Source organism: Trachypithecus francoisi, unplaced genomic scaffold (genome assembly GCF_009764315.1).
Source record: "Trachypithecus francoisi isolate TF-2019V2 unplaced genomic scaffold, Tfra_2.0 Lachesis_group6, whole genome shotgun sequence".
Lineage (NCBI taxonomy): Eukaryota > Metazoa > Chordata > Mammalia > Primates > Cercopithecidae > Trachypithecus > Trachypithecus francoisi.
Window position 1 is genome coordinate 88,793,681 of NW_022681471.1, and position 288,358 is coordinate 89,082,038.

A 288,358-nucleotide genomic window follows, 5' to 3' on the forward strand; every position below is an offset into this window, starting at 1 on the left:
ATGGTGATTGTAGTCTCCTAGCTTCTGGCAGTTAACTGCTACCACCTGGCCTCTATTACTTCAAGGCCCCATGATCCCCATGGACATTAATGAGCCCAGCTCCATGACCACGGCTCCTACCCTCAGCTCTAGCCTGCAGGTGAGAGCCGCCACTGAACTTCTAAGTGATGCTGGTACCCTTATCACCCATACATTCCTTACGGCTTTGGTGAACAGTGTTTCTTGGGCCCCTATGGAACATAACCCTCTGGCAGGATTTCTGACCTCACATTATGCATCCATTTCAACATGTCCAATTCCTTCAGCCTCTTTATTCCTTCCTCTGCTATCCTCCGGGCAACTCCAGCATTTCTACTTTACTCAACTTAGGTCTTTGCCTACTGCAGGCTTCTAAGAGTCACCCTAGCCATGAGTCTGCCCCATCCTGATACACTTGCCTAGGTGTTAAACTCACCTCACAAGAAAGTACCCTCAAACTGATGAATTCTGGGTTATTCAATCTTATATTCTAACTGCCTTGATCAAACACCTCCCCTGGCTCATGCTAATATGTGCTAGCCAATTTTTCCAGCCTCTTCGGCACATAATCTCTTTCCTTCCCTATCATGCACACCACATCTCCAGGTGGATTATGCTGGAGCTTAACCCAGGTCATTATCCTGTCAGCTAGGAGATGAGATTGGGGCAGCTCTTGAAGGGGGAATCATTTGCTTCATGGCGAAGAGGCCTCGCTAGCATCTTTCAGCATAAGGGGCATGCTAGCTCTAAGAAAGGATGAGCTAACTCTGCAATTTCTGAGAGTTCAGGGAAATCTGCAGAGCCAACATCTCAGAAGTATCCATCTAGATGTCTCCATCCTATTTTTTCAGGTTCCAGGTTTTTCAAACCAAGGCTCTGACTTTACCATGACAGACTTTCCTAGCATGAGCAATTAATCATCTTGAGAACTCTGGTCTCTGTCTCCTGAGTCTGCCCCTCTGATATGTCTGTTCTTCTACTGAAAGAGAAAAGGGCATCTTTATAAGCTACCAATGAGATCCTTTGGCTCTTGCACTTAGCCATTAATTGCTTATCAACAGCCCTCAATTTCATTAACCTTTTGTAGGGCATCAATACAAATTAGTATTAACCAGCCAACTTTGCGGGCTTGTTTTACAAATGCCAGAATCATTGTACCTACAAGGTGTTCACTTCCACCAGACATTTTCCTAGGTCACTACTGGTGAAATCTTTAGAATTTAGGTCATTACCTTGTAGAAAGGACTATTTGTTCCCATCTGCAACTTAGGTAACTTTCCCATCAGCAATTTGTCCACCAGGTGGTGAGTGATCCAGTTCCCAAACCCCATCTGACCACCTGTTTTATTGGACTTCATCAACAGTACAATTCATGTCTGTTCAGAACCTTCAAGAAACAGATGCCAAGATGGGATTAGATGTGCAAGAAACGTATTGGAGGAAATGCCTATGGGTGATAAAGAGGAAGAAGCACAAGTAGGCAAGGAGGGCCTTAATATAATCCAGGTCTGACATCTATGAAAGAAGAGAAGGAAGGAAGTAGGAAGGAATTGGATAGGAAGAATTCCAGACTGCTGCACAGTTCAAAGAAAGTTTGAGCCAGGCACATGAATTGCAGGAAGCTTGTGTCCCACAAGAATGAGCCAGCAGTAGTACTTGTACCACGCTCAGTCAGTGGCTATTGGTGGCCCTGGGGAAGCATGACCTCAGTGCAAACATGGTGGTGGACCAAGTCAGGTGGCAGCTGGAGCTATCAGTCAACTATGCTTCCTGCAGCAGGAGATCCCAGTAGTACATTTTAATGGCCACTACATATGGCATTCTGGGAGAAAGCCTCACTTCTGTCTGTAGTTTTGATCCCTGGGAAAGGATTGAAGGCTTCTACCTCTCTCTCTCTCTCTCTCCTCTCTCTCTCTCTCTCTCTCTCCCTTTTATTTGAGACAGGGTCTCACTCTGTAGCCAGGCTGGAGTGCAGTGGCTCATTCAGGGCTTATTGCAGCCTCAACCTTCCAGGCTCAAATGATTCTCCCGCCTCAGCCTCTGGAGCAGCTGGGACTACAGGCCTAAGCCACCATACCCAGCTAAATTTTGAAATTTTTGTAGAGATGGGGTTTCTCCATGTTGCCCAGGCTGGTCTCAAACTCCTCGGCTCAAGCAATACTTCTGTCTTGACCCCCTAAAGTGCTGGGATTACAGGTGTGAGCCACTCCATTTCACTTTAACAGCAATGCATCTACAAAGTAGGGCTGACTGATTCCCAGTCCCACCTGTATATTGCCAGGACCAGTTTCCACATTACCAAGAAAAGATTCCCTCATCTCCCACTCCCCACTCAAGATGGGAACATAAATGGCACCTAGCAATGTGCCATGACCAATTCTCAATCATTTTAGGATCCACTTCAGCCCGAGTAGAGTCCTGGCTTGGACTTTGGACTCTATCATATAGCTAATTGATTTAAAATTTAAAACTCTAGACTAATTGTTATAACTCTTTGCAAAACTGTGTTTTACCCCTGACTCCCACTCTTGGACCCCAAATGTATTAAGGCTCCATACACAGTTGTCATCCAGGCCCTAATATATACAGATGTTGCTTCCTCAGGCTCATCAACCTAAAGGGAAGGGCTTTTAGCCAAGTATACCTTAAGACATCACAACCTTAGGCAGTTCATTTCAACCTCTAGGCCTGATTCATTTCTTTCTACAAAATTGGAGATATGAGATATCTGTGAAGTCTGCTATTCACCAGGTGTTTCTGAATTGAAAGTGTCCTCCCCTTTCCCTAGCAGCAAAGTATCTTAATTGGGTGGTTTCTAGTTGTGGGGACACTCTCCTTCATAGTTGGAATGGCCTCAACTTAACAAGAGTAGCTTGGAATTATCTCTGAGAAGAGCCAGTTCTAAGAAGTATTTGACAAAGTTTACCTAAAGTTATGCCCCAGCAAGGGGCCACCTGAATGCAATTCTTAGGGAGGCTGGTTTGGGACCATCACAGGAATCATTCTAGGCAAGTAGAAAACCAGACTTCTTTCAATGTTTACTTCTTTCCACCGTCCAATGTATCACAACATTATGATTTCAGGTGCATTACAATGTCTATAGCCTCAGATTCTGTTATGGGTTGAATTGTGTCCCCAGAAAGATATGTTGAACTCCTAATCTCCAGTACCTGTGAATGTGACCTTATTTGGAATAGGGTCTTTGCAGTTAAGATAAGATGAGGTCATTAGGTTGGGCCCTTATTCCAATATGACTGATCTCTTATAAGAAGAGACATGGTGACAGACACATAGGGAGAATGTCATGTGATAACAGAAGCCGACTGAAGTGGTGTGTCTACAAGCCCAGGAATGCGAAGGACTGCCAGCAACACCAGAAGCTAAGAGAAAGATATGGAACACATTCTCCTCTAGAGACTTCAGAGACAGCACGGTCCTGCCAACACCAACTTCAGACTTCTAGCCTCCAGAAGTGAGAGAGAGTAAATTTCTGCTGTTTAAGCCATCCAGTTTGTGGTAATTTACAACAGCCCTAGAAGACTAACAGATTCTATACTGACCGGTTGGTTATGACTGGGGTTTCCAGAACTGGGAAGGGAAAAGTTGGGACCTACTCATCAGAGAGCAGTGTGTGTGATACTTTGGTGTTCCTGGGGCTTCTCCAAGTTCTAATAACCAGGAACAAAAACACAGAAAAGGGGATTCAGCTTAGGTCTCTGGTTGTGAGGTCTTTATAGTTAAGAATCTCACTGCACACTTTGGCCAAGGCATCCAATGTTTCCAATTCTTATTTCTCCATTCACGATGATACTTTGGGCCCCTGGAAATGAAAATAGTAATATTATTAGATAATACTTATAAGAGCCCTTGTTGTTCTAGGTGATTTCACCTTAAGTCACCACTCACAACAATGCTAAAATGGGATCATTATTACTGTGTTTGTCTTTACAGATGAAGGAGCTGAAGCACAGAGGTGCTAATAATCTACCAAAAGTCCTCTAACTACGAAATGACAGAGGTGAATTTGAATGCTGGCAACAATGGCTCCAGAGTCTGTGCACTTAACTGTTATGTCAGACTGATTCTCTAACAGGAAACATTGCAGAGGTTGTGCCAAGTACTGAATGCCCCATTAGTCCAACAATCTACTGACTGTCAGAAATAAATAGGTTGACTTTGTTACCATGGTGTCTGGAAATCCTCAAAGTTAGATTGTTCTTTTGGAAGTCCAAAGGCCACAATTTCAACCTCCTAGATCCAATTCCATTTTCCAAGGGAACTTATTACATTCTAGGTCTCTGGATCCCCAGTCCAGGTTTTCCTGTGCAAAGGAGTCATCTTCAAAGTAAAATTTGTTTTATTGTGCAGTTAGTAGTTCTTTCTCAAGATTATTCAGATGATAGAATAAATAAGCTAGGCATAGACGTCAGTTGATATTGATATAGTTATTTCCCATGGAGAAGTTGGAGGCTTCCCCAAGAATCTATCCACTCAATTGTCATAGGGTACAACTAGTGCCAAGGGTTTATAGACAAATCGAAACCTCAAATTGAAACTGAAATAATAGAGCATAGTCCTTCACCAAGTTCCATTTGGTTTTCTAATCAATCAGACAGGAATATTTGTGGATGAGCCTTGGCAATAGCTGTATTTCCAAGCCAACAATTTTTGGAGTGTTGTCCTCATTTCTTCTATGACATCAACAGCAATGGGGTTTGTTTCTGTTAGAGTTTGAGGTAGTCATAATCCTTATACCAACTTGAGCTCAGGTTGTAAGAATACATGACCCCTTTGATGGATTTTATTATCTAGCTGACTCCTCCATCAAAATTAATTATGTTGTGGCAGCATTTTCTTTCTCCACTCCCTATTATGAAGACTGATGACTCTCTTAAATTAGAAAAAGAAAAGAAGAAACCCTTGAGGTTCCTAAGATATATACACTTTAAGCCCAATTCAATCTTGGGTGCTGCTTGTGGAATTTCGGGTACTGCTGCCAATTTTCCCATCTCATAAACAATGCCTACAGGTGAGGAATTGTTAATAAATTAAACCTATACCAGAATTCAATGGGGAAGTTCAGGTATTTGTTTCCTTCTGTATTCTTCCCACAATCCCATTGTGGCCTTGGGAAACAGTTATGTGCTGGGGATTCTACTGTACTTCTGCTTTCTTTGTTTGAAATTTGTGAGGGTGAAATGATCAGAAATCTCTGGGTATTCTTGGCTCAGAACCAAAACAACTTCTTCCATGTCCCCTGGAAGCAGAGACCTATATGTAAGATGCAATAACAGGCAGGCAGACTTTATTGCTCATCATGCGGCCTCAGGACATAACCACTCTCCTTGAAAGGTAGGGACATTGTTTTCTTTCTAGAAATGATAGGTGAGTTCATTTGGGAAACTGGAACCCACCAGATTGGTGTATTTTTTCCATTGTATCCCTCTTTAGATAATCAGTTAAAAATTGTTTTAACTCAACATTTTTAAAAAGTCAGGTTTATTAAGATATAATTTACATGCAGCTAACTCCACCCTTTTTAGAAGTATGGTTCTATGAGTTTTTACACACATGTATAGTTGTTTACAACTGATTGTGCCACCACCACAATCAAAATATAGAATATTTCCATGCCTCTAAAAGTTTCCTTGTGCTCCTTTTTAGTTAACCCTTCTCTGCTCCCACCAGCTGCTGGTAAGCACTAATGCTTAGCACATAGTTTTGCCTTCTCCTGGATATACATGGAATCATACAATATGTAGCCACCTGATTCTGGTTTCTTTTACTCATCATAATGTATTTGACGTTCATCCATATTATTGTGTGTATCAATAGCTCATTCCCTTTTATTGCTGAATAGTATTTTATCCATTCACTCATGAAGGGTGTTTGCGTTGTTTTTTGAGCTTCTATAAACATTCATATTCAGGTTTTTGGGTGAACATACATTTCCATTTCTCTTGGGTAAATTCCTAGGATTGTGATCACTGGGTCATATAATAAGCTTATTATGTCTGATTTTATAAGAAACTTACCCTCTTATTCTTCCCCAGTCTCTGCCATTCCTCTCTGAAAAGGTAACTACTGTTGACTTGTTGCAGGGGTTCATAATCCCCAAGCCTTTAGTTCACCATTAAAAGTTTGTTTTCTAGACAGTTTCAAAGAAAGCAGTTGCCATTGATCATTTGGTTTAACTTTCTAGTTCTTTGGGTTGTAATAGTCAGAAATTTATATAGTGTTTCCATATTTCACATAATGGGCCAAGTGCCAAATTTTCAAGTGGGTTTTTTTTTTTTTTTTGAGTGGCTATTGCCATTCCTGGAGTTGGGAAGCCTAGAGGTTCCATTCCAACTGGAGAACCCCTGTGAAGACTAGCAAAAAGTCTTCCCAGTGAGTCTCATGAAGATCTCTCTTAGAATTCACCATTGCCTTCTGATTGATCCTATCTTCAAATGCTCCCTATATGTTCTCTGACCTACTTCTACGTATTCCCGTATCAACTCTCTGAGCAAAGGCCCCTACAATTTTCTCTTATCTCTAGTGGTATGTTGCCCCATATCTTATCTCACTTCCATCAGTCACTTGGAAAACTTTTCAGTACTTAGGACATGTTCCCTTGCTTTAAAAACTTTCTTGGACTCAACTGGACTTCAAAGTTTTCAATGATAAATGTCCACCCCACTTCAGGGTGGGTGGATGGGTGAGCAGAGCAGCTTTTTGGAGTTGCCTCCAGGCTACTCTGTCCCCCCTCCCTCCTGCATGTTGTTTGCCTTGCAAACCATCTTCGTTGTTTGATTTGCCTTGACACTTTCATGTGCAGACATGCTTTCTTAGTGGAGCTCAGCTGCGGGTGGGTGCATCAAAATGACAAAAGTTTGTCCCTTGCCTTGGCACTCCCTAAATACCTCATATCTTTCAAACACATTCTTTATATTTAATTCTTAGAGTAAGATACTCTGCCCTACATCTCAGGGAAGATTCCCTAGTGAATCATCAACACTATCTTTCTGACTCCCCACAATTTTCCCTCCATATATTAGAACTGTTGTCCTTTGACCTCTAGAATGGAAACTGACTGGCTTGCCACTTTCATCTGTTCATAAAAAATAGGTCAGTATTGTCCCACACTTTATTCAGTTTGTTCATGCTCCCTCTGTACACCTCAACGAGAGAGAAAGTTCTGTCACGAATTCTGGTAATGTGATCCCTTTCTCTGTTTTTAATCTTCCTGTTTTCCTGCCTCTCCACTAGGAATAACTGGGTCCAAACCAGAACCCAAAGAACCTTCTGCCCCAAATTCCCACAGGATGGTGAATTCCCCTCTATGTCACATTTCTTGGCAGTAGATTTTTCTGACACACTTAGGGCTCCCCAAACTGCTACTGACAGTGTGAAGATGTTGGAGGTCTTTCCAATTCTGGTGGCAGGGGGAGGGAGGTTTACCTGATCTATTTGTGGACTCAAGGCTTGGCTAATTCTAATCTGTTGCTGCAGTTGCTCAATATATATTATATTCTTATATATTAATTATATATATCTATAATAATAATTATAACTGAAATAATAATAAGCAGCAACCAGGATGAATTTTTAACTGGGTAAATGCTTCTTGGCCTGAGATGCAGTGGTGAAGTTCTTGAATAGGTTGGGGCTGCTTTTGATTTGAGGGGCAGAGAAGAAATTTGGCCAGAAGCTATCTTAAGCTGTGAGGGGCCCAGGTGTGTGCACTAGTCTAATTGTGCTGAGAGAGTCCTTGTTTGGTTAGTGCTGCCTCTTATGGGAAGAGTAGATAAGCAGATCTGGGCAATGTCAACAAGTACTGACTTGAGAACACAACGTTCTCCAGCCCTGTAACCTGTTTCTCTGCCTGTGTTGCCTATCTCAGCAAATGTCACCACTATGCACTGTTGCCCATGAAGAAATCTTAGATTCAAAATATGGGGGCAAGAGGAGAGGTGGTCTACCTCTTCCATGCCTATTTTCCTGCCTCTCCACTAGGAACAACTGGGTCTAAACCAGAACTCAAAGAATCTTCTGCCCCAAATTCCCCCAGGATGGTGAATTCTCCTCTATGTCATAATTCTTGGCAGTCTCCTCCCCCAGTCTCCATACCACATCAATCTTAGTTCTACCTAAATATCAGTTCTTTCTATAAATGGCCACAACCACTGCTCGGGGTCTTGCCATCATTAGCCCTCATCAGGATGAACTGGACTGCCTCTACCTCCTCCATGCCTACAAGCAAAATGATCTGTCTCCAGGGCATGGCACTTCTAGATTTTCCTATTGTTAACTATGCCTGCTAAACTCTTTGTCATGGTATGCAAGGCTCTTTATGACCTGGATCCAATTTATGGCTTTAGATTCCTAGTCAGTAATTTCCTTCCCTTGGCAATATTGACCTACCTGCAATTTCTTAAAATATACCCACCAAGGTCTCTCATGACCAGGGATTTTCACTTGCTTTTTCCTCTCCCAAACTCCTTACTTGTCTGCTTCACAAGCTCTTACACTTTCTTCTGGTCCCATGTCAAATGCTACTTCATCTATGGAGCTTTTCTGATAACCCAGGCTGACCTATGCCATCTTTCTTCACCTGTTTCGCCATATGTGTATATGTGACCTCTTGTATAACAATTGTGTTCAATAATTTACTGCCTGTTTATTTTTCCCTGGGCCACCGTTACAGTGAATAACTAGGTCGTTAAACTAGGCACTTGGTAAATAAAGGAAGCTCAAGTGTTGTGTGTATGGAAAAAAGAAATGATAGAATTGTCCCAATCCATCTCTCAAGCATATCTCCTCATTTCCGGCCACTGGTAAGAAACTTTCCCTCCATTTTGGTCATCCACGTGAGTGTGAAGTCACCAGGATTGATGACAAAAATAGAAGAGGATTGGAAGACAGTGAGCCAGGTGCCAAAGTCTTCAATAATGATGGAGTCTGTTGTTGCCACATAAAGGGGGGCCAGTGAACATTACATCAGTGTGTGTGAGCCCCAAGTAAGCCAGGTCTTTTTACCTCCTAGCTCACCACCCAAAGTATCCCATGATATTTGGCAGAGTCCAGAAAGGAGGGCAGAGTTAGTGAGGGCCAGCTGGGCCTGGTAGGGCATGCTTATACTCCTAGCTACTTGGGAGGGTGAGGCGAGAGGATCGCTTGAGACCAGGACCATAGCTGCAGTGAGCCGTGATCACACCACTGCACTCCAGCCTGGTGACAGAACAAGATACTCTTTCTAAAAAAAAAAAATTTAAGTTAGTGAGGCATAGGCCCCATCCCTTGCTTTTGTATTTTTATATAACTTGCTCAAAAGTACTCTCCTAGTCATATTTATTGTTCCCATAGACATTATTGCAATGGGTGTAACATTATTTAATGAGTCCCTAATCACTTATAATCCACTTTTTCAATTAATCTAAGTCACTTTAAATGTGCGACAATTACTAAAATTACTACTCCCAGTATTGGTACTACCACTACTACTATTAATAGGACTTTACAAATATCAATTTTTGTGTTATCAGAGAAATATGAGGGTATTGCTAAATTTGAATTGGATGAATTACCTTTTGGTGTAATTGGTTCTAATATTAGTGATGCACATTTTCAAGAATTCAGGTATCATTAAACACTCAGTGAAATCACTTAGATTTTTTACATTGTATTGATACATGGTTTATATTTATTCCAAATAAGTATTTGATCATGTCCATTTCAATGAATTCTGGGATGAAATGCCTATGAGCACATCTCCCTTAAAAGCAAAGGTGAAAATTATGTTCACTGTTATTTTATATAAGTAGTAGAAGCAGAAAATTGTGACTTATAATTCTTCATTACCCTCTACAAAGATTAAGTCCTGATGCTGGAGGATCTTTTCTTCTGAGTGCAAATAAAATAAAAGCCTCAGAATGGTGGCCTTTCCCACACTTGAAGTAGTATTAAGTATGGGTAAGTGTCCAATCTGAAGACAGAAGATGAAACAGAGCTCAATTTATCTGCATCAAAAAATTGGGGAGACATTGAAAGCCCTGCTAATATTAGTGGTTGGGTTTTATTTATTTATTAATTATTATTATTATTTTACATAGAATGTAAGAAATTCTCGAATCTAGTTTCAAGTTTAGGGTCAGGAAATGGCAGAGGGCCGACCAGGATGGCAAACATGAAAGTTATATTTAATTTATACAAATCACTCTTGTGTGAATAAAGGAGTGTGTTCACATGAAAAGATCTGTATTCACCAGTCACTAGTTAGGCTGGGATGGAGGGGATTTAACTGTGATCTAGCTGGAGGTCTGTGGTCTAAAGGAGAACAGAACAGACTCTGTGTCTCCTTATTTTGGAGATATGTCTAGTGAGAGCCCATAGGGTACCTGGGGCTACTTTCTGCCATGTTATGAATGTATCCGCTCTAAAATTATGTTGAAACTTAGCCCTCATTGTGGTGGTATTAAGAAATGGGGTCTTTGGGGACGTGACAAAGGCAGAGAGAGCCCTCATGAATGGATTAATGCTTTATAGAAGGGCTGGAGAGAACTAGCCTAGGTCCTATTGCCATCTGCCTTCCGCCATGTCAAGATGCAGCAAGAGGACCCTCACCATACATCAAACCTATTGGCACCTTGATCTTGGACTTCCCAGACTCCAGAACTGTAAGAAATAAATTTCTATTATTTTTAAGTCACCCAATCTCAGGTGTTTGGTTACAGCAGCATAAATGGACTAAGACACTCGAACAGCTGTGGTCCTGGATGAAGACCTGGGCTTCCATTGATATTGCCCAGGGGAACAGCAAAGGACATAGTGTCACCTAGACCTGACCCCTCTGGGATCAGTTTTATTGGAACCTCTGGAGACATTTGGTAACCTCTGCATTCAGGGGAAAAAAAAAAACCTTGACATTCTAGTTGAAATGATGTGGTAGACAATTACTGCTGAGAATTCAATTTCCTCCTATGTTTATTTGACATTCCTTTTTCAAGAGATTACAGTTGTTTTGTTTTGTGTAATCTTTGCTCAGTTTCCCCCAATGGTCACAGCTTGTGTAACAGAAAATGGGCATTGGAAAAATGTTGTGTGTATAGCTCTACATCATCTTATCACATGTAGATCCCACAAGCAAGATACAGAACTGTTCCGTCACCACAAAGGTCTTCCTCCTACTGCCCCTTTGTAGTCATACTCATTCCCCTCCCACCTACCATTCCTAACCCCTGGTGACCATTAATCTGTTTCCCATCTCTGTAATTTTGTCACTTCAAGAATGTCATGTAAATTGAATCATACAGTTTGTGATCTTTTGCAAATGGCTTTTCTCCCCACCCAACATAATGCCCTTGAGATCCATCCAAGTCGTGTGTATAGTTTGTCCTTTTATTGGTGAATAGTATTCCATAGTATGGATGTATCACAGTATGTTTAACCATTCATCTATTAAAGAACATTTTGAGATGGTATGTTTCCAGGTTTTTTTTTTTTTTTTTTTTTTGGGGGGGAGACAGGATTTGTCACCCAGGCTGGAGTGCAGGTGTACAGGTGCAGTGATGTGATCATAGCTTACTTCAGCCTTGAACTCCTGGGCTCAAGCAATCCTCCCACTTCAGCCTCCCTAGTAGCTGAGACTACAGGCCCATGTCACCACACCTGGCTACTTTTGTTTCCAGTTTTTGATATTAATATGTTAGGGCTTAAGTCTGACATTTCATTTGCTTATTGTGCTTGATGTCTTTGTTTTTTTGTTTCTCTATTCTTTTTCCTGCCTTCCTGTGAGTTACTTGAACTTTTCTTTTTTATAATTGAATTTCTATTTATCTATAGTGTTTTTAAAGTGTAACTCTTTGTATCATTTTTATTATTGGTTGCTCTAAGTGTTACATTATATATACAGACCTTTTCACATTCTACTGGTGTTGACATTTTACCACTTTGGGTGAAGTGTAGAACCTTACCTCTCTTTACTCTACTGCCTTTATAATTTAATTGTCTTAAATAGTTCCTTTGCATACATTGAGAACCACATCAGATAGTGTTATAATTTTTGTTTTAACTATCAAACATAATTTAGAAAACTCAAGAGGAAAAGGACACATCTATTGTATTTACCTACTTTTTGTTTTGTTTTGTTTTTTTGTTTTGAGACAGGGTCTCACTCTGTTGACCAGACTGGAGTGCAGTGGTGTGATCTCAGCTCACTGCAAACTCTGCCTCTCAGGCTCAAGTGATTTTCCTGCCTCAGCCTCCCAAGTAGCTGGGGTTACAGGCACACACCACCATGCCTGGCTAATTTTTGTATTTTTAGTAGAGATGGGGTTTCACCATGTTGGCCAGGCTGGTCTTGAACTCCTGACCTCAGGTGATGTGCCTGTCTCAGCCTCTCAAAGTGCTGGGATTATAGGTGTGAGCCACTGCTCCCAGCTCAGCCATTCTTTTGAGGCAGGTTTGCTGGTGGCAAATTCTCCGTTTTCTTCATCTGCAAATGTCTTGATTTCCCCTTCATTCCTGAAGGATATTTTTGCTAGATATGGAATTCTGGATTGACAATTCTTTCCTTCAGCACATGAAAAATGTTGTGCCGCTTACTTCTTGCTTCCATGGGTTTTTGGTGAGAAATTCTCTGTGATCTAAATTGTTTTTCCCCTATAGACAAGGTGGTGTTTCTCTCTTACTGCCTTCAAGATTTTGTTTTCAAAAGTTAGATTATGATGTTTCCTGGCATGGATTTCTTTGTGTTTATCCTATTTGAGGCTTACTCAACTTCTTGAATCTGTAAGTTTATGTCTTGGGAAATTTTCAGCCATTATTTCTTTGAATACTTTTTCAGCCTCATCTTTTTTTCTCCTCTCTCTCTCTTTTTTTTTTAACTTCCATGACACACATGTTTGATCTTTTATTGTAGTCCCACATGTTCCCCAGGTCTGTTTATTATTATTATTTTCTTGACTGTTTTCTTTCTGTAATTCACACTGGGTAATTTCTATTTTTCTATCTCTTCAAGTTCACTGATTCTTTCCTCTGTCCACTTTATTCTGCTATTGAATCCATCTATTATGTTTTACAATTTGTTATCATGTTTTTCAGTTTTAAAATATCTGGTCGGGTGCAGTGGCTCACTCCTATAATCCCAGTACTTTGGGAGGCCGAGGTGGGCAGATCACTTGAGGTCAGGAGTTTGAGACCAGCCTGGCCATCTCTACCAAAAATACAAAAAAAAAAAAAAATTAGCTGGGCCTGGTGGCAGGAGCTTGTAATCCCAGCTACTTGGGAGGCCGAGGCAGGAGTATTGCTTGGACCTGGGAGGTGGAGATTGCAATGAGCTGAGATTGCACCACTGCACTCCAGCCTGGGAGAGAAAGTGAGGCTCCATCTCAAACAAACAATGCCCCCTGCAATAAATCCATTTAGTTCTTTTTATATCTTCTATTTTTTTGCTGAGACTTTATACTTTTTCATTTGTCTTGATTATGTTTGTAATTTATTGTCGAAGCATCTTTATGAACATCTGTGTCATCTTGTTGGTGTCTCTTGATTGTCTCTTCTCATTTGAGATTTTCCTAGCTCTTGATGTAAGTGATTTTTTACTGAAACCTGGATATTTGGAGTGTTATGTTATGAGACTCTGGATCTTCTGTTTTATCAGGCTCCTTCTGACACTGGTCTGACAGGAAAAGGGGAGTGCCACTTCATTATTGCCAGATGGAGTAGAAGTCCAGATTCTCCATTGAGCCTCCTTTGATACTGGGAGGAGGGTCTCCCCATTACTCCTTGGCAAGGTGGGAGTTCATGTTCCCTACCATGCTTCTACTGATAGCGCACAGGCCGAGAGGAGCAGGGATGCCTTGTTATGGTTCCTTATGCTCTCCACTAACACCATGGTGATAATGGTGGGGGGTGTGCTTGTAATTGCTGGCTGTTTGTGAAAGTGCTGATTTTACACTAGACCTCCTCTGATACCACCCCAGTGGGTAAAAGAGGAGGGACCCCCTCGTTATTTCCAGGTGGCCATGGAAGTCCAGGCTTCCTATGTAGTCTCCACTGACACTGTGTCAGAGGGTGCTTGCTATTGCCTAGAGCTAATTAGTTTTGGCTCCCAACTTGTCCTTCTCTGATGCCTCCCTGATGGGGGATTTGGGCACTTTGTTACAGCCTGCCAAGGGTGGAAGTCCAAGTTTCCCATTTGGCCACTGTTAGCATGGGTGGTACCACAATTTTTTCTGTGGTGTTTGTTTGGAGTAGAGTGGTGATTATTACCTAAAACTCTTCTGTCATGAAAGTTGCCCCTTTTCTGTTCCTTTGCCTAGAGAGAGCAGGCTTTTTTTAAGCCTTAAAGCTTTCTCTTTCTTTCTTTCTTTTTCTTTCTTTCTTTCTCTCTTTTCTTTCTCTCTTTCTCTTTCCTTCCTTCCTTTCTTTTTCTTTCTTTCTTTCTTTCTTTCTTCTTTCTTCTTTCTCTCTTTCTCTCTTTCCTTCCTTCTCTTTCTTTCTTTCTCTCTCTCTTCTCTCTCTTTCTCCTTTCTTTCTTTCTTTCCTTTCTTTCTTTCTTTCTTTCTTTCTTTCTTTCTTTCTTTCCTTCCTTCCTTCCTTCTTTTCTTTCTTTCTTTCTCTTCTTTCTTTCTTCTTTCCTTTTTTGTCTATGCTCATTGGTGTTTCCAGGTTATCAGCTTCTCCAGCACTCAGCCCAGCATATATGAGGGAAAAATATCCTCAGGGGACTCACTGCTGTGTCATTCCTGTGTCATTCTGAGGTCTATAGCTATCTGCCTTATACTATCTACTTTTCAGAGTCTTCTTATGTTTATGTTTTATACAATGTCCAGGGTCTATAACTGTACTTAGCAGGTAGAATAGGGAAAAGTACACCTACTACATCTTTCTGGAAACAGAAATTCCATTGCTCTGTTTTGAAAAAACCATTTTATTATGGAAAGATTTAAATATACACAAAAAGTAGAGAGATAAGTAAAATGAACCCCGTTTACACAGCTTCAACAATTTTCCACATTTTGCGAATCTTCTTTCATTTATCCTCCCCACCCTAAGATTTGTGGGAGTCTTTTAAATGCAAATCCTAGATATTATATAATTTCACTCAATGTGAGTATGCATCTCTAACAGAAAAATATTTTTAAATAACTACAATATCATTACCATAATTTTCTAATTAATAATAATTCCTAAATATAATTAAATACCAATTCATATTCAAATCTCCATGATTGTGTCAAGAAGTACTTTTAAAGCTGATTTAAAAAAAAAAAAAAGGATCCAAACTGAATGTAGCATTTAATTTGGTTGTTAATCAGGTCATTTTCCTATAAAATATCCCACATTCTGGATTTGGCTGATTATTTCCCAGTGGTGACATCAAACTTGTTCTTCTATCTCCTATATTCACCATAAACTGGGAGTTAGAGAGCTAGACATTTGATTAGATTTCGGTTCAATTTTTATTTTTGGCATTATCAATACATCACAGGTGATGCTGCATGCTTCCTATTGTATCATATCAGGAGGCGCATAATATGTAGCTCTTCCACTAAAGATGCTAAAATTGATTGGTGGGTTCATGTGATATCAACCTGATCCCTCCTTTGCAAAGTTCCAACAATTATTTTACCTAATCTTTTTTATTTGTTCATGATCATTGCCCTAGATTAGTGGTTCTCAACTGGAGGAAATTTTGTCCCCCAGAGGACATTTGACAACGTCTGGAGACATTTTTTATTGTCACGACTGGTTGGGGGGGTGGCGGATGGGGGAGTGCTATTAGCATTTAGTGGATAGGTGCAAGAGATGCTGCTAAAAATCCTTCAGTGCATAGGACAGCCCCCAGATAATTATCTAGCCACTAATGTCAATAGTGCCAGGGTTAAGCAACCTTGGCCTGGATCTATTATTTCATTAGGGATTGCAAAGGGGATATACCTAATTCTACAATTTCTCCTGCATTTTTGGGACTGTCACATACAGAAGAACGTCTTTAACTATTTGGTTACCCTGAAATGCAATTCATACTGGAAAGGTGACATAAATTCTTAGTTTTTCTCTTTATTTATTTTTGCAATAATAATTTGTTGCCCTAGTATCACTCAGGGGTGACCAACGTTTTTTAATGTCATTATGAACTCATGAATTTTATACATTTGATGCTTCATGAACTGCAGCATCTTTAATTGTCCCAATATGGGCAAGTGAGAACCCCTTCATCATGGTTCCTGTGTTCTTTTGACATAACTCCATTAGTCTTTGATATCTCATTGCTTTCTAGCAAACCAAGATGTTCCAGATTCGTTTTGTATTTTTCCTGTTACAGACCTGGAAACCATCATTTCTCCAAGGAGGATTGGCTCCTTTTGGTAGGAAATGATATTTAGAGACCATTCTGCTATGTCTTTTCAGTGGACAGAACTAGAAAATATGTACTTTTTAGAAAAAGAAAAATAAGTTGTAAGTTTACATGGATATTTGTATTCCAAAAGTAAGACTAGAGTTTTTTATTTTTAAATTTTTTAACTGCATGCTTTTACTTACTTTATGTTAAAAATCTTGATTCCTGACAACATTATCATAATTACTTATTTGTTTCATCCTACAACATACATTTAACAGTTTCAAAATAATAATACCAATACTACTACTAGCAAAAGACCACTGAACACAGTTCCTTTTTTCTTTGGGGTATATCCCATGGGAGATGTATAGTCAGAACATTGTTTCTAAGTTACTTGAAATAAACATTTTCTCTGTGTGGTTATACTATCAATTTGCTACACAGTTAGGGTCTTTCGATTCAGTTTGCTTTTAGAGATTTTTTTTTTCTTTTTAATGGACAGGATTCTAAAGTCAAAGCTGTAAAACAAGGGACTTTAGAAACATCTCATTTTCTTGCCTATTCCCTCCACCCTATTTCCTCCTTTCCCCATAAGTAACCATTTAAGTTAATTACATTCCATTGTACCATTTATTTCTAAGATGTAAGTAAATGTTTCTGTAAATATTTGTATTTCCCCAACTTTCTTACACAAAAGGTAGCATACTATATACAATGATCTGTACTTGGTTTGTCCACTTAACAATATATTCCAGCTATTAATCCTAATCTCACTATATAGAAATCTGTCTCATTCCATAGTACTTCATTTCATGGCTCCACTACAATTTATTCAACTATTCCCTTAGTGGCGGACATTTATTTTCCTCCAGTCTTTTGTTATTACACATAGTGCTGCAATGAATGACCTTGTGTATATGTCATTTTGTATCTTTGGGTTAGATTCCTAGAAGTGGGATTACTGAGTCAAATAGTGAATACACATGTAATTGTGCTAGACATTGCTGAATTTCCTTCTATTGGGGTTATATAATTTTATTTTGTATTGCTTTTTGTGATTTTAAAAGGATTAATATTTTGAAAAAGAATTAGAAGTGTGATTAAGATTTTTATTGCCAATTTGGGTGCAATATACCCTTCCCCACTCTTCAAACTTGAAAAAGGCATTCAGAACAAGCACAAGAAGTCAGATTCCACACTTCGGTGAGTAAAATTGCAGAATGTGTTCTTCGTGGTGCTTCTGTCTAAGCTCAGGCCCAGGGCCAGCTATATCCCACAGGACTAACCTCCACACTGGACACAGATTTGGGGATTCCAGGGTTTTCCTAAAAGGCAGGGGCAAGATAGATAGGCAGTTTGCCAGGTGTTGTGCCAGCATGCAGGAGGCTGATACAGAGCCCATGTAATGCAGATAGGTAGAGAATCAAAAGTATAAGTCAAATGGGCATCATTCTGAAGGGGTACAGTCAGAGGTACTGAAGACTGAGGAATGCTAAGAAACAGACTAGCTGGGGCACTATGTGGTGAAAACTGGGGAAATAACTGGTCACGGTATGATGCAGTATAATCTACATCATTGCTGTCATCCCTTACAACCTTGACTTTGCTGTCTCTTTGAGCCTTTCCTTTCTTTCAGCCAGAGAAGGGCCTGGGCCATTGGAATTACGTGGCTGCAGGCTACCTGGGGCTAGATGTGTGCTTGAAGGAAGGCTTGGGCTACTCCATTCCCTGCCCCTTCCACACCACTAGCCTTGCTTCTTCCCTCTGTAGGGCTGCAATCTCCTGGAAGCCTGTGGTAGATCCTGATGATCCCATTCCTCAGTTCCCTGATTGCTGGTATGGCTATAGGAGTACAGGATGTAAGGCCTAGTCCTGCTGCAATGGTAGCAGGGGTTGCTGAGCTGACTCCCTTAGTATCATGAATGGGCCAGCAGCATGGCTATTCCTGAGCGGTTGGGCATGGTCCAAATGGATGGGAGAAGCCTACCTGATCAACTCTTAGACCTAGGGGCCCTGGTGCTAAGTGGATTTGCTCTTTCCCTTATCTTTACCCAGGTGAAGACTTGCAGGCCACTAGTGAGACATCAGTGGCCTGGAAAAAGTAGGCATCAGACATCTCATTGTTGAAATTAGGTATATTCTGAATGGGAAGAGGCACAGAAGCAAAAAGTAAGCGTAAGCAAGTTGAAGGTACTTAAGGTTTTTGTGCCTCAGTTTCCTTATCTGCATAGTGAGAATAATATTAGTACCTACTCCATCAGGGTGTTATAAGACACTTATAAAACACTGCCTGGCATATCATAAGCAATTAATAAATATTAATTACTATTATGATTTGATTACATTATTGTATGTAAACCATAAATTATTTCATGTCATGTCCTTGCTTAAAACCTTTCAAATGATTCTCATTGCAATGGAGACAATATTCAAATTCTATATAATTGTCTACAAAGCTCCAGGTAATCTGGCCCCTGCCTGCACCTCTATCCTCATCCTCTGCTTATGTCACTCTCCTCATTCTTGGTCACTAAACTTAAGCCCTTCTGGCCTTATACTCGTGTTGAAATCATCAAGCCCCCCCCCTTTTTTTTTGGTCTCAGGCCTTTTTCTCTTGTTCTATACTTTTATAATCAGGCAAAAAAAAAACTTTTTCACAAATAAGACACTAAAATTCAGGATCCATAAATAAAAGTTTCAGAAACTTGTTTACATAATAATCTTAAACATCATATGGTAAAAAAAAAAAAAAGTAAAATACAACAGTCAATGATAAATGGGAAAAACATATATGTACACTAGACTCTGACACACAATGGGCCAGTAGTTAAGAGCCCAAACTCTTGGGTGTCTCTCAATCTCCCTCAGTTCCTTCACATGTAAAATGGGGATGATAACAGCACCTACTTCTTAAAATTGTGGTGAGGGTTAAGTAATTTAATAGAACAGTTTTTGGGATACTTCAAGTACCATACAAGTGTTACTTATGATAATGATTAACAAGAAGCCACAAGAAAAATAGGCAAAGGATGTCATTAGGTAGTTTGCAAAAAAGGTAATACAAAATGATCAATAAACATATGAAAATATGGTTGATTTCATGCCAGATGAAAAACATACATTTTTTCATTTTATAAATATTTAAATATGTATTAAGTCCCAAGGAGGCACTGGGAATAGACTAGTAAACATTTTACTCTCATGGAGTTTATATTAATTATGTGTGTGTGTATGTGTGTAATATATAATATATCATGTGGTGGTGATTTAACATATCATGTGGTGATGGTGTCTAAGGGAAGAGCTTCCAAAAGAAGAAGAAGAGGAAGAGGAAGAGGAAAAAGAAGAAGAAGAAGAAGAGGAGGAGGAGGAGGAGGAGGAGGAGGAGGAGGAGGAAGAAGAAGAAGAAGAAGGAGAAACAACAATAAGGGCATAGGCCTGGAAGCAGAAGCCAGCTTAGCTTATTCAAGGAACAGCAATAAATCGAGTTTGTTTGAGGCAATGCTAAGTTGATAGAAAGTGAGGTCTAAGAGTCTAGAGCCAGATTCAGTAGGGCCTTAAAAGCCAGGAAAAGAACTTGAAACTCCACCAGGAGTGAAAATAGGAAGCTTGCTATCACCTAGGAATATTGTATTCAGCTACATATAACCAGGATCCAAATAACAAAGACTTAAATAGGATGGCATTTTGAACATTACACTGATCTTAAGACATTATTGCCTGTGAGACACTCCAGTATATTATGTGCCACCAAGAAAGAAAAAAAATGCTGCCAAATATAATCATAAACTGTCATTTAAATATTTCAGGGATGTTGAAACATGCAGAGATATACCTCTTAGAGCTGACAAAATATGATGTTTTTTTCTCATATAAGAATAGGTCCAGAGGTGATCAGCTTTTTGGTCTTTCCATCATGATTGGTTGCAAAATGGCTATCAGCTATAGCCTTTAAATCCTCATTTCCAGAAAGGAGAAAGAGAAGGGGGAAAATGCCTTTTAGTCTTTTATGGTAATTTAAGGATCACTTTTAAAGTCTACCCCAAAAAACTCATTGGAAGTTTTTACTGGCATTGCATTGGGTGTGTAGATCAATTTGGAGAGAACGTCTATATATTACAGTCTAAATTATATTTCATTAAAAAATACAGTTGGACCTCCCTATCCGTGGGTTCTGAGTCGTGGGATTCAACCAACCACAGACCGAAAATATTCAGAAAAAAAAAAAAAAGGATGGTTGCATCTGTACCAAACAGGTACAGACTTTTTTTCTTGTCACTATTCCCTAAACCAAGAGTCTCCAACCCTGGGGCCGCCTGTCAGGAAGGGGGCCGCACAGCAGGAGGTGAGCAGCGAGCAGGCCAGCATTATGGCCTGAGCTCCGCCTCTTTCAGATCAGCAGCGGCATTAGATTCTCATAGAAGCACAAACCCTATTGTGAACTGCGCATGCGAGGGATATAAGTTGCACGCGCCTTATGAGAATCTAATGCCTGGTGATCTGAGGTGCCACAGTTTCATCCTGAAATCATCTGCCTGCCCCTAGAGCCTCCCATCCTTTCCCCACTGCTGGTAAAAAAAAAAAAAAAAAAAAAAAAAAAAATGTCTTCCACAAAATGGGTCCCTGGTGGTGCCAAAAAGGTTGGGGATCACTGCCTAAACAGTAGAGTACAGGAACTATTTACATAGCATCTGCATTGTATCAGGTATGATACAAAAAGTAACCTAGAGATGATTCAAAGTAACCTAGAGATGATTCAAAGTATATGAGGGGCTGTGTATAGGTTATATGCAAATACTACACAATATTTTATATCAGGTACCTGAATCTCTATGGATTTTGGTATCCACAGGGGTCCTGGAACCAATCTCCCACGGATACCGAGGGACAACTGCATGTATAAAACATCCTTGTATTTGATAGACAATTTCTTAAAGGCTAAATGTGAAACTGCTAACAAGTAGTTATCTCAGGGGAATAAAAATGGGTGTGATTGGTGGGGGAGGGAAGAGCTTTAACTTTTCATGTTATGCCTTCTATACCTTGTTATTAAAAAACACAAATATTGTATATATTACTTTTATAATAATAAATATAAACCAGCAACTTTTAAAGTGGAATGTGCATCACCCTGGAATACAGGAGTTTTAAGGGGATCAATTTCTATATCCTCAAATTTCCTGTGTAGTCTTTAAAATTGACCTGCCAGAGAACACACTTGCAGTGTAGGAATCAAGCTGGTTCTCTTTTTCTATCTCCCCTTTCACAATGGTCTTTTTTGTACTTTACAAAAGAAAAAGCATATCTTTTACCTATCCTGAATCTTAACCTGGGTGCACTGCCCTGTGATGTAAAATCCTTGGGGCACAGGACAAACACTGCTGATGATGGTAAACAAACAACTTGCTCTAACAAATGAATGGGGATCAAATGCTTTTGCAACTCAGATGGTTTCCAATTCTTTGCTTCCAGTAGAATTGAAGAAGAAACCTATGAAGTTATCAGTTGATAATTATGAGAAATAATTTTGAGGATAAATAAGTGTGTCATTTCCTCCATATATCCCAAAGGAATTCAAAGACTTGCATGCATTGCTAAAACAAATGTCCATTCCTATTCACTTATTCATATGAATGAGGTTTCTGTGTGCTAACATTTAACCAAACAAAAAATAGGAAGACAATTGATTCTGAAGCCTATCTCATCTAGCAAAAAGCAATGTTTATCCATGGATACACCCATTAATATGTTTTTAAAAGCCCTATCTACAATGAACTTTTGTTTATGTTTATAATTACCTATCAAAATTTGTAATATGTTCACAATGTTTTGATTCATTTTATTCTAATTGTCATGATAATTCAAGCAAGAGCAAATTTTTAAACAACACTTAGAGCCTTAAAATCAGAGAAACATTTAAAAAGCATTTAAATTGAAAAATATATACGCATTTTTGCTGCAGAGAAATACTATAGTATAATAAAAACATTTCAAGTGCAAAAATAGACAATTATTGAGACAAAATTCTGTTGGAAAAACAGAATGGAATTAAGAGCTGAGAAAAGGGAAAACGTACAACTTCCAAGTATCAAAGAAGAGCTCAGTTATAAATTTTTAAAACAGATGATGGTGGCTCTCAAATCACTAAGGTATTTAGGTTTCACTGGATTCATGTGAAATAGTGACATAACAGTTTTATTTTTGAATATTAACATTTGTCACAAATTACATTATTTGCAGCCAATTGACATTTATGATGCAAAATGTCAGATATCAACCCAAAAATGTGTGAAGGAGCACACGTTTTTCTTAATATTTTTAGAGAGCATTTTATATAAACCAATAGTTTTATATAAACATACAAAAATATATGAGGAATTGTCATTTACTCTTTTGCCATCTTGTGGTCAGAGTTGGATTTATCACCCAGGTGCATCTACTGCGAAGGAGAGCTGTCTCTCCTAAGGATTGCCCCTACTGCCTGCATTCTGTCAGATCTTTGTGAGGCAGAGATGGTAACATTTGCCAGGATCTGGGTCCAGATCCACATAAGGACAAAGCATCTAAAGATTCTGGTGACACCCTCCATACGTGATTCAAAACAAAAGCATCATGTAATCAGGAAATGAATGTAAGGAAGTACAACAAAGTTCTGATTTTTCCCACGAGGAATACTTAAAAAAAATCAAATGTCAAACTGTTTCTGGTATTTTTTCTTTTTTGATTTTTTGTTTTTGGGTGCCTCTTCTCTGCTAGTCACACAGACTTTCCTTAGTGTGCCTTTTGGGGAAGCCATCCCTGATTTCAGTAGCCCTGGGGTAGGTTGGAGTGCTGTGTCCACAGCTCTTAGTACCTCTGGCCCTCCGTCAGTGCAGAATAAACATTTGTTGAGTGAATGGTGACACAGCCCTCCATTTTCAGAACACACTGGCCTGGGCAGAGTCCAGGTGGGCTTCTGCAGGAAGTTGATCACTGAGTCAACAAGTTACCATGGCTAATCTTCAATGGTAGACAGTCCCAGGTACACAGAGATCTTTAGGTCTTTTTGTTGTCAGTCTGGAGGTGGGATGAGAGTATCCTCCATCCCCTCATCCATGACCTCGGTTGTTTTTAGCAGCAGCAGCAGCAGCAAGAACAGCAGCAGCAGCAGCAGCAGCAGCAGAATTCCTTCAGTGAGTGTGCTAGTTGCAGTTCCTCTGGTTGCAGGCCACAAAGGATAGGCACTTACTGAAAGGATGCTAGGGTGCTTCAAGGAATTGAAGCAAGAGCTGACTCAGGAAGGGTAGGGCCCAGGGTGACCCTCAGTTGTATGGGAACCAGGCATCCTCCTTTCAAGGGCTCCTGATTCCTGAGGACCAACTCCTGCTGCTAATCCTAGGAGGCCTCCCCGTCCCTTCCCTGGAGGAAGGAGCCAGGTGGAGAGCTGATGTCCAGTGCTGAGCAAGGAGAATGTTGCTGGGGTATGTACAGTCAGGCAGCACAGCTGCACAAGCCAGACAGCTACAGTCAGCCACCATCAGCACTCGGGGACTGGACTCTTCCTAGAACACTCTTTCTCTTCCGACCCATGTCCTGATGCCTGCCCTGGGCTGCACTGTCTGAGACCAGCAGCTACAGCCCGACACCCCTGAGCCATGCCTAAGGTCTGAGCCACTTGCTCTGGGCACACTCCTCGTGGGATTTGGGGTGCTGCTGCCCAGTGCCAACAGCCCCTTGGCACAGGGGTTCCCAGAGGCCCTTCAGCCCCATGTCCGACCCCCTCTCCCTGCTGGTAGCTCCACAGGCTTCTTGCCACTTCCACCTGCTGCCCACTCCGGGACGCTGCCAGGGCTTAAGGGTCTTAGGACTGTATCCTGTAGTTTAGCCCCCTCTCAGCTATAGGGGAAGTGCCAGCTGTAGGGATGGCCTTGTCGTGCCTCGTCCCTCCAGCTGGCCTTGGAGAGAAGAGCAGGATTGTGCCCTCGGGCTGCTCAGCGTCTGCTGGGTCAGGAGGCCGGCTGTCACGCCATCAACCCACCCGTGGCCTTGGGAGCCCAGGAGGACGCGAGCAGCAGGCCCAGACCCTGCAGAGCGCTGATAAGATGGGCCAGGGACACGCCTCTCCAGGCCCAGCGGCCTTAGTAGCCCGGCCCCTCCGGAGCTGGGGTCCAGGCCTCCCCAGAACTGCAGCTGGAGCTTCATCCTTTTCGGGAAGGGCAGGACCTGGCGTGGGAGGGGAGACTGGGACGGGGCTAGAGGAAGGCTCTGCCGCCGAAATGATGGCCTGTCACGGCTTCTGCCTGCGCTCCCCAGGACCCCCCTCAGAGGGGGCATTTCACAGCCTCAAAAACATTTCTGGACTTGGCACCCGCTCGGCTCCCAGCCCCGCAGTGGCTAGGAGAAGCCTGCATGGACGAGGGGAAGGACGAGGAGAGGGGAGGAGACGATGAAGGGGGTCAGAGCAGCGATTGGAGCCGAGAGCTGGAAGCGCCTTAAAGAGACTGCGCGGTCCCCGCCCCCCTTCCCGCCAGCCTCAATGAATTAGAGCTGTGTTTCCCAAACTTGCCTGATCATAAGCAGCCTCTGGGGCCCTAGTTAGAGATACAGGTTCGGAGTACCTCCCTTCGAGATTCTGATTCAGTAGGCCTGCGGGTGGAGCCGAGGAATCTGTAATTTTAACACGCTCCCACGGATTCTCGTGAACAAGCAAGTTTGGGAAATACTGAATTAAAGGAAACGGGGCCTGGCTGCAGAAGCAGCCTCCACTAGGGGGCTTCGGCGGGAGGATTCCCGGGGGCGTCGCCTGCTTCCGCCGCCGCCTCCTTCAGTGAAAGTCCCTTTTGGGTCCAGCTGCCACAGCCACCGCGCTCCCTCAGGCCGGGCGGGGGACACCCCAGGTCTGCGTGGCCCCCGCGCCGCCACGCCCAGTGGCCGCCCGAGCCCTGCGAGCAGGGGGAGGAGCTGCCGCCAGTGGAGGCGGAGGAGGTAGAGGAGGCGGAGACGGCGGAGACCGCGGAGAAGGCGGAGAGGAAGGTGGAGGCGGAGGCGAAGGTGGAGGGGAAGGCGGAGGCGGCGGGGAAGGTGGAGGCGGCGGGGAAGGTGGACGCCACCGAGAAGGTGGAGACGGCGGGGAAGGTGGACGCCGCCGGGAAGGTGGAGACGGCGGAGGGTCCGGGCCGCCGGGCTGAGCTCAAGCTGGAGCCCGAACCCGAGCCGGTCCGGGAGGCGGAGCAGGAGCCGAAGCTGGAGCTGGAGGATGAGAACCCAGCGCGGAGCGGCGGTGGCGGCAGCAGCGACGAGGTTCCTCCCCCCACCCTTCCCTCCGATCCACCGCGGCCCCCCGATCCCTCTCCGCGTCGCAGTCGTGCCCCGCGCCGCCGACCCCGGCCCCGGCCCCAGACCCGCCTCCGTACCCCGCCGCAGCCTAGGCCCCGGCCCCCGCCCCGGCCCCGGCCCCGGCGCGGCCCTGGGGGCGGATGCCTGGATGTGGATTTTGCCGTGGGGCCACCAGGCTGTTCCCACGTGAACAGCTTTAAGGTGGGAGAGAACTGGAGGCAGGAACTGCGGGTTATCTACCAGTGCTTCGTGTGGTGTGGAACCCCGGAGACCAGGAAAGCAAGGCAAAGTCGTGCATCTGCCATGTGTGTGGCACCCATCTGAACAGACTCCACTCTTGCCTTTCTGTGTTTCTTTGGCTGCTTCACGGAGAAACACATTCACGAGCACGCCGAGACGAAACAACACAACTTAGCCGTAGACCTGTATTACGGAGGTATATACTGCTTTATGTGTAAGGACTATGTATATGACAAAGACATTGAGCAAATTGCCAAAGAAGAGCAAGGAGAAGCTTTGAAATTACAAGCCTCCACCTCAACAGAGGTTTCTCACCAGCAGTGTTCAGTGCCAGGCCTTGGCGAGAAATTCCCAACCTGGGAAACAACCAAACCAGAATTAGAACTGCTGGGGCACAACCCGAGGAGAAGAAGAATCACATCCAGCTTTACGATCGGTTTAAGAGGACTCATCAATCTTGGCAACACGTGCTTTATGAACTGCATCGTCCAGGCCCTCACCCACACGCCAATACTGAGAGATTTCTTTCTCTCTGACAGGCACCGATGTGAGATGCCGAGTCCCGAGTTGTGTCTGGTCTGTGAGATGTCGTCGCTGTTTCGGGAGTTGTATTCTGGAAACCCGTCTCCTCATGTGCCCTATAAGTTACTGCACCTGGTGTGGATACATGCCCGCCATTTAGCAGGGTACAGGCAACAGGATGCCCACGAGTTCCTCATTGCAGCGTTAGATGTCCTGCACAGGCACTGCAAAGGTGATGATGTCGGGAAGGCGGCCAACAATCCCAACCACTGTAACTGCATCATAGACCAAATCTTCACAGGTGGCCTGCAGTCTGATGTCACCTGTCAAGCCTGCCATGGCGTCTCCACCACGATAGACCCATGCTGGGACATTAGTTTGGACTTGCCTGGCTCTTGTACCTCCTTCTGGCCCATGAGCCCAGGGAGGGAGAGCAGTGTGAACGGGGAAAGCCACATACCAGGAATCACCACCCTCACGGACTGCTTGCGGAGGTTTACGAGGCCAGAGCACTTAGGAAGCAGTGCCAAAATCAAATGTGGTAGTTGCCAAAGCTACCAGGAATCTACCAAACAGCTCACAATGAATAAATTACCTGTCGTTGCCTGTTTTCATTTCAAACGGTTTGAACATTCAGCCAAACAGAGGCGCAAGATCACTACATACATTTCCTTTCCTCTGGAGCTGGATATGACACCATTTATGGCCTCAAGTAAAGAGAGCAGAATTAATGGACAATTGCAGCTGCCAACCAATAGTGGAAACAATGAAAATAAGTATTCCTTGTTTGCTGTAGTTAATCACCAAGGAACCTTGGAGAGTGGCCACTATACCAGCTTCATCCGGCACCACAAGGACCAGTGGTTCAAGTGTGATGATGCCGCATCACTAAGGCCAGTATTAAGGATGTACTGGACAGTGAAGGGTATTTACTGTTCTATCACAAACAGGTGCTGGAACATGAGTCAGAAAAGTGAAAGAAATGAACACACAAGCCTACTGAAGTGACACACAGACCTACCTGCAATGGAAGATGACGACACCAATACTACAACTGGCATCGAGATCTAAAGGACCTACTTGACCATGGCCCATGGGCCTGACAGAGTAAGAATTGAACAGTACCCAGTGTCCAAAAGGTCCTGATTGGAAGAGAAATAGAAGGGGAGGGAGAAGAGGCTCTAGTCTAAACAGTTGATGAAAGGGAAATTAAATGGTAGAAACACTCTGGGTAAGGAAGGCAGGAGCAGGAAAATGCTGACACTGGTACATATCCTAAATTCCTCCAAAAGATGTGTGTGGGAAGTGTGGGGGGGAGGGGGGGGGTGGGGGGGTGTGCCCTTGTAACCGTAAAACATCTTTCTCCATGGGTGTTTCAGCTTCAATTGACCAATCACATAACAGTTATATGTTTGGGGGGAAAAAGAAAAGTTTCTAAAAAATGTAGCCCATTACATATGTGGGTATGAAAGCAGAAAAGTGGAGGAGGCAGGGATATCATTGACAAACACCTTTGCCAGTTTCTTTGTATTCGTGATTTTTTGTGCTATTAAATGCAGTATTAAAACAAGAAAAGCCCACCTGGGCTAGTGAAAGGAGAGGAAATAAGGGGGCTTGTATAAGGGGAGCACTCGCTCCAAAAGTAGAGAAGACAAGAAAAATGCTGTAGATAAGCAACCAATGCAGACAGCCTCAGCTAAGAGTATAGTGTGTGTGTTTAAAAAAAAAAAAAAAAAAAAAAAAAGCTGTATGTATACTTGAGCAATCAATGAACCTCTTTGCGATTGTTTTATCATCTGTAAAATGCAGATAATTCCTACCTTAAAGGGTTTGTTAAAGATAAATGATATAAAAAATGTTGTCAAAGTATAAAGTAAAGGCTTGGAACTTTGTAGGGACTCAGTAAACGTTTGTTGGATCCAAACCTGAAACTTCTTTGGCCAGCCCCGAATGCATCAGAGGTGGGGTCAGTCCCGCCTGAGACCCCTGGACAGAAGGGACACACATCATGTCACATGCAGTCACACACACATTCTCCACAACTCCCTCCCCAATGCTGTCTATTTAGAGACCAAGGCAATGAACTCCACTTTTGTCCCTTGTGTGCAGGACATCACAGTGGGTGCCACCTGGATGGGGGTGGAAAGAACCATAGCTGTCCCATAAGGTCATTATTCTGTCCTTATGGAGGACAGTCGTGTTGCTTTCATGATTCAGATCCCAGTGATGGGACTCTCATGGCCATTAGGCTGCCAGGTTTGCACACGAGGGAATTTGGTGGTCTTTCGTCTTCTAAAAACATTATGGGTTCAGTTGCTATGTTTACTCACAGGCACAGATCAGTAGAAAGACTGTTTTCCAAAGTTCACTGGCCCATCAGCCCAGGGATATTGATGGAGTGGCTTGTTGGCCCCCTTCCCTGATACTGACAGAGGGCGGAGCAGCCTGCACAGAGCTGAACGGAAACAGGTGGGATGAACCCAGGGTGGAGTAAGCACTATGATGAGTCCTTCTCTCATCAGTGTCAGGTAGAAAAGTAATTATTACCTAGAGAATCCTGGAGGGAAATTAACGTGTATCAGATCCATGGGGCTTGGATCCACTGGCTCTGGTAAAAGGCTGGGCTCCCCATTGCTTCCCAGGTCTACTTCATGGTCCACTCATTTGGAAATATGTGTTTATTTACGTGGCTGTGGGTGCATCACAACTAGCTCATAGGCATTTTTAGGACAAGAGTTGTGTCTCCTCTTGTACCTTGGGATGCATTCTCATTCCCTTGACTCCTGTCACATGGTAAGTAGATATTCAAAACTTTTAACTGAATGAATGAATGGATGGATGAGTTAATGAATCAATACACCTTCCTTTCATAACCAAGATTTCATTAACACCTAGGGCTCATAATTTTCAGGAAAAAATGTAAAAAGTTGTTATTTTTGGTGTCTTGTAGGATGGGAGAGATCAAGAGATGGGTGACTTTGGATGGCACTTGGCAACTTCGTGCAGGGTGTCTGACTACCTTTTGGGAAGGGTCTGGTATCCCTACCTGGAAGGACACAGCCATGTCCTCATTCTTCATCTCTGCCAGGGGAAGAGTCCAGGCAGGCCTGTGCCACCAGATCCTGACTGCTTGCACAGAAAGTGACCTTTAAAATTTTTAAACATTTTTATTTGGGAATCATTTCAAACTTACAGAAAAGTTATAAAAAATAGTATAAAGAGCATTGGTATGCTATTTACCAGATTTACCCGTTGTGAAATTTTACCTCATTTGTATTATCATTTGCACATGTGCACTCTTATAAATGGGGGTGTGTATATTTTTGAACCATATGAAGATAATTACATATATCATGGCCCTTCACACCTAAATACGTCAGTGTACATTTCCTAAGAATAGGCATATTCCCCACATCACTACAGTAGAACTTCAGAAAATTTAACGTTGATATGATACGTTAATCTACCATTTGTATTCCAATTTTGTCTGTTGACCCAGTAATGTCCTTTATAGCATTTTCCCACTCTATTGCAGAATCTGGCCTAGGGTGAAGTATTGCATTTAGTTGTCATATCTCTTTAAGCCTCCTTTAATCTGGAACATTTCCACAATCTTTCTTCATCTTGTATGGCATTCACATTTTTAATAGCACATTCCTCGTTTTGGGTTTGTCTGACACAGGAAACCCTTTTAAATACCCTGCACTCAACGATGGTTCTGAGAGGAACTCACTGAGAGCTATGAATGGCACGAGATTGCTGAACCTGACCTCTCTGTCTCCGCTGGTGGAAGGCACAGACCGCCAGGGGGAGCAGCTGTGCTGGGCACTTCATAATCGAACCTCACACCTCTATCTGGAAAACAGCATTGTCCCTTAGCAACAGGGCAGCCATTCAAGGCCAGCCCTATGCCCCTACCAGTCACAAACCCCTGAATTGAGTAATGGAATGTAACAGCAGCCAGTGCCTGCCTTCAGATCATACCATCGTGGAACCCAAGGCATCATGTATTCAGCAGGTATGTGTTAACCTTAAACTCAAACTGAGATCCAGGCATGTTTGGGAATGTCTGGCACATGGTCAGGCACCTCTACGATTAGGGCCTTTAGGGGTATCAGGAAGTAGCACCCTTGGCACCTTCATCAACATTCCGATGGTGAGCACAAATACAGCAGTGGCAGGGGTGGGGAGGGAAGGGGTAACTAGTTCTTAAACAGCTTCATGGTCAGACGATACAAAGATAGGGGCCCAGAATAAGAAAGAAAGAACATGGGAGATGGTGAAAATGGATTGGTTTGTAACCTACTGGGGACTTGCAGACACAATTGGGTTATTTTTCATGTGGGCTGGAGTTCCTAGATGAGCAGATGGGGCAAGAACCGGTGAAATTTAAGCTAATTTTTTTCTTTTTTTTTTTGAGACAGAGTCTTGCTCTGTCGCCCAGGCTGGAGCGCAATTCAATGGCGTGATCTCGGCTCACTGCAACCTCCACCTCCTGGGTTCAAGCAATTCTCCTGCCTCAGCCTACCAAGTAGCTGGGATTACAGGCGCCCACCACCATGCCCAGCTAATTTTTGGTATTTTTAGTAGAGACAGAATTTTGCCATGTTGGCCAGGCTGGTCTCGAACTCCTGACTTCAGGTGATCCACCCACCTTGGCCTCCCAAAGTGCTGGGATTACAGGCTTGAGCCACTGCGCCAAGCTAAGTTAATTCTTTAACAGAGACTTCATTACATCCACATCTGTTAGGACTGGGAGACTTGGTTTGTATGTAAATTTGTGATCTGGACTCAGAAGGGCACAGGTGAAATATGGGTGCTCACAACTGGGAGCATCAACCACCCATAGAGTTTAGAACCATGTACCAAACAATGAGATACTGCCCTGTCACCCATTACACATTCCTTCCCACAATTTCGTGGCATAATTTGGTTAGAAATCCAGGGCCCTGCCATTTACCATTTCCTGGAGTAGCCAGATGCTAAAACTGACTCTGGCCTACAGGTCACATTGGTAACTGTCTCTCTTATTCACTGTCTACAGGGAATTCTGATCAGGGACGCCATCAACCAAAAGGCCTTTTTCAAATCAAGAAACAGAGTGGCCCCCATGCAACTCTTACTTTCAAAATGCAGTAGACCTGGTGCCAGAAACCTGTGTTTCCTCCAAATGTATGTTTCACACCCAGAAATGAAGGCCCAGATCCTCTGAAAGTATGTAGCCCAGCACTCACCACAGTGTGTCATTACACACTTGCTCTGCAGGTGACCCAGTGCCACTTTTAAACTCTTGTATTGAAGTATATCAGATATACAGGAAAAGTACACATATCATATATAACTTGATGAATTTCTACAAAGTAAACATATCCCTGTAAACAGCATCCAGATCAAGAAACAAAACACTCCCCAGAACTCAAAGACACCTATCCTGACTTCTTTCACTGTAGATTAGTGTTGTCTGTCTTTAGACCTTCTCTAAATGCAGTTGTTCAGCATGTATTCTTTTATGTCTGGCTTCTTTTGTTCGATAGTCATTTTATGAACTTCAGACCTCGAGTCTTAAAAATTTATTTATTTTAAAAAAATTTTTTAAAGAAAAAGAGGAGAGAGTGGGCTGGCCTCTGTGAAATGAGATCAGCCTGAAGTCTTTTTGTCAAGAAAAATTAGGAGGAACTTCATTATTTCTGTCTAATGACTAAGGATAGGAGTCCCTACTCATCTCTGTGATTTATTTGTTTGTTTATTTATTCATTTATTCATTTTCTTTTTTTTTTTTTTTTTTTTTTTTTTTTTTTTTTTTTTTTGAGACGGAGTCTCGCTCTGTAGCCCAGGCTGGAGTGCAGTGGCGCGATCTCGCTCACTGCAAGCTCCGCCTCCCGGGTTCACGCCATTCTCCTGCCTCAGCCTCCCGAGTAGCTGGGACTACAGGCGCCCGCCATCTCGCCCGGCTAGTTTTTGTATTTTTTAGTAGAGGCGGGGTTTCACCGTGTTAGCCAGGATGGTCTCGATCTCCTGACCTCGTGATCCACCCCTCCGGCCTCCCAAAGTGCTGGGATTACAGGCTTGAGCCACCGCGCCCGGCCTATTCATTTTCTTTTGAGATGGGGTCTCATTCTGTTACCCAGGCTGGAGTGCAATGGTGCAATCATGGCTCACTGCAGCGTCGACCTCCTGAGCTCAAATAATCCTCCCACCTCGGCCTCCTGATACTGAATCAATTCAGAGGGACTCAGGCCATTGCAAAGTTGTGTCTTTGCCTTGAGAATGTCTATAATCTCGCTCAGGTACAAGAAAGTGTCTTAAGAGTGTCTGTAATATCACTCAGGCAAAAGAAAATGGTGGATGGAAAATAACCTTCCAAAGAAGCTTGGGTTAATTTAAGCACTCAAGAAATGTTAATCTTGGGCAACACTTCAGCCTTGTTCCAGTAGCTCCTGAATACAATATTCTGGTAATTTCTCAAACTTTAATATGCATCAGAGGTCCTCATGTACCAGCAGAGCTCATTAACACACAGATTGCTGGGTCTCACCCCCAGAGTTTCTGGTTCAGTAGATCTGGGATGGGGGCTTGAGAATTTGCATTTCCAACACATTCCCAGGTGATGCCCATACTCCTGGTTCTGGGACCACACTTTGAGAACCGCTGATCTATTCGTTATCACACCTTCCTGGAGTCCAAGGAGTCTATGAAGATGGCCCAGGGAGCACCTTGGAGAGCACTTCAGGGAACAAGGAGAGTAAGTTGGTGAGATCAGAACTCTCAACCCTACTTCAACCAGAGAAGCTCTCCTCTTGTTTGGTATTTGGGGGGATTCCAGGTAATACTTGCAGAAAGGGTTCTGCTACTAAAATATTTTAAAGTTGAAACTCACTGTGGTAAGAAATTTTAGACCCCAGAGGAATGATATACTTAAACGACATGGTGGTGTGTCTGGAAAGTAATCCAGCCTGCTACAGAAGCCCGGCCTCATGTGTGCTCACAATCTAGATGGTCCTGAGGGGAGACTTAATTTCTTTAGAACTTAAAGAAGTGGATATTTATGAGGATGGAAATAAGGAAGAATGCTTAATTATAAAAAGGTGCCAAATTGTGTGTATAAAACATGGTTTCTTCTGGCAACACAGCACGCTAAGATGATATGACTAGTGCCTCGTTCCCAATACAAACATAGACTAACACTAGATCAACTAGAACAAAAATTTACATTTCTAGCTGAGCTTTAAAAAAAAGAAAAAGCAAAATCTGTAGGGAAACAAAAGGAAAAACAAAAGGCAGTGTAGTAATTGTAAACAGACACTGCAGTGTCCTGTGTGGTATTGGTTCCAGATATCAGGCCCTAATGGCTAGGGCTTGGAACTGGAGTCCAATACCATCCAGGTGCTGACAACACAGCTTCAGGTCCACCACAGGCAGAGAAGCTATAGCTGAAACCTCTGGGTAAAGCCTTTACTAGCTTCTCTTGTCCATTAAAAGGGGGTTAGAGAATAAACAATGAAAGGGCTTATGTTGTCTGCGGAACCACAAGGAGAAATAAAAATCTCAGGCCTATGTTCTATGTGGATGTGGGGTCAAAATTTACTATGTGGTATGGAAACCACATGCTGAAAAGTTAAAATAAAAGTTGAGACAGAACCATTGAAACTTATAGAATCTCAGCAAAAGCAAATGCAATACATATTTGTGATCCAGGGTAATGGAACGCCACAGAAAAAGAAAGGATCTGCTGAAGATGGGCTCAGAAATAAGCAACAGTAGAAATCAAGTCCTTGCATATAAATGATACGCCATGAAGGAGAGTCACCAGTTGCCATAAGGAGAATTAGTACCCCCAAGAAATACTGCTGAGAAGAACTGCTACTCTTTTTTTTGAGAGTGAAATGAGGAAATTTTCAGGGAAAAAAAAACAAAACAAAATTAAGAAAATTTAGCAATAATAGCGTCTCACAAGACTAACTACCACAAGAGATACTTCAGGAAGGAGGAACTTGAAAGTAGAGAGAAAGGGTGAATAGGAGGCAAGGAACAGTGAACAAAAATTGTAAATGTGGGGAAATCTAAGCATTAATTATATAAGGCAATAATAATGCTAAAGAATATGGGAGTATAAAAACAAGCTGGCACTAAAAACAGAAGCACACAAAAACATGTAGGACACACCCCATAAATATCCCATAAATATGTGCAACTATTATGTATTCATAAAAAGAAAAATAAACATATAAGACAGCAGGGCACTATTCATATTTAAAGCATTCTAAGGTGGTTGTATCGTTTGGAAAGACAGTAGGGATATTGCCTGAATTTAGACCTTGTTAAGTCAAGTATGAATGTTTAACCATTTAAGAGTATGGACTTCTAGGTTCTGGCAATGGCAGAATTAGTTATTTGATTTGACTTTATTATTGAATTAATGAAAAAATGCTGAATAAAATATTTTGAAGCTACTTTAAAAGCACTGAAGAACTGAGAGGACAAAGGAAAACTTCTAGGCCAACTTTTGGATGACAGCTGTAACCAAACAAGTAAACAGATATAGAGGCACCAAAGCCAATTTGCTTTAAGGGCGTTTGCCTACACTGCCCACCTGAGCTTTGATTCAATGGCCATACAGGGTTGGGGGAAAGAAGGCAAGGCTCAGGACCAACCCAAGGTAGAAGTTTAATAGGAGACCCTCTCCACATTAACCTGAGACCCCAAGGGACTATCTCTGCAGCCTGAGGGCCATCCAGAACTAAGCCTATTATAGATTTAATTATAATATGAGCTTCTGTTCCCAATAATCCCTGAGAACTATACAGAAGGCTGCCTTGGTGCTAAGTAGAGCTCTATTGCTAAAAAAGAAAGGGTTAAAAAGAAGGCTACAAAATCTATTCCTGAAAAGATGAGGCCACACTCCAGCCCTCAGACAGATTTACTTCCCTATTATCCGTGGCCTGGGTCAGCTACAGAACTTCAAACCATGAACTTAGTTATGGGTGGCTCCCAGACAGATAGCACTCCAAGGTGCTCATAGAAACAAATACAAAGTCTCTGGAGGAGAACAAATCCATCTCAGGCCTCAGGGAAGCCCCACAAAAAAATTGTCATGGGCAATGATCAGAAAGCAGGCTAAAATAGTCAGTTGCATAGCGAAACAAGGTGACTTGACTTAGAACCAGCAGGGAAAGGAAACAACAGAAACAAACTTGCACAGGCTTCATGTCATATAGTTATTAGATACATTTTTAAATGACCACGTGTTCTATGTTTAAAGAAACAGATTGTTAATCTGAAAATATCTACAGAGAAGAGGAACCCACAAAAAGTGACATGGCATATTGTGGGGAGAAGAGGGGGAAAAACTTCTAAAAGTGAAAAATGCCAATTCAATGAATGTATCTGGCAGAAATATGGGCATAAGTGGAAGAGAGAGTTAATAAACTAGAAGGTAAACCTGAAGAAATGACCAAGAATGCCTCATGGAAAAAAAGAAATGAAAATATAGGATAGCAAGGAGAGATGTGGAGGATATAATGAGGAAATCTAGCATACATTGATTACAACATGAGAGGAGGAGAATATGACTATGAATACTGTTACTATTCATATACTTAATATTCAATAATTCAAAAGTTGACAAAGTTAATATTAAATATTAATAATGGTTGAGAATTTTAATAGACCTAATGGAAGAAATCAATCCACACATTTAAGAAGCCCAACAAATCCCAAGTAGGATAAATAAAAATAAATCTACACGCAGATATTGCAGAAAAACAAAGAGAAAGAGTAAATGGAGCCAGGGGAATATGACAGCTCATTTCATGGGAATAGCAATTAAACTGACAGCTGACTTCTCAACAATCAAAAAATAATGAAATGATCTTCAATTTGATTATTGTTAACTTAGTATTCTATACTCAGCAAAAATATTTATAAAGGATGGGAGTAAAATAGAGACATTTTCAGGCAAACATTGAGATAATTCTTCATCAGCAGGTCCTCACTAAGGGAAATTCAGTAAAAAGCAGAAGGAAAATTATCTCAAGTAGAAGGTCTGTGATGGGTGAAAGAATGAAAAGTAGGCCGGGCGCGGTGGCTCAAGCCTGTAATCCCAGTACTTTGGGAGTCCGAGGTGGGCGGATCACGAGGTCAGGAGATCGAGACCATCCTGGCTAACCCGGTGAAACCCCGTCTCTACTAAAAAAAATACAAAAAACTAGCCGGGCGAGGTGGCGGGCGCCTGTAGTCCCAGCTACTCGGGAGGCTGAGGCAGGAGAATGGCGGGAACCCGGGAGGCGGAGCTTGCAGTGAGCTGAGATCCGCCACTGCACTCCAGCCCGGGCGACAGAGCGAGACTCCGTCTCAAAAAAAAAGAAAAAAAAGAAAAAAAGAAAAAACAAAAAAAGAACGAAAAGTAAAGATGATGGTAAACATGTGGACAAATAAAAATAAACACTGAAGCATAAACCAATCACAATCATTGCTAGTGGGATTTGAAAAAGCAATGGAGACTTGAAATATAACACAACATTAGCATACAAGTTTTAAGTTATTGAATTATCTAAAAGAAGGGTAAAGGATTTTTTTTTTCAAATTTTAGATTTTTGTAAGTAAATTATGCATATTGTTATTTCTGAATTAGCCATTAAAAAACAGAAACAGAGGGCACAATGCCCTAACTTACACACTAGTAGAGGGAGGCAATGGAATGATACAAAGGAATATATAACTTCCAAACCACCAAAGGATAAAATGGGGGGAAACTCCATCAATCAATTGAAGGCAGGAAAGAAGAGGAAAAATAAAGAAGCATTGAAAAATTAGAGTAACTCAAGGGTGAAGAAAAGTCATAACGTAAATCAGAAAATACTTAGAACTGAATGATATTAATGTAGATATAAAAGTTGTGAGATAGAACTAAAGCAGAACTTAAAGGGAGCAGTATGGCCTTGAATTTTTTTTTTTTTTATTAAAAAGCAAGTTAAATTTTAATGATTTAAACATCTAATTAAAGAAGTTAGAAAACCAACAACAAATTAGGCCTAATGAAAGTAGGTATAATCTATATAAGATCATAAATTGATAAAATAGAAAACAGAAGGCGAGGCCCAGCACTTTGGGAGGCTGACGCGGATGGGTCACTCGAGGTCAGGAGTTTGAGACCAACCTGGCCAACATGGCGAAACCCCATCTCTACTAAAAATACAAAAAAAAAAAAAATTCACCGTGTATGGTGATGGGCACCTGTAATCCCAGCTCGGGAGGCTGAGGCAGGAGAATTGTTTGAACCTGGGAGGTGGGGGTGGCAGTGAGCCGAGATCGCACCACTGCACTCCAGCCTGGACGACAGAGGGAGACTCTGTCTCAAAAAAGAAAGAAAGAAAGAAAAAAAAAAAAAGGAAAGAAAGAAAGAAAGAAAGAAAGAAAGAAAGAAAAAAGAAAAAAGGAAAGAAAGAAAGAACAGAGATCAATAAAACCAAAACTTGGTTTTTTGAAGACAAAATTCTGTGAGAACTGAACAAGAAAAAATTTTTAAAAGGCTCAAGTGAATAATATTAAGAATGAATAGAGGGGACCAGGCGCAGTGGCTCACGCCTGTAATCACAGCACTTTGGGAAGCCGAGGCGGCGGGCAGATCACTTGATGTCAGGTGTTCAAGACCAGACTGGCCAACATGCTGAAACCCCGTCTCCACTAAAAATACAAAATTAGCCGGGCGTGGTGGTGTGCGCCTGTAATCCCAGCTACTCAGGAGGTGGAGGTGGGAGAATTGCTTGAATCTGGAAGGTGGAGGTTGCAGTGAGCTGACATCATGCCACTGCACTCCAGCCTGGGTGACAGAGTGAGATTCCATCTCAAAAAAAAAAAAAAAATATATATATATATATATGTATACATTATATATAACTTTGCAAAACTTATTTAAGAAAAATTAGACTGAAAGATATATATTTTTAAAAATTGAATCAATAGTTAAAAATCTACTCTCCCCTAGAAATTTTTAAAAAAGGTTTCTAAGGTGAGATCTGCCAAAGCTACCTGATACAAACTGTTCTAGGGAATGTAAAATGAGGAAACACTTCCACATCATTTTATGCAATTGGTATATAATCTTTATGTCAAAACTGGTTAAGAATGGTACACGACAAGAATATTTTTCAACCAGTCTCACAAACCTGGATACAAAAACCCTAAAAATACTTGCAAACTGAATTACCAATGTATATGAAAAAGCTATATCATGACCAAATTATATTTATGTCAGGTATACAAGGATGGCTTAATATTATAAAGTGTATTAAAACTTTTGGTTAAAGATAGAGGACTGAATCCCACATTAGCTTTTCTTCTCTCTCAATACCTCACTAATTTGCTAGTAAAGGGATTTTAAAATGGAACAAATCCACAGAGACAGGAAGAATGAGTGTGTATACAGCAACAATAAAATTAGGGGGTCTAGAACCAGCTCTGGTTTCAGCTCCAACATGTAAAAAACTTGGAAATCATCATGCTTGTCCTTACAGTAAGAAAGTAGTGTAAACTAAAAATAGATTATTTTCCTAGACCCATCAGAGAATTGAAGTCACAGGAAAATTACTACCCTGAAATCTGGAGAGACAGGGAGATTCAAAGAGATTCAGCACCTGAGATGTGCTTACCTAGAATAAAAGCTGGTGACAGCCATTAAGTGGTAGGACCACTTACTTGACTAGTGATTTTGACAAGTTGCTGGAAACTTAGTGAGGACTAGCATGAGACTGAGAAATGCCTGAAGGCCACACTCATAAGAGAAGTCCCACACTTTTGAGGGCTTTCCCTCCAATAACTTCACCACGTTCTCATGATAAGGATCTGAGAAAAATCCCCCTGAGGATCTGGCTGATGTAGGGGGAAGAGTAGCTATTATGTAATCCCTAGATACTTCTCCATAACAAAAGTCTATCCTTGGGTTTTGGAATCCTTCATCATAAGGTAGTACTGAAACTTTATCCCACCTGGAGAAGGGATTTCCACTCACTCCAGGCTTTCCATATCACCTAAAGGGAAAAAAAAACAGTAAATAGGGAACAGGCTTGAGGGAAATAGATTGGAAATGCTGCCATCAGGAAGGGGAGCAGGGAGGGGAGTTAGGCTCCTGAAGGAAGGATGGAAACATTTGTGTAGGCCACAACCCCCGAGACCCAGGCACACTCAAAGACTGATAATCAGAAGATTATAGACTGATTCCCTTCCCCTGCACCCTACCACCACACCAACAAGCCTCCAGTATAACAGTGACTTACAGCTAAAATAAGATACAGACTCTCTCAGGAGCAGTACAAAGAGAAACCCCAAAGTTAGGAAGGGAGACAAAAATAAGGACATTGGAGGAATTTGAATCCTCTGGTATCTATAGCCTCAGCAAACATTAAACCCAGCCCATATGTATGTATGCATGTATGTATGTATATATGTATCTATCTATCATTTATCAATCATCTTCTGTTGGTTCTGTTTCTTTGGAAAACTCTGACCAATACAAAGGCAGTAGAAATACTTGAAGCAATAATGGCCAAATCCATTCCAAAATTAATGACAGATACCAAACCACAGATTCAGAAAGCTCAGAGAACACAAAGTGAGATAAACGTAGAACCAAATAGAACTCAAAAAGCCCAAACCCAGGCATGTACAAACCGCTGAGAACCAGACAAAGTCTTGAAGGAAGCCAGAGAAAGCAGATGGATATGTAACCAACCTAGCAACCCCAAGAAAGTTGAATCCTAAAATGGCAGTGTAACATGTAGAGAAACAACCTAATTTATACCACGGGATTCTCAAAAAACCTCAGAAATTAATGGCACCAAGAACCTCTGAAAGTAGGAGTGACGGTGGGACTAAAACTAAGACGCTTCATTGAAAATTTATTTACAAAGCAGTTTGCACACAAAGAAAGCCCCAGGATCAAGTGGTTTCACTGGTGAATTCTACCAAATGTTTAAAGAACTAACGACAACCCTTCACAAACTCAAAAAATAGAAGAGGATGGAACATTTTCCAACTCATTCTTTGAAGTCTGTGCCAATACCAGAGGTATAGCCTCTGGTATAGCCTCATACCAATATCAGACAAAGACATGACAAGAAAAGAAAACAATAGACCAATATACTTCATGAAAGTAGATGCAAAAATCCTCAACAAATTATTAGTAAACAAATTCAGCCGTGTGTTAAAAGATTATACACCATTCCAAAATGGGACTTATCCCATGGTGTAAGGTTGGTTCAACAGGTGAAAATCAGTCAACGTAAAACACTATGTAATAGAAAGGGAAAAAGCACATGGTCATCTCCATAGACACAGAGAAATATTTGACCAAAAAAAAGGAGAACAATAAGAGTTGACAAGGATGTGGAGAAGTTGAAACCCTCACACACTGCTGTTGAGAATGTAATATGACACACCTGCTTGAAAACAGTTTGGCAGTTCCTCAAAAAGTTAAACATAGCTACCTTATGACCCAGCAATTCTACTTCTAGATATGTACCTTCTCATCATTCATGAGAAATGAAAACATATGTTCCCACAAAACTTGTACGTGAATGTTTATAGCAGCAATATTCATGATAGCCAAAATGTGGAGATCACCCAAATGACCTTCAACTGATGAAAGGATTAAAAAATTTGGTATATCTATATACTGGAATATTATTCTACTATAAAAATAATGAAGTACTGATACATGATACAACTTGGATGAATCTTGAAAATGTCATGCTAAGTTAAAGAAGCCAGATACAAAAGGCCTCGTATTGCGTGATTCCATTCATATGAAATGTCTAGAATAGGCAGATTCATAGAGACAGAAACTAGATTAGTGGTTGCTGAGAGTTAGAGGAGGCGGGAATGGGAGTGACTGCTAATGGATACAGGGTTTTTTTTGGGGTGATGAAAATGATCTGGAATTAGTGGTGATTGTTGCAATATGCTCACTGAATTGTACATTTTTAAAGGGTGAATTTTATGGTAGGTGAGTTATATCTCAATTTAAAATGTAGATTATAATAATATAATTTTTTTCAAAGAGTTATGAACATTCAAAGAGAAAATGCATGCAAAGTCTTTAGCACAATTCTGGCACCATCCTAAGTGCTCAATAAATTAAAGTGACAATTCTCTCTTGAGGAAGAAAGGGGAAAAGGAGGGGGAAGGAGTTGGAGTAGGAGGATAAACCAAAATTACAAATGCACATATTTATAGTAGGTAATTCCACTTCTAAAATTTATCTTACAAATATACTTGCATACATCCAAAAATGATGTATGTGTAAGGTCATTTTATTGCAATATTGGAAACAACCCAAATGTCTATCAATAGAGAACTGGTTAAATAAATTATGGTACATCTATACAATGGATGAAAATGCAGGTGTTTAAAAAATGAGTAAACTTTATGTACTGATGTGAAATAATTGGCAAGATATATTAACTGAAAAAGTAAAGTGCTGAACAGTAAGCATAAAATACTACCATTGCGTGTGAATATATTATCCATTCCAAAGATATGGTTTCAATATGTATGCTCTATATGTGTACCTGGTATTAATTCTGTCCACAAACTGTGTGAAAATAAATATAACTTCATTTTCAATAATTCATTTCGCCAGTAATACTATTTCAGACCTATCCCAGTCTTCCACCAAGATGGTGCCACAATCCTAATATCTTAGTGACAGGATATGAGAGATTGACAGCTAGTCCTCAATTATTAGTCCACATAGTTGCCACTGAGTAAATCTTGAGTCTTAAGGTCCCGGCCGGGCGCGGTGGCTCAAGCCTGTAATCCCAGCACTTTGGGAGGCTGAGGCGGGTGGATCACGAGGTCAGGAGATCGAGACCCTCCTGGCTAACACGGTGAAACCCCGTCTCTACTAAAAACACAAAAAACTAGCCGGGCGAGGTGGCGGGCGCCTGTAGTCCCAGCTACTCGGAGGCTGAGGCGGGAGAATGGCGGGAACCCGGGAGGCGGAGCTTGCAGTGAGCCGAGATCCCGCCACTGCACTCCAGCCTGGGCGACAGAGCGAGACTCCGTCTCAAAAAAAAAATAAAATAAAATAAAGGTCCCGTGGAGTCTGGTGGCTCTCTGGTGAATCCATGCCAAGTTTGGGATATATAATTTCCTTTCATAATGCTGCCTATGGTAGCATCTGTTGAGATGCACCACACAGCAATACAGATAAAACTATGATCGTGGCAGATAGATAGATAGATAGATAGATAGATAGATAGATAGATAGAGATAGATAATCACCTACTATGTACTAGACCCTGGGGATATAACAGTGAATAAAACAGATGAAAATCCTGCCTTCATGGAGACCACAGTCCAAAGGAAGAGGAGATGCCCAAGTCCAGAATACTTTTACAAGAAAAGTGGAATGGAGGTTGAAGCCCACCTTGGCAGTGGAATTCTAGATAGGATTTGGCAGTTGGTAGGAGTGAAAAGTGGGACTGAAAACGGGGAAGTGGATTAAAGATCTGTCTATGGAACAACTGAGTCTGTTGCCCCCACTGCCACCCCAAATACACATAAGCAGCCCAGCAAAAACTGTAGGTCTCTTTCATAAAGATATTATATCATAAAGGACTTGAATCACATGGATCTGATGAATCAACAGCATGGAGGGTGGTGAAGAGAGGCAATGGGATCATTTCCTTGGGGAGAAGAGCATTTTATCACTGATACAATTTTTAAAAAAATTTTAGATTCAGACGGTACATATGTAGGTTTGTTATATGGATGTATTGCATAATGGTGAGGTTTGGGCTTCTAGTACATCCATCACCCAAATAGTGAACATTGTACCCAACAGGTAATTTTTCAATCCTCACCCTCATCCCACCCTCTCCCCACTTGGAGTCCCCAGTGTTTGTTAATTATTTCCATTTTTATGTCCATGTATCACTGATATTATTTAGAATTGCTGGTGCTTGGTGATAATAAAAAGCAGACCACATTTTAGTATTTTATTATTTGTTAAAAGTATTTAAGAACAATACACCCCTTTACTGCCTTGCCACCCAGGACAGAAGGCTATTCCTAACACACTTGCTCTTGGTAGGGAATGACAAAAATAAAGATGTTCTCTCAGAACAAATAAATTAATATAAATTAGAGACAGAGTATTTGATACAAGAAACTTTTTTTTTTGAGACAGAGTCCCACTTTATTACCCAGGCTGAAGTGCAGTGGTGCCATCATGGCTCACTGCAGCTTCAAACTCCTGGGCTTAAGTGATCCTCCTGCCTCAGCCTCCCAAGTAGCTAGGGCTACAGGCGTGCGCCACCATGCTTGGCTGATTTTTGTACTTTTTGTAGAGGTGGGTTTCGGCATTTTGCCCAGGCTGGTTTCAAACTCCTAGCTCAAGCGATCTGCCCACCTTGGCCTCCCAAAGTGCTGGGATTATAGCACAAGCCACTGCGACCAGCATTGATATAAGAAACTTATGTCGAGGATGTGGACCACTTTATAGTATTTTTCAACAGGTAGCCAGCCCATCATATTATGAGTAGGAATTGGAAAGGAACCAGTTCAAGACCTATGCATAGGAACTGGGAGAAAATAAAGAAAAGAGAAAGGAACATAAGCAAAGAGCAAATGAAAAAGTTTACCCAAGGAAACACTGGAAGTATTATAAATAGCATGATGGTGTATAGATATCATAGTATCATAACCGGTCAGAGGGCATAATGAAGAAATATGAGCTCAAAGAAGACAATTAAGATAATATTTTAACCAAGTTTGTAAATCTCAGAACAAAATATAAAAGAAAAATAAATTACAAAGCCACATGAGAAGCAAACAAACAAACAAACCTCACAGCTGAAAAAACAGATACGCTGTGGAAAAGCTCAAGAAAATCACACCAGACAAAATGGAAGAGAGCAAATAGCACCATAAAGGTTGTAGAGAGAACTACAGCTGATAAGGTAGGTAAAGCTGGTGTGAGAAATCCTTCATCTCACCCCAAATAAAGAAATCTTTCATCTCACCCCAAATAAAGAAATCCTTCATCGCACCCCAAATAAATAAATTCTGTATAAAATGTAATGGAAATAAGATAAGTATGGCAACATACAGTCAAGAAAGGAGATCAGGAGTACCAGGGACAAAGTGGGCAATGACCCTGAGCTGAAGCTGAACCACCTAAGGAGGGTATGGCACTTGGGTATATACTAGCAGTAATAATGAAAGGGAGGTCTGGGGACTCCTGAGGGGAACTTTTGGGGGTTCACAAAGTCAAAACTGTTTTCACAATAATACTGATATTTTATTTGAATTTCTTTTTTTCTTTATTAAGTATATAGTGCTGTTTTCCTGGGGCTATGATATTACAACAGATTGAATATAGAAGGAGATATGAGAATCCAACCAGATTTGTAAAAACGTAAAACAATGTAATTAAATTATTTGCATATTTGAATATATACTTATTTTTCACTGAAAGTATGTTATTTATGTAGCATGTAACATGTTTTCAGTATTATTTTAAATGAATTAACAAATTAATATTTAAAAATTTTATCACTTTTAAGTTCTACTATGGCAAATATTGATAGATATAACCCACATAAACAAAAGTTCCTTAGGATGTCCAAAATAATTATTTTTATGTTAAAATTGACATATAGTAAAACTGAGTTTGTTGGCATGCAGTTTGATGAATTTTAGCACTTGCATAGGTTCATGTAACCACCACCACAAAGAGAATAAGAACAGTTCTATTACCCTCAAAAATCTTTGTGCTGTTCCATTGTCACACCTTACCCCAACCCCAACCCCAAGCCCTGACAACTGATTTGCTCTCCATCACTATAGTTACAACTTTTTGAGAATGTCATATAAATGGAATTATATAATATGTCACCTTTTGACACTTTCTTCTTTCCCTTAGCATAATGCCTTGAGATCCAATCAAGTTGTAGAGTGAATCAATAGTTCTGTTTTATTGCTGAGTGCTACTACAGTTTGTTTATCCATTCACCCATTGAAGAATATTTGGGTTATTTCCACTTTGGGGCTACTACAATAAAGCTACTATGAACATCATGTACAGGTTTCATTTGAATATTTTCCAAGGTGAATACAAAGGAGTGGGATTGCCAGAGCATATGGTAAGTGTATGTTTAATTTCATAAGAAACTCCAAATTTCTTTCCAAAGTGGCTGTGCCATTTTGCATTCTGAAGAGCATTGTAAGAGTTCCAGCTGCATCCCTGCTAACAACGGTTCTGTCAGTATTCTCTTTCTTACCTTCTTTCTCTTCCTTCCTTTCTTTCTTTCTTTCTTTCTTTCTTTCTTTCTTTCTTTCTTTCTTTCTTTCTTTCTTTCTTTCCTCCTTCCTTCCTTCCTTCCTTCCTTCCTCCTTCCTTCTTTCTCTCCCTCTCTCTTTCTTTTCTTTTTTTTTTTGAGATGGAGTCTCACTCCATCACTCAGGCTGGAGTACATGATCTTGGCTCACTGCAACCTCTGCCTCCTGGGTTCAAGTGATCCTCCTGCCTCAGCCTCCCGAGCAGCTGGGACTAGAGGCATCTGCCACCACGCCTGGCTAATTTTTGTAATTTTTTTTTTCAGAGATGGGGTTTCACCATGTTGGCCAGGCTGATCTCGAACTCCTGGCCTCAAGTGATCCACCCGCCTCAGCCTGCCAAAGTGCTGGCACGCCTGGCCTGGTTTTGTCAGTATTTCTAATTTAGGCATTTAAATAGGTGTGTAGTAGTATCTCATCATGGTTTTAGTATGTATTTTCTTAATGGCTATTGATATTGATAATCATTTTGTGTGCTTTTCTTTTTTTCTTTTCTTTTTTTTTGAGACGGGGTCTCAGTCTGTCATTCAGGCTGGAGTGCAGTCGTGCCATCTCGGCTGCCTGAAATCTCTGCCTCCCGGGCTTAAGTGATTCTCCTGCCTCAGCCTTCTGAGTAGCTGGGACTACAGGCGTGCACCACCATGCCCAGCTAATTTTTGTATATTTTTATTGTAGGGAGGGAGTTTCACCATGTTGCCCAGACTGGTCTCAAACTCCTGAGTTCAAGCGATCCTCCTGCCTCAGCCTCCCAAAGTGTTGGGATTACAGGCGTGAACCATTGTGTCCGGCCTCATGTGCTTATTTTCATCCATATACGCCCTTTGTTGATCTGATTGTTGAAGTCTTTTGGCCATTTTTAAATGGTGCTTAAATTTTCTAACTGCTGAGTTGTAAGAGTTCTTTATACATGCTGGATACAAGTCCTCTGTCCGATATGTGATTTGAAAATATGTTCTCCTGATCTGTAGCTTCTCGTATCATTCTCTGAACAGTGTCTTTCACAGAACAAAAGGTTTTGGTTTTGATGAAGTCCAAGTTATAATCTTTTTTCTTTTATAGATCATACTTTTCGTGTCATGTCAAAAAAATTTTACCTAACCCCAGATTATGGAGATATTTCTCCTATTTTCTGCTAAAAGTTTCACACTATTATATTTTACATTTATATATGTTGTTGATTTTGAATTAATGTCTGCATAAGATGTGAAGTCAAGGTTGAGGTTTTTTTTTTTTTTGTATATGAAAGTGCAGTTGTTCCAGTACCATTCATTCATTTGTTGAAAATATAATCCTCTCTTCATTGAATTGCCTTTGCACTTTTATCAAAAATCAAATGGCCATACTGGTGCAGGCCTATTTCTGAACTCTCTGTTCTGCATTGATCTATGTGTGTCCCTTCACTAACACCACACTGTCTGGACTCTATAACTTCATAGTAAGTCTTACAGCCAGGTAGTATGATTACTTCAGCTTTATTCTTTTAAAAATAGTTTTAGTTATTCTTGTTCTTTTGTCTTTTCATATAAATTTTGGTATCACTTGTGGTATGGTTTGGGTTTGTGTCCCTACCCAAATATCATCTCAAATTTAATTCTCACATGTTGAGAGAGCGACCTGTAATACCCATGTGTCGAGGGAGGGAGGTGATTGGATCATGGGGGCAGTTTCCCCTATGCTGTTCTCATGATAGTGAGTGAGTTTTCACAAGATCTGATGGTTTTCTAAGTGTTTGACAGCTCCTCCTTCACACTCTCACACTCTACCCTACCGTCTTGTGAAGAATGTGCTTGCTTCCCCTTCTGACATGATTGTAAGATTCCTGAGGCTTTCCCAGCTATGTGGAACTGTGAGTCATTAACCTCTTTCCTTTATAAATTACCCAGTCTAAGGGAAGTTCTTTATAGCAGTGTGAAAACAGACTAATACAGTAAGTTGGTACCACAGAGACTGGGGTATTGCAAAAGATACTTGAAAATGTGGAAGCAACTTTGGAACTGAGTAACAGGCAGAGGTTGGAACAGTTTGGAGGGCTTAGAAGAGGACAGGAAGATGTGGGAAAATTTGGAGTTTCTTGGAGACTTGTTGAATTGTTTTCACCAAAATGTTAATAGTGATGGAGACAATGAAGTCCAGGCTGAGGTGGTCTCAGATGGAAATGAGGACCTTATTGGGAACTGGAGTAAAGGTCACTCATGCTATGCTTAGCAAAGAGACTGGCAGCATTTTGCCCCTGCCCTAGAGATCTGTGGAACTTTGAACTGAGAGAGATGATTTAAGGTATCTGGCAGCAGAAATTTCTAAGCAGCAGAGCATTCAAGATGTGACTTGGAGTATTCTGAAAGCATTCAGTCTTATGTGTTCACAAAGAGATAGTTTGAAATTGGAACTTATATTTAAAAGGGAAGAAGAGCACAAAAGTTTGGAAAATTTGCAGCCCGATGATGCAGTAGAAAAGTAAAATCTATTTTCTGGGAAGAAATTCAAGCCAGCTGCAGAAATTTGCATAAGTAATGAGGAGCCAAATGTTAATCGCCAAGACAATGGGAAAAATGTTTCCAGGGCATGTCAGAGACCTTCGTGGCAGCTCCTCTCATCATAGACCCAGAGGCCTGGGAGGGAAAAATGGTTTCCTGGGCAGGGCCCAGGGTCCTCGCTGCTCTGTGCAGCCTTGGGACTTTGTACCCTGCATCCCAGATGCTCAGCTGTAGCCATGGCTAAAAGGGGCCAAGGTACAGCTTGAGCTGTTGCTTCAGAGGGTGCAAGCCCCAAGACTTGGCAGCTTCTATGTAGTGTTGGGCCTGTGGGTACAAAGAAGTCAAGAATTGAGGTTTGGGAACCTCTGCCTACATTTCAGAGGAGGTATGGAAATGCCTGGATGTCTAGGCAGAAGTCTCTTGCGGAGTGGAGTGCTCATGGAGAACCTCTGCTAGGGCAGTGTGGAAAGGAAATATGGGGTTGGAGCCCACACACAGAGTCCCCACTGGGGCACTACCTAATGGAGCTGTGAGAAGAGGGCCACCATCCTTCTGACCCCAGAATGGTAGATCCACCAACGGCTTGTAATATGTGCCTGGAAAAGACACAGGCACTCAACACGAGCTGGTGAAGGAGATGCCCAAGGGCATGGGAGCCCACCCCTTGCATCTGCATGCCCTGGATGTGAGACATGGAGTCAAAGGGGATTATTCTGGAGCTTTAAGATTTAATGACTGCCCAGCTGGATTTCAGACTTGCATGGGGCCCCTTTGTTTTGGCCAATTTCTTCCATTTGGAATGGGAGCATTTATCCAATGCCTGTACCCCCATTGTATCTTGAAAGTAACTATTTTGCTTTTGATTTTACAGGATCCTAGATGGAAGGGGCTTGTCTCAGATGAGACTTTGAACTTGGACTTTTGGGTTAATGCTGGAATGAGTTAAGACTTTGGGGGACTGTTGGGGAGGCACGATGGTTTTGAAATGTGAGGACATGAGATTTGGGAGGGGCCAGGGCTGGAATGATATGGTTTGGCTCTGTGTTCCTACCAAAATCTCATCTCAAATTGTAACCCCCATGTGTGGAGGGAAGGACCTATAATAACCATGGGTTGAGGAAGGGAAGTGATTGGATCATGAGGGCGGTTTCCCCCATGTTGTTCTCATGATAGTGAGTGAGTTCTCACAAGATCTGATGGTTTTATAAGTGTTTGACAGTTACTCCTTCACATGTTCACACTCTCTGCTGCTGCCTTTTGAAGAAGGTGCCTACTTCCCCGTCTGCCATGATTGCAAGTTTCCTGAGGTCTCCCCAGTCATGCGGACCTGTTTGTCACTTAAATCTCTTTTCTTGATAGATTTCCCAGTCTCAGGGAAGTTCTTTATAACAATGTGAAAACAGACTAATATACCTTGTTAATATTGACCAAAATATTGCTTGGTATTGCATTAAGTATATAGATTAACTTGGGGGAGAATTGACATCTTTACTATGTTGAATTTTCCAATCCATGAACCTGATATGTCCCTCCATTTATTTAGGCATTCACTGATTTCTTCCATCAGCATTTTGTAGTTTTTATTACACACTTTTGGATTTGGGACTGCCATGAGTTCAAAAGAACTCATGAAAAAATAAAGTGGTAAACTCACTGATAATTTAGAGTATTATGAAATCTAGTCTTCTCCAAATCCAGTCTTCTCCAAATAAATAAAGTCTTCTTATTTATTTTCAAAGTACTCAAATAGCTGCTCCATGTGTTCTGTCTATGTTTTATAGCTGTATTTAGTGAGGGAGACACTGTGTAGTTTACTCACTTCATTTTACCCAGAACAAAACCCACTAATTTTTAAGTTTGAGAATGATTACATTTTAGGGGCTGAAGTTTTAATATGCTCACAGAGACAAACAATGAGGCCATAAAGCAGGAACTGAGTTCCATCCATTAAGCCATGAGCCACCCTTTTATACAAAGAAAACGGGTAACTTTTCACCCCCAGGGCCAGAAATATGGCAAGAAAGCTCACCATTTGTTTAGGACAATAAATGGAAAAATAGTCATGTCTAAAAGAAAGGGCATATAATTAATAATTTGAAAATCATTAGAGAAATAGGCAGGGATTTTTTACATGTGATTAAACTAACAGAGTCAGGAAAGGGTGGTGGGAGAATAAAATACTGTTAAAATAAAACACAAGAACATTCTCTTCTGCTCATGATGAAGCAAAAGGAACTAAGTTTATCTTCTTGTCTTAAACAACTAAAAACGATGGATGAAATACATAAAACAATGGTTATCAGGCATTGGACATCAGGCAGCAAAGGACACTGATCCTTGAAAGAATGGAAACAGAGTGAGCCCTATGATCATCTCAGCTCACTTTCAGGTCACAGCACAGGCATGGGGAATCTAACTAGAATCTGGCGGACTCCCTGAGTCAAGGAGACACAAGTGACCAAGTACTGGAGACTTCACGACAGCATAGTGACAACAGTTAATAATGTTTACTTGAAATTTACTAAGAGAGTGGATCTCAAGTGTTCTAAACACACACACACACACACACACACACACACAGAGCAAGGTGATGAATATGTTAACTGGCTTTATTATGGCAATCATTTTATAATGTACACCTATATCAAAACATCATGTTGTTCCCATGGTGTGACCACTCTCCCACTCCCTCCCTGCCTGCAGAGAAGAGGTGCATGGAAGGGGGCAGGGAAAAGGAAAAAAACAAATTAAAAAAAAGAACAGCAACAAAAACCAAAACACCATGTTGTACATGCTAAATATATAGAATTTTTGTCGTATTTCAATAAAGCTGGGGGAAAAGCAGGAAAAAAAGCAAATTCAAGAAGGAGGACAAAGTGATGAGATTCACAGGATAAGATGTGGGTGGTGAAGAGAAAGAAAGGGGGTGAAGGAGAACACTCTGGAAACATGCACAGGGTCCCCTTGAGTCTTTAGCTGAGTACCAGTCGGCACATGCATGTGGGAAAATTACCAAGGCCAGGGAACGGATCACAAAAGACGAGCATGGAGGACACGTTTTGGAGCTCAAATAGGGCTGAGGCTTTGGTTGAGTACTCAGAGAAGTACTGCTTCAGTGGAGGGCAATATTAGCCTTAAACTGCTGTTCTAATCTGTAAGGGAAAAATTAAAAGTAAAATTTCCTGTCAACCCATGACATTCTCTCCATGAATGGTAGGCAAATAAAGAAAACAGTTTTGTTATTGAATAAGCATTAAACCAGACTCTTTTGCATCACAGGCAATCTGCTAATGAGATTACAAAAACAAAAATAACCCCATTCTTATGTATGTAACGTATCCATTATAAACATGTTCTTCAGATAAATGATAAATTGTTCTTATGTAAGAGAACTTGACAGCACTGTTTACTATACATTCTTTTATAGTTCATCCTAAGTTCACCTGGTAATTGGAGTAGCCATCTGTGCTAGTTAATTGCCTTTATCTGAAGGAAATATGAAACTTCTCATATCTCTATGACAAGCAGGTGCTTACAGCTTAGAGCAAGGCACCTAGGCTAAACTCCCAGGATGACAGAGAGATATAGGGCTGCTATCTTCCTTGATGTTTACATTTCAAAGAGATGTCTTCCAGTCCCTTAAGAAAAACATTCCTGAGTTATAAGGCTGGCAAGAGGCTTATTTAGTCTTTAAAGAGATTTACATACATATCAAAGGGACAGAGGAAGGATTCACAAATGCGAAGTTTCTCAAGGAAATATTACGGAAAAGGGAGAGAGAAAAGGTCTCTTTCTCTTTTGGCAACAAGAAAAGTTCAATTTTATTTTTGTTACTCTTCCAGATTTCATCTTACAAAGATCAAAAGCAAGCTTCAAAAGGATTAAATTCTTTCCAAGTAACTTAACTGCTTCTCAGAAAAAGCTAATAGTTATTAAAAGAAATATAAAAAATTTAGTACCAAACAATATAAAATTCACAATGTCTACCATCCAACAAAAAATGATCAGGTATGCAAAGACACAGGAAAATGACCCATAATAAGGAAAAAAAATCAATAGCAACAGACCTCGAAATTGCACAGATGATATAGTTCATAGACAAGGACATTAAAACAACGTATAAATATATTCAGATATGTAGAGGAAAGCATAAGCATGTTAAGAAGAGAAATGGAAGATATAAAAAGATCTACATTGAACTTGTAAAGATGAAAATATAATGTCTATGATATAAAATATACTGGATGGGATTAACAGCAGATTAGACATTGCAATAAAAAAAGATTAGTGAGCTTGAGGACATGGCAATAAAAATCATCCAAAAAGGAACATTAACAGGAAAAAGTCTGAAAATAAACGAACAGGACATTAGTGAGCTGTAAGAAGACTGCAAACAGCTTTATATGTGTGTAATTCCCAGGAAAGGAGAAAGAGGAGAGCAAAGAAAAATTACTAGGATAAGTAATGGCCAAAATTTCCCCAAATATGATAAATATATAAACCAACAAATATAAGAAACTCAACATACTCTAAGCACAAGAAATATAAAGATGTAAAAATCAAGTTGCTCAAAAAATAGTAATAATGAAAAAATCCTAAAAGGCATCAGAAAAAAATACACATTATGTGCAGAGGAACAAAGATAAAAATGATAGTATATTATTCATCAGAAACCATGTAAGCTAGAAAACAATGAAGTGGTATATTTAAAAGAATGAAATAAAGTACTGTCAGCCTAGAATTCTCTACCTAGCCAAAATACTTTCAAAAAGAAGGAAAAATGGAGACCTTTGCAGACACACAGAGGCTGAAACAATCATCACCAGTGGACCAGCACAAGAAATGCTAAAGGGACTCTTTCAGGTAGAAGGAAAATACCAGGTCTACACAAAAAAATAGATAAATATCTACTTAAAGAAATAAATCTACATAAAGATATAAAGGGACTGAAAAAGATAACTACTTAAATAAATATATATTTTTTCTTATTTAAAAAACATCTTGATTTTTAAGACCTCACATCATTTAAGTTTTTTTTTTTTTTTTGAGATGAGTCTCACACTGTCCCCCAAGCTGGAGAGCAATGGCGCTATCTTGGCTCACTGCAGCCTTATGCGATTCTCCTGCCTCAGCATTTTGAGTAGCTGGGATTACAGGCACCCACCACTATGCCTGGCTAATTTTTTGTATTTTTAGTAGAGACGGGGTTTCACTATGTTGGCCAGGCTGGTCTCGAACTCCTGACCTCGTGATCCACCTGCCTCGGCCTCCCAAAGGGCTGGGATTACAGACATGAGCCACCGTGCCCAGTCAGCATGTTTTTTAAATAATAAAAATGAGGGAAAAAGTCGTTAATCATTTAAATGCATGCAAAATTTAGGAGTGGAGTTTAATATGTAAAGCATAAACTCATTTCTATTTTAAAGTTTTAAGTCATTAAACATAAATATTTGCCACATGCCATAATCTATGCTAGATACCAAGAGTACAAATAAGAAAATATATGAATCTTGACAACTATGAACTTATATTTCAGATACTACTTATCTTCAGTGAAAATAAGATTATTTCATATTTTCCTTTATATTTTCTGTTGTATCTTAATTTTAAAAATCCTCTTGATTTTAAAATAAAGAAACAAAAAGGAGATTAGAAAGCATTTTGGACTGAATGAAAATAAAACTATGACATATCAAAATTTGAGGGTGACAACTAAAGCAGTGCTTAGAGGAAATCTTTTTTTTATGGTCAATAGTACTTTATTTGTTTAATTATTATTATACTTTAAGTTCTAGGGTACACGTGCACAACGTGCAGGTTTATTACATAGGTATACATGTGCCATGTTGGTTTGCTGCACCCATCAACTGGTCATTTACATTAGGTATTTCTCCTAATACTATCCCTCCCCCATCCCCCCACCCCATGACAGGCCCCAGTGTGTGATATTCCCTGCCCTGTGTCCAAGTGTTCTCAATGTTCATTTCCCACCTAAGAGTGAGAACATGTGGTGTTTGGTTTTCTGTCCTTGTGATAGTTTGCTGAGAATGATGGTTTCCAGCTTCATCCATGTCCCTGCAAAGGACATGAACTCATCCTTTTTTATGGCTGCATAGTATTCCATGGTGGATATGTGCCACATTTTCTTTATCCAGTCTATCATTGATGGACATTTGGGTTGGTTCCAAGTCTTTGCTATTGTGAATAGTGCCGCAATAAACATACGTGTGCATGTGTCTTTTTAGTAGCATAATTTATAATCCTTGGGTATATACCCAGTAATGGGATGGCTGGGTCAAATTGTATTCTAGTTCTAGATCCTTGAGGAATCGCCACACTGTCTTCCACAATGGCTGAATTAATTTACACTCCCATCAATGTATAAAAGCGTTCCTATTTCTCCACATTCCTTAGAGGAAATCTTATAGCATTAAACACTTACATCAGAAAAGAAGAAAGGTCTCAAATAAATGACCTAAGCTTCCATCTTAGGAAACCAGAAAAAAAGAAGCAAGTCAAACATACATTAAATGAAAGGATAGAAATAAATAGTAGGGCAGAAATCACTATAATATGAAATAGGAAAACAACAGAAAAAAAATCAATGAAACCAAAAGTAGATTCTTTGAAAAATTCAATGCAATTCATATATATCTATTCAGACTAATCAGAAAAAAAGAGTAAAGTGCAATTTCCTGGTATTCAGTCATGAAATAGGGGAACATCACTATAGATCCTAGAGATACTAAAAGGAAAATGAAGGCATATTATGAATAACATGATGTCAATAAATCCAGCAACATGGATAAAATGAACAAATAATCTGAAAGACCTAAACTACCAAAACTCACTCTGAGGAAACAGATAATCTGAACAGCCCCATTACTAGAAAAGAAATTGAATTTTTATTTACAAACCTTCTCAAACTCATGTCACAGGTGGCTTCACTAATAAATCCTATCAAACATTTATGAAAAAGCCCCCACAATTTCTACATAAATGCTTCCAGAATATAAAAGAGGATGGAATGAAGTGAGCACTTCCTAACTAATGGTATGTGGCCAACATTACTCTAATACCCAAATGAGAGAAAAAATTTAAAAACAAAAACCTATGGATCACTATCCTTCATGAACATAGATGCAAAAATTCTTAACAAAATTTGAGTAAATCATCAAATACATTACGAACAAATGATTTAATCCAAGCGTACCAGGAGGGTTTGACATTAAAAAACCAAACAACGTAATTCACCATATTAAAAGATTTTTTAAAAAACAAGCCATAAGGTCATTTCAACATATTCAGGAAAAGCATTTCACAATATCCAACATCCTTCATAATAAAAAACATCTCAGCAAACTAGGAAACAAAAACGAGAACTTCTTCAACCCATTATAGAACATCCACAAAAAGTCTACATGTAGTATCATATTTATGGTGAAAGCATATTTTGGCTCTGCTCCCAAGATCAGGAACAAAGGAAGAATATCTGCTCTCCACTTATATTCATTATTCTACTAGAGGCTCTAGCCAGTGCAATAAAGCAAGACAAAGAAATAAAAGGTATACAGAGTGGAAAGGAAGAAGTGACACTCTCTTTATACTCGCATGACATGACAGTATATGTAGAGAATGCTAAGGAATTCACAAACGAAGCTGCTAGGACTCTTAAAGGAGTTTAGCAATATTGCAGTATATAAGATCAATACACAAAGATCAATTGCATTTTTATATACTAGCTGCGAATTATCAGATTCCATTAAAAAATCTATGCCATTTACTATAGCTTAAATATATAAAAACCTAGAGATAAAAATCTGACAAAATGTGTGTAAGATCTACACACTGAAAACTACAAAACATTGCTGAAATTACGGAAGACCTAAATAAATTGAAAGGTGTATCATGATCATGGAGCTGAAGACTCAATATTGTTAGCATGTCAGTTGTCTCCAGATTGAGACAATTGATTCAATGCAATTCTATAGATTCAATGCAATTCTAACCAAAATCCCATCAGATTTGTTTGTAGAAATTGGCAAGCTGATTTTAGAATCCATACACCAATTCCAGGAACTTAGAATAGTCAAATATAATTTTGAAAAAGGAGAATAACATTGGAATACCTATAATGACTTCAAGATTTATTATAAAGCTACAGTGATCAAGACAGTGTGGTACTGGATGATATATGTAAATAGATCAATGGAATAGAATAGAGAGTTCAAATATAGGCCCACAGAATTGATTTTTTACAAGAATGGAAAGGCAATTTATTAGATAAATGATAGTGTTTTCAACAAATGGTTCTCAACTGATTAAATATCCATATGGAAAAAAATAAATTTTGATGCATGTCTTTTCCCATATTAAAAAATTAACTCAGGCCAGGCATGGTGGCTCACGCCTATAATCCCAGCACTTTGGGAGGCCGAGGGGGGCGTATCACCTGAGGTCGGGAGTTCGAGACCAGCCTAACAAACATGGAGAAACCCCGTCTATAGTAAAAATACAAAATTAGCCGAGCATGGTGGCGCATGCCTGTAGTCCTAGCTACTTGGAAGGCTGAGGCAGGAGAATCGCTTGAACCCGGGGGTCGGAGGTTGCAGTGAGCCGAGATTGCGCCATTGCACTCCAGCCTGGGCAACAAGAGTGAAACTCTGTCTCAATAATATAATAATAATAAAGAAAATATAAAATAAAGAAAATAAAAAAATAAAAATATTAACTCAAAATGGTCATATGCCTAAATGAAAAAAAAAAAAAAAAGCTATAAAACCGCTGGAAGAAAGCATGGTAGAATTTTTTTTTTTAACTTTGGGTTAGGCACATATTTCTTATACGTAGCACCAAAAGCAGAGTCCATAAAAGAATAAACTAACAAATTAGATTAAATCTTGTTTTTAGAAAGACACAGTTAAGAGAATGAAATTACACGCCACAGGCTAGTATACAATATTTAAAAATCTATACTCAATATAAAGGATTTGTATCCAAAATATATAAAGAACTTTCAAATCTGAATAGACTAGTAAACATTAAATAAGTCAGACTGTTAGAAAAAAAAAAATCCCCTCAAAGAAGGCCGAAATGACTTCATCATAGTTTTTGTTGTTGTTGTTGCTGTTTATTTTATTTTATTTTATTTAGCGAATCTTCAAAAAATTTCTAACCTCAACTTTCTTGGTGAATAGGAAATGTTACATATTTTTGAGGCTAAAATGATCTTGATGCCCAAACCTGACTGAGACAGTACATGAAAAGTTTATGGGCCAATCTGATTGCAAGCATAAGTGAAAAATCCTAGCTAAAATACAAGCAGATGTATTCCCTAATGAATGTTTTTTAAAATATATAAACAAGTAAGGTTTATTTCGAGAGTGGCTTAATTAGAGAATCTACTAATGTAATTCACCATATTAATAGATAAAAAGGAGAAAAATCATATGATTATGTTAGCTGTAGAAAAGCAACTACAATTCAACATTCATTCATAATTTAAAAACAAACAACAAAACATAACGGACACAGAAGTGAAAAAGGATAGCTGCTCCAAACCCACAGAAAACATAGCGCCATTATTTTCCAACATGATACTGAAAGTTCTAACGAATGCACTAAAATGACAAAAAGAAAACAAAAGAAAAAGAATATATAAATATAATTCACAGATGATATGGTTATGTATAAAATCTATGAGAATCTATAAACGAACTATTAGAATAAGAGAATTCAACAAGGTTGCTAGATACAAGAATTTCATATAGTATCATTAGAATTCCTGCATAGTAGCAATTAGCACTTAAAATGTAATTGTTAAAGAAGGATCTCATTTGCAGTAGAATAAAACTCTATAAGGTATCTAGGAATAAGTCTAAAAGTAATATTTTACTTAATATATTAAAATGATCTCATCTAAAATTTATTTGATCTATTTAATTATACTTTAATCTCCATTCAATCAAAATTTTGAGTTCTCACCATGTGCCAAGTACTGTTGTTAGGAGATGTAGTGATGAATGAGACAAAGTTCCCGCTCTCATGAAATTTATATTCTAGTGCGAAAAGGGGATAAGAAATAAAATGAGTAAAATATACAGCATTATAGAAAAATAAATCAAGTTAAAAAATGGAGGACAAAGGGGGGCAGTATTTTAGAATAAGTGGTAGAAGGAAAGGAGGACATATAACAGAGACCCAAGTGAAGTGGGGGAGCTTGCAAAGGTGGGGGTAAGGAGGGATAGCTTTTCAGGCAGAGAAAGCAGCAAGGGCAAAGGCCCTGAGGTAGAGAGAGCATGGCGGGTCTAAAAACAGCAACATGAAGTCACTGTAGCTAGAGGACTGAGTGAGGTGGAGAATGGTGGAAGACGAGATTGCAGAGTTATGCATGGAGCAGATTGTAGGGCCTTTCTTGTAAGCTATCATAAGGACATAAGGAGTATAGATTTTCATTTGAGTAAGATGGGAATGCCACTGGGGGGTTTTGAACAGAGAAGGAACATAATTTGATTTGTGTTATAAAAGGATCATTTTGACTTTTGTGTTGTGAATAGAATATAGGGTGATAAGGCTATGTAGACTCAGGGAGGCCAGTTAGGACAATATTGCAGCAACAAAGTGAGAGATCACTTTGTTGGTGTCTGGGAACAGTGTGGCAGTGGTAGAGAAGGTGAGAGGTGGTTCAGTTCTGAATGTGTTCTGAAGAGAAAGCAAAGGGATTTGCTGATACAGTTGTCCCTCTATATCTGCTATGGGGGATTGGTTCCAGCTCTCCCCATCAAAATCTGTGGATGCCCCAGTCTTAATGGTGTAGTATTTGTATGTAACCTACACACGTCTTCCCATATACTTTAAATCATCTCTAGACTATAATATCTAATACTATGTAAATGCCATGTAATAGTTGTTGTACTGTGTTTTTTATTTTATTTGTATTTTGTTTTTTCCTCTGAATATTTTCAATCTGAGGTTGGTTAATTCATGGATAAGGGCTTACTGTAGTTTCAAGGTATTCTGGCTTGAGTGATTGCAAGGATAGTTTTCCATCAACTGAGATGAAGCATGCTGGGGGTGGAACAAGTTTTTAAGGAAAAATTAGGGATTCAGTTTTCAACATGTTAAGTTTGAGACATCTGTTAGACATCCAAGTTGAGATGTCAAGAAAGCAGTTAGATATATGATCTAGAATTTAGGGGAGAAACTAGGTCTAAAGATGTAAATTTAGAAGCCATCAGCTTCTTGATGGTAATTAAAACCAGGAGACTGGATAAAGTAACCTGAGGAATGAACATAGAAAAGAAAAGACAAATAAGAACTAAGCACCCTGAGCAGTTAAACAGCATATCAACCATGTTGTTATTGATCACTTAGGTTTTTGGATCTAAGTGATGGATCCTGTTCTTTCTCCTCTTAAGCTTGGTATTTTCTACATTTGTCAATGTCAGTGTGTTTTCCTATGGTTTATGTGGGAACACCACTAAGTCTTGTTTCTGCCATCCTTAGCTTCTCACAACTAGGTCAGTTAATTTCCTCACCTGTAGTCAGTCCAGTCCCAGTTTTTAAAACAATTCACATTGGAAGCTTGAAGAATTTCAGAAATATCTAGATCTTCTTCAGCAGGGCTTAGGATCACGTTGCTCTCTTTATTGGCTAGGAATAGAGCTCCCCTCTCCAGGACTCTGCATTTCCATTAACAGAAGTGAAGAGCAAGCCTTGATCACCCACCCATTTCCTCACCATCAACAATCACAGAGGTGCCATGAGGTGCCATGACGATCTGCCTTAAGATCACAGAACTAAGTCCTTTATACCTTTCAACTTTGCTTATGTCAGTCATGACAAGAACCCTGGAGCTCCTTGGCCACTACCTGTGTGTCTCATGTTTTAATCCTCATACAACTTTGTATATTTCCCTATTCTTACCTCTTAGCCCTCTCCAGATCCTGAAATCCTTCTATTGTGTCCTCTAAAACCGTAGTCCTGGTTTGCCCAGAACAATTTCAGTTTGCACATGGTGTACCACTGTCCTGCATCTGTCATTCTCTAAAGTGTCCCAGATTGGATGATAAATTATACAGTCACCTCATTCAGAACCCAAAGTCATCAGCAAAATCCCCTGTATCCATTCCCTGTTTGCTGAATGCTCCCCTCACCTTCTTGAGTTAACTGAAATCTGGATCCACCCAAGGACTTCACAGCCCTTTCAAGCAGTGTTTTTTCCTTCTTCCATATCCTGAGGCCCCTCATTGCTGCTTCCAGATCATTCTCCCTTTCTCCTCCCTAAAAATCCCCGATCTTTGAATTCCCTGTCACAGAGTATATTACCCACCATCCTACCTTGCTGTTATTTATAGACCATCAGTGTCCCTCCAGTTTCTCAAAAATTTTGGCTTCTGTCTCACTGTCACTCTCTTCAATTAATCTTGTCTTAATTCTTTGTGATCCCAACATCTCAATGCCTGATCCTTCCAACATCCCAGACTCTCAATTCCTTGAAACATCCCCTTCCAGTTTCATCCTCCACCTAATCGCAGCTCCTTGCCTCTCTCTTGTCCTTATCAATAACTCCTCCTCCTCCCCTCCATCACCAGAGCTGAACATGGCTGGGGAAAAACACAAAATGACACTCTCACTTTAAATTCAAGCCCACAAACCTCAAGTGGGCACTTAATGTTGCCAGGAAATCACATAATATTATCCTAGTCCATTTACCCTGCTGGTTTCCTAGACAACTATTTTATACCTTCTCCTCTCCCTTCAAACCTCTAATGCCTCAGCACACATCCTCATTCTCAGCCCATGACCTTGCTTCCGGTTTCACTGAGAAAACAGAGGCAATCAGAAAGCAAAGCCCACAAATTTCTACCACCATATCTTTTCACCTGCCTAAATCCGTGTATATACTGTACCCTTTCTCCCATTATGATGGATGAACCGTCTCTGCTCCTAGCTAGATCAACCCCAGTACTTGTTCACTAGATCCTATCCCCTTCTGGCAGTCTTCTCCCCTCCTGCCCTTGTAGTATAAATCCCACCCTCACCACACCAACAGTTTATTTCTCATCAGCTTTAGCCATGCTATTATTGCTCCCATTCAAAAATTTTAAATATCTTTTGAGCTACCATCCCTTGCTGACTATGTAGCTCATATCTCTGCTCCCCTTCACAGCAAAATTACTCGCTAGAATTTTCTATATTCAATCTCTGCCATTTCTCTTTGCCCATTTTTGAACGTTTTATTTTGAAATAATTATAAACCACATGAAGTTGCAAAAATAGTACAGAGAGGCCCTTTGTAAACTTTACCCAGATTTCCCCAATAGTCACATCCTACAAACTATAGTATTTCAAATCTAGGAAATTGACATTGGTACAATGTGTGTGAATAATTCTATGCCATTTTATCATACATGTAGATTTGTGTAACCACCATAGCAATCAATGCAGAACTGATCCATTACCACAAAGAACTCCTTCCTGCTATCCCTTTATAGCCACGCCTACTCCCCTCTCACCCACCTTTCCTATTCCCTGGCAACCACTAATCTGCTCTCTATCTCTGTAATTTTCTCAAATAGAAAATATGATATAAATGGAATCCTATAATATGTGACCTTTCGAGATTGCCTTTTTGCCCTCATTGTGATATCCTTGAGATCCATTTGTTAATGTATGTGTCTATCATTTGTTTTCTTTCTCCCACTTTCCTTGTGTTTTGTACAAAAGGGGATTGGGAAGCAGTGTACAGGGACAGCAGCGGCATCCATGGGCTAGAAGTGGCAATGACACTGTATGCCTCCTATAGCCATTCAGGACAATGTCAGGCGTGGCGTGGATTTTTTCCGTCAGCTAACCACCATACCCCATGGTGCTGAGGCATAGGCAAAGGTTGAGCAGTTCTTGGTTGAGGACACTCTACTTGGTGTTCTCTAGGATGCAACGGTCCATGTGCAGCACCTGAAAGGCATAGGAGGTTGAGGCCAGCGAGGCAGCAAGGTGGGGCAGCATGGTGTTTGGAGCATTCTGTAGCATCAGCAGCCCCTGGGAGGTTTTCTTCACCAGCAGCAGACGCCCAATACCACCAACCATTGTGTTCTCCCCACCCCTGCACCAACTGTTTGCTGGGTCTCTGGGGGACTACCTGGCATAGGGTCCTCCAGAATGTGTACACGCGGGTGGCTACATGGAAGGCTGCCCAGCTTAGCAGTTTCTGATGGGTATATGTACACCATAAGGTTGTGGTCTTTGCCAGACACCAGGATACTGGCTGGGCATTGCCTGCCGTGAAGTCCATGCTGTACACCTCGAGGAACTTGGCATCCTGGGACATGTGGCTTGGTATCTTGTTCTCCTCTTGGTAGTGACATCTGCAGCCAGATGAAGTTCTTCATGCTACTCATCACGTGAATGTAAAGCTGGTGTCCACCAAGGCCATGCCTGTCAGCTCACTGGCCCTCATGATCCACAGGAAGCTCTTCTGGCTGATGACTGACACCAGGTGGCCATTGCAGGACACAGGACAGTCATGGGCCCCTTCAATTTCTTCCCATACAAGATCTGGAACTTGTTCCCGACCGTATAGTAAGTGTTTGTTTAGTTTATTAAGAAACTGCAACACTACTTTTCATAACAGTTATATCATATTACAATTCTCACCAGAAATGTATGAAAAATTCAGTTTCTCTGCATCCTTGTCAGGACTTAATATTACCATTGTGTTTCAGCTTTGCTGTTTTAGCAGGTGTGTAGTGATATCTCATCATAGTTTTCATTAGCGTTTCCCTAATGGCTAGTGATGTTAAATATCTTTTTATGTGTTTATTTGCTAGCCATATATTCTCTTCAATGGAGTGCCTTTTTGTGTCTTTTGCTCATGTTCCCACTGGATTTTTGTTTTCTTTGACTGTTCAATTTTGAGTATTCTTTATACATTCTATTCTTTCAGCACTTGAAAAACATTATGCCTATTCCTTCTGGCCTCCATGATTTCCAGTGAGAAATATGCCTTCATTCAAATAGCTTTTCCCCCTAGGTAAGGGTGTCATTTCTCATTTGCTGCTTTCAATATTTTTTCCTTTATCTTCAGTTAGCAAAAGTTTGCTGTATCTTGGCCTGGGTTTCTTGGAGTTTATTCTGCTTGGGGTTTGGTCAGTTATTGAATCTGTAAGTTGTCTTTTCTCATATTTTGGAAAATTTGTGCCATTATTTCTTCAAATACATTTTCAGCACCACTTTTTTTTTTTCTTCTCTCCTTCTGGGTCTCCTGTAATATGAATGTTATATCTGTTGTTATAGTTCCACAGGCTCTGTTCATCTTTTTTTCCCAGTCTATTTCTGCCTGTTGCTCAAACTAGGTTATTTCTATTGTCTTATCATTTAGTTCTATCATTGTTTCCTCCATATTCTCCATCCTGCTGTTGAGCCCATCCAGTGAGTTTTCATGTGTTAGTTATTATATTTTTTGTTTATAAACTTTCCAATTGGTTCTCCTTTATGTCAGTTCTTTGCTGAAATTTTCTATTTTTTCACTCATTCAAGTTTGGTCATAATTGCTCTTTGAAGCGTTTTTATGTTGGATGCTTTAAAACCCTTGTAATATAATCCCAACATCTGTGTTACATAGGTTTTGATGTCTGTTGATTTTTTTAAATTTGAGATTCTTCTGGTTCTTGTTATGACAAGTGATTTTTGTTTGTATCCTGGACATATTAGGTGTTATGCAATGAGACTCTGGATCTTATTTAAATCTTCTGTTTTAACTGGCCTTCTCAGACACCCTGCCAGGAAGAGGACCACCATGTTATTTCCACTTGGAGATGGAAGACCATGTATTCACCATGGGTCAGGAGAGGCACTTCATTCCTATTGGGAAAGGGTGAAAATCCAAACTCTCCATTAGGCCTCCACTGATAGCACTCAAGCACTGTGTCATTCCTCAGGTTCCAAGGTCCCTGGTCGGTCTGCCTTCTCTTCATCGTTCAGAATCATCTTGTTTGTTTTACATATAATTTCCAGGGTTTTTCTTAGCAAGAGGAATAGGGATGGGTGCATTCATTCCATCTTGTACACAATCCGAAGTTCCCTCTTTTCCATTTTGTCTTAAATGCACTCGTATCAAGCTTTCATCTTCCATGACTCTAGCAAAATGGATCTCGTCAAAGTCACCAGTGACTTCTACATTGCCAAACGTAATGTTGTTCTCATTTTATTTAACCCATCAGTAGAATTTAACTCAGCTGATCTCTCTCTTCTTCTTGAAACGTTTTTCTTCACTTGCTTCCAGGACACTGTTCTGGATTTTCCTCTATCTCATGGCTACTTTCTTAGTTTTCTTTTGAGTTCCTCCATGGATTCCTGATCTCCTAAGGTGGGAGTGCTCGAGGAAATCAGTCTTATCTTCATCTCTCCTCTCTCCCTTGGTCATTTCATCTGATCTCATGGCTTTGAACACCGTCAGCTGTCAACTCTCAAATTTATATCTCTGGCCAAACCTCTTCTCTAAATTACAATTTGTACATCTAGTTGCCTATTTAATATCTCTACACTTGTATATCTAGTACATATTTCAAATTTTAATATGTTAAAAATGACACTTCTGATCTCTACCCTCCCCAGACTCTCTTGTCCTTCATTATTCCCAGTTCCTAAGGCCACAAGAGAGGTCATTTTTGACTTTTCTAACAACTTTTTCTAATCCATCAGCAAATCCTGATGTGCTACCTTGAAAATAAATGCACAATCTGACTCCTGATCACTGTCTTGTTATCACCTTGGTCCAAGCTACCATGCTGTCATCTGCCTGCATTGCTGAAATCACCTCCTAACTGCTGCTTCTCCTTCCATCTCTGCCTTCCTACTTAACGTAGTAACCTGGGCAAGCCTTTTACAAGAGAAGTCAGATTCTACCACCCTTTATATGAAACCCTCCCACGGCTCTCAAGCCATGGCTCAAGCAGGAGCAAAAGTCAAAGTCCTTCCACTGGCTGTACATGATCGGGCCCCTGTTAGTTCTCTGACTGCATCATCAACTGCTCGCTTCCTAGCTTATACTGTTTCCACCACACCAGCTGTTTCCAGTCACGCCAGCATGCTTCCATCCAAGAGCTCTCCTGCTTGCTTTCCCTTGACCTGGAATCCTCTTCATCCAGGTACCTCCAGGAACTTTCACTTCCTGCAAGTGCTTTCTCATGGGTCACTTGTTTTCAAGTGTCACTTTCCCTCAAGGCCTTCTCTGATTACACCATTTTAATTTGTAATTCTCCAGATCTCCTTATATACATCTTCACAGCTTATTTTTTTCATAGCATGTACCTCCTACATATACATATAATATTCTTATTTGTCTTATTTCTCATCTCTCTGTACTTCCACCCTTCCCCAGTGTAAGCTTGGTGAGGGCCTGAACTTTTGTCTTTTTGCTTACTGATGAATTTTTCCTTCTTTCCTCCCTCCCTCCTTCTCTCTCTCTCTCTCTCTCTCTCTCTCTCTCTTTCTTCTTTCTTTCTTTCTTTCCTTCCTTCCTTCCTTCTTTCTTTTCTGTAATGGAGTCTCACTCCATCACCCAGGCTGGAGTACAGTGCTGCAATCTTGGCTCACTGCAACCTCCACCTCCTGCCTCAGCCTCCACAGCAGCTGGGATTACAGGCATGCGCCACCATGCCTGGCTAATTTTTGTATTTTTATTAGAGATGAGGTTTCACCTTTTGGCCAGGCTGGTACTGATGAATTTTCTGTACCTGGAACAGTGAATGGCACATAGTAAGTGTTCAGCATATAAATAAATGCATATATCACTTTTTTCAGGTTGTGGTGTCCCAGTACTATTGGCAGTGGCCACTTAAATCTACATAGGCTTGGAGTCATAAAGATTTATTTTAAATTGTAATTATTTTACCTGTATTGTATTTTAGAGTTAACTTATCTACTCTTGTATCTATTGTTAGATTACAGAGATTACCAGGATAACAGACCAACAATAACACAAAATAGAATATATTCTTGTCAAACTTTATCTAGTTTAGTAAATCACTATTCTATATATCCTAAAGGGTATCCAAAGTGACTACAAAATAGACTTAAAAATGAGATAATCCGATCAAGAAAAAAAATAAAATGCAAAAATAAAATGAAACAGTATGAGCAAGGAAGAGAGTAGCTGGTGATGAGGTCAGAGAACTAACAGGGCGCCCGATCATGCACAGCTGTGTACATGGAAGTCCTAGTGTAAGGACTTTGACTTTTGCTCCTGCCTGAGCCATGGCTTGGGAGCCACGGGAGAGTTTCAGATAGGAAAAATATAATGCGACTAGAGGTAAGTTGAACATAAAATGCAATCTGTAAAGTCCTGTTCACTTGCCAGGGGTGGGGGATACCAAATATCTGGCTCCAAGCTTTCTAGCAGCCAATGCAAAAAAAGAAATAAAGGGCATGGTTCCTACGGAGAGCAAAGCCTCTTCCTAGAGCCATGTTCCCTACTCTACCAGCAGATGGCGCGCATTCCATGTGATGAGGATTAAGGAGCACCCTCTTCAAGGCAGGGCTTCTAAACTAAGCCTAATATTAATAACAATTATTCTTTCTGAACTACGTGCCTGGCTATTTAATTCACCATATAGTTCTTAGTGCAGCTTTGGGAGACAGTATCACAGGTAAAACTGGCCCAAGCTCGGATTTGAGTCTCTACTCTTTCTATGGTACCAGGCAGGCAACTTATTATTTGGAAAACTTAAGTCAGGTTTTACTCTAATTGGTGGGACTCTTCGACTTAGCTTTCTTAGTGCCACTGCCACAAGATGCAGTAAGAGTCAGAGACGAATTTGGGGTTCTGACACAAAGTAGCTGTTTCAGACCAGGGAAATCGTTTAATCTGCGTGCCTCAACTTCCTCTTCTGTCAAATGGGACTGACAAAATCAGCTCCACTTAACTCTGCAAGTGGTGTGAGTATAGCAGAGGGAAATAGATGTGAAAACACAAAGTCGAAAACATTCTATAGGAATGCCATATTAAACCCAAGATTTATCGAATTCCTACAATGAGCTGGGCGCTGCGGTAGTCCTGTCAGGTAGTATTATTCAAAGTGTGGTCCATGGCCCACTGCTGGTCCACAAACTGTTTGTTACTGGTTTGAATCAAATGGGATAAAATGGAGAGAAAATGTTTCAAAACCTTAACAATTTGACAGAGTAATTTTATGTGTGTTGAATATAATCATGAAAGAGCTGCACTTGTATTTTGTGTTTTGTTTTTATTTCATTTTTCTAGTAATTTATTTGTATTGTATTTTATTAAAGTATTAATACATTATATATTTTGGGGAAAATGAGTTTTTCCTACAAATAGTTTGAAAAGCACTGCTGTAAGGAATATAAAGTAAAATATAGGACATGGGCCTGCCATCAAGGAGCTTGCAGGCTAGTTGGTGAACAGGTAGCAGAGTGGTTCAGAGACACCACTACCACTATTCCACTGTGCTTTAACTCCTCTGTGCAACAGAAATCTATACAGAGCTGATGAACTTACAAGTGAAAAATCTTCAAATCCTCAAAAACATTCCCTAAACAAACCCTCATATCTGCTGCCATATAATAGTAGCAACTCTAACTAGACTTGGACTTCTCTCACGTGGAGGGCAGCCTGACATGGGATTTTTTGTTTGTTTGCTTGTTGTGAGATGGAGTCTCACTCTATTGCCCAGGCTGGAGTGCAGTGGTGTGATCTTGGCTCACTGCAACCTCTGACTCCCGGGTTCAAGTGGTTCTTCTGCCTCAGCCTCCCAAATAGCTGGGAGTACAGGCGTACACCATCACGCCTGGCTAATTTTTTGTAGTTTTAGTAGAGATGGGGGTTTCACCATTTTGGCCTGGCTGGTCTCGAACTCCTGACTTCAAATGATCTACCTGCCTCGGCCTCCCAAAATGCTGGGATTATAGGCATGAGCCATCGCACCTGGCCTGACATGGAATTTTTAAAAAGTAAAATTTCTCATGAAAGCCACTTGTCAAAAATTATTCTTCAATTAAACACTATTCTTGTTTTTCTATATTACCTTTAAAGATATATAATTGAATGGATAATACACATCCATGGCACAAAATTGAGAAGGTGCATAGCTCTACATCCACATACTGTATTGTAGAGAATTTTGCATATAAGTACATAAAAAGCTTTCTCATTCTTTTTTTTTTTTTTTTTTTTTGAGATGGGGTCTCACTATGTTGCTCAGGAAGGAGTGCAGTGGTGCAATCAAGGCTCACTGCAGCTTTGAACTCCCAGATTCAAGTGATCCTCCCACCTCAGCTTCCTGAGTAACTGGGACCACAGGTGTGATGCCACATCTGGCTGATTTTTGTATTATTTCTAGAGACAAGCTCTCACTATGTTGCCCAGGCTGGTCTTGATCCCCTGGGCTCAAGCGATCCTCCCACCTTGGCCTCCCAAAGTGCTGTGACTATTGGTGTGAGCCACTGCACCCGGCCTCTCATTCTTTTTTTTTCCACTGGAGAGATGCACCATTATTTATTTGATCAGTCCCCTATTGAGGGACATCTGGTTGCTTCCCAGTTTTTATTATTACAAACAATGCTACAGTGAATAACTTTGTTCATATAACATTTTACACCCATGCAAACATAACTGAAGAAGAAATTTCTGGAAATGAAATTTTGGGATCAAAGTCTCATATATTCATAGTTTTTATAGTTATTACAAAACTGCCCTCAATTGACTAATTGCACTCCAACCAACAATTTATGAGAGGACTTACCCTCCCACCCCTGCTTTGTCAATACAGTGTATTATTATTACTATTATTATTATTATTTGAAGCAGTCTCATTCTGTCGCCCAGGCTGCAGTGCAGTGGTGCGATCTTGGCTCATTGCAACCTCTGCCTCCCGGGTTCAGGCGATTCTTCTGCCTCAGCCACCTGAGTAGCTAGGATTACAGGCATGCACCACCACACCCACCTAATTTTTGTATTTTCAGTAGAGATGGGGTTTCTTCATGTTGGCCAGGCTGGCTTCGAACTCCTGGCCTCAAGTGATCTGCCCACCTTGGCCTCCCAAAATGCTGGGATTACAGGCATGAGCCACTGTGCCCGGCCAACACAAACTATTATAAATATTTAAAACTTTGCCAATGGTATCTCATGGTAGCTTTCAGTAGCATTTCTCCAGTTATGAGGTTGGCTATCCATTTTTGGTATAGAAGCCATCTGCTAATTTTGATACCCTGCTCTCCAGGCACAGGGCAATTACAAATGACTTCGGATCACTTTGTTATCAGGATTTCCTAACCTACTGTTGTGATAGATCCCCTGAGCTAGAGAACTTTGTTCATTTTCTTTTATCCTGCTCCATTTTTTTTTTTCTAGAACTATCCCAGGCATTTCTTAGGCACTCAGGAAATTTTACTTTAAAATCAGTATTTCTAGTGGCTAGCACAATGGCTAGCATAATAGTAAGGGCTCAAAAAATCTGAAACAAATAAATAAGAACCATACAAGAAACACTCACTACTCTACATGGCTATGTATTCATCTAACTATCTGTCTCTATTTGCAATGCCAATTTTAAAATGAAAGTTAAAGCTGCATTAGACATGATAGTTTAGGTGTCATTGTGATCTATTGTTCTAAAGGTTTTTCTTTTGCAATATTAAGTCTAAAGTGTTACCTTTTATTATACAGAGAAATTCCCTGTTTTTTTTTTTTTTTTTTTTTAAATAAGCTTTAAGATCACAATGTATTTACTCTTTGCTCTGTAAGACCTGAAATGGCTCTTGACCTGTTAACAGTTTGTTGACCGTCATGGGAGGTGGGGTGGGAACACCTTTTCAGTTTTTTCCAGGGTAGGGGGAGGAGAGCAGAGGACTCATTATGTTGATCTATCTTCACTCTCTTGGCCAAACCCACTCATGACCATGGGCACAAACACATGGGACACCTGGCTGGATTTCTGTAGACAGTGGTCTGACCCATGGGAAAGAAAACAAGTTAACAGTCAGAATCTGTACCTCTTGATTGAACTGCTAATTTTGCCACATTAGTACCAAACTCTCACCACTTCGCTTGGGAAGGTATTGTATAGGCATTTATACTCACCACACAAATAGCTTCTGAAAAACTTGGGGATCCAAAGGCCGAAGGAGACTTGTTCATTATCATCATTATCATTATCAATAGTAATACAAGCTAGCATTTATTGAGTGCTTAATCTGTTCTAACTGTTCTACATCTGTTAATACATTTACTCCTATTATCCCATTTTATAGGTAAGAAACCTGAAACAGTGATGTTAGATAACTTGAACAAGGTGACACAGCTAGTAAGCGTCTGAGTGTGGTTGGCTTTGAGCCCAGGCAGTCTGGTTCTGGAGCTTACTCTCTGTTTTGTTTTGCAATTCACAAAAGATAAAATGTTCTTTTTTTGAAATGCACATTTTTTGGGGGGAGGGGGAGATTTGGTCCCCAACTGGAGCCCTCCAAGCTGTCATCGGTCAGTGGCGACACCAAGTGGTAACATGGATGTACTGCAGCCCTCTTATAACTCCCAATTCCCCCCAATTCCTTGCTCCCTCCCACCCCCTCCCACTCGCTCCCCAGCTCTCCCAAATAAACCTGTATATACTTTAAGTAAAGCCAATACGTTTGCTTTGCAGAGGCAGTTTCGTGACATGTCTCCTTCCAACCAGACTGCCATCCTTCAACCCGTTTTTTCCTGTATCAGAGGAAGAGGTGTCTGAGGTTAGTTTGTGTTTTGAATCTCATTTCTCTCCTCTCAATTATTTTACTCTATTAGTTATCCCCTCCTTTTCTTGCCTCTTTTTTGTGTGTATGTGAGACAGAGTTTCGCTCTTGTTTCCCAGGCTGGAGTGCAATGGCACAATCTCGGCTCACTGCAACCTCTGCCTCCTGGGTTCAAGTGATTCTCCTGCCTCAGCCTCCTGAGTAGCTGGGATTACAGGCGCTGGCCACCATGCCTAGTCATGTATTTTTAGTAGAGATGGAGTTTCATCATGTTGGCCAGGCTGGTCTCAAACTCCTGACCTCAGGTGATCCACCCACCTTGGCCTCCCAAAGTGTTGGGATTACAGGCGTGAACCACCGCACCCGGCCTCTTGCCTCTTCAGTATTGATTTCACCAGTAGTTTTTCTGCTCGACCTACATATAAGCTCCAGTTTCTTCTACTTCAATGAGAGAAAAAAAAAATCAAGCAAACAATCAGACCTCTCTTTGAACAATTACTCTAGATTCAGCTTTTTAAAGATGAATTCCAAAAGGGGATTGCCTTGCTCAGAAACCTCAATTCTTTCTCAGTCACTTTCTGAATTAAATATAAGTCTTAGTCCAATATTCAGGACCTCCAAAATTGGGCCCCAATTTATCTTCTGGGTATTATCTTCCACATTTCCCCTGTACTTCCCTACCCTAAACTTCAACCACAAAGGGCTACTCATGGGTCCTCATAAAACTTCCTGCCTGTTCATCTTTGCCGACGGTGTTACCTCCACTTGGATTTACCTTTATTAGAGGCCTGTACTGATATTTTCTGATACTGATATTTTCTAGTCATTTGTGGCTATCCCATACACCGTGAGTGCCTGAAGGAAGGAACTGAATGTTACCAGTTCAGAAAGCAAGAATTATTTTGGACTCAGAAAACAAAAATCCAGCCATTCATCAGGCTGGAATAACACACAGATAAAACCAGATGCAAATTTAACAGAGAACAATATTTCTTTGGTGGACATATTGCAGCTGTAAAGTGGTAAAGATGTTTTTATTTCAGTGACCACTACTTTTTTATTCACTGAGAGACTTTGTTCCCTAAAATCGTAGATTATCAGAAACTCTTCTGCTTGAAATCCTATCAGTAAGAATGAAACATCCCACATGCATCTGGAGGACATAAGTTTCTTTGACACAGAGAAGCAGCCTCAATTTCCAACCCAGGTGCGGAGCTTCAGATAAGGGGTATCTGGACATAACATTCCACATCTATCTTTATTTTGTGGTTCCCAAGGAAACACAACTCTGGGTTCACTTTGCAGTTCAGACCTGATGGTGACCCCAAATGACAGTACTGCTTTGCTTTGAGCTTACCAAAAACACTGCTTTGTTTAAAATTCACCTAAACTCCACTCTTCTCTCCAATCCTATAAATGACTCTATGTTTTTCTGTTTGATGAAATGCCCATGGTTTCTCTGGTGTGCAGTCTCTCATATTGCAATGGGTCAAAGCCTGACTATGTCGGATTACAGATTTGTCCCTGGTAGCCTTATGCTGATTGGGCTAGGATAGGGGTTTTTAAATCCCTGACCACTTAGCTTGTCCAAAGTAGGCATTCCAAATTGTTCACTGCAGTAGAGTACCTGGGTTCTAGTTAGATTACTTGGATTGATTATATGGATTCCAGTCTCAGGTCTGCCAAGAACTAATTAGCTGGATCATCTTAAGTGAGTCAGTGCACCCCATTTGGCCTAAGTTTTCTCTTCTGCAAAATGGGGTGCTATTTCTTTCAAACCTAGGATAAGGGCTTTGGAGTCAATTAGACCTAGGTTGGATTCCCAGTTCTACCACGTACTAGTCCTGTGACTTTTGCTTTTCTGAGCCTCTTAGATAATGCAGTACTAACAACTGCAGTATAGTTTTGCAGCGTTGCTGAGAGCATCAAGTTGGCTATTAAAAGTATCACTACGTTCCATCACTGTTCCTATTCCTACTATTATATGAGCTTAGGCAAGTTACTTAACCTTTCTGTACCTGTGTATTTTTATGAGTAAAAATGGAGAAATACCCCTCGGGGTTATTGTGAACACCAAATGACACGAAAAAAGTAAAGGGCTTAGGAGCGTGCCTGACACATAAGAAGCAGCTTAAATTATGTGATCTAATGTTTTTAGTATTAGATTTCTACTACTAATTACTCTGTGGGCCGAAAGCTCAGGATAGACAGTTTTATTCTAAGGACAACCCTTCTCCCCAACAAAAAAGGCGCTGAAAACTGAAAATAGTGAAACACAATGGGGCATTGCGTTTTCAAAGGCAACTGACACGCCCAGGGCTGGGATAGGACCCGCCCGCCCAGTACTCATTAAATATGGCAGCGAGCGGGACCGACGTACTGCGGCTGCGCAAGTTGAAACTCCTCCTGTCAGCTCCTCCCCGGCGGGCCTCCCCTCACCTCCGCTGGGCAGAGGTGCCGGGTGTGAGCCCGCCGTGGTGCGCACGCGCAGACGCTGGCTGGGCTGAGCCGATACTCGCGAGGCGCCCTGTCACATGAGCCGCGCGCCCGCTTCGCTCCCCCTCCTCCCCGGCTGGGCTGTGTGAATGAAGCTCTGCCGGCTACGTGGGGCGCTCACTCAACTTGGTGTCCTGGACGCCAGAGCCGACCGAGCGCGCTGCCCACTGGCGGCGGACACGGACTCCGCCGCTCCTGACCTCGGCGACAGGTAAAGGCAAACGGGCTGTCCCTTCCCCAACAGGTCCTTGGCGGGCCGCTGGCCCCCGGCCCACCCCCGGAGCACCCACTAAACGCAGCGACACAAGGGAAGCGCAACCCCGCTGGCTTGGACCCCCGGAGATGGGGCTTCCTCGCGCCCGGCGGCGGCAGCCCGGCGCTTGGAAGAGCTAGACAGGCTAGTTCCAGCCAGTGCGGAGCGGCGTCTTCCCGGGAGCCCAGCCCTATTCTCCGAGTAAGGTCCCTGGGCTGCCCGAGCGAAGTTTCCTTGCAGAACGGCGCCAAGCCCGCCCCGCTTTTGAATCGGAGTGTTTAGCCGCCTGCGTCCCCTTTCCCGGACTGGGGTAGGGTGACTTAGGCTGGCAAAGCTCAGCCGAGGCCCGGCTCTTCTCCCTCCGGCTCTGGACTTGCCGCTGGTTTTGTATGGGTCTTAGCGAAGTGGAGAAACTCTCGGAAATGTAGTCGCTGCGCTGTTTTCCTTTTGCCACTTAACGAGCGTAGCTGGTTCTCTCCAGACTTTTGAGCCTTGCTCTTGAGCCCCTTGACCCATACGGGAAAAGCTTTACCTTTACATTGACGCACGTTTCCTTTGATTAACATTTCAGAGCAAATCAGTTGCCCGGAGTTCCCAGCGAAGTTGTACCTGTGCCCGTGCGATAACGTCAGTGGAAGCTGCCCCGAGTAAGTGCGGGAAATCTAGAAGTTTGGAACATAAAAAAACAGCACGAATCCACTTTACTTAAACTTCATACATTTATTAGCAACTGCTCGGGTTTAACTTAGAGATGTTGAATTTCGCCTAGTCCCACGGGACGACGATCATTACTTCTTAACTGCACGCGAAACAGGAGAAGAAAAAAAGGCAAATCAAAACAGACTGTCTCAGGTCTCAGATAAGTCATCGGAGCGCTTTTTCCTGGTGAATTCACCCTAGGAGTTTGTGGGTTCCTAATTTTCTTGGACTTCGCGAACTTTTCCTTGTCCAAAGCACTGTCTTTTCTCTGTTGGTGTTTTGGGACTGGTGTACACATTAACCCTTTTGTCATTAAAGAAGGCCAACACGATTCTCACGTTAGTATTAACCTTCAGTGTTTGTGCTTTAGCGCTTTCACTTAGGAGGCGGAGGCGTTGGTTGTATAAAAGATAAGGAAATAGCAATCTACTTTAATATTCACCAGGTCAAAAAGGTGAAGACTTTTAGAAAAAACAGATTGGCTTGTATGCTAAGTAGGGAAGACCAATTTATTAACTGAGATCTTCTTTAAATGGACAAGCAGAGTGTTAAGCCTCTAAGTCAAACTAAGTCGTCAGACCTCTCATTTTTTCTCCCATTCCTAGCTCCTATTTTTTTTTTTTTGAGACAGATATCGTTCTGTCACCCAGGCTGGAGTGCAGTGGCACAATCTCGGCTCACTGCAACCTCCGCCTCCCTCCCGGGTTCAAGCGATTCTCCTGCCTCAGCCTCCCGAGTAGCTGGGATTACAGGCGCCACCTGTAATTATAATGCACCACCATGCCCAGCTAATTTTTGTATTTTTAGTAGAGACAGGGTTTCACCATGTTGGCCAGGCTGGTCTCGAACTCCTGACCTCAGGTGATCCGCCTGCTTCGGCCTCCCAAAGTGCTGGGATTACACCACACGCAGCCCCTAACTCTTGAATATCTTTGTAAATAGTATTGTCCTAGGACTGGATTTGAAGTTTTAACAACAGGAATTAGCTGAATTAATTTGGTTTTCTTTGAACTGGTATTCCATTTTTACATTTTTCTTCTTCTTTGGTTCATTTTCACCCGACTATAAAAGCAATATATGCTCACTATAGGAAATTTGCAAAGGGTGGGAAAGTACAATGACACAAGGAGAAAGAACTACTACTCAAAGGGTATCGTCACTCTTCACTTTTTATTCTGCTTCTTTTTTTTCCCCCTATACAAGATCTGTTTCCAAACTTTAAGTATTCATAAATTTTCCTCTCCTTCTACTGATTTTAAAATGTAAAGTTGGGTATTTTGGGGGTTGGTTAGGGCACTGGATATTAATGTTGCTCTTCAGTCTCCAAAGCATGAAACTTCAAGGTAGGAAAGGTGCTTAACGGTGATTTCATCCAGCATTTCACCAACTGAGACTCAGAACTTATTTACTGAGGCTCCAGTGATTCATGCAGCATTGTATAGCACTGAGTGGCAGCATTAACTCGCTCCAGATCTCTGGTGTTCTCTCTCTTCAGAGATACCTTGCTGCTTAGAGGGAAACTTGACACTACCCATGCCTGCATATCTTTGAAAGAGAGGTTCGGAGAGGGGCAGGAGATAATTTTCAAGCATTTGAAGTGTATCGTTTCTTTTGGGTATTCATTTTTCTGTTTACATTTTCAGGTTTGGGGCTTTAGCACCTTGCAGAAAACAGCCACAGAGCTGCTTTTCTATCAAGTCTCCGTATAAAACTGAGTGGCTCTGGGAAACTTAACCTGCGACCCCAGAGTGGGTGAAGATAGGATCAAGATGGCCATGTGGCAGGGTAAGAAATTAGCACTTATTCTTCTAACTGGTTTTTCCTCCTACTCTATTCTCTACCCTCACCCAACCATTCCCCACCCAGCCAATGGCAGGCAGCCAGCTGTTCTTTAATTTAACCCTTTGTCTTTGCAAGGACAAAACACATTAGTTTAAAAAGAAGCTGCTGCTAGCTATAAGTTTAAATTATTTAAAAGTGGGGTTGGAGGAGAAGTAGGAAAATGGCATGCCAGCAACATTTAAAAGAACTCCCTTCATTTAAACGAGTGATCGTTGGGGGGTTATATGCCAGGAGACAGGATATTTTTTCCCATTAGTGTTTTTTATTTGTTTCTGGCAAATTTCTATCATAAGATTCCCCACCATAAGGTTGGGGAGACAGATGTCGTGCCTCTCCAGCTTCATCTTCCCAATAAAAACTTTGTGATGTATGCAGTTTGAAAGAGCATATTTAATGTTACAGTGTTTATATTTGATACAGTATAAACATTGAGAAGGAAAATGCCTATTTTAATCATATGAACTACCTGAGAGCAAAGCTCAGTAGTATCTTAGCTGATGTATTACATCTCTCATGAACTTGTGAATTCCTACCACATACAAAATTATGTTTTATTTTTAGTGGGGTTGAGGCTTGTGCCCTTTGGAGGGTTTAGGAATCTCCAGGGTTATGTGGGATTTTTATGGTTATCAAAAGTGAGTGTGGGTTTAAGAAATGATGACAAACACTACCAAAATTGGCCTGTGACCCATAAAAAGTTAAAGACCACTTAAATGGAGTAGAATGAAATAGCTTGAATATCTAGAAATATTCAGCAGGTTGGTTAGTTGGTGGTCTAATGTGTCTTTTAAAAATGTTTCATTGTGTTGGTTGTGACTTTAGGCACACAAATGTAACAAGTAGTTTCCATGTATAAAGATTATCAATTTGAAGACATTTATGGAAATGAGATTTGGCCTGTATGCTTGCTTTGACTCACACAATGGGCATTTATCAAGAGCAGTTTGGATATTCTTGCTTAAATCCTGAGACGTTCTTCATTCAACAAACGAAATACAGAGATGAATAAGTTGCAGGATGCTAGAAGATTCCTTGTCCTCTAAAGACAGACACATAAACAAATAATTTCGCCACGTTGAATAAGTTAGAATAGAGAGGTACAAAAAGCAAGGGAAGCCCCGAGAAAAGCTTGATGAAGTCTGAGTTTTGAGCTGGTCTAAAAAAATGAGTAGGAGTTTGCCAGATGGGCAAATGAGAGAATTGCATTCTGGGCAGACAGAGCAGCACTGTTTGGGAAGTTCCAAGTTGCTCTGTTTGCCTCATGTGAGATGTGTAGGGGCACGACCTCAGACGAAGCAGGGAAGGTAGTTGGAGGCCAGATAATAAAGAGCCTTGTATGTTCTAGGAAGGATTTTACACTTTATCCTGAAGACAAAGATTCTAAACAGGGAAGTAACATAATCAGATTTTGTTTTAGAAAGATTACTTTGGCAGCAGTGCTGAGCTGGAAATGGTGAAAACTAGGAGTCAGTCAGGAGGTTTCTGGAATAGTTTAGGGGAGAGATGGTAAGGGTCTGAACAGAAGCAGGGGCAGAAAGGTTAGAGAGAAGGGGATTCTAGAATGTTCTGTGACTGGATGTGGCAAGAAATGGGCCTGGATTAACTACCAGCTTGGGTGCCTGGGGGCCACTAGTGCCATTCTCTGGGATGGGGAACATGAGAGGCAGCTAATGGGTATGGGGATGGTACACTGGATTTGGATGACCTGTTTGGGTTGAGACACCTGTGGGCTGTCAGGTTGATGTTTCAAAGACAGTTTTGAAAGTACAGAACTGAGGTTGGCACAGACGGGGATCTAAAGTTTTGTTCCTAATGGTGCATAAAGAGCTTGTTTTTTTTTTTCTCTGTAGTTAATGGAAATGTCATTACTAGTTAATGATTTATTTTATAATAAAAACATTTTAATGTTTAACAACTCTTAATCATAATGTCATATTTTCATAGTAAATAATGTATTTTGCAAGCCCAGGTCCTGAAATCAGATGTGCTTAAAATTACATTGAAGTGAAACCTCATTTTTCCAGCATTAGTGAAGAGGGGAGTGTTCCGTATAAGTAAGCTCTTTGGGTAACTGCAGCTTATCCCTTGTTTTGGGTAACCTCTGAAGTAACCAGCAAAATACGATGATAGTTTGGAAGCAGTGTGGTATGATAGTTATATGTGTGGGTCTGCGTTCCACTCCCTTGGTTCCGTCACTTGGTATCTACGAGGCGTTGGGCAAGTCACTTAATCCCTCTGTGTGCAAGTTTTCTCCTTTACAAAATGGAGATAGTAATATAACTCATCCCATTGCTGAGTATATAGCCAAAAGAAAGGAAATCAGTATTGAAGAGACAGCTGCACTCCCATGTTTATTGCAGCACTACTCACAATAGCCAAGATAGGAAATCAACCTAAGTGTCCATCACTGGATGAATGGATAAAAAACATGTGTTACATATATTCAACAAAATATTATTCAGCCATAAAAAGAATGAAATCCTGTCATTTGCAGCAACATGGATGGAACTGGAAGTCATTATGTTAAGTGAAATAAGCCGGGCATGGAAAGATAAATACTGCATATTCTCACTCATATGTGGGAGCTAAAAAATGTGGATCTCATGAAGGTAGAAAGTCGAATGGTGGTTTCCAGAGGCTGGGAAGGGAAGGAGGTTGGGGAAGGAAGAGAAGTGGGTTAATGGGTATAAACATACAGCTAGAGAGAAGGAAAAAGTTCTAGTGTTCAATAGTACAGTAGGGAGACTACAGTTAATAATTTATTATATATTTCAAAATGGCTTGAAGAAAAAAATTGGAATGTTTCTAACACAAAGAAAAGGTAAATGTTAGGGGTGATAGATATCCCAATTACCCTGATTTGATCATTACACATTGTATACATGTATCAAAATATCACATATACCCCCAAAATATGTACAGCTATTATATATCAATTTTTGAAAAGGGGGAAAAGCAGAACACCTGATAGACTTGGTGTGATGACAAATTAAGCTAATATATGCAGAGCACTTGGAACATAGTAAATGCCATGTAAGTGTGTGCCATTATTATAATAATGAGACATTTAGAATATTATTTAGCATATAGTAAGTGCTCAGTAAAATTTATCAATAGCTGTTATTACTACTGTCACTATTATTTTCCTATAACCTGGGATGGGACAGGGACCTTGTTCTGTGGAGGTAATTTCAGGTTGTCCTCAGAAGCCCTGTCCTGTGGTTGTCTGTTTGGGTCTTTAAATAGAAGTTTAGACTTGAAAAGATCCTTAGAAAACATCTAGCAGCTGGGCGCGGTGGCTCACACCTGTAATCCCAACACTTTGGGGGGGGGGGGTGGATCACGAGGTCAGGAGATCGAGACCATCCTGGCTAACACGGTGAAACCCTGTCTCTACTAAAAATACAAAAAATTAGCCGGGTGTGGTAGCGGGCGCCTGTAGTCCCAGCTGCTCGGGAGGCTGAGGCAGGAGAATGGTGTGAACCCAGGAGGCAGAGCTGGCAGTGAGCCGAGATCACACCACTGCACTCTAGCCTGGGCGACAGAGCGAGAAAAAAAAAAAAAAAAAAAAAGATCTAGGTCACCTAATTCCCTATTCCAGTATTCTTTCTGTGGGCTCATGGAAGAGGGAATGCATGAGTCTGTTCTCAGCTCAAGGAAGCTTCTGAGTCAGTCTCTAGAGCTTGTTGAGGAACCTTAAGGGCTACAGGAACCCAAATCTCCTTAGGTTCTTGGCTCATTGCTGTCTGGTCCCTCCATGGAGAATTTGATCTGAATTCCCATACCTCTTAAATGGGGCCAACGTTATTTTGACTTCACTTAATGGAGCCCTCTAATATATTTTTCTGGCCACTTTAAACAGTGTACTGAGCATAATTTAATATTTTTGATAACTCAGGGTTATCATTAATAACCTCCAGCCAGTTTGAAGTTGGAAACTTGTGTTGTCAGGTGTTATTTATTTATTCCATTAACATTTATTGAACACTAGTTGTACAGCAGGCACTCTGCTGGGCCCTAGAAACGCAATGGTCAGTGGAAACAGGTATGGTCTCTACTATCATGGAGCTTATCAACCAGGATAAAGGTAGCACTTCAAATTAATGAAATGATTTATTTAACACGTGTGCTGAAGTAATTTGGAAAAAATGACAGCATAAAGTTAGAAGGGTTAATGTTTCTTAACAAAGGAGGGGGCATCAGAATTACCTGTAGTGCTTCAAAAAATATTCCTACTCAGGTCCCCATTCCCCCACATTGTGATTCAGTCTTAAGACCTGAGCATTGCAATCCTGTTTTAGAACTGTGGCAATAAATAGTTGTTTTTTTTTTTTTGAGAGAGGGCAATGATAAAGGAACTAAAAAAATATGGAAGACTATGTATATAATCTTGGGGATAGGGAAGATATTTGTGTGCATAATATCAAAGGTAGAATAATGAAAAAGACTAATATAATCAATTATATGAAAATTTAAAATTTCTGCACAAACCATAAATAAAGTTAATGAGAAAACAAAAACAATTGCAGCAAGATTCATTATCTGTAACACAAAGACTTAACAGGGCAATAAGAAAAAACAAATATTCTACTAGAAAGATGTACAAAGGTCGAGGGAAAATGTGCAAAGGGAAATATATCAAAGAAGAAATGCAAATGGCCAGTAAACATGTATCTCAGCAGTAGTCAAATAAAGGGGAATTAGAATGGCATACCATTTTCTCCAGTATAATTTGCAGAGATTAAAAAGGAATGACAGAACTCACTGTTGGCAAAGACGCAAGGAAGCAGATGTTCTCATACACTTGTGGTGGGAATGTCAGTTTGGCAATATTTATTAAAAGCTTTAGAAAATATGTTTACCTTCTGACCCAGCAATTCATTTTCTTGGAATTTATCCTAAGGAAGTAATTAAGGGTGTGCACAAAGATGTATCAATAAGGATATTAATTGCAGCATTTTCTATAATGGGAAAAATTGAAAACACTTGCATTTGGATGCATCTATACAACAGAATATGGTAATTTCCAAAAATAATAATGTAGAGTTCTATTTAGTAACATAGAAATAGGTTCATGACATAATGTTAAACCCAGGGGTCAGGGAGTTGGGGAGCAGAGAAAAGCAGATTCCAACTGTCGATACAGTCATCCCTCCATGTACTCGGGGGATTTGAAGACCCCAAATATACTAAAATCCTAGCATACTCAAGTCCTGCAGTTGGCCTTACAGAACCTGCATATAGGAAAATTTGGCCTTCCATATTCATGGGTTTCATATTCTGAGATTACTGTATTTTCCATCTGTGCATTTGGTTGAAAAACATCTGCGTGTAAGTGAACCTGTGCAGTTCAAACCTGTATTGTTCAAGGGTCAACTGTCATTAAAAGTATGGACTCTGGGCTTAAATCTGAATTCAAATCCCAGCTACACCTTTATCAGCTGCGTACTGTTGGGTGTATTACTTGTCTTAGTGTTCCTTGATTTCTCCATCAGTAAAATAGGGATAAAATAGTAGCTAACCTACCAGTTCCTATCTAGTGTGCCCAAAGATCACCTGGTGATCTTTCCAAACTTCCCAAGCCCAGGCTTCACTCAGCCCAATTAAATCTGAATCTCTGGGGTTGGGACAGAGCACCGTATTGTTGAAGTTCCCCAGGTGATTCTAATGTGCAAACAAGTTTGAGAAAGCTGAGCAGTTCTTGAGGGGATTGTTGAAGGGATTAAATGAGAAAATCACAGTGCCTGTCATGTGGTAAGTACTCAATACATAGTAACCATTATTATTGTTGCTTTTTAAAAATTATTAATAGTATGATCCCATTTTAATGTATGTGTTTGTGTCCATGTATGGATAGTATAAAAAAAAGTCTGAGAGGATATATACAAAAGTATTTTTAAAAAGAAATTATAGTTGACTTTATTTTTGCTTACATGTATCGTTCCATTTTTCTGTAAATAACATGGATTGTTAATTTTAAAAAGTACAATTTCTGAAGGAATTATCAGATATATGTACCCAGCTTTATATACCAAAGTATTTATAGTGAAAAAACTGAAGACATAGTTTTCATACTAGGGGAATGTAAGTATATTATGATAGTTCTGAACAGTATAGTATCTGGCCATTAAAAATAAAGACTAGCTGAGTGTGGTGGCTTATACCTGTAATCCCAGGACTTTTGGAGGCCAAGGCAGGAGCATTGCTTGAGTTCAGGAGTTCAAGACTAACCTGGGCAACATAGACTCTGTCTCTACTAAAATAAAACTTTTTTTTGTTGTTTGTTTTTTTGAGACAGAGTTTCGCTAACTTAGCCAGGCATGGTGGTGCACGCCTGTCATCCCAGCTACTCGGACGGCTGACATGGGATCACTGGACCCCAGGAGATTGAGGCTATAGTGAGCTATGATCTCGCCACTGCACCCCAGCCTGGGCAACAGAGTGAGACCCTGTCTCAAAAAAAAAAAAAAAAAAAGAAAAACAACAACAACAACAACAACAACAAAAAAACAAAATAAAAAACAAGACTGATGCTGTGGGGACTCCCTCTGTCACCCAACCTGGAGTGCAATGGTAGGATCTTGGCTCACTGCAACCTCAAACTCCCAGGCTCAAGCAATCCTCCCACCTCAGCCTCCTGAGTAGCTGGGTCTACAGGCACACACCACTATATTTGGCTAATTTTTGTAGTGTTTGTAGAGACAGGGTTTTGCCTTGTTACCCAGGCTGGTCTCGAACTCCTAAGCTCAAGCGATCCACCTGCCTTGGCCTCCCAAAGTGCAGGGATTACAGGCGTGAGCCATCATGCTTGGACCCATCTCTCTCTTTTTAACTCAAGTGTGGGTTTATGTATCTCTGTGTGTTTACATGTTACATGTACACCTATTAAGTGAAGATAAATACAGAAAGAAAGGAAATGATCCAAAGTTGTTGCACTGGCTGTCTCCAGGTGATAGGATACAGTTACTTTTATCTTCCTTTTATTATACTTTTATTTACTTTCAAATTTTATACAATGAATGTGTATAACTTTTATAACCAGAAAACAAGTGATTTGAAAATGAGATGTAAGAGTCAGTAGACTCTCAAGAAGTACCTGGCAGCAAGGAGCGCAGCATGTGTGGCCCGCTGGACAACTGCTTCAGTCACTCTGTGTGCCCTTCTGCCTTCCAACAAAAGAGCAAAAGAGAAGAAACCAGGCCCCTGAGGGTTTGGTTAGAACGGGATTTTTGCTATTAATACTTCCTGAAGTACTCTTGTAATTTTTCACTGTCTCTCCCAGTGACTACAAAAACCTCTTTTGGAAGTTGTGCAAAGATGGGAAATTACACTGCATCTAATGTAGAGGTTGCAGAATAAGGTGAGATGGCAAAATACACGTCAGGATAAGTGTGAAAATAAGGCTAGAGGAAAATCATAATAAAATAGTTGCAACGAGAAACTGTTCTTCAAATTGAAAGGAAGTATATGTTTTGACTGTGCAGATTTTTTTTTGGCACATTGCAGTGTATTTGTAAACACTCTGGTGATTTAGCTAACACATGGGGGGTGGGGAGCAAGAGGGAGCCTCACAAAGCAGTCAGTGAATTGACGAAAGCTTCAGTGTGAAATCTGGGTAGCCATGTGGCTTACTAATTGGACCACTATCACCTAAGAGAAGCCATCTGGTCCTGCCTGTTGACGGAAACAAAAGTAGGTAACTCTTGAAAGAAAGTCAGGTTGTTAGAGCAGGAATAAAGAAGCAGGCAGCCCCCACCCCCAGCCCCTTTTCCTCTATCTGGCACAGTGCCTCACCTATAGCAGGTACTCAAGAAATGAGTTCTTTGTCAATTAAAATAATAAATAAATAAATAATTTTTAAAAAGAAATGAGTTCTTTGTCTCTCTTTGCCTTTTGCCTTTCCAAAACTCTTCAAGGGGGAGAAATTGGTGGGGAATGGATTCTGATGGAAGGCATTGCATAGAGGGTAAACGAAAACAACCTTTCAAAAAATTGTTCTTTAAGAGTCAGTTATTCTTTCCCAAGCACACAGTTGTGGAGGGAGCACAGGTCTTGGCGTGCAATAACCTGAATCTGAAGCCAGGTCTGCCATTTGGTAGCCAAAGTTATTTAAACTCCAAAAGCCTCAATTGTCACATCCGGGGTCAAGTGTCATGTCTGGAGACAGACTCGCTGGATTTGTATCCTGACTCTGTCACTACTAGCCATGTGACTTTGGGCAGGTTATTTAATCTCTTTGTGTCTTACCTTCTTCATCTGTAAAATGGGGTTAATACTAATACCTATTCAGGATTATTGGGAGGATGTAGTGAGTGAATACAAATGCAGCAAAGCACTTGCAAATGCTGGCCTTTACTATTATAATATGTGAAAGGTTATGATAATATTTACTGCACATGCTTCTAGATGAGAGTCAGTCATCAAAATGCCTGGTCCATTATAGCTGTTCTGATTGGATTATAAGTTTTGACATGAAAAATAAAATTAGGTATATTATGAAAGAGATGTTTTTAAACTGGAAGGAGTTTTCAGAGATGATCTGTTTCAGATGTATAATCTCGCAAAGGAAGAAACTGAGGCCCAGTGAGACTTATTTTAGGCCATACAGCTGTCACATCATACCCAAAGCCAGGATTAGACCCTGGGGCTCCTGATAATGCTGCCCAGCCCTCTCTTTCTCTGTCAGTCTGTCTACCTATTTGGTCCTACTGCATTGCACTGCCTTCCCCAGGCTTGGGTATCTTACAGTTTTCTGCTGAATCTTAGTCTTTTCCTACTATGCTTTATTGCTACCATGAAAAGTTTAGTTTTTTTTTCTCCCCTCAAAAATAGGTTTTTCATTGAGGCTTCCAGGATGTTTTCTTTCCCCTTCTCACTATGTTAGCTTATGAAATAAACTGTAAGTTCTTATTATTTAACCAGAATTATGATTCAGCTTCCTGTTTCATGTAATGCTGTTCTGTGTGTCAAGGGTTGGGGGAGGCGGGACTAGAAAGTTTCACTATTGGTGGCTACAAATGCCAGATTCTTCTTCTTCTCCTTCCTACCTTCTGTTAACTACCCAGTATTTATAGACCCGTGGTCAGGTCAAAGAAGCTGTTGAGGAGTTAATAGTATGAAGTATCTCCCTTAATAATGTCATATTTTGATGATTTTCAACCCAATACCATTCTGGCATTAGATGGCATTTTATTACATTTATTTAGGATTTCTGCCCTGACTACATCCAGGAGGAACATAGAACAACACAGAAATTAAAACATAGAGCAATTAGAAATAAATGCAGGACAGGGACCATCCAGTGGAAATGAAATCGATATTACTAGGCATGTGAGATATTAGACACTGAAGTTTTCTCTTTCTTTTCTTCTGTGTCCCTCCCTCCAAAAGATAAACACAATAAGTTACATTGTTGACATCTTCTGGCCAAAAACGTGTTCAGATGCAGAAGAAAACCCTGGCTCTGTCTATGCTAAATCTTCTGGTCCTTCCGCTGCCCTCCCTTTGGTCTGGCCTTACCTGTGGCCACCTGTGACTCAGCACTGAATATTCCCAGGTTGAAATAATAATCTTTCCTATTTAGCTTTGAGAATGGTGAGAGACAGGTAGGTAAGAGAGTTCCTGCCATCCAAATTCTCAACTCTGTCAAGCTATTCTTTTCCTTGGGTCCTATACCCCAGTAATACATAATAATAATAGAGTTTCCTTATCTTACATTTCTCTGTATTGAATAATTATACCACCATGGACCCAGATGTCAAGCCCAAATTCTAAGAGACACCATACATTTCTTGCTCCTCCTTATCTGCAGTCCGACCCTGCTGGCCTAGATCATTTCAGTAGGTAGCATTCCTAGCAAGCACCTGCTTACCTTTCAGCCATGAGCTTTCCTGAAGCCTCCCCCATCCTCTGGTAAAATTAGCCTCTGGCTCTATTGTATGGTCCTTGAGGGCATTGACTGCACTTGTTCAATATTTTTGTTCTCACGTCTGCTGTATGCCAGGCAGGCATTGTGTTGGGTGGATGCTGGGGTTATAGCAGTGAACACAAAAGTCATGATCCCTGCCCTCTTAAGCCTTGCAGTCTCATGGGGGAGTTGGAGTGCAAATAAATACACAGCTATTTTCTTATAAAGTGTTGTGAGTGCTAGAAAAGTCAAGTCCTATGAAAAAGAATAGTAGAGACTGATTTATAGAGAGAAGAAGGGAATGGGAGGAAGTGACAAGTTCATTTGAGACCTGAAAGATGAGGAGGAGTTATCCAGGCAAAAAGTTGGGGGAACAGCATCCCAGGCAGAGGACACAAGGTGGAAATCCCTGAGGTGGGAAGAATCCCTGGGTCCTTTCCCAGCATGGTCCATTGCAGCTGGACCGTAGTGAATGAGGCATAAAGGGACATGTGATAAAATTGGAAAGATGGGCAGGGGACAGGTCATACAGGGTTTTGTAGGCCATGTTACCAAGTACCCTAACTTGGTAACATGAAGGCCTTGGAGATAGATTGGATATGGCAGAGTGACCAGTGAATGAGTGAGGAGTGTCTCATTCATCTTATACCGAATACCTGGCAGAGAGTGCCCAGCATATAGTATGTGCTCATTGAATCTTTGTTTAATGAGTAATAACTGCCTTGTGTTCCTATCAGGATTGCCATGGAGATGAAATGAGATAAGGTATGCTAAGATGCTTTGCAAAATAAATTCAGTAGATTCTATGTAGTGATGCTTACAGATCTTCACTGTCACTGGGAACCACATCCCCCCAACTCCATTCTCTGTTAAACTAGCAAAATCTTTCAATTAGTTCATCCCATGCCATGAATATGCTGATGTACTGTGTTCTTACATATTCAATGTGTCTCTTTTATCAATGCCTTTAACTAATTATGGGTGAGTGGAAACTACCTTATATCACACCATTATGTGACACTCCTAGTGTTAGAGATAATTATGGGTAGTGGTGCCAGGAGCAGTATAGCTTTCTCTTCTGTGCTAAATCTACTTCTAAATCTCTCAACCTATATAATTCATTATTTAGGAGCTGGATTAATACTGAGGAATAGCACCCTCTGAATTTGCATTTGGATAAGAGCAAGGCTAATTATATCAGGATGTGGTTGCTACCAATTATGGCACTTGGTTTTCTAGACTGTTAAAAGACGTAACAAAATGATCACTGTTTTGCTATTTTTGTGTTAAATATCTGTTCCCTATTTAAACTGCAGGAACTTCAGAGGATTGACTGAAAAGCCCAGCTCTGTGTACTGTTGGTAGGATATAGGTTGATAGAATCCATTAGAGGGCACTTTGAAAGACTTTCTCAAAATGTAACTTGTACACCTTTTGTCCCAATGAATCTATTCTCAAAAGGAACTGCACAAAGGTCACTTGTTACAAGGATGTTGGTTGCCTTCCTGTTGCCATCTTTTTTACTATCAACAGTCTTATTAATGTACAGCATGAGAGACCGGTCATGTTAATTATGGTATTTACGTACTATGGTATGCTGTTCATTTCATTTAAAAGAGTAAAGTAGCCTGGATGTGGTGGTTCACGCCTGTAATCCCAGCAATTTAGGAGGCTCAGGTGGAAAGATCACTTGGGATCAGGAGTTTGAGGCTGCAGTGAATGTGCCACTGCACTCCAGCCAGGGTGATAGAGTGAGACCCTGTCTCAAATAAGAAAATAAAACAGTAAAGTAGGTATACATATAGTGACAGGGAATGGTGTCCAAGATAAATTTTAAGTGAAAAAAGGGTGCAGAATGGTATATATTACAGGATCCCACTTGTTCAACACAAAGAAGGGAGGTATTATATAAGAATTCGTGTATATGTGTTCTTGCATTTGCTTAGAAAATTTCTAGGATGACACACAAGAAATAGTTGTCAGTTACCTTGGAGATTAGAGGTGGCGAGGCTAGGGATTTTAGTTTTCAATTGACACCTTTCTGTACTGCTTGACTTGTTTACAACAACCTGTAAAACCTTTAAATACTAAAATTTAAATAAAAACTGTATCTCACTAGATTCTTTCCTCGACAATTTATACTAAGAAATAAAAGGAATATTAGTGGTTGAGGTGAGAGATCAGGTCTGAAGCAAAGGAGGCTGACCCTGATAAAACCAAGGGTCTCTAAAAGCTACCTCTGTGGCCAGAGGACTTAGGAGAGATGTTGCTTTGTTAAAGCATAATGCTAAGAAAACAAGTAAGATTAAATTGGGTAAAAATTACTTTATTAGTTTTTTGATGAAACAGTTGTAATCATGTCATTAGCTTTCATCTCTGGATATATTAATACCTAAACAGCATAGTAATTGTATTCCAGACTACAATTTAAACATTAAATGTTTCAATGTGTAGAATGATAGCCGTTTTTCTTGTTCAATTTGTTTAAATGTTGCAAGTGAATGCTAAGCTACAGTTTCTTGAGCTTTTTACTTAAGGACCTGAGGAAAAATGCAAGTATAATCTAATGCTTGAAGTAGAGAAGATATAAATTACCTGATTTTTACCTTATAATGTTTGGATTAAGTTAAATCTTCAAATTCTTAAGGCCCCTTCTAGCTCAGTCTCCTCCCAAAAAGGGCTTTTGTCTGAGATACAAGAAGTCAAAGGGTTGTCTGTCAGTGTCCTCTTGGTTTGGCATAATGAAGAGTTCCTTCACCCAGTTGTGGATGTTCAGAGACAAGAGTCACTATCCTGTGTTAAGTGACCCTCCTTCTCTAACATTTGGGGTTTTAGCCAGGAGATAGGTGGTAGAACACAAGACAGGTTTTACTCTACGATGTTGATTGAGAAAGATATATAATCGGGCAGGTGGTAGAGACTGGAGTAATGGGAACAGTTGTGAGAAAAGAAAAGGCGGCCGGGCGCGGTGGCTCAAGCCTGTAATCCCAGCACTTTGGGAGGCCGAGACGGGCGGATCACGAGGTCAGGAGATCGAGATCGAGACCATCCTGGCTAACATGGTGAAACCCCGTCTCTACTAAAAAAAAAATACAAAAAACTAGCTGGGCGAGGTGGCGGGCGCCTGTAGTCCCAGCTACTCGGGAGGCTGAGGCGGGAGAATGGCGTAAACCCGGGAGGCGGAGCTTGCAGTGAGCTGAGATCCGGCCACTGCACTCCAGCCTGGGCGACAGAGCGAGACTCCGTCTCAAAAAAAAAAAAAAAAAAAAAGAAAAGGCTATGTAATTTCAGGCTGTAGAAAGACTGGAATCAGGGGTAGAAAGACTGGACTCATAAAGAATGCAACTTTTGCGATATTTTTTCTGGTTGTGGGAACCAGAATATGAGGAGCTGCCTGGAATTTGGTTTGCAGTTGAACCTGGACCTGGAGGTTATGCCTAGAGAACGAGGCATAGATTCTTATCTTTGTTGGTGATCACAGAAGCTGTTAGAACTGGCCCCAGCTTGGACCCGGCATGAAGGAGGGAGGAAATGGGAGAAGAAACTAGACATCCTAGAAAGACAGAGAAGATGCTGAGCTCTGAGTGGGCTGGACTTTGTATGTGCTCAAAGCCTGTACTTGACTGTCCTGCATGGAGGATGTTGCTTACATTTCTTACTCTATAATAAAGTATTCTGAGTTGACTGAGGTCAAGAAAGAGAAAAGAACCAATAATAATAGCTATCATTTGTGAGTACTTACCATAAGCTTTTTTTTTTTTTTTGAGACAGAGTCTTGTTCTGTCACCTAGGCTGGAGTGCAGTGGCGTGATGTGGGCTCACTGCAACTTCTGCCTCCTGGGTTCAAGTAATTCTCATGCGTCAGCTTCCCAAGTAGCTGGGACTACAGGCATGCACCACCATGCCTGGCTAGTTTTTGTATTTTTAGTAGAGACAGAGTTTCACCATGTTGGCCAGGCTGGTCTCAAACTGGCCTCAAGTGATCGCCCACCTTGGCCTCCCAAAGTGCTGGGATTGCAGGCGTGAGCCACCATGCCCAGCCTACCATGTGCTTCTAAAAGTGCTTTACATGGATTATCTCATTTAATCTTTCCAGTAACAGTATAGCAGATAGGAACTGAGGCATAAAGTGGTTGGGTCGTATTCTGAAATTGTAACTGGTAGAGCCTGAGTCTGAGGCAGTCTGCCTCTAGAACCTGTGCTTTTAGTTATTCTGTATTTCTAGGACCATAGCTCCCAGAATCCCTTCTTCACTGCTACCCCCAATCAATCAAGGTAATGGCCAGCTGTGAAAGAAGGAAATTTCCTGTTAGAGTACTATTGCTGTGGCCCTAATGAGCAAGTGAAATGATTTCAAGGGAGTAAGAAAGCAGAGGCTTGAATAAAGCCTGTGGGTAAGTGAAGTACAATTCTGTAGCCAAAATTCTGTTTTCTTTCTAAATTTAAATAAGTGATTTTGTATCTTCTGTGTGGAAGACACTATTAGGTATTATGTGTGGGACTAAGAAGATTCAGAAGCAGATACTGTCCTTCCAAAAGCTAGTCTCTGAGGAAGTTAAAACATGTGCACTAATAACCATAACCCAAGCTTATGTTAGAGACATGGTTAGGGAGTCATGGACTACCACAGAAGTTAGACAAAGGTGAGGAGGTGGTGTGTGAGGAAGACCATGCAGTATGGGTAGGTTCTTCTGTAGCTGGAGATGTCAGAGATATGATTTCAGCCAGCAAAGTACCAGGTACATTTGAGGGAACTTGAAAGTGTCATGCCAGACCTGTTATATACATTGTCTCATTAACTCTTTGTAACAACCCTTTATTGACCAAATGATTTAATTGTCAAAACGAGGACACTTTTGAGAGTGGAGTACTAATCAGATGGAATAGGAATAAACAGGGACTCAGGAAAACCAGGACCTATGAGGCAGTTGTTGTTATTCCCATTTAACACGTTAGAAAATGAGGCCACAGATCACAGAGCTAGGAATTGGTGGAGCTAGGATTCGAATCCAATCCTGGCTTCAAAACTAAAAGATTCATACTTCATTCCATATACAGTGGGGTACAATTGAAGGGCTTTGAGCAGAGAACTGTCATGGTCAGAACTATGCAGGACAGATGGAAAGGAAGGACTGGAATTGGGGTGATGAGTTAAGAGATTGCTGAATAAGATCATGTAGAACATTCTAAGGACCTGTATATAAGATGTTAACTTTGGAATTTAAAGGAAGTGATGAATGTAAGAGATATCACAAAGCACAAAGGAATAAATGACAAAGTTAGACTACTGGGCAACTTTGAAGGGAGAAGAAGAGTAAAAGGTAATGTAGGATTTCAAATTATTTTAATGAAAACATTTTGTTAACCAAAAGTAGCCGCTAAGGTAACTTAGAAAGATAATGTGTGTTTTCACTAGTGTACTAAACTAAGAGAAAATCTGCTTCTCAATATAGTTGACTTACTGACTTGTAATCATGAGCAAATCATTTAACCCTTTCTTGCCCAGATTTACTCATCTTTAAAACATAATGTTGTCTCCCACTACAAAAGCCCCATGAACTAGCACAGATTGAATGCTTCTTTATCTCCACATTTTCAAAATTTGAGTGCTCATGCTCAATAATGTGAAATTGCATCCTAGTGTTGAATACAACCACTTTTATGTCATATTGTAAAACAGTAATAATATTTATCATGTGATATGTTATCACCCTCTTCTGAACTCCTGCTTCTGTTATTACCTTTAACTAGTTGCCAGATAAATTGTAATGCCAGCTTTATAACATCTTTTCTGCCATTGTCTTCAACTGTTATTTAACTTCTTTATTATGGTTTAACTTTCTTATATGTTTATCTTAGCTCCCTAATAGAGTGGAAGATACTTTAGGGATGGGAACATAGTTTATATATCCCTCCATTCCTCCTAATTCCTTAGGTAGAGTCACCCAGGAAGTATTTATTGATCTGATTCAACCAGTTCATGTGGCACAATAAGACTTTTTGTTTTGTACATTATACCCTGTTAATATGGTCTCAAATAGTATTGGATTTTGGATAATTATTTCTTACTATGAACTCATAATGATCCCAGAACCCACTTTTCCCTCCAAGTTTCTATCTGGCTGTCCCTTTCTCTTCTAATTTTTTCAAAAATGTGCATGTCATCCCTGTGCAGGGACCATGCTAATCTTCTCTGTATCATTCTAATTTTAGTATATGTGCTGCTGAAATAAGCGCCTTTCAATTTTTTTTTTTTTTTTTTAAGATGGAGTCTCACTCTGTTGCCAGGATGGAGTGCAGTGGCGTGATCTAAGTTCACTGCAACCTCCGACTCCCTGGTTCAAGCGATTCTCCTGCCTCAGCGATTCTCCTGCCTCAGCCTCCCGAGTAGCTGCATTTACAGGCGTGAGCCACCATGCCCAGCTAATTTTTTCTTTTATATTTTTATTAGAGACAGGGTTTTACCATGTTGGCCAGGATGGTCTCGATCTCCTGACCTCATGATCCGCCTGCGTTGGCCTCCCAAAGTGCTGGGATTATAGGCATGAGCCACCGTGCCTGGCTACCCTTTCGATTTTTTTTGTTTGGAGACAGAATCTTGCTCTGTCTCCCAGGCTGGAGTGCGGTGGCACGATCTCCACTTACTGCAATCTCTGCTCCCTGAGTTCAGGCAATTCTCCTGCCTCAGCCTCCTGAGTAGCTGGGACTACGTGCGCATGCTGCCACGCCCGGCTAATTTTTTGTATTTTAGTAGAGACGGGGTTTCACTGTGTTGCCCAGGCTGGTCTTGAACTCCTGAGCTCAGGCAATCCACCCACCTCGGCCTCCCAAAGTGCTAGAATTAATTTTTTAAACGAGAACCTTTCTATGCCTTTACTTAAATATTAATGTAATTAAATTTTTATTTATTGTTCTTCTTGTCAGTTTTAGCTTTATTATCACATATATTTCATAAATACCTTTATTCAAAGAGTTAATAAAACATCATTTGCTATATTTGTTTTCTGTTGCTGCATAATGAATTACCACAAACTTAATTGCTCAGAACAACAAACATGTATTATCTTGCAGTTTCCATGGGTTAGGAGATGGTCATGGCTCAACTTGGTCCTCTGCTCAGGGTCTCACAGGCTGCAGTCAAGGTGTTGGCAGAACCGGTGGTCTCATCTTAGGCTCAGGGTTCTCTTCCAAGCTCATGTGATTGTTGGCAGAATTTAGTTCTTTGTGGTTGTGGGATTGAGGCCCTCAGATCCTAGGGGCTGCCTGTAATTCCCTGTCACATGGTCTTTCTATAGGCAGTTCATATAACAGCACCTTGTTTTTCAAGGCTTGCGAGGGATAAAGTCTCAGTTTGTCTCTCACAATGGCAAGAAGGAATCAATAATATACACATATATATCTAGTCATGGGAGTGACTTCCGATTACCCTTGCCATATTCTATTGGTTAGAACCTACTCACATGTCCCACCCATACTCAGGGAAGGGGATTAAACAAGGACATGAATATCAGGAGGTGGGCATCATTGGGGGTCACCTTATGGTCTGTCTGCTATATTGGCATAGCTCTGAATCAGGCTAATTGAATACTTTCTTTTTCTTTTTTTTATTTTTATTTTTTGAGATGGAGTTTACCTGTTGTTGCCCAGGCTAGAGTACAGTGGCATGATCTCGGCTCACCACAACCTCCACCTCCAGGGTTCAGGCGATTCTCCTGCCTCAGTCTCCCGAGTAGCTGGGATTACAGGCATGTGCCACCATGCCCGGCTAATTTTGTATTTTAGTAGAGATGGGGTTTCTCCATGTTGGTCAGGCTGGTTTTAAACTCTCAACCTCAGGTGATCTGCCCGCCTCAGCTTCCCCAAGTGCTGGGATTAGAGGCATGAGCCACCGCGCCCAGCCAAGACTTTTTAACTTACTGTTACCCATCAACAAACACTCACTGGGTAAGGCTATTCTAACAGCTGTGACTCTAACTTTACTGTCATCCACCAAATTTTTTTCATCTACTTACAAAGATAAAATGAGAGATGATGTTCAGTAATTTGCCTGAAGTCATTCATTGTGTGAGGCCTTCCACTGAGACAGAGTGCTGGAGTGGGAGCAAAGTTGAGATGATTTGAATTTGGGTGCCTATCAGATATCCACATATATCCCATGGCCTGGAGTATAGAGAGGGTCTGGTCTCTAGTAGAGATTTGGGGATTCTTCATGTATAGATGATATATGAAGCCTAGGATTTGAGTATACTTTGAGAGGGAAAAGGTGCCAAAGGTAGAATTCTGGGGGAAATCCAGGTACTCAGTTTGAGGGATTTCCCTCACCTCCTTATATAACAACCCAAACAAAAAGGAAACAAGTTATCCAGTCTCAGAGGAAAAGTTGTATTATTTTGTCTACTTCTGCTTCAGTCCCTTCTCTGTTTATTATAGATACTACTTACTCAATTATACCTCTTTTCCTCTGGTTTCTTCTTCTCTTCCTTTCCACTGGACCCATTCGCTGTCGTCCATAAACATGTTCTGGTCTCCCTTTGCTGTATCTTCTGGCTACCAATACCTATCTAGTCAGCCACTTAATCTTTCTGGGCCTCAATTTCCTCAGAGATTGAGGGATGTGATGTAGGGAGGAGATTATGATTTTTAAGAGGCCTCTTTCTGACCTAAATTTTGTTCTGCCATCTTATTTCTCTACCTTTTCCCGTTTTGGGTTGTGTTGACTATTCAGTTCCTTTTTGAAACTTCCCTCCCTGGGCACAGAGTTGTACTCCTCTGGTTCCCTTTCTGCCTGCCTCTGTCACTGCTTCTCCATTACTTTTGTTTCCTCCCGCCTCCTAATTATGTCCATATTCAGGAGTATCAAGTTCTTGGCCTTTTCTCTCTTTATACTCACTGCCTCAGAGATTTCATCTACACTCCTGGCTTTACCTTTTTTTTTAAATTATAGAAGTAACACACAATTACATGTTCCTATTAAAAAATAGTACAGATGCATCTAGAGTAAAAAGTGAAAATGCCCCTCAACTTCATCCTTAGACGTAACCACCATTATTTGATTGGTGTTCTTTCTCCAGGTGTTGAGTCCCAAATCTATAAAGGTAGCTCTAAACTCTAGTTTTCATCTATAGCTGCAATCAGGATACCTTTATTTGGATGCTCCACTATCAGCATATAAAATCAGCTAGCTGAATGACTTTGGGCATGTGGTTGATATGGTGTTTTTTTTTTTTTAATTCTGTGGTTCTTTCATGTCTTGTATTTATTTCTTTTTGTGTCTCCGTAGCATTAAACAGTAGATATTCCTTACATGTTTGGTTGATTCTGTTATTTTGCGGCTCATTAGTACTCCTTCCCAATTTGCTTATATGCATAGACCGAAGGAAATAGAATAACCCTCTGTTAGTACTTTAGGCGAAAAGGTGGGTGACTGAGTATAGGGCTTAATCATTGGGAACCAGAACACATGAGCAGTTAAATGGGTAACAGTAAGTATGGGGGCCTGATGGAGGAGAATGGGATGGTAGATGGGTAGTATATTGAAAACTTTGGACAGTAAATTAAAGCCAGGGTGCTAACATTAAATAAATATGTCATGGGTTGTAAAATATAAATATCTTAATCTAAAATATTAGATACCAAAATCACTGTTCATATGAAAACATTGTTTTGGCTCTGAAAAAGATACATGGATAATCTCTGCAGTGTAATGGGTCATTTTGCAAAAGTATGTTCTACTGTATGTGTATTAAATGCAAATTAATTGGAAAGATTGCCAATGAGAGTGTATCATTGCATGTTGTATTAATGAGGCTGTGTCGCATAAGCAGTTACACACTGAAAATTGCCAGTCTCTGTAAAAGCTAATTCCAAAGAAATTTATGGACAGGATCCATAGTAGTGGTTCTCAACTGGGGGCAATTTTACCCCCTGGGGAAATTTAGAAATGTCTGGAGACATTTTTGTCACAATTGTGGGGAGGCGTTACTGGCAGCTAGTGGCAACAGGCCAGGTAAGCTGATAAACATCCTACAATGCACAGGCCAACTCCCTACCACGAAGAATTATCTGACCCAAGATGTCAGTAATGCTGAAGTTGAGGAATTTTCATGAAGGGAATTTTGGGTAGGGCGGGAGACCCATGGAGGTGACCATTGATGCCCCTTTGTATTAATGCTGATGTCCTGTAATTCTTCTTTTTTTTTTTTTTTTTTTGAGACGGAGTCTCGCTCTGTCGCCCAGGCTGGAGTGCAGTGGCCGGATCTCAGCTCACTGCAAGCTCCGCCTCCCGGGTTTACGCCATTCTCCTGCCTCAGCCTCCCGAGTAGCTGGGACTACAAGCGCCCGCCACCTCGCCCGGCTAGTTTTTTATATTTTTTTTAGTAGAGATGGGGTTTCACCGGTTAGCCAGGATGGTCTCGATCTCCCGACCTTGTGATCCGCCCGTCTCGGCCTCCAGAGTGCTGGGATTACAGGCTTGAGCCACCGCGCCTGGCCTTGTCCTGTAATTCTTAACCTTGCTACCTAATTGAAAGCTAGAGGTTATGACAATTGTTTGGCTTTTAGTAACAGCATACATATCAGATAGATGGACCATTTATTTTCTTTCTAGGTGTTTTGGTTATTTGACTATTAAAGTAACTTATCCCCAGACTTTGTCAATGCTGATTTTTTTTGCAAGGGGAACTTACCACCAGAATGTTTAAAGAGCAACAGACAAAAATGCTGAGACTTGATAAAATTTTATGTTGAGTTATTGCATATTAATACTTAGTCCTAAATACTGTATGCAATGTATCTTAAACTGAGATATAGCTCAGGAGTGTAAATGGGTTGGCTAAGGTAATGTAGTGATTATTCATAGACCCAAGGCCAGAAATCAGATTCCTTGATTCCCAGGCCATTATCCCTTTGATTTGGCTATTGCTTCTGTATAACATCTTTTCTGCTTTGAGTCTCCTGAAGAGCACAATCAAGTATGTCGAAGATTGAATCATCTTAGGTGCTGGACGTTTTGCACATTTATACAAGAATATTCAATATTACCAGTCATCTTAAAAAAGCAACAAAATAACCCAAAATAATGCTGAGTAAAACACAAGAAGTTATGTTACTTTTTCACTTAGTAACATGGATGAAATATTACAGCAAATGGGGACAGAGCTTAAAGGAAGTGGTAGGGTGAAAGGACCATTAGTGTAACACAGCTGGATGGCATTTCTCTAAGCTACCATTTTGAAGAATGTTGCTCTTTGGACTGACTCCCAAACTCCATCTGGCTAGCACTTTGGAATTTTAAATGGGTAAAAAATATGATTTTCCATTGCTCCCAGCTGCCCTGCATGGTTTAATAGACAACTATGTAAAAGACAGGGAGTAGAACCAGCATTTGCTTTGCTTTATGAAATTGGGAAATACACTTGGTTTTTTAGCTCAAGTTTTTTCATAAGTAGATGATATGGTAGAGGATTATGGTAGTTAATATTTATTGAATCCTTACAATTTATCAGGTACTAAGTCCTTCCACATATTAAATTATTAAACCTCAATATAGTTCTATAAGGTAAATACTATTATTACCCTCTTTTAAAGTTGAGGAACTAAGGCAAAGAGAAATTAAGTAACTAGCTTTCACAGCTAATAAGTAGTTCCTGGTATGAATTGAGATATACTGTAAGTGTAAAATACACACTAGATTTCAAAGACAGCGTGATAAAAAATGTAAAATATCTCAACAATGTTCTATATTGATTACATGTTAAAATGATAATATTTTGCTTTTTAAAAAATTCTTAGTTTTTGTGGGTACATAGTAAGTGTATATATTTATGGGGTACATGAAATGTTTTGATACAGGCGTGTAATACATAGTAATCACATCATGGAGAATGGGGTATCTATCCTTCAAGCATTGTTTGTGTTACAAACAATCCAATTATATTCTTTTAGTTCTTTAAAAATGTATAGTTAAATTATTATTGACTATAGTCCCTCTGTTGTGCTATTCAATAGTAGGTCTTATTCATTCTAGCTATTTTTGGTACCCATTAACCATCCCTACCTTCCCCATAGTCTCCCACTACTCTTCCCATTCTCTGGTAACCACCCTTTTACTCTCTGTTTCCATCGAAGTAATATTTTGGATATATTGGGTCAAATAAATTAGAGTGTTAAAGTTAATTTCACCCGTTTCTTTGTGCTTTTCTTAAGGTGGCATCCAGAAAATTTCAGATTACATATGTGGCTCACATTTTTATATTTCTGTTAGATAGCACTGCTCTAGAGAGTTTCATCTAGCTCCTGGAGGTGGGTGATATCTCATCCTTCTATCATGTACGTGAGACTAAAAGCTGAAGAAGCCAAAAATTAGATACATTGGATTAAAGTTTGCTGTTGTAGCCATTAAGTCTCTAAGGTGACATTAGGCCTATTCTCTAATGTTTGCATTATTAAGGTGTAAGGAACAAGGAAGCTGTTATACTTAGGTACATTCTAGGGTTTTAGTCCCATAAACACCTATTGAATAACTGTGTAAGGCATTGTGTTGATACTGTGACTCATATAAAAATCAGTGACTAGACTTTGCCATCAAGGAGCTTATTATGTGGTAAAAGAACATGTATACACGCAACTGTTCATAAAATCATATATAATGGAGTGGTAGAAACAAAGGGCTTAGAATCTTAAGAGAACAAGAGGTTATTTGCAGCTAGCATGAGGGTGGAAGGTTTAGGAAGGAGGTGACATTTGAGCTGGTTGGAGAAAGATGGATAGGATTTCAGTAGAGGTTCCCTCTATACTCAAAGGAACACGCAGAACTGGGTGACAGGTCACTGAACTGACATGCTTTTCTCTTCACAAAACGGAAACTCTGTGCGGCACAACATGGAGAGAGGTCAGAGACCTTGACATGTAGGTTTTTTAAGGGCCCATTTGTGTTGATATGCCTTCCTCATCAGACCCCTGTCTTGCATATACATAGAAACTTCCAATCATAGAATACACTGCTTATCTAAGTCTTTTGGTTTCTGACATCCTGGATCAGCCAGGCAGCAAGTGATGAAACACATGGCTCATGCCTGTGCATATGTTTCTAGTTATGCATAGATGAATGGGCAGGCAGATAAATTGTTTTTAAACTGTAGTGGAAATGGCCCCATCTTGAAATTGAGATACAACTTGAATTTCTGTTGTCGAATCTCTTGGGCAAATAATTGTAGCTCCTACCATGGGGAAGAATAAAGAAAGGGGCAGAAAGAGGCTGGGAATGTTACTCTAACAGAAGTATCTCTACCTTAAAGTGGGAAAAGTGGGAAAAAAAATACTCTCCTCACTCCACCAATACCACTATGTTCAAGTCTGGCCTTCCCTTCCAGCTACCGATTGTAGCTGGATTGGTTTGGTTTTGTTTGGAGGTCATTTGGCATTACAACAAAATTGGGAAATAAAAGACTATTATTTTCAAGATAAAACCTGGAAAGAAAAGAACCTATACCCTTAAGTAGGAAGGACTCTCCAGTCTATATTTGCAGATAGGCTGACTTTGTCTTCCAGGTGGGTTTTTTTTTTCAGTTGTTTGTTTTATGCTAATAGAGTTTTGCCCCATTAACATAGAATATGCTTCAGTGACTCCTTCCTGCTCTCCAGAGGACACCCGCACAGTTAATTGGCTTTTCCTTTTATAGAATTCTAAAATGTTAAAGCTACAAATGGATACTCTTATAGAATGTTGCAGTAGCTGAGTCCCTTAGTTAAAAAATGGTAATGTAGTTCTTCTCTTTAAAAAATTAAAAATAAATGTAATATGTTATTGTAATATGTATTTAACCAGTTTTAAAAATTAGAAAATATAAATAAGAAACAAAAAATTTTAACATCCCAGATTTAAAAAGAGAGAGAACCATTGTTAACACCCATGCATATAGACTTCTAGATGTGTGTGTGTAACTTTTTTTTTTTTTTTTTTGAGACGGAGTTTCGCTCTTGCCCAGGCTGGAGTGCAATGGCACGATCTCGGCTCACCGCAACCTCCGCCTCCTGGGTTCAAGTGATTCTCCTGCCTCAGCCTCCCGAGTAGCTGGGATTGCAGGCGTGCACCACCACGCCCAGCTAATTTTGTATTTTTAGTAGAGACAGGGTTTCTCCATGTTGGTCAGGCTGGTCTTGAACTCCCAGATCACCTCAGGTGATCAGCCTGCCTCGGCCTCCCAAAGTGCTGGGATTGCAGGTGTGAACCACCGTGCTCGGCTGTGTGTGTGTCACTTTAATAAAAAATGGGTCACATCATTTTGTAAAGTATCTTTTTGATCTTTACATTGTAGATATGTTTCTATATTGTCACCTCTTCACCTACAATAACTTTTTTGTGTTTTTGTTTTGTTTTGTTTTGTTTTGTTTGAGACAAGGTCTCACTCTGTCGCCCAGGCTGGAGTGTAGTGGTGCGATCACAGCTCATTGCAGTCTTGACCACCTGGGCTCAGGCCATCCTCCTACTTCAGACTCCCAAGTAGCTGAGACCATAGGTGCAGGCCACCGTCAGCTAATTTTTTTAATTATTTGTGGATATGGTTTCTCACTATGTTGCCCAGGTTGGTCTTGAGCTCCTAAACTTAAGCCATCTTCCCGCCTCGGCCTCTCAAAGCATCGGGGTTATAGGTGTGAGCCACCACGCCCAGCCTACAATAACACTTGACTGCTCCATTTTATTGATGTACCACGAGTTATTTAATTAATCCACTGTTATTGGATATTTAAGTTGTTTCCATTGTTCCCTATCATTACCTGTGCTACAGTGAATGTTCTCATACTTAAATCTTTCTGTATATACTTAATGTTTCTTTAGTATAAATTCTAAAAAAGTAGAATTGGATAGGTAGGAGGGTAAAGATTGATCAATGTATACTATCCCCAGTAGTCAACTGAACTCTTGCCAATCCTGTGTATTCTCGTTTGGAAAATGCTTGTCAATTTGGTAAGTCAAAAAGGGCTTTTTGTTGTAGTGTATTCCTTTAATTATGACGATGTTGGACTTTTTTCATATATTATTGACAGTTCTTTATTGGCAGTCACTTTTTAATTTATTTATAAGTTATTTTTAAGGATAGTGACTCTCATAATGTTACACAGGTTTCTTCTCAGTTTTGATATTTGTTTTTTAATTGATTTATTTTTAATGTCCATGAGTGTTCCACTTTTATATAGTCAAATGTATCAGCCTTTTCCTCTATGGTTTGTACTTTACACATATCTCACCACAGAGCAAGGAATTCTAAGGGCCAAGGAGATGTGCCTACCCATAACTCCTGCCTGTTTCTTCTAGACCAAGCTTGTGCAACCCGCAGCCTGTGGGCCACATGCAGCCCAGTACAGCTTTGAATGTGGCCCAACACAAATTCATTAACTTTCTTGAAACATTATGAGATTTAATTTTTTTTTTTTTCTCATCACCTATCACTAGTATATTTATATCTGGCCCAAGACAATTCTTGTGGCTGAGGGAAGCCAAAAGATTGGACACCCCTGTTCTAGACCATACTCTAGGTACTTGGAAGCTGAGGAATCTCTGTTCAATGTGCTTCCAGGGCTTGTGAGGGCCTCTGCCCTGGATCTGTCCTCTCAAGGAGAGACTGTGCCATATGTGTGAGCTCTTCTAGGTCTAAGGGGGTGCTTGTTTGGTGGGAGAAATGTATGGATGAAGCTTGGCTATGTGGACTGAGTGGTCTACACGCAGGCGGCCAAGGTTCCTAGCTGTGTAGGAAGGAGTGGGGTAGTGGAGAGAAGGAAGGAAAATTAAGAGCCTATATTTGTATTTTTGCCCCTGGCCTTGTAAATATTAGGGATGGACCTATTTCTCATAGCAACAGTTATAATTTTAGTTACAGATAAAGATTGGATCTTTGTGGCATTTCCTTTGGGATAAGATGAGATCAAAAAACTTAACTTTTCCACCAAATGCCACCCCTCTTCTTTTGTAGATGGGGAAACTGAGCCTTAGGCTGTAATTGGTCCAGAGTCACTGGGCTGGTTAGTGGCAGAGCTGTTCTTATGACTGATAGACTAGTGCTCATTTTTTTAAAGGAAGATAGACCTGGGTTTAACTCTGGGATCTGTTACTAACTTGCCTTTCATGTGTTACGCAGGACAGGTCACAACCTCTCAGAGTCTCTAATTAAGTAAATAAGAGAATCCTACCACCACCCATCCCTGTGCTACCACCATTCCACCCACTAGCTGCATTTTCCAGGTTATGCCCCTTGTAGGCAGTGTCGACCTCAGCCTTGTACCTTGTCTTGTGGACTGACTGTTGCCTCTGTTTCTAAAACAGTCAAAGCTCTATGGCCCTTAGTTGAAACCTGTACCCCTTAAGCTCCAACCAGAACCCTGAGGATGGGAATACACATATTTGTAGACACCCAACTAAGTATTTGTGTTTTACAGAGTTGGCATTTTTTTTTTTTTATAGCTTCCAATTAGCTGTTTAGATAGTCACCCCCCAGCCCATGACTCCCCCATGAGGTACCATAAGCATAGCCACTGTTGAAAGTCTGAGATAATTTGACTGCTTTTGAATACTCATTGTTTGTTATAATGACTTTAATGTGTTTTCCACTGTTAAATTTATTGTTCAAACATTCATCTAGTTTTGACTCAGTATCTTACATTCTGTCTTTACTTTTAATGATGTACTTACTGTCTACTCCAAAGACAGTTCGACCTAACAACTATTAAACTGACTTTCAACATGGCAGGTTTCTTTCTTTTTTCAATATTTAATAAAGGAAAACCCTACTGCTCTATTTCCCCAGAGGTAGAAATCTCAATTTATGTTGTTTGAACTGGGAGAACTTGTTAATTAAAACTGTCAAACTGTAGTGAATTTTGCTATTTTAATATATGTTGCATCAGTTGATGGGGGCAGGGGTTGAAATAGTAAATAGTACACAGATACTTTTGTGATTTGGTTATGATGAGACTGATCTTGTAATGGATCTTCAAATTGACAAATTCTGGGAAAGCCAAAAACCAGTCCCAATGTGTATAGAACTGTACCACTATTCCAAAGGTCTGTCTTAATTATTTGAGCCTGATGCTCTTGCCTTCACTCTGCTTTAGGACCAATCTGCTTTAGGACATTAGAGCTAATATCAGCCTTAGACTGGAGCCAAGCCACTTCCAGAAGGGTTCAACACTGGGTTTTGCATCCAAACAGGCCTAATCTTCCAAGATTCCTAAAATCCTATTGTCTTACCTCTGATCTAGTGCAGCCTCTGACTAAGGCTGGCATGCCACTCACCCTGCAGTGGCCTTAGCAGGTGATTGTTCCAGCTACCCCACAAGCAGTGACTCTGGAGTGGGTCTGCCTGGATTTGAATTCTAGCTCTGACACTTGACCAGCTGTGGTTATAGTCACATTTTACTCCTCTATGCTTTAGTTTTCTCATTTGTAAAATGGGGATAATAGTATCTACCTCACAGGACTGTTGGGATGATTAAATCAGCTAATAAATGTATAGTACTAATGTCTACTAGCCTATTGTTGTTGGTTTTGCTGCTGTTATTCCGTTGTCATGGAGATCAAAATGCTTGAAAATCCTTCCTTATATTGAGCTGAAACCTGTCTCTTATCTCTAATCACTGTGGCTGCACAGAAGAAAGTATAACCCTTTCCCCACTTGCTAGCCTTTCAGATACGGGACAGGTAAGGACATATGTATGAAAGCTTGAAAATCCTTCCTTATATTGAGCTGAAACCTGTCTCTTATCTCTAATCACTGTGGCTGCACAGAAGAAAGTATAACCCTTTCCCCACTTGCTAGCCTTTCAGATACGGGACAGGTAAGGACATATGTATGAAAGCACATTGTAAGCGGTAAAGTGATATGTTACGTACAACAAGGTATTTAATATTATCATTATATTGTAGCCTACATTATAATTATTATCTAAATTGTCCTTTCTATCTGCCATGTCTTATATTTTTTAAATTGCATACCTTGCATTCCTTCTAGTGTTCTTTATATGACACGATTTCCAGATATTTAACCATCTTAGTTGCCTTATTTGGGATACACTCAAGTTCATTCATGTCTTCATTAAAATGTGGCCCTCAGGAATTGACTTGGTCCCGTATAGGCAATTGAGCTAGTACAGAGCACAACAATAGTATAATGTTTACCTCTCCTCTCTCTTAAAAAATACATACCTTGTGGCCGGGCACAGTGGCTCATGCCTGTAATCCCAGCACTTTGGGAGGCCGAGGCGGGTGGATCACTTGAGGTCAGGAGTTCGAGACTAGCCTGGCTAACATGGCAAAACCCCATCTCTACTAAAAATACAAAAAATTAGCTGGGCATGGTGGCATGCGCCTGTAATCCCAGCTACTCGGGAGGCTGAGGTATGAGAATTACTTGAACCCCAGAGGTGGAGGCTGCAGTGAGCCAAGATCGCACCACTGCACTCCAGCCTGGGTGACAGAGTGAGACTCTATCTCTATAAAAGAAAAAAAATACATACCTTGTTAATAAAGTGGAATATTCCGCCAGTTTGAGGGAATATTATCATTCTGTTGACCTCAGAGCTTTTTAGATGAAGTCCCATTAAACCCTTTTAACCATTTTAAAACTTGCATCCACTGATTTTTTCACTACATAATTTTTGAGTTTTCTTTGTGTCAGGCACTGTGTTGCATGCTGTGGGTACGATGGTGAGTTCTACCTTTATCTCCATTACCTTTCAGTTCCTAGCCTCACCTGTTGGTATTTTTGGATTCTAGTTCTATTTGAAACAGATTAACTGTGTCTCCATGTTTATATCATTCATGAATTTTATGATCATGCTTCCACTGTCTTTTCTAACTTGGTGGTATTTCAGTAATGCCAAGTATAGAGCCCTGAAGCATGCAAGTTGATCTTTTGTGAGGTTGACATTGATCCATTAATTGGTATTCTTTAAAAACGCTTTTTATTTAAACACAATAATTGATTCAGATAATTAGGGTTACTGCAAACAAATGTACAGGGAAGTCTCATGTACCCTCCCTCCAGATTCCTCCAGTGATAGCATGTTACAAACTATAGTACAATATTGAAACCAAGAAACTGACATTGATACAATCCACAGGGCTGGGCTTATTGATAGAGAGGTGGAGAGGGAGAGAGAAAGCGAATGGGGGGAGGGAGGGAGAGAGAAAGAAATGAGAGAGGCTCCATGCAACTTTATCACATGTAGCTTTGTGTAACCATCCCCACTATGATCAAGAGACTTTACTATCACTACAAGATTTCCTTTTGCTATCCCTTTATATAGCCACATCCCTTCCTCCTCCTCATCCTTAATCCCTGGCAAACACTAATCTGTTTTCCATCTCTACGATTATATTATTTCACAAATGTCACATAAATGGAATTGTGCAGTATATATCCTTTTGAGATTAGTTTTTTTCTCTCAGCATAATTTATTTGAGATTCATCCCAGTTGTTGCATTTAGCAATAGTTTGTTCTGGTGGCATTCTGTTGAGTAAGGTTATTTGATCAATCATAAATCATCCTCCTTGTTCAGGACAGGGCATACCTGTCTCACATGAACATATTCTATAGGGAAAAAATGTCTTCAGTGACTTACTGAAACTCAAAAGCACTTCGTTCCATTACCTCAATCTATGATTCTCATGACCTGATCATTGTTCATAACCATCTGTTTACTAGTTCATTATAAACTGACTTTTTTCCCATCAAGATTAGCAGTCTTTGTTTTCTGAGCCATTTCAGAAATGCCCCAGCTTTTTAGTTTTACAAGTAACAGCTCAATTTTTCTAGTCTGCTATGATTTTTTTCAGAGATTACCAGCAGTGGCCTCTCAATCAGGAAAGTAGGTTATCTCAGTACTATAAGATATACTTTATCTGGGCCCACAGGTCGAAGTTCATTTGAAACTGCTTGCTACTCTCATTATCTCTGCATCAGATAGGCTGTGATGAACTCTTATTCACGTTCGTGCTATTGTTTCCAGTTTGAAAAATTATTCTTATCATTTAAGATGAAATAGGAACTGAGTCATTCTACTTGCTTGCTCACTTGCTCTCTCTGTCACCTGTTCACATATATCTTCTACTTAGGGTAGATTATCTTAGTTTGAAAAATCTGCACCTGCTATAGCTGCATTAGTTCCTGTAGCGTAAAAGCATGTTTTCTGGGTAGCTTATGTTGTGTTCTTTAGTCACTTCTCCTTTTTTTTCCTTCAAGATCAGGGGATTGATAATATTATGAGACCTATCCTCCCAAATATTTTATTCCTCTTACACATTAGTCCACTTAAGGGTCACTACGGTCTCTTGTAGAAATTCTCATTCTCAGTTTCTGGGGAATACCTTCATTCCCTATTGTTTTGTTTGTTTGTTTGTGGTCATTACCCAACAATACTTAAAATGACATGGCCATATTTCCTAAAGTTTCTTTCACTTCTACTTTTACCAATCAGTTCTTCTGTCTTGGTCAAACTTAGTTACAAAGTTTGTAGTTCCTCTCATTGCTTCCTCAGCATCGAAAGGATGGAATTTTCCTTTTATAAATGCAACACAAGCCTTCCCCTTTCATAAGCATGGTATTCCTGGCTGACATTCCCTTCTCAGATCTCCTGTGCCCTCCCAGAACTCTTGTTCCTTGGTCAAGCATGTCTGTATATTCGCAGCCATTTTTTTTTCCAGAACTCTTTCCCTTGATGACACTGTTTTCTCCACAACAATCTTAAATGGAGCTTGCTCATTTGCCGATAATCCTCAATCTTAAGCTAGCTTCTGTGCCAGAATGTTCAACAACTTTCCTTTTCCCTTATTCTTTGACATGCATGCTATCAGTTATTATACCTATTCTTTTCATTGGCACAGACCTATCTTTAGGTTACTTGCTGTCATTCTATGAGGCCTCTGGAACCTAGCTTAGTCTTCTATGCTCCTCTGACTCCTTGTATCATCCCAGACCATGCCAGTGGCCTCCTTGATGCATCATCAGATGTCCCAGCATGATATTTCCTTGACCTATGATAATATGACCTCCATTTTCACTCTGCTTCAGCAACCTCTTCATATGGGCACACTTACTAATCATGTCACCATCTGGAACTGTTCTACTTCTGATACTTAAACTCTGAAATTCAGGTTTTTGACTAAAACCTCTAGCCTTTCACATCTCCTATTCCCTGACTCTCACAGAACCTCTTTGACATCACCAGTGCTTCTAGTTCCTTCCCCTTTCTCCCAGGAAGTCTTCCAGCCTTCTCCTGCTTGTATGTTCTTTCCCACCCAGCAAGCATTTCCCACCCCCACTTGACCCTGCCAACCATTTGATATTAATTCCCACAGCATCCTCAATTCCCTCATGTCCTTCTTGTTCCACTGCACCTGCCCTGCCAATCTCCAAACCTAGATAGACTTCAGCATCTGTTTTTTTCTGTTCTGTTCCCAGGCTGCTGAGTAAGTACTAGGGAAAATTGCCTCACCATGCTGATTATATCCATGACCAAACTGTGATTTCTAACCACAGCTGGATCCTCAACGGCTGTTCACTAATCCTTTTTTACACATTCCTGGTTGTTTTATTTTCCAATTTCCCACAGCAACTGTTCCATTTTCTTACCACACCCCTCAGGCCTCCTAACTTAGTCCTCTCTATCCCCAGCTTCCTCTCAGCAGGTAATCTAGTTATATAGATTACCTGCTGAGGGAAACTGGAGAAAAGAGAGAGCCCATTGGTCACAAACTTTCTCTTTCCCATCCAAACATTTATTTCCATGGGTACTTTCACCTTTATTCTTTTAATATCATCTTTTCCAAAGCTAACCTCATTTTCCTTTTTACCTATCCCCTGATGCATCTTTTAAGATATTCTGTTCCATTAATCATCTCCCTTCTCTCTCTTGTATCTTTAGTGTTTTTCTTAAAGAGCTTTTACTTCTGCCTGCAGACATGTCCAAGAATCCCTCTTTCATTTCCTCCCCCAAAATCTTCTTTTTAATCCTACAGTCCCCATAGGCTAATGGGATATCTTTTTCTCATACTTTATTTCAAAGTATTTTAAAAGAGCCATCTATACTTCCTTATCTTTCAGTCTTCAGCTCATGAAATCTGGCTTCTGTACCTTCCCTCTACTAAAACCTGACCTCTCACAGGTCAGCATGACTTCCAAATTCAGATTAGGTGGGATTATGTGTCCCAAGACACACAAAACGGAGGAGGGAAAACATGTATCCATGCACACCAGGTTGCCCATGCCTGTTTAGATGAGAAAAGAAGTATGAAGCAGGAGGAACAGAGTTCGATACTACATCTTTCTTCTATTCCAGGGTAGTCCGTAGTGTGATCCAGTAACACATTACTTCTTTCTCTTCGCTTTTATTATTGACAAATGTTTTCACCTTCTGGTTTGTTAAATTCCATAAGGAAGTGCTACCTTTGTATTACAGATGATGATGATGATGATGGCCACCTACTGTGTGACATATACTATGATAGATATTTAAATGCATTCTAAACTTTGATCTTCATTAACAGCTTAGTGAAGTAAGTATTCTAATACCCAATTGATCCATGGGCCACTTAAGGTTCAGAGAGGGCAAATATCTTGACCAAGATCACATGACAAGTAAGAGGCAACACAGAGAGTTGAACCCTGGTCAGCCTGGCTTGAAAGCACCTTCCTTAACCATTACACTATTGCCTTCTATAATCAAGTGCCAGATGCCATCTCACCAGCTCTTGATGATCATAACTGTGAGATATTTTTGCTTTTTGCTGTTTCAAGCATCCTAATAACTTTGTTACCAGTCCTATTAAATCAGTATGTAGACTCCTCTAGCCCTGGGTATGATTTCTGGCTTTTTTGCCTTGTTTTCTCTTGAGAAGCAGTGAATATCCTTTCCAGTATGGTTTTTCTTTGTCACAGTTGGTGGTATTTTTTCCTTCTCTTAACATTTCCCTTTCAGTCCATATTTATCATGTTAGTGAATCTACAGCGAAATCATTTCTTCCTGCTCTTTGTGAAATTTCCTCCATTTAGTCTGGCCAGAATAATGGCCAGTAGTCCATTATTCTGAGATCTTAAGTGATTCTCCAGAAAAACTACATCCTATTCTTTGACATCATCTAAGTAGCAAGATATTCATTTCCCATATCTTCTCTCCTAGTGAAAAGTCATGACCTTCAACAGGAAGAAGCAGTGAAAAGCTTCTATGTGTCCTTTAAGTCTTCAGTTTTCTACCTAAGCTTTCAAAGTCAGGTCCTTCTTGGTTATATAATTTTTCCCAGATCTAAACATTTGCATGAATAAAAATAAAGTAAAAGATGCATAACAACCGTGTCTATTTTATTGAAAGAGTCAAAAAATACATGAAATAAGGATCCAACTGGGACTGAAAAATAAAAAGGCAGCTTCTGCTGTTAATGGGGCTGAGACAATTGCAAGGTTAACAGGAAACACCATTTCTCCCAACATAACGCAGCACCTGGAAAATGCCATGAAGACACCCTCTTTCAATGGCTACTGCTTTCTTATCAATGATGCTTCAAGACCCACTTGGCTCTTCCCATGTATTACTGGAGATTCCCAATTGCTGAGCTGCAATTGCCCATAACAGCAGCGAATCCCTAATTTATTCCTGCTTCTCCTGTTCCTGCCTCATAAATCATAACCAGTCCAGGACTGATCCCTGCTTTTTTTAGGCCTTCCTCAGAATCCTTCACCAGGTACCCATAAGAAGCTTTTTCCTCCCTCTTGTTGAGCACATTCCATGATTCCTCTGGAGTATTGTCCTTATGAAAGAGTGAACAGATCGGACTCTGTCAGACTACGGGCTTGTCCTTGGTGGTCTTTAGTTGATTAGTCTTTAAATGTCATTCTCACCTTGAGCTTCCCTCAAATGAAAATTTGACCTATTTAATTTCAAGCCTGGCCCAGTCCCGTATTTTCTGCCATGACAATGAAAGCCCCCACCCTCTTCTTGGCCCAGTCCAGGTATAGTGCTAATAACAGACTGATCTGGTGCCATCTTAAGCCTAGGGGCTGTAGCATGAGCTAACAATCCAATATTAGAATGATAATAGGGAATTGACATACCTGGGTCAATCCTATACATGGTGGTAAAAGGGGTACAGACTTAATGAGCAGCCAGTGACTCCAGAAGGAGCTGAGAGGTGAAGGAAGTGAGAGACATAAATTGACCTGAAACATATTTTTAAGGAAGTGTTTGAATTGAGGTAGGGTAGAGAGGTAAGAACAAGTGACTCTGGGCAGATTAGGATGACTTGTGTAAAAGGATAGGTGCAAGAACGAACAAGTCATGTTAAAACAAGAGCCCTTCCTTTGAGACTGGAGAGGCAAAGAGCAAGACATTTTACATTTATTCATCTCTCTTTTTTGGGAAGTATGTGGTTTAAGGGCCAGGGAGAAGCTGATTAGGATTTCAGAAGATACTGTTAAAACAGGTGGCCGTCATAGTAATGGAAAACTAGTCTAGAAAAGAGGAGGAACAGATATATCGAGCAGTATGTGGGACAGGGTGGTAACCATATATAATTGATAGCATGCTCTGTGCTGAAAAGCCCCAATCCATATATGTGTACATATGTGTACATAAACCAGGCAGCTTCTTTTGAAGGTACTTTACTTGTTATCTGGAGAGAAGATGTTTTTAACTTCTCCTCACCTTGACCACTCAGAGCAAGAAGATATTTCCTGTTTCTTAATTCTGGCCTTACATTTGGAAAAAGGGAATTTTATTTCCATCCTTAGAAGTCCATCTCAGGACAAATATTACAAATCAGTATTCCCTGCAAAAGAGGGACGACCAGTGAATTCCATGTCAGAGTTATTCCGAAGACCTGTGCTGTTTTCTACTGAGGCCATTTAAGATATAGTAAGTATATGTTCTTCCTGTTTGTGGACCAGGTTTAAGTCTGTCTTTTTTTTCTTGTTATCACTAAGAAGAACTAAGAAATGCCTGCATTGCATCATCATTTCGACAGAAACCAAAACTTTAATTCTGCTGCTTTTGAAGTAAACTAGCACCTTTCTTATCTTGGGCAAATTCACTGAAACTTGTTAACCAGTTAGGTGGTAACTGTACCTCTTTATTCCCTATTTGGATGTAATGCATGTTGCATTTTTAACTCTGACTATATAAATAACAATATAAAGTATGGTACAGTTGCTTTGGCCTGGAATGATGTTTGTCCAGCAACCATTTATTGAGCACCAACAATGTGCCAGAAAATGTCAAACGATGTTGAGAAAAATTGAGCTGCTTTTGTTCAAATCGAAGCAGTAAACTACTTCTAAGATATGTTCTTCAGAAATAGTTATCACAAGAGGAGTAGGTAAGAGATTACTTTTTGTAAGGAAACTTCATGAATTCTATCCAATTGTAAGTAAAGTCACTGCATGTTAGTGAAAAGTGTAGCTTGAAATAGATTTTTTCGGTTACAGCTGTAATGAACAAGTAGCAATTTAATTATTTATATTTTACTTAAATAGGATGAACTGTGTGCCAGGCTTTATTCTAAGCAGCTTACAAATATTAACTCATAAATCCTCACAACCACCTTATGAGGTGGATACTGTTTTCACTCCATTGTATAGATGAAGAAACTGAGTCACACAGAGATTTAGTATCTTGCCCAGGGTTATGTGGCCATTAACTTGTGATGTTAGGATTTGAATGCAGTCTATTTCCACAGTCTGTGCGATCTATACTAAGCTGCAAATAGGTTCTTACTGAGTGGCCCATAAGGTTAATTAAGTGGATTTATCATGCCCCCTGAAGTCTTGTTTATGCTATTGATCTGTTTATTAAACTCATCCCGATCTTTTTCTACCCAGATCTAATCAAGATTATGGCAAATTCTGAGTTGTATTTATTTTTAACTTTTAAAAAATATTATTTTAAGCTAATTTTTCAGGACACTTACTATGTACCAGGCACTTGTCTCCGAGGCTCATTCTTTCTGCCATCACGCTGTTCAGTTCCACAAGCCCTTTCTTTTCCATTCCTCCTTCAGCAGCAGACTCCCACAGACTGCACATAGAATACCTTTATTCTGCCTCAATTTGTTAGTGACCAAGTCTCCAAAGTTCAGGGGAAAACCTTTCTTGAACTATATCAATATGTACAATGACTCAAAATTGTGTCATGTACAACAAAATATATGTACTCTCTAGGGCACTCAGCAGGATTGAAATAAGTCAGTCAACAGTTTTGTATAGCTCATTCCATTTGGAAGGTGAACAGATAGGGTCACTTCAGCTTACTCCTCTTCAGCTTAAAATCAGAGCATCAGAGTAACAAAGGGGCCGAAGGTGGGTCTGATGATTTGTGAGATTCTGTTCCACCTTGAGAACATGTGATTTTTATCAATTTTTATCAGCTTTATTGAGATATAATGATATACAGTATACCAAGATATCTTTATGTAGGTTGTACTCCATTTATCTCAGCAATATTTTGTAGTTTTCAATGTACATACAGGTCTTGCATATCTTCTGTGAGATTTATCCCTAAGTATTTCATGGTTCTGATGCTATTTAAAATGGTGTTCTTTATTTCAATTTTTGATTGTTGCTAGTATATAGAAATATAATTTATTTTTTACATTAGCGTTATATTTTGCAACATGCTAAACTCACTTATCATTTTAGTAATGGTTTTTGTAGGTTCAATACATGGATGATCATGTCTCCTCTTTTTTTTTTTTTTTTTGAGACGGAGTCTCGCTCTGTCGCCCGGGCTGGAGTGCAGTGGCCGGATCTCAGCTCACTGCAAGCCCCGCCTCCCGGGTTTACGCCATTCTCCTGCCTCAGCCTCCCGAGTAGCTGGGACTACAGGCGCCCGCCACCTCGCCCAGCTAGTTTTTTGTATTTTTTAGTAGAGACGGGGTTTCACCGTGTTAGCCAGGATGGTCTTGATCTCCTGACCTCGTGATCCGCCCGTCTCGGCCTCCCAAAGTGCTGGGATTACAGGCTTGAGCCACCGCGCCCGGCATGTCTCCTCTTAATATGAGTTTTAGGTGCTCCTTTCCAATCTGGATGCTTTTATTTCTTTGTCTTGCCTAATTGCACTGGCTAGAACCTCTGATACAATGTTGAAAAGTGGTGAGAACCTTGCCTTGTTCTTGATTTAGAGGGAAAGCATCCAGTCTTTCACCTTCAAGAATGATATTTGCTGAAGGTGTTTTTTTTTGTAGTTGCCCTTTATCCGCTGGAGGAAGTTCCCTTCAATTCCTAGTTTACTGAGAGGTATTTTAAAATTAGAAACAAATGTTAGATTTTCTCAAATGGTTTTTCTGTATCTATTGTGGTGATCATATGGTTTAATAGTCTTTTAATATGGCGAATTACATTGGTTTTCAAATGTTAAATCAATCTTGCCTTCCTGAGATGAACCCCACTGGGTCTTGATTATTGGCTTTACATATTGTTGGATTTGCTAAAACTCTGTTAGGAATGTTTACATGTATGTTTATTAGTGATATTGGACTTCAGTTTTCTTTTCTCAAGACATCTTTGCCTGGTTTTGGTATCCAAGTAACATTGGTCTCATAGAATGGGTGGAGAACAACTCTATCCCTAGAACTAGTATTATTTCTTCCTTCAATGTTTGGTAGAATTCTAGTGAAGCCATCTGGACTTGGAGTTTTATTTAGGGGAATGTTTTTAACTACAAATTCAATTTTTTAATAGGTGTTGTATATTCAAGATATCTACTTCTTTTCTTCAGTCTACTTTGGTAGTTTGTGTGTTTCACATAATTTGTCCATTTCGTCTACGTTTTAAAATTTGTGATAAAATTCTTCACAGTATTTTCTTACATGTTTAAAATTTGTAGAATCTGTAGAGATGTCCCCTCTCATTCCTGATAGTGATAACTTGTGTTGTCTCTCTTTTTAGTCTGTTCTGTCTGGTTAGGGGTTGATACATTTTATGCATCTTCTCAAAGAACTAGCTAAGTATTTCCTTGATTTTTCTCTTATTTTTATGTTTCCTTTTTAAATGTTTTCTCTCTCATTGATTTTTATATCTCTGATCTTTAATATTTTATATCTTTTCTTACTTTGGGTTTCTTTTGCTTTTTGTCTCTTAAGTTTCTTTAGGTGCAAGCTGAGACATTGATTTGAAACCTTTGTTTGTTTCTTTCTTTTCTTTTCTTTTCTTTCTTTCTTTCTCTCTCTCTCTCTCTCTCTCTCTCTCTCTTTCTCTCTCTCTCTCTCCCTCCCTCCCTCCCTCTCTCTCTCTCTCTCTCTTTCTTTCTTTCTTTCTTTTCTTTTTTTGAGACAGAGTCTTGCTCCGTTGCCCAGGTTGGAGTGCAGTGCCATGATCTCAGCTTACTGCAACCTCCGCCTCCCGGGTTCAAGCAATTCTTCTGCTTCAGCCTCCCGAGTGGCTGGGATTACAGGCGCATGCCACCACGTCCAACTAATTTTTGTACTTTTAGTAGAGACAGGGTTTTGCCATGTTGGCCAGGCTGGTCTCAAACTCCTGACCTCAGGTGATCCGCCTGCCTCAGCCTCCAGAAGTGCTAGGATTACAGGCGTAAGCTCCTGCACCTGGCCTGAGACCTTTCTTCTTTTCTTTTCTTTTCTTTTTTTTTTTTTTTTTTTGACTTTGGTAAAATTTATTCTTTCTCCCAATATAATCCTCATTCACCATTAGGTCATATTTTTAATAGTTGTTTTGTTGGTAGCTAGTTTGTTCAAATATAGACTCCCTTTTTTAGATACAGGAACTTCAATTTTTTCTGTTTGTGAGTTTGTTTTTTTATTATACTTTAAGTTCTAGGGTACATGTGCATAATGTGCAGGTTTGTTACATATGTATACTTGTGCCATGTTGGTGTGTTGCACCCATCAACTCGTCAACACCCATCAGCTCGTCATTTACATCAGGTATAACTCCAAATGCAACCCCTCCCCATAATAGGCCCTGGTGTGTGATGTTCCCCTTACCGAGTCCAAGTGATCTCATTGTTCAGTTCCCACCTATGAGTGAGAACATGCAGTGTTTGGTTTTCTGTTCTTGCAATAGTTTGCTGAGAATGATGGTTTCCAGCTGCATCCATGTCCCTACAAAGGACACGAACTCATCCTTTTTTATGGCTGCATAGTATTCCATGGTGTATATGTGCTACATTTTCTTAATCCAGTCTATCATTGATGGACATCTGGGTTGGTTCCAAGTCTTTGCTATTGTGAATAGTGCCGCAATGAACATCCGTGTGCATGTGTCTTTATAGCAGCATGATTTATAATCCTTTGGGTATATACCCAGTAATGGGATGGCTGGGTCATATGGTACTTCTAGTTCTAGATCCTTGAGGAATCGCCATACTGTTTTCCATAATGGTTGAACTAGTTTACAATCCTACCAACAGTGTAAAAGTGTTCCTATTTCTCCACATCCTCTCCAGCACCTGTTGTTTCCTGACTTTTTAATGATTGCCATTCTAACTGGCGTGAGATGGTATGTCATTGTGGTTTTGATTTGCATTTCTCTGATGGCCAGTGATGATGAGCATTTTTTCATATGCCTGTTGGCTGTATGCATGTCTTCTTTTGAGAAATGTCTGTTCATATCCTTTGCCCACTTTTCGATGGGGTTGTTTGTTTTTTTCTTGTAAATTTGTTTGAGTTATTTGTAGGTTCTGGATATTAGCCCTTTGTCAGATGAGTAGATTGCAAAAATTTTCTCCCATTGTGTAGGTTGCCTGTTCACTCTGATGGTAGTTTCTTTTGCTGTGCAGAAGCTCTTTAGTTTAATGAGATCCCATTTGTCAATTTTGGCTTTTGTTGCCGTTGCTTTTGGTGTTTTAGACATGAAGTCCTTGCCCATGCCTGTGTCCTGAATGGTATTGCCTAGGTTTTCTTCTAGGGTTTTTATGGTATTAGGTCTAACATTTAAGTCTCTAATCCATCTTGAATTAATTTTCGTATAAGGAGTAAGGAAAGGATCCAGTTTCAGCTTTCTACTTATGGCTAGCCAGTTTTCCCAGCACCATTTATTAAATAGGGAATCCTTTCCCCATTTCTTGTTTCTCTCAGGTTTGTCAAAGATCAGATGGCTGTAGATGTGTGGTATTATTTCTGAGGGCTCTGTTCTGTTCCATTGGTCTATATCTCTGTTTTGGTACCAGTACCATGCTGTTTTGGTTACTGTAGCCTTGTAGTATAGTTTGAAGTCAGGTAGCGTGATGCCTCCAGCTTTGTTCTTTTGACTTAGGATTGTCTTGGCAATGCGGGCTCTTTTTTGGTTCCATATGAACTTTAAAGCAGTTTTTTCCTATTCTGTGAAGAAAGTCATTGGTGGCTTGATGGGGATGGCATTGAATCTATAAATTACCTTGGGCAGTATGGCCATTTTCACGATATTGATTCTTCCTATCCATGAGCTTGGTATGTTCTTCCATTTGTTTGTGTCCTCTTTTATTTCGCTGAGCAGTGGTTTGTAGTTCTCCCTGAAGAGGTCCTTTATATCCCTTGTAAGTTGGATTCCTAGGTATTTTATTCCTTTGAAGCAATTGTGAAGGGAAGTTCATGATTTGGCTCTCTGTTTGTCTGTTACTGGTGTATAAGAATGCTTGTGATTTTTGCACATTAATTTTGTATCCTGAGACTTTGCTGAAGTTGCTTATCAGCTTAAGGAGATTTTGGGCTGAGATGATGGGGTTTTCTAAATATACAATCATGTCATCTGCAAACAGGGACAATTTGACTTCTTTTCCTAACTGAATTCCCTTGATTTCTTTCTCTTGCCTGATTGCCCTAGCCAGAACTTCCAAGACTATGTTGAATAGGAGTGGTGAGAGAGGGCATCCCTGTCTTGTGCCAGTTTTCAAAGGGAATGCTTCCTGCTTAAGCAGCATCCCTCTTTTTGATATGGTATGTTTTCATTTTCCTTCAGTGCAAAATAGTTTCTAATTTTCATTTTGATTACTTCTTTGATTCATGGGTTATTAAGAAGCACGTTAATGGTTTCCAAACATTTAGCAGCTTTTGCAGCTATCTTTCTGTTATTGGTTTATTTAATTTCATTGTCACCTGAGAACAGACTATGTATAGTTTGGGTTCTTTTAAATTCGTTCAGACTTGTTTTATGGCCCAGAATATGGTATATCTTAGTAAATCATTCCGTGTGCACTTGAAAGTAATGTGGCTTCTGCTGTTGTTGGGTGGTGTGTTCTAGAAATGTCAGTAGGGTCAAATTGTTTGCCAGTATTTTTTAAAGTCTTCTGTATCCTGGTTTTCTTCTATCAATTATTGAGAGAGTGGTGTTGAAATCTGTCTGTGATTGTGGATTTATCTATTTCTGCTTGAGTTCTGTTTTCGCTTCATATATTTGAAGCTTGGTTGTTAGGTGCATGCATGTTTAGGATTACTATGTACTCTTGATGAATTGCTCCTTATATCATGAAATGACCTTTTTTATTCATGGTAACAGTCTTTGGTCTAAAATCTTCTTTCTCCGATGTTATAAAGACATTTCAGCTTTCTTTTGATTAGTGTTAGTGTGATGTATCCATTCCTAGCTTTTTACTTTTAACCTATTTATGTCATTATATTTAAATCAGGTGTTTTGTAGGCAACACGTAGTTAGTAGGTTCTTGCTTTCTAAATCTAGTTTACAGATTTCTGTCATTAATTGGTTCATTTACACCATTTATACTTCAAAACAGCTTTATTTAGATATAATTTGCATACCATCTAATTCACCCATTTAAAGTGTACAATGTAATGGTTTTTATTATATTTAAAGTTGTGCAACCATCACCACAATCTAATTTTAAACATTTCTATCACCTTGAAACACTATACCCATTAGTAGTCAATCCCTACTCCCCCTACCTGCACCTGGGCACTCTATCGCCACTAATTTACTTCTTATCTCTGTGGATTTGCCTGTTCTGGAAATTTCTTATAAATGAAATCATACAGTGTGTGGTCTCCACATAATTTTTTTCTAAGGGCCGGGCGCGGTGGCTCAAGCCTGTAATCCCAGCACTTTGGGAGACCGAGACGGGCGGATCACGAGGTCAGGAGATCAAGACCATCCTGGCTAACACAGTGAAACCCCGTCTCTACTAAAAATACAAAAACTAGCCGGCGAGGTGGCGGGCGCCTGTAGTCCCAGCTACTCGGGAGGCTGAGGCAGGAGAATGGCGTAAACCCGGGAGGCGGAGCTTGCAGTGAGCTGAGATCCGGCCACTGCACTCCAGTCCGGGCGACAGAGCGCGACTCCGCTTCAAAAAAAAAAAAAAAAAAAAAAAATTTTTTTCTAAGTTCATCTATGTTGCAGCAGGTAGCAAACAGTACTTCATTACTTCATTTGTTTTATAGCGGAATAATATTCCTCTATGTGGATATATGCTACATTTAAAAGAATCCATTCATCAGTTGATGGATATCTGGGTTGTTTCCACTTTTTGGCTATTACAAATAATGCTGCTATGAACATTCACACATATGTTTTTGGGTGGACATATATTTTCATTTCTCTTGGCTATATACCTTGGACTGGAATTTTTGGGTCTTATGATAACTCTGTGTTTAATATTTTGAGGAACTGCCAAACTGCTTTCTAAAGCAGCTGCAGCATTTTACATTTCCACCAGCAATGCATGAGGGTTCCGGTTCCAGTTTCTCTGTGTCCTTGCCAACACTTGTTATTGTCTGTCATGAGATATCTTTCCATTTATTTAGGTCTTTAATTTATTTTAACAGTGTTCTGGAGTTTTTGCAGTACAAATTTTATACTTCTGTTAAATTTATTCCTACGTATGACATAATTTTAGTGCCATTATTTATAAATGCAATTGTTTTCTTAACATCATTTTAGATTATTCATTGCTAGTATATAAAAATGCATGGATTTTTTGGTATACTGACCTTGTATCCTCCAACCTTGCCGAACTTATTTATTAGTTCTAGTGGTTCTTTGGTGAATACCTTAGGAATATATGTATGTGTGTGTGTGTATATATATATATATATAATCATGTTATATGTATTTAGAAATAGTTTTACTTACTTTCAAATCTGGATGCCTTTTCTTTCTTTTTCCTGCCTAATTGCCCTGGCTAGAACAATATGAATAGAAGGTGTGAGATTGTACATTTTGTCTTGTTCCTGATTTTAGGTGGAAAGCATTCAGTTTTTCACCAATAATTATTATGTTAGCTCTGGGTTTTTCAGAAATGGTCGTTAATCAGTTTGAAGAAGTTCTCTTCTATTCCTACTTCATTGAATGATTTTATCATGAAAGGATATTGCAGCCTCTGCCCTGGGAGTGAACTGGGATGAGGGTGATCAGGACCCAGTGTCCTTGGCCTGCTGTGCCTGGAGTGGAGATTGGGGGGAGGAGCTGCCATTTTCTTGGCTAGCCAGGGAGAAGCCTCTGTAACCTAGAGCTGGGAGAAGTGGTAAGGAAGTAGTTCAATGCTCAGATACCCCTGCTCTACTGTTTGTGCTAAGATTTAGTAGATTTTGTTGAATGTATGTTTGCTGTATGTCCTTAGGATAATTTCCAGAAACTTTAAATGATTGCTTTAACAAGTATTTTTTTGCCAGTAAATTGTTGCTTTACCAGGGAGAGAATCTGCCAAGTTCCTTACTCTTCCATTCTGCAACTCTCAGTCAATTATTAGGACTAATTTTTAAAAATATATTTAGAAAATAATTCAAACTTATAAAAATTTGCCAAAAACGTACAAAGAACACCCTTACACCCTTTACTTAGATTTCAGATTTACCTGTTGTTAACATTTTACCCTCTTTGCTTTATCATATGCATTCTCTGGTGTGTGTGTGTGTGTGTGTGTGTGTGTGTGTACATATTTCTGCGACACTTGGTGATAAAGGTTCATACCTCATGGCCCTTTACCCCCAAATAATTGAGTATGTATTTATTAGGAATAGAGACATTTTCTTACACAACTATAGTACAGTTGTCAGTTTCAGTAAATTTAACATTGATTATTTCTCTTCTCTACCATAGAAATTCTAATCTTCAAATTATTTTTATCATCCTTCCTCCCTCTGTTTTTGTATAAGTTTTATATTGTACATAATAATTAGTACAATGGTACATGCATGGGAGTAAATGTTGAAATGTTTTTCTACTGACAGACATGTGCGACTAAAAAAAATTATGAATGCAAACCAATCCAGAGGTTGACAAAATGCTTTCACTGTATCAGCTCAGTTGATCCTACTATCACCTCATGACACAGGCAAGATATTTTCCCTACTCGTATCACATATGAAGAAACACTAAGGAATTTACTAAAGATATAAAGCTTTTATTACAAGTGTTAGATATGGGCTTCAACCCCACGATTTTTGACCCAGAGTCTGTACTCTTTCCCTACCAAATTACCTTGAGGTAAGCTCTCAGCTGTCTATATGTGACTTTTCTACTTAAGGTTTTAAGGCAATTTAAGATCATTTAATTCTAAAAATTGTACCGGATGCTTCCAACATACAGAATTGAAGACATCGTGGTTCAGTGAGGTTAAGTGGTCATCATTCTTAAACCCTCCCTTAAGCAAAGTAGGAAAAAGGAAACCTTACTGTCATTCCTCTTCCTTCACTCAAAATCATACCCCCCATACATCCTCAGAAATGTTTGACTTGTCTGCTTAGCAACCTTTATATGGTGCTTTACTGATTACAGTGCATTGTAATTCATTCTTTCATTTTAGAGCCACAATAACCTGGTGAAAACAAGACCACAAGGTAATGAATATGCACTAAAGTGGAGAAGCACTCCTCTAGAGCACTTACGCTTCACTTCTGCACAAACCTGGCTCTCATTGTCCCCTCACCCATCTCTCTGGCAGTGCTCATGAATTCTTGTCATGGCTAGTGTCAGAGAGACTTTATAGCCAGATGATTTCCCTGTGGTTGAAATCAGCAGTCTTCAGGGTGGAATATACAAGATAATGGAATATAGGAAGAAAATAATTAGTATTTTTTGCCATTTCTCTGTTTTTTATTCTCTGTATCTTTCTTTCTTAACAGCTTTATTGAGATACAATTAATGTATTATACACCTCACCTATTTAAAGTGTACAATTCAATGATCTTAAGTATACAGATGGTCCCTGACCTATGATGGCTCATAGGTTTTTTTGACTTATGATGGCGTGAAAGCAATAGCAATCAGTAGAAACGGTACTCTTCTTGCAGTGCTGGCTGGTGGCAGCCAGGCGCAGCTCCTAGTCAGCCATGCATTTTTAACTTACGATATTGTCAGCTTACTATGAGTTTGTTGGGACGTAACCCCATCATAAGTTAAGGAGCATCTGATTCGCACTAATTTCAGAACATTTGTGTCTTACCAAAAATAAACTCCCTTCCCATCAGTAGTCACCCTCCAGCCCTGCCAACCATCAGTTTACTTTCTGTTTCTATGGATTTGACTATTTGGATATTATATAAAGGGATCATAAACTATGTGTTCTTTTGTGTCTCACTTCTTTGACTGAGCATAGCATCTTCAAGGTTCATCTGTGTCATAGCATGTATCAGACTTCATTCCTTTTTATTGCCTAATAATATTCCATTGTATGGATAGACAGCATTTTGTTTATCCATTCATCAGTTGATGGATATTTGTGTTGTTTCCACTTTTTCGCTATTATTGGGTATGAACATTTGTGTACGAGTCTTTGGGTGACATAGCTTTCATTTCTCTTGGTAGAACTAGTTCCTAGATAGTATAAATGCCATGTGTTAAATTTTGAGAGAAAAACATAGAAAAGTAAGTGTGTCTCTTGAGGGGATGATGAAATTCTTCACCTTACATGTTATTCCTCTCACTCTGCTCCATTTTATTGACCTTCCTATTTAATTCTTTATGGTTTTTTGGTCCTTTTTTTGCCTGTTTTCCTGTCCACTTCTTACTCCTGCCAGGGATGCTCTGGGGAAAGGAAACATTGACTAACACTGAAGCGCACATTTAGCTCTGTGACAACCTTATGAGGTTGGTGCTGTGAAACCCATTTAAAGATGAGGAAAATAAGGCTCTGAGAGTGTAATTAACTTATTCAAAGTCACCCAGCCCTTAAGAGGCAGAAGTGAGATAAGCCCATCTCTACCTGATTCCAAAGCTCTTTCCATAGGCTATCTCCCAGATGAAGTGCTTATTGAAGTTCAGAGGACATATCTTGCCTCTAATTTGAGACATCAAAGATGGATGTGTGAAGGGAGAAAACGAAGTGAAAGATGATGTTAAAGATTTTGATGAGCCTATGGGAATGGGTTGTGCAAGAGGTGGAAGGATGGTAGGTACCATAACTGAGATATAAATACAAAGGTAGAACCTGGTTTGGGGAAGGAAGGAGTTGGTGAGTGTTCAGTTTTGGACAAAGGAATTGAGGACATAATTCATTCAGCTGGTATTTCATTGGCTTCTTTATGCAAGGCACAGTACAGGATGCTGGAGATACACTGAAGAAGAAGATAGCCATGGTCACTGCCCTAATGGAACTTGTGGTCTTAGTAAGGCAGAGAGACAAAAACAATGGTAATCAAGTGTAATGGGTGCCATGATAGGAGAGGAGGAGGATTAACCCATTACCAGAGTTTGCAATTTTTTAATTTTTGCCTGGGTGAAAAATCAGACCTTGGCAATGACCTTGAGCAGTAGGATATAAATAACTCCTATATCCTTAGTGTTCCAATAATGGAACACTAGGCAAAGTGGGTTAATGGAAGCATCTGATGAAAAGTTTCTTAAGGTTCTGAGGCTACTGGAAAGAAAATCAAAGTAGCCATAGCTACAGTACAAATGGGGACACAGAATTACCAGAGAGGATATAGGAGATAAAAAGATTTAAAAGTCATTCATAGGAAAGAAAGAGTTGATAATATTATTTTCCTCCATTCACCTTCTCCTATAAGGGAAGAAAATAGGATTGCCTGCAGCCAATGGAAACAGCTGGCGGTTTTCTGACTCTCATCCTCTGCTCATCATCTTTGCGTATGCCCTGCCCTCTTTCTGGAGTTCTCATCTCCCATCCCTTTTGTCTAGCCAGCTCGTTCCTATCTTTATTATCATGTTTCAGAAAGCTTACCATGACCCCCTGTTCCATGTCCCCACAGTCTCTTGGGCCTACTTGATCACACTGTCTCATCTATTAGTTGTGAGTATTCTAAGAGTTGGGACATATTCATCAATCCAAGTATCCTCACAGTACCTGACACATAGTGAGATGGATGCATGAATGATTAAACAAAAAGGACCAAATAATGAGAAAGACCTGCGTCCTTTGAACAGGTAGAAGAGGCTTCGTCGCTTCATGGAAAGAGAACTTGGTCATTAGTCTAACTTGGTTGTTCTTAACTAGGGGTGATTTTGCTTTTCCAGAGAACACTTGAGAATGTTTGGAGATGTTTTTCAGTGTCAAAATTGGCTGGGGTTATCTACTGGCATCTAGTGGGTGGAGGCCCAAGGATGACAGTAACCATCCTACAGTGCACAGGACAGCCCCCCACAACAAAGTTAGTAGTGTCAAGGTCCTAGAAATCCTGGCCTAATCTTGTTTAGCTCTCTCTTACCTAAAGCAGTTATTCTCACAGTGGTGGCTCCCAGCCGTGGCAGCATTACTGGGAATTGTTAGGAAAATTCTAGGGTCCTACCCCAAATTCCTGAAGGAGAAACTCTGGGAATGGGGCCCAACACTTTATTTTTATTTTAACAACCAATTTTTAACAAACCCTCCAGGGGATTGTGATGCAGGCTGAAGTTTGAGAACCACTCCTAAAGTGAAAAATCTGGTTGGTAACAAGGCCAGCACCAGAACTCTGAGAGGAGCCAGCATAGAGTGGTTGAGGGATAATATCAGAAAAACCCACAGGAGGTGATGGTTTCCAGGGTGAAGTGATCATTGGTATTAAATATTGCTAGATATGAGAACAGGCAAAGAGAGGGGAGACTGCCACTAATAGTTAAGACTCCTGAAATGGAAGGAGGTAAGGATGATGTTGTTACAAAGTTATGGGTTTGTGCAAGGAGGGGGTGCTGAAAACTTTTAATTTGTAGTCATCTATGTAAAAGAACTGCTTTTAAAATTTCTGTGTAATGTCAGGCATGTGGGAATAGCATGCCAGGACTATCATCCCTTTAAAACAGCAGCTCTCATTATTTTTGTGTTTTCTTCCAGGCTTTGTCTATTTACATAACTATTTTTACAGTGGAGTGTTCTGCTGTCACAATAAATACCAAGGCGTTTTCAAAGGTTACGACAGCAGGAGACAGCATTTTGATATGGCAGCAAAGATAAACTTGATCCCATTGTCAGTTTGTTCTGCTTGAGGGGAGGGTTGTTTGGTGGAATTTCTAGAATAGCAAGGCAGATGCACTTAGGCTAATTTTGGTTACTTGAGAAGGAAACAATAAAAACCCCTCTGGTACAGAAATGTTTCTTAAGCCTCATTAAGGAAGCAAGGACACAGATAAGACAAAGTGGAAGAAAAGGTCTCTTTTAGCGGAATAAGCTTGCATCATAAATAGTAGATATCCAAAATGGTGTCTCAGAGCCACTCTGTGGTTTCCTAGATTTTATCTGGATTGTTCCTTTGGATTGGATTATTTGCTAAAGAAGTTGTTTATTGAGTGGAGTTGAAGAGCAGGGAGAGGATTTTAGAGTGTAGCTATTTTGAGGGGAGGGGAATTGAAACAAGGCGCTGAGGTTAGGGATTTGTTTCCCTATAAAATGAATATATTAGGGCAATGCTGCCTAACATGAATATACCCTTAAAAAAGTTATTGTGCATAGGGGACTTTTTCTCAGTCTTTTAAAAACTTTATGAATATATGTGTCAAGCACAGTGTAGTGAATGTAGTGCACACTTCACAACCCAGGGAAATCAATGGTGTATATGCAATTTATAAATGAGGGAATTGAGGCTCAAAGAAGTGAAGCAATGTAGCCAAAGTCTGACATCAAATAAGTGTCTGGGCGGGAATTCTAAACCCTGGTATGTTTCACTCCAAATCTAGTGTAATTTCCACAGTGACGCAGTTGCCATATGTTGTCACATTCTTAGAGGTATCTGAGACTCCTTCACTTCACTTTTATACTTTATAACTTTACTTTTATAAATACTAACTAGGTGTATATGAGGACATAAGGGGACTTATTCCAATTATCTGTGTCCAGACTCCCCCCATAGAGGACCTCTGGAGTGAGAAAAAAAAAAAAAAATTAAAAGAACACTCGCCCTCTCATCTCCTAGTGTCTTTTCTTTTCCCCCCGGGAATCCCAGGCTGTACACAGGCTGATTTTAGAGTTGTAGAGCAGGTGGCGGGCAGGGCTGGGCCAGCCAGCAGCAGCAAGCCGATTCAGCTGTGACGGTGACAGCTGCTCCTCCCCAGCTGCCCATAACTAGCTGATCTCAATCACCTGGGAGAGAGACAGGGTGCAAAAGGGTCTTTTGTGGCCACAGGCAAACTGGAGTCAAACTGCCTGAGTTCAGATTTTATCTCTGTTGCAAACTAACTGTATGACCTTGGGTAAGAGGATCCCTTAAATTCCCCAGGAGGCAGAATAGTGAGTACAGGTAAGGACTCTGAGATCTGAGGGAAGTAGGTTTCAGCCCCAGCTCTACCACATTTACTAATGATATACCCAGGGTGGACTTCATGGCTATGCAACCTGTGCAGTCTCACAGGGCCGGGCACTTGGAAGGGCCTGCGTGTACAGGGTTGAATCCTCTGCTGTCACCGTCTGAAATTCTTAATATTTTTGAGTAGGGACCTTACCGTTTCATTTTGCACTGGGCCTCACAGACTAGGTAGCTTGTCCCATACTGCCTTTGGAAATTAACTAACTGCTCTGAGTCAGTTTCCTTAACCATTGAATGGCAATTGTCCTGAGACTTATATGAGAGGATGCATGTAAAGCACTTGCTTGGTACAGAGCACGGGCTCAGTAGCCAGCATTAACACAGCCCTGGACATCAGTGTCTTCATCTATAAAATAAAAGTGTTATATTAGAGCATGTCTAAGATTTCTTCTACAAATACAATGTACCTACAAGATTTCCTTCACTCTAACCAGTAGGAAAACACTTTGAAAAACATAATGTAAGGCTTCATTTCCTTTCTTTACAGTTTCGATTTTTTAAAAAAACATGTCCATGTTAATTGTTTCTCCTCGTAGCTGCTGCCTACTAGTCTTAAAATCTCTTTTTGAAAATTCTAACAGAATGATTTTAACCTCTATTTAACCTATTTTAAGTGTGCCTTTATTTAGTGAATGTAATGTTGAGAGAGGGTGGGCTTGGCCTGTAGACTCTCCCAAGAGGTGGACTTTTATTTATTTATTTTTTATTTATTATTATATTATTATTATTATTTTTTTGAGACGGAGTCTCGCTCTATCGCCCAGGTGGAGGCAGTGCAGGCCGAGGAGTGCACTGCAAGCTCCGCCTCCGGGTTTACCCCATTCTCCTGCCTCAGCCTCCAGAGTAGCTGGGACACAGGTGCCCACGACCTCGCCCGGCTAGTTTTTTGTATTTTTAGTAGAGACGGGGTTTCACCGTGTTAGCGAGGATGGTCTCGATCTCCTGACCCGTGATCCACCCGTCTCGGCCTCCCAAAGTGCTGGGATTACAGGCTTGAGCCACCGCGCCCGGCCGAGGGTGGACTTTTTAAAAACCAATGTGTGGCCGGGCGCGGTGGCTCAAGCCTGTAATCCCAGCACTTTGGGAGGCCGAGACGGGCAGATCACGAGGTCAGGAGATCGAGACCGTCCTGGCTAACACGTGAAACCCCGTCTCCATTAAAAAATACAAACAAAAAACTAGCTGGGCGAGGTGGCGGGCGCCTGTAGTCCCAGCTACTCGGGAGGTTGAGGCAGGAGAATGGCGCAAACCCGGGAGGTGGAGCTTGCAGTGAGCTGAGATCCGGCCACTGCACTCCAGCCCGGGCGACAGAGCGAGACTCCGTCTCAAAAAAAATAAAATAAAAAAATAAAATAAAATAAAATAAAAACCAATGTGTAAGATAAAGGTAGGAACAAAGTATGTGTGGAAGGGTGGGGGATTGCTGGAGGGGATAGCATGATTAAAGGGGTGTTGTGGTCTTGCTTTAAATACATCACTGGAGATGTAGAGGTCTGATGGGGACAGTTGAAGCACAACCTCCACAAAGGTTAGAAGAAGATAATCAAAACACAGGACAGGGGGCCAACTTTGGAGAGGATAAGGGGAATGTCATCCTCTGAAATAAGCAAAAATAGCTTGAAGATACCATGATTTTTTAATTGTATGCTGAAACACCTTAAAAGAAAGAAGGCAATACCTTTCCTACAAAGTACCTACTATTTATACAACTCTGGAATCTCCTTGTATCCTTGTTGTTTTTACCAAAAAGATGTTTCTTTTCTCCCTTTATTTTAGTAAAGTCTTGCTTGCAGCCCACCTCTCCCACATTCCCCACCATACGCCACACATTGATCATTTTTCACTTTTGATGGCTAGAGTTTAGTCCTTCACAAATATACCAGAGGTTATTTAATCACTGATCAATTAGAAAACATTTGAAAAGAAGATGATTTGTTTGAAAGAATGAACTTGTCTATAAGTCTCATATATTGCTCATTTCTGTGTATCACAGGGTAGTTCTGAAGCTTTTTACCTGCTTTGAATAATTTCTGTTCATTCTTCCTACTTAACAAAATATAATTCATTTTCTGACAGCCAACTCAATTTGTCAGTGTCTTCCTGGAATTTAAAATTTTCCTCCAATATTAGGTAAACTTTCAGGTGATTCATTTTAATTGAGAAGTAAAAATTGTATATATTTATCATGTACTACATGATGCTTTTAAACGTGTACATTGTGGAATGGCTAAATCAAGCTAACATATGTATGACTTCACTTACACTTTTTTTGTGATGAGAACATTTAAAATGTAGTCTCTTAGCTATTTTCAAGAATATAGACTACATTGTTATTAACTGTAATCACCATTGTTGTATGATAGATTTTTGAACCTATTTCTTTTATACTTTATAACTTTACTTTTATAAATACTAACTAGTCATATTAAAAGTCTAGCACTGTCTAATGTATTTAGGGTTAAAGATATAAATATATCTATGATTACTGGAATGCTGAATTAATTATATGTCTATATATGTCTCCCTTAATTTTACACTACAGTGTTAAAATTAGTATCTAAAATCTAATGCTACTTTTAGGAATACCTAACAAAAAATTCAGCCATTCCCTCAACTCTGTGAAAGCTCATTTCTCTTTAGAATATAGGCTTTAGTGAAGCAAAATAATTTAAAACAGCCCAAAATGCTTTTTTTAAAGTATGTTTTAAATACTGTAAAATAACAAGAAAATATACAAAAACTATTTATGGATAAATGGACTTGTGATTGGAAACATTAATGTCAGCCAAATTTCCAAAAGCAGTTTCACTTAATGGCTGAAATAAAATGGAGAAAAATGTATGAAAGATTGCCTAACAAATAGATTAGGCATAAATGACTAAAAATGAATCTGAAATTTTAAAAAAAACCTGAAAGAACTGAACCGCTGAAAATACGCATTGAAAGTTATAAAGCTGTCCTAGCGGTGCATGGAAATGACCAGTATATAAAATGCCAGTGACTGAAAATACGAAGTTTTCTCCAGTATTTGTTTCTTTGACCAATTCATCTAGAGCCAATAGAGTACTGTATACTTAATAACTGGTATTGCTTTTCAGGAAAATAAAATATGATATACCATTTAGTTGTATTAGGAAGCTAATAGGTATACAGGGCTTTCATTGCTGATAAGGCTGAACATTTTCTAGTGTTCCTTTCTTGTTGGTGTAATGTTTTTATATCCTTAACACTTATCTAGGGGAAAGTAGTATTAACCATAAGGGTGTATCAGAACTTTATTGTTTTCTATATTGTTATTTGTCCATCAAAATCATGGCTACTTCCTATCTATATTGCTTTCCTTTTAAACTTTTAAATTTTTAAATATACTTTTTTATTGCCTCTATAATTGCAAAATGTACTTTATGCAGTCATATGCATCACGCATAGGTGACCATTTCATTTTTTGCTTTGGTATTAATGAAATTCTCTCACATGTTGAGTATAAATGCACCATTGCATTTTCTTACAGTTTTTCATAATTTAAAAAAGCTTGACTCCTTGACTCATCTGGAATGAATTTTAATTGTTTCCCCAATAACATTTATTAAAAGTTTTTTTCCCCAATGAGCCATCATTTCTCTACACTGTAATCCAAAAATGTTCTGTGAATTCTTTTTCCAGAGTCCATTCTCCTACACAGCTGAAGTTGCTTGAATCTTATTCTAATTTCTGATTTCATGGTTAATGCATTCCCCTGTCTCTGAGCCTTACACATGTCTTTCTTTACTTTTTAATCTGGAAACCTAACTCTTACACTACACCCCAACCACAAAATGGTGATCAAACAAACAAACAAGACTACATGTTGAAATTGCATCAGAAAATACTATGGATATTTTCTTTCATTTTTCCATGCCTCAGCTTTAGCATCTCAGTCTTAGCAGTTTAATTATATTTATTGACTTATTTTTAAGTGAAATTTTAAAGTACAAAAGTCAAGTCTTTCAAGATTCAGCCTGTAAATCTAAATATTGCTAAATTTATTCCTTTTTATTACCAGCAGCCAGAGAGCAGCAGCCATTGAACTTTTTTTTTTTTTTTTTTTTTTTGAGAGAGAAAAGGAAAAGAACTCAGAAAATAATGTATTTGGACTACAATTAATTGTGTATAAGCTAAATATGAAGCTGAAACCAATATAATAAAGGTACTCAAGATTCAATTCATCAAACTCTTAGTGGCATCATTAAGGAAATCAGTTTAAGTCTTCGCACCCAGTGTACTTTTGCCTCTGAGTCTTAGAACTTTGTGATGCTTCTAACTAGAGCCAGTCAGCCTGTATTGGAGGGGATCTGGGGGCGATTATCCTGGCTTTAGTGGCAGTTACTCTTTTCCCTTTTACTGCCATTATCAACCTGCTCATTTCGTTCTCTGTTTTGCCCTGCTAATTTTGTGCTGTTTTGCAAAGCAGCAACAGAGACAAAACATTGCTTTTAATGCAGGTGACATTTAGGGAAAAAACAAAACAAAACAGTTGGAAATTTTAAGAATAAACATTATAACCTTTGAATGACTTGAAGGGCCCAGGGTAGCATAAATGTAGAGGAGCCTTCTGCCCCTGATGGGAGACTTGTAATGTCTGCTTTCAGGATTTCTTCTTATATTCCAACAAATAGCATCATATAAAACCAGGTTGAAGAACTTTTTTAAAAAAATCAATCAAGGGCCACTGACCCACTGAAAAAATTCAATTAAGGGTGGTGAGGGGGAAAAAAGCAACTGTTACAAAGTAAAGAAATAGAATTTGTTCAATTCATCTGGTTTTAAAATTAGGAAAAGAGAACATAAACCCCCTTTTTCAGTAAATGCAGCAAGTAATTTACAAGAAGTACTTCAGTTTTATGTTATTGGCAATTAAAAGAGAAACACAGGAGAGAGAAAAAGAGGAATATACTGAGTTACATACACATAAAGACTGGCCCCCTCTAAGAGGTACAGCTCTGGAATAGAAGCTGCTAAATAATGCCAAACGTTGCTATTGAAAGCATTCTAAAAGATGCAGTGCAAGCTTGTGTGCATGTATAGAAAACTATTTTGTACTTTTAAAATGGCAGCTATATATATTATTGTCCATCTCTTACAAATTCTTGTCTTTCCTTTGTTTCTGTTTGTGTATGTAGAGAGAGAAAATCTTTTCACATTGCTTTTATCACTGGGTATACAGTTTTTTGTTATTGTTATAGACTTTTCCAACTAATGTTATTTTGTACATTCATTCCATATATTAGTGTGCTACAAATACTTAATAGCTAAATTAAGTAATATCACATAGATTCCTTGAGATCAGAGACTGTATGTTTTTCCCCCAGCTTTATTGTGGTATAACTGGTATACAAAAAAAAAACTGCACCTAATTAACATTACAATTTGGTGCAGAGACTGCATGCTTTGTTCACATGCATATCACTCAAAACGAATGATCAATGAGCGAGGAGAATAAATGCTATATCAGAGTTGGTTCAATCACATCTCTGGGATTTTAAAAATAAATCATGAATACAGCTATGAGGAACATATTTTGTACAAGATGGAAGATGAGAGGTCTATTTGGGGGGACAACTGCTGTCTGAACTGGGAGTATTGGCTCAGAACAATGCAGTTGATATATGCTGTAGTATAAACAGTTTGAGTGCTTTCATTATCCACATAACCCCACAGTTATTTGTTTTCTCTTTATTTTTTTTACTAACAATGGGTGAATATGGTACTTCATACTCATTTACTTGTGCTTCATTTTATTCATTCCTTTTATACAAGCCATCTGCTTCTAACCTCTTGTTCTGAGGAACTGGCATTAACTTTGTATTTAGATGGGAAACTTTTTGTTTGTCATATTGTCATATTACAGAGGTAACATTGACAGGATTCGGCAAGTGTCCAGGTGGAAAGGAAGGCCTAACCTGTTTTTCTCTTTGCCATACTTAGTCCCCACAGTGTATATGTATACAGGGTAAAATATATATGTATAGGTAAAATATATCAATATACATAATGTATTATAAACTAATATAAATATATTAATATATAATGTATATTATGTTAATATATGTTATATAATACATATTAAAAATATAAAACTTGGTGGTTGTTGCTGTGGTAAAAGGGACTTCTGCCCTTCTAATTGTATTCAGTAGATATTTTATTGGAGTGGGAATGCAATAGATTTTTGTGGTTTTATCTTATAATTTGCGCCTTGTTGAGCTCATTATTTTTAACTTTGTTTATCAAACATCTTGGCCTTTTAGGTTATGTATTAATATATATTGTGCAAATGATGTGTTTTATTTTATCTTCTTACATTACTCATTTATTTTTCCTACTTGGTTACAATGGTCAACATTTTCTAACATAGTTAATTAGGAATGATGATTGGGTATCTTTGTGGGGGGGGGTTCTTCTTTATTTTAGATGACTGCTTCTAACATGTCTCCCTTAAGAATAACGTTGACTTCTTTCAGACATATCGTATTGTGATAATAAAAGAAAATCCTTCTACTTTTAAAATTAGAAACAAATGTTGAATTTTTAGATTTTTACCCTATTTATTCACTTAATTATATTTTTACTATTTTTCTTATGAATTGTTGTCTTTATTTAAAATCAGCCATGCAACCTCAGACTAAAATCCAACTGATCATGACAAGCAATTATTTCAAAGTATTGATGTATAGCTTGCTAATATTGTATTTAGAATTTTGCATCAGTGTCCAGAAATAGGAAAAATCTATAATTTTCCTTGTGAGATTTTAGCCATAGATCAGGTTTAGTAATCAAGCTGACCTTAGTCTCATGAAAATAAGTTTGATAGAGGACTTTTAGGAACCATTTGTATTATAAGATTATTACTGATTTAATATTTGAACTGCTTGTGTCTTTTTTGTTTCTTTTGAAGTTTGTTGATAATATTGCTTATTTCTTTTCTTTCTTTCTCTTTCTCTTTCTTTCCTTCTCTTCTTTTTCGTTTTTTTCTTTTATTCTACAGGGTCTCACTCTGTTGCCCAGACTGGAGTGCAGTGGGCAGTGACATAATCATAACTCGATGTAGTCTCAAATGTTGGGGCTCAAGTGATCCTCCCACCTCAGCCTCCTGAGTAGCTAGGACAATAGGCATGCACCACCACACTCAACTATTAAAAAAAGTTTTTTTTTGTAGAGACAGGATCTCACTATGTTGCCCAGGCTGGTTTCGAACTCCTGGGATCAAATATCCTCACACCCTGGCTTCCCAAAGTGCTGGGATTACAGGTGTGAGCCACCGTGCCTGGCAATATTGCTTATTTCTTTGGTATATTTAGATTCTTTCTCTCATTTTGGGTACTTGGGCTATTTTTTTTTTGTTTGAGAAACTTATTCCTTTTTGTGATTTGTAGCATATTTACATATGGAATTCCCTAATGATTTAAATAGTTTTTTTTATTAAGTATAACTAAAATATATCTTTAAAGTGAATAATTATCTGCTTTTCTCCTTTGTTTAATTGTACTAGCAGTTATCAATTTTATTAGTTTTTTCAAACTTCTTAAGATAGGCTTGTAGAGCTGTGGATACATTTTGATTCCTTGTTTGTATTTTAATTAGTTCTTTATTCGGTTGCCATTTAAGAAAGATATTTTTATGATTTCTATGTGGTTGGATTGTGTTCTTATATCCCATTTCCTATCTTACTGCCTTGTGCTGTGTAGAAATCCTGCCATTTCATATTGAGAATTTCTGTGTTTGAGTATATGACAAATTATTGTGAAAAATAACATTTTCCCAAATATTTTTACATGAAACAAATCATATAAACCTGATGATTATATTGTATGTCTTGTTTAGATATACTGAATTCTTTCATTGTTGTTTTTGTTGCTAATTTGATTCCTTATTCAGCTAATGGAATAATTCTGTAACTAGGAGTGTGTTTGTCTCTGTCGTATTGAATTGATCAGTTTTTTGTTTTATAAAAAATCATTAGATTTTTAAAAAATTTACTGGGTATTTAAAAATCATTTCCTGTTTCATTTGTTTATCATTTGATAGCGTCCTTGTGTTTTGGTTTAAGATGTACTTTTTTCCAATTCTGTGACGAATGTCTTGCTCTTTTTATTTGCATTAGCAAACTTACAGGGAGTAACCATTTAATTAATTAATTTATTGATTTATTTACTTTTCAAATACCTAGAGCTCAAGGAGAGAGTAACCATTTTAAACGTGTATTTTTATAACTAGAGTCAGATTTTATTAATCTTATTTCTAATTATTTTAATATTTAATGCATAAAATTTAGCATATTTATCTTACATTTGTAACTTAGCAGTGAACTTTTCTTTTTAAATTCATACTCTAGTAAATTTGAGGGATGATTTAATGATATGAAAAGATAGCCCTAATTTCTTAATTTATCTTGTGGCTTTGATTCCTTTTATTGCTATGTACAACGCTTCTTTTATTTGTAATAATGTATTGGTTATTTGCCATAGAACTGTAGTCTTTCTTACGTACTGTTAGGCAGTCCATCTTATTCTGTTTGTTTTTCTTGTGGTCTTTCCTATGTTATCTTAATTGATGCTCTCTTCACCCTATCATGGTGACTTTGCTTATCTACTTCTAGTATTGTAAAGCTTTTAAAATTGGGCCTGGCTTACTTCTTAAACAATTATAGTAATTGAGTCCTATCTTGATTATTTTTTATTAATAATCCTTGTTATTCTAGATTTTAAAAATGGTGTATTAATTTCAAGGCACTGTTGGTTTGCCATCTGCCCAGATGTCTGGCTTCTTTATTTAGTCATTTTCTTTATTTATTAACATTAACATGTTTTAAAAACACCTACATGAAATTTTCTTTCAGTGACATGAAAATAGTTTTTCCTTAGCTAAACGTATGTAAAGATTTATTTGTCTAAGTTTCTAAAATCTTTTGGGTCTTTTAATCTTTATGTTAGCAGATATGACATTTAGCACATTCATATGTTGTAAAACTTTCAGATGATTAAGAGTTTCCTTTGTATGTATGGTTTAATTTTCCATCCTTTCTCATTTTTAATTTACAAAAAAAGTCAGTTATTGAAGAAAATGCTTAGGAATCTACCTTCCTCTTTCCACTAGCAGATTATTTCCAAAATGATGAGTTAAATGAAAAATGTAATGTTTCTTTACTGTGGGATTTCTCATGGCTTTTAATCCGTTTGTATGTTTCCCCAATTTTTTCTTGACCGTGGGACAATCATATTTCATTTTTTAATGATAGAACCAAGTGTTACGTAATTCACAGTTTAGAAAATGCTGGTGTAAGGTATATATACTTGCTTTTATTTAGAAGAGGCTGCTGAACTTGATAATCTTCAAAAACAGAAGATTATGTAATAAGGAAAAATGCATGGCATGTTCAGGAACAGTTAACGCAGGTGTAGATTAAGCCAAAAGCCCAAAGCATCAGAATGCTGATGAGAGAATTAGCTTATATTGCCCAACACATTTTTTGAAATGACATATTATTATTCTCATAGGTACTCCCATCCCACCTTATATTCCTAAAATATTTCATTGGCCAAAGTCCATTGATATCCCTTGTTTATTGAAATTTCTAGAAGTATGACCTCTCTTTAGGAGACTGCAGCCACATAGTTTTTTGCTATCTTCTAAACTTGTCCAAAGTTGTTGGTAGTCCCCCCACCTTTAGGTCAAGATAACCTTTGGAGAGTAAACAGTACATTTCTCATACAAGGTGGATGGTATCTTATCCAATCAGATTATCTGTATGTTCTTTTAGAAAATTACGAACAGCAACACACTTGTATAAAAAGTTTATTAAATACTGCTTATTAAATCCCTAAGAATCAACCTCTGACAGGTACAAGTATGGCAAGGGGGAAAAACCATATTCCTTCCTATAAGATACCCTTGGAAGTACTTATGTGCCACAAACTGAACGTTCACAGACCACTGGTGTTGTAATTGTAAACTTTATATGATGGTGTTTTCAAGGCATAATAAAACATTCTTCCTGGAAGTCTCCTAAACAGAGGGGGCGTCTTAATAAGTCTCTTAAATCTTGGGTAACATTTCTGTTGCCTGCGCCTGTGAAAGGGAAGTCCAGGGAAGCATTGCTATTTAGACCTTTACAGAATGGCCCTCCCTCAATCATGGTCTTGTGCAATCAGCCATTTTAATATACTCACTACAGTGCAAAGGAATCCCAGGGTAGAAATGTGATAGATTCATTTGCAGATTATATAGACTTGAGTTTCGCCATTTAAAGTGATACTTTTACACTCTTTCCTGCTTTCTGTGGCTATACCCCTAGGCCCCCTGCCACTGCAGAAAAACTCCTCCATCCTCCAAGTACTTCAGTGTTTTGAGTCCCCTGCATTCCTCATTAGTCTGTCTTTACTTGTCATTCTCTGTCAAGGCTTCAGTTTTTCTTTTAGAGAAGCGAGGCCTTTTTATGTCTGGCCTCCAGCAAGAAACCCTGGAGTCCTGTTTTTTCATTTTTACCCCCAGAAAGTCAGCATATCTAAGTTTGCCCCTTGTTCTCCAGTGCTATATTGTCCCATCACCCAGGCCAGGGGTGATTCAGGTTCAGCCTCCTCACCGCTATTTCCAAGTTACTCTAATCCCTTTAGTTCCTGAGCTATTGTTCTTCCTTCCAATCAAACCCAAGAAACTGCTGCCAGACTCTGCCCTATAAAATAGCTGCATTCTTTATGTCACTTCCTTATTTATGAACCTAGGGTGACTTTCCAGTGCTTATTGGCTCCAGTATAAATTCTTCTGTGTGCTTGGATTTCAAGTCCTTGGTAATCTTGCCTCACCTCGTTTATCCATCCTTACCTACCCCCGGCTCTCTATACACACCCTAGCCCCTCGAATGACAGATAGCACCACCACTGCTTCTCAAGGCAGCTGTGCTGAAAGACCTGCTCTTTTAATTTTTTTTAACTTGTGAACCGTCATAGACAGATACTTTTGCAAAATACAATAAAAATCATTAGAAGAAGAAAATTATAAAGCCATATAAAATATAAGCTTCATTTTTATTAGATTAATGAACATAAAATTACTCTGTCAAATTGGTATAAAAGTCCCTAAATGCTTATTAATTTCTGTTCTTATCTCTATAACACTGATAATAATAAGAGTGTGGGGGCTGGCACCTGTCCTTGTGCCATACTAGGATTAGAACTGCTTTGCCTCCTGTTCCTTCACACTGCCTTGCCTTTTGCTTGGACTCTCCCTGTCCTAGCTTGGAATGCCCTGTCTTTTTCAGCAACCTCACCTGCCCATGCTAGAGAGCCCCAGGTGGGTTCACCCTGCAACTATACAAAGCTATACTTAATAGACCCCTTCCTTGAACTCCTGCTGCTCTACTTACACTTAATATCATACCTCTTAGTGCCTGATTTTACACCATATTTTTGAGACAGGTTCTCGCTCTGTCGCCCAGGCTGGAGTGTAGTGGCATGATCATGGCTCACTGCAGCCTGGAACTCCTGGGCTCAAGCAGTTCTCCTGCCTTGGCCTCCTGAGAAGGTGGGACCACAGGTGTGCACCACCACATCTGGCTAATTTTTATAAAAAAGTTCGTAGGGATAGGGCCTCCCTATGTTGCCCAGGCTCATATTTTAATTTTTCTGTAATTGTTCCATCTCTGTTAGTCCCACCCACTTAATGCCTTTGCAAGTAGCCTGAGATACTAAAGGGTATAAATGTGTGTCCTTCCCCCAAAAAAACATATTATATCCTAGCACCTAGCCTTATAAGTCCCTTGATACATATTGGTTAAATGAATAAACAAATCTTCTATTCAAATAAAAATATTTTTCTCTCCTCCAAAAGATGTGTCTTCTATAATACATAGTAGGCACTTCATTAAAATATTTATTTAAAAAGTATATTAAGTAGGTTGGTTGTAGTCTGGGAACATACAGAGCACTTACTTTCCAACATTGCCCTGTGACATAACCTTTTGGCTACTGTATAGTGCTGACTATAGCACAGGTTTTCGTTTAGTGCCTTTCATAGTCAGTTTTCTGCTGATTCAGACCAGTTATTGCCGGATCTGATTTTATGATTCCATGGAGTGTCACATGTTGAGAATGTTGTGAAACTTTAAAAATTGTTTTCTGTTTACCCAATTTCTATTACATTCATATCCACATGCGATGCAATGTTTTTTCCTCTTTAGAGGTTGGAGGAACCTTTAAGAGAGTATTACAGTTGCCCAAAATTGGAAATTGCTGAATTAACCTGTTTCAGGTTAAGTTGTCCAGTCTGCACACTCCTTGATCAATGAATCATTTCTCCATTATGTGCTTAGTTTCAGGGTCGGTAGTCAATAAGCAGTGGCATTTCCATCTCAACCAGTGAGTTTATTCCAAATTCCTGGAATAAGCATTTGTATGGCAAGGTGGGTATTTTCCCCTTTCACTTAGTTATTATTTATAATTGTTTTTCAATAGTTTTGTGGGAACAGGTGGCGTTTGGTAACATGGGTAATTTTTTTTTTTTTTTTTTCACGGAGTCTTGCTCTGTCGCCCAGGCTGGAGTGCAGTGGCGCGACCTGGACTCACTGCAACCTCCGCCTCCCGGGTCCAAGCAATTCTCCTGGCTTAGCCTCCCAAGTAGCTGGGCTTGGTAAGTTCTTTAATGGTGATTTCTGAGAGTTTGGTATACCCATCACCTAAGCAGTGTACACTGTACCCAATGTGTAGTCTTTTATCCCTCACTCCCCTCCCACCCTTCCCCCCAAGTCACCAAAGTCCATTGTATCATTCTTTTTATTATTATTATTTGAGATAGAGTCTTGGCTCTGTCACCCAGGCCAGAGTGCAGTGATGCATTCTTGGCTCACTGCAACCACCGCCTCCTGGGTTCAAGCAATTCTCCTGGCTTAGCCTCCCAAGTAGCTGGGCTTACAGGTGCCTGCCACCACACACAGCTAATTTTTGTATTTTTAGTAGATATGAGGTTTCACCATTTTGGCCAGGCTGGTCTCCAACTCCTGAACCTCAAGTGATCTGCCTGCCTCGGCCTCCCAAAGTGCTGGAATTACAGGGATGAGTCACCGCACCCAGCCGTTGTATCATTCTTATACCTTTGTGTCCTCATTGCTTAGCTCCCATTTATAAGTCAGACTATATGATGTTTGGTTTCCATTCCTGAGTAACTTTACTTAGAATAATGGTCTCCAACTCCATCCAGGTTGCTGCAAATGCCATTATTTCATTCCTTTTTATGGCTGAGTAGTATTACGTGGTATATATATACCACCTTTTCTTAATCCACTTGTTGATTGATGGGCATTTGGGCTGGTTCCATATTTTTGCAATTGCAGATTGTACTGCTATAAACATGCGTGTGCAAGTGTCTTTTTCATATAATGACTTCTTTTCCTCTGGGTAGATACTCAGTAGTGGGATTACTGGATCAAATGGTAGATCTACTTTCAGTTCTTCAAGGAATCTCCATACTGTTTTCCATAGTGGTTGTACTAGTCTACATTCCCACCAGCAGTGTAGAAGTATTCCCTTGTCACCATATCCACGCCAACATCTGTTATTTTTAAATTTTTTAATTATGGCCATTCTTGGTAGAGTAAGATATATCATCACATTGTGGTTTTGATTTGCATTTTCCTGATAATTAGTGGTGAGCATTTTTCATATGTTTGTTAGCCATTTGTGTATCTTCTTTTGAGAATTGTCGATTCATGTCCTTAGCCCACTTTTTGAGGGGATTATTATTTTTTCTTGATTTGTTTGAGTTCCATGCAGATTTTGTATATTAGTCCTTTGTCAGATGCATAGTTCGTGAAAATTTTCTCCCACTCTGTGGGTTGTCTGTTTACTCTACTGATTATTTCTTTTGCTGTGCAGAAGCTTTTTAGTTTAATTAAGTCCTGTCTATTTATCTTTGTTCTTGTTGCATTTGCTTTTGGGTTCTTAGTCATGAACCCTTTGCCTAAGCCATTGTCTAGAAGAGTTTTTCTGGCAAGGTGTTTAATAATGCTACAAGTTTAGCCAAAGGATGTCAGGGGGTTTTAAAACTTTCTTATTAACATATAACACACCTACAAAACAGTGTGCAAATCCAGAGTTACAGCCCCATGATTTACCACAAAGTGAAGACACCCATGTAACCAAGGGTGGTGAGAATTTCACTGGGAACTTTCTTTCCTTTCTTTCACAGCCCCAATGATGGCTTCTTAAACATATGGCGTTAGTGGGAGTGTATGTTATGAAGTGTAAATAGTAATCCATGTGCAGAGGTGCTGCTCAGTTGAATGAATTAAGCCTTTGACTTGTCTCATTTTCCTGAGAGCATTGACGCCATCTGTCTGGCAGCACAAATTCTGACAACTGCCCAAATCTATAGGGTCTTTCAGTTCATTTATTTTTTTAAAAGCTTTCCAGGTGTTTTGAATTATATTTAGTTGTGGTTAGTGGTAAATTTATGAGCTGGCTGGCTACGTCTTCTTGACTTGTGCCATAGAAATCTGCAAAAGGGTCCCGGGGTCTCTCTCTTGGGGTCTCTCTCTCTCTCTTTTTTTCTTTTTTTTTTTTTTTGCCTTCCAAATTTCAGCTTGGAAAAATAACAAAAATGTTCCCAGCTCCCCATTTTCCCACCATTACTGCTTTCTTTGAGCTTTCAAGGGATGAATTCTGACATGCAGTTTCATGTCCTACCCTAGGATTATACACTACTCTCATAAAGTACCTGTGGGTAGAAAACCTGCCTGTTTTCTCCTTAAAAGCCCTACGTGGTTTGTAGCGTTGACATTTTAATCATTACCCCCCTTAAAATTCCCAGTGACTGTCCAGGTGCATCACTGGCAGAATCTCCAACCAAAGTTTAGCAATAACAAAGGAAGAAGAGAAGAAACACTTAAATATTATACTTACATTTTGTGTCGAGGAGAAAAATGCTTACACTGCTAAAGTCTATTGTAGCTTAACTAACACTTCGCTAGGACAATAGTTGTTTTCTTTATTTTTTCCCCCAGCAATAATTTCTTAACTCAATGTTCCATAACCTTGAGGCAAGCCAAGAACTTTTTTAGGATGCTTTTAATGCAAGTAATTTATTTACCCATTTGATTAATTAAGGGATATACTGCAATTATAAAGGTTTGCATATATGTAGAGCTATAATTTTTCCTTGGTTTATAAAGTAGTTTATAAAGTTCTGCTGACCCACAAAAATCTAACTGTTGCAGTTACTGTTAGGCAGAGTACAGTAGGGTATGTAACTGGTGTGCTGTCGTTTCCTTGAGCTAACTAGGGAGAACTTGTTATTTGGTGGCTGGGTGATGGGTTAACCAATACAATAGTTTAAACAGATTTAAGAATCTAGCCAGACAAGTTAGGAAGTGAGACTTCTGTGAACTTCTGGCATTAGAGAGAGATGTGCTGGCCCCAGTGGATTTGGGTCTCTTCCTTCCTTGGCTTGAGCTGTGGATTCTAGGCATTTAAGGTTTCCTCCCCACACCCACCTTCTCCACCACCAAGGTCAGCCTCAGAGCAGCATCTCCTAAGAGACCTGGAGAGGAAGGGTTTCCGGTTGTCCTTGCTTTTTAATTAAGGGCTTGTTTAAACCTGAATTCAAGGGGGAAAAAGCAGTTTTTCCACATATAAGGGAAGTATCTAGCTGGATTTTGTGGTCCTTTGTTACTAAAGTTCTAAAATTGTGGACTTTTAGTATCCTGTGATATGTGTTTTTCATGTGCTAAATTCCAAAGGCAGGACGGGAGTCGGGAGGGGGTCCAGAGTGTCCTCTCATCAGCTCTTCCAGATTCAATATGTAATCACTAGGGAGAGAAATAAGAGCAGAGGTTTTAAAATAAATAATATAGTTTGAATGGTAATCGTCATATAATCCAAAAGCATTTCTTGAGCAACTATTGTGTGTCTAGCACTGTGAAGGAGGGTCTGAGTAAATTTGCCTGAATCCTGGTTCCCTTGTGCTTATTATTCAATGAGAATACAATAAAGTAGTGAGTGGCATTGTCCTAGGGGAGTTTACTAAAGGGAAAATATCATGAAAGAAGTGAGACTTGAGCTAGCCTTTAAAGATGGTTAATATTTGGGCCAGTCTGGCCCAGTAACACAAGTCTGGTTAGAGGTGGTTGCGGAGGCTGACCATGAGGAAATTGGCTTGACTGAGAAGAGATCTGTGCGGCAGCTGGGAAGCAGGGCAGGGGAGTTAGAGATGGAATGTGGCCAACAACAGGGAATGACCTTGGAGAGTAATAACTTAAGGAAAAGGCCAGGATATCAGTGAGAAAAATAGGGATAGAAAGTAAAGGAATAAATACAAAATACTGCAAACAAGAAAGTTTGGACTTGGCACCAAATAAATATAGGGGTTAAAAGAGGAGGGAGCAAAAGAGAATCAACATTCTAGATAGGTGACATCAAAATAGCAATTGTGATTGCAGAGAATTTGGGGAGAAAGAAATCTGCTTGGGGAGCAGTAATGAGTTTAGCTTTAGGGATGTTTTTCAAGTGTCAAACTTTTTATTTGGTGGCAGTTATTTAAAATATGCTGTGGCTTGAATGGGAGAGCAGGAATAGATTTTTAGAATTTAGAAGTTATTTGAGAATAATGTCTGTAACCCATAATAGAATTCAGAGAAAGGTGATTAGACAGATGTATGGTGGGGCAAGGTGGAGTGGTGGTGGGAGGCTAGACACAGTAGGAACCTTGAGGAAGGAAGAAGTGGCAACAAATATTGAAAAGAAGGAAGGATCAGAGAGGTAGTAGGAGAACCAGAATACTGTACCATATAATATAAGCTAAAATGAGGGTATTTCAGGAATTAGGGAGTCATCTTATATCAGATGCCAAAAGAAGAAATTGAGGAGAGTAGAAAGTTAAAAATCCTTTTAGCTGTGTTAGAGTCTAGTGTATATTAAGCCCCTTTGCCATGCAAAGTTAGAATCTCATTATAACACAACCTGCAACAGTACAGAATTTGATACACTACCATTTAGTTTTGTGCTCTATTCCAAGAGGATAGATATTCCTGGAAACATCTTATCCATGACTCTTCTGCCGCATAAACCCTTAGGGACTGCGTAAGATAGAAGTTTATGCATATTCTCTTAAAAGATATACAGCAGGTCACAGCAGTTAAACATGATTGGGTGAATTCTTCCACCAAATTTTAGCAGGCTTTTTACCCCTCCAAACAAGTATTTGTTCATATCAACTTTGATATGATGAAACTAAGATGCAGAAGCATTCGCCTCTCATTCTTGAGGCTCAACTCAGGTCAGTCAAATGGGGTTGGAACTATAATCCAGTTCTCCAGATTGTCTAATTTGTTTTTTTCTTCTCTAACCCATTGAGAAAATAAAGATTAACCTTCAGCTCAGTATATCTGGTCTCCTGGACCTAAATTCAGATCCAGACTTATTCCTAAGCTTACATTTTAGAATTACAGAGTATGGTGTAGGCGGCATTTGTCATTCTAGTAGTCACCACGCCTTGGGTGGGTGGTTGGGCAGAACAGTGACTGAAGGATGGAGTGTGTGTCCCTAAACCCGACACGCCCTGAAATCTTCCTGAATTAGTAAGTCACTTTATCCATATATTCTTGCACAATAATGGTGAAGGGGAAGTAATTTGGATAGCTGCTGCTAAGACATTTTTGGGCCCTGTGAAATGGCAATACTTCAAACAGAATGGGAGTAGCTGTACTAAACTAAGCAAACAGAATTCTTTCGAAAATAGTTTACGGAGTTTCTACCTTGTAGCTGAGGCTTCCCAGCAAGGGTAAAGTCAGTCCCTTCCCTCAGGGAGAGATAAAGCACAGTGTAAGTAACTGGAATGCAAGGCAGGATGTGTCTAAGTACTATGTGAGCGAGTCATATCAGAGACATTCTTAGAGTGGGCTCTTGGAGGAAATGTAGAGTGTAAAGTCTTGACAGCTCCTAAGAAAAGCATCAATGAAGAGATAATGAACTATTCATTATGCCAATCTACCAAATGGTAAGATGTAATAAGTTTATGTACCAAATGAATAGTGTAACTGTGTCTATTTTTACAGGGGACTTGAGCTCATGAGTAAAGTCCTTCCAGTTGTCATTTTTGTTTAAATTTCCCTTGAGCAATAAAGTAAAATTCACTCAACTGCCAGTTTTATCATGTGTTATGTACTGGCTTTAGAGCTGCAGGGGTTGGGAAATGAGGGAAATATGAGTGTTTCATGTTAGGAGCACCAGCACAGGATAGGTAGCTTGCCCAGGATGAAGAGTAGCAAAATAAATGCCTTGTTATCCACGTGGCATATGACATTCTATTGTTTAGTGCTTTGCAATACAGTGTGGCCATTTCAGTGAAGGGTGCTAAGACTCCAGATACTTAATTCTTGGCCTAAGCCATTATCTGTCTCTGTGTTAATGCTGGAATCCTTGGCATTTTCTGACATAATCATGCCTAAGCTTGATTACCCAAGTTCTGTAGATTGTTCAAAGTGTCCCTTGTGCTTATCTCATCTATCGGCTCAGCTGTCATACTCATTCAACCCTTGTGCTGAAGACTGTGTAAGATTCATCTTCATAAAACACAACATAGGATGAATTGCCAGTTTCCGCTCTTGAAATCTATTGAATAACTCCTCACTCCACACCCCATCGCTTCCTTTCTGCTCTCAGCTCTACTCAGCCTAGTTCAGGCCCTCCTGAACTCTCTCATCTGTTAGTTGTGAGAGCTGAGCTTTTAAATTGATTTCCCTGGTGCAAATCCATATTTCCACTTGCTGCTAGACTAAACTTCCTGAAGAAGCATTTTACTCTTCAACTTATAAAACTTTGGTAACTGCCCATTGTCTGTAGCTCTGTTTTGCAGCATCGAACCCCATGATTTGCATAGTGTCTTCACAGTCTTATGTCCATCTGGACTTGTTATCTTCTTTTAAATCAGCTCATTTTAAATATTAAAACATATATATTAAAACATGTAGCCTCACTGCAAGCAATAAACTCCATGCAAACATGAGTCGGGGTTAGTTTTAATTTATTCCTCTTCACAGTCAAATGGACACATTAAGTAAGAGGAACAACATTGGTGAGCCACCTAAAATTCCCTCTCCTAAGAGGTTGCTCACCACACTGATAGTCCACCTCATTATTATTATTGCAGCATTTAAGGACCACAGCATGGCCTTGACATCATTCACCCTCTTCTCTCTGTCAGAACTCTCCACTCCAGCCAAACTGGTTTCTTTGTGGCCTCCTTAGGTAGTAACTTTACATATTCTCCTCCTTAGCTTCTGAAATACCTTCTCTACCTCCTCTTCCTCCTCCTCCTCTCCTGATCTGTGTTTGTCTTTCCATCCCTTTGGTCACTCTTCACTCCAACCCATCTTATGTATAGCAGTGCCTCCACCTCTCTAAATTCTGGCATTTTGCATCTACTGCCTTGTATCAGTAGTTCAGCATTTTCGTTTTATCTGGCCTAGTTCTAGCCTCATTGTATCATACAGTGTCAGAGTTAAGATGTATCTCAGAGAACTTTTCATAGGACTCTTACTGGATGTAGACCCTTGAAGCTCCTTGAGGACAGCAATCACATTATTCCTATCAAGCCCCAAATGTGTGTCTCTCTTTTAGGGTTTTTCTGACTCCAGAAGTCATTGAATATACCATTATTTCAGGATTTTTCAGGAGTTATTTTATCTAGCTCATTCTACTGATCAACAGTTTTTCCACCAGAGATGCCAAAGTCATACCTTTATTATCTTGCCCCCCGCTTGTCCCTGTTGTAAGTTTCCACCCTTCACACCTTACCTCAGTACCTCCTCACCTCCTGACATACATTCAGCCTTCCCAGTTTTCAATCCATTTTGTTACCTTCTCCTTTACTTCCAAATAATAATAATAATAAACTCTTGGTTTTTTTTGTTTTGTTTTGTTTTGTTTTTTGAGACAGGATCTCACTCTGTTGCCCAGGCTGGAGTGCAGTGGTACAGTCATAGCTCACTGCAGTCTTGAACCCCTGGGCCCAAGCAATCCTCCTGCCTCAGCCTCCTGAGAAGCTGACACTACAGATGTGTGCTACCATGCCCAGCTATTTTTTTTTTTTTGTGGAGATGGGGTCTCACTGTCTTACCCAGACTGGGCTCAAACTCCTGGCTCAAGTGATCGTCTTGCCTCAGCCTCCCAAAGTGCTGGGATTACAGGCATGAGCCACCATGCCTGGCCAATAATAAACTTTTTTTGTTGTTGAAGATCCCATCTGAGTCTGTCTTCCTAGTTCTGTCTTTTTTATCCTTAGCCCCAAGTTGTTGAACATAAAGTCTGGAACTCACTACTCTTTAGCAGTTCCTTTCTGGCCCCAGACAAGAGAGAAGCTAAACAGTTGGGGTCAGGGGCATTCATGGGGATCTTTGAGTGATATTTCCCTAGTGATATTTTGCTGTTGCTGATGCTAACAATGATAGTTAACATTGGCACTCACAGTGTCCAGACACTGAGCTCAGCACTGGTCATAGTGTCCTTGTTAATCCTTGCAACAACCCTAAGAATCAGGGACTCCTACCCTCCCCATTTTACCAGATGATGAAATGCAGGCATAGGGAGATTAGGCACAGCTGTTAATGGCAGAACCAGGCATTCCAAAGCTGAAACTACACTGTACTGCTCAAACGACACAGGTGTAGGAGGTGTATGGGAGCCTGAGCCCCATTTCCTGTTTGCATATTCCTGCTCATACATGCACAGGAATATATACTTATGGGGTACGGTCACTGGACCCTTCTCACTTACTCTTTCACCACCCCCTCTGCTCCTGCCATTTTGTGGGCACCCACATAGACGTAGTGCTGCAGAGTGAACCTGCCTTTGAGCAGATCCACACAAAATGTGCAGATACACAAGCCTTCTACCTCAGGCCTGTAGCACGCCTGCTTTCTGACCTGCTTGGTACCTCTCGGGCCCAAAGTGTCAGAGTGTGGATTTTCACAATCCCCCTCCCACATTTTAAGTTTGCAGGCAAATGAACCTTAATGTGCCTTCTCTACTTCCCTCCCTCCCTCCTTCCCTCTCACACTCAGAATGCCAGAAAGAAGAACCTGCTGACACTACCACTCGTCTATGTTTTGACTGTAGGAGAGAGAGCTTTCTGGATCCCACTCCTACCTGTGGGGTGTGGGAGAACAAGCCGTCTTGCCTTCTTGTTGTTTCTCTCCTTCACACATGCATGACACTGCAAAGGGTTTGCTGGCTTGAGTCTTTTACACACACACACACACACACACACACACACAGTCTGAGACATTTGATTTGTTCACCTTCCCATTTGCCTTGAATGGTAGTGTGTGTTTTTTAATTCCACTCTCATATACACAGCTTACAGGAGAGTTAACTTTCTAGTGCCACTCGCCCGCCCCCTCATAGGCTATGTGCCCCCTTGTTTTTTTTCACCTAGCATCCAGGGCCAAGATTGTTTAGTGCCTTTCTTACAGGCCTTGTTGGCAAGAGTGAGCTTTATTATGGTGACACCCTCCCCACCCCCAACACAGATGATGCACATAGGAGTACAGAAGGATGAGGCTCCTGATCACCCCACGCCTCCTTAGACCTACGTCTGTGTACATCCTCTGTGAGGGAGCGAAGAGGTGACTCCTTACCTGTTTGTCTCACATGCTCTCACATTGGGGTGTGAGCTGTTCCCTCCCACACATGAGGTTTACAGATGTGCAAGCTTTCTGAGCTGTGCCCTGCCTCTTAAACCCAGCATGCCTTCTTAGTGCTCTTCCCACAAGCATGCATTATTGGAGAGTGGACTTTGCTTTTTTTTTATTTTCTTTTCTTTTTTTTTTAAACTTGCTGAGTTGAAGGATTTGAAGAATAGTGGGCCTAAAAAAACTGGCTCTGACAACTGGCACATGTGCCTTCACATGTGTTACACACAATGTACACCACAAGGGAGACGAATCCTTCGGCCTGTTAATTTTGCTTTGTATGGTAGATGTGTTGAGGAATAAAAAAAAATAATCTGCCCCTTATAGCTTAGGGGAAAAATAAGTTCAGAAATGGCAGTTGATCCATTAAGGATGGTGGGCAGTTTCTAAGCTACACTCTGTTGGCCAGCAAGTTTAAAGACGAAAGAAAAAGTGTCAAGGTGAACACATATTTGGCTCTTTTCACTATAGTTAGTGTTGTCAAGCAGCTGGTACATGAGGAATAGAATATGAAAATTGTGCTACAAGGAATACGTTTGCTTTCTTAGTCTGTACATTAAAAGCTGCTTGTTTTTTTTAGTTGTTTTAAAGGTTGTGGAGCATTGTTTGAATGATAATTATTTACATTGTAAAAATAGTATGAAATTTATGATATTTAAAATATTTGCTAGGATTCATCAGTGAGCATTCTTCCTATATCTGTCCTGTCTCTGCCTCTGCTCTCTACTCCCTCAGCTCTCCTGCCCCATGCAAGCCTCTCGAGCTATCCCATCCCACTTTGACCACACAGGAATACAGTGAGCTTTTTATTTTAAATATGCTTCTCCAAACCTGTTGTACTGTGGGTTTCCCCATCCCCCTCCTGCTGCAGCCTCCCTCTCTAATCCTGCTTTTCTCTTTCTTTCTCTCATGTGCACACACTCATGTTATGCACGTAAGGGAGACACCTGAGTTGCTCCATTGCATCCAGCATCGCAGGACTGTGAGCTGTCTATTGCTGTCACTCTCCTACCCCACGCATGGCTTAACCTAAAATAAAACTGACCTCGCAATTGGGAGGTTATTACAATCTCCCAATGCACACACTGGCTGGGCCACAGTGGCGTGTGAGCCACTGTGTCAGCCGCCTTATTACTGCTTTTCTGTGCATGTCCCCACCACATTTATGATACGAGCTTGAGCCTCCTTATTCTCCATCCTTGCTCTTTCTGTCTTCCTTTTCCTCCCTCATCCCACATGTGTGTGCCCAGGATGTGCCAGAAAGTGGGTCCTTATCATTTTCAGTTCTCATACACATATGAGTACACACAGCTATAGGCTTCAGTGGTTAGGCCCACTGTCTTGACAGTCAGATTACCTGTGGTGGAATCCTGGCTTGATCTGTAATAAGCTTTGTGATCCTAGACAAGTGACTTATCTTGTATCTCAGTTTCCACAGTATGTAAATGGGATAACTAATTGTGCCAACCATATAGGTTTGTAATAGCACTGAAGGAGGCAATGCATATATTGAGATTAACATGTAATAAAATTCCTTAACCCACATGCTTTGCCTGGAGCAACTGATTCTTCTAAGAAAACTCACACCTAGGCTGCTTGTCCCATTATTTGAAAATGTTTGGAAAGTACTGCCTTGGATGACTGTTTCATAATCCTTTCCTGTCCTCAAATCTGCAGTGTCACCTCCCTTCCTTCCTCCTCACTCTCAGCTGCTGACTTTGCTTTCTTCTTCCCTGAGAAAATGGAAGGCCACAGAAGGACCCTCCGAAGTTCCCTGACCTCTCCTCCATTACCTGTGCATGTCCCTAAGTGTGAGCTCCTCCCCATTATTGTAGATGAATTACTGGCACATGTAGCCAGGACCAGTTCCTCCACTTGTATACTAGATTTCAACCCCTGTGACCTATTCAGTGACACTGCTCCTGCAACTGATCCCCCTCTACTTACTGCATCATCAACTGTTCTCTGTATACTGGAGTGTTTGTACCAATTTTAACTGTGCTGTCACATATCCCATCTAAAAATAATTTTAAAAATTAAAAAGTACTACCTTCTCTAACCAAAAAGCTCCTCCAGTTTCTACTAATTTCTCTGTTCCTCTTTACAAAAAAAAAAAAAAAAAAAATTTAAAGGAGCTGATTGAACTCCATCTCTACTTCTACTTCTCCCATTTACTCTTTTTTTTTTTAACTTTAATTTCTAGGGTACACATGTGCACAACTTGCAGATTTGTTATATGTGTATACATGTGCCATGTTGGTGTCTGTACCCGTTAACTCGTTACTCATCTTTCACATTACGTCTATCTCCTAATGCTATCCCTCCACCTCCCCCCACCCCATGATACGCCCCGGTGTGTGATGTTCCCCACCTTATGTCCAAGTGTTCTTATTGTTCCATTCCCACCTGTGAGTGAGACATGCGGTGTTTGGTTTTCTGTCTTTGGATCCCTTCCTTACACCTTATACAAAAATTAATTCAAGATGGATTAAAGACTTAAATGTTAGTCCCATTTACTCTTGAACACCCTCCATGTAAAACTGTAACCTGTACCACTTAAATGACGCTGGTCAAAGTCCCCAGTGTCCTTCACATCTCCCAGTTTACTGGGCAATGTTGTCATCTTACTTGACAGATCAACACACAGTTGATCACTCCCTCTGCCTTGAGACTCTACCTGCTTTCCAGGATTCCACACTCATGAGGTTGTTTTCTTACCTCACAAGCCTCTCTTTCTCAGTCTCTTGATGGTTTCTCCTCCTTTTCCTGAATTCTAAGTATTAAAGAGATATAGGGCTTAGTCTTCAGCCTTTTTTTTTCTTCTCATTAGTCCTCAGCTATTCTCGTCTTGCAACTCTAAGTACCATTTTATGTGGATGATTTCTGTGTTTATATTTCCAGCCTGGACTTCTCTCCTGAATTCCAGATGCCTGTGTCCAACTATGTGCTGGACATCTGCCCCTGGATGTCTAATAAGTATCTCAAAACTTTAACACATCCGAAGCTGAGGTCCTGGTTTTCCTCCCCCTCTCTCAAAAAGCCCTACTCCTCCCTCCGTGTTCTCCAACTCAGCAAACAGCATTTCCCAATTGCATAGGCCAAGAATATGGAGAATTTTAATAGGCTAAGGTTTTGGATTCATCTTTGGCACTTTTTTTCCTCCATTCTCCAAATACAAACCACTATCAAATCTTGTTGGCTCTACTTTCAAAATACATTTCTAATCTGACCACATAGCCACTTCTCATACTTCTGACTTCCTCTATCATTTCCACACTAATCCACCTTTTCCCTGGGCTGACAAGTGTAAGTTCTCTTGCGTCTGTCTGTCTGTCTCTCTCTCTCTCTCTCTCTGTGTGTGTGTGTGTGTGTGTGTGTGGTGTGTAGTGTGTGAACACAAAGTGGTTGGTGGCTGAGGGCTTGAGCCTTCTTTTATGAGTTCTCTTTCTAATGACCTGCATGCCAGATTCTAAGCTTTCTTACCATCTGTTCTTGTATGTGTGGTCTGGTGTTATTTCTTCTGTAAAATAGGGATAATGATCACCTCATGGATATTTTATGAGAATAAATGAACTATGTGTGAAAAACACTTAGAACAGTGCTCAGCAAATGTAAATACTATACTGGTGTTAGGAATAAAAAATAAAGGGAAAGAAGGAAGGAAAACAAATATGTTGTAGATAGTGAACATTTCTGAAGGTACATATGTAAATTTACACAAACACACCTTCTCATTACAGCATGTCTGGGACACAGTCATAGAAGTCCAAGGCATCTGGGACACACCTGCACACAGTATACAGGAGAGCAACCTCCCGACTTGCTTTCTCTCCTCCATGCCTTGAGTGTAGGACCGTTGGCATCTTAATTACCCTCCCACACCCAAGGCTTGCAGAAGAGCAAGCCTTCTCTTCCCTCTCCAGTGCATAGGCATGAGCACATGGACAGGTACACCAAAGGGATGTAGACCTTCTCTTACGTGCTCTGTGTGTGGGGTACATTGTTACCAGCCATCCCATCTGGATGCCTGTCCTGCTTCCATGGCCACCCCTCCTAGTTTACCCATCAGCACTCCTCCGTGGCTATCTTGCTGCCCACTTGCACCCCCCAGGCCAGTGCCCCTTGCTTCCTAGCGCATATCCATACTCGTGCCAAGAGAGCGACCCTTCCCTGCTCCCTCTCTCACATCCCTTGCATGGTGGAGGGAGCTTTCTGAAAACCCCTCCCACATGCAGGGTTTGCAGGATGGTGAGCCTCAGCTTTCCTTGCTCTCTTGTGCACGTGCACATACACATATGCACCCCTTCACCAAAAGAGAAACACACACCCAGGTGGTGGGAAGGAGAATGACTCTCAGCCATGTCATTTCTCCCATCTCAGTCTTACACGGCTCCTGCAGGAGAGGGAGACTTCTCTTAGCTTTCTCTTGTACATGGTGCAGCCCCTCATACTCAGGGATAGGCACAGTCTAGAAGGAAGGGGGGTCTTTTGACCTGGTTCTGTCTTGCCAGCACCCAGAGGAGGAGAGAGAACCTTCTCAGGACTCCTATACATGGGGCATGATGAAAAGGGAGCCTTCTAGCTAATTCTCACAAACCCAGTTTGTGAGGAAAATTGTGTCTATATCATAACCATATGCAGGGATGCAATATGCACACCTTTTCGGTTCAGGAAGTAGAATCCACTCACTATACCTGCCTTTCCATATGCATACTTGTTTGCACAAGAGGGGTGTGAAGATCTGTCTTCTTAAACACTCATGTAGATATGAGTCAGAGTGTGATTTCTCTGTTATCTCCCCAGATCCAGGATTTGCAGCCGATTCATTTGGTGAGCCACTCATTCATTCAGCAAATATTTATTGAGCATCTACTGTGTGTTGGGTACTCCCCTGTGCACCAGGGATACACCAGTGATCAAAAGACAAAATCCCTGCCCTAGTGAGGGGAGGCAGGTAATGAACAAAAATAAAAAAACATAGTGTGCCAATTGGTGATAAGTGCTCTGGAGAATAATAAGGCAGAAAAGGGACAAGGAGTGGGTGGGGGCAGTTACAGCAGAGATGGTGGTAGAGAAGTTTTGATATCAAATAGGGTAGCCAGGAAAGGCCTACTGTGTTCTAGGAGCAACAAAGAGCCACTGTGGCAGAAGCATACGGCTGGGAAGTAGTAAGATACAATGGAAAAAGGGGAAAGCTGATAATTACTATGTATCTCTAAAATGTAAGGCCTCTTTTTAAAAAAATCATGCCATTATCACACTTAAAAATAATTACCAGCCAGGCCCAGGGACTCATGCCTGTAATTTCAGCACTTTGGGAGGCTGAGGTAGGCAGATCGCCTGAGGTTAGGAATTCAAGACTAGCCTGGCCAACATGGTGAAACTTCGTGTCTACTAAAACTACAAAAATTAGTCGGGCCTGGTGGCAGGTGCCTGTAATCCCAGCTACTTGGAAGGCTGAGGCAGGAGAATCGCTTGAATGTCAGAGGCAGAGGTTGCAGTGAGCCGAGATCGTGCCACTGCACTTCAGCCTGGGTGACAAGAGCGAGGCTTCATCTCAAAAAGAAAAAAAAAATACCAACAATTTCTTAATATCATCACATATCTGCTGTTCTCATTTCCACTTGTCTCAGAAATATCATAAATTAGGATCGAGATAAGGTCCATGCATTGCATTTGGTTGATACGTATCTTAAGTCACTTTGAATTGTATCGTTCCCTTCCATCTAATTTTTTTTTCCTTATAATTTATTTGTTGGAAGAAAGTGGGCCATTCATCCTATACAGTTCTCCATAGTCTGGATTTTTGTGATCACATCCCTATGATGTAGTTTACATGTTCCTTTTCCTTGTTTGTATTTCCTGTAAATTGATAGTTGCATCTGGAAGCCCGATCAAATTCAGGCTTAATTTTGAGGAAGGGGGAGCAGAACTACTTCCATTAAGAGGCACAAAATGACTGATGGTCATCTCTCTGTGATGTTAGTTGCCACAGATGCTCAATTCATAGAGCCATTATTTCATTAGAGGTTGCAAAATGATGATATTCTAATCCCGTTATTCTCTCTTGATTTATTAGCTGGAATACTTCTATAAAGAAAAACTTCCCTTCATCTGCTATTTGATCACCCAGTGTTACAGTCTTTATAGGAAAGATAGGATAAATGTTTGATTCTCTTTATTTATCAGTACTCAGAATAATGAGTTGGTTCACTAGCTTACTCTAAAGAGGATTTTAAAAAAAACTATTATAATAAACTCATAGATTTAAATATATTTGAACTTTTAATCAATTGCAGTTCTTTCCTTCAGTGAAGCTCCAATGCCCCATCTTTAGCCAGTAGGAGCTTCTTCAAATTGGTTCTTCAGTCCTTTTGACATGGCCTCCATAGTTATCTGGTAGCTTCTCTGCTTTCAGAGATGAAATAATGTACAAAGCTCATCGCAGATACCTTCCCCAGGCCTGGAATCTGCCATATCTTCAAGAAGCCCTGGTTTCTTTTAGTCAGACATGATATTTAAAGACCATATTTGCCTCTGGATTGGTCATTGTATTTTGGCTTCTCCAGTGATTAGAACAGAACAATGTTTTGTTTTTGTGTTTTCTTGTTTCTAGATAAATATATCATGATTCCATTATACTTCCAATTCAAAATCAGGATTACAGTTTTCTGTGTCTTTGCTTCACAAGTGTGGTTCTGACTGTTGTATGGCAAATAGGAAGAGAAAGTGCAGAAACTGGGAGACCAATTAGGAGGCCATTGAAGTAATTCAACTGAGAGATGGATGGAGGCCTGCATCAGAGTGATCGTGGTGAAGATAGTAAAAAGTGGTTAAATATGGATTTATTTTAAAGTTACAGCCAGTTGAGTTTACTGATACATTGCATGTGAAGTGTGAGAGAAAGAGGAGTGGAAGACTGAGCCCTCTCTTCCCTCTTTGTCACATATGAGTTGGGTACATATGCTGACACTGCCTCTTTAATCTGTAGCGTCTGCATGCAAGTGCTGTCCCAGTGCAGTACACCTGGGCTAGGACTCACAGATAGTATGTTATGCACAGAGCAGAGAGTGCCTGTCACCTCTCCTAGTTCCTTTCAGAGAGCTTTTTGAATGCCTCTTGGATTTGGGGATCCAATAGTGGGAAGAGCATCAGGGATGCTGGGTTTACTGTGGGGTGAGCTTGTGCCAGAGAACACAGTTCATCATTCCCATTCAGCCTGCCTTCATGTGTTCAAGGGGCTGGAAAAGGGGAGCTTTTTCTTTCCTTCCTCCCATGCTATCCTTGGGGTGCAGGTACCTGAGCCTTCTCATTTGCTCCTTCTCTTTAATCCTTGATACTGGTGCTAGTGCTCTCCACATGTAATGCACCTTGGCAAGGATTCGAATGGGGTGAGCCTTAGCTGCAGATGGAAGGACAGAGCCCTTGTACATCACCTCCCTCTCCTGCTGCCTGCCAGTATTATTTACTTTCTGTAGGGAGCCAGAAGAGAACGGGACAGCCACAGTCCCCTGAGTGTACTGCCTGGCTGCACATATAGGAGGATAAAGCTCATTTGTACTCACTGTGCAGGTGTGCACACATGCTGGGGATACTGGAGAATGAATTTACTTCAGTTCCCACTCCCCAAGCGCCCCACCTTGTCCCCCAGGATGGTCAGGCATATAGGGATGTAGACCCATGTACACGGAGTCCCACTGATCAGGTAAGCTGTGGGTGGATCCTTCCTGCCCTAACTCTACTCTCTTTGTCCTCCCATAAAGGGCAGTGAGCTGTCTCGGCATTCTTCCCTTAGGTAGCTATTGAATGAAGATGCACTTGCTTGTTAATGTTCTCTCTCACAATCACAGATACACAAATATTCGTATATGCACATGTGCACAAGCAAGGCAGACAGGAGAATTAGCATGCAAGGAAGGCCCACATGTGGCTGGATGCCCAGCATATGCAGACATGTGAGCATACAGGGACAGGAGAGACAGGAGCCTTTTTGTTTTGTTTTGTTTTGTTTTGTTTTGTTTTTTATTTTTTATTTTATTATACTTTAAGTTCTAGGGTACATGTGCATAACGTGCAGGTTTGTTACATATGTATACTTGTGCCATGTTGGTGTGCTGCACCCATCAACTCGTCAGCACCCATCAACTCGTCATTTACATCAGGTATACTCACAGGGCCAGATGCCACTATCTTCCCATCTTTACTCATTTTCTCTCTCTCTCTCTCTCTCTCTCTCACACACACACACACACACACACACACACGCACACACACACACACACACACACACAGAGTGAAACTTCTGATGTTTTCCTTCATATCCCTTATGTGAAGGGGCGTGAACTTTGTTGACCTAGGGAGATTGAAGGAGAACCTCATCAACTCACACATGAAGAATTTAAGAGGATGAATCTGTGTATCCCCCTTGTGCAGGCACTCACACTCACAGATATTCAGACCTCTTCTCTCCCACATGTCCCTTGCATGCAGGGGTTTCACCATCCCCCTTAAAAATGCACATTCATTCAAACACATATATACATAAAAATGGAGAGTAAGAGGTAAAAATATTGATGGCTGTGTGCCAGGTACTCTACTTTATTTCCATTTTCTTGACACCATTTAAGAGGTAGGCTTTAAATTGTCCTCATTCTTCAAAAGTGTTTAACTTGACCTTGGGAAAATCAGGTCGATTCTCTAAGCTAATATGTGGTAGAGTGTGCATTTGAACCAAGGTTCGTAGATACCAAAGTGCATGGTTTTTCCACTATATTAGTGATTCACCCAGTGTAGTCCCTGGACCAGTAGTATCAGCATCACCTGAGAACTTGTTGAAATGCAAATTCTTGGGTCTCACCCCAGACCCACCAAGTCAGAAACCTCTGCAACCTGTATGTTACCCAGGTCTTCAGGTGATTCTGGTGCATGTTAGAGAACAACTGTGCTAAACTGTACTGCCTTCTTGTTGCATAGCCACACAAAGCATTTGTGGGATCATGAGCTTTTGTGTTATATTCATTCTCTTTCCTCCCTTTCACACTCCTCTCTCCTCCCAGTCTCTTTGTCTTTGTAGGTTTATACATTTTTGTTGTTGTTATCTGAGAGAACAGACAAAATATGTGTTCAACTAGACATCTTTAATGCAAAGCTCAAGAACTGTTCTCTTTACTTCTGTATCATCACAAATAAGTACCTTATGTGAAGAAGAATGAGCCCTCTTGCTGAACCCTCGCAGGGCTTTGTGCTCTGCTCCCCCTCTCTAATCCTTGCTACCTGGGTGAGAGTGCTGTCTGAATGCAATGCACCTGGGCAAGGATTCTGAGAGCGAGAGCTTCATCTTCGTGTAGGACAGAGCGTCTTTCTATCCCCCTATCATCCATTCCACAAGTATTTATTGACCACCTTTTCTGTATATGATACTAAGTTGGGTAATGAGCATACAGTTGCTAACAAGACATGCCTGGTCCCTACCCTCATGGAGCTACAGTTGAGGAAGAAGAATGAAATTCCTCATCAGCCATTACACCTACATGCCCTGAGAGTGGGTGGGCCACAGAGTGGACTTCTCATTACCACTGTCACCCACAGACATACACAAAAGCATGAATCTTCTCTGATCTCACAGGGAACTCTGCAGGAGAAAAGATTTTCTGCCTTTCTCTAAAGTCCCTAGTAAATGACACTATATATATATGAGAGTGAGACTTGGTTACAGCTACACATGCACACATACAAACACACAAAGGGCAGGTGCCAGAGCCTTCTTGTCTGCTCCCCCTCTCGAATCCTTGGAACCTAGGTGTGAGTGCTATTTCAGTGCAACACACCTATTCAAGGATTCAAAGAGGCTGAGCCTTGTCTGCATGTAGAAGGACCAACAACCTGTCGCCTTTTTTCACATGTTCGTGTTTCCTGTGCGGTGCCAGATCTTGCAGTGGGTGGTGGAGATACAATGGTAGATAAGACAGCTAAGGTCCCTGGGCTCTGTAGAGGGCACCTGTGGGAGAATGAATTTCATCATTGCCCTAGACAAGCTTACACCTCTTTGAGAGCATGAGCTTTCTGTTTACTCCAAGCTTACTATGTGTCAGATGCTGTAATGGGGAAACACACTGTCCCCATGAGACTTGCACAGCCAGTCTTTGCTCTCAATGAGCTTATAGTTTACCAGAGGAACAGAAGGGAATAAAGTATTCCAATTTTCTGTACCATCTTCCAACATGTGCGTGTACATGTGTGCCCATATACACAGTTTGTCCCAACCTCCTTGCTAGGCCCCAAATACATCTAGCACATGCAGACCCTCAAGTGTGAGCTGAAAAAGATTCCACTCACATCTTTTATTCTAGTCTGAGGTTTTGTCTGAGAGGGCATGTCCATGTGACCTTGTGCATGGGGATGAATACATATGCTATCCCTGGAGAGAGGCATCTGTCTTAGCAAATGCACATAGAGATACTTTGCAGGGATGGGGCCGTGAAAGTCAAATATACATGGAGATATACATGCAGGGTGCAGGTGCCTGAGCCTTCTGCTCTGCTCTTCCTCTCTAATCCTTTGTCCCTGGGTGAGAGTGCTTTCTGAATGCAATGCACCCGGGCAAGGATTCTGAGAGGGTGAGCCTCCTCTGCGTGGAGAACAGATCTGTATGTCACCTCTCAGCTGCTTGCTACTTGCATGCCTGCTCTCTGACTCTCATTCATTCTTTCCTTCCACAAATAATATGTATTGGGCACCGTGTTGGGCATTGGACATAGGACATAGAAATGAACAAGGCAGACTTGGCCCCTGCCTTCCTGGATATTATAGCCTGAAAGGAGAATGGACTTTGTCACCACTCATTGCCCCTGCATATACTGAGGGTGAGTGGGCCACATAGGGAACGTCTTCTTTTTTTTTTTTTTTATATACTTTAAGTTCTAGGGTACATGTGCACAACGTGCAGGTTTGTTACACATGCATACGTGTGTCATGTTGGTGTGCTGCATCCATTAACTCGTCATTTACATTAGGTATATCTCCCAATGCTATCCCTCCCCCCTCCCCCCACCCCACAATAGGACCCGGTGTGTGATGTTCCCCTTCCTGTGTCCAAGTGATCTCATTGTTCAGTTCCCACCTCTGAATGAGAACATGTGGTATTTGGTTTTCTGTTCTTGCGATAGTTTGCTGAGAATGATGGTTTCCAGGTGCATCCATGTCCCTACAAAGGACACGAACTCATCCTTTTTTATGGCTGCATAGTATTCCATGGTGTATATGTGCCACGTTTTCTTAATCCAGTCTGTCACTGATGGACATTTGGGTTGATTCCAAGTCTTTGCTATTGTGAATAGTACCGCAATAAACATCCGTGTGCATGTGTCTTTATAGCAGCATGATTTATAATCCTTTGGGTATATACCCGGTAATGGGATGGCTGGGTCAAATGGTATTTCTATTTCTAGATCCTTGAGGAATCGCCACACTGTCTTCCACAATGGTTGAACTAGTTTGCAGTCCCACCAACAGTGTAAAAGTGTTCCTATTTCTCCACATCCTCTCCAGCACCTGTTGTTTCCTGACTTTTTAATGATCACCATTCTAACTGGTGTGAGATGGTATGTCATTGTGGTTTTGATTTGCATTTCTCTGATGGCCAGTGATGATGAGCATTTTTTCATGTGTCTGTTGGCTATGTGAATGTCTTCTTTTGAGAAGTGTCAGTTCATATCCTTTGCCCACTTTTTGATGGGGTTGTTTTTTTCTTGTAAATTTGATTGAGTTATTTGTAGGTTCTGGATATTAGCCCTTTGTCAGATGAGTAGATTGCAAAAATGTTCTCCCATTCTGTAGGTTACCTGTTCACTCTGATGGTAGTTTCTTTTGCTGTGCAGAAGCTCTTTAGTTTAATGAGATCCCATTTGTCAATTTTGGCTTTTGTTGCCGTTGCTTTTGGTGTTTGAGACATGAAGTCCTTGCCCATGCCTATGTCCTGAATGGTATTACTTAGGTTTTCTTCTAGGTTTTTTATGGTTTTAGGTCTAACATTTAAGTCTCTAATCTATTTTGGATTAATTTTTGTATAAGGAGTAAGGAAAGGATCCAGTTTCAGCTTTCTACTTATGGCTAGCCAGTTTTCCCAGCACCATTTATTAAATAGGGAATCCTTTCCCCATTTCTTGTTTTTGTCAGTTTGTCAAAGATCAGATGGCTATAGATGTGTGTTATTATTTCTGAGGACTCTGTTCTGTTCCATTGGTCTATATCTCTGTTTTGGTACCAGTACCATGCTGTTTTGGTTACTGTAGCCTTGTAGTGTAGTTTGAAGTCAGGAACTTCTTATCTACCCTCTTCCCACCTTAACCCACCCATAAGTGTGAGCCTTCACATTCCTGCTCTCACATTGATACTCCTTCCTTCCCTCCCTTCTTTCCTTCCTTTCTTTCCTTTCTTTTCCTTTCTCTTTCTTTCTCTTTCTCTCTTTCTTTCTTTTTCTTTCCTTTCTTTCCCTCCCTCCCTCCTTCCCTCCCTCCTTCACTCCTTCCCTCCCTCCCTCCCTCCCTCTGTTGCTCAGGCTGGAGTGCAGTGACACCATCACAGCTCACTGCAGCCTCAACCACCTGGGCTCAAGCGATCCTCCCACCTCAGCCTCTCAAGTAGCTAGGACCACAGGCTTGTGCCACCATACCCGGCTAATTTTTGTTTATTTTTTGTAGAGATGGGGTCTCACTATGTTGCCCAAGCTGGTCTCAAACTCTTAGGCTCAAGCAATCCACCAGCCTCAGCCTCCCAAAGTGTTGGGATTATAGGTGTGAGCCACTGCACCCAGCCTGATACTTGTTGAAGCAACTTTTCTCTACTTTAGTTTAATTCAAGGCAAATCCACTAGGCAAGAAGAGCAAGCCTTCTTGTTAGATGCACATGTGAGGTGTATGGGTGCTGGAATCTTCTGTCCTGGCTCTCCCTCTCTAATCCTTGCTACCTGGGTGAGAGTGCTTTCTGAATGCAGTGCACCCAGGCAAGGATTCTGCAAGGGGGAGTGACATCTTCGCATAGGACAGAGCACTTCTACCTCCTCCTTCCATCCTTTCTATGACTATTTGGTGAGTACCTGCCTACCCTATTGCAGGTGCTGTCCTGGGCAGTTGGCCCACAAGAGAATGAGCCACATCTGATTCCCTACCTTCATGGAGTGTACAGTTCAGGGAGGAGAATGGACTCCTTCTCATTCATTATACCTGCACATCCTGAGGGTGGGTGGGGTACAGACTGGGACTTGATGAGCACCCCCCAACACACACACACACACACACACACTATCACTCTTTGTGGAGTCACACAGATTCGTGCTGGAGAATCTACTAAACCTCAGTACAATCACACATAAATACGCTGTGTGCAAGAGAAAGGGCCGACATGGTTACGTACACAGAGACATGTCCTCACAGAGTGGTCCCTCTGACCTGGTGTATCAGTCACATTCTTTCAGCCTGTGTGCCAGTACTGCCTTGACTCACTGTCCCTTTTCAAGAACTCCAAGGAAGAAGCCTTGTCTATATTTAAAAGGACAGAGCTTTTGCACATCAACTCTCCCTCCTCTTCCTTCCACAGATATTCAAGTGTCTATTAGACAGCAGGTATTATGTTCATCACCAAGGATATAGCAGGGATCAAAATGGACAGGTTGCTACCCTACATTCTGGTTGGGACTCATAAACACACTATACATGAATGTTGTGGATGGATAGGCCACTGTTCAAAATAACGAAGTAGATCTATATGTTCCTTGCCACCCAGTCTGCATGCATGACCATTTGCAGGTTCTGCTCGAGTGAAATTCTCAAATGTCCCCCATCCTTGTACACCCAGACACACTCAGAGACATGGCCCTGCATGCAGAGAACCCCACCTACTGAAAGGGTAAGAGATGGAGCCTGCTGTGCTCTCCTCTCTCCCATTCTCAGCATGCAAACCAGTGAACTTTCTTAACTCCCTTATAGATAGGGATTAAATGAGGGAAGTCTTACTGCTACTTTCCTTCTTGCTGCTCTGTATGGGAGAGATCCTTTTCATTACTTTTCTGTACAGTCACAGATGAGCACACTATATGCGGTGAGCCTTCCCTGTAAACCCATGTGAGCACATGCACACCTGCACACACACACTCTGTGTGGCTGCTTGGGCCTTCAGTCCTGCCTCCCCCTCTTGAATCCTGGTACCTGGATGCAAGTATTGTGTCAATGGGATGCACCCAGGCAAGCATTCCAAGGCTGAGCCTTTTCTGCACAGAGTGAAGAACACCTGCTTATAATCCCCATCCTTCATTCATTCATGCCTTTAACAAGCAGAGGTGGAGCTCCTGTCATGCACCAGACATGGAGAGACAGGGTGGTCAAGAAAGACACAGAACCCATACTCACATGCCTAGTGAGTATGTTTAAGAGAAGGAACTTCTGTTGCCCACATTGTTCATGGCGTACGTATGTGGCAGAGAGTGAGTCTTCCCATCATCCCCTCCCCAAACCCCAAACAGTGCTCAGCTAGAGAACCACAAAAGGTGTGTCCCCCCTGTACACAGAGCTGCAGCCATGGTGTGCATAGGATAATGAGTGTCATTAGCAGCTTATTCTCACTCATGTCTGGTGTGCAAGGCAGTAGGCTTTCTATTTGCTCCTTACGCCCCAGAGCTTGAAGGAAAGTGGTCCTACTTGTCACTCATCTCACACATGCATATGAAGAAAAGACACTTCACCTTTGTATGGTCATAGGAAAATCACCTGTGAGCCAGAGAGTGCTGTTTCTTTTGTACACACATACAAACACAATAGATTTGAAGATGTTTGAACCTTCTATTCAGCCTTCTATTCTATTGTCCCTCTCTTTCATTCTTGGTAGTTGGGTACAAATGCTATTCCAGTCCATTGCCTTGTACAAAAATTCAGAGAGGGAATCTCATCCATGTTTAAAAGTGTAGAGTCTTAGACTTGGAATCAACCCAAATGTCCATCTGTGACAGACTGGATTAAGAAAATGTGGCACATATACACCATGGAATACTATGCAGCCATAAAAAAGGATGAGTTTGCGTCCTTTGTAAGGACATGGATGCAGCTGGAAACCATCATTCTTAGCAAACTATCACAAGAAGAGAAAACCAAACACCGCATGTTCTCACTCATAGGTGGGAACTGAACAATGAGATCACTTGGACTCAGGAAGGGGAACATCACACACTGGGGCCTATCATGGGGAGGGAGGAGGGGGGAGGGATTGCATTGGGGAGTTATACATGATATAAATGATGAATTGATGGGTGCTGACGAGTTGATGGGTGCAGCACACCAACATGGCACAAGTCTACATATGTAACAAACCTGCACGTTATGCACATGTACCCTAGAACTTGAAGTATAATAAAAATAAATAAAAATAAATAAATAATAAGTACTGAATTATCTCTGCCTCTCATGGGAAGATCAGAAATAAATAAATAAATAATACTGAATTATTTTAAAAAAAAAAGTGTAGAGTCTTTATGTCACACCCCTATATCCCATTCTTTCATTTCTTTAAGTTATGTGTAGAGCAGTGGTTCGCAGTGTGGTCCCTGGACCAGCAGCATCTGTATTGCCTAGGAACTTGTTCAGAATGCCAATTCTTGGGCTCATCCCTGACCTACTACATCATAAACCATGGAAATCTGTACTTTACCAAGGCTCCCAGCTGATTCTGATTCTCACTTAAGTTTGAGAATCACTGATTTAGTGTAAGTGCTAGCTAGGGACAATGATAAGCTCGTCAGGTGAAGGGTGGAAGAGAATGAGCTCCTGCATTGCTCATGTACGTTCTCCATGCAGACTGTGACAGGGAAGCCATCATTTCATTACTCTCTCCATCTCCTCCATAACCACACATTTGGTGAGCACATGAGGCTAAGTGAACCCACAATAAGTACTTTATTAGGGAATAGCACTGGCATTGCTTCTAATCTCTCTCTCTCTTTCTCTCTCTCTCTCTCTCTCTTCCCCCCTCCCCCCAGCCCCCTCTCATGTGCAGAAGAATGAACTGCTCCTTCTCCCATACCCATTGCATATCGGAGTTGTAAATTCTCAAAACACCTCCTGTGTGCATGGATTACAGGAGGGTGAGCCTTGTCATCGTGAATCTTCTGCTGAACAATTCAAGCAGCCTGTGTTTATTGAGCACTTCTGATGTGCCATGAGCTGTGCTGGGAGTACCCTGCTAAATAATAGACAGTGTCTCTCTCCAAGACTTCCTAACTAGTGGAGGTGTTAGGTGCCTAGACTTCCCCAGGCCTAGACAACAGACACACAGGTGTGTCAGGAATTGAGCCTTCTCATTCTCTTATGAATATACATGCTCGCACTGTGCATGCATGTGCACATACATGTGTAAGTGTAGAAACATTTCTCAACAAAGCTGAATGGAAGGAGCCTTCTTATTATCTGAACTTGCCTGCAAGAATGTGAACTTCCTTGCCATACACACTCAGATGCATGCCTGGTGTGAAGGTACCTGGACTTTGACTTTTGCTTGCCCTCTCCTAGTCTTGCAGCCTAGGCACAAGTGCTGTCTTAGCAGTGCAATGGGCTTGTGCAAGGATACCAGCCCGTGAGCCTTGCCTATGTGTAGGACAGAGCCTGTCCATCCCTTCTCTTTCCTTTGCTCATTCTTTCAGTCAGTCATTTGTGTGTGCATGTTTTTGGTCCATTCATTTATTCATTCCTTTAACAAATTTACTGAGTTCCTGCTGTTAGAGAATGCCACAGTAAACTACCTGTCAGAGATGCCGACCTTACTATTTAGCAGGCTCATGGAGAATAAACATTCTTATGTCATCCAACTCACTGTGGATACATGGGCTCAGGGTGCCGGAAATCAGGCTTCTCTTTATTCCCTCACACAGACATGGGTACCTGTGCAAATGCATGTGGTGTGCACATCCTGAGCCTGCTGCTCTGCTTCCCCTTGTATCATTGCCACCTAAATGTGCATGCTGTCTCAGTGCAACATCTATTTCAGGACTCTCAGAGGGGCCCTTTTCTGCCCATAGACAGACAAAGTGCCTGTGAGTCACACCTCCTCCTCTCCTTCCCCTCTACCTCCCTTTCACAAGTATTGAGTACTTAGTACATGCTAACACTGTGCTGCCAGGGCAATGGGCATATGGTACCACACAAGATGGACTTGGTTCTTGCCTCAAAGAATATGTGTAGAATTGACTTTTTGTCACCTAATATTCCTGCATGTGCTGAGTTTGTGTGGGCCACAAAATGGGACTTCTTATTGACACCCTCTCCCAACATATACACAATGCAAGACTCATTCCTGTTCTCACACAGACCTGTGCAACAGAGAACCTTCTCTGCTTCGAGCACAGCAGGTGCCCAAGCCTTCTGCCCTGTTCTCCCTCTCTAATCCTTGCTATCTGGGTGCTAGTGCTGTCTCAATGCAATGCACCTGGGCAAGGATTCAGAGAGGGGGAGCTCAACTGTACCAAGAAGGACAGAGAGCCTAGACATCACCCCTCCCACCCTCCCCGTCATAGTTTTTGAGTGATGGGTGTGTGTTGGGGAAGCACAGAACAGAACAGTTAGGGATTTCAGGTGCTCTGATGGGCTTGTCTGTGTGTTAGAATAAATGGCCTTATTAAATAATGTCCATGTGTGCAGGTATCCAGAGTGAGAGTGAGCTTTCTCTGTGTTCCCCACCTGCTGTTCACACACAGAGTGGTGGGCGGGAACCAGAGCCTTCTGATTTGCTCGCTCACTTCCTTCCAACCTAGATGTGAGTGCTGTTTCAAGTATTAAGTCAAGGATTCAATGAGATGGAGCCTTGCCTACCTATATGTATATATATGGACTGAGTGCATATATGTCTCTTTTCTTGCCTTCCTGAGTATGTCTTGAGTTTCTAGAGTGTGACAGGTACTCTTTTTAGTGTTAAGGATGCAGCGAAAAACAAGAGAGTCAGAATCACTGGATGTACTCTGATGGGCAGCTTTAGAAGGATGAACTTCAGACAGGTGGGCACAAATGATGGGGGCCAAAGAGAGTCTTCCTATTCCCCCCACTCTGTCCACTCTGAGGACAGGGAGATGCACACATTCATGAAGCTTTGCACTTACAGAATGTATAAGAGTTTGAGTTTGTAAGCTGCCCTTTATCTTCCAGGACATCCCGAGCAGAACTATGAGCTGCCTTTAGATGTCTGCTACAGACTCTTCTTGAATTAGAGCGGGTGAAGAGCAAGGACACTTCTTATTGCTGATCTTGCATGCACGCCACACATATGGAAATGAGAATAGCTTATATCTTTATATTTATCTTACTTTAGTCAAATAGAGATGGACTATGTATGTCTCTGTTTCCGTCTATCCCTCTCTCTGTCGGTCCGTCTGTCTCTATCACCTAGGGAGTACAGGTGCCCATGATCTGATTCACTCCCCTCCTCCCATCCTTAGCGCCTGAGCCTGAGTGCTTTCTACGGTGACCTCGGCAGTATTCTTCAATTGTTACTGTCTACTTTGCTAAGCTGATCTATTCATTCCTACCCTTCTTATCATTTTTGCCCATTGCCCATTGCAAATTTGTGATGTTCAGGTCAGCGTAGCAATACAGTATTATAAATAGTGGTGACAGAGCCAGAAAGAGACAGACACTCCGTTTCAGGCCTTCTCAAGTTCTTAAACAGTTGGGACTTACAGATTCTGATCCTTGGTCCTTCTTCTCTCCCAGATTCTCCCAATCTAATCTGCAGTAAAGATTCAGCTTATTTAATACATGCTCCTTATCTTTCGTATATTCTAAAATCTCATTTTGGTTACTGCTCAGCCTTAGTCTTATTTTATCAGACTTTACATCTCTCTTGATGCCCAGACTGACATCATCAGCATCCTCCAGGAACTTGTTAGAAATAAACTCTCATGCCTCACCTCAGACCTAGGTAATCAGAAAGTCAGGGGTGGGGCCCAGCAATCTGTGGTTTAACAAGCCCTCCAGGTGATTCTGATGCACACTAAAGTTTGGGAACCATTGGTTTAAATGACTTAAAATTTCTATTCTGTCATTACTAGGGAGATTTCTGCGTTACACAGGATGATTTTTGCATCAAAATTTCCTTATGTGTAAACTGCTCTTTTAGTTTCTTTTCGTATTTTAAAAATTAATAGACTTTTTTGAGCAGTTTTAGGTTTACATAAAGATTGAATGGGAAGTATAGAGTTGTCATATATTCTCAAGACACTCCAGTTTCCGCTATTAACATCTTGCCTGAGTGTTGTACACTTGCTAAAATTGATGGGCCAATGTTGAGACATTATTATTAAATAAAGTCCATAGTTTACATTAGAGTTTCCTCTTTGTGTTATATACTCTATGGGTTTTCGCAAGTGTATAATGACATGCATGACCATTATAGTATCATACAGAATAGTTTCACTGCCCTAAAACTCCTCTGAGTTCTGCCTATTTATCCCTTCTCCCCCACCCTAAACCCCTGGCAACCGCTGATCATTTTACTGTCTCCACAGTTTTGCCTTTTCCAGAATGTCATATAGTTAGAATCATACATTATGCAGCCTTTTCAGAATGGCTTATTTTACTTAGCACTATGCATTTAAGGCTCCTCATATCTTTTCATGACTTGATAGCTCATTTCTTTCATTTTTTTCCCCATTTATCCCATATAGTAACCAGCTTATTTCTTTTTATTACTGCATAGTATTCCATTGTCTGGAGACACCAAAGTTTATTTATCCTTTCGCCCACTGAAGGTCAGCTTGGTTGCTTCTACATTTTGGCAGTTATGAATAAAGCTGCTATAAACGTTTGTGTGCAGGATCTTGTATGGACATAAGTTCTCCACTCACTTGAGTAAAATACCAGGAAGTGTTGCTGGATCATATGGTAAGACTATGTTTAGTTTTGTAAGAAACCACCAAACTGTCCTCCAAAGTGGCTGTACCATTTTACATTTCCATCAGCAGTGAATGAGAGTTCCTGTTATTCCATATCCTCATCATCATTTGGTTTTGTTAGTGTTTTGGATTTTCGGCATTCTAATAGGTATGTTTTCTTATTCTTGAGCTTAAAGAGTTTCTTACTTATTTTAGATACAATCTCTTTCTCAGATATGTCTTTTGTGAATATTTTTCCATGTGTGATTTGCTTTTTCATTCAATTAACAGTGGCTTTTGCATAGCAGAAGTTTTTAATTATAATGAAGTCCAGTCTATCAATTTTTTCTTTCATGGATCATGCTTTTGGTGTTGTATCTAAAAAGTCACCACCAAACCTAAGATCACTTAGATTTTAGCCTACATTATTTTCATTTTCTAGGAGTTTTATAGTTCTGTGTTTTGCATTTATGTCTGTGATCTATTTTGAGTTAATTTTTGTGAAAGTTGAAGACCTACCTCTAGATTCTTTTTTTGCATGTGCATGTCCAGTTGTTTTAGTACCATTTATTGAAAAGAATATATTTGTGTCATTATATGCCTTTGCTCATTTGTCAAAGATCCATTGACTATATTTTTGTGGGCACATTTCTGTATTTGTTCTGTTCTATTGATCTATATTCTTATGCCATTATCATCCTGTCTTGATTATTGTAGGTTAATAGTAAGCCTTGAAGTTGGATAATGTCAGTCTTCCAGCTTTGTTCTTCTCTTTCAAAATTGTGTTGGCTATTCTGGGTCATTTGTCTTTCTGGATAAACTTTAGAATCAGTTTGTTGATACCCACAAAATAACTTACTGCAATTTTGATTGGAACTGCACTGAACCTGTAGGTTAAGTTGGGAAAAACTTCTTGACAATATTGAGTCTTCCTATCCATGTTCATGGAATATCTATTTATTTAGATTTGCTTCATCTGAGTTTTGTACTTTTCCTCATGTAGGTCTTGTACATATTTTGGTTAGTTTTATACTTAATTATTTAATTTTTAGGACTAATGTAAATAGCATTGTGTTCTGATTTTTCAAATTCCAGTTTGTCATTGCTAGTGTATGAGAAAGCAGTTGATTTTTGTATATTAACCTTATATTCTGCAACCTTGCTATAGTTACTCATTTGTTTCAGGAGTTTTTTGTTGACTCTTTGGATTTTCTGTATACACAATCATGTCATCAATGAACAAAAAGTTTTATTTCTTTCTTCCCACTCTGTATATCTTTTACTTCCCTACCTTGTCTTTTGGCATTAGCTAGGTCTTTCAGTATGATGTTGAAATGGGTTGGTGAGAAGGGATATCCTTGCTTTTTTTCCCTAATGTTGCTGGAAAAGCCTTGAGTCTTGTACAATTAAATGTTAGCTGTAGGTTTTTGTAGATGTTCTTTATCAAGTTGAAGAGGTTCCCCTCTATTCCTAGTTTAATTAGAGTTTTTATCATGAGTGGGTGTTGGGTATTGTCAAATGTATTTTCTGTGTCGATTTATGTGATCATGTGATTTTTCTTCTTAAGTCTGTTAATATGCTAGATTATGCTAATTTATTTTTGAATGTTGAACTAGCCTTCCATAACTGGGATAAATCCCACTTGGTCATGATGTACATATAATTCTTTTTACATATTGTTGTGCTCAATTTGCTAATATGTTCAGGATTTTACATCTATGTTCATGGGAGATATTGGTCTGTAGTTTAGCTTTCTTGCAATCTTTCCATTCAGTTTTGGTATTAGGGTAATGAATTAAGAAGTGTTTCCTTTGCTTCTATCTTCTGAAAGAGATTGTAGAGAACTGGTACAATTTCTTCTTTAAATGTTTGGTAGAATACACTAGTGGATCCATCTGGGTCTAGGGCTTTCTGTCTTGGAAGTTTATTTATTGGTAGTTTAGTTTCTTTAATAGATACACACCTTTTCATGTTATCTGTTTCTCCTTGCATGAGTTTTGATAGATTGTGTATTTCAAGGAGAATTGATCCATTTCATCTGAATTATCAAATTTGTAGGCATCAAATTGTTAATATTCCTTTATTATATTTTTAGTGTCCATGTGATCGATAGTGATGGTTTCTATTTTATTTTTTCCTTAATTATTTTTAAATTGGCATATAATTATACATATTTGTGGGATACACAGTGACATTTTAATACATACAATGTATAGCAAACAGATCAGGGTATTATTTTTTAATATCAAAATACAAAAAGTAATTTGTGCCTTCTCTCTTTCCTGCTTAGTTAACCTGGCTAGAGGTTTATCAATTATATTGATCTTTTCAAAGAACCAGCTTTTGGTTTTGTTGACTTTCTCTATTGATGTCCTGTTTTCAGTTTCATTGAATTCTGCTCTCTGCTCTAAGTTTTATTACTTCTTCTCTTCTGCTTACTTTGGATTCAATTCTTTTAATTTTTTTAGTTACCTAAGGTGGAGGCTTAGATTATTGATTATAGATCTTTCTTCTTTATTAATATATGCATTCAATACCATAAATATCCCTCTAAGCACTGGTTTCACTGCATCCCACAAATTTTGATAAGTCGTTTCTTCATTTTCATTTTGTTCAAAATGTTTTTAAATTTTTCTTTAGACTTATTTAACCCATGTGATATTTAGAAGTGTGTTTAATCTCCAAGCATTTGAGTTTTCCAGATTTGCCTTACTGATTTCTAGTCTAATTCCATTGTCCTCTGAGAGCATACTTTGCATGATTTCTGTTCTTTTAAATTTGTTAAAGTATGTTTTATGGCCCACATGTTTTCTGTCTTAGTGAATGTTCTGTGTGAGCTTGAGAAGAATATGTATTCTGCTGTTGTTAAATGAAGTGTTTTATAGACATCAACTTGATCTGGTTGATTGATGGTGCTGTTCAGTTTAACTATGTCTTCACTGATCTTCTCTGTCTGCTGTATCTGTCAATTACTAATAAGAGGGGTGGTGAAGTCTCCAACTATAATAGTACATTCATCTATTTCTCCTTGTATCCCTATCAGTTTTTGCCTCATATGTTGACACTGTTATTAGGTACATATTTATTAGAGATTATTATGTGTTTTTAGAGTATTGACCCCCTTATCATTATACAGTACCCCTCTTTATCGCTGATAATTTTCCTTGCTGTGAAGTCTGCTCTGTCCGAAATTAATATACCTACTCCACATTTGTTTTGACTAGTAGTAGCATGTTATATCTTTCTCTGTATCCTTGAAGAGAAGATTTCTGAAGATGTCTGCTGTAATTGTGTCCTTGCTCCTCCATAGGTAAAAGGTAAGGTATTTGTTTTACCCCGGCAACTTTCAAGATTTTTTTCCTTTGATTTTCTGCAGTTTGGATATGATAACCTAGGTATAGATTTTTTTTTTGTATTCATCCTCCTTAGTGTTCTGTGAGCTTCCTGCCTGGACCTGTGGTTTGGTATATATCATTAATTTGGAGAAATTCTTAGTCATTATTACTTTATGTATTTCTTCTATTTCTTTTTTTTTTTTCTTTTGAGACGACGTCTCGGCCTGTTGCTCAGGCTGGAGTACAATGACTTAATCTCGACTCACTGCAACCTCTGCCTCCTGGGTTCAAGTGATTCTCCTGCCTCAGCCTCCTGAGTAGCTGGGAGTACAGGTGCTCACCACCAAGCCTGGCTAATTTTTTGTATCTTTAGTAGAGACGGGGTTTCACCATGTTGGCCAGGCTGGTCTCAAACTCCTGATCTCGTGATCCACCCATCTAGGCCTCCTAAAGTGCTGGGATTACAGGGGTGAGCCACCACGCCTGGCCTCTTGTATTTCTTTCTTATTCTTCTGGTATTCCCGTTATATGTCTTTTGTAATTGTTCCACAGACCTTGGACATTCTGTTCCTTTTTCTTTTTTTTTCTCTTTGAATTTCAGTTTTGGAAGTTTCTGTTGCTATTTCTTCCGGCTTCCTCATTCTTTCTATGCTGTGTCCAATTTATTGATGAGTCTATCAAAGGCATTCTTTATTTCTGTTATGGTGTTTTTGATTTCTAGCATTTCCTTTTGATTCTTTCTTAGGATTTCCATCTCTCTGCTTATATTACTCAGCTGCTCTTGCATGTTGTCCACTTTTTCCATTAGGGCCTTTAGCATATTAAACATATTTTAAATTGCTGTTATAATAATTCCAACATTCCTTCCATATCTGACTCTTTATCTTCATGCAGTGTTTTTGTTTTTTGTTTTTTTTTTCTTTTTTGTCCTTTAGTATACCTTGTATTTTTTTTGTTGAAAGCTAGACATGATATACCGGGTAAAAGTGATTGAGGTAAATAGACCTTTAGTATAAGGTTTTTGTTTATCTGGATAGGAGTTAAGCTGTGTTTACGTTTGCTGTAATTTCATGTGTCAAAGGTTAAGATTTCCAGTGGTGTCTGTTTTTGACTCTTGTGTATTTAGGTTTCCGTTTCCCTAGAGACTGCTTAACTAAGGTTTAAAATGTACAATTCTTTCAGTCATATTCCTCTGTTATTATACAGGATCTCTATAGAAGTAGTGATAAAATATTGAGAGATTGGAAGCATTCTGTAGTCATATGATTAGGTTTCAGTTTTTTAGTGAGCCTGTGACCTCAGTTATGACTTTGACAAGTGCTTCTCCATTTTGTTTTGTTTTTTCCCCACTTAGGTGAGATAGAAAGACTGGTGGGAGATAGAATTAGATATTGACTTTCTCCCAAGTTGGTTAGGCCCTGGTAAAATAGTTTTTCATGAAGATATGCCTTATAAGAAAAACCAAATGCTCTGGTTGTGATTGTAAAATGACTGTTTCCCCTCCCTCTGCTGGAAGCGGAAAGAGATTTTTCTCTGATCTTCACTGAAAGAACAAGAATGTTTTAGGACTCCTGGAGGTAAAACTCTTGAAAGTGTGAGGTCCCCCTAAGACTGGGCTCCCTGGAGTTTTAAAACTCAGCCTCCAACTGTTCTTCAGTTATAGTTTAGGTTTTCCTACCCCAGAGAACCTAAACTGTAAGTTTCTGTTCATGTTCCTATGAAGGTTTCTGTTCATGTAAGCTATGATTCTCTGTATCCGTCTGTCTGTTTCTCTAATTTTGGGGGCAGCAGTTTGCCCTGTGGTCTCAGTTCTCTGATGGAGCTGAGAAGAGTTGTTGATTTCCAGTTTGTATTGTGGGGATGGGAATGATGACTTCCAAGCTCCTTATACACTGAACTAGAAACTGGAAGTCATCCTTTGATTTTTACTTGGATATTTGCATCCACCTTTTCTTTAGCCTTTATCAGTGATGATGCAGATATGTCCTTTTTCTGTTCCTTTCACTTCATTTTATTGCATACATTCCCTGGTGCAAGAAGTTATTTCTTTATTTTAGTATATATGAATTAATCAATTTTATATCTTTCTAGATCAGAACTAATTTTGTCTGTTCACATCTGGGACAAATATACTATTCTATGTTTTTTTAAAAATCAACTTTTAAAAAACCCATCTGGAACCTTTGTACTGTGGTACATGTTGTAATTCTATATTCCCCATTTTGATACCGAGTGATTCCTCAACTATTTACTAAAAAGTGATTCTTTCCTTATATTTGTGTTGCTTCTGATTTATCAACTATTAAGTTCAAATAGTTTGGATCCATTGCTAAACTTTCTATTCTTAACCCTGTGCCATAAGGTTTTGATGATTGCTTCTTTGTAGAAGAACAAAATCTACAGATAAATTTGCCATATTTACATGTAAGGAAATACATATGCTAGTATCTGTGTCTACTTATTCTTCTAGATGAATATCACTACCAGTCTGTCAAGTTATATAAAGGATGCCATGGGGACTTTAGATTAATATATAGATGTAACATAATTCAAATTAGAGTCTATTTCATTCTTGCTATATTTAGACTTTCCAATCAAGAGCATAATACATCTCTGTTGATTTATATCTTCCTTTTTTCATTCCTATTTGGCTTTTTATAAATTTTAAAGTAATATTGTGTTTCAGGTTTATGTCTCTAATATGTCTCTATCATATATGAATTCTTTTATCATCATATTTTCTAGTTCTATGGTTATATGTAGGAATGCAGTGTTTTGTAGATTTACCTTCTAATTTCTGAGTTCATATATTACTTTTGGCTATTTTTAGTTAGTATTTTTGGAGTTGTATAGGTATGCATTCATGTAATCCAAACTGGAATACCATATATCTTCCTTTTCTATATGCATTCCTCATTTTTGTCCTTTTAAAGCTTTTCTTGTACCGTGTTAAATATAATTGGCAACAAGAGGTATCATTGCCTTCCTGTATTAAGGGGAATGGTATTTTGCTTCTTGGTTTTTTAATTTGGATATTCTACATCATGTCAAGAAAGAAATCCTCTACATGGAACATTGTAAACTTTTAAATACAGAATGACTGTAAATTTAAAAATCAATTCTTGACATCTGTTGAGATAATTATGGATTTTAAATTTTTATCTGTTAATCTGATAACTTATGCTGGTCGTTTCCCATGTGATACCGGTCTTGCGTTCTTGGAATAATTCCTTCTTATATATAGCAGGCAAATCTTTCAAGGTGATGCTATATTTAGTTTCTTAAAGTTTTTTTTTAGGAGTCTGACGTGTATATTCCAAAGTGAAAGTGATCTTTACATATCTTCTTCTTAATATTATTATTATACTTTATGTTCTAGGGTACATGTGCACAACCTGCAGGTTTGTTACATATGTATACATGTGCCATGTTGGTGTGCTGCACCCATTAACTCGTCATTTACATTAGGTATATCTCCTAATGCTATCCCTCCCCCAGCCCCTCCACCCCACAACAGGCCCCGGTGTGTGATGTTCCCCTTCCTGTGTCCAAGTGTTCTCATTGTTCAGTTCCCACCTATGAGTTTGAACATGAGGTGTTTGGTTTTCTGTTCTTGCAATAGTTTGCTGAGAAAGATGGTTTCCAGCTGCATCCATGTCCCTACAAAGGACACGAACTCATCCTTTTTTATGGCTGCATAGTATTCCATGGTGTATATGTGCCACATTTTCTTAATCCAGTCTGTCACTGATGGACATTTGGGTTGGTTCCAGGTCTTTGCTATTGCGAATATTGCTGCATTAAACATACGTGTGCATGTGTCTTTATAGCAGCATGATTTATAATCCTTTGGGTATATACCCAGTAATGGGATGGCTGGGTCAAATGGTATTTCTAGTTCTAGATCCTTGAGGAATCGCCACACTGTCTTCCACAATGGTTGAACTAGTTTACAGTCCCACCAACAGTGTAAAAGTGTTCCTATTTCTCCACATCCTCTCCAGCACCTGTTGTTTCCTGACTTTTTAATGATCGCCATTCTAACTGGTGTGAGATGGTATGTCGTTGTGGTTTTGATTTGCATTTCTCTGATGGCGAGTGATGATGAGCATTTTTTCATGTGTCTGTTGGCTGTATGAATGTCTTCTTTTGAGAAGTGCCTGTTCATATCCTTTGCCCACTTTTTGATGGGGTTGTTTGTTTTTTTCTTATAAATTTGTTTGAGTTCTTTGTAGATTCTGGATATTAGCCCTTTGTCAGATGAGTAGATTGCAAAAATGTTCTCCCATTCTGTAGGTTACCTGTTCACTCTGATGGTAGTTTCTTTTGCTGTGCAGAAGCTCTTTAGTTTAATGAGATCCCATTTGTCAATTTTGGCTTTTGTTGCCATTGCTTTTGGTGTTTTAGACATGAAGTCCTTGCCCATGCCTGTGTCCTGAATGGTATTGCCTAGGTTTTCTTCTAGGGTTTTTATGGTTTTAGGTCTAACATTGAAGTCTCTAATCCATCTTGAATTAATTTTCGTATAAGGAAAAGAAAAGGATCCAGTTTCAGCTTTCTACTTATGGCTAGCCAGTTTTCCCAGCACCATTTATTAAACAGGGAATCTTTTCCCCATTTCTTGTTTTTGTGAGGTTTGTCAAAGATCAGATGGTTGTAGATGTGTGGTATTATTTCTGAGGGCTCTGTTCTGTTCCATTGGTCTATATCTCTGTTTTGGTACCAGTATCATGCTGTTTTGGTTACTGTAGCCTTGTAGTATAGTTTGAAGTCAGGTAGTGTGATGCCTCCAGCTTTATTTTTTTGGCTTAGGATTGTCTTGGCAATGTGGGCTCTTTTTTGGTTCCATATGAACTTTAAAGCAGTTTTTTCCAGTTCTGTGAAGAAAGTCATTGGTAGCTTAATGGGGATGGCATTGAATCTATAAATTACCTTGGGCAGTATGGCCATTTTCACGATATTGATTCTTCCTATCCATGAGCATGGAGTGTTCTTCCATTTGTTTGTGTCCTCTTTTATTTCGTTGAACAGTGGTTTGTAGTTCTCCTTGAAGAGATGCTTCACATCCCTTGTAAGTCGGATTCCTAGGTATTTTATTCTCTTTGAAGCAGTTGTGAATGGGAGTTCATTCATGATTTGGCTCTCTGTTTGTCTGTTATTGGTATATAAGAATGCCTTTATAATCATGTCATCTGCAAACAGGGACAATTTGACTTCCTCTTTTCCTAATTGAATACTCTTTATTTCTTTCTATTGCCTGATTGCCCTGGCCAGAACTTCCAACACTATGTTGAATAGGAGTGGTGAGAGAGGGCATCCCTGTCTTGTGCCAGTTTTCAAGGGGAATGCTTCCAGTTTTTGCCCATTCAGTATGATATTGGCTGTGGGTTTGTCATAAATAGCTCTTATTATTTTGAGGTACGTTCCATCAATACCGAATTTATTGAGAGTTTTTAGCATGAAGGGCTGTTGAATTTTGTGAAAGGTCTTTTCTGCATCTATTGAGATAATCATGTGGTTTTTGTCTTTGGTTCTGTTTATATGCTGGGTTACGTTTATTGATTTGTGTATATTGAACCAGCCTTGCATCCCAGGGATGAAGCCCACTTGATCATGGTGGATAAGCTTTTTGCTGTGCTGCTGGATTCGGTTTGCCAGTATTTTATGGAGGATTTTTGCATCGATGTTCATCAGGGATATTGGTCTAAAATTCTCTTTTTTTGTTGTGTCTCTGCCAGGCTTTGTATCAGGATGTTGCTGACTTCATAAAAAGAGTTAGGGAGGATTCTCTCTTTTTCTATTGATTGGAATAGTTTCAGAAGGAATGGTACCAGCTCCTCCTTGTACCTCTGGTAGAATTCGGCTGTGAATCTGTCTGGTCCTGGACCTTTTTTGGTTGATAGGTTATTAATAATTGCCTCAATTTCAGAGCCTGTTATTGGTCTATTCAGGGATTCAACTTCTTCTGGTTTAGTCTTGGGAGAGTGTATGTGTCCAGGAATTTATCCATTTCTTCTAGGTTTTCTAGTTTATTTGCATAGAGGTGTTTATAGTATTCTCTGATGGTAGTTTGTATTTCTATGGGGTTGGTGGTAATATCCCCTTTATCATTTTTTATTGCGTCTATTTGATTCTTCTCTTTTTTTCTTTATTAGTCTTGCTAGTGGTCTATCAGTTTTGTTGATCTTTTCAAAAAACCAGCTCCTGGTGTTGTCTTCGTCAGGCCTGGTAGACCCTTGTCCTTGATCCTCCAGGGTGCTTCTCTACACTTTCCATTTATCGTACTATTGAAAGCCTGTATAACAGGATATTTGTTATCATATCTGAAGAATCTCTGAGATAACACCAAAGAAAAGCTGATTAGCTAAGGGAAGATAGCATATTATTGTTTTAATTTTAATTTACCTGAATTTTTAAAGCCATTAAAAAACAAATGACCTATGTCTTTTGCCTATTCATCTACTGGAATCCAATTTTAATGATTTAAACAATCTCTCTCTATAGGCTGTTACTCCTTTGGGAGAATTTACAGAAAATATTAGTTTGTCATTTGCTTCACTTTCCCAGCTGTCCACATGTCTCTTCTGACTAATTTGTCCTCTTCCTCTTTCTCATCAACTGTGGGTGTTGCCCAAGTACAATTTGTCCATGCTGAGTTCTTTCTTTACTTCAGACATTCTCGCAGTATAGTCTGTGAGTTATTGAGACCCTTTTAGGGAGTCTTTAAGGTCAAAACTATTTTCATATTAAGATATTATTTGCCTTTTTTACTCATTTTCTCATGAATATACAGTGGGATTTTCTGGAGACTGTAGTATGGTTGAAGATGACGTTGCTCTGAGAACTAGTAGAGTATGTTAAGCAGAATCCAGTAATCCTCTATTAACCCAGACATTTGAGTATTGTGACATTTCAATAAATCAGTATATATTTTAAACATTTTTCCATTTTAATTCAAATGCAATATATATATATAGATGTCATCCATATAAATAAAAGCTCTTAAGGGTCCTCAGTAATTTTGATGACTAAAGGGATCCTGAGAGCAAAAAGTTTGAGAACTGCTGCTCTGGTATTGCCTGTTCAGAGTCCTCATCTTTTTCTCATAACCCCTACTCATCTGTAAGGATGACTCCCAGATGAAGACTACTCTGTTAGAAGAAGCACTATTACTTCCTTCTGGAATTCTAGCCTGAAATATCTGAAATTCTAACAGGTGGAGAAAGTACTATGGGTTAAGAATTAGTCCAAGCCTCTGAAATAATCACATTCTATGGCACTCAGAGATTAACATGCCAGATTTGCATTTCATTTCCATTTCTCAAAATAAAGTAACTAAAACTGGAAATGGAGTATAAGCTAGATTATTTTCTGAGCCTCTCTTTGTGTCAGGCACTTGGGACACAGATTTAAGTAACTCTGTCCTTGAGTAGCTCAAAGTATAGTGGGTAGACAGAAGGTGATTTTATGTGTGTGCCAGCTCCTATTGCTTTCACTGCTTTACTTTGGATTGTCTTAATGTTTTATTTTAAATGATATGACAATACTTGTATCTTCGTTAATTGTATAATGTATCTGTAATCCCCTTCTTCCTCTTGCATTCTCCCTTTTCTGTGTTTGCAGTATCTGGCATATATTACTTACCCATTTTCACTTGTGGGGTCATGTGTGTCAGCCCACCTGTTGTATTATACATTTGTTTTTGCCAAATGGGTTAGTTGAGATGGTATTAATTTATTTGAACCAACACATGTCAGTGTCACTAGTAAAACAGGATGCCAGTAAGCCATACCACAAGCTAGCACAATCCCGTCCACCCCCACCAAGGGCTCTTGCCTTGATCTTAGTACGGTTACTGGGAATGTGTACTCTTCCCTTTTCCTTCTTTCTCCTCCAACCTAAATCACCTACATTGAAATTGGAAATGGCAAACTGCCTTACTAGCCCTCTCCTCCTCTTCTCTTCCAGACTACTGCTGTCACACTTACCTCCTAAAATGATGTTTTTGTCATGTTACTCCTCAAAAACCTCAGTGACTCCATTGACTTCCCAGGTCCTTCATGACCTGTCTCTGTCCATTTGTTCATTGTCTTCTAGCCAAGCATGAATGCCACCTTCATTCTCATCTTCAAGTCTTTGACCATTTTGTTTCCTGGGTCTGGAATACCCTCTTTTCTCCCTGAAGCCTCTAGCTTACAATCTCCCATTCCATTTTCTGAATGCCAGTTGTAACAATTTAACACCTAGCTGCTGTGTAATTGCATGGTGTGAAGGTTTTCTTCCCAACTAGATCATAAATTCCTCAAGAGTAATGATGAAGTAATAAACTCTTTTTATATCCTAATTCCCTTCCCTCATAGGGCAAGGTAAAGATTTATTGGGTGTCAGCCATATAAATATGTTGATTACCTGTTAACCCTTCCTCCCCAACTGGAATACTCCTCAGTAAGCATTTATTGAACACCTACTCTGAGACAACACTGGAGTTGCCAGAACAATGGAAATGAGAAGGACATAGTGTAGTCACAAGACTCAAGTAGAAGAGATTATGCAGTCAACGTAGATATGTGAACAAAGGGAATGTTGAGAGGAAAGCCTATTTGAGCTGGCCCTAGGTATGTTGAATGGGATTTTACCATACTGAAAAAGGAATGGAGGTGGGGGTGGGTGGGATTCCACATAGGGCAGCTTGCCTGAGCACAGGCATGGAGGCCTGAAAGTACATGGCCTAGGTAGGATATAACAAATTTGTGGCAGGAGATAAGTCTGTTGGTGTAGATGGGATCCAGATTTGATAGGACCCTGAATGCCATGCAAAGAAGTTTAAACTTAACTCTATAGGCATGGGGAACCAGCTTATAATTTTAAGCAAGAAACTGACAAAGGGTATGCAAGCTTTGTAACACAAATATCAGCCAAACAACAGTTTCCCTTGTTTACTCTCCTCCTTAGCTCTCAGTTGCATGACAAGTCCTATCTGTAATCCTCTAGTTGGGAAAATAAATCAAATCCCATTACATTTGTTCCTGGCCTACCCCAAATTCTGGCTGACCTCAGGCTTGTGGCCATCTAGAAGTTTAATTTCTTCCAGATGTGCCATTCTCTGGACTGACATGTCATAGTGCAGCCCAATGTGTTATGGAAAGAGCACTGGGCTTGGAGTTCAACTAGATGTGGATTCAAATCTCAACTCTAAGAAACATTGGATTGGTTTCTCATTACTCTGAAGCTTTAATTTTTTCTCTTGAACATTCTAAAGACTGTGTCAAAATGCGCAATATCACTTGCACTGTGGGCAAATACCACTTTCACTTTTACTGATTGTGTTCATAATATATGTTTTGTTTGATTTACTTGCTTCTTCTAATTTTCTTTTGTTGACCCTTTCTTTCTATGCATTTATTAAAGGGACACTTTATAACCCAAACAGTGAACCAGATAGCTGCTGCAGGAAATGTTTGAAATGAGGCAGCTCAATTTAGCTGGATTGTTCTGTCAGTGGGTTACAGGAAGAAGTTCGTAAGGTGTCTATGAGGAAACTAAAAAGTTTTCCAGCTTCTCCTTTGTTGGGTCTTCATCTTATAGTGTCGTTATTTTGTTTCAATGAATTCCCAGAACAATAGGTACGCCCATCTGAAACTATGGCTACAGGACACATTCCAAAGCCAGAAGTAAGTTATTTTTGGACTCCCTGTACCTTTACTTCCTATGATTTGTTTGGCTAATGTAGAGTTGCTGGAACCATGTATTTTAAATCACTTCCTGAGTGAAACATAACCAGCCCGGGGAGAGAGGGAAGGGAATTCTGCATTACTTTGCAAGTTTTCTTGCTTTTTCTTTCTGTGCTAGTCACCATATGGGACTCATGGGCATTTAATAAATTTACACTAAAAGAAAACTTATTGAGTTGTGCTACTCTCTTAGTCTCAGTTCTTCTCATCAGCTAAAATGGGTCTTGTTTTTAGCTAAGATTTCTAGAAACCTTGAGGGCCTACTTGTGAGATTGAGTGCTTTTTGTAGGTTTGTCAAATGTAAATCTCAGAGTTAGACAAACATTAACCATAAATATTGACTCTGATGCTGCCTACATTTATAAAGGAAAGTTGATTTGTCTTGTTTGGATTTTATTATTTGTGTTTAGGTTAATATTATTTTCACTGTTTTTTCCTTGTCCTGCTCTTAAGTTTAAAGTAGCAATAAAAGTGTCTAATGGAGTTCTTGGTAATTCAGGACTGTAACTTGAGGGAGAAATGAGAGCTAGAAATAGTAAGTTTCCTTAATAAATCGGATTGAATCTGGGAAATATCTGTTATCTGAGTTACATAGGAGCTAAGATCCAGAACAAAGTGGAGGGGCTATTTGTTTTCTCTTTTCTTTGTATTTATTTTGTTTGTTTAAAGAGGACATCTGTGCATGTAGGTGGCCTTGCTTAGGGAGTCAGAGCCTAAGTGATATGAGAAGGGCACCCACTCAGATGGTTGACTTTAATACTAGAACTTAAACACATTGGAGATGACATCTGGATTTCCACATGGATATGTGGCTTGCTGTGGGTGTCAGAGGCTGAGCAGGGTAAAGAAGGAATCTACATGGAGTAGTAGTTCAGTTGTGTGAGTCAACCTGACAGGTATGAGGAGAGCATCTGTGCAGAGAAGAGTTGAGGAAAAGATAGGAGACTGGTTATATACAGGGGAGTTTGTTCAAGAAAGTAAAAAAATTAAAAGATTTCTCATTGTTAATGAAGGGGAAGGTACATATACAGGAAGAGAAAAGACTAGATTGAGCCTTGTTATGTTGGATTGGAATCAGAGATATAAGTGAAAACTTACATTTTTCATATGTGTAAATATTCATATATGTAAAACATATGTTGTCAATATATATAGGTGGATGTGGAAATATATGTGAAAGTGTGTGTGTGTTCCCTATGTCCATTGGGGAGCAGCAACCCCAATAACAATGAGCACCCAGATCATGTCTTTTAAATACCATCCCCAACTAAAAGGACTCAGAGTTTCTGGAAGAAATGGCTGATTTTGGAGATGGAGCGTGAAAATACAAGATGAGTCTGGAATGTCTTTTGTGACAAATTAAGAAATTCTCAAAGCATGATGGGGATATGTCAAAAGAACATAGAAGCCAGTTTGAAAAGGTTCCCACTGGACAAGTTTGGAAAATTTGAGTATGAAAACAAGAGCAATAGATAACCCATTGAAAAAATTAGGATTTATGTATATATAAATAAATGATCAAATGAAAATGTTTTATAAGAAATGTAAACACTTAGTGTCAAAGTACCTCATCATAAAATAATCACTATTACAAAGAGACAAATAATATATTAACAATGTAAAGACCTGGAAGATATCACTTTTATCAAGTGATCAAGTAAGTATCATCATTAGTGGGGCAAATAAAAAGTATGTGCCCTCTAACAGGATGCAAACAGAAGAACACAATGTCACTTCTCTGATATATTGCCAAAGATGTTTATAACCTGAGTCTGTTCATGAGGAAACATCGAACAAACCAAAATCGAGATATTGTCTGCAAAATAATTGGCCTGTAATCTTCAAGAGTGTCAGGATCATGGACCTAATAATCCCGGAACAGGATCTGTTCCAAGTAGCAATTACATATGGGTATTCCTTCCAGCACTTTTCAGGAAGTTTATGTTTTTCCAAATTTTGATTCTCCGCAAAAATCAGTTGAGAAATTGGGAAAGTGGGAGCAAATAGCAATCAACATAGAAATGTTACTGGTTTGAAGGAAGCTGCTGCTGTTACGTTCAAAGCAAGAACAGAAAACATTGATGCATAGAGTCAAAGGTTGAGGTCAACATATCCAGGAAGAGGTCCAGGGGCTTATAAGAAAGTAAGTCATGATTTAATTAGTTAACCTTGGTTATAGCTGTTACATGTTGTATGTTTATGTCCATGGTCCTGTCTGTTGCTAACAGTGAGTCATTCTTCCAATGAGATAAATAGTAGGTAGGGTGCAGTGGCTTATGCCTGTAATCCCTATACTTTGGGAGGCTGAGGTGGGAGGATTGCTTGAGTCCAGGAGTTCAAGACCAGCCTGGCCAAAATAGTGAGACCTTATCTCTGCAAAAACGAACAAACAAAACAAAACAAAACAAAACAAAAAATTAACTGGGCACAGTGATGCACACCTGTAGTCCCAGCTACTTGGGACGCTGAGGTGGCAGGATTGCTTGAGCCTGAGAGGCCAAAGCTGCAGTGAGCAGTAGTGGCACCACCACACTCCAGCCTGGGTGACAGAGCAAGACCCTATCTCAGAAACAAACCAAAAAAAAAAAAACACAAAAGATAAATAGTAATACGTTTATATGCATAGTATGCTTTATATAGATCCTATGAGTGGTGTTCCAAGAAATAACAAGCTTCAGAAGTGAAACAGGCCCTTATATTGGCAGTTTTGTCATGTGATTCTGTGTGGTGTTGTTTAACCTTGCTTAGGAGATCCAAATGTTGTTTAAATATTACCCAACAATGTTTGCTGATCTTATACATGTTGTGTGTTGCAATATTCACTATAAGGTACAGTTATTTGTAAGGCAGACAAAATAGTTTCATCATTAAAAAAGAAAATAAACTTATATGAGCCAACATGTGCCCAAAAGCCCAAGTAAAGATGCTTTGGATGCACTCTTAATCTGACCAACAGCAACACAGAATGAAATTTTCTCTTCTTTTCTTTTCTTTTCTTCTCTTTTCTCTTCTTTCTCTTTTCTGATAGAGTCTCGTACTGTCGCCCAGGCTGGAGTGCAGTGGCGCCATCTCCGCTCACTGCAAGCTCCGCGTCCCGGGTTCACACCATTCTCCTGACTCAGCCTCCCGGGTAGCTGGGACTACAGGCGCTTGCCACCACGCCCAGCTAATTTTTTGTGTTTTTAGTAGAGATGGGGTTTCACTGTGTTAGCCAGGGTGGTCCCGATCTCCTGACCTCGTGATCTGCCCGCCTCGGCCTCCCAAAGTGTTGGGATTACAGGCATGAGCCACCGCACCCGGCCTTTTTTCTTTTTCTTTTTTGAGACGGAGTCTCACCCAGGCTGCAGTGCAGTGGCACAGTCTCAGCTCACTGCAGCCTCCACCTCCTGGCTTCAAGTGATTCTCCTGCCTCAGCCTCATGAGTAGCTGGGATTACAGGCACACACCACCATGCCTGGCTAATTTTGTATTTTTAGTAGAGGCAGGGTTTCACCATGTTAGTCAAGCTGGTCTCGAACTCCTGACCTCAGGTGATCCGCCCACCTCGGCCTCCCAAAGTGCTGGGATTACAGGTGTGAGCCACCGCACCCAGCTGATTTTTTTTCTTAAATAAAAAGTAAAGGCACTTCTTCCTGAATGACAGGCGAGAAGACAGATGGAGTCAATTTCTCATGTGTTGTTGGTAATAGGAAAAACCTGCTAACAATCCTGTATTAGGCCTGGTTCCCTAGAAGCAGAAGCAGAGACAGGATTTGGTGTGAGTCCTTTACTGAGAGAGTCCTCTCAGGAGAAAGGGATTGAAGAAAGCAGGATAATGAAGGGCAGAAAAGTCCAGCAAGTTTGGATTGGTGAGCAGCAAGGGAGCTTGGCTGAGACTATAAAACATGGCTTCTTAGTATCCCAGCACCCATTTGATCCACACATCAAGGTTAGCTTTTGCAGCTGAGGAAATGGCTTTATGGTCAATAATTTGGTACATTATTAAGTACCGTGGGGTAACTTTGTATCCTTCCCTACCTGACCATATATCATCATGTATGCATGGTAGTGTTCCAGTATAACCTATTATTTAGTTGACATTTGCACAGATTTCAAGTTACTTGTGCATGCTAAAGAAGAACATTGAGATTGCATTTCTTTTTAAATTATATTTTAAATTGATATATAATTGTACATATTTATGGGGTACAGTGTGATGTTTCAATACATGTATACTTTGTGTAATGATCAAATCAAAGTAATTAGCATATCTATCACCTCAAACATTTATACAGGAAATTTCCCTTGGGGTATCTGTTCTCTTGGTTTTAATCATCACCTTGATGTTGTTAACTCCCGAGTCTTTGCCTCTCAATCTTCATCTCATCTGGCCTATCCAGCATCATTTTTGTATCTGACCCACTATCCCACGATGATTCATACATAGTAGGTGTTCATAAATGTCACTCACACTTCAGTCAAGCTGGTCTCTTTATCACAAATGAGGTATTGTGAAATTGAACACATGATTTGGACCTTAACTTTAAAAAAAAACAACAACAATAACTGGGCAAGTTAGCCTTTTGCAGCTTTCAGTTTCCTTATCTGCACTAGGAGTGATAATGCCATAGCATAGGAATGTAGGAAAAATTAAAGGAAATAATTCATTTTAACCACATAGCCCAGTGCCTAGAATTGACAAGTACCTGGTAAATGTTGGTTCTTTCTCCTTTTTGCTGAATATTTAAGGCCTACTTTTTAGGCCTCTTACTTAATTTATCCTATTTGGTTTTTACCACATTTATCACACTTAGTTCTGACACCTAGGACAAGAAGTTTCTTAAAAGAGTTGGAAAGTTTAAAACAAATAATATTTGTGTAATAGAACTTTGCTGGCTATGATTTTTGACTACGATTTCCTTTAAAAAATAGGGAGGGTGGACCTACATAAAGTTGGCCATAATGCTTTTAAAAACTATATAAATCAGTATACTAATATTTTTAAGTAAAATTTATAATCTGAAAAAATTACACTTGGGATGAAGAACATTTTTCATCTTTAATATTGAATTCTTAAGAACAGGATTGAATGGCACACTATGTTTCTTTTCCCCATGTCAGTCATCTAGTATTTCTGTGCACTGTATTAAGACATCTGGGAGAGTCAGAGGAATAAGATAATGTTTTTTTTTTTTTTTCCCCATTCCCAAATGGCCAGCACGTTTCTCAATACTGATGTCTAGTTTTTATTTCAGTTGATTACTTGTGAACTACCGTTACGTTTATACACATGCCCTCATTTGGTTTTATACTCATTTGAATGGTTCTCAAAAATTGCCATCAACTACATGGTAATGCTAGAGGTACATTATATCTAGAGGATAACTGAATATATTTAGTTTATATAGCATGAAGAAGACATAAGACTAAGTCCCAACCCAAAAGGTGAAGATTACCCAGATGTCCATCAACTGATGAATAGATAAAATGTGGTCTATCCATACAGTGAAATAATATTCAGCCATAAAAATTAATGAAGTGCGGGTACATGCTGTAACATGGATGGATATTGAAAATATTATGCTAAGTGAAAGAAACCCGACACAAAGTGTCACATATTGTGTGATTTCATTTATATGAAATATCCAGAATTAGCAAATCTATAGAGACAAAAAGTATAATAGAGGTTACCAGGGCCTAGGGGATGGGGAGTTACTGTTTGTTGGTACAGAGTTTCTGTTTGGGATGATGAAATAGTTCTGGAAATGGATAGTGGTGATGGTTGCACATTGTAAGTGTACTCAATACTACTGAATTGTATACTTCAAAATGGTTCAGATGGCAAACATTACATGTAAGGGACTTGAAGATAATTGTTATAAGCCTCCTATTTTTCTTTCTGCACAGGTGCCATGGATAACAGAGGCTTTCAGCAGGGGAGTTTTAGTAGCTTCCAGAACAGCTCCAGTGATGAAGACTTGATGGACATTCCAGCGACCGCTATGGATTTCTCCATGAGAGATGATGTTCCTCCCTTAGACCGAGAAGTAGGAGGTATCATTATTGGTGATGATAATTTATCTTAATTTTTTTTAATTTATGTACAATAAAATTCATTTATTTTCTGGCACATAGTCCTGTGAGTTTTTAAACACATGGCTAGATTATTGTAACTACCACCACTGACAGGATACAGAACAGTTCAGCTCCCTAGAGAATTCCTCTTGCCACTCCTTTGCAGTCAGACCTCCTTCCTCCCTAACCCCTGGTACCAGTGATCTTTTCTCTGTCCTTATAGTTTTTTCCTTTTCAGTGATGTCATATACATGGAATCACATAGTATGTCACTTCTTGAGACTGCTTTCACTCAGATTAGTGCCTTGGAGATTTATCTAAGTTGTTCATTTCTTTTTCTTACTCAGTAGTATACCCAGGAGTAGGATCACTTAGTCATACAGTAAATATGTTTAACTTTATAAGAAACTGACAAACCATTTTCCAGAGTGCCTGTACCATTTTGCATCTGAACTAGCTATGTATGAGAGTCCTACTTGCTCTGCACCCTTAACAGCACTTGGTATTTTGGCCATCCTATTATAATACGTATGTAGTGTTATCTCATCATTGTCTCAATTTAATTTCCTTAGTGGCTAATGATGTTGAATAGCATTTCATGTGCATATCTACCCATCTTATATACTGTCTGATGAAGTGTATGTTGAAATCCTTTCCTCTTTCTATAACTGGATTTTTTATTAACTGGAATACATTTGTAAAATTAAAATCCCCCTCCTTGGTTATCTGGTTACCTAGTTACATATTCTTTTCAATGGCTGCATACAGTTTCATGGTATGTTTGTGCCATGGTTTATTTAACCAAGCTTCTATTGATGCACATTTCAGTTGTTTCTGATCTTTTGCTGTTACAAACAATGCTGCAACGAGCAACCTTGTATCTGTCTCTTCTAAGCATATGAGAGCATTTTTGTCACATGAGTGTATGAAAGTGCCTATTTCCCCACAAAGTTACCAGTGCTGACATTACCATTCTTTTTTCATCTTTACAATATGATAGGATAAATAGATCTTAGCATTTTAATTTTCATTTTTTTACTTAATGAGGTTGAGCATATTTTTATATGTTTACACACCATTTCGATTTCTTTCTCTGGAAGTTTCCTGTTCATGTGATGTTCCTATTTTTCTAATGGGCTGATTATTCTTATTTCTTTATCAGAGTCCTTCCTATACTATTATTACTCTTTTGTCTGATGTAGGTTTAATATATTTTATCCACTTCTAGTTTGTCTATTTTAACTTTGTTTTTTTTAAATTTACAGATATTTAAAATGTTTATATAGCCATGCATATTGCCCCTTTCCTTTATGACTTCTGAATTCCTTATTGTACTTAGAAAGGACAGTATCACTTTAAGATTCCATTTGTATAGTCTGGTTCTTTAACTGGGGTTGCCATTGTCGAAGTAGACAGAGGACAAGGAACTGCTGTCAAATTCATTATTTAGCAAACTCATATTAAGTACATATGACATTGTAGACACTTTACTGAGCTCTGGGAATTAGCAAGGCTTGAAGATACCATCCCTGCCTTCATGAAGTTGATTATAGCTAGCTAAATAGCCACATAAATACTTATGATAGTTCCTACCCCTTAAAGTTATTTTCAGGATTAAATGAGATAATACATATATAGTGCTTATAACTATACCTGGCACAGAGTTAAGTACTCAATAACATGTTCAGTATCATTATTTTATTATTATTGCTAAAACCCTGTATTATAAGTTCTATAGCTCTAATAGGAATTTAGCAGAATAAGCATTTCATGTGTGGATGTGTCTGCGAAGGTCTGGAGATTTCATAGAGAAGGTGTTTTAGAGTGAAGTCTTGAAAGATTAGTTATATGGTAGGAAGAACGCTTCAGGCAGAAAGTATACTTTTATAGAGATATCAACAGGCAGAATATATGGAGGTATAAAAATGCAGAACATAAGTCCGGATAGCTTAGTTGGTGTTATGCGCATCCATATAAGAGACCACTTGAGCAGGCTTAGTGTGAGCAACAAGGCTGTTTATTCACTTGGGTACAAGTGGACTGAGTCTGAGAAAGGAGTCAGCGAAGGGTGGTGGGATTATCATTGGTTCTTACAGGTTTCGGATAGGCAGTGGAGTCAGGAGCAATTTTTTTGTGGGCAGGGGATGGATGTTACAAAGTAAGTACATTCTCAAGGGTGGGGAGGGTGTTACAAAGTACATTCACAAGGATGGGGAATATCACAAAGTATGTTATCACAAGGTGGGGGAATGTCACAATGGCTTGACCATGGTTTGGCCAGCTCAGAGAACCTTACAGTCAGGGCCTTGAATGTCATGCTAATAAGTTTGAATTAACCTTATTGTCACTGTAAGGATGAAACTCCTTCATCAATTCATTCAACAAATAGTTTTAGAGCACCTGCTGTGAACCAGGCACTATTCTAGGCACTGGGGATACAGTGGTGGGATTAAGACAAATATTGACCTAGAACTTAGATCTAGGTGGGGAGGGCAGTAAACGAGTAAAAAGGTTACTTAGTTAATTACCCATCATGATGAGTACTAGGATGGAAATAAACTGAATAGCAATAGATTATAACTGGGGAATAACACTTTAGTTAGGAAGGTCAGGGAAGGTTTCTCTGAGGAGGTGACTAATTTGGAGTGAACATACCAGTATAAAAGCCACAGGTTAAAAAGAATAACAAGGAATTTGCCTTGGGAAGATATGTCAGGAAAGCGACAGTAGGAGAGGGCCCCTGAATTTAAAGTTCATAAAGGAAAGGTACTGATGGTATAGTATTTAGTGGTCATCTGCCTACTTCTACAAAAGAGAACTGTGTTAGCATATTGCTTCTGCTTATGTGTAGTCATAACCATCCTGAGTCAGTTATACCAATCACCGACTTTAGTGAAGTGGTCAGTTAGGGGGATTCATAAGCTTACATTGGCTACCTCTACTTAAAGCCTTCTGGTTAAACCAGAGTGGCTAATCATTGTTACTTCTAATAGAAAATGGTATCCATCATCTATAACTGCAAAGTACTTTGTGTGTTCATGTTGCTCTCAGTAGATGATTGGAGCAAGTGACTATGTATTATTCTCATTTCATAGACTAGAAAACTGAAGCAGAATGAGATTTTGACATTACCTATGACTGTAGAATGTGTTTTCTCATGAATAGTCCTTCATCACTTTTCATTAGATTTTACAGGAGAACTACTGCTTCTAGTTTACAAGGTCTAACTGTAAAATAATGAGGCTGCTTTTCATGAAACACACGTGAAAAGCAGCCCACTTATAGCCCACTCTGTAGTGATATAACTTTCTTGCTTTGCTTTCTAATTGCTCTTACTTTATTTAATGTTTTCACATGGGATTTCCTAATAAAGACAACAACAACAAAAAGGTCACAATGTCCTTGATATTCAGAGGTGAAACTGCATAAAATACTACATTTTGTACCAGGCACAATAGCACGCACTAAAAAGATTAGCGAGAAGGGGCTTGAAAGGCAATAAAAGTGGTTCTTGTTTTCCAGATGGCTAGAGGGCTTGATTTATGAGGAATGAATAAATAAATTATGCATAGCATGGTTAAATGCATCTGAGGTAGTGTTATAGTAGTCTGTAAATTAGAAGAAACATAAACATGGAGATCTGAAAGAAAGTGGAGGGAATAGAAAAAGAGTTTGAGTAACAGAAAAACACGGAGGACTGTTCTCATAGTCCATCTGTTCTCACTTCCCTGCCTCTGCAGCCTGCACCTTATGGTCAGCAGTGCATTCATTCATTCATTCACTTATTCATTTGATACTTATGGAACACCCAGATATGAGCCTAGCACTGTGCTGTTTTAGTAATGCTCTTGGATTCCCTTTTTTTCCTCACCTCCCTGTCTTTCTACCTAGTGTGCCTTGCTACTCCCTAACTGTTGAATGAGGAGACATTCCTGGCAAGGAGAGTAACACAGGTAAAGGTCCAGCAGCATGAGAGAGCCTTTTATATTCAAGAAACAGAGTCTGCATATTTGAGGTCTAAGGCCCCTGGGGTGGGAAGGATGGTGGCAGTTGGAGCAAGAAGGAAGACTGCAGGGGCTAGGGTAGGAGGAGATCTAGTTAGAAATCCAGGTGGGGTCCAGATTGCGTACACTTTTTGACCTCATTTGTAACCAAAGCACCATCAAATGACTTAAAAGCAGAGGAATGATATGATCACATTTGAGTTTTAGAGAATTTTGGCAATGTGGAGGGTGGCTTGAGTAGTGTAGGTTGGAGACGGGAAGACCAGTGAGTGAAACTTGTTTTTTTATAATCTAGGCAAAAGATCAAAAGGCCTGAATGAAGACAGCATGAATGTAGAGGAAGAAATAAGTTCTGGACAAATTTCAGAGGGGGAACTGATAGGACCAATTAGATATGGGAAATAAAATAGAAAAGAGTCAGGGATGACTTCAAAGCCTAAGCATATTATTGCGTAGACTGTGTTCCCCCATACCGCCTGCTGAATTTCAACATAACCTACCAAAATCCAGGAGAGGAAAAAAAATCTTAATACTGAAATATGATTGAATAAAAAACCCGAGGGTACTTGAAATTTACAAAGTAAATTGCGAAACATTTCTATCTGTTTTGCCACACTATAAAAATATGTCGTAGTTTTCCTCCAGAGAGAAACTGAAAACAAAGTAAAATATCTTGGGTTCCAGCTCATGGAGAAATCTACTATCATCACTTCAGTTAGGCTTCCCTCAAGCTATCTGACTAGAGCAACTGTGTGGATTGTGTGGGAACGAAAAGAAAAGGTATTATGAAATGTATCATTCTTAATAACACTTGAACTTCCCTAAACACTTAGCCTGGAAGAATGGCAAACATTAATGCTGCCTTTTGAACTTAAAAAAAAAGTGGCCCATATGGAAAGCTCTGCAAGGCTATAAACCACATCAGTTTAATATGCTGAATCTTTAAAATGAAACCTATGATGATGTCCACAGGCTTTAAAGAGTTCATTTATGTTACTTAATTAGGAAAACGGCCAAATTTTAGAATTGATATCCTCTAATTTTTCCCCCACTTACTTTTTTTTTGTTAGCTAAAGTACATAATTTCTTCAGATTTACTTAGTTTTTACCTAAATGTCTCATCCAGGATACTATATTACATATTCATCATGTCTCTAAGGAGCTAAGGGTTCCTCTTGGTTGTGACAGTTTCTCAGACTTTCCTTGTTTTTGATGACCTTAACAGTTTTGAAGAGTACTGGTCAGGTATTTTGTGGAATGTCTCTCAACTGGGATTTATCTGATGTTTTTCTCATGATTACAATAGAATTTTGGAGAGGAAGGCCACAGAGGTGAAATGTCTTTCTCATTATGTCTTATTAAGGAGCACATACCATCAATATGACTTATCACTGTTGATATTGACCTTGATCACCTGGCTGAGGTGTAATGTTTGCCAGGTTTATCCACTGTAAAGCTATTTTTTCCTCTTTCCATACTGTGTACTCTTTGGAAGGAAGTCACTGTGTAGACCAGCGGTCCCCAACATTTTTGTCACCAGGGACAGGGACCAGTTTCATGGAAGACAACTTCATTTTCAACGAAACCAGTGGTGGGGTGTGAGGATGATTTTGAGATGAAACTGTTCCACCTCAGATCATCAGGCATTAGTTAGATTCTCATAAGGAGTACGCAACCTAGATCCCTCGCATGCGCAGTTCACAAATAGGGTTCGTGCTCCTCTGAGAATGTAGTGCCGCCACTGATCTGACAGGAGGTGGAGCTCAGGCAGTAATGCTTGCTCGCCCTCTGCTCACCTCCTGCTATGCGGACTGGTTCCTAACAGGCCACAGACTGGTATCAGTCCATGGCCCTGGGGTTGGGGACCCCCTGGTTTAGATCACACATAGGACTAGGAAGTTAGGTTTCACCTCCATGAGGGTGAAATATCTACAGAAATTATTTGGAATTGTTTTACATGGGAGATTTGTCTTTTCTCTCCCATTTATTTATCTATTAAATCATTTATATCAGTATGGACTTATTTATCTTGTCCTTTGAGTTATAATCCATTACTACGTTTTGTTGCTCAAATTGTTCCAACTTTGACTATGGGGAGCTCTTTCAATTGGCTCCATTTCCCTTTGGCAAACTCCTATCATTGTGACAAACTCCTATCATTGTGGGGTCTTTTTTGAGCATATCCTTATTTTTTGGCATTACAGCATGCTCTAGGCTCATATTATATATTTCCTCCCCCAGTGCTAGAATCAGCCATTTCTCCAAGGAACCCTGGTTCCTTTTATTGGAGAATGGTATTAGAAACCATGAGACGGATACTAGGTATGCTCCTTTCTGCTGATGCATTTGTTGCTTCTAGGCCCTGTTAGCCAATGCAGTAAGGAAATATGTGTATAGTGACCCATACATATATACACACACATACACACATATCTATGAATATATCTATATGTAACCACCTGTATCTACAGTAAACTAAACATGAGATCATACTCATGTCTCTAATTCTAATCTATTACCACATGGATCACTCTAGCCTCCTCCCTTTGCTTGTCTATAACCTCCAAACAGTGAAAAACCTGGTTCCTACCACTCACCATCTGTTACTTAACTGTTTACTTCTGGTATATAGTCATATGCTGCATAATGACATTTTGGTCAACTACAGACTGCATATATGATACCACATTTTAATAGTTTGTGGTATAAATAGTACCAAATTTTTATTGTACTTTTTCTATGTTTAGACATACCATTATGTTGCAGTTGACTACAGTATTCAGTACAGTAACATGCTATACAGGTTTGTAGCCTAGGAGCAATAGGCTATACCATACAGTCTAGGTGTGTAGTAGGCTAGACCATCTAGGTTATGTAAGTACACTCTATGATGTTTGCACGATGATGAAATTACCTAACAACACATTTCTCAGAATGTATCCCCATCATTAAGTAATGCATGACTGTACATGTATAGTGGTTTCAGAATTGTTAATCCATACCCTCCATAAGAAACAACTTTATCAAGAGTGCAGTGTTTATGCATCATTCCTTTTGCTTTAGTGTTACAAATTTTATTCATTTTCACAGTTACCTGGATCAACATTTTTCCCCTTTATCCCTTTCATTGAGGCTGTTTTATAAATTTGTGATGCAATTAAATTCTTTTCTCACATGCTACATTCTATCCTGGGATCTTCAATCTCCTAAATGATTTTTTTTATTTGCATACATTAGGTTCATTCTTTCTTTCTGCTGTGAAGTTCTATAAGTTTTGATAAATATATAGTGTATCTACTATTACAGTATCATGTAGAATAGTTTCACTGCCTTAACAAGTCCCCTGTTTATTACCTATTCAATCCCTTCTTCTCTTGAGTCCGTGGCAACCACTGACCTGTTTCTTGTCTCCATAAATTTGCCTTTCCCATAATATGTAAAATAAATCATACAGAATATAACCTTTTTAGACTAGCTTCTTTCACTTACCAATATGCATTTAAGATTCATCCATGTCTTTGTGTGGATTCATTGCTCATTCCTTCTTATTGCTGAATAGTATTCCATTGTCTGTATATACTACTGTTCGTTTATCCATTCACCTACTGAAGGACATCTTGGTTGCTTACTGTTGGGGGCAATTATGAATGAAGTTGCTGCAAACATCTGTGTGCAGGTTTTTATGTGGATATAAATTTTCAAATCAAGTAAGTATTTAGGGGTGCGATTGTTGGATCATATGGTAAGACTATGTCTTGTTTTGTTTCATTAAAAAAAGTGCCACCAAACTGTCTGCCAAAGTGCCAAAGTGGCTATACCATTTTGCATTCCTACCAGCTATGAATGAGAGTTCCTGTTAGTTTGAATCCTTGGTATTGTCAGTGTTTTGGATTTTAGCCATTCTAATAGGTATGTAGTGGTGATATCTCATTGCTTTAATTTGCGTTTCTCTAATGACAAATGATGTTGAGCATCTTTTCACATGCTGTTTGCCATATGTACATCTTTCTTTGGTGAGGTTTGGGTTTTTTGCCCATTTTTAATTTGGGATTATTTTTTAGAGTTTGAGTTATTTGTATTTTGGATACCAGTCCTTTATCAGATATATGTTTTGTAAATGTCTTATCCTAGTCTGTGGCTTGTCTTCTTGGCTTTTTTTTTTTTTTGAGACGGAGTCTCGCTCTGTCGCCCAGGTGGGAGTGCAGTGGCGCGATCTTGCTCGGCTCACTGCAGGCTCTGCTTCCTGGGTTCACGCCGTTCTTCTGCCTCAGCCTCCCGAGTAGCTGGAACTACAGGCGCCTGCCACTATGCCTGGTTAATTTTTTGTATTTTAGTAGAGATGGGGTTTCACCATGTTAGCCAGGATGGTCTCGATCTCCTGACCTCGTGACCTGCCCGCCTCAACCTCCCAAAGTGCTGAGATTACAGGTGTGAGCCACTGCGCCTGGCCGTGGCTTGTCTTTTTATTCTCTTTACAGTAGCTTTTGCAAACCAGAAATTTTCAATTTTAATGAAGTCTAACTTATTATTTTTTTCTTTCCTGGATCATGCTATTTGTATTGTATATAAAAAGTCATCACTGAATCCAAAATCATGTAGATTTTCTCCTGTGTTATCTTCCAGAAGTTTTATAGTTTTGCATTTTACATTTAGGTCAATGGTACATTTTGTGTTAATTTTTATAAAAGGAGGAAAGTCTTTGTTTAGATTATCTTTTTAACATACTTATGCCTAGTCATTGCAGCACTGGTTGTTAAAAACACTGTCCTTTCTCCACTGATTTGCCTTTGCACCTTCTTTAAAGGTTAGTTGACTGTATTTGTGTGGGTCTATTTTGGGGCTCTCTATTCTGTTCTCTTCATCTGTGCATCTTTTCTTTTGGCAATACCATGCTGTCTTGATTACTATGGCTTTATGGTAAATCTTGAAATGAGGTAGTGTGAGCTTTCCACCTGTTCAGCTTCAGCATTGTGTTGGATATTCTAGATGTTTTGCTTTTCCACAGAAGCTTTAGAATCAGTTTATTGTAGCTGCAAAATGACTTGCTTGGGTTTCTGTTGGGATTGTGTTGAATATATAGATCAAACTGGGAAGAATTGAAATCTCGATAATACTGAGTTTTACATCCCATGAACATAGACTATTTATTCAGATCTTTAATTTATTTAATCAGTATTTTGTAGTTTTCTGCATATAGATCTTGTGTATATTTTCTTAGATTTTGACCTCTAAGTATTTAATTTGGAGTGGGGGGGGGGCTATTGTAAATAGTATTGCTTTTTAAAATGTGCAATTCTAGTTCATTACTGGTATAAGAAAAGCAATTGACTTTTGTATATTGAGTTTATATCCTGCAGTCTTACTATGTTGTGGTTTTTTTTTTTTTCTTTTTTTCTTTTTTTTTTCTTTGAGACGGAGTCTCACTCTGTGCCCAGTCTGTAGTGCAGTGGCGCGATCTCAGCTCACTACAAGCTCCACCTCCCGGGTTCATGCCATTCTCCTGCCTCATCCTCCCAAGTAACTATGTTGTCTTTATTAGTTCTAATAAGTTGGGTTTTTTCCCCTTCAGGATTTCTTTAGGATTCTTTGGGATTTTCTGCATAGACAGTTATGTCATCTGCAAATAAAGACAGTTTTATTTCTCTCTTTCTAACCTGTATAATTTTTATTACCTTTTGTTGTCTTACTTTACTAGCTAAGGTGTTGAATAAATGAATGGTAAGAGAAGACATCCTTGCCTTCTTCCTGCTTTTAGGGGAAAAGAGTCTAGTTTTTCACTATTAAGTGTGATATTAGCTATAGGGTTTTTTGGGTAGGTGTTCTTTATTAAGTTGAGGAAATTATACTTTATTCCTACTTTGCTGAGAGTTAATCATGAATGGATGTTGAATTATGAATTATGTCAAATGCTTTTTTGTTGTCGATTGATATATGACTTTTCTTCTTTAACCCATTGTTATGGTAGATTACATTGATTTTTGAAATGTTGCTCCAGCTTTGCATACCTGGAATAAATTCCACTTGGTTGGGATTCCACTTGGTTGGAGTTAATTGATATTATGCAATGTTGAATTCAATTTTCTAATATTTTAAAAGGATTTTTACATCTGTGTTCGTGAAAGGTATTAATCTGTAGTTTTCCTTTCTTGTAATGTTTCTATTTGGTTTTCATATAGTTTAATGTTGGCCTCATAGAGTAACTTATGAAGTGTTCTGTCTGCTACTATTTTCTAGAAGAGATTGGGGAAAATTGGTATCATTTTATCCTTAAATGTTTGGTAGAACTTACCAGTGAAACCATGTGGGCCTGGTGCTTTCTTTTTGGCAAGGTTATTAATTTTTGATTCAAAAATAATAATAGTGAATACATTTAAGTTCTGCAGGTCTATTTTACAGCACAATGATGATAGTTAATAATAAGGTATTGTATGCCTGAAAATTGCTAAGCGAATATATTTTAAATGTTCTTACCACAAAAAATAAGCATGTGAGATAATGAATGTGTTAGTTTGATTTAATAATTACAATGTATACATATATAAAAACATGTACACCTTAACTATTTATACAGTTTGTGTTTGTCAGTTATACCTTCATAGAGGTGGAGAAAAAATAGAAGTGGGTTGTTTAAGCTTTGTGTATTTTGGGATTTCTAGCTCTCTTTGTTATTATCTCCAGTTTAATTCCAGTTTGGTAAGAGAGCAAACTTTGTATGATTTCTAATCTTTTAATTTTTTTTAAGTGTGTTTTGTGGGCCAGGATGTGATCTATCTTAGAAAATATGTGTAAACTTGAGAAGACTGTGTATTCTGCTGTTGTTGGATGAAGAAGTTGATAAATGTCAATTATATTCAGTTAATCCGTGAAAAAGATGATAATAATAGATATGGGGCTATTCAGATTTTCTGTTTCTCCTGTGTAAGTTTTGGTAGTTTGTGTCTTTCAAGTAGTTGGTCCATTTCACCTGTTAGTAAATTTGTGTTCATAATATTTCTTTATTATCCTTTTAATGTCTGAGAGATCAGGAGTCATGACCTCTTCTTCATTTCTGATATGGTAATTTGTGTCTCCACTCTTTTTTTTCTTGGTTAGTTTGGATAGTAGTCTATCAATTTTGTTGGTCCTTCCAAAGAACCTGCTTTTGTTGATTTTTCTCTATTTTTTCAACTTTATTGATTTCTGTTCTAAATTTCTTATTGTCTTTGGTTTGCTTTAGGCTTATATTGTTCTCTGCTTCTCCTAGTTCCCTAAGAATGAAAGCTTAGTTTGTTGATTTTAGATCTTCTTTTCTAATATATACATTTAATCCTATGAATTTCCCTCTAAGCACTGCTTTTGCTGCATCCCTCAATGTTACGTCTCATATATATTTTCATTTATTTCAAAATATTTTAAAATTTGTCTTGAGAATTTTTTGACTTACAGGTTATTTGGAAATGTGTTGTTTAATTTTCAGGTATTTGAGGATTTTCCAACTACTTTTCTGTTATTGGCTTCTATTAATAGTTCAATTCCATTGTGTTAGGATTTACAGCAAACTGGCTAGGACTTGGGCTGTATTTCATGTTTGGCATAACTAGGCACCAGAGGCTTCAAATTCCTCTAGTGTCCTTGTTTTTGTCTCTCCTCTTGATTGTGAGTTTCCCTGAGGACAACTCCTCTAGAGAGTCTGTGTCTTGCAGCTCTTTCAACTGTGATCCACTATTATTATACTTGAGCCCTGCTGAAGTGGTGGTGAAGTATGGGGGAGATGGTAATTTTATAATGCTCTGATTAAACATCACTGTTTGATGGAACTGTGTTTTGTGGCTATGACCTTCATACATTTTTCTCCAGTAGTATAGCTTTTTGTCCTCCCTGCCCTCTACTCTCTTCTTTGACTGCAACATTCCCAATGTGTTTACTTGAAGCCCTGCACCCTGTTGAGTATATTCCCCTGCTTTAGGTGAGATAAGAAGGCTAGAGGGGGTGGGAGTGGGAGGAATGTCCTTCTCCCAACCAGGATAAGGCTCAGGCAAAGTATTTTCCCTTGAGGCCTTTGTTACGGAGAAATCTCTGGCAAATTCACAATGATATCTCTTTCCCTCCCCTTGTCAGAGCCAGGAGGGATTCTTAGATCTTCACTGTGAGAACTTGGTGGGGTTCCTGGAGGTAGAGCTTTGGTGTAGAAGCTCCCCTGAGACTGTGGTCCCCAGGATTTTTTTGTACTCACGCTAGTCCACACTCAGCCTTCAGCAGCTTGTTCAAGTTGCCATTTGTGTTTCTACCAGCTCCAGCCATTTCTACTGCAGGTAAGCAGATCTCAGCTGTGTCTCTTTGAATAAGCTTGTCTCTTCAGATTTTGGGGTGGCAGTTTCCTCTGCAACCTCAGTTCTCCAATGGGTCCAAGAAAGATCATTGATTTTTTTTTGGTTTATCCAACCTTTTGTTGTTGTAAGGATGAGAGTAATAACTTCTAAGCTCTTTGCTTGCAGGAGCTGAATCCAGAGGTTCCCCATTTTCATTTGATAAAACCACTTTGGTCCCTTCTTGAAGGAAATATATTTTTTGGCTCCACTTTGTTCCAATTTATGACACATGGTAGAGGAAGGGGTTGCTGTAATGCCTCAGGGGGTATGCGCCGTATGTTTCTAAGATCTGGGGCTACCAGGTAATCCAGAGATACTGTAGCCATATGGGTATAGCTCTGTGTAGTTAACTATATGCCAGAAATGTTGGGTCTCAGTGAGATACTAGATAGTCCTATACCTCGCTGATGAGCTGAGTCTTACCTTTCTTTTCTAATGATTGGTAGCACCATTTTATGATCTTGCCAGTAGAGCATTCTCAGTTAGCTATGCAATCAAAATATCATTTGGAATTCCTTAAAGATAAGGGCCTCTCAGAAGTCATTCAATCCAATATATGAGTGACCAAACAAAAAATCAACTCTTAAATGATAGAGTATGAATTTGGAAGGGACCTCAACATTATACTTGCTAATATCCCTTCATGTTACAGATGGCAAACCTGTAAACTCACAGAGAGTAAGGCAGTTGCCCAAGGTGACACAACTAGTGAGTTATGGAGCTAGGATTGGAATCCACATCTTCTCACTGCAGGATAATAGATCTAATCACACTTTGTTCTTGTTTAAAAACTGAATAAGCCACCTTCCTCTCAGGGCTTTCCCTCTTGGTGTTCACCAGAAACTATCACCTGCTTTTTCCACAAGTATCCCAGTAATCTGCCTTCCAGAACGTAGGTCTGCTCCTTGCAATGTCCTGTCTCTACTCTTCCAGTTGCATTGCTAGTATTTTTTCTTTTCAAAATCACTTATATAACTCATAAATATGTCTCACTATAAAAGATTCAAACAATACACAGGTTTTTAAAATGTGAAAGTCTCCCCTGTTCTTCCCACTCCAGAGACAACCACCGAAAAGAATTCAGTATGATCCTTCCAGTTCTTTCTCTATCCAGTCACATATACAGACACACATTAAAAAAAATTAAAAAAAAAAAAAAGACATATTCTGCTTATTTCGTGAGTTGCTTTTTTCACATAATATGTCTGGAATATATTTATATTTCACTACACATCAGTCTACTTCTTTCCTTGCACCATTTCCCTATTACTAGATAATTTTATTGTTTCTGGGTTTTTGCTACTACAAACAGTGCTGCAATGAATAACACACATACACTGGTGTGCACGCGTGCAACTGTGTCTTTAAGGGTAATTCCCACATGAGATATATATATGCTTTTTTGAAACTTATTTTTCTGTCCATGACATCACACAATTCCTATGAATCCAAGGAGAATCTCACGATTGGTATTTTTCTCTCTTGAAATTCCACCCCCCGCCACCCCCACTAAAGAATAATTGCTAGTCTCGTGTGCCCAGTTTCCTTTTGGAAATTAATAGAAACCAATGTAGACTTAGGACAGAACTGGAGAATTGCTGCTTCTAAAACAATAATTAGAAGTTATTAGGCAGGATCATGCTACCCAAAGGATTTCCCAGCACTGTGGTATGTGATATGCATTTTAGGGCAGTGTCTCCCTACCCATGACATTCCCCATTCTCTTGACAGTCCCATAAATGTGTACAATTGAGAAGGAAGGAATGAAGAATAAGTAAGAGAGTAGGGCACTGTTTACTTTTTGTGGAGAGCCCTCTCACCAACTTTGTCAAATCTAGCCCCTTTACTTCATTGCTACATTGCTTTCTGTGGCATCTTAGTCCATTGGGAGCCTGCAGATACCAAGCCAAAGTCCTCATGCTGTTTTGGTTACTTTGATAACTCTGTCAATTAGCACCCTGGTTCCACTGGCCATGAAAGTGAGTTGAGTCAGGAACTTCCAGATTTGAGCATATGCTGGGAATAAGAGGGCTACAAGAGATACACCTCAAGCAAATATCTACAACCCAGTGAAGATGGAGCTGTATCCACTGGGAATAAAGAGTCAGAAGAAGGTGTTAGAATCTGAATTCATGCTTGTCTCCACAGCTTTCCCTATGCCTTTCTGCCATGCCCAACCGTCCTGTATTTTTCTCATAACTCTCAAACTTCATTTCGATATAATAGATTTGTTGGGGTTCTTGCAGTTCCATTTCCCACATCCTTCACCACCCCTTTTACTGTCTAGCTCTCAGCAGAGTCGGGATAGAGTTTCTTCTTTGTTGTCCTTCCTGCATGGTAGATACCTTCAAGTTTTAACCTGCTGTAAACAGGAACCAAAGCAGTGGATCACTAAATGAAATGAGTGCAAGGATGAGATTCAAAACAACACAGGCACTGCCCAATCAGATTGGCTGTCAGACATAGCACTGGGGCAGTGTCCTGGAGCCTCCTGGTATTCCATTTGCTGGATCATGGGTAAGTTCAGGACTTTCTAGGGTAGGGTGAGGTGGGGGAGGAGAGTCCTCAGGAAAAAAGTGGTTATCTGTAGCTACTGAAGTATTTCAGTATTTAGCAAACTGGTATGGCATATAGATGCATACCAACAGAATAGCTGCCCTGAATAAGTGCCCCAGGGGTCGACTAAGAGTATACTAAAGCATAATGTGGTCCTGGATAGATACTGTCCAGTACTTAGATAGGAGGGCTACTCTAACAACATTTGCTTTTTGACCCTGGACTTAGTTAAGTGGGAAAACAAAATAGAAGCAAAATGAAGGCACAAGTTGCTAGATAGAAAGTTCCTACAAATGTTGATTAATTATCAGGGCTTCTGCTGTAATGTACTATCAGACAAATAGGTGAAATGGGATGTGAAAGAGTTTATGTGACTTACTGGGAGATCTAGAATGGATGAACCAGTACAAGAAGCGAAGCAGGGTGCAGGTATGGAAGTAAGAAGTGACATATAATAGGCTCTTAGTAGTTGCTGTTGAATGCAAGTAAAGTTTAAATGACCACAGGATGAATATCTGCTGATGTGTGTTAGGCATAATGTTGAATTTTTTATACATGTGGTTCCAGCCTTGCAAAAATACAATATATCCCTGTAAAACTGAAATACATTTTTTAACGGGATTATTTTCAAGTCCTGTGATATATACCAATAGCCCTGCCCCATTTCTTTGAGTGCTTATTTATTTCCTTAGGCTGCTGCCAATTAGTGAGCCCTCATGCAGCTGTAATATTACTAAAGCAGTACTTCAAGGTCTGTGCATGAGATTTCTTCCTATCCTTTTTCCCCTTGTGTTTTTGTTAGTGTTTAACTAGTTCACTTAATCAGTTACTGTTCAGCCCCTTAGGTAAATTTCTAATGGCATATTGGTTAGGGATTTAAACAAACATTATTCTCAACAGATTTTTTTTCTTGTATTTTAAGGGGTTTTCCAGTTTAAAGCATCATGTGATTAGAAAAAAAATTAGAAAGTGGTTTCCATAATGGGAACCGAGTTAAATACATTCATTTATATGCCTGCTCATTCAAGCAGTGTGTTTCTAAAGACCTGTTGTTAAATCTTTAGACCTGAGTATAACCCTACGGGAATGCTGTTTCAATGTTGACTTTTTTCTCTGACTGGTTTACTGTACGTTTTTCCTGGACTCAGGCAATGCAAATTAGCCTTTTGGGGGCTTTTTGTTCTGTCATTCAAGTTGAGATCTAATTGTACTTTAACTTGAATAATTTTTCTGTTAGAACATTAAGTTATTTTATATATAACATTTACTATGCCTTCAAAATTTGAGATAAGTTTTACTTTTTTTTTCTTGTAGAGACAAAAATCTAGACTCACATAAGTACCCCAGCCTGACATGTAGGCTCATTGTTTAATTTTACTCTGCCTTCCTTGGCAGCATATATTTACATGCCAGAAGCTTAGCTCTTAATGCCTTGTTTTTTGAAAAACCTTTTGCATTTCGTTACTTTGCGCATCATTAGTTGATGGGTAGATCATTTCTGCTGCCATTCTTGACAGTTAAATTTTAAAAATTTATTTTTTCTACTAAGTTTTAAAAATGCTAAGAAAAGAAACCAGCTAGATGTGGAATATGACCACGACTTAAGCTGTTTGTCATCAAGTCAGCTATAGATATCTTGATGAAAGTGTGTGAACAAGTTAAAACTTTTTCATTGATGAAACCTAAAATAGTAGCAATGGCTGTCATCATCATCATTATTATACATTTTAAAATATTGTTTTTCCTATTCTAAAAAGTAGGATGAATATTTTTAAATTCAGAGCCCGCACTTGTGCCAGTTAACCATTTAGAGGTCTTCATGTGCTAAAAGTTTTCAAAATATTGCGCAGGGGCCACTGGCATTGTAAAAATTGGGAAATAGTCTGGTCAGATCAATGTTTCAGAAAGTATTTGCTTATCTCAAAATATTCTATTATTGCGTTTTTATCATAGGATGCATTAAAAAATTGGTAAGAATTTCTTTATCTGATTTTCACAATAATATCAATTGACCTACACTGAGCAGTCTCTATAATGAACACACACTAAAGATGGCAAGTTTGCCAGAGAAAGCATGGAGGGTAGAAGAGAATAAAAGAAATAAAGCATGTCAAACTCTGATACTGGTGCCTTATTTCTTAATCTAAATTATAATTAAATCTTAATTTAGTATGAGGACTGAATCATAACCACCAGCTCTCTAGTGCTCAAAGGAAGTAACTGTACATGGAATAAAAAAAAAGTGCCTCCCTTGGAAGTGCTGATAAAGCATTTGAGAAACACATGAACTTTCATTAAAAGTTAATAACATGGCACCAGCCATGCAATCCATAGAACTATATACATTTTTATGTACCGAAAAAGATAATATCTTTGCTAAATTGACTAAATTGACTAAATACTATAGCTGCTAAAGTGTAAAATAATCTAACAGATAATGTAAATCATACTAGATAATACAAGTGAATTCTGTAGTGGTCTTCAGATACTGTTATAGGTAAAATTGTGTTTACAAATGAGCAACTTGGAAGGAGGCTTTAGAGGTTGGGCACATTACCCTCTTGAGTGAGATAGACATACTTTTCTAAAAGTTTAATCAAATAAGACAGTCACAGTTGGGCCACAAATGGTTTTTTGCTTCTTACAGCAATGTAGCTCATGGCCACTTAATACAGTCAGTTGCCACTTCATTTTCAATCCTTCTCCTTAATTAATGCTAGATTAGTTCATCGAGTGGGTGAGATAATATAACAATGATGAACTGAAAGCATACAGGTCCCATGCAATGCCTCACCTTTCATAAAGTTTTGTTGTATTAACATTTCAGGGCATATCGAACCTTAAGAATTGATGCGAGTAATACCATTTCAAAGCTCTACACATAGGGTCCAATTATTACAGCACACTATGACTGGGTTAATGTTTAACAGTGGCTGTCTTTCACGTTCCCTTAGGGAATCCTCCCAATTTAGGGATTTGGGAGATAGCAGTTTTATTCTTCTTTACCGAACTGGCCTTATTGTGCAATTAATTAAGACCTGCTTTAAAATAGCCTTCACAACCCTTTAAAACCATGGAAACATCATAGTGAATTTATTGTCAGGCTGAAATAGCTACTTTCATCCAGGTTGGATTAATGAGTATCAGAGTTGTTGTTGCTTTCTGGGTAGAGCATTACTACTCAGAAACAACTCATTTTCTTGACTATACTCTGGGTTTTCAAAGTGGTGAGGTGCTGTTAAAGAACCGACCTTGTATAGTAAGTTCACATGCAGTTCAGTTTTTCACATTTTTCTTTAATTATGACTTGTACATGAAGCATAAAACATGTGTACAGTTTAAAGAATAATTATTAAGTGAACGCTCAGATAAACCACCTCCCAGATCAAGAAAAATGACCAGCATTCCAGAAACCCTGCCCTTGCCATGTGCCCCTCCCACACGGCAGTCCTCTACTCTGGATAGCTTCTGTCTTTACTTTTGCCATTTCCTTGCTTCTCTTTAAAATGTAATCACTTGCATTTGTATTCTAAAATGATATAACTTGCTTGCCTGTTTTTGAACTTAGAGGCATAGAATCGTAATGAATGTGACGTGCATTTTTGTGTCTGGTATCTTTCACTCAGCATTAGGTTTGTGAGACTTTACCCACATTGCTATCCAGTGTATTTTTTAAAAAGCCTTTTTTATATTTGCTTTTTCCCTTTTATACTTAGGACCCCTGTAACTCTAAATTCTTTTGGGTATTTCTACTTTGCCTTCTTGGACTTTCTGCTAAATGAAGATTAAGACTTGTCTGGACTCAGGTTTCCTGAGCTGACCCGACTGCCACCAGTTTGATGGCATTTGTTTAGATGAGACTACATCTTTAAGGCTTCTGTGCCCGGTTAAAAGTCTTCCTTTCTCCCAGGCTGGTCCAAAGGTCTGGTCACGTGACTCCAGCAGTGACATCACATTCTGACCGCCAGGGAACACTGGTAGTTCTTTAGGTGGCGTTTGTTGCTGTGAAAGGCAGAGAATGCAGCAAGTGCCCTTCTAAAGCACTTCAGACTGGGGCTTCTTTTGTAAAAGCTCCCCAACCTAAATGACCAAATGCGGGCTGCCAAGGTTATTTCTTCCTTGAGGCAGAAAAAAAGAAAACTGTGATTGAAGGTAAGCAGACTTGAGCCCGACCAAGGACTGAAGCATGCCCCCCCGGGAGCAGGGGGTCTGGAGAATCGCACACAGTCTGTTGTAGGATTCTAATCACTGCCTGCTCTTTGAGAGGGGCCTGACAATTGCGTTTCTAAGGAAACCGGACTACAAAGGAGGAGGATGCGGTGCTCATGTTACCTAGTGATGTAATAGGATTCTTTCTTTCCTGCTAGAAGCTGTTGCAGATCTTCATTTTGCCTTAATATCCTTAAAGGTGGGGGCCTTATTTGATAGATAGCGTAACATTAGATAGCTATCAGATGATTTTTAAAATCAGTTTCACAAAATCCTGTTTTTCCCCTTCTGAAAGGAAAACTCTTAAGCCATAGCAAATTCAACTGGAGCATTAACCTGCCTTAAAAAGTAAATATCTGGTTGTTTGGTGTCCTGTGTTCATGTCAGCATGGGACTTGAGAATTGAAACAGCTTGCCCTCCCCCACCTCCACACACACATACTTTATCCTTTTTCTGCACTCATTTCCTAGCTGGCTTTTTCCCTCTAAGCTCTCAAGCTACACACCAGCTTTCATCTTTATCGGTATGACACTGACATGATAGGAAATGCTGGGCTAGTGATTCAGCAGCCATCCATTTTACAGTCAGGTACGAATGAAGATATGGAAAGGACTTTGGTTTGGGGTTTTAAGATTAACTTGCTCACCTTTTCCACTCCACCCCCACCCCACCCCCACCCTACAGATGATTTGGACTCTGCAGAGTTTTTTCTTTCAAATATGCACCTTGCCTGTGAAAGGTGTGCTGACTTAAGTATTCAAAAGACTTACAATTGGTCAACCAATTGTAAGTACAGCTTGGGGTGTTCCTTCAAACTTTCCCCATAAGAGTGCTAAAGTTGTCTGTTTGGAGTTTACAGTGAAGATGGGGATGCAGATGGGAGGAGAGGGAGTCAGTTTAGGCCCACTTGGGCCTCCTCTGCAGAGGTATTCATTACCAAACAGTCTGGAGGAAGCCTTGTCCCTGCCAAGGTTGGTGCTGCAAATGTGAGCTTTGGCTGGGTGAATTAAATGATGACATTACTCTGCACTTTTCCCCAGTGTGCATTTGCATAGATTCCTCAGTATTGTTTTGTATTTTGTGTTTAATAGCAAAATCTTATTCCATCAGATGATGTTGCTGAAATATTTTGTCAAGTTTAAGCCTTGTGTGAGTATAGCTTGTGAGTTTACAACTTTCTCCCCCATTCCCACCGTTCATCAAACAAATTTTGGTTCACTTGATATTTACTGATTCTTGGATATGTGCTAGACACCGTAGAGAAGGGAACGATGAATCAGATATCGGGCTACCAGCAAAGAGCTTCTAGTCTAGAAAGGAAGAGAAAGCATATGCAAAAGTAATTGTAATAAAGTACCCAAAGCAAAGTAGATACGGGACTATGGTGGGTGGGCAGGTGGATATGTTTCTTCCAGTTGAAGGATCAGAGAGGGACATTTCATCACTGAATCATGCACTGTTCTTTAAATCTTAGACTGTGCTGCATACTTAGAGCTCCTACAAGCCTGTTACGTCAGAGATCAAGTCTTATACCTATTGAAGGGAAATTTATACATTCCAGCGAACTTGTGAAGAGGCCCACATGCTTTATTTGGAGTCCCCAGTCAGGCAAAAACCACTTCATAGGATTGAATTATTGCCTTATAAATGTAAAATGGTTCTTGATGTGATATGGCTGCAAGTGCCTTTGACCCTTTTCTCTCCCTTCCACAAACTGAAATACCTAAGCTGCTCCAACCTCCTTTTTGTCTTTTGTTTCATAAATCCTTTCCCATTGCACATCAACTCCTGTTGTTTCTCTCTTTGTACTGTCACTCTCATCTGTCGCTTTCCATTCACACTGCCTTTAGCCACTCATCATTTTGTGCCTACACCACAGAAACCTCTGAATGTAGTGGATGTTCCTACCAGGTGACTGTATTCCTTTATCAACCCCAACTGTAGTCATCTGATAGTTTAAGGGCCTGCCTTTTGGAACCAAAAAGAACGTGTTAAAAATGTTAAGAGTTTCTGAAGTACTAATGTCTGTTTCTTGTTCAATACAGAGGACAAGTCGTACAATGGTGGAGGAATAGGTTATTCAAATAGGGTCATGGACTTCTTGGAGGAGCCAATCCCTGGTGTAGGGACCTATGATGATTTCAATACAATTGACTGGGTGAGAGAGAAGTCTCGAGACCGGGATAGGCACCGAGAGGTAAGACAAAAGATGACACTTGGGTAAGTGTTAGGAAATACAGGGGAAGAAATTGAAGATACATATTCTTTCTATTCTTTCCTTTCTTCAACCCTGGATGTGACTGAATCTGGTTTCTGTTGGCAGTATAGGGTTTCATTTTTAAATTTGTTTTTAAAGACATCTTGCACATAATATTTTGAATTACACTTTAAGTTCTAGGGTACATGTGCACGACGTGCAGGTTTGTTACATATGTATACATGTGCCATGTTGGTGCTTGCACGTAATTTTTATCCTAAATTTTAAAAATTGTATTTAATGATTTATCTTCCTATAGTAAATAGTCGAAAAGGATCCTTACAGCAAAAGGGATATAGATGCCTCTGAAGAGAGGTGAAAACAAACTTGGAGGAAGGTGGCAAAATAAATGTCAAAGATCTTCCTTTCCCATCTCATTTCTCTTTTATAGTTTTTTCCTTAATGCAGGATATTCATAACAAAGAAAAGTAAATGGTTTTCTGTTAAAGGAATAAAAGAAAAAAATCTCAGAGCCCTAGTGTTTACTGAGTTTACAAAGTAAACTCCTTGTGATTATTGCTCTTGTGCAACCATAAAACCAAAGTAAACTTATGCTTTCAACTCCAACAAAACCACAAGACCAGTTAAATTCAAATTGGGGACATTAACTTAATGTGATAGGTAATAGATGGTACTTATGGCTATGGCACAGGTTCTTTTGAATTTAGCAATAGGATTTCCCCGCTTCTCTCTTTTTGAAGTACTGTGAAAACTTCTCAGAGAGACCTGGCAAGGTCATTTGCCTTTAACTTGTTGCTGTGTATCATTTAAATTAGGGAATCACAATTTCTGGTTTGTAGAAGGGCCACATGGAGAGCTTATTAAAAAAATAGGTGTCCAACCCCAGAGATTCTCAGTCGGTGGTTCTCTGGTGAGTCACTTCTTCAACCCACAATAGATATTATTATTTTTTTTTCTTTCTTACTATTTCTGCTTGGACTCCAGATTTGAAATGTGATTTTTTAAGCTGCCCCATTCTCTCCCAGTTCATTATTTCCTCCTCCTAGAACCAAGCAAGTGTCTTGAGTAGTCAGATGGAGATTGCCTTTCATTCTTAAGCCTTTCCAGCTCCTGACTGGTTTTCTCACGACCACCTGAACCCAGGAGTCAGGTTGTCCCAAGTACAGGTTTTGAGAAATTCCTTCTTAATCCTTGGATATTTGGTGATCCCACTGAGTTTTCTTGCCACAACTCGAAAAGTTGATCACTATAAAGCATTTCATGTTTTTCATAAGATTTCTGCCATTTGGGAACATATACGCATATTCTTTTTATCGTTATGTATCAATTCATCAGGCAGGCTTTAGAATTTCTGCCATCTGTAATTTACCAGTTTGTCATCAGTCGCATATTCAACATATTATCCAGATTATGAGAGTCACCTGTGATATGACAAGTGCACACTTCCTTTTATATTAATGGTTGCATCTGAGGCAAATGATGCCAATTAGTAATCCAAAACCAGTTAAATTGTGTTTATCAAATAGCCCAAGGGGGCTTTTTTTGTTTTTTTTGCATTAACTGTTCATTATCAGAAGGGAAACAGTGTCACAGGGAAAAATGTAACTTCTTTTCAGTACTGAAATTGGAAACTTAGAGTCACATTTTAAAAAATACTTTTGAAATTTTCAGAATAATTGATTGTTTGTGACGTTACTGTAGATAAGGTGGGGTAACTAAGTTGCTATTTCAAAGATAAGAAATAGAGGTACAGAGAAAGGGGAGATACCAGTGACAAAACTGTCAGAATGTTGATTTTTTTTTTTTTTTTTTTGAGACGGAGTTTCGCTCTGTCGCCCAGGCTGGAGTGCAGTGGCCGGATCTCAGCTCACTGCAAGCTCCGCCTCCGGGTTTACGCCATTCTCCTGCCTCAGCCTCCCGAGTAGCTGGGACTACAGGCGCCCGCCACCTTGCCCGGCTAGTTTTCTGTATTTTTTAGTAGAGACGGGGTTTCACCGTGTTAGCCAGGATGGTCTGGATCTCCTGACCTCGTGATCCGCCCGTCTCGGCCTCCCAAAGTGCTGGGATTACAGGCTTGAGAATGTTGATTTTTAAAATGTAGGCCCTGAAGGGTTAAATTGTCAAGTCTAGGACTTACAAGATAAAACTTTCTGTACCTCCTGATAGCCTTGATGTTACCAGCAGGTTTTTGAAAATGAAAAGAGATACATTGTTGCTATCACTTAGTATCTGTGACCACTGTACAATTAGAGGTTTGTGGGATTGAGTCTGGGAATTTGCCTGACCTGAACCACAGCCCCCAGGTATTAAGCCTCAGTTTGTACTTTTATCACTCAAATAAGCCTGTGTTTGTTTATTATTTGAAAAACATTGAAACTATTTGCTGTGAGTCAAGAGATTGTCCTTGGAATATCTGATGTCCAGGACAGAAAGATACCACTGCAGTAAGCAAAACAAGTTGATGCTGTAAGAAATGAGCAGCTTGGGCAGAAGCTCTGAATAAGGGACTTGTGGGCATTTCAATACTGTAGATGAAGGTGGGGTTTCAGTAAACCTCAAAGTTGTTAGTGAAACTGGTTGAGCTAAAGATTATGTGAAAAGTAGCTCTAAATTGGTCTCTATTCTCCAGTGATTTGTCTTTGTATTTCTTTGTTGAACAGTTTTTAAGTAAAAAAAGGGTGTGCCGGGCACGGTGGCTCACGCCTGTAATCCCAGCACTTTGGGAGGCCAAGATGGGCGGATCACGAGGTCAGGAGATCGAGACCATCCTGGCTAACACGGTGAAACCCCGTCTCTACTAAAAAAATACAAAAAACTAGCCGGGCGAGGTGGCGGGCGCCTGTAGTCCCAGCTACTCGGGAGGCTGAGGCAGGAGAATGGCGTGAACCCGGGAGGTGGAGCTTGCAGTGAGCTGAGATCCGGCCACTGCACTCCAGCCTGGGCGACAGAGCCAGACTCCATCTCAAAAAAAAAAAAGAAAAGAAAAAAAGAAAAAAGGGTGTGTGTAGAGTGTACCAATGTTTTCTCATTTTCCCCTAGATTACCAATAAAAGCAAAGAGTCAACATGGGCCTTAATTCACAGTGTGAGTGATGCTTTTTCCGGCTGGTTGTTGATGCTCCTTATTGGGCTTTTATCAGGTATGGTAAACTGTTAGTTTTCAAAACAAATCTCCTAAAACTGTGGTATGTCTCTCCCGTAAGTCCTGAGCTGAGTCAGGTACTGTGTTTTCCTATTTTTCTACCTTAAATGAATTGCTGGTGAACCTTGTAGAAGCTTGATGTCCCCATCTGTAAAGGGTACTAATACCTGCAATTCTTACCTTAAATAAATGAGGAAATGCATTTAAATGTATTTTGTACACTATAAAATACTGTATCCATTTTAAGGTGATGTTCGCCCTTTGGTGCTTGTTTTGAGGAAGAGCCCTTCTGTTGGAGACAGTTTTTTTTTTTTTTTTTTTTTTTCTTAAATGTATACTGCATGGGTTTTAGGAGATAAGATGTGGAAGAGGACTTCCTGAGACATTTTGTGGGTTTTCTTAAACATCTACTCTCTCATTTGGTGATGCAGAAAAGCATGTAAGATATGGCTCATACTCCCAAGAAGCTTATGATCTCATTCTTTCACAGTGGCTGGGGGTGGAATGGTGCCACCTTGCCCTATAAACTCCATCAATCTCCCCCGCCACTCCAAATAATATACAGTCTCACTAAAAATGGTATAGTTGCTGTACAAATACAGCTTTCAACCAAGTTCCCCAGAAGGTTTCTCACCCAGTGGAGGAAGCAGGGGGCCAAGGACACTAGATAGAGATGGGTAAGAGGTGTGTCCTTATGGCATTAAAGGATAGGGCCTAGGCAAATCTGTAATCTTGAGCTGAAAGAGAAGTTAGGTGGAAACCTGGAGGTGGAAGGTATACAGTGGTAGTTAACAGCGAGTAGATGCTCTAGTTTTAGGCTGCCTGGATTTGAATCCAAGCCCCACCACTTGATAGTTTTGTGGCTTTGAGCAAGTTTCTTAACCCCTGGAAGCCTTAGTTTACTGCTCTGTAAAATGGTGATAATCAAAGTCCCTATGTTAGAAGTTTGCTGTGAGGATTAAATGAGATATAACACATAATAGCACTTATTAAGCACAGCAGCCAGTTGTTAATGTTGCTGCTGCTGCCGTTACCAAGAAAGAATAATTCATGAGCCATGAAGTAGAACGTGACTGTAGCAAATGAGGAATGGCCTATAGCTGGGTTTTCAAAAATTGTGTAGGGCAGGGATTGGCAAACTTATGCTGTAAAGAAGCCAGATAGTAAATATTTTAGGATTTGTGGGTCAAGTGTTCTCTGTAGCACCCACTCCATTCTGCTGATGTGGCATGAAAGCAGCCATAGACCATAGGTAAACAAACAAGCCTAGCTGTGACCAGAAAAACTTTATTTGCAAAAATAGGAGATAGGCAGGATTTGGCCCTTGGGCTATAGTTTGCCAACCCATGGCCTGGGGTGTTAACTCTGCCCCTTCTGGCTCTTACAGGAGAGAGAACATGGTCTGGCTGTTTGGAGCTGCCTAATAATAGACTGGGTGGTCTGTAATGCTAAGTATTGCAGAGAGGCTGAGGAAAAGGAAGATGGCTGAGAAAAGATTATATGACCTAGCAGTTAGGAACACAGCAGTTACCTTGAAAAGCCATCTCAGAAAAATATTAGGAGCTAAATCTATTCGGTTGGTGCAAAAGTAATTGTATTACTTTTAATGGCAAAAACCGCAATTGCTTTTGCACCAGCCTAATAGATTTCAAGGGAGGCAACCACTGTAGAAGTTTTGGTAGTCATAGGAGAGAGAGGAAAGGTAAAGGCTTGAAATGATAACAAGGACAAGGGACAGCATTTTATTCTTCAGGGTAGGGGAAACCTAATAAAATTTGTGACCAGAGAAGAAAGAACTGACTCTGGGGAGGAGGAGAGATAGAAGGAGAAGACAGGATTGAGGGTACCAGTGTTAGGTGAAATAAGACATGCACACATGAAACAACCAGAGAATAAGCCAAACTGTATAACATCATGGTAATTTTCTGAATCCAGGCAGTAAGAGTTAGAAGGCAGAGAAGATTGTGGACCGGAGTGGCCAAGAGTAGGTGTCAAACAATGTGTTAGATTTGACTAGATTCTTCAAATATGTAAATAACCTGTGTTAACACTTTTAGCACCTACCAAAACATACACATGACATGGCCTCCCGCCTGTTGGAATGTAGGCATAATATCCTCAAACTTTTAATGTATTTCTTGTCACTAGGTGGTCAGTGAATATTTTTCTTTCCCTTGTACACACAGGGTATTTTGTTTTTAAGCATTGGAGAGCAACAATAGAAGCAGTGTGTCTGAATGCTGGAACAGTCTGGGAATTCAGAGACTGAATTTTATGATGGCTTTACTGTTTCCCTAAAGCATGATTCTGGGCCATTTAATTTCTTTATGCCAGAGTTTCTTCATCTGGAGGACAGAAATGATGAGAAGACCAGAATCTAAAGTACTATAACTGTCTTAACCCTATCAGTCTATTAGCCACAGTGCATAAGACCCCAGTTCACGATTCCATTTCCTCATCATTTTCTTTGGTGAATGTCCTGTGTATAATACTGTTTGCTCTTTCTCAGTAAGAAAACTTCAGGATGTTCATGTCCTAGGTTCAGGAGGCTTCAACATGTCTATAGCTTCATCTCACCTTCCATGAACATCACAGTTTGTGCTTTGATAAATTCAGCTCCTTTAGCCTAGAATGCCTTCCTGCCATTGCTCAAATTCCCTTGTCCATGGAGCACAATCCTGCTATCAGGGCTTAGCCCTTCTCCCCATAATCTTCGTCAGCTCTCCTCTCTAAGCAATCTGAAATAAACATCATAGAATATTCCTCAATGTTGGGCAATTCACATTTTCTGAATCTTGTATATATATATATAGGTGAAAATAAAAGAATCTTTAATAAACTTGACTCTTTAGGGATCAGTATTCATAAAGTTGAAGTCAAAATAGTGTTTTTGTCCTCTTAGTTCAGCGTAAAGACAGGCCCACTAGCCCCTTGCTCCCACTCACCCATTTTGCTTTCCCTAAGTCCCTTCTATATAGAAATTCTACAGATGGCAATGTTTAGTGCAGAGATAATAAGTGAAAATCAAGCAAACACACAATGAGAAAGAGGTTACAGGTGGAATGGGGAAGTATGTGCTCATCTGTTGCTTTGATTCCTTTCCCCTCATTTTCTCTGACAAAGCTTATTCTGAGGACCAAAGAACAGTTTCTGAGATTCAGTTTAACTTTGGCCTTTCCCTCCCTCCCCACAATCAGGTTCATTAGCTGGTTTGATAGACATCTCTGCTCATTGGATGACAGACTTAAAAGAAGGTATATGCACAGGGGGATTCTGGTTTAACCATGAACATTGTTGCTGGAACTCTGATCATGTCACCTTTGAAGAGAGAGACAAATGTCCAGAGTGGAATAGTTGGTCCCAGCTTATCATCAGCACAGATGAGGTAACGTGTAGTGATGTTTTATGAGCCATTGACTTTTATTCTTACATTTATTTTGTTTCTTATACTGTGCTCACAGCAATTGCGGAATCTTCCTTTATTTTCCTTTCCACAGAAAGGGGAACCAGTACCAGCTGCCTTTCTCTGTGGTTTAAGTGCAGCTCTATTTCCATCTCTGCTGATGTGTGGAGTCATTTGACGCTTATGTTTAAAATGGTTTTTTGTTAGCTTTAATAAGCCTGGTGTTTCTTCTTTGGTAGTAGTACATAGTGCGACTGAATTTCTCTTTTTCTAATAATTTCAAAAGAAGTGTCGACAGCCAACAGGTGAGCTATAATTTCTAATGAAGGATGGAGTGGGTTAAAAATGTGTTTATGCATATAGACACAAAAAGTGATTTTCCCTGAGCATTACATTAGAACATTGAAAAAAGTACAATGCATTCCACGTCAAAATAACAGAAACCCAGGAATAAAATTGCCTATCATCCCATTTTGTGATCAGATCAATATTTTAATTTGTCCTTGTCTTCTAGCACTTTTTTTTTTTCTTGAGACAGGGTCTTTCCCTGTCACCCAGGCTGGAGTACAGTGACACGACCATAGCTCACCGCTACAGCCTCGACCTCCTAGCCTCAAGCAATGCTCCCACCAATCTTCCTCAGGAGTAGCTGGGACTGAGGGCGTGCACCACCACACCTAGATTATTTACTTACTTATTTATTTATTTATTTTGTAAAAATGGAGTCTTACTGTGTTGCCTAGGCTGGTCTCTAACTCTTTGGCTCAAGTGACCCTCCTGCCTTGGCCTTCCAGAATGCTGAGATTACAGGCATGAGCCACTGTGCTTAGCCTAGCATATGTTTTTTGATGCTAAGGTAACTTTGCTTATTTTTCAGTTCCTTACCTTTCTTTTACCACTCAGTTATATGTTTGATCTCTCCCACTGAAAACAAAAGCACACAAAGCAAAAAAACCCTCAGCTCCCAATTCCACCCTGACTTCCGCCAACAAAGACAGGTACCATCTTAGTTCACTACTCATCTATTTTGTTAGTGAGGGAAACAAGACTAGGATGTATGTTTGTACTTTTAAACATTTATATTACCCACCTTGGTCTACAAACAATTTGAAGTGGCATGTGCACACACATACACAAACACAAACAGTCCAGGGAAAAAGAGGATAGGAAAAGAATAAAGATAGAAATAGGAGTGTTTATATACATATATGACTATGCATATTGGCTTAGGTAAAGGGTTCAATAAAAGGGATAGATACATGCTGTATGTTTGAGAGGGTTTAGGTCTATGCTTCTCAAACTAGGGTAAGGTCAGCATGCCAGAGGGTAGGTGGAACCATAGGACAAACGTTATTTGCCTTCCCAGAGCATTACTTTTTTCTGAATATTTGGCATTTTTTTCAAAAATTATGTGTAAATAATCATTTAAAATGGAATGCAAAATTTCATACTTGTTAAGAAAAAACAAAATCTTTCAGCTCTGCTGCCGGGTACCCTGTCCCATACTCTGATGCCTTTGTTTACTCTCTCCTAGATTAGGAGAACTTAGGTAGAAAAGTTTGAGAAGTCCTGTGACTTAGGGTGAGAGAGAGAGAGAGAGTGAGTATTTCCCTTGCTTTTGGGGAGATTCTTTTATTTTAAACATAATTGGCCAGGCATGGTGGTCTGTAATCCCAGCACTTTGGGAGGCCGAGGTGGGTGGATCACCTGAGGTCAAGCGTTTGAGACCAGCCTGGCAAACATGGTGAAACCCTGTCTCTACAAAAAAAAAAAAAAAATATATATATATATATATATATATATATATGGATGCCAGGTGTGGTGGTGAGCACCTGTAATCCCAGCTACTCGGGAGGCTGAAGAAGGGAATCACTTGAACCTGGGAGGCAGAGGTTGCAGTGAGCCGTGATCGTGCCACTGCACTCCAGCCTGGGCAACAGAGTGAGACTCTAACTCAAAAAAAAAAAAAAATCCTCTCCTCCAAGGACTGAGTGAGGTGTGCCTCATGCCTGGAATCCCAGCACTTTGGGAGGCTGAGGAGGGAGGATCCCTTGGGGCCAGGAGTTTGAGGCCAGCCTGGGCAATATAGCAAGACCCCTGTGTCTAAAAATAAAAAAACTGGGCATGGTAGCAACCACCTATAGTCCCAGCTACTCGGAAGGTGAGGTGGGAGGATTCCCTGAACTCAGGAGATCCAGGCTGTAATGAGCAATGATAGTGCCACTGCACTCCAGCCTGGGCAATGGAATGAGATCCTGTCACACACACACACACACACAAAAGTAATTACAGATTCATAGGAAGTTGCAAAACAGTGTACAAGGAGGTCCTCAGTACCTTTCCCCCTGCCTTCCCTCCCTCAGTGGCAACAGCTTGCATAACTGTAGTACCACAGCAAAATCAGAAAATTGACGTAGGTACAATCCACAGGCTTTATTTCACCAGTTTTACACACATTGATTTATGTATGTATTTTTGTGTGTGTGTATGCACACACGCATGTAGTTCATTGCAATTTTATCCCATGTGGACATTTGTTTAACCACCACCACAGTCAAGATTTAGAACTGTTCTGTCACTGCAGGGCTCCCTCATGCTGCCCCTTTATATGTGTGTAAGTGTTCCAACAGTTACTTTAAAACTGGAGCTTGAGATTTGCTCTGGTGACAAATTTCTCCGGCTCTTCTTTTTATGAATGAAATCCTTCCCTGGGGAAAGAGTCCTCTAGGTTTCGTTTTTTGTTTTGTTTTGTTTTTTGAGATGGAGTCTCGCTCTGTCGCCCAGGCTGGAGTGCAGTGGCACGATCTTGGCTCACTGCAAGCTCCGTCTCTCGGATTCACGCCATTCTCCTGCCTCAGCCTCCCGAGTAGCTGGGACTACAGGTGCCCGCCACCACGCCTAGCTAATTTTGTTGTATTTTTAGTAGAGACGGGGTTTCACCATGTTAGCCAGGATGGTCTTGATCTCCTTACCTCGTGATCCACCTGCCTCGGCCTCCTCTAGGTTTTAAGAAGCCTTCTCCAAATGGCAGGAAATTGGCCTCCTGGTCTCTGCCTCTGGCCAGTTTGAGTTACTTTTCCTTTCACTCCTTTACCCTCTATGTTTCCTACCTCTGCAGTCTTCTTCCTCCTTAGCGACATTGGAAAGGCAAAGAAATAGCAATCATGTGTTCCTCTGAGGGCCTAAGATAATGGAAAACCTGTGTCAAATTTACAACTCAGAAAAATCCTGAGCATTCTGGTTCTCTTTGTCTAGTTCAATGAGTTACTTTAATAGTGTTTTGTGTTTTGAAAAGTCAAAAGTCCATTGAGTTTTGTATTTTATGTAAGTTGAGTGAGTTGCAATTCCTAATATTTCTACCAGTAAGCATAACTTCCTAATCAAAATTGCTTTTTTTGTAAGACATGACTATTTGCAGGCCCTTTAATATGGATGAATCTTTCCTGCTGGTCAGAGCTAGATTTCTTTTGTGGCATGCTTCATTTATCACAGGGGAATAGTCTCAAAAAGTATATTCTTTCCATTTTAAAAATAATTGTTTCCCTTTTATTTATTTGTATCTGGTATTGCCAGGGTCCGAAACTTTCTATTTATATGGTTGTTGCTGAGTCTGTGGTACTAAAATTTTCTTGAAGATGTAGTTATATGTGGACTCTAAAAAAGAAAGCTGAGTAAACAGAACCAGAGAGCAGAATGGTGGTTACGTGGGGCATGGAGGAGGAGGAAATGGGGAGAAGTGAGCCAAAGGGTACAAATTTGCAGTAAGGTAGGATGAATAAGTCTAGAGAGCTAATGTACAGTAGAGTTAATAATGCTGTATACTAAAAATTTGCTAAGAGTAGATTTTAGATGCTCTTAACCTCACATACAAAGAAAGGTAACTATGGAAGGTGATATGCGTGTAAGTTTATTTCAATGTGGTAACAAATTCACTGTGTATGTATATAAAACATCATGTTGTACACCTTAAATACATACAATAAAAAATTTAAAAAGTAAAGAAAAACCAAACACTCAAAATTTTGTTACTATAAACTATGAGAATTGACACCAAGGTAGGTAGCCAAAGGTGAATTTAGTGGAACTTTAGATCTGCTCTTCACTTGAAATGTGAAGCCAAGGTTCAGCCATTCCAAAAAAGGGGGAGAAGGTGCTCTTAAGACTCTTGGTAAAATGACATGGAATCGTATATATTTGACTACAAAACCCATGAAAGCACTCATATAGAAAGAGAATTTTGTTTCAAGGTTTTCAGTTTGCTCTTTTCCTTGTTCATCCTTAGAATCCATGGTAAATTTCGGCCGGGCGCGGTGGCTCAAGCCTGTAATCCCAGCACTTTGGGAGGCCGAGACGGGCGGATCACAAGGTCAGGAGATCGAGACCATCCTGGCTAATACGGTGAAACCCCGTCTCTACTAAAGAATACAAAAAACTAGCCGGGCGACGAGGCGGGCGCCTGTAGTCCCAGCTACTTGGGAGGCGGAGGCAGGAGAATGGCGTGAACCTGGGAGGCGGAGCTTGCAGTGAGCTGAGATCCGGCCACCGCACTCCAGCCTGGGCGACAGAGCCAGACTCCATCTCAAAAAAAAAAAAAAAAGAATCCATGGTAAATTTCCTTTGGATATAGATAGCAAAGCATCTCATTTTCAGTACTAGGTGGCCTGACAGTGTTTCAGTAGTTGACAATCAGAAAGAAACATCTTGAACAATTTAATCTTGGTGGGGTTTTTTTGTTTGTTTTTTTTGGTTTTTTTTGGACTTTTTTTCCTGAAAAAAACATTACTCAGAAGAGCTGCATGTCTCACTGAAGCCGTCTAGGCTAAAACAAGCTTCTTTTTCCCCCTGTTCCAGGGAGCCTTTGCCTACATAGTCAATTATTTCATGTACGTCCTCTGGGCTCTCCTATTTGCCTTCCTTGCCGTATCTCTTGTCAAGGTGTTTGCGCCTTATGCCTGTGGCTCTGGAATCCCTGAGGTGAGTCTGTTAAAATGGTTTATAAATGGTTACAATATGAATACTTTTTGGTTAAAATCTCTTAATATGTATTCCAGCACATACCACAATTTGATGAATGTTAAACAGGATCGGATCCTGAGGCCATTTAAGGCCTAGGTCTTTCCACAAGTCCCTCTCAGCCTGGGCTACCTGGAAATTAAAGGGAGTTGATTCTTAGCCTCCTGAGGGTTCCTGTTGAGCCAGGCGCTGGAAAACCTACCCTGTTCACTATCCAAAAAGCTTCCAGAGTATATCCCAAGATTCTGAAAAAGCAATGTTATTGTCAGCTTTTTCAGAGCAAAAGAAAGAAAATCATTTGGTACCTTTCCCACAGTATGATTTAGGCTACATGGGGTGGTTAAAACCCTGTTTCGAACTACTTTTGGCTTAGATTGCTTGACAGTGACTGAAGACACTGAGACTTAGATTACCAGGATGACTTTGCCCTTCCCCGTTTCCTGACCAGGTAATAAGTCACTTTTTTTTTTTTTTTTTTTTTTAAAAGCCAGGGAATCAAGACTATACCTAACCTTTAAGGTTGTTTCAGGGACATTAGCCTTGTCTTCTCAAAACATGCCTCTTGGGCTACCACGTTGTAACATGAGGCAAACACCTATCCCTCCCTCACCAGCTCCTCCTTCATATATGCACACTCTCATACTTACAATACATCCTTGTCCAGCTATCACTCCCCTCCCCCTAAAAAGAGGGAGAACATGAAAACTTAAAGAAGAGTTCTTGCTTTCTTCGGCTCCTGGGCTCCCTTCCAAACAGGGATCACTGTAGGTCAAGCATTTATATGTCACTTATTCCAAAGGTGCAGTTTCTATAATGAAGTCCAGATTTTTGCTTCTTAACCTTGTTGACTTCCTTAGTCTATATTCAATCTTTCTTTCTTTGACCTGCAGATAAAAACTATCTTGAGTGGTTTCATTATTAGGGGCTATTTGGGTAAGTGGACTCTGGTTATCAAAACCATCACCTTGGTGCTGGCAGTGTCATCTGGCTTGAGCCTGGGCAAAGAGGGCCCTCTAGTGCATGTGGCTTGCTGCTGTGGGAACATCCTGTGCCACTGCTTCAACAAATACAGGAAGAATGAAGCCAAGCGCAGAGAGGTAATAATGAATGGCCTTAATAGTCCTCTTTGGTTGTGACCATAAATGATACAGTCTTAGGGGGTGAGAATTTGAGGGTTCTACCAATGTTAATGCAAACACCCTTTGACCCAGCAATTCCACTTGTAGGAATTTATCCTACAGACATCCTAGCATGTGTGTGTGCACAAAGGTGTATAAGGATAGTGCAGCATCTGTCAACATAGTAAAAAACTGAAGCAACGAAAATGTCCATCAACAGGGAACTGATCTAATAAATACTATTCTGTTCATACTGTAGAATACTTTGCAGCCATTAAATGAGACAACCTTATATATATTGACTTGGAATTCTGGCTATGAAACACCATTAGATTTTAAAAGCCAGTTTCTGAATAATGTATATAATATAATTCATATTTTTTTGAAGTGTACATGCACTTATTGATAGAAAATGTCTGGAAAGTGGTTTTACCCCAAACTGGTTTTACTTTTTTTTTTTTTTTGAGACAGGGTCTCACTCTGTCACCCAGACTGCAGTGCAGTGGCATGATCATGGCTCACTGCAGCCTCGACCTCCCTGGGCTCAGATGATCCTCCCACCTCAGCCTCCCAAGTAGCTGAAACTACAGGCACACACCACCATACCCAGCTAATTTTTGTATTTTTTGTAGAGACGGGGTTTCACTATGTTGCCCAGGCTGGCCTCGAACTCCTGCGCTCAAGCCATCCTCCTGCCTCAGTCTCCCAAAGTGCTGGGATTACAGGCATGAGACACCATGCCTGGCCTATGCCAAACTGTTAAAAATGTTTATCTATGGTGAGTGGGAGAGTGAGGGGTAGTGAAGGAGAAGTAAGAATTTTAACTTTTTATTGTATATAATTGTATTCAAGTATATATTGCTTCTCTTACAAAATAAGTAACAGAAAGAATAGATTTTAAAAGAAGTTGTTTATTGCTATGGAATAGTACATGTAAGTGCAGTGTATGTTTCAGATGTTGGTTTTTTCACCTTCTATTTCTGTCTAACATTATACTTGAATTAGTTTCTCTCTGTATTGGACCTCTCTCTACCTTTTGTTTCAGCCCAGCTAAATTAGTCCCACCATGGCAACTCTGTAGTGGTTGTCATGTTTATGCAGTTGTTAATGTATGCTGTTTTGAGGAGGAAGGACTTTTTTTAAAAAATGTTCCAAGTCATTGGTTTACTTTTTTCTTGCTATGATTAAGGGCCTAAGAAAATAATGGCTCTTGCTTTATTTTCTTTGAATTACAAAGAAGTCACATATGGAATGGGTCAAGATCAAGGTCATTTCATTTAAAGGGATTTTTCACAAAACAGGAACCTAATGATTTCTTATGAAAACCAAAAAAAAACTTAACCACAAGACCCAGAAGGAAACTCAAAGATACTGAGATTTCAAATATAGAATAAATTTTGATGGTTCAGTTCAAGGGAGAAAGGTCCTGGCACAGTTAGAAAATAGAGGAAAGCTAGCAGGAGAGAAGATGGGGAAATATGAATAGATTGTTTAACTAACTGTCATGCAGTAGAGGGACTTAAAGGCAGTGTTAAATTGGTGAGGTTGTTAAATGGGAATGATGTTCAACAGAAGGGAAGAGTTGAAAAAACATTTTTTTTTTCTAGAAAGGCTTTATTAGAACAGTTATGAAATTTGAATGAGATTTATAGATCATATAACAGTTATTAGTGTAAATTTCCTATTTTGATCATTGAACTGTGATTATGGAAGAGAACGTCTTTGCTTTTAGGACAAAAAGCATTTATATCCTAAATGCACTGAAACATTTCAGGGTACATGAGCCTTATATGTGCAACTGACTTTTCTGAGTGAAATTCCAATTCTTCAGAAAAAAATAGAGAATCATAAAACAAATGCAGTAATGGTAGCAATTACAGAATCTACATGAAGATATGTAGGAATTCTTTGTGCTGTTCTATCACCTTTTCTGTGTTTGAAATGTTTAAAGAAAGTATTATAATGGTTAACAGTGAAGTGGTGATTGTTGCTGGTTTTGCATGGATGAAGGTGAGTTTGAAACTACAGATTGCTGGGGACTTTCATTCTAAAAATTGGCATTTTTGTTCAAATAGTTTCTAATAAAATAAGAAGGGAATTTGATTTGGCTGTTTCTCTATACAGATGCCATGTATTTCTCCGGCTAGGCTCATATGAATATAGTCATGTCTCAATGACAGGGATACGTTATGAGAAATGATGAGAAATGCATTGTTAGGAGATTTCCTCACTATGCCAGCATTATAGATTGGACTTACAGAAACTTAGATGGTCTAGCCTACTACACACCTAGGCTTTTATAGCCTACGGCTCTTAGGCTACAAACATGTACAGTATGCGACTATACTGAATACTGTGAGCAATTGTAACACATTGGTAAATATTTGTGCATCTAAACATAGAAAAAGTGCAGTAAAAATATAATTTTATGGGGCCACTGTGTTGTATGTGGTCTATCATTGACTGAAACATTGTTATATGGTGCATGACAGTATTTGAATCTTTTTTTTTTTTTTTTTTTTTTTTTGAGACAAGGTCTCAGTCTGTTGGCCAGGCTGGAATGCAGTAGTGTGATCTCAGTTCACTGCAACCTCTATCACCTGGGCTTGAGCAATTCTCCCATCTCAGCCTCTCGAGTAGCTAAGACTACAGGCACATACCATTATACCCAGCTAATTTTTAGAATTTTTTTGTAGAGACTGGGTTTTGCCACATTGCCCAGGCTAGTGTTGAATTCCTGGGCTCAAGTGATCCTCCTGCCTCAGCCTCCTAAAGTGCTGGGATTACAGGCATGAGCCACCACAACCGGCTAGTATTTGAATCTTAAATTTACTTTCTAGTACTTATTTAGACTTTCCAGTTATTTTTTCCTGTTGCTTTCATCATCAGTGGCAACCTTTTTTGTCTTATGGCCTTGTCAAAGTGGGCAGATGGTTGAGAGTAAAACAGACTTGAGAAAGAAGGGTATAGACAGACTCCGCTCTGCAATATAAAATTAAAGCAAGCTAGCCACCCCGATTCTTTCTTTCTCTTAATTCATCCTAAATGTAGTCACTGAAATCCCCTTTCTCAAGTTGCATGTTGGCTGTCCTCATCTTAAATGAAAGCCATTGTAGCTAGGAATTTCAAAGCCCTTACAGCTAGCACCAGAGACTCCACTCTTTCCTCCCCATCATTTTCCTGAGCCATCCTACTCTCCCAGATAATCCTGTATGCTTATTTTGCCAAGGACCTTTTTATTCTTCAAAACTCATAATTTTGTTCAACTTTCTTTAAAATATTTCTTTACTTCTTCAAATCATCTCTCTCCATAGCAACCAGAATCCAATGAAAGGACTTGGTCCATCTGTTAATTTTGGTTTGTTTGCCATTACTAGTGTTTGTCATGTACATTTTACATGTACACACACACCTACACAGAGGTGGAGGTCTCTAAGTATCACTATTCTCTTTCTCTCTTTATCACTTTTTCCCTTTGGCTCCTTCTTCCTCTCCCACTCTCTCCTAGTCCCTTTCCTTGCCATATCTTAAGTCTTCTCTTAAAAATCTAGTCACCTCCCTATTTCTGTGTCCACAGGTTATTAGGCATGGAGTAGGACACAGGGTATGGGAGACTCTAAATACCTCTTGCATGAATACTTGCAGCTGCTGAATAACTGTGAACCAATTGTGACTTCAGTTTTATGTCATTAGAGCCTTCTTGAACATCTCATTTACTAAGCATTCCTTTACAAAGTGCTATATAAATATATCACTGTAAGTACATCATTTAGATGGTGAACAAATAGGTCTAGAAACTCAAATGCAGTTACTGAATTGGGAGTATGGGAGATGGGGGGCATAGTTTAGAATAAAGCACATGGCTAAATGAATTACAAAGGAAAGGTCCTCTTACCTGGTCAAGCTTGTGAACTATGCATGTGTATTCAAAATTCAGCATACAGTGTTTGAATTTTGTTTTTGATGATATGGAGCATATGAAGGTATTTTTAAATGTTCAATAACTACTAACATGTCTTCTAAAAATGTGATTGAGTGGAGGAAAGCAGCATTATTCTATCACTAATTTTGAGTTTTGGATTGTAGGTCTTGTCAGCTGCAGCAGCAGCTGGTGTATCTGTAGCCTTTGGAGCACCTATAGGTGGAGTATTATTCAGCCTTGAAGAGGTAACAACTTTTCATTGTACAGCATGTGTATGTTTTTGTGTCAGGAACTTTGTACATTGCAGCACAATAATTTTGTACATAATGTACAATATCTGTGTATATCCCAGTCCCTGAGTGCTCTCCCCAGCTTGGTGCTTTACCATGTGACTAGAAATCCAATGGGCAGTTATCATCCATGAGTTGACTCTCATGTCTGCAGCACAGCTTTTCACCTGAAACAGTTTCTACATATTGACTTAAGTTTGCTTTCTCACCTTCTTTCTTCTAGGTCAGCTACTATTTTCCCCTGAAAACATTGTGGCGTTCATTCTTTGCTGCCTTGGTGGCAGCATTCACTCTACGCTCCATCAATCCATTTGGGAATAGCCGCCTGGTACTATTTTATGTGGAGTTTCACACCCCATGGCATCTCTTTGAGCTTGTGCCATTCATTCTGCTGGGCATATTTGGTGGTCTGTGGGGAGCGCTGTTTATCCGCACAAACATTGCCTGGTGTCGGAAACGAAAGACCACCCAGTTGGGCAAGTATCCTGTCATAGAGGTACTCGTCGTGACAGCCATCACTGCCATCCTGGCTTTCCCCAATGAATACACTCGGATGAGCACAAGTGAGCTCATTTCTGAGCTGTTTAATGACTGTGGCCTTCTGGACTCTTCCAAGCTCTGTGATTATGAGAACCGTTTCAACACAAGCAAGGGGGGTGAACTGCCTGACAGACCGGCTGGCGTGGGAGTCTACAGTGCAATGTGGCAGCTGGCTTTAACACTCATACTGAAAATTGTCATTACTATATTCACCTTTGGCATGAAGGTGAGGAATTCTTTTGGGACTCAGTGGCTGCATGCGTGGCTGTGGGTTTTGGAGGGCAGAGCTCAGGTATCATACAATCCTGATAGCTCATATGGTGCTTTCAAATCCCCCTCACATTATTCCCCCACCCCTAAAGCCTCTTTTACCCCACATGTTCTCATAATTTGCTAGACAATTGTACCTCTATCTCAAATTGTCTAAGGCTTAAGCTATCCAAATGCCAGCCTCAGTGATGAAATTTTAGGAAGAATGTTTTCTCCTTTTCTGTGGAAAACATATTTTGCCCCTCAAAAACGATGGTGAGGTATTTATTCCAGTACATTTTATATTAAAATGATATCTGGCCAGCACAGTGTTACTCCTTATAGGGTGGCTTTAGAGTTTACCAATAAAGCACAATCTTGATTGAACCAGAGAAGTTGCTGGGATTCGACCATTTTGACTGCTAAAATGGCAATTTCCTGTGGTTCAACCCAATATATACCTAAATATAGTTTTTACAGTTGGTATCAATGTTCAATTGTCAAGAAGTGGGATCGATCCACTTCACAAGTTATCCTTAGTTAATATTTAAGCTATCAAAAGTGGACATCTGGCTGGCATGTTTTACTTTCAGTACCTGTTACTATTTCCATGTTTCAGAAGAAGCCAGAAAAGAAAATTTGTTGAAGTATTTTCCTCCTCCCTTCTAGGTTTTTGTTTGTTTGTTTCTTTTCTTTAGCACCCTAACTACCAAGTTACTTTCCTCTATTCTCTAGAGAAGTGGAGATTCAAGCCAGAAGAGATAGCAACTCAGTTTAGGCATTACTGTAATCTCTAAGATGACGCCATCCATCCCCTCAGTACAGGGAAGGGATGGAGACCCTGGGAAGTTTTGCAGTGTTTCTTCAGTTAATTTTCACCTCATGCCTGCATTCTTTCACTTAAAGGGAATTTGTAAACCATCAGAACACCAGATTCAAATGCATTCAAAAATCAAACACAGGCTGTTTAAAAAGAATCTGCTGTTTTGGTTGTCCTTATCATCATCATTTCCCTCTCTCAGTACAGAATATTAAGAATTTACTATAGTATCCTAGGAGTCAGAAAAACAGTAGGGAGATAGATGAGCTTTCCTTTTTTGATTAATCGTGTAGCCATAGTCATGATCTTATTAAAACTTTTTAATTGTTTAATCTTTCTTGATATTGTTACAAAATAGACTGAAACCTCATATGCTATATCCTTTTTGTGTGAGCAATGGGCTAAGATTCAATATATGAGCATGGTTATGAGCATTCCATTTAAATCCCAGCACCAGTCTTTACTAAATCTTGACCTTGGGTGGGCTACTTAACCTCTCTGAACCTTAGATTCTTTGGCATTTGGGAATAATAATACCTGTCTCCTGGGGTTATAAAGAACCCATGAATCTTGCATGTAGAGCATCCAGCATAGAACATGGTAGGTACTCAATAAACGGTAGTCATTGTTGATAAGAATTCAAAATTGGTGGAAATGTCTGCATATATGAGAAACTCCATCTATTTTCCTTTTTCTTTGGGAAAGGCCTAATTTCTGCCTCCAGTTCTGTGTTGGTCTGGAGACTTCAGGCTCTTGCCTGATGGACCCCGAATCAGGGTAAGCTTCTTTGCAGTCGTCTTTGCCTGCACGTCCCAGAGAACCCCTAGTCCCTGTAGTGTTACACAAATCTTTACAGCCACTTGCTAGCATAGTGCATAGTTAAATTGTCAATGGCCTGTTTGCTTTGCAGAGGGTCAGTCCTCCAGCCCTTACCATGTGCCAAGCAATCATCATTTCTCACTAACCATCTATTGCTTTCTCTTCGCAGATCCCTTCTGGCCTCTTTATCCCTAGCATGGCTGTTGGTGCTATAGCAGGTCGACTTCTAGGAGTAGGAATGGAACAACTGGCCTATTACCACCAGGAATGGACCGTCTTCAATAGCTGGTGTAGTCAGGGAGCTGATTGCATCACCCCCGGCCTTTATGCAATGGTTGGGGCTGCAGCCTGCTTAGGTGAGTAGTGTTTGCATTAATTTCAAAGAAGTTGCTACCCAGTTGACATAGAAGAGTTTATTAAACACAATTGACTGTAGGAAAATTTAAATGCCCATCACTTTCCAGTTAAGTTTGCCATTTTCCAAGCACATTAAGAAAGCGTCTGATATACAGATGAGGAAACTAAAAAAAATAAAAAATAAAAATCATAATAAAAAAGAAAGAGAATTCTACTCTCTCATACTGGGGAAATAATCAGAAATTTGGACAAAGATATCTGCACAAGAATATCATAGTATAAGAGCAAAAAATTACAATCAACCTAAGTTTGCACATGAAGGACTGGTTAAATGAATTATGGTACATCCATATGATGTTATACAATGCAGCCTTTAAATATGATGTTAATATGTTTAACATCTTAAAATATAATGTAAATATGTTTAACATCTTAAAATATGATATATAAATTTGTAATAATATGCAAAATATTCCCACATAAAGTAGAGGGGGAAACATGGCAGAAAATTAAACATATAATGTGAGCTCACTTATTTAAAAACGTATGTTTTTGCATAGAAAAAAACATGAAAAAGTCATTCAAAATTTTTACTCTGCTTATTTATCAGCAGCGAGCTAATAGATAGTGACTTTCTTTTATATTTTCTGGATTTTCCACAGTGGGCATGTATTTTCTAATTAGGGAAAAGAAGCAACAGAAAAATGAAAGAACAAAGAAACAAGAAGGCATCTTGGACTGGACATGGTAGCTCACACCTGTAATCCTAGCTACTTAGGAAGCAGAGGTGGGAGGATCGCTTGAGGTTAGGAGATTGAGACCAGCCTAGGCAACATAGTGAAACCCCAACTCTACAAAAAATAAAAAGTTAATTAGGTGTGGTGGCACGTGCCTATAGTCTCAGATACTCAGGAGGTTGAGGTGGGAGGATCACTTAAGCCTGGGAGATGGAGGTTGCAATTAATAGTGATAACGCCCGTGCACTCTAGCCTGGGTGACAGAGCACAAAACCCGTCTCGAAAAAAGAAGAGGAAAAAAAAAAAAAAGAAAAAGAAAAACAGAAGGCTTCTTGTAGAGGTTATTTTGAGAACTCTGAATCGTGTCCATTGTAACCTTGCTTTCTTGCGATCTCTGGAGTCTGCACAGTTGTAGGTGAGACCTCATTGTTTCTGGTAGGTCAGCTTTTCCTGGAAAGGCCCACAATTGTAAGAATCCTGTATTTTGCCTGCCTGAGTAGACTATGTCTATTTCTTTGCAGGTGGGGTGACTCGGATGACTGTGTCTCTTGTTGTCATAATGTTTGAACTGACTGGTGGCTTAGAATACATCGTGCCTCTGATGGCTGCAGCCATGACAAGCAAGTGGGTGGCAGATGCTCTTGGGCGGGAGGGCATCTATGATGCCCACATCCGTCTCAATGGATACCCCTTTCTTGAAGCCAAAGAAGAGTTTGCTCATAAGACGCTGGCAATGGATGTGATGAAACCCCGGAGAAATGATCCTTTGTTGACTGTCCTTACTCAGGACAGTATGACTGTGGAGGATGTAGAGACCATAATCAGTGAAACCACTTACAGTGGCTTCCCAGTGGTGGTATCCCGGGAGTCCCAAAGACTTGTGGCTTTGTCCTCCGAAGAGATCTCATTATTTCAATTGGTAAGGATTTCAGAAAGGGGATAGTGGAATCCACTGTGGAACTCAATATATATGCATGAAATGGGGGAAGACAGGGAAGAGGGGACTGGTTAGGAGCCAGAAGGATAGACCTAGCACGTCCATCTTCAATTTACTTTTTCTTTCTGTTTGAATAGAAAATGCTCGAAAGAAACAGGATGGGGTTGTTAGCACTTCCATCATTTATTTTACGGAGCATTCTCCTCCATTGCCACCATACACTCCACCCACTCTAAAGCTTCGGAACATCCTGGATCTCAGCCCCTTCACTGTGACTGACCTTACACCCATGGAGATCGTAGTGGATATTTTCCGAAAGCTGGGACTGCGGCAGTGCCTGGTTACACACAACGGGTAAGAAGTCTTGAGTGAAGGCAAATTGGATTGTGGGAGAAAGGAGAATACAGAGAGAGAAAGAAGTAGAACCCAGTTTAAGTGAACATTAGTAGCACTTTTAGGACTTTTTGAAGCTCTGAGATGAAAGTGGATAGGTTTTCAAAATCATAATTAGTGTAAAAGGAGTTTGGGAAAGAACATGTGTTTGAGAGATGTGAACTGCTGGTTGCATCTTATAAATAACTCAGTTCCTCCCTGACAAAGGAAACAGCTGCGTTTTGTGCATAGGCAGCACTGAAATTACAATAGCATCAGGTAGTAGTATATTTGCTGGGTGTTTGTTCCCTGCAATCTCCTTGTTATTATTACTTGAGGATGAGAAAACCAAGTTTCAGTGAGGTGAGATTTATACTAGGTTCCCCAGCTAACAAATACTAGAAAAAGGCTTTAAATACAAGTCTTCTGACTGCCAAACCCAGGCTCTTTCCTTCCTGGGATAGTTCTTATCCAGTAAAGGGAACCCTTCTATTTTTATTGGAAAAGAAGGGAGGTTGAGGAGAGGGGTGGATTTTTTCCCCAAACATGTTATGTTAATCCAGCAATTATATAAGAATTTCACCTCTGAAATTTCTAAATGGTGTGACAGATGCCTTGAAGGATTTAAATCAATAAGGGGACTTCCCTAACTGGTTCATTTAACATCTACTGAATCCCTGCGCCATGTAAGAAGGTATTCCACTAGATTCCAGGGAGACACAAAAATGAATTAAGACCCTTCTGTGCCCTCAAGGAGCATGCAGTGTTTTAGGGAAGGCAAGAACCTAGCAGTGGTTATAGTACAATAGCAAAGAAGGCAAGTGCCACTGAGGAGGCCTGCAAAGAATGTGTATGCTGTTGCTGTGAGGCGAGCAGAGTTCCTGCTGGCTCATAGAATCAGGGAAGGTGCTCTGGAATAGGGGCGTTTGAATTGGGCTGCAGTAGATAAGATTCAGATATGTAGTGAAGAGTATTTAAACCAGAGGAAATCGCAGGGTCTGAGACCTAGAGGTAGAAACACTTGAATACATTTAGGAACCCACACATCATCCTATTTGCCTGGAGCACACGTCCTACTCCTGTGATCGCATACTGGAAGGGCAGCTAGTGATCAAAGACAAAGTTGAAAAGGAGGACAAGTATCACCTTAGGGAATGCTATTTTAAGTACAGATTTATTTTTGTTCTGTTGTGTTGTGTTTGTCTTTTAGGCGATTGCTTGGAATCATTACCAAAAAGGATGTGTTAAAGCATATTGCACAGATGGCGAACCAAGATCCTGATTCCATTCTCTTCAACTAGAATCATAGAATTCTGGATATAAAGCAGGAAGGACATTACAGACCATGGATATGTTTTATTAACTGGGTACCCAAAACACATTTTCCATATTTGGATGGTGAAGTCACATTAGTGTCTTGTCTCTTTCCTACAAGTTAACCAGTTGCACTACATAATCTCTGGAAATTAATTTTGTCTTTAGGAGAAATTACAGTTAGGCTTCCGTGATGTTACATTAGGAAGATCTCATGAAAGAATAAATAAGATTGCTGTGGTTTAATTATATTTGTTTTTTTAAAGATTTTTTTAACTTAAAAAGTAGTTAGCCAATATGCAATCACTGAAAACTATGCAAGAAAAATTCCAGCCGTCCTGACCTATAACCTGTAGGAAACCGATGAAAAAGTCACTCTTTTGGGATCTAACTGTTGTTACTGGAAGACAAAGTGTAAACTAAGGGGCTTTGCTTTTTCAAACCAGAGAAAGGAAAACCAGAAGGAAAAGAGTAATGGTATTTTCTAGACTGTGAAGATTCAGTTCAAATGTTATCCTTGTTCCTGTTACAATATTTAGCATTATTAGTTTGTTATGTGTGTATGTTTATGTTAATTTTAATTTTGATTATAAGACAATGCTGCTTTGGTTAATCTCTTCTAAATGAATTTAGAGAGATTGACTTTTATAGCTTGCTTGTTCCTGGTACTCTTTTGAAGTGCACAAAGATAAGTTACAGAGCTTTCTCCTTGTCTGCAAAAAGGGTAATTTTCCAGGTGGCATTTGTTAGCTGGTACACAAGGACTTTGCCATGAATTTGTTAGTAGCAAGGAATGATTTCTTCCAGCTTCCTTGAAATGAATAATTAGTAAACTTCTAAGCAAAGTCAATGAGTAGGAGTTTCACATTTTTGTGAGGTCCTAACTAATTCTCTTACTCAGATGCCACCTCCATGAATGATGGTGCTTTAGGCTTCTGGAATATGTAAGAACAGCAAAGGGAACCAAGTCTAGACTGCATACTGGTAAACCAGGGAAGATTCAGAACTGCATCTGCATCCTCATGCATTCCTTTGTAAAGACCGCCAGTACTAAAATAACTGGACACCTCATTGCACCTCCCAGCGATAAGTACGTGTAGCAGGCCAGTGTATTGTCCCTATGAGCATGAATTAGGCTTGGGATACTTCCAAATATATTCAAGGTGTTGGAACAGGATAGGCAGCTGTGACTCTTCAAGAGTCCTTAGAATTCTAAATAAAATGCAGAGCCATCCTAAGACCCAGGAGTATGGACAAGGCCTGGTGACCACCAAAGGTGCTTGTATCCAATTGAAAAGGTGCCTGTCTCAATTTCATACCACCTTTATTGCAGTTTAAAAAAAAATCACACTCTGGGGACACTTGGTGGAATTACAGAGCCACCATCATCATTCTAACCACTGTTTCATTTTCTGTAATTTTACCTATGTGCAATTACTCCCCCTCCATTCTGTTCCACTTCTTATCCTAGTACCAAATCCTCTGTTTGAGACTGAGCACTGCTCCTGGTTAATCATTCCTACTACAAAAAACTAACTCCCAGGCCTAGTTAAATTGTAAACCAAGGCTCAGCAGTCTCACAACACATGGACCAGAGGTGACACACAGCCATTTTCTTTGCCATGTGGCCCCGTTGCTGCTGCCATGCCTCCATTTCCACACTGGATGCCCACGGCAGTGAGATTTCACTGCCAGGGTAAGAGTTCAGCCTGGATCATTTTATAGCTCTGTTCCTAGCACTTCCTACCATCCTTCCAGCCCAGAATCAGTGGTCATTCTGCATATTCCCACCAACCCTCTACCCCCAAATACTTCAGTGTACCTCATTTTAAGAGTTGCTGATCCCTGATTCTAGGACGTTTTTACCCCTAGTTCTTATCTTTCCAAAATCTGAAATTCTTTTTTTGGCTCAGAACTGGGTAGCCAAGGGTTATTTTATTTTTATCTTTAAAATAATCAAGGCGGTCGCTAGAGTTTCTCCTTGTGAATAGATCACTCTAGCACTTTAATGAAAAAGAAAAAATCTCTCTGGGGTATGTTATATCATAGTCATGGCTCAGTAACTACGTATTTTGTCCTTTCCATGCCACTGATTCTTTCATATGAGACTATTTGACTGACTACCGTGTATATTGTGTAGAAATCAAAGTCCTTATCTGTACATTTCTGGTCCAATACCTGTCTTATTAGTTGTCCTTCCCCACTAAAGTTTGCAAAACAGAAAATGTTACTATTTCTGGTATTTAATGACAATGAAAGGTTTGGTCATATTTCATAGTGCAGTAGGGATAAGGAGGGTGTCTTAAGTTTGCCTTTGTGTTTCTTCTAGGCTTTGTTCTTGATTTTAGACAGATGAGCCAGTGTTAAGGTGCTACTTCAGAGAATACATTCGAGAAATCAGATAACACTGTGCCAAGGTATACTTTGTAGATGCTAAGCACCGATTGGCCCTCCAGAGAATGACAATATCCCTTTGATACCTCACTCCTGATCAGTCTCATTCATTAACTTCAGCTTCTCAGGAATCCTTGTAGCTTGTATGCTAGAAGTAGCTATAGTATATGGTATCCACTATACATCCAATCCTATGGTTTGGCCCAAAGTTTGGCTAATTGCAGCTAGAGCTCTCAACTGCTAGCTCAGCACCTTGACACTCTAAGTTTCTTGTCTTGTGGAAAAGGAAAATGTTCTTTCTGCCATTGCCACTTTAACAGTAGGACATGCTTAAGCAACAAATACAGCCAGTATAGAGAGGACTGTCAGTAGCATCAAATGGCCACATACCTCAATGGCAGAAGACTAGATGGTTTGTGATTTAAAAATTAATGAGTGGAGATAAAACTATTTTGGTATTAAATGAGAAGATTGCCTGACACAAGGGAAGGGTTTACAAAAGAATGCCAATTAGTGTTTCAATGGAGTTAGGATTTTCCAAGGAAGAGTAGCTGGTAGCCATCCAGCCATAAAATGAATGAGAGTCTATAGATTTGTAAAAGTGAAACTACTATATTTTATATCTTCAAATCTTCAATTTAAAGAATTTAAAGAACCTGAAACAGTTAATGCATGATTCGTTATATTGAAGGGAAAAAACAGGGGACTGATAATACAAAATAATGGCAACTTTAAAGATCATTTCTACTTGGATGTTTGGTTAGAAACATATTCCAATGCTCTCCTCTTTCTCTGGCCACAGCATCCTGGCTCAGCCCAGCTATGGAGTAGAGGTGGTAAGATCCACAGAACAGATATCCTCTGGTAGATAAGCTGACATTGATGATACTTTGAATTTGCCAGCTGGTGAAGCAAACGATTAATTTGTGATTGAACTGAAAAGCAGTTGAATTGTTTTGGCACCAAAGGCTGAATCTAAACCCTTTACAGGAAGAGCAGAGCATAGTATACATTTCTTAGCAAATCTTCAATTCTGTTTGAACATGATGAAGTAACCAGGGCTTAGTGAGATCTAAGGCCATGAAGTAATTCACAACCAAGATCTTATGAATGCATTAAGGTGTGAGGGGGCAAATATGTTTTCAAAAACTTAGTGTGCAATAGAATCCATTATAGAAATTAACCACTGCTGTATGTTTTAAGTAGTTCAATCACCTGTTGCGGTTCGGTCTTGATTTTCGTTTATTTTGCTAGGTGATGAGTAGGAAGATGTACTTGTTATCCCACACTATCTCTTGTTTTGTTTTTTGTTTTTTTTAAATAATGAACAGTGCAATCTTTGAAGTTGAGTTTTTAATAATGATAGCGAAGACAATGGTGAGAACTTGAAACAGCTAGCATATTTTATATTGCCAAAGTACTTACTAATGACTGACCACACTGTCTTGTGAGGAACTGGGTCCCCTACACTGGATTAGAGCCAAATGCAAGCCACCCATCAGTTCAGAGGAAGCAGAACATCTTTTGGGTGGTGCATAGAATGTTGAGCTCTTAAAAACCCTGAGAAAAATTAGGAATTTAGAAAGTAAGTGGAAGGTAGAATATTGAGTCCTTTTAAAAAAAAAAAAAAAAAATTAGATGTCTAAATATGTGGTGTGAACTTAAGTGTCCTAAAACCTTGATTTTTGTTTTTTGTTTTTTGTTTTTGAGAAGGAGTCTTGCTCTGTCGCCAGGCTGGAGTGCAGTGGTGCAATCTCAGCTCTCTGCAACCTCTGCCTCCCGGGTCCAAGCAATTCCCCTGCCTCAGCCTCCCAAGGAGGTGGGACTACAGGCGCACACCACCATGCCCGGCTAATTTTTGTATTTTTAGTAGAGACGGGGTTTCACCATGTTGGCCAGGATGGTCTCGATCTCTTGACCTGGTGATCTGCCCATCTTGGCCTTTCAAAGTGCTGAGATTACTAGGCATGAGCCGCCGCACCCAGCCAAACCTTGATTTTTTTAGCCACCTCTGGGATTGCCTGTGTTCCCTTTGGAGAAGAAACTAAAAGTTATGGCCATGGAAAAAGCCCTGGTAAGAAAATATTTGGATGGTGTAAGATGGTGGAAGGAAAGCCATCCCACACCCCTATAACATATGTTCTGGCATTTATAAACTGCTCGATCGTGTGCCGCAAGGGGGAAAAAAGTCAAGTAATCCTCCAAAGGCCAGGCTTTCTACGCAAATGAGTGGTTCAAAGCAGTGTTTGGCTCAAGGGCAGTCTAGTTTTATGGATAGGGCCGACCCAAGACATCTGCTCATGAAGAAATGTGGTATCTGTTGCCATTTCCTAAACTATAAGGTTTAGATAGATTGTCTTGAATTTTGATAGCAATTTTTAAAAAATATGTATTTTTGCCTCCTCATATATCCTTATTATATATGGGGGAAAAAAAAGAGTTCCTCAGATCAGAGCTCAAGAGCTGTGTCAATTTGAAGTTCAGTCGGTGTAGTTGTCCTGGGGTGATCGCTGACTCTGCTCTGTTTCATATTTCAGTTGCTTGCTCCAAGGAGAGAAGTTCTGAGAACAATGGCTGTTAGCAACTTTAAGTTACTCCCCAAACGTTTGCTGGCCACATTCTCATTTCTAAACATCTGGATCTGGGTAAAGGTTTGAATAGATGTAGGGAACAAAATTGGTTTTTCCATGGTGTAGTCTAATTTTGCCAAATCACCCAAGAAAGAAAGTATATGACGTGTGGAGTTTGCATTTCTTGGATGGGACCTATCAGATCACCCAGCCCAGTCTTGCAGTCATAAATTCCTACCTCTTAGTTCCTGCCAAAGGGCCTTCAGCCTCTGTGTGCACACTCATTGAATGAATGCTTTGCCTAAAATTTGGCCTTTTGAAGAAAAACAGCATGTAATAATATAAAAATATGAGAGTTAAAAAAGAAAAGATCTCTGCCTCTCCTCTCTCTGCCTCGTCCACCTTGCCATTTGTCTTGTTCTCTTTCTCTCCCCACACCATGCCCTGAATTCAAATTTCTCTTTGTTTTATTACAGGCATGTTGTTTTGAATGTGGACTTTGTGGGAGGGAGATGATTGCTCTGAGAACAGAAACTGGAAGATACTTCTGAGTTGATGGGACCAACAGGGCTTTGCTCCTCTGTGAGGGCCAAATCCATTGATACTTGTCGGGGGTGATGAGGGCTTTAGCATCTCAAGGCAGACATATGAAGTATTTACTGCTAAACTGTATTATCTACTAGTTCAAATCTGTTGGAATTCAGGGGCAGTCTAAGATTTGGTGAGTGAAATGCCATCTGGCAAAATTGAGAAGAGGGTGTGGCCTGAGAGGGGAATGTTCAGCCTCAGTATCACATTAAGGGTACCTCAAAATACATGGTCCTTCCAGCTTGTTCGTTTTCCGCCCTCCATTTCACTTTGTCCCCTCTTCTTCCTTTCTCTCCCATTGTCCTGCCTTTTTAGCACTCAGCTTTTTATATAGGTATGTATTTACTTTTTATTATGTATTTGGTCCTTTGGGACTATGTGATGATTAAGAATTTATTCCATTCAAGATTTTAAAATGATGTGTTTAATATTTTGTTCTCTTAAGCTGTCTTTTGAAGCTATGCTGCTAACCAGGTATAGGCCAGAAAGGAGGTGGCCCTGTCAGTACCTTGGTCACATCAGCTAAGGGGGACAGTGATGTCATGTGGGTGACTCTTCTTCATTTGACCAAGGCCAGCCTCCTGCTCTTACCTCTGCCCTTTCATTTCTGGCTATGGGAAAACTACCACCTGTTGGGTGAGCCAATGAGGCCAGGAAGATCAGAGGGGCTGGGTTACAGCCCATGGGCCACTATTTGAATTTCTCTGTAGTAAGCTCTTTGTAGGGCTGGCTCCACTGCAGTAGCCAAAGAAAACCTGTCCGACTCGACATTTTAATGCCTGAGAGTTGGTGAAAGTTCAGCTGAAGCTAATGTCTAGACGTCAGCAGTAACTAGGCATCCAGAAAGTAGCTTCAACCAAAGCTAATAGAGCCCAAGTTTCTGCAGGAGGTTTGGTGCTGAGCTGTCCTAGAGCAGTTGTTTATCTGAGTGTTGCTATCCCTTAGCCATGCTTTCTTAGCTTATTCTCGCCTGTTCCTAGGCATAGCCTGAACCAGAGCTATGGCTCATTGCTCGCTTTAGTCTACTCCCTAGTCATGTGGAACAACATAGTCTAAAAAGGAAGATGTGGACGGGGGAGTTAGGAGACCTGATTTCTATTCCCTATGCTTCTACTAACTAGCCTTGAGATCTTAACCGCTCTGTGCCTCAGTGTTCCCATCTGCAAAATGGGGATAGTGTTAATTGCCCTACCTACCTCACAGGGTTGTTGTGAGGATAAACTGAGACAATGAATTCAAAGTATGTTGACAAGTAAGTGCTATGCAAATTGTAAGAAATGGAAACAATCATGTTAAAGGCAATGGAATGGACATTGGCAGAAGGGTTAATGGATTGTCCAGCCCTTTCTCTGTGTGGCTTAAACCCAGGTCGCCATTGCTTTATACATTTCCACTTAGCACAGATTTGTAATTATGCATGTAATAAAGCACAGCCTTATCCACCCTGGTGTCTGGTGTGTTTCTAAAGACCCTAAACTTGGTAGCTATTGATTTCTGATCAGAAAACCACAGGGGCAGAGTGGAAGGCTCAGGAGAGGGTAGCATAAAACACAACTGCAAACCCCTACTGGCAGGCCCACTGCTTAAAAAGGTTTATTAATACTTATTTTCACATTTACAGACTCAGTAATACTCTTTACCGTAAGGAGGCAAATGAGAGGCAGCTTGCGTTTTTGGAGATGTTCCAGATACCCAGATACCTCATTCATTATGGCTACTTAAATGTTCCTGTCTCATACATTGGTGATACTTTCCTGATGATGTGAGAATTGGCTGGGAATTGTATTTTTCTCTCTCTTTGAGCTCTTAATGATGTAAGGTCGTGGGCTTTGACAGGCCTCTTGCCTACAGCTTCTTTGTACAAGGTGGAGGATGGGTGATCAAAACGGTCCTCCCATGAGTACTAGGATTCTTAGTACCCTCTTTATGGTGTATTGGGATTAAAATGTCTTCTGTGCGAAATCCTCTGAAGTTACCCTGTAGATTAAAGTGGGGTGAGCTGTGGGGAGGTTGTTGTATCTGCACACATTTTCATGCCTTGCTGGAACATGGAAAGCTACACTTTGAAGTACAGCTTTCCTACTTTCTCACTCTATTTTTCCTGTGTCTGACTCCCCCACTCCCTCCTGCTCTTTGTTAGCCAGACAGTACTAGGAAGACAGTGTACCATGTGTTCAAGTTTTACTTTAAGAATTTCCCTAGTTGACATTTGATCACACTTGCACTGGTGTTGACTTGATTTCTTGTTGCTACTGAGAACTTTAATGACTTTGGCCTAGTTGGTATCATTTCAGGAAGGACACCTCTATGTGAAAATGACTCCCTCATAAGCCTAAAATCCCATGAAATTTCAGTTATTGATGTTATTTGTCATTTTACTGTGCCCCTTCCACACTACCGTCATTCCTGCCTCTAATCTCTATACCTTTTAAGAAATAGCAATACATCTGTTACCAGCTATCAACAACTTGCTGTGAATCAGAATGTCATGTGTAGTCACTACAGAGCTCAGATAAAAGTTGCTTTGATGGAATATGAGGTACGGACCTATCCATCATCTCTTACAGGCGCAGCCCAGAGAAAAAGCTGGAAATAACCACCAGATGTCAGTGCAATCATTAAAATACTGATGTGGCTGAGCTCCGACCGGAGGGGAACTGTGTCTGAGGGGTAGGCAGGGCAGAAAGCATTAATTCATACATGTAGCTAGGTGCTGGGAATGCAAAATTCAATCACATGAGTATTTCTTCCTTTATCGGACATTCTCTTAATGTACATAATACACTTTATGCTTTTCTTATTGTTTTTAAAGAAATCAATCACAAGGCAGTCCCTGCCTGTGAGGAGCTTACTGTGCTGGTATCTGAAAGTTGTATTTTCTTTTTCAAAGCAATGTCCCAGGTGAAAACAATGAGGAAAGAAGGGCTCTAATTCCTCCCTCAGTAGGGGTGGCCATATAATTTGCTTTATGACTAGGGCACTTTTGACAGTGGGAGGGACAACAGGCGTAAACTAGGACTCTCCCAGGGCAACCAAGAAGTACAGTGGTTCTGTTCTTTGGACTCTAACTCCAGGCCTCCCAAGCTCCTTTCCTAGCATCTCAGGCTCTGCCCTCCCCTTGAGCTCCCAAGGCCTCTCCCCTGGACTCTCTTTCCTCCCTCATAATAAGCACTCTCAACTGCTCCTGGGATATAGGATAAGAGAAATGCTCAAACAACCTCAAGTAAAAAATTCATATCTCAAAAACAAAAATAGAGCTCTGAGCAGAGAGCAACATTCAGGGTAAGAGGTTCACTGGTGCCTCCTCAAGCTGCCAGGTTGAGGATTTTCCATACCTATATGTTGCCCACTGCTAGTGTCTCTAAATCGACCATTTGAGCATCTTCACCCCAGAGGTTGCAAGTAGAAGAGAAGGTAGAGAAGATGGAAAAAGCATAGGATTTGATACCAGAGGACCTGGACTCAAGGTTTACTACCTTGAGGAATTGGCTACCTTTCTTCTTTCTTTTTTTTTTTTTTTTTTTTATTATACTTAAGTTCTAGGGTACATGTACACAACGTGCAGGTTTGTTACATATGTATACATGTGCCATGTTGGTGTGCTGAGAGAGTCTCACTATGTTGCCCAGGTTGGTCTACAAAGTCCTGGGCTCAAGCGATCCTCCCACCTCAGCCTCCCAAAGTGCTGGGATTACAGGCATGAACCACTGACCAGCTACCCTCCTTGATGAAACAAAACTCAGGATCTCTACGTTTAGCCTTGGATAAACAATCTCCTCTTGAAAAGGGGCTTCTGCATCTCACAGTATGGCTTTGTGTTTCACAAGATTCTCCTTGCCTTGGAGGCAGTTTTCCTAGTTACCTCATTGGCCTAGGGGTGTGGTGGAGATCATCCCCTTTTTAATATTCTGGCTCAAGTGTGCCTCCAGAGCCCAGCTGAACTGAAAGTAGAACTTTTCATCTGAAAGTCTGAGGAAAATGAGACAGAGCCGTCGTCATGTGCCATGAAATCAGCCCAGCTCACCCATATTGGTGACTCCCAAACCTAGCTGTGCATCAAAATCATCTGGGTAGTAAAAATGAGACTCCTGGACAGTTTGGCTTCAGACCTTGAGCTAGTATTTGGAAAACCCTGGAGGAGCATTCCAGGCTTCATCTCACCCTAAAGTCTTATCAGCCTCCTGTGTATGGGCACCATCTTAACACCTGCCACCACCTGAGAGAACTCATTGTCCTACTTGTTCACTATTGTATCCCAAGCATCAAGTGTAGTGCCTAGCACAGAGCAGGACCTCAGAGAATACAGTGCTTGCTGAACGCTGGCTGGCGGTGCAAAATAGGACGGCTTAGTTCCTGTTTCCTGCCTGGAGATATGTCTCTTACCTGGTCATATACCACCTTCTGGGCACACCACACTTATCCAGCCACAGGGGATTCTGATTCTTATATTACAAGTCACAACCTGATCATCACCACTGAAGTACAACCCTGTGTGGGTGATGGAGGGCATCTCTCCCACCAAAACGTTTCCCGACTATTTTTCCCTCTGAGACTCTGAACATGTCTCTAAATCAGGGCATCCCAGGTACACTCAAACGAGGCTTGTCATTTATGGTTTTCAAGAGGGACACACTCACTTTATTCCCCCCTGCTCCAACTCCCGTTTGGCCACACCTGAGCCTACAAAGACAGAAAACCCTTGCCCCAGAGATCACCCAGCCTGACAAAGTCACTTGTACCCCATCTGCCCTCACCTTGTCCTCAAGCATGATGCCTCTTACTAGTTCTAGTTACAAAATAAAAACTCCCTTGTCTATAAGTGGTAAACAGATATGGCTGTGTGTATGTAGAAATGAGGGTTGTCTTCATTAGCAATAATATACCAGAAGTGCTTTATTACACATCCTTGAACTTTACTACAATCCTGCGATATAGGCAAAATATGAAGAAACCAAGACTTGGTTGTGATTTGCTCAGTAACTCAGAGGCAGGAAGTGATGTAACAGAAACTGGAACTCAATGTCTTTGACCCCAAGCCCAATGATCTACTACTAATTTTGTGGCTTAGTGCTCCTGTTCATCCTGAACATTTTCAGGCCAATTTATGGGAAGAAGGTAACAGAAGCTTGCCTGGTGAAGTTGGGCAGTTGGCCTAGTGTTAGAAATTTGCTGTGGGTAAGAATCTGCATAGAGACGTATAGATGATTAGAAACAATGCTAGGAAGGGGGCCTCCAAAGAGATTTTTTTAAAATGTGAATGTGAAGAAATTGAGAAGCGGGAATGGATAGTGAATGAGGAGCAGTGTCTGGAGTCCTATATTAATTTGTCTCCCTTAGTATTACTTGGAGTTTTACCAAAAGCTTGTATTACTTTTCTTATTTTTTAGAAGTAAAGATGCAGGAAAGAAAATAATATTTTTGTATGTGATTATAAGGATGTGTTCATCTCATCAATTGGAAGCTAAATTTGTTTTTCCTATGAACTAATGATGAACAATGAAAACTAAAGCCTCAGGTCCAGTAAGTGGATGTTATGAAGAGAATTTCCATCCCTAGCAGGGGGGCCATATGACTCATGCAGGCATCAGGGGCTGTTTTCTCTCATAATCTAACACAGCAGCCAGAATTATCCTTTTAAAACATAATCAGATCATGTCACTTGCCGTATTTGAAACCTCTCAGTGACTTCCCATGATATCCAAGGCAAATCCAACCCCTTCCCCTGGTCTCTGAGTTTTCCATGTCCTTCATGTGGTATGGCTTGCTAACCTGATGTGTTGAAGTGTGTCCTCCAAAAATTCATGTTGAAGTCCTCATTATCTCAAAATGTGACCTTATTTGGAAACAGTGTTGTTGCAGATGTAATTAAGTTAGAATGAGGTCATACTGACGTAGGGTGGGCCCCTAATTCAATATGACTGTTGTCCTGATAAGAAGGGGAAATTTGGATGCACGGAGAACGTCATGTGAAGATGAAGGCAGAGATGGGGTGATGCTTCTACAAGCCAAAGAACTGCAAAGATCACCAAAAATCCACCAGATGCTGGGGGAGAGGTGTGAGACAGATTCTCCCTCCCAGCCCCCAGAAGGAACTGACTCTGCTGACACCTTGATCTTGGACTCGTAGCCTCCAGAACTGTGAGAGAGTACATTTCTCTTGTTGAAGCCCCCAGTTTATGGTACTTTGTTATAGCAGCCCCAGCAAACTAACACGCCTCCTCTTGCCACTCACCCTCTTCTCTCACTTGCCCCCAGCACAGTATCTTTTTTTTTTTTTTTCAGTTACACACATACACCAAGTTTATTCCACCCCAGGATCTTTGCACTGTATGTTTTAGTTTTCTTAAATGTACTTCCCCCAGACCTTCACATGACTGGCTCCTTCTTGTCAATCAACTTAAATGTCTTTTCTTACAGAGGGCTTCCCTGACCGCCCCCCGACCCCCAGCCATTTTTAATTGCATCATGCTCATGTTTTTCTTTGGAGAAGTCATCATTATCTGGTATTTTCTTGTTTGTTTATAGTATATCTTCCCCAATTACCATGTAAGTTCCATAGGCTTTTTGTTTGTTTGTTTCAGAAATGGGGTCTTACTCTGTCACCAAGCTGGAGTGCAGTGGAGTCATAGCTCACTGCAGCCTCCAACTCCTGGGCTCAAGCAATCCTCCCACCTCAACTTCCAAGTAGCTGGGACTGGACTGTGGGAGTGAGCCACCACACCCTGCTAGTTCCATAGGTTTTTTTTTCACCCTTGTATCCCCAGATTCTACTTAGACTTACCAGACACACTATAAACATTATAAATATGTATTGAGTGAATGGGAAGAATTCTTCACTGACAGGCTCATTCATTAAACATTTATTGAGTCTCTGCTATTTGACAGCTACTATGATAGAAATTGACGTACAAAGTCTAATAAGATAGGGCTCCTGCCCTTTGACTTCTTAAAAGGCTGTGGCTCCTGCCAGGTTCCAATACTGGTGTAGTAGAAAGAGCATGGGCTTTGGAGTCTGACAGGCCTAAGTTCATATCCTAGCTCTGCCACTTACTAGCTGTGTGGTCTGGGCAAGGCACCTAACCTCTCTGTCTCAATTATCTCTTCTGCCAAATGGAGATACCCAGAGAACTGTGGTAAGAAATAAATGAGATATGTAATGTGTGTGAAAAGCTTAGCAGTGCCTGGTTGGTACCCAGTAGATTCTCAAAAAAGGGAATTTCCCTTTCTACTTCCCTCTAGTGAGATAACAAAAGCCCCTCTTCTCACAGCTGTCTGCCTCTGTGGAGGAAATTAGCAGTTCTCCAGACAGCAGTAGAAATAATTTGGCCTGAGGGGAGCCCCTGGCTTACTCCAGTGCTCTTATCAGGGATCCCTGAGGAGCCATTCAGGTGGAGGTGCCCCATGTTGGAAATAAACACCCAGTGTATTTCTCTTCATGCTCCATATATGAGGTAGCCATTCATTCATTCATTTGTTCATTCATTTATTCAGCAGCTATTTATTGAATGTATATTCTATTCTAGGCACGGTGCTAAGTGCTAGGAATATAGCAGCAAATAACAACACAGACACGGGCCTCATCTTCACAGTACTTGCAGTCTAGTGAAGTTTTTGTTGATTTGTTTTCCCTGTATGCCTCCAGTAAATATTTATTGGGCCTGGCAGCTCTAGGCTTTCTCTAGCTTGAGAAAATGGTGACTATGGCAACAAGACTTTTATCATACCACTACCAGCCGTTGCCCCAGATGACCAAGTGGCCCTGGATCTGGCGCAGGCAGAGAGAAAATGTTTGTCCTTGGAGTTTTACAGGCTTAGGAACTCTCTGCAATTTATTCTTAAAAGTTCTACATATTGAGTGCTCTGTTTCAAGCACTAGACTTCTTGCTTCACATCCATGGTTTTGCTTAATCCCCCACAACAACCTTGAGAAGTAGATACTGTTATTAAACCCGTTTATGTCAGATAAAGAAAGGGAAGTGTATGCCAGTGGGTAGGTGAAGTGACTTGCTCTGGGTCACACAGATAGTAAGTGGTGAGGTGACATTCAAGTCCAGAGCTGTATGACTCCTGACTCGTTTTCTACAGTACCACAATGTTTCAGATATTGCCACAGGATATTTCTGCAAAGGAAGCATTACACAGGGCTGACTTGCTGGAACCTAGGAGGGCCCTTGAAAGAAAAAGTAAAGGCCAATCACACTCAGTTTATAGATGGGAATCCTCAAGTTTCCATATCTTCTTGTATTAGTTATCTGTTACTGTGTAACACTCTTACCACAAACTTAGCAGCTTTAAACAACACACAATTATTACTTCACAGTTTCTGTGGGTCAGGAGTCTTGGCATGGCTTAGCTGGGTCCTCCATAAGGCTGCAGTCAAGGTGTTGGTCAGGGCTGGTCTCTTCTCTGAGGCTCAACTGGGTAAGAATCCACTTCGAAGCTCATATGATTGTTGGTAGCATTAAATTCCTTGTGGGCTACCAGACCAAAGGCTTCAGTTCCTAGCTTACTGTTGACCAGTTGCCACTCTCAGTTTCTTGCTGTATTAGTCGGTGTTTTCCAGAGAAAAAGAACCCCTAGGATGTGTGTGTGTGTGTGTGTGTGTGTGTGTGTGTGTGTACATATGCATGTGTATATCGAGAGATTAAGGAATTGACTCATGTGATTATGGAAGTTGGCAAGTTCAAAATCTTCATGGTGGTCTGGCAGGCTGAAGACCCAGAGAAGAGCTGGTGTTGCAGTTCAAGTTCAAAGGCCATGCACTGGCAGAATTCATTCGTGCTCTGGGGAGGTCAGGATTTTGCTCTATTCAGGCTTTCAACTGATTGGATGAGGCCCACCCTCATTAAGAAATATGCTTTACTCAAAGCACATTGATTTAAATGTTAGTCTCATCTAAAACCACCCTCACAGAAACATCCAGAATAAACTTTGATCAAATATCTGGATACCATAACATAGCCAATTGACACATAAAATTAACCATCATTACATTAGTGTAATGTGGAAAACTAAAAAAAAAAAAATTAACCATCATGCTTGTCATAGTGGACCTCCCCAACATGACCACTTGCTTCATCAAAGTCAGCAAGGAAGTGAGTCTCCTAACAAGAGACACCTTGCAAGATTATGTAACATAATCACAGAAGTGACATCTTGCCCACACTCAAGGGGAGGAGGATTACACAAGAGCATGAATTCCAGGAAGCAGAGATCACACAGGCCATGTTAGAGTCTTTCTGCCACAGTCTACTCCTTGACTTCCAATGATTCATGTCTCTCTCACACACAAAATACATTTATTTCTTTCTCAATATTCCTCAAAATCTCATCCCATTGTAGCATCTGCTTAAAGTCTAGAATCTCATGATCTAAATCAGTTCCAGCTATAGATGCAGTCTTTTAGGCAAAATTCTTCTCAATTTGTTGATCTGTAAAATGAAAGAGACATGTAATCTACCTCCCATAAAACCAACATAAAATGATGGGAAGGCTTAAGATAACTGCTATAGACATTTCCATTTGAAAAGGAGGGGGAAAATGGGAGGCATGCAAGACTCACTTGTCCATGACAATTCTGAAATCCAGCTGGGCAAATGTTGGGTGTTCCTTCATTAGTTCTTAAGTCCTGTTTGGTCTCTTAGTTCTGCCTTCTGAATTGTCCTTCCTTTTCCATGAAAGGTAGCCCATGTTTGCAGCTAAGTAGTTTATCAGACTGCTCCCTGCCAGTAGAATTTTGGGGGTCCAGCAGCTATCTTTAATTTTGTATGCTGTCTCCATCCAAGCTAACAGTGTTTCTGCTTAAATAACTTCCTCCAAAACTTTGAATCTTCAGTGGATTTAACTGGAGTTTGCTCCCTTAGAAAAAGACATACCCACAGATCTGTTCAAGATAGGTCCTTCTTTACTTTGGACTCCTTCTGCGTGGCTTAGGTACACAACTCTTATGCATCCTGAGAGGCCTTATTGTTTGAGAGGTTCTTGGAGTCACACCTTTAATCTCTCGAAAGGGCCCTTTGTGTGACTGAATACCACTCTGATCCTTTGATCTTTCTGAGATTTTAACAAAAGCTTGTCCAGTTGCTGTTGACTTTTTTCTCTATGCCATGCTTTCCTAACAGTGCTTGGAAGCCATTTCTTAATTTTAGCATATTTTGCCATCTGGAGAGGCTGAGAATCAAGTAGTGATTTCTTTTTGGTTTAAAAGTGCTTCCCTCAATTTATGTCTCTCCTCTCACATTTGACTATAAGCATCAAGAAAAAACCAGCCCACAGCTTCAACACTTTGCTTGGAAATCTTGTTAACTAATAACCACATTCATCACCTACACTCTACTTTCCACATAATCGCAAGCAACAGTTTCAGTAAGCGTTTTTCCACTACTTAACAAGGAGCCCCCATAGCCCTGTGCCTGCCACATGGTACGTGCTTAATAAATTTTACTATTGCTATTACAACATACACAATGGGAAACAGTAACACCTATCTTATGAAATGGTTGTGAGAATTTCATGAGATTATGTGTGAAGCTGCCTGACATATAGTAGGTACTGTAAACCAAAAATAAAATTCTAAGCCCCCCAACCATTTGAATGGACCCCTCTTCTCAGCCAAGGGCATTCCAAAATTAACCTGAAAAACTAGTTCAGGCCATGATGGGAAGGGGAAGTTGGATATACCTTATTATTCCTTCCTTCCTTTGGAATTCAGGCACAGCTGACCAGCACTAACATCAACACAGAGACCTTAAGTCTGATAGAACAGACTCTTTAAGTCTGATAAGAAACATTTACAATCTATTCTCTCTGAAGCCTGCTACCTGGAAGCTTCATCTGCAAGACAAAACCTTGATCTCTTCAACCCCCTATCATAACCTAGACATTCCTTTCTATTGATTCCACGTCTTTAGATCATAATTGCCAATCAGAAAATCTTTGAATTCACCTATGACCTGGAAGCCCCTGCTTCCAGTTGTCCTACCTTTCTGGACTGAACCAATGTACATCTTACATGTATTGATGGATGTCTTATGTCTCCATAAATATATAGAACCAAGTTGTAGCCCTACCACCTTGAGCACATGTTGTCAGGATCTCCTGAGGCTGTGTCATGGATATGTCCTTAACCTTGGCAAAACAAACTTCTAAATTGATTGAGACTTGTCTCAGGTGTAAACTTTTTGGTTTACAGTATGCATATCCTTCCCTTTGCTTCTGTCATGAGCTGAATGTTTGTGCCTCACCAAAATTTATATGGCAAAGCCCTAACCTCCATTGTGGCTGTATTTGGAACAAAGAAAGAATTAAGGTTAAGTGGGATCATAGGATGGGGACCTTGATATAATAGGATTAGTGTTCCTATAAGAAGAGACATCAGAGTATACGCTCACTCCTCACTCTTATGTTCTCTCTCTCTCTCCCCCTCACCCCCATGGAGGCACTGAGAAAGTCCCCATGAGGATGTAGTACAACTGTCCAGTAGGTTCTTCTTCCCTGCTACTCAGATAGAGTCAATTTATCAAGACAGGGGAATTACAATAGAGAAAGCATTTAATACAAGTAGAGCCAGCTAAATGGAAGACCAGAGTTTTATTATTACTCAAATAAGCCTCCTCAAAAATTTGGAGGCTAGGGTTTTTCAAAGACAGTTTGGAGGGCAGGGGTGTGAAAAATGGTCCTTGTGTGCAGAGTCGCTTCTGGGTGAGGGCCACAGGACTGGTTGAGGGTCAGTGTGGGGCCATCCAGTTATCAGAAAAGCAAAAGCCTGAAGGGACATTTTAAAAAGCCAGTTTTAGGTTCTACAATAGTAATGTTAATTACAGAAGTAATTGAGGAAGTTGCAAATCTTGTGACCACCAGAAATCTGGTTGCCTTTCATTTGTTTTACAAAAGTGGTTCAGTTTTTGGAAGGGCTGTTGTCATTTAAACTATAAATTTCTCCCAAAGTTAGATTGGCCCATGCCTAGGAATAACCAAGGGCAGTTTGGAGGTTAGAGGCAAGATGGAGTTGGTTAGATCGAATCTCTTTCACTGTCATAATTTTCTTATTGTTATAATTTTTGCAAAGGCGGTTTCTGTAGTGAGAAGATAGCCATCTGTAAGCCAAGGAGAGAGCCTTCATCAGAAATAAACTTTGCTAGCACCTTGGTCCCAGACTTCAGGCCTCCAGGACTCTAAGAAAATAAATTCCAGTTATTTAGGTCACCTAGCCTATGATATTTGGTTTTGGCAGCATGAACAGACTAAGACACCTTCTTTGGGTGAAGCCATTATAATCTGCAGATCAAAACCCACTCTTCTCAGTTTGCAGCTGCTCAACAGATGGCATCGGACACCTGGAAACAACCTGCATTTAAAAACAATTGTGGTCATTTTTCTCTGATTATAAAATAAGCATATTGGGCCAGGCATGGTGGCTCATGCCTATAATCCCAGCACTTTTGTTACAGGTGGAGGGTGTCCATGTTCTTGGCGTCTTGAACAAAGAATTGGAAAAAATGCACAAACAAAGCAAGGAAAGAATGAAGCAACAAAAGCAGAGATTTATCGAAAATGAAAGTACATTCCATAGGGTGGGAACGGGTCTGAGCATAGAGGTACAGAATTTTCTGGGGTTTAGATACCCTTTAGAGGTTTCCATTGGTTACTTGGTGTATGCCCTGTGTAAATGAACAGGATATTTCCTGTCATAGGTAAAGTGTTTCCATTTGACTTAGTTCTAGGAAGTCCATAGGTTCCTTGCCTCCAGGCCCTGTTCTCCTGCCTCTCTTTGGGAGACCAAGGTGGAAGGACTTCTTGAGTTCAGGAGTTTGAGACCAGCCTGGGTAACACAGTGAGACCTTGTCTCTACTAAAAATAAAAAAAATTAGCCGGGTGTGGTGGTACACAGTGGTAGTCCCAGCTACTCAGGAGGCTGAGGCAGGAGGATCACTTGAGCCTGGGAGGTCAAGGCTGCAGGGAGCCACAATCATGCCACAGCACTCCAACCTGGGCAACAAAGTGAGACCCCATCTCAAAAAAAATAAAAAGTTGGTTCATTGTAAGAAAAAATTAGAAATTTTTGAAGAAAAGTTCTAAAAGGCTTCAAAATCATTATGAAGAAAGTAAAATTACCTGCAGTTCCTTCACTCAGAGATACCATCGTTAATATTTGGGTAAATTTATTTTTATTATATTTCTATATATGACAGTGTATACACACACACAAATAGAATTGAATAATGCTGAACTATAGTGCCTTATATTCTTTTTTCCTCTCATTTAACATTTCTTGAGTGAATTGCTTTCCACAGATGTCTTTTCCTCAGAATGATTTCTCCCCTGGGCTTTTGACTTCCTGATCTCTAGCCTATTTTGAGCCAGCTCCAGCCTGTTTCAGGGCCTGGCTCTAAGCCCAAAGGAGCTTTGCCCTTGTAGACTTTCCCCAGGCCATGTGACTTTCTCAGTAACTCAGTTTTCACCTGCAGACTCCCTCAGGAGGGTGAGAGGAAATGATGGCTGTGGGGAGCAGGTAGAAGAAGTGAACTAGAACCTGTGACGCCCACAAATCACAGAGTCAAGTTCTCCTTTACTAAAGCACAGCAGTAGAACCCAAACCATAGGCTGTATGATTTGCGTGGAGGGAGAAAGGGAATGCAAATCGACTCTGGGATGATGACAAAAGTCTGAGATTAATAATGATCCAATGAGAAAGGCCAAAAGTGAGGCACCAAATAATACCCTAGCTGTGATTTCAACTTCAGCAAAAATATGCATGGGTTACACAAAAGTGGGACTGTAGTGCTCTGAACTTCTTGAGGAATGGTTGCATTAACATTCCATTGTGTTTTCCATCTCATTAAATATTCTTTGAAAGAATGACTTTTTAAAAAACAGAATAACTTTTAAAAGGCAGCCTGCTTTTCACATTAAGAATGACAGAAAATAATAATACAGAACATCTCAAAGAAATAATGCAATTGGAGCTTCAAGTGGTGGAGGGTGTATTTTAAGCCCGAGCTACAGGAAGGGACCTGAGGGTGAGGGCACTTTAAAACATCAACGGCAGGGGAGCGGGGCAGGAATTGTAAGGGCATGTAAAGAGGGTGTTTGATCTGATTTTACCAAACTCTCTGAAGATCAGTGAGATCTTAGCTGGCAATACAGTATAGTGATTATAACCTGTGGCCTCTGAAGTCAGATATACTGCATTGAAAACATGACTCCAATACTTAATAGCTTTGTGAACTTGGGCTAGTCAATTAAGCATCCATGCCTCATTTTCCTCATCTATTAAATGGGGATGATAATAGTACTGCTTTATAGGCTTGTTGTGAGGCTATAGATATTTTGAAGGTTGCATGAAATAATATCTGGGAAGTAATGAGTATAGTACCTGAGACATGTTAAGTGCTCAATCAATGTTAATGTTAACTATCAGCATCATCACTACCCGTGTTACAAAAGTAATAGTTTTTTTTTTTTTTTTTTTTTTGAGACAGGGTGTCATGTCACCCAGGCTGGAGTGCAGTAGTGCAATCATGGCTCGCGGCAGCCTCGACCGCCTAGGCTCAAGTGATCCTCCCATCTCAGCCTCCTAAGTAGCTGGGACCACGGGCATGTACCACCACACCTGGCTAAATTATTTATTCATTTTTTGTAGAGATAGGGTGGTCTCAAACTTATGGACACAAGTGATCCTCCTGCCATGGCCTCCCAAAGTGCTGTGATTACAGGTGTAAGCCACCATGCCCAGCCTAAAAGTAATACATTTATTGAATGGATTTATTGAATATATAGCTACCATGTTTCCTCAGTTCTATGATTTACTATTTTTCTAATTTCTGAAACTAGGATTCATCGAATACCATCATTTTACATTTACATTTTAAGTTGTTTTTCTTCTTCACTAAAAAAAAAAAAAAATTAAAAACTAATTCAAAACCATGCTCCAGGTTGGTATTTCTAGACTTAATGTGGGGATTTGTTAAAATGCAGATTCTGATTCAGTGGGTCTAGGGTGGAGCCTAAGATTCTGCAGTTCTAATGAGCTCCCAGGTAATGCCAGTGCTGCTGGTTCTTGGACCATACTCTGGGCAGCAAGGGTCTAGCTCTCTGAACTGTAACTGGTCTGAGGCCAGAGGCCATAGGTTGGAATAGTAGCCATATTGGAGTCAGGCCCTTGAAGCAGTCTTCTTGATGTAGCAAGCTCCCGTTCCAATAAGCATGGGACTGAGGATTTAAAACAGTGCTGAATCTGTAGGTAAAAAAAAAAAAAAAAAAATTGACTCTTTAGCTAAAAAAAAAAAAAAAAAAAATTGATGAAAAGAGTCAAACTCTGTAAAATATTTGAAAAGATTTATTCTGAGACAAATAGGAGTGACCGTGGCCCATGACACAGACCTCAGGAGATCCAGAGAACATGTGCCCAAGGTGTTTGGGGTGCAGCTTGGTTTTATACATTTTAGGGAGGCATGAGACTTTAATCAAATATATTTAAGAAATACATTGGTTTGGTCCAGAAAGGCGGGACAACTCAAAGCGGGGGTGGGGGAGGTAGGCTTCTAGGTAGATTTAAAAATTTTCTGGTTGACAATTGGCTGAGTTTATCTAAAGACCTGGGATCAATAGAAAGGAAAGTTAAGATAAGAGGTTGTGGAGACCAAAGTTTAATCATGTAAATGAAGTCTCCAGGTGGCCGGCTTCAGAGAGAATAGATTGTAAATGCTTCTTATCAGACTGAAAGGTCTGTGTTGATGTTAACGCTGGAGAGGTATAACAAGGCATGTCCAACCCTCCCCGCCAACCCCCCCCCCGCCCCCCGCCGCCACTTTCTGTCATGGCCTGAGCCAGTCTCTCAGGTTAAAGTTTATAAGAGTGCCCTGGCTGAGGAGAAAGTCCATTCAGATGGTTGGGGGGCCTTAGAATTTTATTTGTGGTTTACTGGGAGGTAGTGCGTGTTCCCAAATTAGCATCTGTGATTACTTCATAACAAAACAGCCATGTCAGTCATTCTGAATTGCAACTGTTTTGATTCCAGGAGTTCTGGAAAGGAGATTCAGAGACCTTGGCCTTGTTGGTTTACCTCTAGTCAAACCTTACTAATTGGAGTCTTCTGCAGTCACCCCACACATACTCAATATGTAGGGGACAGACTTCCAGTTGAGGCAGGAGAATAGGGCCTGGAAGCAGGGAACCTAAGGCCAATTAATGCTGACTTCTTAGAACTAAATCAAAAGGAAAACCCCAACTTTCCACACCTAAGTAACAAAAGGATAGGAGGCTACTCCTTTTGCAACCTCCCCCTACTCCATGTACTGCCCCACCCCATCCCCCTCTCCGAGTATTCTGCCTGGCAGATGGAAAATTGAAAATATCTCTGATTGGTTGCAGAACAGACGTTGCATAGGGGTATAACTCTGTAACTTTACTTCAGCCTCAGATAGTTGCTTTCCACAACCAATCAGACTGATCCTGGCCACTACTTCATTTACATAGGGTGTATATCAGGTAAGCAATGGGAAACCTCTAGAGAGTATTTAAACCCCAGAAAATTCTGTAATGGGGCTCTTGAGCCCCTATGCTTGGGCCATTCCCACCCTGTGTAGTGTACTTTTGTTTTCAGTAAATCTCTGCTTTTGTTGCTTCATTCTTTCCTTGCTTTGTTTGTGCATTTTGTCCAATTCTTTGTTCAAAACGCCAAGAACCTGGACACCCTCCACGGGTGACACAGTCTCAGATCTCTACCTAGAGTAAAACCAGCCCCTCCAACTAACTCTATCCATTCAACAAACAAATATAGGGTTTTCTACTTCCTTCCGTTCTCCTACTTCATACAGACAGGCAGCAAGGCCTGGGACTGTTAATTCATAACATTTTGGTGATCTGGTTCCTCCTTTGTTATATAGCTCTAGCTCTCTCCTGTACTGCAACAGCCTCCTACTGCCCCCCACCCACCAATTTCCACACCCTAAACTGTTCTGCCCACTGTTCACATTAATTTTTGCCTAAAACATCTCCATTTCCCACACTGCTTTAGTAGCTTTCCACAATCATTCCATTCCGCATTTACTGCATGAATGAATCTTCCACTTCTAGTCTTATCTCACTGTTGTCCTTCTAAGTACACCATCCTCATTCTGAAGCTAACCTTGCAGAAATTATAAGTGAGAAAATGATGACAGTGACAGAGATCTGACCTAACTGACTCCATCTTGCCCTGGCTGGAGTTTAGCGGTGTAATCTTGGCTCACTGCAACCTCTGCCTCCGGGGTTTAAGCAATTCTCATGCCCCAGCCTCCCAAGTAGCTGGGTTACAGGTGTGTGCCACCATGCCTGGCTAAGTTTTGTATTTTTAGTAGAGATTTATTTATTATTATTGGTAGAGATTTATTTATTATTAGGGAAGGAGACCACTACTACTCCTGCTACATTTCTTGGTTCCCTGACCGGGAAGCAAGGTGATTAACAGACGGTCGAGGCAGCCGTTTAGGCAGCTTATACCTGCCCTGTAGAGCATCCCTGTGGGGGACTCTGGCCAGCTTCAGCGATGTGGATCCTGAGAGTGCTCCCGGGGAGGCATTTGCCCTGGTGGAACGCCTCGTCAGAGCAGTGCACAGCAGGCCCCCACGAAGGATCAACACAGTGGCTGAAAACATTGCTAGCAGCCTGGATGTTTCTTCAGGTTATGTTTATAAAAAGGCTAACATAAGAGACCAATGGCCTTGAGAAGCAAAAGAGGTAAAGAGTTAATGCCTCAAGATAACTTTACTTTAACTCTTTCCCCAAACAGATGCCCCAAGTTCAAGCCTATGACTCTTAAAAACTTCTGTTATTAAAAAAATACTGTGTTACTTGCTAAGAAAAAGGTTTTAAGGCCCAGTAAAAAAACCTAACCTGCTTAGGACATGACAAAGTTAGTACACGTGCCTGTACAGGTTTCACACAGGTTTGATCCTAGGTCTTCATTTAGAAAACAGTTTCCAGCTGTAAAAAATGTACAACCCTCACTGTAAGTGTATTACTTGTAATAGACACTTGCTTGCTGCTCCCCTGTGCATTACACTTGCTCCCTCCAACGATCGAAGGTTCTGTAGCTACCATGGCTCGTCAGAAAACTTCAACACAAGTGTCTGACATAAAACGCTATCACTCTGTTTCGCAAAGAGACTCAGAAAGTAAAAATAAAAGTGAGAGCTCCCACTAATTAGTGAAAATTCTCAAAGGGGGGAGATAAGGAAGGAGACCATTACTACTCCTGCTACATTATTAGTTTCACCATGTTGACTAGGCTGCTCTGGAGCTCTTGACCTCAAGTGATCCACCTGCCAGCCTCCCAAAGTGCTGGTATTACAGGCACGAGCCACTGTGCCTTGCCTAATTTATAGTTTAACTTTCAAACAAAGACAATAACAACCTCTCCCTGAAACAAACCCCTTTCTCGCCTGGGGACCAGACTGCCTTTAGGACTAACAAATTAGCCACAATATTTGCAACTTCCCCAATTACTCCTGCAGATTACATCACTATTGTAGAATCTAAGATTGGCCTTTTGAGATGTCTTTTCAGGTTTTTGCATTTCTGACAGCTGATGGCTCCACCTGGATTTGCCACCTGGTCCTGTGACCCCACTCAGGAAACAACTCAGTGCAAGAGGACAGCTTCAACTCCCTATGATTTCATCTTTGACCTGACCAAGCAGCACTCCCCATTCCCTAGTCCCCTGCCTTTGTCCTTGAAAAACCCTAGTCTCCAAATTTTTTATCTGAGCAATAATAAAACTCTAGTCTCCCATTCAGTCAGCTCTGTGTGAATTAAACTCTTTCTCTATTGCAATTCTCCTGTCTTGATAAATCGACTGTATCTGGGCAGCAGGCAAAATAAACTCATTGGGCCGTTACAATCAGAATTGACACTTTGATTCATTCTGAGCTTCCCACCCACAGGACCTTCTCTCATCCAGGAAAGAGTTTTAACAATAGCTAAGAGTAACGACTGTTTATTGAGTACTTATTCTATGCCTAGCTCTGTGAAGCACTTGCATGGATAATTATTTATTACAATTGCCCTATGAGCTAGATATCTTATAATTATTCCCACTGATGTGAGGAAACTGAGGCTCAAATAATTTATCCCAGTCTGTTTCTAGATATGTGGACTCTGCCCTTGTCTTTTATTACTGATTCCTTCTCCTTCTCCCTATTTAAATACCATCTTACTACTTTCAAAGCATATGGGAAATACATTAACTAAGCTTTGATTCTTTGAAGTGTTTCTGGATTCTGACTTCATAAACACATTATTTATAGGTTGCATGTTGATCGTAGGGAAATGGTACCTTTAAAGCTTTTGAAGGACTTTAAAGCCATTTTGTCCATATAAATTGTTTAGTCATTTTCTTTGCAGTCTTTTTCTTCAGTTCTTATTTGAGATTTAAAGGTTACATGTGCAGGTTTGTTACATGGGTATATTGCATGATGCTGAGGTTTGGGGCACAAATGATCCCATCACCCAGGTAGTGAACATAGTACCCAATAGATAGTTTCAACCCTTCCCCCCTCCCTCTCTCCTGCCTCTAACAGTCTTCAGTGTCTATTATTGCCATCTTTATGCCCACGTGTATGCAATGTTTAGCTCTCACTTATAAGTGAGAACATGCAATATTTGGTTTCCTGTTCCTGCATTAATTTGCTTAGGATGATGGCCTCCAGCTGCATCCATGTTGCTGCAAAGGACATGACTTAATTTTTTTATGGCTGCATAGTATTCCATGGTGTGTAGGTACCAGATTTCCTTATATCCATTCCACTGTTGATGGGCACCTAGGTTGGTTCCATGTCTTTGCCATTGTAAATAGTTCTTTGCAGTCTTTATTACTGCTGATTTGCTTGGCAAACCCTTCCTTCCTGGATATTGTAAAAACTGAACCTTAGCCATGCCCCTGTCACGAGCATCCCAATCATGACTCAGAGGAAGCAGAATGAGTGCCTGGTTCTTGTGTTTCTAGCAGAGTGACACTTGGGCACACAGCAGTGTCTCTGCAGCTCTAGGAAGTGAGACTGTAGGGTTGGGGAGAGAAAGGGCTTTCCTTTTTTGACTCTTTATACTTCTATATCACTTTTATTTTTACAATGAATGTTATTTATTACTTGTGTAAGAAAAAGCAATACAATTATCTATTTTAAAATAAAAGACAACAAATAGGAAAGATTAGAGAGGAGCTACAGAAGAATCATAATCATGCAAAGCTAGTTATCTCCAGCGATAAGCAAGGACATGCCGTTTGTTACCTACCAGAATGGTAAAAAACAAAAAAGTTGGATAAATGCTCATGTTTGCCAAAGCCTGAGGACGAATAGATGCTACTCTATTGTTGCAAGAACCTCTACTATTGCAAGAAGCTCATCTTGGTATAGGTTCTTTGGGGACAATTTTGCAGTGTGCATCAGAACTTACCATGTATTTATCTTTGACTCAACAATACTACTACTAGGAATTTACTGTGTGGATATATGCTCAAAAGCATGTCATGATGTAAGCATGTGAGAATGTTTACTGCAGAATTTTTTCATAATGGCAAAAACTAAATGTCCATCATTAAAGTTTGGTTAAACCAGGCTTGGTGGCTCATGCCTGTAATCCCAGCACTTTGGGAGGCTGAGGTGGGAGGATCACTTGAGCCCAGGAGTCTGAGACCAGCCTGGCCAACATGGTGGGACCCTGTCTTTACGAAATATTTTTAAAAATCAGTCCAGCATCACGGTGCATGCCTGTAGTCCTAGCTACTTGAGAGGCTGAGGTAGGAGAATCACTTGAGCCTGAGAGGTCGAGGCTGCAGTGAGCCATGGTTGTTCCACTACACTCCAGCCTGGGTAACAGAGCAACACCCTGTCTCAAAAAAATAAAAACGTTTGGTTAAATAAAACACAGTTCATCCATTAATATTAAGAATATTAAGGACTATTTAAAAGCAAAAGGCAGAGTGTATGCTGAAGTAGAACGATCTCAATGATGCACTGTTAAGTAGAACTGCAAGAAACTCTGAATATAACATACTACCATTGGTGTCTTTTCTTTTTTCCTGGAAGAATACACAAAAACTGTCAAAAGTAAAATTATATTTGAGTAGAAGGATTAGAGTTCTGGGACCAGGGAGCTTTTAATTTTAATTTTAACTTCCAGTGCTTTGCAAATATTTTATCATGTGCCTGAATAACTTTTAAATAAACACCAAAACACCATTCTAAAACATCAATGGGTCATTGACAGACTTGAAAAGCCTGTTTATGGACTAAATGTTAAGAACTCTTATCTTAGGGGAAAGAACCTGCCCAAATATTCAATGTTCAATTTCTTCAGTCTGGTAGTGCCTCAAGATTAAAGGCTCTCTCCGGACACTGAGACACTGGTGGAAGGTTAATGCCCTTGTACACCACCCTTGCACTAATACTCTTTGGGAAACAAGGGCCGAGTATTAGAACACTAGGAGATAGTTTTAACTAGCCAACTGTAGATTTCTTCTCTCTTTTTTAACATTTTTCTTCCTGCTTTACTGAGGCATGAATGACAAATAAAAATTGTATATCTTTAGAGTGTAAAACATGACGTTTTGATATATGTATACATTGTGAAATGATTACTACAATCAAGCTAATTGATAGATCCATCACCTCACAGAGTTACCTTTTCTGTTTGTGTGGTGAGAACACTTGAGATCTACTATCTTTGTAACTTCCAAGTATACAGTACATTATTATGAACGATAGTCAACATGCTGTACATTAATTAAGTCTCTACTACATATTAATCTTGTACCCTTTGACCAATCTCTCCACCTTCACCCACTTTCAAATCCCTGATAATTATCATTCTACTCTCTGTTACTATGAGTTTGACTTTTTTTTAGATTCCACATATGAATGAGATCATAACAGTATTTGTCTTTCTGTGTCTGGCTTATTTCACTTAGCATAATGTCCTCAAAGTTCATCTATGTTGTCTCAAGTGGCAGGATTTCCTCTTTTTTAAGGCTGAATAATACTCTTGTGTATATACACACCACATTATCTTTATCCACTCATCTGTTAATGGACACAGGTTGTTTCCATATGTTGGCTGTTGTGGATAATGCTGCATGCAGTGCAGATACCTCTTTGACATACTGATTTCACTTCCTTTGGTTATATACCCAGAAGTGGGGTTGCTGGATCACACAGTAATTCTATTTTTAATTTTTTGAGGAACTTCCATACTGTTTTCCATAAAGGTTGTACTAATTTACATTCCCACTAGCAGTGTACAAAGGTTCTCTATACTCTATCGTTGCTAACACTTACCTTTTTTTTTTTTTTTGATAATAGCCATTTGAACAGGTGTCAGGTGATATCTCATTGCAATCCCTATCAAAATTTAATGGCATTTTTCACAGAAATAGGAAAAAAAATTCTAAAATTTGTATGAAACCATAAAGATCCTGAATAGCTAAAGCAGTCTTGAGCAAGAACAAAGCTGGAAGCATCGCACTTGTTGATTTCAAACTATATTACAATGCTATAGTAATCAAAACAGCATGGTACTGGCATAAAAACAGACACATAGACCAAGGGAATAGAACAAGCCCAGATATAAACCCACATATATATAGTTAGCTAATTTTAGACAAAGGCACCAAGAATACACAATGGGGGAAGGATAGTCTCTTCAATAAATGATGTTGGGAAAACTGGATATCCACATGCAATAAAAATGAAATGGAATCTTCCTCTTACACCATACACAAAAATCAACTCAAAATGGGTTAGATACTTAAATATAAGACCTGAAACTGTAAAACTCTTAGAAGAAAACCTATGGAAAAAGCTCCTTAGCTTTGGTTTTGGCAATGACTTTTTGGATTTGACACCAAAAGCACAGGCAACAAAAGCAAAAATAAACAAGTGGGACTACATCAAACTAAAAAGCTTCTGCATGGCAAAGAAAAATTCAACAAAATAAAAGACAACCTACAGTACAAGAGAAAATATTTGTAAACCATATATCCAATAAGGGGTTAATATCCAAAATATATAAGGAACTCATACAACTCAATAGCGAATACAAAGCAAACAAACAAACAAAAACTGGGCAAAGGATCTGAATGGACATTTTCCCCAAAGATGAAATACAAATGGCCAATAGGTATATGAAAAGACGCTCAGTGTCACTAATCATCAGAAAAAATGTAAATCAAAAACCACAATGAGATAACTTTTTATTTCTTAATTATTATAGATTCACAAGAAATTGCAGAATTAGCATAGAGCTGTGCCCCCTTACTCGGTTTCCCCAATGGGGATATATATACTTTTTGAGACAGGGTCTTGCTCTGTCATCCAGGCTGGAGTGCAGTGGCACAATCACAGCTCACTGCAATCTCAACCTCCCAGGCTCAAGCGATCCTCCCACCTCAGCCTCCCTAGTAGCTGAGACCAGAGGCATGTGCCACCATACCTAGATAATTTTTCTTTTAATTTTTTTTTATAGGGACAGGGTTTTGCCATGATGCCTAGGCGGATCTTGAACTCCTGGATTCAAGAGATCCCCCTTCGTTGGCCTCCCAAAGTGCTGGGATTATAAGCATGAGTCACCACACCTGGCCCCAAGGGTGATACCTTATGTAATTAAAGTGCATTTCAAAACTAGGAAATGAAGTGACTCAATACAATTATGTACCACGGCCCTTACTCAGATTTTACATTTTTTGCATGCATTCATTTTTATATGTCTTTGTGTATAACTGTATTACATTTTATGACATGTACAGATGGCTCTAGCTCCCATCACAATCAAGACACAGAAGTGTTTTGTCACCACAAAGGAACTCCCTGTGCTGTTTATACACATACTCCCGCTCCTTCTCTATTTTTAGATGTTCTCCATCTCTTTAATTTTGTCATTTTGAGAATGTTATATGAATGAATCATAAAGTATGCAATCTTTCCAGATTATCTTTCTTTCACTCAGCATAATTCTCTGGAGATTCACCCAAGTTGTTGCCTGCATCAACAGTTTGGTCCTTCTTATTGCCGTGTTGTAATTCATTGTATGGATGTACAGTTTGTTTAACCATCCGCCCACTGAAGGACATTACATTGTTTCTAGTTTTTTGGCTATTACACATAAAGCTGCTATGAATATTTGTGTACAGGTTTTTTGTGTATGAATATAAGTTTGCATTTCTGTAGGATAAATTTTTCTAGGAGCATAATTGCTGGGTCATATGGTAAGAAATCACCAGACTGTTTTCTACAGTAGTGCTCTCATTTTTCATTTCCAGTGGAAATGTATGAGAGTTCCAGTTACTCCATATCCTGGTCAGCACTTAGTATTGTCAGTACATTTTGTATTAGCTATTCTAATAAGTATGTAGTTATATCTCATTGTGGTTTTAATTTGCATTTCACTAACGGCTAGTAATGCTGAACATCTTTTTCATGTGTTTTTCGAACCTTATCATCTTGTTTGGTGAAATATCTGCTCAAGCCTTCTGCCAATCTTCTAATTGCATCCTTTGTTTTCTTATTGTTGAATGTAAAAAGTTCTTTATATATTCTGTAATATGAATTCTTTGTCAGATCTGGGATTTGCAAATATTTTCTCCTAGTCGATGGTTTGTCTTGTCATCCATTTAAGATTCTTCACAGAGCAAAAGTTTTTAATTTTAAAAATATTTAGTTGGTTCATTTTTTCTTTATGGATTGTGCTTTTGATGTCATGAATAAGAACTCTTCCCTTGGAGAGAATGTAGAGAATTAATGCACTTCTTCTGTAAATGATGGTTGGAGTCTCTGGAAAAACCATCTGGGCCTGAATCTTTTTCTTTTTCTGAAGATTTAAAAACTACTGATTGAATTTCTTTAAAAGTTATAGAACTATTAAGTTTATCTGTTTTGTCTCAGGTGAGTTTTGGTAGTTTGTGTTTTTCAAGGGACTTGTCCATTATGAAGTCTATGTTATCTGACATTTAGTATAGCAATGCCAGCTTTCTTTTGATTGGTGAATATTTTTCCATACATTTATTTATTTATTTATTTATTTTTTTTGAGACGGAGTCTTGCTCTGCCACCCAGGCTGGAGTGCAGTGGCCGGCTCTCAGCTCACTGCAAGCTCCGCCTCCTGGGTTCACGCCATTCTCCTGTCTCAGCCTCCCGAGTAGCTGGACTACAGGCGCCCGCCTCGTCGCCCGGCTAGTTTTTTGTATTTTTTTTAGTAGAAACGGGGTTTCACCGTATTAGCCAGGATGGTCTCGATCTCCTGACCTCGTGATCCGCCCGTCTCGGCCTCCCAAGTGCTGGGATTACAGGCTTGAGCCACCGCGCCGGCCCCATACATTTATTTTTAACCTACTCCTATGATTATATTTGGAATGGGTTTTTTTTTTTTGTAGACAGAAAATAGTATCTTTTTTGTGACACAGGGTCTTGTTCTGTCACCCAGGCTGGAGTGCAGTGGTACCATCAGGGCTCACTGCAACCTCTGCTTCCTGGGCTTGAGCGATCCTCCCATCTCAGCCTCCCAAGTAGCTGGGACTTGAGGGACACACCACCACACCTGGCTAATTTTTGTATTTTTTGTAAAGACGGGGTTTCACCATGCTGCCCAGGCTGATCTGGAACTCCTGAGCTCAAGCAATCCACCCGCCTCAGTCTCCCAAAGTACCAGGACAACAGGCATGAGCCACCATGTCCAGCCAACAAATAGTCTTAAAACAAATGACAAAAGAGAAAGTCTCAAGCAAAGAAACACGAGATGTAAGGAATCAAATGGAAATATTGGAACTGAAAAATACGATAACCAAAATATTTAAAACTCACTGTAATGACTGAATAGCAGAATGGTGACAATAAAGGAAAGAGTCAATATCCTAGATCAATTGAAATCATCTAGTTAAACTAACAGACAGAAGACAGATTTTTTAAAAAATGAGCAGAGCCTAGAGAACTGTGGAACAATAATAAAAGATTTAACATCCACATCATCGGAGTCCCAAAGGAAAAGCTAAAAATGGGGCTGAAAAATATTCAAAGAATGATGGCTGAAATTTTTACAATTTTGGCAAAATTGTAAAGAAGATTCAAGAAGCCAAGAGAAAGTCAAGCAGGATAAACTCAAAGAAATCAATTCCAGACACATCATACTAAATCTTCTAAAAAAAATAAAGACAAAAGCAATCTTAAAAAACAGTCCTACACAAGAACACAGATTCAAATGACAGTGGAGTTCTTATCAGAAACCATGGAAACCAGAAGGATGTGGCGCAAAACTTTTCAAGTGCTGTAAGCAAAAAACTGTCAACCAATAATTCTTTCTGTAAAAAAATTTCAACTTTTATTTTAGGTTCAGGGGGTAAAACATGCAGGTTTGTAACAAGGGTATATTGCGTGATGCTGAGGTTTGGTATATGAATGATCCTGTCACCCAGGTAGTGAGCATAGTACTCAAGAGACCGTTTTTCAACCCTTGCCCGTGTCTGGTAGTCCCTAGTGTCTATTGTTCCCATCTTTACATCCGTGAGTACCCAGTGTTTAGCTCCCACTTTTAAGTGAGAACCTGCAGTATTTGGTTTTCTGTTCCTGCATTGATTTGTTTAGGATGATGGCCTCCAGCTGCCTAAAATTCTTTATCTATCAAAAGTTTTCTTCAAGAATGAAAGTGAAATAAAGACATTCTCAGAGAAAGGAAAATCAGCAGAATTTTTCACCAGCAGAACTGCCTTAAAATAATGACCAAAACAAGTCCTTCATATAGAAAGGATGGGACAATGAAAGAAAGCTTGAAACGTTGAGAATGAAGAAAGATCAACAGAATGGGCAAAGATACATGTAAATACCATAGACTAGCCATCTCCTCTTGAGCTTTAAAGATTATGTTAGATTATTGAAAGCAAAATTAGGTTGTCTGATGTGGTTCACAATGTAGGTAAAGGAAATATTTAGGATAAGTAAATGATAAAGTAGGAGCAGAAAAGAACCCAAATGGACATATATGTCACCTGAAGAGGTAAAATATCAATATGAGGAGGATGTAACAAGGTATGCGTATACTGTGATCTCTAGAGCAATAAGTTAAAACAAACAAAAACAAAACAGTTCAAAACCAAAAACTATACAAAGATACTGTCTAGGGGACGGCAGGGGGAAAGATACCATCTACACCTGGTATTACAACTTTCCTTCTGATTTCAGATGACCTTTTTTTTTTTTTGTCCATTTCACAACTCAAAAACTACACCCCTTCAACATCTGCTTCCACAAGCAAACTTTCGAGGCTACTTGCAATATTTCCTTATTTCTCAAGTATTTAACCTATGTGAAACTGGGCTACCATTTTTATTAGGTTCTTATCTTTTTGTGTGTATCATGGATGAAGGCTTTGAACGCTGTACCCCAACCCTATTTTCCCCATAAGCGCTGTGGTTTGTATTGCACAAATCTGCATAGCATTGTGATTTTGAGGACTGTATATGTCCCATTATAGTGGGACTCACTGTACCTAAGAGACCTCTTCAGAACTGAGCAACCACTTTCAGAACTCTCCCATTATAACTCAAAAATATCCCTCATTTCATATTTAATTTAGAGTGGCTGACCTGGCGTGGTGTAATCCCAACACTTTGGGAGGCTGAGGTGGGCAGATCGCTTGAGCCCAGGAGTTTGAGACCAGCTTGGGCAACATTGGGAGACCTCGTCTCTAATCATAAAAAATAATAATGATGATTGATAGAGTGGCCAAGACTGCCCTTTAAGTGCTTGTAAAGTAGATTTGTTCTTTATTTACAATAAAAAGTAAAGCTCAAATGTAAAAAAGTCAGGACAAGTTTAAAAAACCAGTATCATTGATATTTATGAGTGCCCACTATGTGGCATGTGTTGGGCATACATTACCTCTAGTGCACACCCACAGCAATCCTTTAAGGGAGGGATTTTCACCTTCATTTCACTTACAAGGAAAACTTGGGCTCACAAAGGGGGCAGGTTCTTTTTTTTTTTTTTTGAGACGGAGTCTCGCTCTGTTGCCCAGACTGGAGTGCAGTGGCCGGATCTCAGCTCACTGCAAGCTCTGCCTCCTGGGTTTATGCCATTCTCCTGCCTCAGTCTCCCGAGTAGCTGGGACTACAGGCGCCCACCACCTCGCCTGGCTAGCTTTTTGTATTTTTTAGTAGAGATGGGGTTTCACCGTGTTGGCCAGGATGGTCTCGATCTCCTGACCTCGTGATCCACCCGTCTCGGCCTCCCAAACTGCTGGGATTACAGGCTTGAGCCACTGCGCCCGGCCAGGGGTCAGGTTCTTGCCAACGTCATTCACTGATGCAGGTGCATTCTATACTCCTTTTGCTCCACCACACTAGCTCCCAATGTGTGAATAACTAAACGGACCCTATAAGTGCAGGTACTAGAATGCTTGTAATTCCCTAGCACCCTGCGTGATGTTTCATGCTTTCATGCTTTTGCCTATGTTGTTCCTTTGCCTGGAACACCTTTACAGCCCTTTATTGCCTGGGAAATTCCTGGTCATCCTTCAAGAATTTTGTATTCGTAGTGTTTAAGTATCCGCCTGGCATAGAGCAGGCACTCAGAAAATATTTGTTGACCTGAAATGAATCAGAATACAGTGTTGTTCATAGGTAGCCCTCATTATTCAGGTGCTTAAGAGGCAGGCATTTCCTAGTACAGATCATGTTACTGTTTTTCAAGGGGGAGGATGGCCACTTAATCTGGGACACCCAAGAGCAGCACCCCAATTTTGTTATCAACCAAGGGTCTTGTTTTTTTTTTTTTTTTTTTTTGAGACGGAGTCTCACTCTGTTGCCCGGCTGGAGTGCAGTGGCTGGATCTCAGCTCACTGCAAACTCCGCCTCCGGGTTTACATCATTCTCCTGCCTCAGCCTCCCGAGTAGCTGGGACTACAGGCGCCCACCACCTTGCCTGGCTAGTTTTTTGTTTTTTTTTTTTTTTTGTATTTTTTAGTAGAGAAGGGGTTTCACCGTGTTAGCCAGGATGGTCTTGATCTCCTGACCTCATGATCCACCCGTCTCGGCCTCCCAAAGTGCTGGGATTACAGGCTTGAGCCACCGCGCCCGGCCCCAAGGGTCTTGTTTTTTATCTCTCATCACTCCTCCACCCCCAAATACATTTTCAGTACATCCACAGATTCTTATACGTTTGGTGATGGCTTCCATTAACCCTAGACAGGTGATTTAAACCTGAATACCCACTTATTACTCCACATTTGTGAAGATCCCCTTGTAGTTACCACAGTGTCCGTGGCCCTAGCCAGGGCCATTCCCCAAACTAGAATCAAGCTACTTGGGAAGTAAAATCAGAAGTTTGTTTGGTGAATGTGGAGTCAAAACAAGAGAAAAGGAGTCATTTGGAGAGGCTCTGTCACTCAGGATCTTGAGAAACAAGAACACTGATTAAAACATTCATCTCCTATATCCAGCATCTCTTTTCCCTAGGATAGTACTGGATAAACACCCAATCTAATTTTATCTTTTGGAACCCTAATTTTTCTATGCTGGCCCCTCATCTTCTGTTGACACATCCTTTCCTTAGAATGCTAAAATCGTTTGTTAATTTAGTTGTTGTTCCCAGTGATCTATAGGGATAGTCTGCCTCGTCCTATTATATATGACCAACAGCTCCACACTGTTTTGAATCTAGCGATCAACTAGATTCCCTTTGCTGAAAACTCAATAATAATAATAACTAATATCTATTAAGTACTTACTCATTATCGTGTACTATGCAAAGCACTTTACATGCATTATCTCTTTTATTTTTAACAGGAGACACTACTATTATCCCCATTTTACAGAAAAGGAAATTGAGGCAAAGTATAGTTAAGTTACTTGCCTATGGTAAGGAGGCAATTTTTGTTCTTAATAAGTGGTGAAGTAAGGACTTCATCCCATGTAACAGAAGATTGGTAAAATTTAGTAATCAGTGAATTAGTAAAAGAAACTGGATCCTAGAGGCTGTCTTGATCTAACCAGGAGTATGTGCATTTGTTTACAAAATCTTAAATTATCTCATTGTTTGGCACATCTCATGTGCATGAAATTCTGTACCAATATAGTTACTCCTCACCTATCCAAGGGTGAGAGGAAACGTAGGTCTACTCTGGAAGATATTCCTTACTAAAATTCAACCAAACTTGGCTAAGTGGACTGTGACAAGATTATAAATGATATAAAAAACATTTGGTCCTCAATTTAAGGAAATAATTTGCCTACACAGATTTTTGTCATTTCAAAAAGGTAATATATTCCACTCTCATATGGTCCTTAGAATTAAAGCATAGCAAATAGAAAAGGAGAGGAAAAGAGTATAATTGAGTGCTAAGGCAGAATATCCTGCCAGATGTAATGAAGATAGATTATACACTAAATATGTGCATAGAGTTTCATAGAGTTAACCAGATAACTGCTTGTATTTTTCACTTACACAGACAAATAGATTTTGCAGTTACCAGTTGTATTAAATGCATCAAATAAATCTCCTCAAATCAATACTATAAAGTGCCACCTTAAGTTCTCTGGGTTGCAACTGTGTATAATTTTAAAATGGCTTTCACAAATTTATTTATTTATTTGAGACAGGGCCTTGCTCTGTCACCCAGGCTGGAGTGCTGTGCTTCGATCACGGCTCACTGCCGCCTTGAACTCCTAGACTAAAGTGATCCTGGCCATTCAGCCTCCCAAAGTGCTGGGACTACAGGATGAGCCACAGATGTATTTATTTAAACATAACATGAGGAAGGTATTAAAACCTTTCAGATTTTGGGAGGTATGAAGAAGGTGATGCTTAGAACCCTTCACAAGGATTCCACTAGAAGTGGATTAAGTGCTGTGCTTTGTGGATGTGGACAATTAGTCAATGCCACCAGCTTGATGGATCTTTCTTTCTGTACTAAATCCCCCAAAATTCCATGCTTTCAGTGATCATTAAAAGCCGAGCTCCATCTTCAGCTAGGTGGGTTAAGAATTCAATGCTCTCATTCAATCCCAGAGTGGTCCAGTGACTGCAACAACACCTGGCCCATAGGAGATGTTTATTAAATATTGGTTGAATGAATGGATGAATGAATGAGAAAAGAGATCTGGGAGCTTGACTTGCACTGGGTAAAATCCCAACAGACTGCCAAACAGAGCAAGGTGCAAAGTTGGGGGACATACCTGCGAAGTCAGTGGAACATACGGATTCACTGCTCAGTGTATTCTTTCCTCAAAAAGAAAGATTACTTCAGAAATCACAAATGCTGCTTCTGTTCCACAGTAGTAAACAAAGGGAGCTGTGTAACAAGATCTGAGATTATTATCAAGTTCTACTATCCTGATGCAGCCATCTCCACTCTAAGGGTGTTTTTCCCCACAATGTATACATGTCAGCTTTCACCCTTCTCATTGACTAGAATGAAGGTAAGTGATGAGTCAATCTGACCATGAAGATGAGAGTAACGCCAGAGAGTGGATGGAGCAAGAAGACAGAAGCAGGTTGGATCCTGACAATTTTAAAGAGTAGAGCCACCGTAATGGCTTAGACCTTTATGTGTGGGAAAAATAAACTCCCATCTTATTGAAGCCACTATTATTTTGGATCTTTCCATTGTAGAAGCTACTAACATTGTACCACTTTCTGAGAAAGGGTTTATTTCTGCAGATTGCTGATCTCATACATTTTGTTTAATTCTTCCAATTCTTACTCATGCAGGGTAACTTTACATTGAATGAAAGATTAAGTCAACAAATATTTGTTGAGCACTCACCTGTGCCAGCATTGTGCTAGGAGAGCTGTGTTATACTCCCTATGTACTATGAACATCTACTGCACAGACCTGTTGCAAAGATTAAAGGTGTGTGATTAAAGCTAATGTGTGTGAAAGTGCCTAGAGCAAATGGTAGGCACAGAACAAGGACATATCTGTTTTATTCAGAAACCCATATTGACTTTTGCTGCTTTTGGTTCTCAAAGATAAGCAGGTACCTCTGAAAAGATTGTTAATTTATTTCTGAATTCAGTATCAGTGTCAGTGGGGGAGAATACCTGTAGGTCTGAAAAACAAAATCTCTGGTGAGAGAGGCACTTGTAGTAGAATAAATAAGCATCAGAGTTAATGCTAATTCTAGGCATGATAGATCTTTCTTTCTTCTCTTTCTTTCTTTCTTTCCCTTTCTTTCTTTTCTTTTCTCTTTCTTTCTTTCTTTCTTTCTTTCTTCTTTCTTTCCTTCCCTCCCTCCCTCCTTTCCTTCCTTCCTTCCTTCTCTTTCTTTTCTTTCTTTCTCTCTCTTTTTTTCTCTTTCTCTTTCTTTCTTTCTCTCTCTTTTTTTTCTTTTCTCTTCTTTTCTTTCTTCCCTTTCGACAGAGTTTCCCTCTGTTGCCCAGGTTGGAGTGCAATGGTGTGATCTCAGCTCACTGCAACTGCCCCACCACCTGGGCTCAAGTGATTCTTGTACCTCAGCCTCCCAAGGGACTGGGGCTACAGGTACATGCCACCACACCTGACTACTTTTTGTATATATGTATTTTTTGTAGATGGAGTTTCGCTATTTTTCCCAGGCTGGTCTTGAACTCCTGGCCTGAAAAGATCTACCCGCCTAGGCGTCCCAAAGTACTGGGATTACAGATGTGAGCCACGGCGCCTAGCCAGAAAAGGAGACCATTTTTTATAAGGGATTACAGCCTGCAAAGTGGTCATTACACAGGCTGGGAAACATAGCCTGTGGCAAAGACCAGAGGCAGGCACTTCAAAAGAGAAGGGTTTGTACAGGAATTTAAGGTGAACAAGTTGGCCAAGTATACATATTTAACAGGTTACATGAAGAGCTATGAATATTCATGAAGGTGGTCCTGATGCATGTGTATTGAACAAACCATGTGTATAACATACAATCCATGGTCACTTTGGAGTGGAGACTTAACATTTAAATGTATTATAATTAGGCCCCATACTTGAAAAGTTGAACCAGGGACATGGAGGTGCTCAAGTGTGCAGCCTCTGTAAACCAGCCAGAACCAGTCTATGGCTAATGGTCTCTTATCAGGAGAAAGTTACTGAAATCAGTCTCTTGTTCAATAAGCTGTAGTTATGGTTTGTGGAAGAAGGGGTCAGTCAGTGTCTGGTGGTAGATTAGCTACAATTGTTTTAATATTGCTTATTTTGAGGCCAGTGCTTGTTTAGTTGCTAGAGAAAAGAAAAACCTTGTGGCAGTGAGAACAGAGTTGATTCTTTTTTTTTTTTTTTTTTTTTTTTTGAGACGGAGTCTCGCTGTGTCACCCAGGCTGGAGTGCTGTGGCCGGATCTCAGCTCACTGCAAGTTCCGCCTCCCGGGTTCACGCCATTCTCCTGCCTCAGCCTCCCAGGTAGCTGGGACTACAGGCGCCGCCACCTCGCCCGGCTAGCTTTTTGTAGTTTTTAGTAGAGATGGGGTTTCACCGTGTTAGCCAGGATGGTCTCGATCTTCTGACCTCGTGATCCGCCCGTCTCGGCCTCCCAAAGTGCTGGGATTACAGGCTTGAGCCACCGCGCCCGGCCTAGAGTTGATTCTTTAAGTGTGAGGAGTGCATGACTTCAGCCTTGCCTGGCATGGCCTTAGGTCCTGTTTATAATTTGGTATCTTATTGTCACAAAGAGCCTATCCTGTCAGTCTTATGATCTCTATTTTAACATTAATGCTGGTCAGTTGTTGTGTCTAAACCATAAAAGGGAGGGGGTGTAATGAGGCAAGTCTGACCTCCCGTCTTAACATGGCCAGGAACTCAGTTTTTGTTTTTTTCTGGGGTTCCCTTGGCCAAGAGGAGGTCTTGTTCAGTCAGTTGAGGGGCTTAGGATGTTACTTTTAGTTTACAATAGCACATAGCAGAGGGTTCCAAATTGAGGAGTTCAAGGCAATTCATCGAATTGTAGTGAGTAAATATTATAATTTGTTTAATATTCAGTTTTAACTTGAAACTATAAAGTATAAGAAATAATAAAGTATCAGAAACTATACATTATTAATATTTAATATAAGGATTGATAGTAGCATTTTCACTCAGCCCTTATGCAGGATGGCCACCTGTTACATACTATAGGTGAGGTATCTTCAGAAAAGAGTGGGAGTTCCAACTGGGATAGGGATTAAGAGTGCCACACTCTCTCTGATGTTATGGCAACTGTTTTCTATTCACACGAGCTCAGGTAAATGGAATTATGGATTTATTTATTTACTTTAGTTTTTTAAAACTAATGCTCACAAAATGGACAAATTGCTTCAAAAGAGACCTGCAAAGAAACTACGGATTAAAGATACAATAATGTGACTGGGCGCAGTGACTCACGCCTGTAATCCCAGCACTTTGGGAGGTCAAGGCAGGCGAATCACCTGAGGTCGGGAGTTTGTGACCAGCCTGACCAACATGGAGAAACTGACCAACATGGAGAAACCCCATCTCTACTAAAAATACAAAAACTAACCAGGCGTGATGGCGCATGCCCGTAATTCCAGCTACTTGGGAGGCTGAGGCAGGAGAATCCCTTGAACCCGGAAGGCGGAAGTTTCGGTGAGCTGGGATCGCGCCATTGCACTCCAGTCTGGGCAATAGGAGTGAAACTCTGTCTCAAAATAATAATAGTAATAATAATAATAATAATAATGTAAACTCATGCAAGACAAAAGAAAACAAAGAAAACCCAAAACAACCAATCATGGCAAAGAGCTGGCACTTATACTTCTGGTAAGAGAACTTTATCAGTCACACTACAAGTTAAGGGCATTGATAATCTAATGAGATCTGACAAGACACTGACCCCAACATCCAGCATTTTTTTTCTGTCATTATGAAATCTTGGCATACATTCAGCACTTCTAAGATGTTTTGAAATCTGGATATACACTCATGATCATTAAAAGAAATCTTGCCCTAAGTGCTTGGATTTTGTAACTTGAGATTATCAGTTACTGATAGTAAGAAGCTATCATGATAGTTAAGATACCTAAAAATAATATTTATTTCATTTTTATCTTATTTTAGAATTTCAAATTGAGATATTCTCAATTCGTTTCTCAATATTTTTTAACTGATTGTGTTTGGAGGTCACTGGTATTGAAAGAAGAGCATGGGTATTGAAGTCAGAGGGATCTGAATTCAACTTCTGTCCCCTACTCTCCATATCTACAGCCAAACAAGGCAAGAGCATCGCCTTCCTGGACTAACACAATGATCTCTTAATTGTTCTTGATTTCCCTCTAATTCTCTTAGGCCAAGGCTATGGTCTTACTAGGGGATGCCATTCACATAGAATACAATGTGTGCTGTCCCAGCAACCCTGCGGCCAGAATTACTTTCCTAAAACAAATCCACTCTTGCCACTCCCTTTTAGAAGCTTTTATTGAGTTCCTATTAACTCTGAACCAAAGGTTCCCAAAATAGGATCCAAGGGTCCTTGAGCGTCCTTGAGATTCATTAAGCAGGTCCACGAGGTCCTCCTTTTTCTAATCACCTATCTGTGTGAAGCCAGATTATTTTTCATATACTTTAACCAAAACAACATAATGCAACAGATTGAATTTACTTATTTATTTTTCTTTCTTTCTTTCTTTCTTTTTGAGATGTAGTCTTGCTCTATCTCCTAGGCTGGAGTTCAGTGGCACGATCTCGGCTCACTGCAACCTCCGCCTCCCAGGTTCAAGTGACTTTCCTGCTTCAGTTTCCCGAGTAGCTGAGTACCTTGGATTACAGGCGTGTGCCACGATGCCCAGCTAATTTTTGTATTTTTAGTAAAGACAGGGTTTCACCATGTTGGCCAGGCTGGTGTTGAACTCCTGGACTCAAGTGATCCACCCATCTCAGTCTCCCAAAGTGCTGAGATTACAGGCATAAGCCACCATACCTGGCCTGAATTTAGAAGCAGGTATAGGAATCCAATTGTCTTCTATTAAAGAGATTTGGAAATATGTAAAACAATACCACTTTTCTCACTTTTCAGTTTTGGAAAACAGAAAATATTGTTATTTTTCACAAAATGCTATTCATGCTAAAATATAGCTAATATATAGTTTATTGTTGTTATTTTATTTTTGAGATAGTGTCTCACTCTATTGCCTAGGCTGGAGTGCAGTGGCACAATCTAGGCTCACTGCAACCTCCGCCTCCTGGGTTCAAGCAATTCTTTTGTCTCAGCCTCCCAAGTATCTGGGATTACAGGGGCACGCCACCACACCCAGCTAATTTTTGTATTTTTAGTAGAGATGGGGTTTGGCCGTGTTGACCAGGCTGGTCTTGAACTCCTAACCTCAAGTGATCTGCCTGCCTCGGCCTCCCAAAGTGCTGGGATTACAGGTGTGAGCCACCATACCCAGCCCATTCTTGCTATTTTAAAATGAGTAAGTAAATACTTAAAATGTTTTTCAGTTTAATTTCTAATGTAGTAAAAATCAATAGATACAGCCCATATAAACAAAAGCTTCTGGGAGTCCTCAATAATTTTTAGGCATTTACTGTGAAGGGGTCCTAAAGCCGAAATGCTTGAAAACTGCTATTCTGAAAAGTAAAGTCCAAAATCCTTAAGCACCAAGGCTTACCAAGATTTTTCTGATCTGATGCCTGCCTACTCATTGGCCTTACCACTGCCCACTAGAAGTTTCCAGTCTAGTTATACAGAACTGCTTACAGTTTCCCTAACTAGTACAACCGTCTCTACCTCTTGGGACAAACACTGGGGACTTGTAGGGTTATGTATGTATGTAGAGATGGGGTCTTGCTATGTTGCTAGGCTGGTCTCACCCTCCTGGGCTCAAGCAATCCTCTTGCCTCAGCCTCCCAAAGTGCTGAGATTATAGATATGAGCCACCATGCTCGGCCTTGTAGGGTCATTTCTGAAGAGAGAGGGCCTAGGAAAAAATCTTAGCGCTAGTAGGAGTCTCAAAGACTCTATTGGTCAGGGTTCTTGGTGACAAACAAGCAATAGAACTCACTCTAGCTAGTTTTAGTAGAAAAATAAGAATTTAAGTATATTAAGTAACTCAGAAAATTTGAGTTGTCCACTGAACCAAAGAAATTTTGTCTCCAAAAACAATAGCCCAGTTGAGCTTCTCTGAGAGAGGCACTATTGCTCTCTGTAGGTAGGCTTAGTGTAGCTTCAACACCAATGCAGGCCTGATGCATCACTGCAAGGCAATTTAGCACCACTGCCTGTGAAAGCTGGCTGTCTGTCCTCCACATCCTCCACAGTGGACTCTGAGCAGGGCCTCTTTCATGGCATGCTCTTCCAAATTGAATTCTCTTCCAAATCGCTATTGGGTTCAGTAGGCTCTAAGTCATAAGCTTGTAACCTATTGGCAAGGGAAGCAGGAATGCAGATGTCTGGTTCCTGCTTTGGGAAAATGTGGGCTTATAAAGTAGCGGAGGGCTCAGACAAAGGAAGAAGGCTCAAAGATGTCACAAAATGATAAATTTCCACTCCAGAGACCATAAAATCCAACCACCTAGGTTTTCAGATGGGGACTGACCTTCCTAATGTCATACAGCTCTCTCATTCGTGACAGAGCCAATCCTGGAAGCCATGTGCCCCTTCGATGCTCTTTCTGCCAACAAGCATTGTTTCCCAAGTGTCCAACTGTGTCATATGCAATATTCAGACAGGATGTACTCAGGAAGGAAACCAAACAAAAGTTGGTATTTGTTGTTTTATTCGTTCAACACAAATTTCTTGAGCAACAGATGTGTGCTAGGAACAGCTACATAATGATCTCTAGAGATCACAGCCTGGGGGATGAAATGGACAAGTAAACAGGCAATTTCAATACAATGTTAGAAGTGCTAAAATAGAGAAGCATTGGTAGCCCTGGGAATAGAGAGAAGGATCCAATGGTGTCAAACTCTTGTTATGGGAGGTTTTCCATCAGAAAAACCCTAAATAGCATATTCCTGGGATTTTACATGGGTCTTTAATTTCAGGTGCTTAAGCAATATAAAGATTACTCACAGGCATTTTCAGACATAGGTCCGATGAGGTTCTGGAAGTTGCCCAATGTTGCACAGCCTCCATGAGGCATACCTCATTGGAAACCATATTCTGTTGTATGGCTGACTTCTGGGGTCCTCAGTTTCTTCGTCTGTAAAATGAGGATGATGACTACTCTGATTTCATTTGATCTGAGGACCAAACAATGTAATATCTTCATCAAGGCTCTTCTGGTTGCTAGCAACAGAAACCTACTTGAGCTAGCTTAGTTAATAGGAAGGCTTATTACAGGATACAAGGAGTTTCATGGAACAGAAGGTCAGTAAGTGTAGCCATGTTTCAAGTGGGACTAAAGCCATGAACTGGAAACTCACCAGGAATCAAGGCACTTCTGTTTCTTTTAATCACCCTCTCAGTCCATGTGTTCTTTTTTTTTTTTTTTTTTGAGGCAGAGTCTCGCTCTGTCGCCCGGACTGGAGTGCAGTGGCCAGATCTCAGCTCACTGCAAGCTCCGCCTCCCGGGTTTACGCCATTCTCCTGCCTCAGCCTCCCGAGTAGCTGGGACTACAGGCGCCGGCCACCTCGCCCGGCTAGTTTTTGTATTTTAGTAGAGACGGGGTTTCACCGTGTTAGCCGGGATGGTCTCGATCTCCTGACCTCGTGATCCGCCCGTCTCGGCCTCCCAAAGTGCTGGGATTACAGGCTTGAGCCACCGCGCCCGGCCCCATGTGTTCTTTTGTCTATCCATATCCACTCCAGTCTCTTCACGATCCTGATTTCTCTGCTTTTCCATGACCTTGACTAAATATAGCTTCTCCACAGCTATTGGATTTATAAGTCCTGGGTTTATGTGACCAAAAGTGACTGACTGGCATCTCTGAATCCAATTCTAAATTTTCAGGATGGAATCTGCTTGTCCCAGTTTAGATCAGGGATGCTGTGTGGTTCAATCAGTTCCGCCTCTGGGTTGCGACACAGCTGCCAGGAACCCACCCCTGTGGCTGGTGACTGGGAGAGATCCAGTTCTTAGAGTAGGGAAAAAAATAGTAGACTATTTTTTTCTGCCTGCCTGCTACCTGTTCTTTTTTCTGGTAATAGTTTTTATTCTTTGGGCTATGAGTGGTGGACACATGATCCAAGTTGGATTGATCATAGCACCTCATACCCTGGCCAAGCTCACTATGCTCGTTCCATTTAGCATCATATTAGAATCCTCCCTCTCCATAATCTGGCCATTGAACTCCTCCCACCCTTTTAGGCTTTACCTCAGGTTCAGTAATGTTTATAGTCGGTCCTACACAGTTGCAAGGATTTTATGTTCTTTACTGACTTTGAGCCACATATCCCTAATGAGATATACAGGGAAATCTTTTGGGAGGCATCTGGATCACAACCTGGGGACATAATCCTTTCCCGGAAGTTTCATAGACCTCCCTTTATACTTCACTGGCTGGAATTGGGATCAATCACTGTGAGGGGGAAGAACATTGCCGTAACTGTTGTAAACTGATTTTGGCCCATCTAGTGCTGACTCACCTCCTGAGATCAAGAGATCTCTGTCAAACACTTGATCGATGTTGGGCTGCTGTTAGCAAAAAAATAGGAGAAGAAAATGGGGCAGGCATGGTGGCTCACGCCTATAATCCCAGCACTTTGGGAGGCTGAGGTGGGCAGATCACTTGAGGTTAGGAGTTTGAAATCAGCCTCGCCAACATGGTGAAACCTCGTCTCTACTAAAAATACAAAAATTAGCCAGATGTTCTCACTTGAACCCAGAAGGCAAAGACTGCAGTGAACCAAGATTGTGGCACTACACTCCAGCCTGGGTGACACAGCAAGACTCTGTCTCAAAAAAAAAAAAAAAAAAGAGAGAGAATGCTTGCTAAAAGTGTCTGTTCCAGACTGTGACCTCTAGAAAGATATAGACTCCTTGTGGTTTACTCTGTCTGCTATCGGTTTCCTTCAACTTGCAGGCCTTCTCACACAGCCTCTAATTTCCTTCCTCTGTCCTCCTTCTGTTGCTTGCTTCAGGGCAATTCATGACTTCTAGCCTATCCCTAGAAGGGTAACATATCTGAGACCCTGTAGCTCTGGTGAAAAGGAATGGGTGTAGCAAAGAAGGGTAAATGAATACTTTCAAGTCTCTTTTTTGCACGACCTTCCTGCCATATTGCAAGAAGAACTAGGTAGTATCTGTCTGACACGCATGGCTGCATAGCATAGGGTAGGAGCAGGGCTCCAGGGACAGATCTCCTGCATTCCGACTCTAGCGTCAATAGTTGTGGTAACTTAGGTCAAGTAACTTAAACTCTCTGTCCCTCAATTCATCAGTTTGTTTGTTTATTTATTTATTTATTTATTTTGAGACAGGTTCTCACTTTGTCACCCAGGTTAGAATGCAGTGTCAAGATCCTGGTTCACTGTAGCATCGACTTCCTGGGCTCAAGCAACCCTTTCACCTCAGCACCCCCAAATAGCTGGGACTACAAGTATGTGCCACCAAGGCATGCTGACTTTTTGCTGTTGTTTGTTTGTTTGTTTTTGTAGAGACAGGGTTTTACCATATTACCCAGGCTGGTCTCGAACTCCTGAGCTCAAGCAATCCTCCCGCCTTGGCCTCCCAAAGTGCTGGGATTACAGATGTGAGCCACTGCGCCTGGCCTAATTCATCAGTTTTAGCAAGGATAATAATACTATGTATGTACCTCATAGGGTTTTTGTGAAGATTGAAATGAGATAATAAATACAAAACCCTTAGTATAGTGCTTGCATATAGTAAGTACTCACTAAATATCACGACTTATTACAGTAACTATTTTTCATGCTACTCGAAAAGTCTGGAAGGAAACAATACTTGTGTCCAAATGGTGGATGCCAGGGGATTTAAAAAATTTTCTTCCTTATACTGTTCTGTATGCAAATGTCCTACAATGAGCATGTACTGCTTGAAACAATCAGAATGTAACACAAGATATCTCATTAAAGATGAGTATTCAAACCCTGACATAAACATGAAGCTCAAGAAAGGTCTTACGTTGAGACATTTGAAACTATCAAAAAGAATCTACCTGCTACTGCCTGTCAGCACAACTAAAGTGTAGACTAGTCACTATACCTCTTAGACTCCACTCAAGCAGGGGAATGTCTCAGCTGGTATTTCACAGCATTCCTAGGACAAAATGATGAAATGATGGATGGGAAAATATTTTGCAAAACTGAAAGCATATAGGGATAGAGAATATAATGATAATTAAGTTCAGATTATTTGAATTTAGCTAAGCCAAAGAAGGCTGAGGATGCTAACCACTGAACTTTTTGAATGGGTAGGACTGGGTCAAGAGTTACCAGACTGCAGGCTGGGCGAGGTGGATTATACCTGTAATCCTACAACTTTTGGAGGTCAAGGCAGGCAGATCACTTGAGGTCAGGAGTTTGAGATCAGCCTGGCCAACATGGCTAAACCCTGTCCCAGTGAAAACACAAAAATTAGCTGGGTGTGGTGGCATGCCTGTAGTCCCAGCTACTCTGGAGGCTGAGGCAGGAGAATTGCTTGAACCCGGGAGGTGGAGGTTGCAGTGAGCTGAGATTGCACCACTGCACTCTAGCCGCTAGCCTGTACTACAGAGCAAGACTCCTTCTCAAAAAACAAAACAAAACAAAACAAAACAAAAAAACAGTTATTAGGCTAGAAGCTGGTTGGGCATTTTGAGACACAGTGTCCTACTGTGCAGAGTAAGGCTGAAGCTAGGGTAGATGGTGGAAATAGTGGACCTGACCTGAAGGCATAGGGAAGATAGGAGGAAGGAAGCTAGCGTTGGTTTTTTTTTTTTTTTTTTTTTTTGAGACGGAGTCTCGCTCTGTCACCCAGGCTGGAGTGCAGTGGCCGGATCTCAGCTCACTGCAAGCTCCGCCTCCCGGGTTTACGCCATTCTCCTGCCTCAGCCTCCCGAGTAGCTGGGACTACAGGCGCCCGCCATCTCGCCCGGCTAATTTTTTGTATTTTTTTAGTAGAGACGGGGTTTCACCGTGTTAGCCAGGATGGTCTTGATCTCCTGACCTCGTGATCCGCCCGTCTCGGCCTCCCAAAGTGCTGGGATTACAGGCTTGAGCCACCGCGCCCGGCCGGAAGCTAGCGTTTGTTAGGCACCTGCAACTGTCAGTTACTTTACATAAAATCTCAAGGAACTTATTCCTCACCTCCATGACAATGTCAGAGGGATTTTCTATCACTGGAGTATGGCCTTAAGACTTTGTGCCCAAGTCATGAACCATCTTTTCACTCTTCTCTCAGATGCTTCTTACCATGGTTTTCTTGCATGGAAATCCTATTAAACAACTATCCTGATATTCATTCCATCTCCTTTCTTTTTCTTCTGAAACAGAGTCTCTCTCTGTCACCAGGCTGGAGAGCTGTGGCACGACCTCGGCTCACTGCAACCTCCAACTCCCTGGTTCAAACGATTCTCCTGCTTCAGCCTCTGAGTAGCTGGGATTACAGGCACACGTCACCATGCCCAGCTAATTTTTGTACTTTCAGTAGAGACAGAGTTTCACCATGTTGGCCAGGATGGTCTCGATCTCCTGAACTTGTGATCTGCATGCTCCGGCCTCCTAAAGTGCTGGGATTACAGGCGTGAGCCACCGCGCCCGGCCTCATTCCATCTTCTTTCTAAGGTAAGAAGGTGCTAGACTTGGGGTTTTTAATGATTGGCCCACTCACAGGAGAGCCCTGGAAAAATGGCAGCAGGATTCTTCCCACTTGGGGAAAATTTGGTGAGAGCCAGGCAGAGGATCAGGGATCAACTCAGGGACTGGAGTAAAGTTGCAAGAGGGTCCCAGTTCTAGCATGTTGCTGGAGTATTGAGTGGAAAAACCAAGGCAAAAGACTAGGTCTTTGTAGCAAGTTGATACCTGGGGTCTAAAGAGAATTACAGAAGAAATGAAGGCAATAGGAATGCTTACAATCTGGAGGCCAGTGTCAGTTTTACTAGAAAAGACTGAAGTAAGAAGAAGGAGTCAAGGAATGACAGTCTTTTTAGGTAGGGTGCAGTGGCTCACGCCTGTAATCCCAGTACTTTGGAGGCCGAGGCGGGCAGATCGTATGAGCTCACAAGTTCGAGACCAACCTGGGCAACATGGAAAACCCGTCTCTACAAAAAATACAATAATTAGCCCGACATGGTGGTGTGCACCTGTAATCCCAGCTACTTGAGAGGCTGAGGCGGAAGGATGGCTTGAGCCCAAGAGGCATAGGTTGTAGTGAACTGAGATCCTGCCACTGCACTCCAGTCTGGGCAACAGAGCCAGACCTTGTCTCAAACAAACAAACAAACAAAAAAGACCACCACCACCAAAAGTCTTTTCAGTAGCCTTACATATTGATTTAATATGCATAATCAATAGTAAAGGATATAAACACAAGGGGCTGCACAAGTCTCAAGCTGAGAGCCAGCAAGAACCTACTTGTCCTCTTCCCTCAGCAACAGCATCTACCTGTTCTACAGAATCTATGTGCTACTACCTGCTATGAAACAACTGTTTTGCCCTTCACTTTGCCTATTCCATGCCCTTCATACCCTGGAGAAAAGGACAGGGTATATAGGCTTGTGACTACATGGGCCAACAGGAGGTACCCAGTGAGATCAGTCTTATAGGTCACTCCTGGAGAATGTACCTCTCAGCTCCCAGCTGTGCTCTGCTGCCCTAGGAGTGGAGATGCAGGTGAGAACTGCTGTCTTCCTCTGGGACAGGCCTCCTGCCTCTCTTCATCCTCATCTCTCTCCTCAGCCTTGTTCCCTCTGGACTTGAGGCTCTACATAGGCAGACAAGACAATGCTGGGCTTTCAGGACCTCATAGATTGGATTCCTGAGGGAGAGAAGGGGGTCCACAGGCCAGCCCCAGTTGGTGGGCCTGGATGCTGGCATGTGAGCATCTGGACATCTTTTAGTTCTCCTGCTGGGGGCTCACAGTGCAGGAAGGGTGTGTGATCCAGTCAGGCTACTCTCTGCCTCCAGGCCATGAGCTTGATCACATGGCCAGATGGAAAGTCCCCAAATGATTGGGTGTCCTGTGTGGGAACTCTAAAGAGGAAGATAAGAAAGACACAAGGAACTCCTCTTAGTCCTGAGCTCAAAGATGTCCGACTGTACTATAGCATGTAGGCCAGTCTTGAGTGACCAACACTTTGTGGCCATACCCTTGAGAGGTAGAATGGGATGGAGGTAATCAGTGCAGTGATTGATGCATTGTATCAGCTGCTGGTCCATCAGGAAGGGCTCCTTGTCCTCATCCTTGCTACTGAAGTAAAGTGGACCTAGGAATACAGATAGTACTTGCCACTCTGGCTGGGCAGAAATGCCTCTCCCTGGTAGGTGAGATGAGGTTGTGCAGGTGAGACAGCAGGTCTCAAGGTTCCCAGTTGTGCAGGAATAATGCTAGGACTGGGGTAGCTCCTTAGGATGGACCGGAGTTTCTGGAGGGGAAGGAAGAGAAGCAGGTGGCTGTTAAGGATGAGGGAGATCATCAACCTACAATCCCATTGAATCTTCAGATTCAATTCTAGTCTTGGCCTCAGCTTTCCAAAGTCTCAAAGATTCTAATCCAGGAGAGTGACTTGTTTAAATTGTGACAAGAACCAGAGAGGCTAGGTTCAAGTCTGGGCTGTACCGCTCACTAGCTAGGTAACCTTGAGTAAGGGGTTTTAACTTCTCTGGACCTCAGTCTCCTCAAAATGTAAAACTGGGAAGATAATCTCTACCTTAATATGGAGATTACATGAGAAAGGGCAGGAAAAGTGCTCAGGACAGAGATTGGCACACTGGAGACATTCAGCAAGCAGATTATTACTATTATTACTGAAAGGAAGGCCATATACCTTAGCTAAGCTTTCAGGTCCCTCCAGTACATGGCCATTCCCTCTGCTTCAGCCTTATCTCCCACTTCTTTGTTGGGGCTTTCAGCTCTAATCCTGTGGGATCCTTTAGTCTCCTGGCCCATTCACGGTTCCACTTCTGTGCCTTTGATTGTGCTCTTCCCCAGCTTAAATTGCTATTTCCCCTCCTCTTTACCTAAGCAAATCCATCCCACCCTTCACATTCCCTCCCACCCAGAGAGGTGGAGCTGCAGGGCACCAGAGGGGGTGAGCAGAGAGGAGTGAGGAATGGCAGCCAGCTGCCCCTCCGATGCATTGCAGAGTTCATCCTGGCTCTTGCAAAGGAAGTGGAAAAACAAGCCTGATGGAGATGGGCGTGGAGCAGAGGTGGGATAGTGGTGCAGTGAAACACCATTGGAAAATTTTTTCTGAGAACTCTTGGACTTTAGACTAACACAAAGTGGGAAGGGATTGCAGGCTTGTTCAGTTAAGGAGCCCATCCTCCCAAGAAGAATGTAAGTTCTCAGAGCCAAACTTGTGACAGCGTCAAGATCTATAGAAATGGAGAGCTTCTGAACCATAGAATGAGGCCAAATGGAGTTATATTTTACAGAAACTTGCTTGTAAATACTTCAAGAAAGAGAATTTAATCGGATGCACACACACACACATTTCTGTCTTTTATATATATATATATACACACATTTATATTATATATCAAGATTATATTGTTATATGTTAATATATTAAGATGGTAATATTATATATTATATAATATATAATGTAATATATAAATATTATAATATGATATTATAATGTATTATATGTGATATATAATTATAATAGAAAATTATATATAAATATTATAAGATATTATATTATATTAATAATATAGTCCAGTATAGTATGATAGCTTATTATATTATTTATAATATATAATATATACATATCATAATATATTAACTATATAATATTAATTACTTAATATAGGATATCTATAATATATTATATATAATAGGATATAGTATTATACATAATATATATTATATATGCACTAACCAGTTATATTATATCCTTGTTATACCTAAGCCTTGTTATCAAAGACCTCTAGGATTGTTAACACTAACCAGATATCTGGTTAACATCCAAAATATCTTAATTAGGAATACACACTCCATGTGTTATTTCTTTGAAGAAGCCCATACTTCAGTGGGCTGCCACCAACACCAGAGGTTGTGAAATAGCATAAGGAAAATCACAAGTGACTTTTCCTTGGTGAAATGAATTATGCTCAACTGATGATGTTCAAGACATGTGGACTGGCTAGAAATACTATACAGAAACTACACATGTATATGCATAGACTACAAGAATTTAACCAGTCTAGTGGACGGATTCCTCTTGGTTTAAGTTTCCCAAGCAGTCCAGTGTTCAGAGGCTTACTGCATGATGGTTGCCTTAATCTTACCACTAAAATATGTCACATGCATAGTGCTATCAGGGCATGTAAAGGGACAGAGACCTGGGATTTCATGAACTTATAGAAGAGGCCATATATTTGTAAGTGTTTGCTCTCTCCTTCATACTCTATATCTGGTCTGTCAGCGAGTCCTAATGTTCTACCTTCGAAATATTTATCCAGAATCAACCCACTTTGACCATGCCCATGGCCATTGCTCTGCTGCAAGCCACCATGAATCGCCTTTAACTGAATGATTGCAAGAGCCTGCCAACTGGACTCCTTGTTCCACCCTTGACTCCTTTTAGTGTGTCTCTCCATAGAGCAGCCAGAGTGTTCCTTTTTTGTTTTTTTTTTTTTTTTTGAGGCAGAGTCTCGCTCTGTCGCCCGGACTGGAGTGCAGTGGCCAGATCTCAGCTCACTGCAAGCTCCGCCTCCCGGGTTTACGCCATTCTCCTGCCTCAGCCTCCCGAGTAGCTGGGACTACAGGCGCCGGCCACCTCGCCCGGCTAGTTTTTGTATTTTTAGTAGAGACGGGGTTTCACCGTGTTAGCCGGGATGGTCTCGATCTCCTGACCTCGTGATCCGCCCGTCTCGGCCTCCCAAAGTGCTGGATTACAGGCTTGAGCCACCGCGCCCGGCCCAGAGTGTTTCTTTTAAAGCATATGTCATGTAAGTTGACAAGTCACATCACTCCTCCACTCACAACCCTCTGATGGTTTCCTGTTTCATTTATTAGAAAAGCTGAAGTGCTAACTCTGGCTCTGAAGATCCTCACTGATCTGGTGACCCTCACTGATCTGGTGACCCTCACTGATCTGGTGCTCCTCACTGATCTGGTGACCCTCACTGATCTGGTGCTCCTCACTGATCTGGTGACCCTCACTGATCTGGTGCTCCTCACTGATCTGGTGACCCTCACTGATCTGGTGCTCCTCACTGATCTGGTGCTCCCCCACCTGCTGATCCCCATTGTTAGCCTTGTTTTTTCCATTACTGTTCTTTCCCTCATTCACTTCTCTCTGGCCACACTGGCCTCCTCACTGTCCCTCAAGTATTCATCTTTTCAAATTATGTGGATAGGTAGGTTATTTATCCACAGATTTCACTTCAGGATAACAAAAGGGTTTTACAAACTATTTACTATAAAAACACATTGAGTTTGGTGGATCACTATCCATCAAAAGTTGGGTAGTGGTTAGGAATCACTATCTTAGATTTTCTTTCCTTTACAATCCTCCCTTCTTCGTCATGCGGCTATGTCCTGGCCTCTACTTCTCTGCATTTCACTGCTGACCCTCTATTTTATAGCTTACATTTCCCTAAAAATTTGTGGATAGTCTGTGGTAGCCAGCTGTATTAGTTCGTTCTCACATTGTTATAAAGAAGCACCTCAGACCGGGTAACTAATAAAGAAAAGAGATTTAGTTGACTCACAGTTCTTCAGGCTGTTCAGGAAGCATGGCTAGGGAGGCCTCAGGAAACATACAATCATAGAAAGTGAAGGAGACGCAGGCACATCTTACATGAGACAGGGGAAGAGAGAGTGAAGCGGGAGGTGCTACACACTTCTAAACAACCAGATCTCATGAGAACTCACTATCACAAGAACAGCAAGGAGGAAATCCACCCTCATGATCCAATCACCTCCCACCAGGCCCCTCCTTCAACACTGGGGATTACATGAGATTCGGGTGGGGACACAAATCCAAACCACGTCACTAGCCTCCAGGATGGCCCCCAATAATTCCTGCCTCCCGGTATTCATGCTATTATGTAACCCCATTCCACACTGTATAGGGTTGGCCTGTGTAACCAATAGTATATTGTGGAAGTGATGGAGTGTGACTTCTAAGGCTAGACCATAAAATACATTATGACTTCTGTCTGTCTTTCCCTCTCGGACTACTCTTTCTGTGGAAAGCCTGCTGCCATGTGATAGGGACACTTAAGCAACCCTGTGGAGAGGTCCATGTTATGAGGAACCAAGGCCTCCTGCCAACGTACAGCACCAATTTGCCAGCCATATGAGGGAGCTATCTTGGTAATGAATCCTTCAGCTCCAGTCATGCCTTCAGAGGATGGCAAGTGCCATTGACATCTTGACTACAATCTCATAAGAAACGGAGCCAGAATCACCTAGTTAAGCTTTCCCCAAATTTCTGACCAGCATAAACTGTGTATGATAATAAATGTATATATTTTTTTGTGACAGGTTCTCGCTCTGTTGCCTGGGCTAGAGTACAGTGGCATGATCACGGCTTCTTGCAGTCTCAAACTCCTGAGCTTAAGTGATCCTCCCACCTCAGCTGGTGTGCGCCACCACGCACTGGTTAGTTTCGTGCTTTTGTTTGTTTGTTTGTTTGTTTGTTTTGTAGAGATAAGGTCTTGCTTTGTTGCCCAGGTTGCTCTTGAACTCCTGGTCTCAAGCAATCCTCCTGCCTCCGCCTCCCAAAGTATTAGGATTATAGACGTGAGCCATGGTGCTGGCCATTAATAAATATTTGTTGTTATTTTAAGCCACTAAGTTTTGGAATATTTTGCCAATGGTGATTGACCTTTTTATGCCTTTCCTAGATTGTCAGTTTCTCCTGAATAGAATATAAGCTCTAGAGAGTGGAAACCTTGTCTGTTTTGTATCACCAGAGTGTGAAACAATGCCTGGCACATAGCAGCTACCCAATAAATATCAAATAAAAGAGTAAATTACCTTTGGCCAAAGAGATAGCAATATTAAAAAGAAAAATATGAAATCATCATTATTTGTTAAAAATATCATTATTTACATTAAAAAGTCAAGGCAATTAACATAGAAGCCATTAAAACCAATAAATATAATTCAGCAAAGTGGCAAAATACAAGAGCAACATACAAAGAAATGTTTTTATACATCAGCAATAATATACCAGAAAGTGTAATAGATGAAAATCTCAGTCACAATAACTTCCAGAACTCTAAAATGCTTAGGGAAAGAATCTAGTAGTAAATGTACAAAATCTAGATGAAGAAAAATATAAAACTTTAGTGAAGGTCATAAAAATAATATCTGAATGAAGTGATAGCTATGTTATAATTCAACACGGTAACACTCACTTTTGTAAAAATGTCAACTACCTTAAAATCTGTAAATTTAATCCCAGTAAAAATTCTATTGATTTTTTAAATAGAACCCAACAGAGTGATTCTAAAAACCACCTGGAAGAGAAAATATTCAAAAATAGCTGAGATGATTTTGAGAAAAGAACATTGGGAGGAAACCCACCGTACCAGATTCCAAAACCTAGAATAGAAGAGTAGTAATTAGAATGCGGCCGAGCGTGGTGGCTCACTCCTGTAATCCCAGCACTTTGGGAGGCCGAGGTCAGGGATTCAAGACCAGCCTGACCAACACGGTGAAATCCCGTCTCTACTAAAAATCCAAAAAAAAAAAAAAAATTAGCCAGGTGTTGTGGCATGCGCCTGTAATCCCAGCTACTCGGGAGGCAGAGGCAAGAGAATCGCTTGAACCTGGGAGGTGGAGGTTGCAGTGAGCCAAGATCGTGCCATTGCACTCCAGCTTGGGCAACAAGATTGAACTCCATCTCAAAAAAAAAAAAGTGTAGTAATTAAAATGATGTGATAATGGAACAAGCTTTACAAATAAATCAATGGATCAGAATAGAGTCCAAAATAGATCCAAATATGTACAGGAATCCAGTTTTTGACAAACGAAAAAGGATGAAGTATTCAATAAATGGCATTAGGAAAACTGGTTATCCATTTAGGAAAAGTAAAGTTAGACCTTCACCTCACAATTTTCATAAAAGCGAATTTTAGACAGATTAAAGGCCTGAACATATAATATGAAATTGTGTAAGTAAAAAAAAAAAAAAAAAATACAGAGAGGGTTGTAAGCTGTGAGGTAGGGTAAGCATAAAACATACAGATACAGGTAAATAATATTGACTGCATCAAAAATACAAGGCATCTATAAGACAAAAACATGAAAACAAAAGTCTCTCATGGTGGCTAAGAACCTTCAAATTACCTAATGTTTGTTTTTGTTTTTTGAGACAGGGTTTCACTCTGTTGCCCAGGGTGGAGTGCTAAATAATTTTGACTGCATCAAAAAATCAAGACGGCTGGACACAGTGGCTCACGCCTATAATCCTAGCACTTTGGGAGGCCAAGGCAGGTGGATCAACTGAGGTCAAGAGTTCGAGACCCACCTGGTCAACATGGTGAAACCTTGTCTCTACTAAAAATACAAAAAATTAGCCGGGTGTGGTGGCGGGCCCATGTAATCCCAGCTACTCGGAGGCAGAGGCAAGAGAATCGCTTGAACCTGGGAGGTGGAGGTTGCAGTGAGCCAAGATCGTGCCATTGCACTCCAGCTTGGGCAACAAGATTGAACTCCATCTCAAAAAAAAAAAAGTGTAGTAATTAAAATGATGTGATAATGGAACAAGCTTTACAAATAAATCAATGGATCAGAATAGAGTCCAAAATAGATCCAAATATGTACAGGAATCCAGTTTTTGACAAACGAAAAAGGATGAAGTATTCAATAAATGGCATTAGGAAAACTGGTTATCCATTTAGGAAAAGTAAAGTTAGACCTTCACCTCACAATTTTCATAAAAGCGAATTTTAGACAGATTAAAGGCCTGAACATATAATATGAAATTGTGTAAGTAAAAAAAAAAAAAAAAATACAGAGAGGGTTGTAAGCTGTGAGGTAGGGTAAGCATAAAACATACAGATACAGGTAAATAATATTGACTGCATCAAAAATACAAGGCATCTATAAGACAAAAACATGAAAACAAAAGTCTCTCATGGTGGCTAAGAACCTTCAAATTACCTAATGTTGTTTTTGTTTTTTGAGACAGGGTTTCACTCTGTTGCCCAGGGTGGAGTGCTAAATAATTTTGACTGCATCAAAAAATCAAGACGGCTGGACACAGTGGCTCACGCCTATAATCCTAGCACTTTGGGAGGCCAAGGCAGGTGGATCAACTGAGGTCAAGAGTTCGAGACCCACCTGGTCAACATGGTGAAACCTTGTCTCTACTAAAAATACAAAAAATTAGCCGGGTGTGGTGGCGGGCCCATGTAATCCCAGCTACTCGGGAGGCTGAGGCAGGGGAATCACTTGAACCCTGGAGGCAGAGGTTGCAATGAGCTGAGATCATGCCATTGGACTCCAGCCTGGGCAACAGAGCAAAAACTCCATCTCAAAAAACCAAACAAACAAACAACAACAACAAAAGTTATCTATAATACAAAAACATGAAAACAAAGGTGTCTCACAGTGGCCAAGAACCATTGGATTACCTAATACTTGTTTTTGTTTTTACTTTTGCTTTTGATTTTTGAGACAGGGTTTCACTCTGTTGACCTGGCTGGAGTGCAGTGGCACGATCTTGGCTCACTGCAACCTCTGCCTCCTGTGCTCAAGAGATCCTCCCACCTCAGCCTCCCACGTAGCTGGGACTACAGGCATGTGCCACCACAGTCAGTGAATTTTTGCATTTTTTTGTAGAGATGGGGTTTTGCCGTGTTGCCCAGGCTGGTCTTGAACTCCTGTGCACAAGCAACGGCCTA

General features: G+C 40.2%; 2 protein-coding genes and 1 non-coding gene across 3 annotated transcripts; 2 read left to right on the forward strand and 1 right to left on the reverse strand.

Annotated features, from left to right (window-relative positions):
- The first annotated feature begins 25,990 nt into the window (after positions 1 to 25,990).
- On the forward strand, positions 25,991 to 28,323 carry USP27X (ubiquitin specific peptidase 27 X-linked). The gene is given in 3 exon segments (XM_033201465.1): positions 25,991 to 27,305; positions 27,308 to 27,397; positions 27,400 to 28,323. Coding segments are annotated over 3 exon segments (1,311 nt in total). The 5' UTR covers positions 25,991 to 26,113; the 3' UTR covers positions 27,429 to 28,323.
- Positions 28,324 to 73,446: 45,123 nt separating this feature from the next.
- CLCN5 (chloride voltage-gated channel 5) lies at positions 73,447 to 237,925 on the forward strand. The gene is given in 16 exon segments (XM_033200990.1): positions 73,447 to 73,687; positions 74,301 to 74,376; positions 76,072 to 76,213; positions 186,395 to 186,541; positions 207,726 to 207,877; positions 210,938 to 211,037; positions 214,237 to 214,424; positions 219,294 to 219,416; positions 220,346 to 220,552; positions 224,660 to 224,740; positions 225,009 to 225,551; positions 227,383 to 227,569; positions 228,829 to 229,185; positions 229,188 to 229,226; positions 229,382 to 229,598; positions 230,827 to 237,925. Coding segments are annotated over 14 exon segments (2,448 nt in total). The 5' UTR covers positions 73,447 to 73,687; positions 74,301 to 74,376; positions 76,072 to 76,197; the 3' UTR covers positions 230,918 to 237,925.
- Positions 92,308 to 92,414, reverse strand: LOC117078603. The gene has a single exon (XR_004435052.1). It is a non-coding gene; the product is annotated as a U6 spliceosomal RNA (small nuclear RNA).
- Positions 237,926 to 288,358: the final 50,433 nt, after the last annotated feature.